The sequence below is a fragment of the Pleurodeles waltl genome, chromosome 3_1, assembly GCF_031143425.1.
Source record: "Pleurodeles waltl isolate 20211129_DDA chromosome 3_1, aPleWal1.hap1.20221129, whole genome shotgun sequence".
Taxonomy (NCBI): domain Eukaryota; kingdom Metazoa; phylum Chordata; class Amphibia; order Caudata; family Salamandridae; genus Pleurodeles; species Pleurodeles waltl.
The window spans coordinates 1,500,324,351-1,500,612,708 of record NC_090440.1 but is presented as its reverse complement, the minus strand read 5'-3'; positions in this window follow the sequence as shown (position 1 = coordinate 1,500,612,708).

Here is a 288,358-nt window from a genome sequence, read left to right as displayed (position 1 = left end):
TGCCCTGTTAGGTGGTTTTTGTCCTGTTCAGCGGTGCTTGCCATGGCGGTCTTTGCCCTGTTCAGCAGTGCTTGCCCTGTTCAGTGGTGCTTGCCATGGTGGTCTTTGCCCTGTTCAGCAGTGCTTGCCCTGTTCAGCGGTGCTTGACTTTGCTGTCTCTGACCTGTGCAGTGGTGTGTGCCATGGCGATCCCTCATTACCCACGGGGCTGTGGCTGCTGGGGCCCTCCTGGGCACTGACTCTGGCGGTGGTCTTCAGACCAGTGACGATTGTGCTGCCCTCCTGGGCACTGACTCTGGTGGTGGTCTCCGGACCAGTGACGATTGTGCTGCCCTCCTGGGCACTGACTCTGGCGGTTTGTCTCCTGACCAGTGACAATAGTGCTGCCCTCCTGGGCACTGACTCTGGCGGTGGTCTCCGGACCAGTGACGATTGTGCTGCCCTCCTGGGCACTGACTCTGACGGTGGTCTCCAGACCAGTGACGATTGTGCTGCCCTCCTGGGCACAGATTCTGGCGGTGGTCTCAGGACCAGTGACGATGGGGCTGGCGGTGGCGTCCTGGGCAGCGGGGAGGATGGTGGCCTTCTCCGCCGTGCTGCTCTTTCCAGACTTTGGAGACTTTTTCTGCCCCTTCACCACCTTGGGAGGAGTCACAGCTGACTCAACACTCCCCCCGGAACCCTTGTGAACGGCTTTGCTGGCAGGAGTCTTCCCCCTCTCCCGTCAGACACTGTCCAACTTCTGGTGCTTCACAGGGGGTGGACTGGCAGTGCTTTGGCTCCATGTCACACTGGCTGCCCTGGTGCCCGGTGCACTCCATAGGAGGAGGTGTAACTTTTGATGCTTTGGGTGCAGGTGCATGTTCTGGAGGCTGTTGTGAGGTGGATGCATGTTCGGTGTGTATGTGCCCACGTTTGTGTACTTTGGGAGGGGGCGTCACAGACACACTGGGAGAGGACACAGGGGATGTGTAAATGATAGTGGGGGTGGTGAGTGCATGTGAGCAGGGTGTGGTGCTGAGTGTTCTGGTGCAAGTCCTAGTGGCTGTAGTGGTAGTGCATGCAGGTGAGAGTGTAGACAACACTGGGAGGGAGGAGGGAGACGACGAGGAGGGGGACACAGTGGAGGCAGTGGATGTTGCTGTGTCTGTATGTGGGTGATGCTTGTGTGAGTGCCGTTGGGATGTGTGGTGCCTATGTTTGCCTGAGCTGCCCTTGTGTGTTGATGTGTGTGCAGGCTGGTCTGATGGTGTGCTTGGGATAGGCAGATGTACAGGGGATTGGGCCTGGGTGGAGGAAGTTGGAGGGGGGAGGCTAGACACAGGGACAATGGCTGCCATCAGTGCTGAGGCCAGAGATTGCAGGGTTTGATGATGGGCAGCCTGACCAGAATGAATGCCCTCCAGGAATGCATTAGTGTGTTGCAACTCCCTTTCTACACCCTGGATGGCATTCACAATGGTAGACTGCCCAACAGTGGGTGACCTGAGGAGGTCAATGGCCTACTCACTGAGGGCAGCAGGGATGACAGGGGCAGGGGATGAGGTGCCTGGGGCAAAGGTGATGCCCACCCTCCTGGATGAGCGGGCACGGAACAAAGGCAGAGGGGCTGCTGGGAGGGCGGTGCTGGTAGGGGGGGTGGCGGCTGTACCTGTAGAAGTGGGGGGCACAGATGTTGCCACCACCACAAGGGAGCTCCCATCGGAGGACGAGTCTGTGTCGCTGGTTTCTGATCCGGTGACCGCCGTGAAGCTCCCCTCGCCCTCCGTCCCACTGGTGTATTCCGAGTCCGTGGTGTGGCCCACCATGGCCATGTGGGATGCAGCCCCCTCGTGCTCCGGTGCTGATGTACCTCCGCCTGATGATGCTGATGCACAAAAGAACAGGGAGAGCACAAAAAAGGGTGGGGAAACAGAAAAAAGACAGGTTGAGTGCATGGCTTACCGCTACCGTTGGTGGACAATACAGACACAGCAGCCCCCTTCACTACGCCGTGCTCTTGGCCTCTACAGATGCAGTTCCTGGGATATGGCCTACATGGCTATGAGTGTCATCTGCCCACATAGATGACACAGGGGCATGTATAACCTGTACTTGGCACTCTACAGAGGTGGGGTGGAGTGGCACATGGCCTGCATTACGGAGGGGCCTAGCCTACGGAACTCGCCCTGGCCTAGGGAAACCCACAGCCCTCCTCCCCCACCCAGACCCCTCCACTGCGCGCAAAGTCATGAGAATGTGAGTGTACTCACCCCCTTGTGTCTGCTGTGATGCCCTCATGTGCCCATCCAACTCAGGGTAGGCCACCGCCAGGATCCGGAACATCAGGGGGGTCATGATGCGACGGGCACCCCTCCCACGTTGGGAGGCCATCCCCAGCTGAGCTTCCGCCGTCTTCTTGCTCCAGCGGCGAATGTCCTGCCATCTTTTACGGCGGAGGTTGCTCCGTCTCGGGTGGACCCCCAGGGTCCGGACGTCCTTGGCGATGGCACGCCAAATATCCTTCTTCTGGTGGGCGCTGACCTACATGACATGTACAGGGGAAGAAGAGAAGTCATTACCAACTGCACCGTCGTAGTGAGTGACCCACTTCCCAGCCCTTGCCATGTGGTATATGCATTCACACTCCTTCATGCTCGTAGAACTTTGCCCCCTTCCTACTCACATCCAGCCCTCTCCACCCAGATATAGCCCATACAACTTGCACCCTATGTACTCACCTGTTGGTCTGGAGGACCGTAGAGTAGCGTGTACTGGGGGAGGACCCCGTCCACGAGCTTCTCCAACTCCTGTGCAGTGAAGGCAGGGGCCCTTTCCCCAGACGCACGTGCCATTGTCTCTTCCAGACTGAGGTCACAGCAGCACTTGCAGTGTAGGTCCTCTCCTGTCGAAGATCAGGTATCGAGTGATTGAACAGATAGAAATGGTGGTCACGTCCGCGGCGGTGACGTCCGCAGCGGTGCGTATCATCACTGCGGGCGCACTTCGTCATTGGCTCCTGGGACCCATAGGGTCCAATGTTAACCAATGCAGCATTGCGCCGCGGTCTACGACCGCCTTCCGCGACGGTGTACAACGCCAGCGCAGTTATGTCACATCCCATTGTCCCACTTTCGAGGTCAGGCATCCGCCATTTCAGGGGCCCACATGGCTTCATTTACAACTGCGTCACACATACCTAGGCCTGGACTCAACACACATACAGGAAGATTTTTGTATTTTGTGTCGTGTTCTGTGTAACTGTGGGTACATACCTCAGAATTCGTTGACTCTGTGGTTGCTGTTGTCCTTCCTAGGCACCGTCAGCTGGGACATGTGAGGAGATGGCGGAATCCTCCGGTGTACCGACCGCTGGTGGACCTGTTGACAATGGAGGAGCGACATTTAATCATCACCTACAGGTTTGACCGTGCCACAATCCAGGAACTGTGTACCCAGTTGGAGCCAGACCTGATGTCACCAATCCGCCATCCCATAGGAATCCCCCTTCAAGTGCAGGTGCTATCAGTGCTCCATTTCCTAGCAAGTGGGTCATTTCAAACAACAGTGGCAATGGCATCAGGGATGTCCCAGCCTACATTTTCCAACGTGTTGTCCAGAGTGTTGTCTGCCCTGCTGAAACACGTGATGAGCTACATCGTTTTCCCTCAGGTGGAGGATTTGGCTACAGTTAAAGGTGACTTCTATGCCCTGGGACATATCCCTAACATCATAGGTGCCATTGATAGGACACATGTGGCTTTGGTCCCCCCCCACAGGAGTGAACAGGTGTACAGGAACCAGAAGAGTTATCATTCGATGAATGTACAGATGGTATGTTTGGCAGACCAGTACATCTCGCAGGTAAATGCTATGTTCCCTGGCTCAGTGCATGATGCCTACATCCTGCGGATTAGCAGCATCCCTTATGTGATGGGTCAACTCCACAGGCACCGTGTGTGGCTATTAGGGGACTCTGGTTACCCCAACCTGTCATGGCTATTAACCCCAGTGAGGAATCCTAGGACCAGGGCAGAGGAACGCTACAATGAGGCCCATGGGCGGACTAGGGGGGTGATCGAACGCACCTTCGGCCTCCTGAAGGCCAGGTTCAGGTGCCTCCATATGGCAGTTGGTTCCCTATTCTACTCACCAAGGAAGGTGTGCCAGATCATCATCGCCTGCTCTATGCTTCACAATTTGCTTTGCGACGCCAGGTGCCTTTTCTGCAGGAGGATGGTCCAGATGACGGTGTTGTGGCAGCTGTGGAGCCTGTGGACAGTGATGAGGAGGAAGCAGAGGAAGAAGACATTGACAACAGGGACTCTGTCATACAGCAATATTTCCAGTGACACACAGGTGAGAACAGTTTTTTTACTAGTACATTTACTTTCACACTTCTACCTCTATCCTATCTGTCAATTTGAAGCAGTATTTGCTAACTGAGTGGTACATTTCCATTACGGTTTCACAGGTGTGGTTACCAACGTGTGTCATCTGCTTGCATCCTTCATGGGCTTGTGATGTGTCACATAGGTATGTTGACATTACATTTTCGAACGGATTTTGTCATTGTCATAGATAATACACATTTTCAAAATCACAGACTGACTCCAGATTGTTTTGTGGTTCAAGGGTGTTTATTGAAGTGCTAATTATTGGAGGGGCTGGCAAAATGGTGATGGGTGATGGTGGAGGAATGTCCATGGCAGTGTCCAGTCTATTTGTCTCACAGGTGCACTGCCCATATGGGCATAGGAAGTGGAGCTGGGGCCGTTCCAATCTGGACAGGGTAACAAAGTGGGACAGTGGGATGACAATCAGGGTGGTCTCATTTCCTGGTGGGGGTCTTGCCATCTTGCTCTGTCCTGTTCCTGGATCTCAGGGACCGCTTGCGGGGTGGTTCTCAGTCTGCAGGGGGTGGGGGGCTGGTGTGGTGGTCCTGTGGCATGGCGTCCTGTCCACTAGCGCCGGCGGAGGTGGTGGGCAGTTCATCATCCAGGCTAGTGTCAGGGGCCCCTTGGAGTGCCACGGTGTCCCTCATGGTCTTCTGTATGTCCTTCAGCACCCCTACGATGGTGCCCAGGGCGGAACTGATGGTTCTGAGCTCCTCCCTGAACGCCAAATACTGTTCCTCCAGCATGCGCTGGGTCTCCTGAAACTTGGCCAGGACCGTAGTCATCGTCTCCTGGGAGTGGTGGTATGCTCCCATGATGGAGGAGAGGACCTCGTGGAGAGTGGGTTCCCTAGGCCTGTCCGCCCCCTGTCACACAGCAGCCCTCCCAGTTCCCATGTGTTCCTGGGCCTCCGTCCCCTGGACTGTGTGCCCACTACCTCTACCCCCAGGTCCCTGTTGTTGTTGGGGTGGTGGGTTATCCTGGGTTCCCTGTAGTGGTGGACACACTGCTGATTGACGTGTCCTGGGGACGGAGGTATGGGCCCGCTGGGTGGGTGCTGTGCTGGTGTTACCAGAGGGTGGAAGGTCAGTGTTGGGCTGTGCCTGTGCGAGGGGAACCGACTGTCCCAAGGCCCACGATGGTCTGGGCTGGTCATCTGGATCCAGTTGGCCAGGGCTGCTGTTATCATTTTGGGCCTCTTCTGTGAGTGGGGTAGAGATGTCTGGACCCTCCTGTCTGGTGACGTTACGTAGTGGTCCTGCAGGGGTATAAAAGCATGATTATTGCATCTGTGTGTATCATGGTGTGCAATGGGTGGGTGAGCGTGTACCCCAGTGCTAGCATTCCTGTGTGGTGGCTTGTGTGATGATGGTTAGGGGTTGTTATGGGTATGTGCAGTGGGCAATATTTTAGTGATGGGTGTCCATGCTTTGTTGTGTCATGCAGGGCTTGGTGTTGGGATGTGTGGTTTGTGTTATTAGTACATTAGTGAGGAGTTGGAGTGATAGGGGAGGGGGTGAGGGTGGGGGTGTGTGATAGCATGTAGGTAAGGTGGGGGATATGATAGTTAAGATTTGTCTTACCAGTGTCCATTCCTCCACCGACTCCTCCGAGGCCCTCTGGATGCATAATGGTCAAGACCTGCTCCTCCCATGTTGTTAGTTGTGGGGGAGGAGGTGGGGGTCCGCCGCCAGTCCGCTGAATCGCGATGTTGTGCCTGGAGACCACGGAACGCACCTTCCCCCGTAGGTCGTTCCACCTCTTCCTGATGTCCTCCCGATTTCTTGGGTGCTGTCCCACTGCGTTGACCCTGTCCACGATTCTTCGCCATAGCTCCATCTTCCTAGCTATAGAGGTGTGCTGCACCTATGATACAAATAGCTGTGGCTCTACCCGCACGATTTCCTCCACTATAACCCTGAGCTCCTCCTCCGAAAACCTGGGGTGTCTTTGGCGTGCCATGGGGTGGTGTAGGTGATGTGTGGGGTGGTGTATGTGGTGATGAGTGTGATGATGTGTAGTGGTGTGGGGTGTTTTGTGCATGGATGTTGTGTGGGTGATGGTGTTGTGTGCCTCTGTGTGGTGTGGTTGTCTATTGCTGTGCTCTCTCTCTGTCGCCTTCGTCTCTAATTTGGGTCGTAGGGGTTTGTGGGTGATGTGGGTGTGTGTTTTATATTGTGTTGGGTGTGTGGGAGTGGTGTTTGTATGTGCATCAGGTGTGTGTATTTTGAATTGTCCAATGTGTCGGTGTTTTGTAGAAGTGTGTGTATTTTGAGTGCGGCGGTGTGTACCGCCAATGGAATACCGCGGTTGAAAGACCGCCGCGTGGATTCGTGGGTCGTAATAGCATGGGCGTGTTTCTGTTGGCGGGACGGTGGAGGATTTGTTTTCGCTAGTTTATCACTGACCTTTGGTGTGGCGGACTTGTGTGGGTTTCGGCGGATTCCGAGATGTGGGTCACAATAGCTGTGGTGGAATTCCACGGCCGCGGCAGTGTATTGGCAGTCCTCTGCATGGCGGTAAGCGGCTTTTACCGCCAATGTTGTAATGACCCCCTATGTCTCCATTGCAGCTCCTCTTAATGACCTCACTAGTAAGAAGATGCCTAAAAAGGTATTGTGGACAGCTAGCTGTCAAAAGGCTTTTGATGAGCTCAAACAGGCCATGTGTTCTGCACCTGTCCTAAAAAGCCCTTGCTACTCTAAGAAGTTTATAGTCCAGACTGATGCTTCTGAATTAGGGGTTGGGGCAGTGATATCACAGCTTAATACTGAGGGCCAGGATCAACCTATTGCTTTTATCAGCAGGAGGTTGACCCTTGAGAAAAGCGTTGGTCTGCCATAGAGAGGGAGGCCTTTGCTGTGGTCTGGGCACTGAAAAAGTTAAGACCATACCTGTTTGATACTCACTTTATTGTTCAGACAGACCACAAACCTCCCTCATGGTTAAAACAAATGAAAGGTGAAAACCCTAAATTGCTGAGGTGGACATTTCCCTACAGAGGATGGACTTTACAGTGGAACATAGACCTGTGAGTATCCACTCCAATGCAGATGGACACTCCAGATATTTCTACTTAGACAATGAAGACTCATCTGGGCAAGGTTAGCCATACTGTCCCTTGTTTGGGAGCGGGGATGTAGGAAAGTCCCATCTTTTTGGCATGTTATCCCCAATTTTAATGTTTGAATGTGTCATTGGAGTCCTCCTAACCAGGACCCCAGTTCTTATGCTCTCTACCCTCTCAGTTTTGTCACTGCATACTGGTAACCCAGTATTTCATCCCAAATTGGCACACTGGTCACTTCTTATAAGTCCCTAGTATATGGTACTTAGGTACCCAGGGCATTGGGGCTCCAGGGGATCCCTATGGGCTGCAGCATTATTTTAGCCACCCATAGGGAGTCCATGCAAAGGCTTCTGCAGGACTGCCATTACAGCCTGTGTGCAATGGTGCATGCACCCTTTCATCGCCATTTTCACTGCATCAGGTCACTTATAAGTCAACTCAGTGGGAAACTAGCCATGCACAAGGGCCGACATTAGGAAGAAGTGGAACAACCTACAGAGGAAGGTGCGATCAATGGAATCACAACACCAGATTGCCATCCACAGGACTGGCGGTGGACCCTCACCTCGTCCCCCAGAGTTAACATCATGGGAGGAAAAGGTCTTGGCTGTCCTGCATCCAGAAGGCCTGACTGGAATCACCAGAGGAATTCAAAGTGGTAAGTCACCTATACCCCTTTACCACGATGCACACATATATTGCATATGTCCCTGACACCCTATTACTCCCCAACCCACCCAAACCCACACTGAACCCCCCTAACCACCCATTCCCATTTCTCCTGCATGTCCACACCACTTAACTAACACCTTCCCAACGTCTGCACTCACAAACATTGATAAAGCATGTTCAGTATGAAGAACTACCAATCCCACAATGCATCACCCTTCACTGACCTAAAATGCACAACACCCATCCCATAGGCACACCTACATAGGAAAGGATGACATATACCACTGAAGAAGCAGGTCCTAAGAGCTTATAAAAAAATGGCAATGTCAGACATGCAAAAATACTGATATGTCATCACATACCAGATGTAAGCAGATAAATTAAACTCTTTTTGCCACAAAGCAATTAATAAACTGGCTACTACCAATGCCAAATGTCGGGAGCAACCATCCAGCACCAAGTCCCTGGTTAGGCTATGTGAAAATGTGAGGCAGATATGAATGTCTCTTGTTCCTCTCTACAGGTACCACTGTTAATGTCAGCCTACAGCAGGTGAGACGAACACCCAGTCCTCCACCAGAAAAAGGCTACAGTAATGACAGCAACTCTGGATGGTTGGATATGGAAGATCTCCCTGGCCCCTCTGGCACCTCTGGTTAGTCACACTCCACAAGCCTCACCGCGGCCACACCAGACCCCTCTCCCCCAACTACTGAGGCAGATACTACACCAGTTGCCCAACTCCTGCAGACATGTCACGCACAGGAGGCGAGGGCCAGTGAGAGGTCATCTGTGGGCCAAGGGGTGGGGCAACCCAGGGAACAGACTGCCCAGGAGGCACTATCACAAGTCCTGGGAGCCTACCAAAAATCCCAGGACAGGATGGGCCAGGTACTCACCACTTTGCAGGAGAACCTGAGGCTGCAGAGGGAACATCACCAGGAGGCCATGCAGGAGTGGCAGGCCCATAATGCCACCATGGCCTCCATTGCAGGGGGGCTTGGGGATATAGCCACCAGCCAGTCTGTGTGTGTCTGCCACCCATCAGCAGGCCCCTTCCACTAGCCAGAGTCATGGCCAGCCCTCTATATCTCCTGCAGCTACTGGACTTGAGGCCCTGCCAGAGGACTCACAGGCCACCAGCACCCCTCCCTCTGTATCTGAGGAACCCCCTTGCAAATGTTTCCTGCGAGCCAGATATCTGACAGAGACTGTAGTCAAGACCAAAACCACTGCCAGGAAGTGATCCTTTCCTAACATGTCTCCCTTGTGTGCCGCTGACACACCTTGTTGACTCTGGACTGTCATTGCTCCATTTTCCTATGGCTCCATGGATTCTGGACCTGTGCTACCAACCACTTGGGCCACTACACTGATGACTTTGTCCACCATCAGCCCACTATTTTGCACTATCCCTCCTTTTTGTAATGAGAATGAGAGTGATAGCAGTCAGCAGCTATTTCATGGGTAAACAGTAGTGACCACTGCAAGATCTGAAAAAATGGGTAAAACCTCCATGGCATACACATTGGAAATAGATGACTGTGAAACAACATTATCCTGTGTCATATACTATACTAGATTCACAGGCCTCATGCCCTACAACTTCAGCACTGTAATGAACTTTCTACATTACTACACACCTCACACAACCTCAGTAATGGCCTTAAGAAACACTCCAAGGATAGAGCCATGCCATGTTGTCTACATGGCACACTCTCCTGCATGACATCCAGTGCTGGGAAAACTGTCAGGGAGACCCAATCACAGAAGTGAAGTGTGAGGCCATCAGTATAGCCATAACACTACCAACAGCACTTCCCAACTACAGTGACACTCTGAGTCAAAACTGTGAGTTGGCCAAACCAATCTGAGAAAACATACAGTTGAAGCTTAGCAAAGACAGAAGTACAGTAACACCATATCTTCCTCCTGTACCATTAACCACACTGAGATGACTGAGGCAAAGCAAACCACATTCTATTGAAATGAATATAAAAGCTGCCACACTGCACTTCATGAGGCGATTGTCATCAACTCAACCACAAACCTACCTGACTGTCATTGGAAGTACTGCGGAATCAGCTGAGTCCTGGTGTCCACATCATCCTTCTCCCCATCTTCATCACTGTCTTCTGTTCCCTCTGCTGCCACCGGTGCATTGGAACCCCGTCCTCTTCCAGTAATGTCACATGCCTTTTGAGGGCCAAATTATGCAGCATGCAGAAGGCTACAACTATCTGCCAGACCTTATCAGGGGAGTAGATCAGGGATCCACCGGACATGTGCAGACACCAACATCTTGCTTTTAAAAGGCCAAAGGTCCTTCCATGTGCCTCAATGTAGCGATTGTCAGCCTTTGTATTCGGATTCCTCATGGGTGTCAATTTCCAGGATAGGTTAGGGTAGCCTGAGTCACCTGGCAATAGTGGAATGACACATAACGTATGTACAATAATACAGAGGAGAAGGGAAAGGAGAGATGCTGTGCCGGACAGTGAAAACAAACTTCATACCCACCAATGAGCCAGACCCTCTCTGTGTGTTGTTGTGTCATCAGGTATGGGACAAAGCTGTTCCTCATAATGTAGACGTCATTCACAGATCCAGGGGACTTGGTAGTCACTTGTGAGATATACTGATCAGCTAGGCACACCATCTGCACATTAATAGAATTAAAACTTTTTCTGTTTCTGAATACCTGCTAATTTATCCTGGGAGGCAACAAAGCTATATGAGTACCATCAATGGCCCCAATCACATGTGGGATGTGTCCCATTGCATTTAAATCTGCACCTCAGGAGAATTTGATGTAGCTATCAATGTGTTTGAGCAAGGCAGATAGAACATCCTTCAACAATAAACTGAACATTGGTTGAAACATTCCTGCTGCCAAGGCCACTGTCACCTGAAATGAGCCAGTGACTAAAAAGCAGAGCACAGAAAACACCTGTACAGTAGTTGGAATAGCATTAGGATGACGATTAGCAGGCATGAGATCTGGCTTCAACTGTGCACACAGTTCTTTGATTGTCACACTATTCAGACGATAGGTGAGTAGTACATGTTGTTCTTCCATTGTAGTGAGTCAACTAGGGGCCGGTACACTGGTGCATTCTTCCGCCTCCCCATTGGTCGTTATCTACACATAGCAAAACAATACAAGTGGAACAAAGAAAATACATATTGAGCACCCATTTTATAAATCAATCCTGAAATATCAACCTCACAGACAACCTATTTGACATATATTCTCTGGTTGCTCCTACATACTGACAGACATCTAAAAACTCCCCCTTTCATTATATTGTATGTCTACAGCATAAATGTACAATGAATGGAGACATGTGAAGATATGAGTCAGAAAACCATATTCTACATCACAGTTGCCTAGGACTGAGAGTTTTGAGCAGAGTATCAATTATGATACAAATGGTGTAAGGCATCATCATTTCAAATGAGGAACTTCACAATGTGTAGGACCTGGCATGTAGTGTGCCAAATCGAGCTATGACGCATATGTAATTGGGTACAATGATAAATAATAGTGTAAAATGCCAGCCGCCTGTCCTGCATGCAGAGGACAGATGGAAATGTCCTCACTCCGCTGGCATTATTCCTCCTGGCGGTGGCCAGTCAGAACTGCCATGCAACTCCTCATTGAATAACACTGATGTCTATGGGGAACAGGGGCAAATGAAGATCACTGCCAGCGGTGATGGTGATCACGGCCGTGACTGCCATTTTCTAAAAGCCATTTTACTTGACTCCTGACTTTTCCAGCTATCAAGACCTCCACTGCATGTGCTGCAGTGTCCTGTATCTGGAAACTACAATGGCTCATTCTACAGGGGACAGGGCCCCAGCCTTCACACCAGAAGACCATGGGAAGCTTGTGATTGGGGTCTTACCACTGTATGGACAGTTGTATGGGGCTCCAGATAGGCAGGTAAGCACCTTTTTGGTATAGTAGATGCAACATGGTTGTATTTAGTTGCATGTGTGTGTATGCAGAACGTCCTTCTGAGAGTGGTGTCATGCAACCTTTATGTGCACATAGGTACGTATCATGTGTAGCATGACAGTGATATGTATACAGAATGTAGTCCATTGCAGTAACTAGTTGAGGAGTCTACTTGAATGTGTCCTTATTTCTGTGTCTCCCATGCAGGTCAGCTCCCATCAAAAGAAGGGATTGTGGCAAGCCATCGGCAAGGAAGTGCGGGCCCTTAGGGCCCATAGCTGGCAGAGCACCCATTGCAGAAAGCAGTGGGAGTACCTCAGACGCTGGACCCGAAGACAGCAGAGTCCCAGCTAGGGATGTCCTCCCAAAGAGGGAAGGGTGCCCATCAGACTGTGACCCCCCCTAATGGGCAGCATACTGGCGGTGGCCTATTCAGAGTTGGACGGGCACTTGAGGGCAGCCCAGCAGCCACAAGGGGGTGAGTACTCACAGCGTTCTTCATGTTGGTATTGAGTTGAAGAGTCATTGTATGGTTGGCTAATAGCAAGTGGATTCCTCAGTATCCTCTGGTCGGGGTTGTAGCTGAGGTCCTCATTGTACTACTAACTGGTCTGTCTGATAGGTAGCTGTAAGTTACAGATATGGCTAACTATTTAGAGGGCTACATCATGGGACTAAAGTGAAGATTGGTGACTGTCATGTACTGCTGTTTCAACTAGCTATGTGGTATGTCCAGGTAAATACTGATTGTTCACACACTGTCATGGAGTAAGTGAAGGTGTCCCTCAGTTAACTCCCACAAATGGTTTAGCTAATAGTCACAGTCTGCTGCTGTATCAGTGCAGTGTTGTCGATGGTAGATTGTAGGGGCTTCAAATTGCAAGGTCTCTTGTTGTCAGTAGCCATTTGTTTGGTGTGATGTTTGGCACAGCATACTGAATATTGCTTGTGTATTATCGTAAAGTGTGGCTCATCTGTAGTATAAGTGTTGTTATTGACCCTATGCTCCCTATCTTTCTCTCCCACCCTCTTTCCTTGTCTTCGTCTGTCCTTGTGTACATTAGAATCATCAGGTGAAGGAGAAGGGGCACTGGTGAGTGGGGAGTCTGTAGCCCATGGGACCCAGGAGGGCCGAGATGACCAGTGGGTTGGACGGTGAGGGAAGCACAATGGTGGAGACAGGGATCCTGCATCTGACTCTGATTCCTCCTTCCTGGTGGTGGCAGAACCCTCTGGGACTACCCCAGCAACTACATCATCCGCCACCCCCACTACCAGCACCGCCATCCCAGTAGCTCCCCACCGAGTTGCCCGTACCTGCTCACCTAAGAGGGAGGGCATCTCCTTCGCCACAGCACCTCTTCCCCTGTGCCAGTCAGCTCTGCTGCCCTCAATGAGAATGCTATTGACCTCCTGAGATCCATCTCTGTGGGGGAGTCAACCATGGTAAATGCCATCCAGGGTCTGGCATCCCAGATGCAAAAAAGCAATGGCTACCTGAAAGGCATTCACGGTGCATTGACTGGCCTACAGAGATCACGTCAGGCTCTGGCCTCCATTTTGATGGCAGCAAATGTCCCTACTTCTTCCATCCCCCCTCTAGCTACCTGTGCCCAGTCCCAGAGCCCTCTCCCCCACCCATTCCAAGCACACCATCAGACCTACATGCACCCAAGACAACAGACAAGACATGTAAAGACAAACACAAGCACCACAGGTCACATCACAAGCATACACACCCATTACACACCAGCAAACACAACAACAGCCACCACCTCCACTGTCTCACACACCATCTCCTCCCTCACAGTCACATCACTACTCACACCTGCCAGCACTGCATCCTCACTCCCAGAACCAGCCACAAGTTCAGGCTTGCAAATAGTCATCACCATAGCAGACATGCAGACATGCTCCCCATACACTACATCTGCACTGACCACCAGCACCATCATACCCACATGCAGCACAACCACCTTACTTTCAAACACCACCTCAACATACATTCACACAACCTGCCTATCTTCTCCCAGCCTCTCTTCCCCTCTCCTCCCAAGACACATAAACACCCTCACTCACCCACCCAACAGTCATCCACCTCATACATGAATACTTTGCATGCACCTACATCCAATTCCAGCACATCTACAGGTCCTAAAACCACTCCCTCTACCTCCACTCCCAACCTGTTCCCACAATCTGCCCCACTGTTCTTACAAAACATTTCCTTGCCCACCTTAACCTGTTCTCTCCTCCAGTCCAACCCTTTGTTGTCCCTAAGCTCCATGTCCCCCTCCCACAGCCCAGTCCCTCCAGCTCCCAGTCCTCCCATGGCCCCCCTAGTGTTTCCCATGTCCCTCCCCAGGCAAAAAGATTCCCTCCAATGCAATGACTGTAGCTACTCCCACCCCCTGCTCCAAGACCACTGCCCCACCCTCTCAACCTTAGCCCAAACCTACGCCCCCTCCCAAACCAAAGCCCAAGGACCCCCTTTCCAAACCTAAAGCCCCAGCCCCACCCCACCCACTGACCCCTAAGGTGCCTCCCTGCACCATTGATGTCCCTTCCCAGTGGAGGTCATGAGGCAAGGAGGAGTCAAGTTGGGGTGACAGCATGCCCAGGTGTGCATATTGCACTTGATGGATTGGCCAATGGCCCATTCTTATAAATAGTTTTTATTCATACATATCCTCCTCACCTTTGAATACATCTGCCTAACTGATGAGTGTTGATTTCAGTGATTTGTCCGGCCTTTAATTTCTGTATTTTTGGAGCTGTTTTTTAACCCTGTGTATGCTATGTGTGTGCTGTGTTGGGAGTGGTGTATGAGTTTTCTTTGTGCCTGTCTGTAATTTGTATATGCTTGTGTGTTTGTGGCTGTGTGTGTATCGCAATGGGTGTTTGTGTGCGTGTGCATATGAGCCCCCCTTCTCTCCTTTGTTTGCTAGACCTCTGTACTCACGGTTGTAGTCTTCATCGTCATCGCTTTTCCTATACTTTGATTCCGTGGTAGAGAATTGGGAAGACTTCTAAATCTGGTTTTATCTAGGCCGCGGACTCGCCTGTGGAGGTGAGTGTCATCTTATATACTGCTCGTGTCCACAAGGCTTTTCGTGGCAGTCGGTCCACCCCGGAAATCGTGGCGGTCTGCTGACTCGTAATTTGGGTGGGGAAATGCCTTCTGCTGACCTGGGGATGGCAACCGTGGTCAGACCGCACTGACAGTACTGGAGGTGATGTGGCCATGTTTGGGTCGGTTCACCACTGTGGTCGTAAGATGGTGGTCTTCACCGCCAACCTGGTGGTGGAACAACCGCCACCGCCTCATGGCGGTCAGGTGGCCGTCAATATCATAATGACCACCTAAGTTCAAAATCCAATGTCTGAAAAAGTGACTAAGTCCGAAGTCAAAAGTCTTCACTAGGCCAATGCACCAAAGGTACCCAGTCTGGGAATGGCCATCCTTAAAGGCAAAATTCAAATTTCTCCCACTCAGAATTTTTCTTGTAAAAGACAATGGCTTCCCTGAAACCTAGTCCAGCAGCTCACTCACAGTGTGGTGCCCTCTTCATTCATAGCCTGCTAACTTTTTCCTCTGAAGATTTATTTTACTGAAAGTAAAACTTCTGATCAGGACATACCTGGTTTCTGTATCTGGCCCATGCTCCATCAGAGTTGTTGTTAACATGCACCTAAGTGCTGGTCAACTGCAACTAGATGACAGAGGTTGGCTTTGAATGCTTTTGGTGCTATCTTTTACATTTAAACAGGCATAACTCTGGTTTCTTTTACTGGGATCTTGTCATTTTGATGTGAGTTTTTTATTGAAGTATACTCTGTTGTTATTTGCAGAGCAGTACCTTGGATGAAATCATTAGTGATTCATCAGAAATTTCATCAATATTATCATTTGATATGTCACCATGATGTCATCAATTATGTCACTTAACGTGTCATGAGTGATGTAATATGTGAGGCAATAAGCAGGGCATGGAGAGGATACAAGTTATAGTTTGCTCAGTAAATACTAACTAATAGGTATCATTGGTATTTTTTAACATTAGTATTAATATTATTACAACATCCAGCAATGCACTCACTTTAACCTTTGTTCAGTGATTTTCTAGGGCTTTTGTAACTGTAAGGTAAAGTCTTATTCACTAACCAAAGTATAAATTCACATTAACCTTTATTTTTTCAGTGCACACCACACACACACACAGATAATAGTGTTAGCATCCATGTGGGGTCTATGTGTGCCTACTTGCCTTATTAGGGCTAAACTTTCCCACTAATAGAATTTTTTTTAAAATAACCATGATAGAGGATCCTGCTTTAAATTTGCAAATACACTGCTATTTAATAGCATGTGCAGAGCCATCATTCTGGGTACTTGAAGAAGAGGTACCATTCCTTGTGAGGACCTGCTCCTTACTGACCATATGTAACTGTCAAAGACACTTATATCAACAATATACTCAAATAACATCATAATGTATTCATAATTGAATTGCTCCACATGTCCTATGCTTGAATTATGCTTGTGATGTGTCAGGCAAAATTATATGCTAACAATGGAATCATTTGTATATACATTCAACAAAATGAGATGAATTATGTGTTAATTAAAAAATGGCAATATGAATTAATCAGAAGATAATAAAACTAATAAGGTCCTGTTACTATATGTGTAAATTAAAAACAGGACAGGCATATAGGGGGTTATTCTAACTTTGGAGGAGTGTTAATCCGTCCCAAAAGTGATGGTAAAGTGACGGATATACCACCAGCCGTATTACGAGTTCCATAGGATATAATAGACTCGTAATACGGCTGGTGGTAAATCCGTCACTTTTCCGTCACTTTTGGGACGGATTAACACCTCCTCCAAAGTTAGAATAACCCCCATAGTGTTAAATTGGTCATGTAAATAACTGAGCAAGATTGAATGCACAGAACAACAGATCAATGTACAGACAATCCAACGAGAATGTTCATGTAATCAGTCTATTACATATGTTCAACAACAATTAGGATGATGGTTCAAAAATAAATATATCAAAGAAGTGGAAGTAGCATTGACATTTTGGTCTGCAGTGTCTTCTGCATTTGAGACCATCTGCAGGCTTTATTGGTCAAAAGAGCTTTTCAATAGAATGTGCTATGAGCAACTCGGCACAGTAAGGAATCCTTTCCTTTCAAGGATTCATGATTGTGCCGGGTAGCTGATAACATCCATAAATTAAGTTTACAGGAGCTGGCTATTTGAGTACTTCCATGTATCGTCTTTCTTCTAAAAAGAGTTATTCACAATGAGGTCAATAGTTTGATCTAAGCCTATTGGATAGTAACTATTCTTGGCTACTAGTTATCAATTATTGGATTGGGTTCTACTGACTCAATAGCAAATAATATTAAACAAACTCAAATATTTAAAATAGTTATAAATGTTAATACATATAATTTGTTGTTACAAATATCTAAAAATAAAACATATTTATTATTTAATAATGAAATATTTATCAACCTATTTGAATGAATAAATTAATGTAACATTAACAATTAGTAAAATATAATTAACTGACTTAATACTAAATAACGCTTTTGATAATTATTATATGTACAAAAAATATTTTCTTTTTTAATTTAGGTGTTTTATATTCTTATTTAAACTTAATACATTTAAATTAGTAAACAATTCAATTAAAATTAAGATATTATTGCTTTAGCATTTGTTTATTTTGTTCTAGTTTACAAAATATACATACAATAGATCTACAACAATATTTAACAAAAAAATTGTTTTATTCATTTTAGTCGAGGTGAATAAACCTCAAAAGCAGACAGGACTTCCCTGAAGTGAATGGAATGCTGTCTCCAAATTTTAAATCATATCCTATATATGGGGCAGAATTAATGGTAGCTCCATTTAATACTTATTATAATGTAGATTGAGTCCCTTCATCATGGCAAGGGGAACATATCTACCCATTCTACAAAAAAGGTAGTAAACAAGAACCATCCAGCTACCCAACTACAGATGTAGTGCTTTATTTATTTGCCATCAACAGAAACCTCTTCTGGGCCAATTCAGCTAAGTTAGGACTCCTAGAGAAATTGCTGAAAGCCATTATAATTGTTTATTCTTCCATCTGGATTCAGATCAAATTACACAATAACAACAGTTTGTAGCAGTAAAAATAAATAGAGAGAGGAACAAAACAGAGTTCCATCCTTTCATCAACTCTCTATAATCTGTATGTATCCAGCATTGAGGCATCTATAAATATTCCAAAAGCACATCTACTGAAACAGAATGGCCAGTGTTAGACCTGGCACCATGTTAGACATGGCAACCTTGGCGTGGTTTTCCCCTACATTTCTGTTTTCAGACCTCCTGTTTTTGCTGACTTCATTTTTGCTGGCCTTAGGATTCTGCCTACTTTACCACTGTTAACCAGTTCTAAAGTGTGGGTGTTCTTTCTTTAAAACATGGTAACATTGGCATATACCCAATTGCCAGATTTAATATACTTATAAGTCCCTAGTAAAGTGCACTACATGTGCTCAGACTTGTTAATTAAATGCTGCTAGAGGGCCTGCAGCAATGATTGTGCCACCCACTTAAGTAGCCGTCTAAACATGTTTCAGGCCTGGCACAGCAGAGCCTATGCGTGCAGTTTTACACTCCATTTTTCACCTGCCAAAGGAAACCTTATTACTAACAGAGTGCTATAATGCAATCAACTTAAAAATGTTTACCAATTGAGTCCAGGTAACCCTAAATTAACAAATGTAGTGTGCAGTTTCGGAACAAGCTATGCCAGTGCTCGTGAAATGTATTGTACTAGATTAGTACGCATCAAGTAAACTATGAACAAAATGCACAACATTCCACCCATAGGCTACATCAGTAATCAGTCTTTTTAACGATGTTTGGGATTTTAAATAAAATAATAATAAGTTGTGCTAAAATGTAAATAGTTTATTCAAAGCACGTTGATAAAGAGCTTTTCATCCAGTTGCAAATGTTGCTCCACACTTGCATGAAAAATGTTGCATATAAGACGATACCAAAGCACTGGTGAATGTTTTAAACATATAGCCTAATGCATTTTGGGTACTCACACCCTTTGTTAGGGGCAACTATGAATATAAAAGAAACAAGACTAAGAGGAACATCATAACATTTAGTACTCCTTGTAGGGCGACTGCAAGCCAAGTGATGTTCACTAACACCTTCTCCAAGGAAGACTCCACTTAACGTGGAGTCAGTTGAGCTGACCTACCTCATGACCTCCAGTGACTTCGAACTGAATCATTGTCCCTTCACCTCTTCTTTTTTGCATTTCCTTCTCTTTCTCATTTGAGCTCTTGGAAGAGGGTGGGACTTGAGCCAGACCTCCTACTCCTTGATGACCTTAATTTGCATGAGGCCGCATTTCTCACTGTCCATTGAGCCATGTTTCTGCCTTTAGCACCAAAAGCAGACCCTATGAGGGTTGGATATGGATCTTTGCTCATGAAAGGAGTGGCAAGGATTTAAGTCTAACATTTTTAGTAAGAGATATTCTAAACACTGCACAAGATGAAAACTTATTTTTTTTAAATTGTTAATGAAAATATGAAAAATTATGAAGAGTAGCTCTGGATCTGCATCAAATGGTGCTGTAAAAAGTGTGCTGATAAAATGTAGAGCTGCTGCAAGTTGACTAAAGTAACGTCACACCAACTCTGCTTCCATTGCCAAGATGGACCTGATAAACCATTGAGGGAGAGCTATTTCAAAGTTTACAGATCTAGTCCGGTGCATGGGACTACTCAAAAGGTGAAGAAACTACAGATAGGAGTAATTATCAGAAACCAGTTGATGGGATCCTACTTTTCAAAGTGCAGGTTTATGTCTTCAATCACCGTTCTTGTCACTGTTACATCTGAGTTCTCAGTCATCCACCTGAGAATTCTCCTTTAGGATACCAGCTCACAGTGAATGAAAGTTGGCTTTTTCCTCACTTACTGCTTCCAGCACAGAATCTGGCCCACAACCAGAGCCACTTCGGCTCCACATGGTTACAGATCTGTCCCACTGGCAGAGTTCTTCCTCTTGCCTTTTCATTAGGCCTGGGAGGAACTCATCGAGTTTTAATTTGTGGTATTTCACTGAGCTACATAGAAATTCTGTGAGATTCTTTAGAGTTCTACGAGTGGGCAGAATGCAGGAATAGTGCACTGCTTATGCTGATTGTAGCACCGGGAACTTGTTCTGCACTGTAAAACAGCGTGTCTGGCACCACGCAATGAGCCATATGGTGATTTGTGCCACTAGAGAACATTCTCTACTTGAGCAGCAGCTTTTTCAACACAATCAGTTGTTACCTACCACGACTGCCACATTGAGAAATCTCATCAGGAGGAATCCTAGCAGCCAAAAAGTACCTAGTGGACACAAAATCTCGCTGACCAATTAGTCACATGCAAGAAAAAACTCTTCCACAAGATGGTTGGCAAAGTTTTGCTGCAATTCCACACTCTAAGCTCACCCCTGCTTTTCATCTCTAAAGATTAGGCAAGAGGTCAGCTGCTCTGATATTTCTTAAGAATCATACACAGGGCTGGGTTTTGTGGGCAGCCATTGTGTAGGAGGGTGGCCTGGCTTATAGTGGGTACCTTGTGGTACTTATAACTTGTGCCAGGTCCAGTTACCCCTTATTAGTAAATTAGAAGTGTTCTAGCAGCTTAAGCTGATAGAGGTAGCTATAGCAGAGCAGCTTAGGCTGAACTAGGAGGCATGCAAAGCTCCTACTATACTACTTATATAATTTAGCACTATATCACAAGAAACACAATGCTCAGAGTTACTAAAAATAAAGGTACTTTATTTTAGTGACAACATGCCAAAAGTATCTCAGAGGATATACTCCCTTAGTATGTAAGTAATATACACAAAATATACACACAAACCAAAATCAGGTAAGTAAACAGTTAGAAAAGTAGTGCAAACACTGTAGGACACAATAGAATGCAACAGGAGACAATAGGCCTAGGGGCAACACAAACCATATACTCCAAAAGTGGAATGCGAACCACGAATGGACCCCAGACCTAGTGTAGTGTGTACAGGGTCGCTGGGAGTGCAAGAAAACACTAAGGGTGTCCAAGATACCCCACTCCAAGACCCTGAAAAGTAGGAGCAAAGTTACCCTACTACCCCAGTAAAGTCGAGATAGGGGATTCTGCAAAGACAAAAACTGACTGCAAAGCACTGAAGACTGATTCCTGGACCTGAGGACCTGCAAAGGAAGGGGACCAAGTCCAAGAGTCATGCAACCCCTGATGAAGGTGCAAAAGGGCTGCCTCCGGGTGGAAGAAGCCAAAGATTCTGCAAAAATTGAATGTGCCAGGAACTTCTCCTCTGGTCAGAAGATGTCCTACGGCGTGCTGGAGGAAACAGAGTTATTTCCACGCAGAAAGACTGCAAACAAGCCTTGCTAGTAGCAGTTGAAGATTTTGGATGCTGCCACGGCCCAGGAAGGAACAGGAAATGGCTTCTTGGAGGAGGAGAAAGAGGGGGCACTCAGAAATAGAGAGAGCCCACACAGAAGCAGGCAGCACCCGTAGAAGCACCTGAACAGGCATTCACAATATCTGAGCAAGGCGATTGTTTTAGCACAACAAAAGAGGGTCCCACAAAGTCAGAGTCCAACTCAGTGAGTTGGGCAATGCAGGACGGAATGCTGGGGGCCTGGGCTGTGCTGTGCACAAAGGAAGTCTTGCAAAAGTGCACAGAAGCCCTAGCAGCTGCAGTTCACACAATACACAGGATTACTGTCTGTCGTGGGGACAGAAGGGCCACTGGACTGTCGGGGACACTTGGATCCAGCTCCTGTGTCCCAGGGACCACGCTTGTCAAGATGAGAGGAGACCCAGAGGACCGGTGATGCAGAAGTTTGGCACCTGCGTTGGCAGGGGGAGTATTCTGTCGACCCATGGGAGATTTCTTCTTGGCTTCCAGTGAAGGGTGAAGGCAGACAGCCCTCAGAGCATGCACCACCAGGAAACAGTCGAGAAAGCCAGTCGAGAAAGCCAGAAGGATTAGGCGCTACAATGTTGCTGGTAGTCTTATTGCTACTTTGTTGTGGTTTTGCAGGCGTCCTGGAGCAGTCAGCGGTCGATCCTTGGCAGAAGTTGAAGAGAGAAGTGCAGAGGAACTCTGGTGACCTCTTGCATTCGTTATCTGGTGAGAAACCCCAACCTAACCAGGTAAGAGCCTATCAGGAGGGGTCTCTGACATCACCTGCTGGCACAGGCTACTCAGAGGTCTCCATTGTGCCCTCACACCTCTGTATTCAAGATGGCAGAGGTCTGGGGCACACTGGAGGAGCTCTGGGCACCACCCCTGGGGTGGTGATGGACAAAGGAGTGGTCACTTTCCAGAGCAGGGGCTGAGGGCTCCCTGATCCGGTGTAGACTGGCTTATGCAAGGAGGGCACCATCTGTGTCCTTCTAAGCATTTCTAGAGGCTGGGGGAGGCTACTCCTCCCCAGCCCTTAACGCCTATTTCCAAAGGGAGAGGGTGTAACACCCTCTCTCAGAGGAAATCCTTTGTTCTGACTTCCTGTGACTGGGCTGCCCAGACCCCAGGAGGGCAGAAACCTGTCTGAGGGTTGGCAGCAGCGGTGGCTGCAGAGAAATCCCCAGAGAGCTAGTTTGGCAGTACCCGGGGTCCATGCTGGAGCCCCAGGGATGCATGGATTTGTCCCCCCAATACCAGAATGATATTAGGGGGACAATTCCATGATGTTAGACATGTTACTTGGCCATGTTTGGAGTTACCATTGTGGTGCTACACATAGGTATTGACCTATATGTAGTTCATGCGTGTAATGGTGTCCCCGCACTCACAAAGTCCCAGGAATTTGCCCTGAACAATGTGGTGGCACGTTGGCTAGTGCCAGGGTGCCCTCACACTAAGTGACTTTGCACCTAACCTTCACTTAGTGAGGGTTAGACATATAGGTGACTTATAAGTTACTTAAGTGCAGTGTAAAATGGCTGAGAAATAACATGGATGTTATTTCACTCAGGCTGCAGTGGCAGTCCTGTGTAAGAATTGTCTGAACTCCCTATGGGTGGCAAAAGAAAGTGACAATTTTAAAAGCAGAGAGAGCATAAACACTGAGGTTCTGGTTAGCAGAGCCTCAGAGATACAGTTAGGCATCACACAGGGAACACATACAAGGCACACTTTATGAGCACTGGGGTCCTGGCTAGCAGGATCCCAGTGACACAGGCAAAAACATACATATAAGTAAAAAATTGGTAGTCAAGATGGTACTTTCCTACACATTGCCACTCTGATGCACAGATTACAGCAGATTCTCTTTGCCTGACTATTCCTGTTCATCCCTATAGATTATGTTGAGCTGAAAAACATGCAGATTCCATGTGCATTCCCACATACCACAATAACACCAATAGTTGTAGTTAACCTAAGCAGAATAGAATAGATGTCCCTAGCTAGCTCCGCACGCTCACTCATACCCTTTAGGTCATCACCATTTACTCCCTAAAGCCCAAATCCTAAGCTTTTTTATATCTTACAAAGCTTTGCCAACCCTAAAAGTTAAGAATACGTACAGTCATTGAAGACCTCCGTGGTAAAGTAATGGTGGCATCACCCTTGATCTCAGATCCCGTATTAAAGAAGATCTGAACTGTTGGGTATATTTATGAGAGGCTTACACCTGCATTCCATCATGTAGTGTGACACAAGTGCAGCACAAGAAGTAAGTCATATTTAAAAACAACACATTTTGAAAAATGTGTAGTTATTCAAGGTTTGCATAGGGAAAAAAGCTGCACTGTATTCAGTACCAATTATTTAATATATGCAATGTAGGCATTCCACCACAAAATCCAATGCCACTGTGATGCAGTGACATTTATTGGTGTAGCACTGTGTCACGCATCATATGGAAGTGCAATGCAAAGCTTGAAATTTTCCAGCCTTGCTGCGCAACCTCAAACCAGGTGTAGGAAATGACACAGTTGATGCAGTATAAAAATATCAACATCACAAAACACTTTGGTGAGCAGAATTACACCATGGAGGTTGTCATACTGCAAATCGGAGTATCTTGGATATCACAACTACCACCTCGACATATGGAGCAAAGGATGGGGGAGTGTGCTTATCAACACCGCATATCTCTCATGAACCTCATGGAGGAGAAGGGCATACGGTTCTATAAACTGAAGAGAGAGTCCATCATAGAGTTGTTGGAGAAGGTTGCATCAAGTCTCCAGTCACCAACTGCAAGGCCCAATAACATCCCACCACATGTCAAAATGATGACTGTATTCCAAATGCTGGTTTTAGGTTATTTCCAAGCTACAACCACCTGATTGACAGGAATATTCACAGGAAACATGTTCTGCTTTTCTCTCCTCTGTTTTGGACGCCATATTTAAACTCACACATCAATATCTTCTCTTCCCCAAAACTAAACAACAACAACTGGATACCAAACAAGGACGTTATGCCATTGCTGAATTTCTTAATGTTCTTGGTACAACTGATTGCATACATGTGCAATCGGCGCACTCTGCTGCAATATCCTATCTCTACAGAAACTGCAAGCACACCTACTCCATCAATGTCCAGGCCATAGTGCACCATCAGGGAATGTTCATAAATACTGGCTAAATATCCATGAAGTACACATGACGCCTTCATCTTCCATCACAAACCACCAACAAGCGGTTTTAGATGGCAGATATGGAAATTGCCTACTAGTTGGTAGGGAAAGCAGAAATATAGTTCATACTAAGAAGTTGTAATGTATGACACAATTGCCAGATCTGTGTTTTATATGGATCTTGTATCATGTCCACATAGTGGGAATAACTATCCTCCAACATGTAGATTATGATTTCCCATTGTGTCATTCCCTCACTAACCCTGAAATGGAACTAGCAAAAAAATCAAGTGAAAAGTATTGTGTCATTTAACACTGTGTGAGGTGACAGAACCACTGTTTAATACAACAAAACTGAAATCATATGGTCCACAATTAAATTCATTGAGTAGAAAGGGTACATATTACCTATGTGTGAAATGTGTGTATGACATTGGTGTATAAAGTCTGGGTAATTAGTTTAAGTTCCTTTAAAGTAAGAGATGTTGAACAAAATCATGTGTTCCTAAGTAAATGTGTCACACATGGCATCAGATCGGTACGGTGACCACAGTATCAGGAACACTAATGGAATAAAAAGTTGTAAATTCTATTTATGTCATGCACTTTAAGTGTAGTTTTAAATCATGTGGAAATCTCAATTCTAGCTACATATGTGATACCAAAGTATAAAGTACTACAAAAACAAGAGGCACTCAATAAGTTTCTACAAGTAATTAAAATAATACAAAAACATGCAATAAATCATTGTCGATAGCCAAACTCATCACATAATACCTCATGTGTTTCTAAAGTGAAATACAAAAGAGTTTTTTTGTTCAATAACAAAAACAACTATGTTATAATTATCAATGTCAGTATCCTCTGATGTAATATCAATGTATATTGAGTTCATTCCGGATAGTTATATGATGTGTTCATCCAGTCCATATTCATGTATCAGTAGTAAACAATAAACGATCCTTCATTCCACGGTATTTGGCAAATGTATTATCAAATTTGATCCTAGTACCGTAGCCTGTGTTGTTCAATTTGATCTTATTACCACAGCCGCACTCAACACGTGTTTCGTCCGGGGATTACCCCGTTCACTTCCTCAGGGCTGCAAGTTGTACCATAATAACCATTTGGTAAGTAAAGATAAAATATCAAGAATCCAATTAGAGATATAGAACCATCACCAATCTACCAGTAGGTGAGATGGAAATTTGAAAGTTCAACGCTGAAGCAAGCATACTAAGGAGTGTTGGTTAGGTGCATTGTGACATATAAGTTATTTTCAAATACAAGTGATGTAGGCTCGTGAAATTAAAACACTCATGTGCAAAACATAAACCACTTAAACAAACGTGAATTCCTGAGAAAGCATACAGAATCCCTAGATGCCCAGGCTAAATCAGAATGTGAGATCTCATGCAGTATAATCCCATTTATCACCCTAATGTAAATCAACCAGTGACATAACTACCTGAATAATATGTGCGTTGTTGCATTAATAGAACTCCGAGTATACAAAACTCAAATTGTTGCAACTAAACTCGGTAAATGTTCGCATCAAACCACCAGTGACCTCCTGTCAAATAAACCAAAATATTGAACATTCACTGACTGTACCTTTTTAACGTACAATAAAATGTTACCGTATGTCATGAAGACGTTCGACTTATATTGCCCAAACAAGACAAATCCCAAATATTTATGCATAGATATAATCTATCTATTAATATTCAAAAATGTTAAATCCTTTACCAAAAATAAACACTGTCTCACCACAGAAATATATCCATGGCAACTAGACCACTCCATCTTACTTCCACAAGCAGTACAACCATCTGATGCACTGACCCGATCATATAACATTAACTGCAAACAAATCCAAATATATGTGAAACGTCTGTTCGCGAGTACACATCGGATTATTAACACGCCACCATCGAAGCTCGGGTTTACGCTATAAATGACGGACTAAAGTACCCGTCTGTCTCATGTGTCCTCATCATTAGCAAATAAATAGGACAATATAAAGGGGCCATTTTGAGAGGAGGTTCTGTTGCGGGTACGCAAACCGTCTATACCAGAAGTCTCTACTACATTAACAGGCATTTTGAAATGGCTAAATTCTCATATACAAGTATAAAACAAAAATATTATAAAGTATAAAGTTCGCATAAGTATCAGCCATTCCTACCTTCTAGGTCAAATCATACGCATAAATAATAATTCACATTGACATACTTCATCAATGTGATAGATGAACAATTTAGTGCCTCAAGTTGTCTACATTTGCTGCACCTCAGTGCAACAATGTAAAATGTATCTATTACAATCCATATAGTCCCTTGCTCTGTCTTGTGATAGTCAATCATGACAAGGCCTGCAAAACATGTCTAAAGTCGAATGACCTCAGGTAAACTAATGTACCCTGATGAATAGCCTGTAATGCAGGGCTTGCATAAAAGACATCTCATGTGATAAGAACTGCTTGCCTGCCCAGAGATAGTAACAGTTGGAGATAGCTATAATCATACATGGCTAAAGATCCAAAGACCTACCTCTGATTGGGTAGGAATTTTGCAGAATCATCAAATATATGTGTGTACTAGACCCCCACCACGGAGCATGCAAGCTTTTTCGGTATCACACTTCTATTATGAGTTGCCACTTCATATTGATTTGTTGGATATTTTGAGGATTTTTTAATTTCTGCTCTTTAGATCAATCTCATGCTGGGGGGGAAGAAGTTTGTGGCTCCCCTCAGATTCCAGAACTTTGAAGCACTGAAATGTGAGGAAAAAGTGTTTTTTTAGCCCAAGTGAGATACCATTTTTATCAGGAGACTTGGGGGAACACAGAATAGAAGAACAAGTGTTATTGCCAATTGTCTTTCTCTACAGTTTTGCCTTCCAATTGTAAGGCAGTGCATAAGAAAGAAGTAATTTTGAGAAATGTCCTGTAATTCACATGCTAGTTTGGGAACCCATTAATTCAGTGATGTGCAAACAACAACTGTTTATAAACTTCTTATCTTGTGCCTATTTAGGAAATACATAGGTTTCCTTTATACCTATTTTTAATTCTTTATATTTTACCAAACAGATTGCTGTGTACCAGGTATACAATGAAGACCCATTGCAAGGTGCGGCTCATTTATTTATTGGCTCTGAGTAGTTTTTTTTCTTGATGAACCTACAAGACCTATATATCCCAGCAGCCAGGAGGGTCAAGCGAACACAACTGTATATTGCTTTAAAAAATCTATCATAGGTGAAAAAAGTTACAGAAGAAAACAGTTAGAAAGGGCTGTTTTTTTCAACTCAATGTCAATACTTTTTTATTTCAACTGTTACTTTCTGTAGGAAAATCTTGAAGGAGCTACACAGATGACCCCTTGCTGAATTTAGAACTTTTCAGAAATGTTTAGCTGTCCGGGATCCATCATTGGTTTCACACCCATTTCTGTCACTAACTGGAAGGAGGCTGAAAGCACAAAAAATAGTACAAATGGGGTTTGTTCCAGTAAAATGCCAAAACTGTGTTGAGAAATTTGGTTTTCTGATTCCTGATTTTCTTTATCATTGCAAACCCTTTGTAGATCCCATTTGCAGGAAAAAAAATAGATGCTTTCTTCTGCAGCACTTTTTTCCCATTTTTCCCAAAAACACATTTTAACTGTATTTTGGCTAATTTCTCGGTCTCCTTCAAGGGAACCCACAATCTTTGGGTACCTTTAGAATCCCCAAGATGTTAGAAAAAAAGTATGCAAATTTGGTATGGAAAGCTTACGTGGACAAAAGTTAAAAAAAATGGTGTGGATAGCTTATGTGGCCAAAAAGTAATGGGGGCAGAAGTGAGAAGAACCCCAATAGCCAAAAAAGGGCTCAGCGTGGGAGGGGGGACGACGAGGCCCTGCAGCTAACGGGTTAATGCCTTCTGTGATTTTCATGAATAAAATATCAAGTGGAAGTTCTGCAAAATGGGCATGCAGCTGTCAAGCGCTTGCCCCCTTCAATTCTGGTATAAACCTTTGCCTATGAAACGTAACAGTTGTCTGTGTTTCTTTTTATTAAAGTTCTAGATTTAGTGGGAAAATGTGCTCCTTTGCTGAGGACGGTGAGACTACGGCTACTGTCTGCTGCTCTCTTTGCTCTGGACTGGTGGACTGCTCTCTCTTCTTTCCTTCTGCCCTGTGGTCTGGGGTTTTGTCTTTCCACAATGCGAATACTTGTGAGTGCCCTCTCTGCCCCTCCCCAGACTGCATCCCACTCCCCTACCTCCATTATTAGTGTTCTAACTGACTCTTCATATTTCATAAGCAATGGTTTGAGAGGATTCTGAGGATATCCTGTCTCTCCATCTCTCTTACTGCCCTTTTAACAGATTTTGACATGTTGTGCCTGATAGCATAGAGCTGTGACTGCCCTGGTATAGCAGGGTACTGTCAGTCCCCTCTGTCTACCTCCTAACCTTCTACGTACCAAGGGTGTATCTGACGGTTGAGTGTTAGCAGCTTCTGGATGCCCAAGGGCTTTCTGGTCGCACCTGTGGTCTGCCTGGGTACAAGAGAGGGATGACTAGGGTTAGGAGTCAGATGGCGCTGATCCTGAGCTCATTGTATTCATATGGTTGGTTTTATACAGCCTGCAGAGGTCACTGCATCCCACGGCATAACACCTGATGGTTGAGTCCCTCACCACGTAACAAGGGTTTGGCTTGCTGGTTGGGTGCTTCAACGCGTAACATTGGCATTATCAGGCATGTTGTTGTGTGTCGTATTCTTTTTCAACCCTCTCAGTTGTGAGAAGGCTTTACTGTTGCATTGGGTTCTTTCTTTTGTCTCCATTGTATTTAGGGCATTGTTGGAAAATGGGCTTTCTATTTTGTTTTTGAATATGTCTACCCCACACCTTAGATATCATATATATTTTAGCAAACATGGCACATAGGCTCTCTTTATGACATTGGTGGTAAATGCCAATTACTGCCATGCTGACAGCTGCCAACTTACCGCCACACTGGGGAATATCCGTTCACCATATTATGACACACACACACACACCAATCCGGCAGAATACAGCCACGTAAACAAACCAGCCAGCCCAAAGGTCAGTGGAAAAGTGGCGGTCCCAAAACCCACACTGTTACGCCAACAGAACAACACCCATTACACTATGACCCACAAATCACCATGGCGGCCATTCAACGGTGGTAAACTATTGGTGGTACATACCACAATGCTCACAATGGACACCCACAGACAAAACAACATCACATTGGCCAATTCAAACAACACACACCTGACACCCACACACACACCACACCCACACACCAACAGCACTATAAAACACACAATCACATTGCCCACAACCCGTTCTGAATACATTTCATTGCCACAAGACTGACACCAAGACCACTGTGGCAACTAGATACACACACAACTCACACCCATACACCCCTCACACACTTAATATCACACACCCAAACACATTAGCCAACACACCCTCACCAACACACATCACTTAACACCCATAGCACTACAAAGTCACCCCTGTTTCACTGAGGAGGAGTGAGGGGTCATGGTGGAGGAAATCATCTAGGTGGAGCCACAGATATTTCAAATCAAATCAAATCATTAATATTTATAAAGCGCGCTACTCACCCGTGCGGGTCTCAAGGCGCTAGGGGAAAAAAAGGGGGGGGGTTACTGCTGCTCGAAAAGCCAGGTTTTTAGGAGTCTCCGGAATGCGGAGTGGTCCTGAGGCTGGTGGGGAGGGAGTTCCAGGTCTTGGCTGCCAGGAAGGAGAAGGACCTCCCACCCGCCGTGGAGAGGCGGATGTGAGGGACGGCAGCGAGCGCGAGGCCCGAGGAACGGAGGAGACGGGTGGGGGCGTAGAAGCTGAGGCGACGGTTGAGGTAATCCGGTCCCTTGTTGTGGAGGCCTTTGTGTGCGTGGGTGAGAAGTGGGAAGGTGATCTTTTTGCTGACTGGGAGCCAATGCAGGTGTCTCAGGTGTGTGGAGATGTGTCTGTTGCGGGGTACGTCAAGGATGAGGCGGGTCGAGGCGTTTTGAATACGTTGCAGGCGTTTTTGGAGCTTGGCGGTGGTCCCAGCATAGAGGGTGTTGCCGTAGTCCAGGCGGCTCGTGACGAGGGCGTGGGTCACAGTTTTTCTAGTGTCGGCGGGGATCCAGCGGAAGATCTTGCGGAGCATGCGGAGGGTGAGGAAGCAGGCGGAGGACACGGCGTTGACTTGCTTGGTCATGGTGAGAAGAGGGTCCAAGATGAAGCCGAGGTTGCGGGCGTGGTTTGCGGGGGTCGGTGCGGTGCCGAGGGCCGTGGGCCACCAGGAGTCTTCCCAAGCGGACGGGGTGTTGCTGAGGATGAGGACTTCCATTTTGTCAGAGTTCAGCTTTAGGCGGCTGAGCCTCATCCAATCTGCAACGTCCTTCATGCCCTCTTGTAGGTTGGTCTTGGCGCTGGCGGGGTCCTTGGTGAGGGAGAGTATAAGTTGGGTGTCGTCGGCATAGGAGGTGATGATGATGTTGTGCTTGCGTACGATGTCGGCGAGGGGGCTCATGTAGACATTGAAGAGTGTCGGGCTGAGTGATGAGCCTTGAGGTACGCCGCAGATGATCTCGGTGGGGTCTGAGCGAAATGGAGGGAGGTAGACTCTTTGGGATCGGTTTGAGAGGAAGGAGGCGATCCAGTCCAGGGCCTGGCCTTGGATCCCGGTGAAGCGGAGGTGGGTGATTAGGGTGCGGTGTCAGACGGTGTCGAAGGCAGCCGAGAGGTCGAGGAGGATGAGGGCGACTGTTTCACCGTTGTCCATCAGGGTTCTGATGTCGTCTGTGACTGAGATGAGGGCGGTTTCAGTGCTGTGGTTGGTTCGGAATCCGGTTTGTGAAGGGTCGAGCAGGTTGTTGTCTTCCAGGAAGGTGGTCAGCTGTTTGTTGACGGCCTTCTCTATTACCTTGGCGGGGAAGGGGAGGAGCGAGATGGGGCGGAAGTTTTTCAGGTCGCTCGGGTCAGCCGTAGGTTTCTTTAGTAGTGCGTTGACTTCGGCGTGTTTCCAGCATTCGGGGAAGGTAGCAGAAGAAAAAGAGGAGTTGATGACGGCCTGGAGGTGCGGGGCGATGATGTCGTCGGCTTTATTGAAGATGAAGTGAGGGCAGGGGTCCGATGGAGCGCCGGAGTGGATCGAGTTCATGGTGGTTTTGGTTTCTTCGGTGTTGATGTGGGTCCAGTCGTTGAGGGTGATGGTCGGAGGTGTGGGTTCGGTGATGCTTGGTTGGGTATGGTGTCCGAAGCTGTCGTGGAGGTCGCTGATCTTGCGATGGAAGAAGATGGCGAGGGAGTTGCACAGATCTTGTGAGGCCGTGACGGCGTTGGGGTTGGAGAACTCCTTGACAATGCTAAAAAGTTCTCTGCTGTTGTGGCTGTTTTTGTCGAATCTGTCGGTAAAAAAGTTCCTTTTGGCAGCGCGGATCAGGTGGTGGTGTTCGCGGGTAGCGTTCTTGAGGGCGGTCATGTTGTCAGCGGTGTAGTCCTTGCGCCAGGCCTTCTCGAGGGCGCGACAAGTTTTCTTCGATTCTTTGAGGGTGTCAGAGAACCAGAGAGGTTTTTTGGTGTTGGCCTGTCGATGCGTGCGTTTGAGGGGAGCCAGGTTGTCTGTGCAGTTGGAGATCCAGTTCGTGAGGCTGAGGGCTGCGTCGTTGGGGTCGGTGGTGAGGGTGGGTTGGTTGCACAGTTGGTTGCATATTTAGAGCACAGATGCAGCAGATATCAATAGCAAGGAAGATGGAGCTATGGCGGAGAATCGTGGACAGGGTCAACGCCGTGTGAAAGCACCCAAGAACAAGGGACAACATCAGGAAAAGGTGGAATGAACTACAGGGGAATATACGTTCCATTGCAGCAAGACACCAGCTCGCTATACAGAGGACTGACGGTGGACCCCCACCTCCTCCCCCACAACACACAGCATGGGAGGAGCAAGTACTGGCAATACTGCATCCTGAGAGACTCGCCGGAGTTGGAGGAGGACTGGACACTGGTAAGACAACTTTTAGCAATTATCACCCCCCATACCTGCATGCCATCACACACCCACACCCTCACTCCCATCACTCGACTCCATCCCACACACTCCACTATCACATCACACTAATTCCAATGCCAAGCCCTACATACTGTACCAATGCATGGACATCCCTCCCAGTCCTGCATGGACACTCATCACCAAAGCATGCACAGCATGGGGAAACTAGCATAACCACTACACACCAACATACACAAGCAAAAGCTGGCAGGGGAACAACAACCATAGAGTGGAAGCTACAGAAGTACAAATGTCAGACAACCGAAGTATAATACATCATTTACATCCCCACAGGTACCCTAGCCAATGTCACTGGAGAGGAGGTGCCACCACTATCCAGTCCCCCAAGAAAAGAGGCCCACAGTGACGACAGTAACTCTGTACTTCAGGATCTGGACGACCTACCTGGCCCATCAGGACCACTGGACAGTTGGTCACCCAAGCCCAGTCACAGACCACCACAGAGCCTCCCCCATCAGGAACCAACACCACAGCACCCACCCAGCATCCCCAAACCTCTGTCTCCAGGACACGTCAATCAGCAGTGTGCCCAACTGTACAGGGACCCCAGGCCACGCCTTGCACACAAGACAGTCAGGGACCTTTGGTCAGTGGCAGTGGGCACACGGTTCAGTGGGCAGAGGCACAGGCCAACAGGGACACTGGGAGGACTGCTGTGTGCCAGGGGGAAGACAGGACCAGGGAACTGACTCTCCAGGAGACACTCTCTGAGGTCCTGGGAGCCCACCAACATTCCCAAGACACGATGGGGCAGATCCTAGACAACGTGCAGGAGAACAGGCGGCTGCAGGAGGGACAGTACCAGGGGATTAGGGAGGACTTGCAGGCCATTAACACCACCCTGGTCTCCATAGCAGGGGTACTGACAGACTTGGCCAACATCATGAGGGAGGCAGTGTCACACCAGTGGGCCCCTACCACTAGCCAGTCATCTGAACAACCCTCCGCTGCTGCTAGTGGCCAGGAGGCCCCACCACAGGGCCAACAGGCCACAAATACCCCTCCCTCTGTAGACAGTGAACCACCCTGCAAACGTTCCCTGCGATCCAGAGAGAAGCCAGAGAAACTTGCCAAGACAGCCACCATGAAATTAGACTCTCCTGATTGTCCCCCTTGTGTCCCACTCAGTCACCTTGTCCACCTTGAACTGCCATTGCTCCCCTTTCTATGTCTCCATGGGCAATGCACCTGTGCTACAAACAGAATGGAACAATACCCTGGACTTTCCTCCATCATCGCCCCATTCCATTGCACTTTCCCCTCTTTATTTTAGCATTACATTAAACACCCTTGGACAAAATTATACTACTAGTATTTCATGTATTGTAAATTTGTATTGATTAAAACCGCTACAACCATTGGACATAAACTGCAGATAGAATGAGCATAGAATTAATGACCTGTAACTGGCCGTGATCACACCAGGAAAATGTGTCATATCACCGATATCTGAAAATGAATATCCAGAGGTAACAGTGAGTAATGCAAAGATGTGGGTAATGCCAACATGGCAATGCCACACAGAAATCAGCAATAGTCATAGAAATGTAAAGTTGCACTGTCTCACCAGTATGTTATTGGAAGTACTGACATATCACAGATGTTCTGTTGTCTACATCCTCATCCTCTGCCTCCTCATCCTCACTGTCCTCAGGGTTCACTGCTGCCACAGGGGCATCTCCAGTCTCCTCCTCCTGCAGAAAAGGTACATGGCATCTGAGGGCAAAGTTGTGCAACATGCAGCATGCCACTACTATCTGGCAGACCTTCTTGGGTAAGTAGCACAGGGATCCACCTGTTAGATGAAGCACCTGAACCTGGCCTTGAGGAGGCCAAAGGTCCTTTCAATGATCCTTCTGGTTCACCCATGTGCCTCATTATAACGTTCTTCTGCCCTTGTCCTGGCATTCCTCACAGGGGTCAGCGGCCATGATAGGTCTGGGTAATCAGAGTCACCGGCAAATATTGAGGGACAACATTTAGCCACACACTAACCTATATGGCCCACACCATAGGCATACACCAACAAATACTGGGTGGGAACCAGGGATCACCTATTAGCCACACCCTGTTCCTCTGTAGTTGGGCCATCGCATTTGGGATGCTGCTATTCCTCAGGACAAAGGCATCATGCACCGACCCAGGATACTTAGCATTGATGTGGGAGAGGTACAGGTCCGCCAAGAACACCATCTGCACATTCATGGAGAGGAAACTCTTACGATTCCCGAACACCTGTTCATTCTGGCGGGGGGCACAAATGCAATATGTGGTCCGTCAATTGCACCTATTATATATGGGATATGTCCCATTGCATAGAAGTCAGCCTTCTCAGTGGCCAAATCCTCAACCTGGGGGAAAGCCATGTACCTGCACATATGTTTTATCAGGGCAGACAAGACTCTTGTTAGCACGTTTGAGAACATTGGCTGTGACATTCCTGCTGCCAAGTCCACTGTCACTTGGAAAGAATCTGTTGCCAGGAAATGGAGCACTGATAGCACTTGCACAAGAAGGGGGATCCCAGTGGGGTGACGGATAGCAGATATCAGCTCATGCTCCAATTGGGCACACAGCTCTGTGTGTGATTGTGGCTCTGTCCAATCTATAGGCGAGTATTATGTGCCTGTCCTCCAGTGTAGCCAAGTCCACCAGGGGTCTTTACACAGGGGTATGTCTCATCTCCTATTTATCCAAAGCGGTAGGGGCCGTATTTATACTCCGTTTGCGCCGAATTTGCGTCGTTTTTTTCGACGCAAATTCGACGCTAAACTAACGCCAACTAACGCCATATTTATACTATGGCGTTAGAGGCGTATAGCGCCAAAGTTCCCGGAATGTGCGTCATTTTTTAGCGTGAACCCCTTCCTTGCGTTAATGATATGCAAGGGAGGCGTTCCCGTCTAAAAAATGACTCCCAGGCCTTTACGTGGTATTTATACTCCCGGGCAAAAGAGACGCCAGGGAGTGGGCGTGGCTAAAAACGGCGCATTTGCGCCGCTTTTTAACGCCTGGGTCAGGCATGGCGTTAAGGGACAAGTGGGCTCAAAATGAGCCCAGAGTGCCCTCCCCTGCCCCCAGGGACCCCCCCTGCCACCCTTGCCCACCCCAGGAGGACACCCAAGGCTGGAGGGACCCACCCCAGGGACATTCAGGTAAGTTCAGGTAAGTATTTTTTTATTTTTTTAAAATAATTTTTTGTGGCATAGGGGGGCCTGATTTGTGCCCCCCTACATGCCACTATGCCCAATGACCATGCCCAGGGGACAGAAGTCCCCTGGGCATGGCCATTGGGCAAGGGGGCATGACTCCTATCTTTACAATGATAGGAGTCATGTTGATGGGGGATGGGCGTCGAAAAAAAATGGCGCAAGTCGGGTTACGACGATTTTTTCGACGTAACCTGACTTGCCCCATTTTAAGACGCCCATACGCCATTTTCCCCCTACGCCGGCGCTGTCTGGTCTACGTGGTTTTTTCCCACGCAAACCAGGCAGCGCCGGTCTGATTGCGCCGTCTAACGCCATTCCATAAATACGGCGCCCGCATGGCGCTTCAGAATGGCGTTAGACGGCGCAAAACTTTTTGCCGCTAAACTGCGTTAGCGCAGTTTAGCGTCAAAAAGTATAAATATGGGCCTAGGTATCTAAGGGCACAAGTGTGAGTAGGTGTCACAAACTGAACAATGAATCCACAACAGCAGACCGCAATGTGCAAACATGTTATGGGACAGTGTAATTAGCAAAGTATGTTCCTATTTATCCAGTGACGCAGCAATAATCAATAGGCCTGTTCACCCCCCTGAAATGGCGACTGCCTGTCCTGTGTGTAGGGACAATTGGAAGTGAGGTAATACCGCTGACTTTGTGCGCTGTGACGGTAGGCGGTCTGGAACTGCCGTGCAATTCATCATTGGTTAATATTGGGCCCTATGTGGTACAGTGGCCAATGGTGATCTATGCCGGTGGTGACAGTATGCACTGCCGCGGACGTGACCACCATTTTCTATTTGATTCCTCACTAGTTTCCTGACCTTCCATAGGAGAGGACCTGCACTGCATGTGCTGCTGAGGCCTGTGTCTGTGCTTTATTGGGCTATCCTGTAGTAGCTGCTTCTGCCTATGAAAGGGGACAAAGACAGACGTTGTGGTATATTCCTGCTTGTGAAGAATCGCTAAGGGCTTGAATTGATCTTGCCTCCTGTTTTGAAGTCTCAAGGCCATCAAAGGCTTCCTGTGCCAACACCTGGACTCTCTTCTGAGACCCCTACCCTGCCAACTGGTACCCTAGCCAATCCCTGGGCCCTTGAAAGGTAAAGCTGAGAGAACAAGAGTTGAAAATCCACCCACAGAACGCCATGCGGGGAGCTTTTTGAAGCACCATGTGCAACATGGTTGATAAACAACACACGCCAACTTCATGGCTAAAGTTGATGCTCCACCTTCATCGCGACAAGGAGATTGATGCATCGCGGCTGGTGAAACGAGGTGCAACACCTGCTTACAGCTGCTGATAACGATGCAAATCCCACACAGTGCAGTTTTGAAACATTGTGCGACTGGAATTTCCACGCATTTGTCCCTGGGCATCAAGGTCAACCCGACTCTATGCAGATCCGAGCTGCCCCGGCCGGAAATCGATGCAGCACTCTCTTGCATGGCCTCCATGGCGAGGAATGTATTGTCGCATCGCTGCCTTTTCCAACACACGCACATTATCGTTTCCATTGTGTTCTATGGAGTAAGACTCATTCTTTTGAAAATTCATAATTTAACTTATATATGTTGGATTTTTTGTTGTTTTGTTTGATTTAGATAAATATTTCCTATATTTCTAAACTGGTGTTTGTCCATTTTGTAGTGTTTTCACTGTATTACTGTGTGTGTTGGTACAACCACTTTACACATTGCTACTGAGTTAAGCCTTCCTGCTCTTAACAAGCTACCAAGGGGGTGAGTGGTGGTTAACCAGGTGTGTTTCTCCTTTGGCCTGACTAGAGTGAGGGTCCTTGCTTGGACAGGGGGTGACCTAATTGCCAACCAAAGCGCCCATTTCTAACAGTCCAGGTGAGAAAAATCTTCAAGAAGAAAACTAAGGCCCTCTTTATGAACATGGAGATAAACACCGCACCGCCGGTGGTGGCGGTAACTACCGTCAACAGTCAGGCGGTCTGTACCGCCAAATAATGAACTACCTGAAAAACAGGCAGCCTGAGAACCACTCACCGCCAGCAGAAGAGTTCTGACAACGACGGCAGAGGCCGCCCACAGGCCAACAGAAAGGCCCTACCCTCCCATTAAATAATGAAGCACTAGATAGCCGTCAGTTCCGGGGCGGGAACCACTGCCACACAAAGCCAGGTGGAAATGAACCAAATAAAAGGAAACACTCACCATATGCTCACACAACACGGCGAAGCAGATATGGATAGAGAGTTGCAAATCATTCCCGCCCTGCTCCTTGCCATATACCTCCATGACCGAGACCGCCAACGAAGACGACGACGGTAAGTACTGCAACCTACTAAATAAGGAAAGAAAGGGCCCGGTTACATACCCACTCACTACACCCACCCCGCAATGCACCCACAACCCCTCACAACAGCACAAGCCATACACCCCACAGCAAGAGGTTCTTACTCGACACAAGGCAAATTAAACCTGCCCAAAGTACACACATGTGCACAACACCCCCCCAAAAAGAACCGATGAACAACGGATCCTGAGTGTACCAAAACCAACACTGGCCACACAAACTTTAATTAAGCTCCATGAGCAACCGAAGTCCAACAGATGGCTAATGACCAGTCCACATCGCGAAGTCCAATGGGCCCAAATGGCCTCAACTTGACTCCCAAAAGTGCAAAGGTACTCCACCTCATAGAGGCAAAAATGGGACATCCAGGCACCTCAGGGAACAAGGGCAGGGGGTGGTGGGGATGGGGACTTATTACTGGGACGGGGGGCTTGTCTTCACTTTTGGGAGGTGGAGGGGACTTGGGTCTGGTCGTAGAAGCTGGTGGAGTGGCCTTGGACTGGGGTGCGGCAGATGTTCCTCGGCCAGCACGGCGTCTCTTGCTCACAGGGGAGGTAGCACGAGAATGGGAAGGGTGGACAGGGGCGGGCTATGGTGTGGGAGGAGTGGACAGGGCAAGGAGGTGGGCACGCTTAGGGACAAGACAGGGTGGGCCAGTGGGTTTGAATAGGTCAACACGGGATAGGAAAAGTTTTTTAGGGGCAATCCGGAGGACATGGCGTTGACTTGCTTGGTCATGGTGAGAAGAGGGTCCAAGATGAAGCCGAGGTTGCGGGCGTGGTTTGCGGGGGTCGGTGCGGTGCCGAGGGCCGTGGGCCACCAGGAGTCTTCCCAAGCGGACGGGGTGTTGCTGAGGATGAGGACTTCCATTTTGTCAGAGTTCAGCTTTAGGCGGCTGAGCCTCATCCAATCTGCGAGGTCCTTCATGCCCTCTTGTAGGTTGGTCTTGGCGCTGGCGGGGTCCTTGGTGAGGGAGAGTATAAGTTGGGTGTCGTCGGCATAGGAGGTGATGATGATGTTGTGCTTGCGTACGATGTCGGCGAGGGGGCTCATGTAGACATTGAAGAGTGTCGGGCTTTGTGATGAGCCTTGAGGTACGCCGCAGATGATCTCGGTGGGGTCTGAGCGAAATGGAGGGAGGTAGACTCTTTTGGATCGGTTTGAGAGGAAGGAGGCGATCCAGTCCAGGGCCTGGCCTTGGATCCCGGTGGAGGGGAGGTGGGTGATTAGGGTGCGGTGTCAGACGGTGTCGAAGGCAGCCGAGAGGTCGAGGAGGATGAGGGCGACTGTTTCACCGTTGTCCATCAGGGTTCTGATGTCGTCTGTGACTGAGATGAGGGCGGTTTCAGTGCTGTGGTTGGTTCGGAATCCGGTTTGTGAAGGGTCGAGCAGGTTGTTGTCTTCCAGGAAGGTGGTCAGCTGTTTGTTGACGGCCTTCTCTATTACCTTGGCGGGGAAGGGGAGGAGCGAGATGGGGCGGAAGTTTTTCAGGTCGCTCGGGTCAGCCGTAGGTTTCTTTAGTAGTGCGTTGACTTCGGCGTGTTTCCAGCATTCGGGGAAGGTAGCAGAAGAAAAAGAGGAGTTGATGACGGCCTGGAGGTGCGGGGCGATGATGTCGTCGGCTTTATTGAAGATGAAGTGAGGGCAGGGGTCCGATGGAGCGCCGGAGTGGATCGAGTTCATGGTGGTTTTGGTTTCTTCGGTGTTGATGTGGGTCCAGTCGTTGAGGGTGATGGTCGGAGGTGTGGGTTCGGTGATGCTTGGTTGGGTATGGTGTCCGAAGCTGTCGTGGAGGTCGCTGAACTTGCGATGGAAGAAGATGGCGAGGGAGTTGCACAGATCTTGTGAGGGCGTGACGGCGTTGGCGTTGGAGAACTCCTTGACAATGCTAAAAAGTTCTCTGCTGTTGTGGCTGTTTTTGTCGAGTCTGTCGGTAAAAAAGTTCCTTTTGGCAGCGCGGATCAGGTGGTGGTGTTCGCGGGTAGCGTTCTTGAGGGCGGTCATGTTGTCAGCGGTGTAGTCCTTGCGCCAGGCCTTCTCGAGGGTGCGACAAGTTTTCTTTGATTCTTTGAGGGTGTCAGAGAACCAGAGAGGTTTTTTGGTGTTGGCCTGTCGATGCGTGCGTTTGAGGGGAGCAAGGTTGTCTGTGCAGTTGGAGATCCAGTTCGTGAGGCTGAGGGCTGCGTCGTTGGGGTCGGTGGTGAGGGTGGGTTGGTTGCACAGTTGGTTGCATATTTAGAGCACAGATGCAGCAGATATCAATAGCAAGGAAGATGGAGCTATGGCGGAGAATCGTGGACAGGGTCAACGCCGTGTGAAAGCACCCAAGAACAAAGAACAACATCAGGAAAAGGTGGAATGAACTACAGGGGAATATACGTTCCATTGCAGCAAGACACCAGCTCGCTATACAGAGGACTGACGGTGGACCCCCACCTCCTCCCCCACAACACACAGCATGGGAGGAGCAAGTACTGGCAATACTGCATCCTGAGAGACTCGCCGGAGTTGGAGGAGGACTGGACACTGGTAAGACAACTTTTAGCAATTATCACCCCCCATACCTGCATGCCATCACACACCCACACCCTCACTCCCATCACTCGACTCCATCCCACACACTCCACTATCACATCACACTAATTCCAATGCCAAGCCCTACATACTGTACCAATGCATGGACATCCCTCCCAGTCCTGCATGGACACTCATCACCAAAGCATGCACAGCATGGGGAAACTAGCATAACCACTATACACCAACATACACAAGCAAAAGCTGGCAGGGGAACAACAACCATAGAGGGGAAGCTACAGAAGTACAAATATCAGACAACCGAAGTATAATACATCATTTACATCCCCACAGGTACCCTAGCCAATGTCACTGGAGAGGAGGTGCCACCACTATCCAGTCCCCCAAGAAAAGAGGCCCACAGTGACGACAGTAACTCTGTACTTCAGGATCTGGACGACCTACCTGGCCCATCAGGACCACTGGACAGTTGGTCACCCAAGACCAGTCACAGACGACCACAGAGCCTCCCCCATCAGGAACCAACACCACAGCACCCACCCAGCATCCCCAAACCTCTGTCTCCAGGACACGTCAATCAGCAGTGTGCCCAACTGTACAGGGACCCCAGGCCACGCCTTGCACACAAGACAGTCAGGGACCTTTGGTCAGTGGCAGTGGGCACACGGTTCAGTGGGCAGAGGCACAGGCCAACAGGGACACTGGGAGGACTGCTGTGTGCCAGGGGGAAGACAGGACCAGGGAACTGACTCTCCAGGAGACACTCTCTGAGGTCCTGGGAGCCCACCAACATTCCCAAGACACGATGGGGCAGATCCTAGACAACGTGCAGGAGAACAGGCGGCTGCAGGAGGGACAGTACCAGGGGATTAGGGAGGATTTGCAGGCCATTAACACCACCCTGGTCTCCATAGCAGGGGTACTGACAGACTTGGCCAACATCATGAGGGAGGCAGTGTCACACCAGTGGGCCCCTACCACTAGCCAGTCATCTGAACAACCCTCCGCTGCTGCTAGTGGCCAGGAGGCCCCACCACAGGGCCTCCCTCTGTAGACAGTGAACCACCCTGCAAACGTTCCCTGCGATCCAGAGAGAAGCCAGAGAAACTTGCCAAGACCTCCACCATGAAATTAGACTCTCCTGATTGTCCCCCTTGTGTCCCACTCAGTCACCTTGTCCACCTTGAACTGCCATTGCTCCCCTTCCTATGTCTCCATGGGCAATGCACCTGTGCTACAAACAGAATGGAACAATACCCTGGACTTTCCTCCATCATCGCCCCATTCCATTGCACTTTCCCCTCTTTATTTTAGCATTACATTAAACACCCTTGGACAAAATTATACTACTAGTATTTCATGTATTGTAAATTTGTATTGATTAAAACAGCTACAACCATTGGACATAAACTGCAGATAGAATGAGCATAGAATTAATGACCTGTAACTGGCCGTGATCACACCAGGAAAATGTGTCATATCACCAATATCTGAAAATGAATATCCAGAGGTAACAGTGAGTAATGCAAAGATGTGGGTAATGCCAACATGGCAATGCCACACAGAAATCAGCAATAGTCATAGAAATGTAAAGTTGCACTGTCTCACCAGTATGTTATTGGAAGTACTGACATATCACAGATGTTCTGTTGTCTACATCCTCATCCTCTGCCTCCTCATCCTCACTGTCCTCAGGGTTCACTGCTGCCACAGGGGCATCTCCAGTCTCCTCCTCCTGCAGAAAAGGTACATGGCATCTGAGGGCAAAGTTGTGCAACATGCAGCATGCCACTACTATCTGGCAGACCTTCTTGGGTAAGTAGCACAGGGATCCACCTGTTAGATGAAGCACCTGAACCTGGCCTTGAGGAGGCCAAAGGTCCTTTCAATGATCCTTCTGGTTCACCCATGTGCCTCATTATAACGTTCTTCTGCCCTTGTCCTGGCATTCCTCACAGGGGTCAGCGGCCGTGATAGGTCTGGGTAATCAGAGTCACCGGCAAATATTGAGGGACAACATTTAGCCACACACTAACCTATATGGCCCACACCATAGGCATACACCAACAAATACTGGGTGGGAACCAGGGATCACCTATTAGCCACACCCTGTTCCTCTGTAGTTGGGCCATCGCATTTGGGATGCTGCTATTCCTCAGGACAAAGGCATCATGCACCGACCCAGGATACTTAGCATTGATGTGGGAGAGGTACAGGTCCGCCAAGAACACCATCTGCACATTCATGGAGTGGAAACTCTTACGATTCCCGAACACCTGTTCATTCTGGCGGGGGGCACAAATGCAATATGTGGTCCGTCAATTGCACCTATTATATATGGGATATGTCCCATTGCATAGAAGTCAGCCTTCTCAGTGGCCAAATCCTCAACCTGGGGGAAAGCCATGTACCTGCACATATGTTTTATCAGGGCAGACAAGACTCTTGTTAGCACGTTTGAGAACATTGGCTGTGACATTCCTGCTGCCAAGTCCACTGTCACTTCGAAAGAATCTGTTGCCAGGAAATGGAGCACTGATAGCACTTGCACAAGAAGGGGGATCCCAGTGGGGTGACGGATAGCAGATATCAGCTCATGCTCCAATTGGGCACACAGCTCTGTGTGTGATTGTGGCTCTGTCCAATCTATAGGCGAGTATTATGTGCCTGTCCTCCAGTGTAGCCAAGTCCACCAGGGGTCTTTAAACAGGGGTATGTCTCATCTCCTATTTATCCAAAGCGGTAGGTATGTAAGGGCACAAGCGTGAGTAGGTGTCACAAACTGAACAATGAATCCACAACAGCAGACCGCAATGTGCAAACATGTTATGGGACAGTGTAATTAGCAAAGTATGTTCCTATTTATCCAGTGACGCAGCAATAATCAATAGGCCTGTTCACCCCCCTGAAATGGCGACTGCCTGTCCTGTGTAGGGACAGTTGGAAGTGAGGTAATACCGCTGACTTTGTGCGCTGTGACGGTAGGCGGTCTGGAACTGCCGTGCAATTCATCATTGGTTAATATTGGGCCCTATGTGGTACAGTGGCCAATGGTGATCTATGCCGTTGGTGACAGTATGCACTGCCGCGGACGTGACCACCATTTTCTATTTGATTCCTCACTAGTTTCCTGACCTTCCATAGGAGAGGACCTGCACTGCATGTGCTGCTGAGGCCTGTGTCTATGCTTTATTGGGCTATCCTGTAGTAGCTGCTTCTGCCTATGAAAGGGGACAAAGACAGACGTTGTGGTATATTCCTGCTTGTGAAGAATCGCTAAGGGCTTGAATTGATCTTGCCTCCTGTTTTGAAGTCTCAAGGCCATCAAAGGCTTCCTGTGCCAACACCTGGACTCTCTTCTGAGACCCCTACCCTGCCAACTGGTACCCTAGCCAATCCCTGGGCCCTTGAAAGGTAAAGCTGAGAGAACAAGAGTTGAAAATCCACCCACAGAACGCCATGCGGGGAGCTTTTTGAAGCACCATGTGCAACATGGTTGATAAACAACACACGCCAACTTCATGGCTAAAGTTGATGCTCCACCTTCATCGCGACAAGGAGATTGATGCATCGCGGCTGGTGAAACGAGGTGCAACACCTGCTTACAGCTGCTGATAACGATGCAAATCCCACACAGTGCAGTTTTGAAACATTGTGCGACTGGAATTTCCACGCATTTGTCCCTGGGCATCAAAGTCAACCCGACTCTATGCAGATCCGATCTGCCCCGGCCGGAAATCGATGCAGCACTCTCTTGCATGGCCTCCATGGCGAGGAATGTATTGTCGCATCGCTGCCTTTTCCAACACACGCACATTATCGTTTCCATTGTGTTCTATGGAGTAAGACTCATTCTTTTGAAAATTCATAATTTAACTTATATATGTTGGATTTTTTGTTGTTTTGTTTGATTTAGATAAATATTTCCTATATTTCTAAACTGGTGTTTGTCCATTTTGTAGTGTTTTCACTGTATTACTGTGTGTGTTGGTACAACCACTTTACACATTGCTACTGAGTTAAGCCTTCCTGCTCTTAACAAGCTACCAAGGGGGTGAGTGGTGGTTAACCAGGTGTGTTTCTCCTTTGGCCTGACTAGAGTGAGGGTCCTTGCTTGGACAGGGGGTGACCTAATTGCCAACCAAAGCGCCCATTTCTAACAGTCCAGGTGAGAAAAATCTTCAAGAAGAAAACTAAGGCCCTCTTTATGAACATGGAGATAAACACCGCACCGCCGGTGGTGGCGGTAACTACCGTCAACAGTCAGGCGGTCTGTACCGCCAAATAATGAACTACCTGAAAAACAGGCAGCCTGAGAACCACTCACCGCCAGCAGAAGAGTTCTGACAACGACGGCAGAGGCCGCCCACAGGCCAACAGAAAGGCCCTACCCTCCCATTAAATAATGAAGCACTAGACAGCCGTCAGTTCCGGGGCGGGAACCACCGCCACTCAAAGCCAGGTGGAAATGAACCAAATAAAAGGAGACACTCACCATATGCTCACACAACACGGCGAAGCAGATATGGATAGAGAGTTGCAAATCATTCCCGCCCTGCTCCTTTCCATATACCTCCATGCCATGACCGAGACCGCCAACGAAGACGACGACGGTAAGTACTGCAACCTTCTAAACAAGGAAAGAAAGGGCCCGGTTACATACCCACTCACAACACTACCCTGCAATGCACCCACAACCCCTCACAACAGCACAAGCCATACACCCCACAGCAAGAGGTTCTTACCCGACACAAGGCAAATTAAACCTGCCCAAAGTACACACATGTGCACAACACCCCCCCAAAAAGAACCGATGAACAACGGATCCTGAGTGTAACAAAACCAACACTGGCCACACAAACTTTAATTAAGCTCCATGAGCAACCGAAGTCCAACAGATGGCTAATGACCAGTCCACATCGCGAAGTCCAATGGGCCCAAATGGCCTCAACTTGACTCCCAAAAGTGCAAAGGTACTCCTCCTCATAGAGGCAAAAATGGGACATCCAGGCACCTCAGGGAACAGGGGCAGGGGGTGGTAGGGATGGGGACTTATTACTGGGACGGGGGGCTTGGCTTCACTTTTGGGAGGTGGAGGGGACTTGGGTCTGGTCGTAGAAGCTGGTGGAGTGGCCTTGGACTGGGGTGCGGCAGATGTTCCTCGGCCAGCACGGCGTCTCTTGCTCACAGGGGAGGTAGCACGAGAATGGGAAGGGTGGACAGGGGCGGGCTATGGTGTGGGAGGAGTGGACAGGGCAAGGAGGTGGGCACGCTTAGGGACAAGACAAGGTGGGCCAGTGGGTTTGAATAGGTCAACACGGGATAGGAAAAGTTTTTTAGGGGCAATCCGGGTGGACCTGGAGGAAGGCGTGGGATTGGAGGTAGAGGGAGTGGTCATGACAGGTGTAGGTGTGCGTGACGTGGGTGCAGGTGACTGTACAGTATGCTGAGGTGTGGTGGATGTGTGTTGGGTGGGTGTTCTGGAGCGTTTGAGTGTCTTGGGAGGAGGGGAGGTGGACACAGTGGAACAAGACAGGCTGCCAGTGTAAATGTATGTTGTCTGTGTGTCTGCAAGTTTAGTGAGTGTGCTGCACGTGTCAACCAAAGTCGTTGTGGTGAGCGTAGGTGTGATGTCTGGGGTGCATAAATGGATGTCTGATTTTGTGGTGACTGCAAGAATGGGGTCTGCAACAGTGAATGAGGGTGTAGTGCCTGCGAGTGTGCATGTAGAGGTGACAGACAGGGAGGCGGAAGAGGTGGACACACTGGGGGAAGTGGATGTTGGGGTTTGTGACTTTGTATGTTGGCTGTGTGTATGCCTGTGGTGTGAAGTGTGGTGCTTGTCTTTTGCAGTGTGCTTCTTGTGTGTTGAGGTGTGTGCATGGCTGTCAGAATGTGCGCTTGGGACGGGTGAAAGGAGTTGGGTACTGAAAGGGGTAGAGGTGGTTGGAGGGGGGACCGAATAAACAAGGACACTGGCTGCCGTCAAAGAGCAGGCCAGAGCCTGAAAAGATCTCTGTAGGCCAGACACGGCACCGTGAATGCCATCTAGGTAGGCATTGATCTCCTGCACCTCTGATGCTAGCCCCTAGATGCCTTTGAAGATGGTTGTCTGCCCTACAAAGATGGTCCTCAGGAGGTCAATAGACTCTTCTGTGAGGGCAGCAGGGCTGACTGGGGCACGGGATTAGGTGCCTGGGGCGAAGGAGAGACCCACCCTTCTGGGTGAATGGGCATGGGCAATTCGGTGGGGAGCAAATGGGAGGGCGGTGATGGTATGGGGGTGGTGGAAGATGACACAGAATGGGTGGGCCCACTAGGGTCCGCCACCGCCAGGGAGCTCCCATCAGAGGAGGTTTCATAGTTACTACCTGCAGTGGTAGTTGCCTTTCCTGTGGTACTCCCCTTGCCTTCCAACTCACTGGTCCCCTTGGTGTCGCTCGACTCTGCCTCTGTGGGCCGCTGCATCCCCACTTGCTGGTGCCTCGGATCCCTCGCCAGATGATGCTGATGTACACAGACAACACAAGAGAACAGGGATGGGGACACAAAACAGGAGAGAGACTTGTACATAGCTGAATGGAGGTACATAACTGGTTCACACATACAACCACCCTGCAAATATTCCACCATGCAGCACCTACAGCAATACACATACTGTGCCTGTAGGAAGTTGGCTCTGTATGTGCTATTCCAAAGTAAGGAATAGCATGCACAGAGTCCAAGGGTTCCCCTTAGAGGTAAGATAGTGGCAAAAAGAGATAATACTAATGCTCTATTTTGTGGTAGTGTGGTCGAGCAGTAGGCTTATCAAAGGAGTAGTGTTAAGCATTTGTTGTACATACACACAGGCAATAAATGAGGAACACACACTCAGAGACAAATCCAGCCAATAGGTTTTGTTATGGAAAAATATATTTTCTTAGTTTATTTTAAGAACCACAGGTTCAAATTCTACATGTAATATCTCATTTGAAAGGTATTGCAGGTAAGTACTTTAGGAACTTTGAATAATTACAGTAGCATTTATACTTTTTACATAAAACACAAATAGCTGTTTTAAAAGTGGACACTGCAATTTTCACAGTTCCTGGGGGAGGTAAAGTATTGTTAGTTTTAGCAGGTAAGTAAATTACCTACAGGGTTCAGTTTTGGGTCCAAGGTAGCCCACCGTTGGGGGTTCAGAGCAACCCCAAAGTTACCACACCAGCAGCTCAGGGCCGGTCAGGTGCAGAGGTCAAAGAGGTGCCCAAAACACATAGGCTTCAATGGAGAGAAGGGGGGTGCCCCGGTTCCAGTCTGCCAGCAGGTAAGTACCCGCGTCTTCGGAGGGCAGACCAGGGGGGTTTTGTAGGGCACCGGGGGGGACACAAGTCCACACAGAAAGTACACCCTCAGCAGCGCGGGGGCGGCCGGGTGCAGTGTGCAAACAAGCGTCGGGTTCTCTGTAGATTTCAAGGGGAGACTAAGGGGTCTCTTCAGCGGTGCAGGTAGGCAAGGGGGGGACTCCTCGGGTAGCCACCACCTGGGCAAGGGAGAGGGCCTCCTGGGGGTCACTCCTGCACAGAAGTTCCGATCCTTCAGGTGCTGGGGGCTGCGGGTGCAGGGTCTTTTCCAGCCGTCGGGAAATTAGAGTTCAGGCAGTCGCGGTCAGGGGGAGCCTCGGGATTCCCTCTGCAGGCGTCGCTGTGAGGGCTCAGGGGGGACAACTTTGGTTACTCACGGTCTCGGAGTTGCCGGAGGGTCCTCCCTGAGGTGTTGGTTCTCCACCAGTCGAGTCGGGGTCGCCGGGTGCAGTGTTGCAAGTCTCACGCTTCTTGCGGGGATTTGCAGGGGTCTTTAAATCTGCTCCTCTGTAACAAAGTTGCAGTTCTTTTGGAGCAGTGCCGCTGTCCTCGGGAGTTTCTTGTCTTTCTTGAAGCAGGGCAGTCCTCTGAGGATTCAGAGGTCGCTGGTCCTTTGGACAGCGTCGCTGGAGCAGGTTTCTTTGAAAGGCAGGAGACAGGCCAGTAAGACTGGGGCCAAAGCAGTTGGTGTCTTCTGTTCTTCTTCTGCAGGGGTTTTTCAGCTCAGCAGTCCTCTTCTTCTTGTAGTTTCAGGAATCTAAATCTTTAGGTTCAGGGAAGCCCTTAAATACTAAATTTAAGGGCGTGTTTAGGTCTGGGGGGTTAGTAGCCAATGGCTACTAGCCCTGAGGGTGAGTACACCATCTTTGTGCCTCCTCTCAAGGGGAGGGGGGCACATCCCTAATCCTATTGGGGGAATCCTCCATCTGCAAGATGGAGGATTTCTAAAAGTTAGAGTCACTTCAGCTCAGGACACCTTAGGGGCTGTCCTGACTGGCCAGTGACTCCTCCTTGTTGTTCTCATTATTTTCTCCGGCCTTGCCGCCAAAAGTGGGGGCCGTGGCCGGAGGGGGCGGGCAACTCCACTAGCTGGAGTGTCCTGCGGTGCTGGAACAAAGGAGTGAGCCTTTGAGGCTCACCGCCAGGTGTTACAGCTCCTGCCTGGGGGAGGTGTTAGCATCTCCACCCAGTGCAGGCTTTGTTACTGGCCTCAGAGTGACAAAGGCACTCTCCCCATGGGGCCAGAAACATGTCTCTAGTGTGGCAGGCTGCTGGAACCAGTCAGCCTACACAGATAGTTGGATACAGTTTCAGGGGGCACCTCTAAGGTGCCCTCTGGGGTGTGTTTCACAATAAAATGTACACTGGCATCAGTGTGCATTTATTGTGCTGAGAAGTTTGATACCAAACTTCCCAGTTTTCAGTGTAGCCATTATGGTGCTGTGGAGTTCGTGTTTGACAAACTCCCAGACCATATACTCTTTATGGCTACCCTGTACTTACAATGTCTAAGGTTTTGCTTAGACACTGTAGGGGCACAGTGCTCATGCACTGGTGCCCTCACCTATGGTATAGTGCACCCTGCCTTAGGGCTGTAAGGCCTGCTAGAGGGGTGACTTATCTATACTTGCATAGGCAGTGAGAGGCTGGCATGGCACCCTGAGGGGAGTGCCATGTCGACTTACTCATTTTGTTCTCACCAGCACACACAAGCTGGCAAGCAGTGTGTCTGTGCTGAGTGAGGGGTCTCCAGGGTGGCATAAGACATGCTGCAGCCCTTAGAGACCTTCCCTGGCATCAGGGCCCTTGGTACCAGAGGTACCAGTTACAAGGGACTTACCTGGATGCCAGGGTGTGCCAATTGTGGATACAAAAGTACAGGTTAGGGAAAGAACACTGGTGCTGGGGCCTGGTTAGCAGGCCTCAGCACACTTTCAATTCAAAACATAGCATCAGCAAAGGCAAAAAGTCAGGGGGTAACCATGCCAAGGAGGCATTTCCTTACACAATCCCCCCCCAAACGAAAGAGGATGAGACTAACCTTTCCCAAGAGAGTCTTCATTTTCTAAGTGGAAGAACCTGGAAAGGCCATCTGCATTGGCATGGGCAGTCCCAGGTCTGTGTTCCACTATAAAGTCCATTCCCTGTAGGGAGATGGACCACCTCAACAGTTTTGGATTTTCACCTTTCATTTGCATCAGCCATCTGAGAGGTCTGTGGTCAGTTTGAACTACAAAGTGAGTACCAAAGAGGTATGGTCTCAGCTTTTTCAGGGACCAAACCACAGCAAAGGCCTCCCTCTCAATGGCACTCCAACGCTGCTCCCTGGGGAGTAACCTCCTGCTAATGAAAGCAACAAGCTGGTCAAGGCCATCTTCATTTGTTTGGGACAAAACTGCCCCTCTCCCATGTTCAGAGGCATCTGTCTGCACAATGAACTGCTTGGAGTAATCTGGAGCTTTTAGAACCGGTGCTGTGCACATAGCTTGTTTCAGGGTGTCAAAGGCCTGTTGGCATTCTACAGTCCAGTTTACTTTCTTGGGCATTTTCTTGGAGGTGAGTTCTGTGAGGGCTGTCACAATAGATCCATATCCCTTCACAAACCTCCTATAGTACCCAGTCAAGCCAAGGAATGCCCTGACTTGAGTCTGGGTTTTTGGAGCTACCCAGTCCAGAATAGTCTGGATCTTAGGCTGGAGTGGCTGAACTTGGCCTCCACCTACAAGGTGTCCCAAGTAAATCACAGTTCCCTGCCCTATCTGGTATTTGGATGCCTTGATAGAGAGGCCTGCTGATTGCAGAGCCTTCAAAACCTTCTTCAGGTGGACCAGGTGATCCTGCCAGGTGGAGCTAAAGACAGCAATATCATCAAGATAAGCTGCACTAAAGGATTGCAACCCAGCAAGGACTTGATTTACCAACCTTTGGAAGGTGGCAGGGGCATTCTTTAAACCAAAGGGCATAACAGTAAACTGATAATGCCCATCAGGTGTGGAGAATGCTGTTTTCTCTTTTGCTCCAGGTGCCATTTTGATTTGCCAGTACCCTGCTGTTAAGTCAAAGGTACTTAAGAATTTGGCAGCACCTAATTTGTCAATCAGCTCGTCAGCTCTAGGAATGGGATGGGCATCTGTCTTGATGACAGAATTAAGACCTCTGTAGTCCACACAAAACCTCATTTCTCTCTTTCCATCTTTGGTGTGAGGTTTGGGGACCAAGACCACTGGGCTAGCCCAGGGGCTGTCAGAGTGCTCAATTACTCCCAATTCCAGCATCTTGTGGACTTCCACCTTGATGCTTTCCTTCACTTGATCCAACTGTCTGAAGATTTTGTTTTTGACAGGCATGCTGTCTCCTGTGTCCACATCATGGGTACACAGGTGTGTCTGACCAGGGGTCAAGGAAAAGAGCTCAGCAAACTGTTGCAGGACCTTCCTACAATCAGATTGCTGTTGGCCAGAGAGGGTGCCTGAATAGATCACTCCATCCACTGAGCCATCTTTAGGGTCTGATGAGAGGAGATCAGGGAGAGGCTCACTCTCAGCTTCCTGGTCCTCATCTGTTACCATCAACAGATTGACATCAGCCCTGTCATGGAAGAGTTTTAGGCGGTTCACATGGATCACCCTCTTGGGGCTCCTGCTTGTGCCTAGGTCCACCAGGTAGGTGACCTGACTCTTCTTCTCTAGGTTTGGGTAAGGGCCACTCCATCTGTCCTGAAGTGCCCTGGGAGCCACAGGCTCCAAAACCCAGACTTTCTGCCCTGGTTAAAATTCAACCATTGCAGCCTTTTGGTCATACCAAAACTTCTGGAGCTGTTGGCTGGCCTCAAGGTTTTTACTTGCCTTTTCCATGTACTCTGCCATCCTTGAGCGAAGGCCAAGTACATAGTCCACTATGTCTTGTTTAGGCTCATGAAGAGGTCTCTCCCAGCCTTCTTTAACAAGAGCAAGTGGTCCCCTTACAGGGTGGCCAAACAGAAGTTCAAAGGGTGAGAACCCTACTCCCTTCTGAGGCACCTCTCTGTAAGCGAAAAGCAGACATGGCAGGAGGACATCCCATCTCCTTTTGAGTTTTTCTGGGAGCCCTATGATCATGCCCTTTAATGTCTTGTTGAATCTCTCAACAAGGCCATTAGTTTGTGGATGATATGGTGTAGTGAATTTATAAGTCACTCCACACTCATTCCACATGTGTTTCAGGTATGCTGACATGAAGTTGGTACCTCTGTCAGACACCACCTCCTTAGGGAAGCCCACTCTGGTAAAGATACCAATGAGGGCCTTGGCTACTGCAGGGGCAGTAGTCGACCTAAGGGGAATACCTTCAGGATACCTAGTAGCATGATCCACTACTACTAGGATGTACATATTTCATGAGGCTGTGGGAGGTTCAAGTGGACCCACTATGTCCACACCCACTCTTTCAAAGGAGACCCCCACCACTGGAAGTGGAATGAGGGGGGCCTTTGGATGTCCACCTGTCTTACCACTGGCTTGACAGGTGGTACAGGAGGTGCAAAACTCCTTAACCTTCTGGGACATGTTGGGCCAGTAGAAGTGGTTGACTAACCTCTCCCAAGTCTTGGTTTGTCCCAAATGCCCAGCAAGGGGAATATCATGGGCTAAGGTCAGAATAAACTCTCTGAACGCCTTAGGCACTACCACTCTCCTAGTGGCACCAGGTTTGGAAACTCTTGCCTCAGTGTACAGGAGTCCATCTTCCCAATAGACCCTATGTGTTCCATTTTTCTTGCCTTTGGACTCTTCAGCAGCTTGCTGCCTAAGGCCTTCAAGAGAGAGACAGGTTTCTTGCCCCTTACACAACTCTTCCCTTGAGGGTCCCCCTGGGCCCAAGAGCTCAACCTGATAAGGTTCCAGCTCCATAGGCTCAGTTCCCTCAGAGGGCAGAACTTCTTCCTGAGAAGAGAGGTTCTCTTTTTCTTGTTGTGTTACAGCTGGTTTCCCAGCTGACTTTCCTTTTCTCTTGGTAGGCTGGGCCTTTCTTCCAGACTCCAGCTCTACTTTTTCACCCTGTGCCTTGCACTGTGCCCTTGTCTTGACACACACCAGTTCAGGGATACCCAGCATGGCTGCATGGGTTTTCAGTTCTACCTCAGCCCATGCTGAGGACTCCAGGTCATTTCCAAGCAAACAGTCTACTGGGATATTTGAGGAGACCACCACCTGTTTCAGGCCATTGACCCCTCCCCACTCTAAAGTTACCATTGCCATGGGATGTACTTTAGTTTGATTGTCAGCATTGGTGACTGGATAAGTTTGTCCAGTCAGGTATTGGCCAGGGGAAACCAGTTTCTCTGTCACCATAGTGACACTCGCACCTGTATCCCTCAGGCCCTCTACACTTGTCCCATTAATTAAGAGCTGCTGCCTGTATTTTTGCATGTTAGGGGGCCAGGCAGTCAGTGTGGCTAAATCCACCCCACCCTCAGAGACTAATGTAGCTTCAGTGTGACACCTGATTTGCTCTGGGCACACTGTTGATCCCACTTGGAGACTAGCCATTCTAGTGTTAGCTGGAGTGGAGTTTGAAGTGGTATTTTTCTTGGGACAGGCCTTGTCTCCAGTTTGGTGTCCAGACTGACTACAGCTACGACACCAGGCCTTTTTGGGATCAAAGTTTTTACCCTTGTACCCAGAATTGTTTTGTGAAGAGGCTCTGGGCCCACCCTCCTGTGCAGGTTTTTGGGGGCCTGTAGAAGACTCTTTACTATTTTTGTTTTTGGTTGTCTCACCATCTTTCCCCTGGGGAGGTTTTGTGACCCCTTTCTTTTGGTCACCCCCTGTGGAAGTTTTGGACACCCTAGTCTTGACCCAATGGTCCGCCTTCTTTCCCAGTTCTTGGGGAGAAATTGGTCCTAGGTCTACCAGATGCTGATGCAGTTTATCATTGAAACAATTATTTAATAGGTGTTCTTTCACAAATAAATTGTACAGTCCATCATAATTACTTACACCACTGCCTTGAATCCAACCATCTAGTGTTTTTACTGAGTAGTCTACAAAGTCAACCCAGGTCTGGCTCGAGGATTTTTGAGCCCCCCTGAATCTAATCCTATACTCCTCAGTGGAGAATCCAAAGCCCTCAATCAGGGTACCCTTCATGAGGTCATAAGATTCTGCATTTTTTCCAGAGAGTGTGAGGAGTCTATCCCTACACTTTCCTGTGAACATTTCCCAAAGGAGAGCACCCCGGTGAGATTTGTTCACTTTTCTGGTTACACAAGCCCTCTCAAAAGCTGTGAACCATTTGGTGATGTCATCACCATCTTCATATTTAGTTACAATCCCTTTAGGGATTTTCAACATGTCAGGAGAATCTCTGACCCTATTTATGTTGCTGCCACCATTGATGGGTCCTAGGCCCATCTCTTGTCTTTCCCTTTCTATGGCTAGGATCTGTCTTTCCAAAGCCAATCTTTTGGCCATCCTGGCTAACTGGATGTCCTCTTCACTAGAGTTATCCTCCGTTATTTCAGAGAGGTTGGTCCCTCCTGTGAGGGAGCCAGCATCTCTGACTATTATACTTGGAGTCAGGGCTTGAGAGGCCCTGTCCCCCCTAGATAGGACTGGTAGGGGGGAATCACCCTCCAAGTCACTATCATCATCCTCTGTGTTGCCATCCTCAGAGGGGTTGGCCCTTTCAAACTCTGCCAACAGCTCCTGGAGCTGTAGTTTGGAAGGTCTGGGGCCCATTGTTATTTTCTTTAATTTACAGAGTGACCTTAGCTCCCTCATCTTAAGATGGAGGTAAGGTGTGGTGTCGAGTTCCACCACATTCACATCTGTACTAGACATAATGCTTCTAAAAGTTGGAATACTTTTTAAGAATCTAAAAACTAGTTCTAGAATCTAATTCAAACTTTTACCAAACTTTTAAACTCTAAAAGCAATGCTAATAGGGACTAACACAAGGCCCTAGCAGGACTTTAAAGAATTTAGAAAAATTTCAAATTGCAAAAAATCAATTTCTAATGACAATTTTTGGAATTTGTCGTGTGATCAGGTATTGGCTGAGTAGTCCAGCAAATGCTAAGTCTTGTACCCCACCGCTGATCTACCAATGTAGGAAGTTGGCTCTGTATGTGCTATTTCAAAGTAAGGAATAGCATGCACAGAGTTCAAGGGTTCCCCTTAGAGGTAAGATAGTGGCAAAAAGAGATAATACTAACGCTCTATTTTGTGGTAGTGTGGTCGAGCAGTAGGCTTATTAAAGGAGTAGTGTTAAGCATTTGTTGTACATACACACAGGCAATAAATGAGGAACACACACTCAGAGACAAATCCAGCCAATAGGTTTTGTTATGGAAAAATATATTTTCTTAGTTTATTTTAAGAACCACAGGTTCAAATTCTACATGTAATATCTCATTTGAAAGGTATTGCAGGTAAGTACTTTAGGAACTTTGAATAATTACAGTAGCATTTACACTTTTTACATAAAACACAAATAGCTGTTTTAAAAGTGGACACAGTGCAATTTTCACAGTTCCTGGGGGAGGTAAAGTATTGTTAGTTTTAGCAGGTAAGTAAATTACCTACAGGGTTCAGTTTTGGGTCCAAGGTAGCCCACCATTGGGGGTTCAGAGCAACCCCAAAGTTACCACACCAGCAGCTCAGGGCCGGTCAGGTGCAGAGGTCAAAGAGGTGCCCAAAACACATAGGCTTCAATGGAGAGAAGGGGGGTGCCCCGGTTCCAGTCTGCCAGCAGGTAAGTACCCGCGTCTTCGGAGGGCAGACCAGGGGGGTTTTGTAGGGCACCGGGGGGGACACAAGTCTACACAGAAAGTACACCCTCAGCAGCGCGGGGGCGGCCGGGTGCAGTGTGCAAACAAGCGTCGGGTTCTCTGTAGATTTCAAGGGGAGACCAACGGGTCTCTTCAGCGGTGCAGGCAGGCAAGGGGGGGCTCCTCGGGGTAGCAACCACCTGGGCAAGGGAGAGGGCCTCCTGGGGGTCACTCCTGCACAGAAGTTCCGATCCTTCAGGTGCTGGGGGCTGAGGGTGCAGGGTCTTTTCCAGCCGTCAGGAAATTAGAGTTCAGGCAGTCGCGGTCAGGGGGAGCCTCGGGATTCCCTCTGCAGGCGTCGCTGTGGGGGCTCAGGGGGGACAACTTTGGTTACTCACGGTCTCGGAGTCGCCGGAGGGTCCTCTCTGAGGTGTTGGTTCTCCACCAGTCGAGTCGGGGTCGCCGGGTGCAGTGTTGCAAGTCTCACGCTTCTTGCGGGGATTTGCAGGGGTCTTTAAATCTGCTCCTCTGTAACAAAGTTGCAGTTCTTTTGGAGCAGTGCCGCTGTCCTCGGGAGTTTCTTGTCTTTCTTGAAGCAGGGCAGTCCTCTGAGGATTCAGAGGTCGCTGGTCCTTTGGACAGCGTCGCTGGAGCAGGTTTCTTTGGAAGGCAGGAGACAGGCCGGTAAGACTGGGGCCAAAGCAGTTGGTGTCTTCTGTTCTTCTTCTGCAGGGGTTTTTCAGCTCAGCAGTCCTCTTCTTCTTGTAGTTTCAGGAATCTAAATCTTTAGGTTCAGGGAAGCCCTTAAATACTAAATTTAAGGGCGTGTTTAGGTCTGGGGGGTTAGTAGCCAATGGCTACTAGCCCTGAGGGTGAGTACACCCTCTTTGTGCCTCCTCCCAAGGGGAGGGGGGCACATCCCTAATCCTATTGGGGGAATCCTCCATCTGCAAGATGGAGGATTTCTAAAAGTTAGAGTCACTTCAGCTCAGGACACCTTAGGGGCTGTCCTGACTGGCCAGTGACTCCTCCTTGTCGTTCTCATTATTTTCTCCGGCCTTGCCGCCAAAAGTGGGGGCCGTGGCCGGAGGGGGCGGGCAACTCCACTAGCTGGAGTGTCCTGCGGTGCTGGAACAAAGGGGTGAGCCTTTAAGGCTCACCGCCAGGTGTTACAGCTCCTGCCTGGGGGAGGTGTTAGCATCTCCACCCAGTGCAGGCTTTGTTACTGGCCTCAGAGTGACAAAGGCACTCTCCCCGTGGGGCCAGCAACATGTCTCTAGTGTGGCAGGCTGCTGGAACCAGTCAGCCTACACAGATAGTTGGATACAGTTTCAGGGGGAACCTCTAAGGTGCCCTCTGGGGTGTGTTTCACAATAAAATGTACACTGGCATCAGTGTGCATTTATTGTGCTGAGAAGTTTGGTACCAAACTTCCCAGTTTTCAGTGTAGCCATTATGGTGCTGTGGAGTTCGTGTTTGACAAACTCCCAGACCATATACTCTTTATGGCTACCCTGCACTTACAATGTCTAAGGTTTGGCTTAGACACTGTAGGGGCACAGTGCTCATGCACTGGTGCCCTCACCTATGGTATAGTGCACCCTGCCTTAGGGCTGTAAGGCCTGCTAGAGGGGTGACTTATCTATACTTGCATAGGCAGTGAGAGGCTGGCATGACACCCTGAGGGGAGTGCCATGTCGACTTACTCATTTTGTTCTCACCAGCACACACAAGCTGGCAAGCAGTGTGTCTGTGCTGAGTGAGGGGTCTCCAGGGTGGCATAAGACATGCTGCAGCCCTTAGAGACCTTCCCTGGCATCAGGGCCCTTGGTACCAGAGGTACCAGTTTCAAGGGACTTACCTGGATGCCAGGGTGTGCCAATTGTGGATACAAAATTACAGGTTAGGGAAAGAACACTGGTGCTGGGGCCTGGTTAGCAGGCCTCAGCACACTTTCAATTCAAAACATAGCATCAGCAAAGGCAAAAAGTCAGGGGGTAACCATGCCAAGGAGGCATTTCCTTACAGTGCCCCTGACTAGTGGTCACAACCCTGCTCTTCAGCCATTCCCTACCTCACTGAAGGACCTGAAGTACTGCAGACCTGACCTTTACAACCCATCTCCCTATGGGGCCATTATGTAAAAGGACATCAGTCAGCGTCCCGGACACTAGACAGCATACATACCACAGCACAATCACACATCCATCAAAGAGGCATACAATGGTTTCTGGCTCACCCCCTCGTGTCTGCTGTGCACTCTTCAAGCGCCCATCCAGGTCCGGATACACCACCGCCAGATTGTGGCACATTAGGGGGGTCAGTGCCCGATGGGCACCCCTGTCTCGTTGGGAGGACTTCCTCAGCTGGGCCTCGCAGGTCTTTCTCGCCCAGCATCGCAGGTCCTCCCTCTTCTTCCTGCAGAGGGTGCTCTGTCGGTTGTAGACACGCAGGGTCCGCACCTCCCTGGCGATGGCATGCCAGAGTCCCCTCTTTTGATGGGCGCTGATCGGTATGGGACACACAGAAAAAGGAACACAGACTATGCCATTACATACAGCTGGCTATACGTCCCCTATGGGATGGACACTTACAACAACATAACAGGACCTCACACACACAGCATGTCATGAATCCCATGACTGTACAGTGTCAAACATGCTCACATGTTTACAGCCATTTACCATAATTACACACATGCATGCCCCCAAATACACCTACTCACCTGTACCTCTGGTTGACCGTAGAGTTTGGCGTACAGGGGCAGGACCCCGTCCACGAGCTTGTCCAGTTCCTCGCTGGTGAAGGCCGGGGCCCTTTCCCCTACCACTTGTGCCATTTCCAGGACCAGAGGCAGGACACAACAGCACACGCAGTGGAGTACCTGCATGCACGTTATCTGGGAGTCAAGTCAAGTTTGGGTGATGAGATGGCGTACGCTCCGCGGGGGTGATCATGATATGCAAAAAATCCCCATTGACAACCATGTTAACCAATGAATGGTCACACAGCGGTGAACACCGCCTTATGCTATTACGACAACCGCTAGCAGTATGAGGTCACTTCCACAACAACATTTCTGGATTACAGGGGGCAGACATTTTGGCCATTTCTACGCAGTTATTAATTCCTCATTTGCCCCATGCAGGCCCTATTGTCCCCAACCCCCATAGGTATGAACAAATACACATTTACTCACCACAACAGTACTGATATATCATTGAGGACATGTCACTCCAGTTTAACATCCTACTATGCATATGTGTTGTTGACTTGTATGCCAGCAGTGCTGAATATTTAACATTGTGGGCAGATGTATGTGTGTACCTCACATGTGTTCTCAGCTCCTCCTAGGTATAGACCCATGTGGCGAGGGAGGGCCCCATTAGTGTACAGACCACTTGTTGATTTTGGGACCATCGTGGAGCATCACATCATTATCAATTACAGACTCAACCGTGCAACAATTTATGAACTTTGTGCCTTACTGGATCCAGCACTGAGCCCGGCTAATTGGAATCAACATGCCATCCCTACTGAAGAGCAGGTGCTTTCTGCACTCCATTTCCTGGCCAGGGCTCATTTCACGTGACAGTGGGCATGGGTGCAGGTTTTTCACAGCCAATGTTTAGCATTATACTGTCCAGATTCCTGAATGCATTTGCACGACACCTACAGTCATATGTAAGGTTTCCCCAAAGTGCTAACCTCCCTGCCATCAAGTCAGACTTCTATGCCTGTGCCAACATTCCCCATGTGATAGGTGCCATTGATGGAACCCACATAACTCTCATCCCCCAAAGAGTAAGGGAACAGGTGTACAGAAACAGGAAGAACTTTCACTCCATGAACATTCAGTTGGTGAGTATTGTATACCAGTACATCTCACATGTGAATGCCATGTTTCCTGGATCAGTCCATGATTCCTTTATGCTGAGGAACAACAGTGTGCCACACATGATGGAACAACTACAACGGGACAGAGGATGGATCATAGGTAAGTGTTTCTGACACTTTTTGGCACATGGCAGGCAGCCAGGCTGTCTGCACTTGAGGTTTGTCAGTGACTGTCCTGTTTTGTCACCTTTTTCAGGTGATTCCAGCTACCCCAACATGCGTTGGCACTTGACACCAGTGAGGAATCCTAGGACAGATGCAGAGAGGAATTACAATGAGGCCCATGGACATGATAGAGCGCACAACAGGTCTCCTAAAGGCTAGACTCTGTTGCCTCCATATCTCTGGGGGATCCCTGGCCTATGAGCCTGAAAGGTGTGTAGAATAGTGGTGGCCTGCTGCATGCTGCACAACGTGGCGGTGAGGAAATCTACTCCCCTCTTGGAGAAGGAGGAGGCTGTATATCCAGACCAGCTTCCTCAGAGAGGGGATGAGAGTGATCGTGATGATGAGGAGGGGGAAGATGTACACTCCAGTACCCAACTGATCCAGCTGTACTTCCAGTAACTAAGTGGTACTATTTGATGCTGTTGCTGTCTGTGCAGCATGCTGTCAGTATGCCTTATCCTCTATGGGGGTGTTGGGTCTATAGACATTGTCACTGTGATCAGGTTTGAATGGGACATGTGACATTATGGACAACTTGTTTGACAATTCTGTTGGCACAACCACATGTTATGCGTGGGGTGCCATTTCTGCTCTATTAAGATATGAATACATGATTTTAAAGACAATTGCATGCACACTTCGATTTGATTCAACAGAATGACAGGGGGCATTTACATTGGTGAACAGGTGTTTTATTTGGTGTCAGGGATGCCATGGTGCTCCCAGTGATGGGAGTGGGCTACTGGTTGATGTCCATATTGGCTACATGGTCTCAACGATTGTTGGCAGTGGTGATATGTCCATCTGTTATTTACAGTTTTTGGGGTTGTTATTGCACGGTGTGGATGGTGGTTTAGTGGCACACTTGGAGGACAGTTCTTGTCAGAGTAACTTCTTAGAGGGGGCCTTGGTCTTAGCAGGTGTTCCAGTGCCATATCTGGGCCTGAGGGACCATTTAGGTGCCTGGTGTTGACCTGTACCGGTTGAGGTGCAGGTCTCCTGTGTGTCCTGAGATGGTGGCACAAGTCAAGTTGCTGCTGCTGCTGTTGTTGGCCGGTCTGTATCTTGGCCTGTAGTATGGGCTTCCTGATCTGTGGGGGTCTCAGGCTGGGTTGGGACTAGGTGCAGCAGTGCACCTGCTATGGTGGCCACGGTGGCATTGTGCAATTTCCACTGCTCCATGGTCTCTTGGTGTTGGGCTCTCTGCAGCCTTTGACTCTGCTCCAGGGTGGCAACAATCTGGGCCAATCTGTCCTGGGTATGGTGGTATGGCTCTAGGACCTCTGAAATCACGTCCTGGGCTGCAGCATCCATCCTGTGGCCTCCCCCTAGGCCACTGATGCCCTCCCACTGGGCCTGGCCCCCTGTGCCTGTGTCCCGTGCACAGGTCTGGCAGTACCACTTGTACTGGGGCCATCGTCTTTCTGCCTGTTAGTCGGTGGTGACTGTGGCCTCTGTCCTTGTGTTCCACCAGTCTGTGGCCTGGACACACAGGTGTGGGGCCTTTTGCCCTGGCCTGATATTGGTGGCTGGGTGGTAGGGGTGGCAGTGGTGTCCTGGGTGGGGCTGCTGGATGGTGACAGTCCAAGACTGTATGAAGGGGCCAGGGTATTCCTCACTGTCCAAGGTTCCCCCACCAGTGTCCCGGGTGGTGCCTCTGTCTCCATGTGGGGCACTGCCACTCCTTGTCCTGTCCGTCAGGGTGGCATGGGTGGAGGTGCCTGTTGGGGGGAATGGACATGTCTGTTAGAGTTGCATAATTGGATGGGGTGCACAGGTCTGGGCTGTTTTGTGCAGGTTTTTCCACTTCTGGGCCATGCAGGGTGCCTTTGTGAGGTTGCCATTGCATTTTGCTTAGGAGTGGAGGTGCATTGTGGGTGGTGTAGTGCCTTTGTGATTCCTTGCAGGGGTGGATGGCTGTATAGCGGGAGGAATGTGGGCCTGTTGGTGGATTTGTGGGCATGCAAGGTGACTGGATGTAGTGATTGTGGCCTGGGTGGGATAGTGGTCCTGGTGAATGTTGGAGGGGTAGGGTGGTGCATGCATTACAGGTGTGGTGGATAAGGGATAATTGTAGACGACTGACCCGAGTCTATTCCTCCAGTGAGTCCAGTAAGGCCCTCAGGGTGCAGGGTGGCCAGTACCTTTTCCTCCCAGTCAGTGTAGTCGGGTGGTGTTGGTGGGTGTCCTCCCCCAGTCTTCTGGACTGCAATGTTGTGCCAGGTGGCCATGGACCTCACCTTCCCGTGCAGGTCGTACCACCTCTTGCGGATGTCGTCCCTCGTGCGTGGATGGTGTCCTACTGCGTTTACCTTGTTGACAATGGTCTGCCATAACTCCATCTTCCTGGTGGTGGGTGTGTGCTGGACCTGTTTCCCGAATAATTGTGGCTCGACCTTCAGTACCTCGTCCACCAGGGTCCATAGCTCCCTTTCTGTGAAGCGTGTGTGTTTGGGGGTGGCATGGTGTGTGTTGTGAGTGGTGTGTTGTGTGGATCTAGGTGAGGGTGCTGTTGTGTGGTTGGGTGTGTGATTCGCCTGTTGTGACGTTCAGTGTCTGCTTGAGGAGTTCTCAATCTCAGTTGTCCTAATGGCATTGCAAAGGATTGTGTGGTGTGTATGTGAGTGTTTTATAGTGTTGTGGATGTGTGTCAGGTGTGTGGGTTTCAAACTTGCCAATGTGTGTATTTCTCACTGTTGGGTCCCATTGCTGGCCGTGGTGGTCTGTACCGCCAATGATCGCTTGACTTCCACTGACCGCCGTGGTGATTTGTGCATCATTATTTGGAGGGTGGGGAGTTTGTGTGCTCGGCATTGGAGGGGTGGGATGTCCTGCATTTCCGCCGACAAGGTCCTGGCAGTGACTGGTGGCTGGGAAATGTTTGTCGTTTCAGATTTTTGCATCTTTATATGGCGGGTTTCTGTTCACGGCCAATGGCGGGATTCTGTTCAGCGTCGCCACAGCGGGGAACGGGGTTTACCGCCATGTTCATAATGAACGCCTAAGTCTGAAGGTAAAAATGTGACCAATGCCCCCCGTTCACTGTAGCCGAACAGGTCGGTCTCAAATTTTGACTGTGCCCCGGTCGATTGCGACCAGATGTCCAGATTGTCGCTTTTAGTCTTTATGCGCTAAAATAAATGTATTATTAAAAAATTCACATCTACGGTTCCCTTTATTGTTTTTTTTTTCATTTTAGTGTCATTTTTTAAGATAAAAATATAACCCATGTTTATAAATTGGTATTGGGTTCTTATTATGTTTTGTGTTTTACTTATTTACTGTTTTGTCATTTTTAAATGCTTTACATACCTGTCTTCTAAGTTAAGCCTAACTGCTCATTGCCAAGCTATCAAGGGATGAGCTGGAATTAATTTAGTGATACCTAACTGCACCTACTGGGGGTTAGTGGCCTATTGCTAAATATAGGTACTTACCTGCCCTTACCAATAATCCACTTTCCAACAGAAGAAATCCTTTCTTACTGGGCCACTGCCTGAAAAATAACTGGAGGTAGGTGGGTGTGTTAATTGCCTCTCTGTAGTGGATACTTCTACTGAGGTACAGGTTGGTGCAGGTCTGTGCTGGGAGCTTACAAATATGGGAGCTGTAGGGCTGCCTTTGCCACATTCATTGGAGCAGGGTGGATAGTCATGTTGGACTCCTGTGTGCCAGCTTCTGCAATGACTGCCTCATCATCATCAATCTTCTTATCATCCCATTCTATGACTTCAAGGCTTTCTGAAACTTTTCTTTTCTCTTGCCTCTTCTGGTATCTCTTGGACTCTGCTGGGATCCACTCCATGCCCCTATCATAGTCATCAAAAGTGGTGCTTGGAGAAGATGGTGGAGTGATATACTTCAATTTTCTTGCTGGAGATCTGGGAGCAGGGCATTCTAAAAGAGGAGGTTCTTGTGTGGCAGGAAGCTAGACCCCTTGTTCTGCTCCAGTTTTGGGAAGATCTTCTATTGTTGGCTGCAGCTTCTGTCCACTTTTGCTCAGGTTCCTGAAATGATTGGGTACTAATTTGTGAAAGGGACAATTCCAATTCATCCTTACTGCTTGTCCGTGTTGCAATGATTGCAGTGGCTGCCTCACTGACAGAAATGATCTTGGGCTTAGGTTGGGGTAGTGCTGCAGATATAGGAGTGCTGCTCTGAGGTTCTTCCCCAAAAGGCCCTAGTGGCAGGCACCCATCTCCCGAAAAAGATTGTGGTAGGGTGACCTCTGGTGGAAAGCTGTTTCTTCTCACTGACCACTTTCTTGGGAGCAAGCTTTTTGGGGCCATCCTAAAGCTTTTAGTTGGCAGCAGGACTAAGCTGCACAAGAGGAAGAAATGTGAAAACTTAACTGTACAGGCCTTCTCTTTGACAGTGCTGAGAGTGATGTGACATTACTTCTCTTATTGTGAATATAAAAAAAATCAACCAAGAAAAACATGTAGTTAGTGAAATGTAGCATTGTTGTAGTTTGAAATAATACAGGCTAATACACGCTTAGTGTGGTTGGTTACTTATGTAATAAATGCCATTTTAACCAAACTTTGTATAGTCAAACCACACCACCACACCATGAAATTTCATTTCTAATCAAGCAGCACAACATACAAATATAGCTCTTTGCTTTATCTCCATTTGTTTTAAAGGAGACACCTGTGGTAGCCATAGAGAAGTGCGTGGATAGATGGATTACTCCTTAAAAAACCTATGGTGGCAAGGTGCTCCAGGGGAATTGGAATAATCATTAAAAAAATAATTATGCTGCAGTGATGTGTCTGCAGTGCACCGCAGCCAGAGTGTACAAAAGAAAATGGAATTATTACACACCTAAAAAGAGGAATGCTGTAGTGCGGCTGTGCACCTTTGGTGGATAGATGATTGGAGGAATTGTTATGGATGTAGGTATTTGGATGGTTTGAGGCAAATGGTGAGTTAAATAAAATTACATTAATTTTTTTTTTAAATGGAACGATCTAAACAAAATTAAAAAACTAAAATAAAAAGGTAAATAAAACACAAGAAATTAAAAAAATAAATAAATACAAAATTAAAACAAAAAATAAAAAAAAGAATAAAAAATTAAATTAAAAATAATATAATAACAAATAAAAATTAAAAATTAAAATATTTAAATAAAAATCTAAGCAAGTGCTCAATAAGTAACAATGTTTGAATGTAAGCCTATGGCAAAAACACACTGGTTGGATGCACAACAGCCACATGGTAAAACAACAACAAGGAGCAGGGAGGCATGGAAAACAAAGAACACATGCAAGCCTACGCAAAGAGAGGGACACTCAGTGGATGGATAAAACGACCAGCAACCACATGGTCAAGCAACAACAACAAGAAGCAAGGAGGCATGGAAAACAATGAAAGAACACATGCAAGCCTATGGCAAGGGGACACCAGCTGGATGGACAAAATGACTGCGGGACACATTGTTGAACAACAACAACAAGGAGCAAGAAGGCATGGGGAACAAAGAAAAAACATATGCAAGCTTAGGTCAAAGGAAAACTGGCTACATTCACAAAATGGCTGTCAGTCACATGGTGAAACTACAACAACAAAGAACAGGGAGGCATTGCAAACAAAGAACATATGCAAGTCTATGGCAAAGGGACATTGACTGAATGGACAACATGTATGCCAGCAACATAGTCAAACAACAACAACAAGGAGCAACATGCCATGCGAACAAAGAAAGAAGACATGCAGAACACCGGTTGCATGCACAAAATGGCCACCAGCCACATAGTCAAACAAAAACAACAAGGAGTAAGGAGGAATGGGGAACAAAGAACACATGCAAGTGTATAGCAAAGGGACACTGCCTGGGTGGACAAAATGGCCACCAGGCACATGGTCAAAGACAATAACAAGGATCAAGGAGGGATGGGGAACAAAGAAAGTACAAGGGCAATCATATGGCAAAGGAACACTGGCTACATGCACAAAATGACCGCCAGCTACATGGTCAAACAAAAACAACAAGGAAAAGGAGGCATGGGGAACAAAGAAAGAACATATGCAAGCCTATGGGAAAGGAACACTGGCTGCATGCACAGAAAAACACCAACCACATGGTCAAACAACAACAACAAGGAGCAAGGAGAACAAAGAAGAACACCTTTAAGCCTATGACAAAGACACACTGACTGGATGTAGATGGTCAAACAACATCTGAGAACAAGGAAGCATGGAAAACAAAGAACACATGCAAGCCTATAGGCATAGACTACACAAAATGGCCCCTTTCCACATGCCATGAAGAACAAAGACAAATGGTGGACAATGATAAACACACACACACATGCCATGAAGAAGCATTATGGTCTACACACATGCCATAAGGAAGCACGGTGGTAACACTGAAGAAAACACTAACATTAATTAAGCAATGGAAGACACAACATTTAACTGAGCTATAAATATTTCAAAACAACAGTACACACATCCATCAAACATCACCACACAACATGTACTCTTTTTGCAAAACAAAAAAACATGCAAAAAATAGGCAACATTTTTAATTTAATTCAGTGCAACCCCTGCCCTAAATGAAGTTTTAAAAACACATACCACTGAAATATTTATTTCATGCACTGATGACTGCTAGTACAGGACCTACTGGCTAGATGGCCATGGGGAAATCTAGGTCACATACTAAAATAGTATTACAAATTTCACAACCATGTAAGAAAGGACATGTACTGAGCTGTTCTACATTTTCCCTTTACAAAAGATGAAAAAATCAATGAAATGCAAAGTAAGCAATTAGGTCCATACTTAAACTCCAGGCCACACACCACTATAAATTGTTAAAATCAAGTTAAAGTACAAAGAAACATTGGTGCATGTCCAAGCAAACAAACAACACCCTTATTCAATGGTTTTGTAACTTACTTTTGTGATTTCACAAAAACAAAGTCCTTAAATCCAAAGGTATATCCAGACGACAAAGACAGTGATATTTCCGTAAAATCCAAGTGAAAAGTAACCAGAAGATGGACAAAACACCGAGAGGAGCCTGATGGCCAGGAGCAAGAAGTTGGTGTCTCTGGGGCACTTCCTTCATATTTGAAAGAAAGAAGGTTTCTCAATCTAAAAAACAAATTGAAGGGTCAATTGGAAAATAAATTCCACTCAAAACCACTTTTGACTAGATTTAGATATATCTGGAGTAGGAAATCTACTCCAGGTGCATTCATGCTTGCAAGTGGGACCATTCATGGCTGGAGGCAGCAGGAGTAAATGTGGAGTCTTGCATGCGTGGCTAGAAACAGTGAAATCGAAAGCAATGTCTCTTGGGAGCTCGCTAATGGACAGGGAGTATTGTGGTGCTCACAAGACCAACCTCACACCCACAAACAAACTCTGCTCCATGTCAGATTGCAGAATTGATAAACTCTGTGCTAATTCACCTAGCGAGAAGTGCCCGAAACTTCACCAGCTGAGTGGAGTTCCACTCCTCAAGCTAGAATAGGGGGACAGAATGGCTCAGACAAATAGCATTCCCTAGGGGATAAGGATGCAGGTAAAACAGGGGTACCAAGGCTAAGAATAGCACAACAGATAGTTGTCTCCTTGTGTATTAGGAGTGCCCATGATAATATTCAGGGAAAGTAAACATTCATGTGTGTCACAACAACTGCGCAATCGGGGGCTAATTTACAAGCCCTTTGCTTTGCTGTTGTGTCATTTTATTTAACTAGAGTGGCGCAAACAGTTCCCCACACAGCACTGCATTTACAAAATGGAGCAATGGTACCATTGTGCCAGTTTGTAAAGCCTTATGCCACATTATACCAGTGCCAGGAATAATGTATGCAAGGTAGACGTTCACCCACAAAAAGGGCTGCAGAAATGGCGCAGTGAAATCTATAAGATTTCGTTGCACTGTTCTGTGCTGTCACAGCATCATTTTTTTAATGCCTGCTCAGGGCAGGCGCTGAAGTAACACTGATCTGTTTTCAATGGGGTCCCTGAGCATTGCTTGACTAGCGTCAAAATGTTGATGGTAGTCCAGCAATACTACGGTTTAGGGCCAGATGTAGCAAAGGTTTTTACCCATTCTGTGTCTATGGGAAAAAGTGTTTGTACATATGGCCCTTAGTGCCTCAACTGCATCAGAATTTCTGACACAGCTGTAGACACCCATGGAGTCATTAGTGGAGTGAAGGCCAGAGTAAAGCAACTGGTGCATTGATTATAATGCACCAGTTTCTTTTAAATGAGGCTCACTATGGCAACTTCATAAAAACAAATGGTGGGGTCATATATGTATCCCCACCACTATTTTGAATATAAGGGTTTGTTCTTTGTGTGTGGGAATCATCCTATGTCTACCAACCGGTATGGTTTGCTACCTATCCTTAGTTCTACCACATGTGGCCTATGTCACACACCTATCAAAAGTACAAAGCTCACTAGGACAGGGACAAACCCATAGGAAGAGGTTAGCGAAATGGGTGGACAACATGATCAGAGGAGTGGGTGTGATGTTATCACCAATAGGGATTGCCCATACCAGCCATAGAACAAATTAGCTAGCTAGAATGACCAAATATGTGGCGGATTCAAGTGATGGTTCACTAGCAAATATCACTGAAGAATTAACTGCATTAAGGGCAATGGTTATACAAAACTGCATTGCCCTGGACATCATCCTGGCCATGGAGGGAGGAATGTGGCATGTTTGAAAAAAAACTATATACATGCCAAATGTTTTAAATTGGTTACATTTACTAAGCAAAGAGCCAGGCTAAATTAGTTAAACAAATCAAAGGCCGTGCAAATGTCATGTAAGCAAGCAAGGACATCATAGGTGAGAAAATGACAAATGTTATGGGAGTGGCAAACATGCCTCTTCCTACGGTTGTTACTTTGCAGACATATTGAGTGCTAACAACATAGAAGTGATAAGAATATTCCAAAGTACTTATGATAGTAATATACCGCCTTAATATGATTTGCCTTCATACATAACACACATGTTAAGCAATGTTGTAGTAACAATGTACAAAATCATTGATTGTATGCTCCACCTTTCAGGTCACCAAAGATATGGGTTGCAGCAATGGCTCATAATCCCATTCAACATTCCACAGATTGAGGCTGAAAAAAAAGATTTAACTCTGCTCCGACAAAGACAAGGGATGTAGTTGAACGGACGTCTTGCTGTGTTCTGCCGCATCAAAGTGTGTTTCAAAGTGTGTTTCATATGGTAGACAGTCTATGATGGAACACAAATCTCCAAACAAGTCAGTCCCTAAGGCAAACTCCTAATTGTAGTATGTCTAACATACGGAATAGCATGAAAAATGGCAGAATTTTGCAGGAGCAAATGTCCCACCAGATACCATCACAGATCACAGTTGACAGCTGTCATGGACAATAGCCTAGTCTCAGGTGTAGATGCCAAAATGTCATTTTTAAAGAATGAATTCATGCATGTGTGGGGATGCACAAAACACCACCCATATAACACCTTCCCAGGGCTGATTAATGTTAAGACTACATTGGCCCACATTTCACACAATACATATTCACCATGCTTTGCAGAGCAATGTACGGAGCCTGATAGGCCCGTAACAAAACATAATAAGCTACTGAAGTAGCAATGCAGGGCATTTTTCTGAAAAGTAAGAAAAGAAAATGTTTGCAAAACATCACATCATGTGAAGAAGACAGAGATGAGTTATGTGTGAAATGAATATCAGGAAGCAAACACAAATGATTGTGAACATACAGAATTATGTTAACTATGGTGCTATGGTGTTTTAGGTAGGGAATTTACCCTGCATGGTCAGATTGGTATACTACTGGCCTGAGTGCCCAACTGTATTGTCATCTGGATCCTTAATGCTGTTCTGCTCACTTAGGGTAAAATGGAATATGAATGTGTGTGCCCTGACAGAGACCTATCTAATGGAATTCAGACTGGTTGGACCAGGAGGTCCACCAAAAGACCTATCATCATAGTTGAAATTAGTTACTGCCTGGGCCAAGAGTAAAAAAGAGCAAACATGGGATTGCACTGTTCTATGTATTGATCAGTAGTAATGAACCTGACCATACAACACTGGGTCACTGCAGTGAGGCTTTCTCATTCAATATCCTCTTCTAACGTTATGATACAGAGTGTTTCATTCACACCTTCCCAATATCATGCTGTCTTGAATGTGTGTATGTGATTAATGTGCAATTAGTGTACAATGCATGTACACATAGGCTGACATTTGAAACAGTGTGGATATGATCAATATGTGCATGCTGCTAGTGTGTGTGATACACTCTAGTAAGTACAAATGGACTGTAGTCCAGAAGAGTGTGTGGGCTGAATGTGAGTATGCTGCTGTTAGTATGATACATGTGGATTACAGCACTGGCCACTGAATGTGCTGTGACTGTACACTGAAGGGCAGATTTATCGGCCCCTTTGTGTTGTTTTTGCACCATGCAATGCGGTGCAAGAGCAACGCAAATGAAATTGAGATTTATGAAGCCATTTAAGGCCACCTTCATAAATCTTGAGTAATGCAACGCTGTACAAATTGCCGTGTTGAATTACTCGAAAGCAGGGAGGTGTTTCCATGGATGTTGTATGGGGTTTCCCATGCAACATCCATAGATTTTTATGCATTTCAAGATTTACCAGAATGTGCCAAAAACCTACACCTCTCCAGGTGAGGAGTAATGAGGCAAAATATCTTTATTTCTCCTCATTGTTTCCTCTTTGTGTGTGTGCTGCATTTTGCAGCACTCACAGAAAGAAGAAAATACTCAGGGGATTGTTCGTGTGCGCAGGAAAAGGCACTTTGCAATGGAGGCACCCTTGTACCATTGTGCAAGGGTGCTGCATTGGCTTTAGGCTGTGCTGGTGCAGGGCCAAAGGTAGGAAGGTGCTGTATTTGCTTACGTACCCCACATTCCTGCTCTTTTCCTGTGATGCAGCACAGCAAGGTAAATGTTGAGGTAATGGGGATAAGGCCTTGCCTAGTAGCACACAGCACCATAATAAAAAACATTGAGGCATGAATTGAAGTTTTGAAGTTTTTGGAGGAGTTATTGTTTATTGATACAATCATGGTTCTAAGGGCTGCCAGTCTTTGTGTGTGTTGTCTAATGGAGAGTCCTGTGTCGTGTTCGTCTGCTCTTTAATGGTTTTCTGCATCTTACCAGTCACTGTCTCCCAGAAGTGGAACTGATGGACAGACCTGTGGGTGATGTCCACAGATCTGTTTAAGTGGCGTAATTCAGTTTCAGTGGCTCTGTGTGGGAACAATCCTTATCTCGCCAAGGGGAAATGTAATTGTAAAGCCAACAAATGTGATATAATCTCCTATGGCAAACAGTTCTATGACTTAACAGATTGTCACCCAGAGAATCAAGCCTGTGGGGCTCAGATGCCTCTGTGTCAGAGTCACCAGATCCTCGGGGTCTGTGCACGTTCCCAACACTTCCACCACTGAACAGCTCCAAGGCTCTGATAGATAAATCACAGAGACTGAGAGAGTTCAAGAGGGGAAGAGGGGATTAGGAAGGGAACAGCTGGGAGCGAGACCTGTAGTAAGAAAAAGGTTAGAACACACGATATGAAAATTATATCTCCTGAAATCAATACTAGACTATGATTCTAAGCCTAGTCACTCTGAAAACATGAACAATCTAAGAGTTAAGTTTAAAATGACTAAGTTTCAAGATGGCCGGATACCTGTAGGGGAATCAAGATGAATTAAATGAAAACTTTCTTATTCAAGTACTTTCCTTTACATGAGAATCAGAAAAAACATTCTGACTACATTTTAAACCAGTCATATAAATCCTGTTTTGAGAATGTATACTAGGACCATACAATATTGCATCTAGAAATGTAGAAACTCTGGCCTTCTGTGTACTCTTAAAATGTTTCAACACCAATTGCACATATTGCAGATATATATATATATATATATATATATATATATATATATATATATATATATATATTAAACACCATAAAAGGATTGTGCACCATGATTAACACAATATGGATTCAGGAAACAAATCACATAACTTGTCAACTTGAATATTTCATAAAAAATATCTTAGAATAGTGGCATACAATAAACAACATGAAAAAAACTTGAGGAGAGAATCGTGTAATCATGTAAAATACCAAGAAATGGTAGCACGCAATCAATATCAAAGTCAAATCATCATTAATCGAATCGCGCATCTTGCTGATTCGTAAAACATGATGTAAATGTCAAGAAATAACAGCTCACAATAAATAACAAGATCAAAGTACAATGAAACAAATTGCGCTTCTTTTGCCGTTTCTTAAGCCACCATGTAAATGTCAAGAAATGGTAGCGCGCAATGAACAACAAAGTTAAATCCTCATGAAATGAGTTGCGCGTCTTGCCTATTCGTAAAACATTATGTAAATGTCAAGAAATAGTAGCGCGCAATGAACAACAAAGTTAAATCCTCATGAAACGAGTTGCGCGTCTTGCCAATTCGTAAAACATCATGTAAATGTCAAGAAATAGTAGCGCGCAATGGACTACAATGTTTAAACACCATAAAACGAATTGCACGTCTTGCCGATTCTTAAGCCATCATGCCAATGTCAAGAAATGGTAGCACGCAATGAATAACAAAGCCAAACCTTTATGAAACAAATTGCGAGTCTTGACTATTTGTAAACTACCATATAAATGTCAAGAAATGGTAGCGCACAAGTAATCTGTTACTCATTTAAGAATTAAACCAAGAATATGAAAATTCTCAATAACGGTGTCGGAACAGTCCAACCACCGTCTTACCGCCTGGAACAATGATCACCAATGAAGAATGAAGGGCAGAAGACTGGAAGATCCAAATAGGCCGCCGGGACAGGAGCTCAGGAAGAAGCTGCTGCTCTGCACCGGGACCTCCCAATAGTGAGCACTGGGAGTTGGGCTGGCTCTCTTTTATAGAGTCTTGGCCCAGCCCAGAACCACGCCCAGGCATGTTGCAGGGAAAGTCTCTGGAAGGCCCTGGAAAGGGTCCACACCCTAACGCACTCTGAAAACCTGCAGCAATACATTGCATTGGAACAGTATTTGTAAGCATATTAAAAATAAGTTTTCAGGATTGAACTCTGCAATGCAAAAGGTTAACATATCAGCACAATGCATAAATTAAGTTTGTTTTGAGAGTGCTGGGTTTTTGCATTTTTGTCGCCAATAGAGCGCGTACTGCTCTGGTGTTGACACTCTGGTTCCACTGATCATTGCCTAGAATGAGTGAGTGCCCTTTGTGCCCTTGCATGACTTGGTCTATGTTTTGATACTTCTGATGATGAAGGACAGTAAAAAGAAACAAAGCTATCTGACCTCCCACTCTAATTAGGGCAGGAAGTCAAATGGCTTACCTCTGACAGAGCATACTTCCTCACGCCATTGGAAGAAGAATTATGTTGATGAAGTAAATTTTACTCTGTCGGCATAAACGTGGTGCCCCACTCATCTAAAAATAGAGAGGGTGGACCATTAGTTTGGAAGACTCCATTGCTGTTGTGACGGAGTACCTTCGTCACCCATACTCTAAATCAGGCCCTGAGAAACTAAGGAAGGTTCCCTTGCCATCAATCTTTAATTTGATACAGTGACTAAAACAGGACTGTGTTAAAGGTAAGAACGCCTCCAATACAATCCTCCTTTTTTCCATGGTCTAGTTCTAACATTCTTATATACATGAGTTACCAAATGAATCCAAGATCTATTAGCTTTGCCAGTGCTTGATTTATATTATAGATTTTACATGTTGTAGCGAGACTAAGGGCCCGATTTGTGTCTTGGTGGCACACATAATCCTTTGTAGTGGCAACAGAGTATCTCTACTGCTACAGCTTTGGTCCGCCCTCCAAATTTATATGTGGGTGCATCTTAGGTTTAATCACAGCAGAGACTATTCTGCCTCTGCTGTGATTAAACCTCTAATTCCACTCACCTAATTTAAATGGGTGGAATTGGAGGTCAATTTTCAATGCCTGTCACCACCAGGAAAACCCTGGTGGTAAGGGATTGTGAAAACATGGGAGAGGACTCCATGGCAAGCATTTTCTTTTTTTTTATTTCCAAAAACAAAAATCCTTCTTCAGGATTTTCTTTTAGAAAAAAAGAAAACAGTTTGGTGCATGGCTCCATCATGTTGACAGAGCCCTGAACAAAACTGACAGCATTGATAGTCACAACCATGACCTCAGCTTGGTGGTAATTTCTAAATAAGGGAGGGTGACACCTCCATCTGGGCGACAGAGTAATTTAATCCATCAGCCTTTCAGAGAAATGGGCCTTCCACCACAAAATAAATCAGGCCCTCAGTCTGCTTGTATTGTGTTTTCTATAATTGAATTATGCAATCCGTTTCTCTGCTTACCTAATGTCTGTCGGGATTTAATATATGCGCTTAAGTGAGAAGCATCTTGTATCTGAAAAATATGCTGGATACAACCTTGCTTTAGCATGGTTTATGCATTCCACACTGCATAAATGCAGAACAATGTGTAGCTGCAGCAACTGTTCTTTGTGGTTTTAATGTTAGTAACAGTAGGAGCTCTGCTGCTTATATTCAGTGTTCATCGGGCAATGCCATAAGTGCTAATTAGGTAATTATGCACTGTGAAAAATGTTTGATCACCTAAACATGACTTGATTCAGGAGGGTTTAATAGGTAGCATCTGCATGAAATGAAAACTCAATGACAACTGCATGCATGTTCATCCTTTTTGAAACTGCTTACATATAATGAGTAGGGTTTAGGATGAACATGCAGATTCCTGCACTGAAATATCAAACTAACAACGGGAGAGACAGATAAAGAGAGACCCATTCTGGCAAATGTGTGGAATGTCCTGAAATAGAATGGAATGCTTTAGCAGGACTGTGGTGGTATGACTAAGGTGTGCAAGCATTATGCTTTTTTGCAAAGTGCTCTCATGTTGTTTGCATAGGAGGTTACTCCATTTGATTTGAATGCTTCAGCCTTTGTGGGAAGAGTTGACCCACAGATACATACCTCCTTCCTCCTGTCTGCTCCATGCCTGAACATATCATGTGGTAGGAAACAGTCAGGTATCGCTGTTGTCTGGAGTTTAAGGAGGATGTGTATGACTTTGAATATTGGCAGGAGTGAGATTCACAGGTTTGTAGTATACAGTATGTACCACCAATACAATCATTTCTGAATGAAGGGTTGGTTAGGAAGAGGGTCAGTATGAAACAAAGGGCCATATTAACAAGGCCCTAGCACCACTGCAGCGTCACTTTTAGTGACACTCTGGTGGTGCTGTGCAGTGCACCACATTTACAAGGTGGCCCTAAGCCACTTCTTGTGGCTGAATGACATCTTGTGAATGTGTGCCCCTACGATGCAGTTTTCTGCATCAGAGGGGCATGAAATGGGTGTTGCTGTGGGCATTCGACTGCAACACCCATTGCTTTTGACGCTGCCACAGTTTTAATAAAAGGCGCAAATTTGTGGCAGCTCAAAAAACTAATGCCACCCCAGGGGTGGCATTAGCATGGCACAAGAAGAGGAATACTTTTATTCCTCCTCATTTTTATCTCTTTCCATGTGTATTGCATTCTGCAGCACAAATAAAAAGAACAAAAGGCCATGAATGGTTGTTCATGTGCAGGAAGGTGTCCCTTTTTTGCTGGCTTTAGGACTCTGTGCACTTTACCACTGCTAATCAGTGCTAAAGTGCATATGCTCTCTCCCTAAAAAAGGGTAACATTGGCTCAGACCCAATTGGAATATTAAATGTACTTGTAAGTCCCTAGCAAAGTGCACTACATGTGCCCAGGGACTGTAAATTAAATACTACCAGTGGACCTGCAGCACTGGTTGTGCCACCCACCTAAGTAGCCCTTATCCAAGTCTGAGGCCTGCTACTGCAAGGCCTGTGTGTGCATTTTCACTGCCACTTTGACTTGGTATTTAAAAGCACTTGCCAAGCCTTAAACTCCCATTTTTCTACATATGTTACCCTAAGGGAGGCCCTAGGTAACCCATAGGGCAGGGTGCTATGTACGTATAAGTAAGGGCATGTACCTGTGTAGTTTATATGTCCCAAAAGCGTAAAACTCCTACATTTGTTTTCCTCTACTGTGAGGCCCTCTCCTTTCATAGGATAGCATTAGGGCTAACCTCATATATTGTTTGAGTGGTAGATTCTGATCTGAAAGGGGTGACCAGGTCATATTTAGTATGGCCAGAATGGTATTAGAAAATCCTTCTTATTGGTGAAGTGGGATTTAATATTGCTATTCTAGAAAACCCACTTGTTAGACCTGACAGACTTGGGGTGGTCGCCCCTAACTTTTTGCCTGCCTCCCTCCACTTTTTAGATACTGTTTGTGCTGATTTTAAGACTCTGCACACTTTACCACTGCTAACCAGTGCTAAAGTGCATATGCTCTCTCCCTTTAAACATGCTAACATTGGATCATACCCAATTGGACTATTTGATTTACTTATAAGTCCCTACTAGAATGCACTATATGTGCCCAGGGACAGTAGATTAAATGCTACAAGTGGGCCTGCAGAACTGATTGTGCCACCCACTTAAGTAGCCCCTTAACCTTGTATCAGGCCTGCCATAGCAAGGCCTGTTGTGCAGTTTCACTGCCAATTCGACTTGGCATTTAAATGTACATGCCAAGCATAAAATTCCCCTTTTTCTACATATGTTACCGCTAAGGTAGGCCCTATGTACCCCTTAGGGCAGGGTAGTGTGTAGACAAAAGGCAGGACATGTACCTGTGTAGTTTACATGTCCAGGTATTGCAAAACTCCTAAGTTCTTTTTTACACTGTGTGAGGCCTGCTACCTTCATAGGCTAACATTGGGGCTGCCCTCATACATTGTTTGTGTGCTAGCTGCTGGTCTGAAAGGAGTAGGAAGGTCGTATCTAGTATGGCTAGAATGGTGATACAAAATCCTGCTGACTGGTGAAGTTGGATTTAATATTAATATTTTAGAAATGACTCTTTTAAAATGTGAGCATTTCTCTGCACTTAAGTCTTTCTGTGCCTTACAATCCACGTCTGGCTGGTTTTAGTTGACAGCTCCCTTGTGCATTCACTCAGACAAACCCCAAACACAGGATACATAGCCTCACTTGCATAAATCTGCATTTTGAATGGGCCTTCCTGGGCTGGGACGGCCTGACACTTGCATGTCAAAGGACAGTAGCCTGCACTCACACAAAGGACTGCCACACCCCATACTGGGGCCCTGGCAGACAGGATTGGACTGAAAGGGGACCTTGTGAACTTCTAAGCCACTCTTTAAAGTGTCTCCCACTTCAAAGGCACATTTGGGTATTCAAACAGGGCCTCTGCCCCTACCAACTCAGACACTTCCTGGAGAAGAAACTTGAACCAGAACCTGCATCCTGCCAAGAAGAACTGCCTGGCTGCCCAAAGGACTCACCTGTCTGCTTTCTGTGAAGGACTGCTGCCTTGCTGTTGCCCTGCTGTCTTGCTGCTCTCTGGCTGTGGTGAAGAAGTGCTCTCCAAGTGCTCGGATAGAGCTTGCCTCCTGTTCCCTGAAGTCTCAGGACCAAAAAGACTTCATCTCTACAATAAGGACTCCTTGTGCAGTGAAATTCGACACACAGCCTGCCAGAAACGACGCACAGCCTGCACCTCAGTGAAAATTCCACTGCATGCTGAACCGGAACCACACAGCCTGACTTTGCAATGAGAAGATCGATGCAGCTCCAGCGCAGCGACTGGAAATTCAACACACAGCCGAGCCGGAATGACGCAGCCTGACTTCCAGAGAAGAATTGACGCAGTATCTGCTGTGCGGAAGAAAAATTGATGCAACGCCCACCGAATCGATGCAGCTCCTGTGACTTCGTCCTGACAGTGCAGGAAATCCATGCATCGTCCCCGGGGCATCGGAAAACCCCGCAACCCAAAGAGGATCCACGAAAGAGCGCCAGAAATCGACACACAGTCGTCCCTTTGTGAAAAGTAAAGGACACATCGTCGTGTGTGGCCTGAGAAATTGATGCACACCCCTTTGTTTCCACGCATCTCTTCCTCTGCGGTTCTTTGCGGAGATTTGTCATGCAAACCAGGTACTTTGTGCTTGAAAGAGACTCTGTTTGCTTTTAAAAGACTTAAGACACTTAGGCGGTCATTACAACATTGGCGGTAAAAGCCGCTTACCGCCGTGCAGAAGACCGCCAACACACCGCCGCGGAATTCCGCCACAGCTATTATGACCCACATTTCAGAATCCTCCAAAATTCAGACACCCACACAAGTCCGCCACACCAAAGGTCAGTGACAAACTGGCGATAACAAATCCTCCACCGTCACGCCAACAGAAATACGCCCACACTATCATGACACACGAATCCACACAGCGGTCTTTCAACCGCGGTATTACATTGGCAGTACTCAACGCCACGCTCAAAATACACACACTCTTACAAAAAACAACCACATTGGACAATTCGAAATACACACACCTGATACACATACACACACCACTCCCACACACCCATTACAACATAAAACACACATCACCCACAAACCCCCAAGACCACAAATTATGAAAGAAGGCCAGAGAGAGACACCACCAGCAAGAACAACACCATCACCCACAGAACTTCCACGCACCTCACACAACACCCCACTACATATCAGCACACTTATCACCACACACATCACCTACACCACCCCATGGCACGGCAAAGACATCCCAGGTTCTCGGAGGAGGAGCTCAGGGTCATGGTGGAGGAAATCATCCAGGTAGAGCCACAGCTATTCGGAGCACAGGTGCAGCACACCTCAATTGCAAGGAAGATGGAGCTATGGCGAAGAATAGTAGACAGGGTCAACGCAGTGGGACAGCACCCAAGAAATCGGGAGGACATCAGGAAGAGGTGGAACGACCTACGGGGGAAGATGCATTTTGTGGTCTCAAGACACCACCAGGCGGTTCAGCGGACTGGCGGCGGACCCCCACCTCCTCCCCCACAACTAACAACATGGGAGGAGCAAGTATTGGCTATTCTGCATCCTGAGGGCCTCGCAGGAGTAGCTGGAGGAATGGACTCTGGTAAGACAAATCTTAATTATAACATCCCCACCCTACCTGCATGCTATCACATACCCCCACCCTCACCCTCACCCCCAGCTCCCCAACTCCTCACATATGTCCCAACATCACAAACCACCCATCCCAACACCAAGCCTTGCATGCAACAACAAAGCATGGACACCCATCACTAAAGCATGCCCACTGCACATACCCATACAACCCCCTAAACCATCATCACACAAGGTCCGACACAGGAATGCAAGCACTGGGTTACACGGTCACTCACCCATTGCACACCATGACACACAAAGATGTAATAACCATCCTTTTATACCCCTGCAGGACCCCTACCCAACATCACCGGACAGGAGGGTCCACTCATGTCCACACCACCAACAGAAGAGGCCCACAGTGATGACAGCACCTCTATCCAACTGGATCTAGATGACCAGCCTGGCCCATCGGGAACCTTGGGACAGGTTCCCCTCACCCAGTCACAGGCCACCACAAACCTTCCCCCCTCTGGAAACACCAGCACAGCACCCACCCAGCGGGCCCATACCTCTGTCCCCAGGACATGTCAATCAGCTGTGTGTCCACCACTACAGGGAACCCCGGATAACCCACCATCCCAACAACAACAGGGACCTGGGGACAGTGGCAGTGGGCACACGGTCCAGGGGACGGAGGCCCAGGAACACAGGGGAACTGGGAGGGCTGCTGTGCGACAAGGGGCAAACAGGCCAAGGGAACCTACTCTCCACAAGGCCCTCTCCTCCATCATGGGAGCCTACCACCACTCCCAGGAGACGATGGCAACGGTACTGGCCAAGTTTCAGGAGACCCAGCGCCTGCAGGAGGAACAGTATTTGGGCTTCAGGGAGGAACTCCGAACCATCAGCTCCACCCTGGTCTCCATCGTAGGGGTGCTGAAGGAAGTACTCAACACCAGGAGGGACACTGTGGCACTACAAGGTGCTCCTGACACTAGCATGGACGATGAACTGCCCACCACCTCCGCTGGCGCTAGTGGACAGGACGCCCCGCCACAGGACCACCACACCAGCACCCCATCCACTGAAGAGGGAGAACCACCTCGCAAACGGTCCCTCAGATCCAGGACAAAGACAGAGCACGATGCCAAGACCCCCGCCAAGAAATTAGACCACCCTGATTGTCATCCTACTGTCCCACTTTGTCACCCTGTCCATCCTTAAACTGCCCCAGCTCCACTTCCTATGCCCATTTGGGCAATGCACCTGTGAGACTAATAGAATGGACTCTGCCATGGACATTCCACTGCCATCACCCCTCACCATTTCACTACCCCTCCAATATTGAGCACTAAAATAAACACACTTAAGGCACAAAACAATCTGGAGTCTGTCTGTGATTTCGAAATAGTTATTATCAATTGCAGTGACAAAAAGCTCTTTCAATTATAATGTCAACATACCTATGTCACACAGCTCTAGTCCATGAGGAATCTAAGCAGATGTCACACAGCGGGACCCACATCTGTGAAATCGTAAGGGAAAGTGACAACTCAGTGACCATACACTGGGTGAAAACGACAGACAGTAGAAAGGTAGTAGTGTTAAAGTACATGTAGTAGCCAGGTCCGTACTCTTACCTGTGTCTCACTGGAGATATTGCTGGATCACTGAGTCCCTGTTGTTGATGTCTTCTTCCTCTGCTTCCTCGTCTTCACTCTCCACAGGCTCCACAGCTGCAACAACACTGCCATCTGGATCATCCTCATGCAGAAAAGGCACCTGTCGTCGCAAAGCCAAATTGTGAAGCATACAGCAGGCCACGATGATCTGGCACACCTTCTTTGGTGAGTAGAATAGGGATCCACCTGTCATATGGAGGCACCTGAACCTGGCCTTCAGGAGGCAGAAGGTCCGCTCGATCACCATTCTAGTTCGCCCATGGGCCTCATTGTAGCGTTCCTCTGCCCTTGTCCTGGGATTCCTCACTGGGGTCAGTAGCCATGACAGGTTGGGGTAACCAGAGTCACCTGCAAATGGCGAGGGACAACTGTTAGACACGCACTAACCTGGAGGGATATCCCCAGACCCAGACAACCATTCCCACTGACTTGCCTCCAGGTGCTCACCTAATAGCCACACACAGTGCCTCTGGAGTTGACCCATCACATAAGAGATGCTGCTATTCCGCAGGATGTAGGCGTCATGCACTGAGCCAGGGAACTTGGCATTCACATGGGAGATGTACTGGTCTGCCAAACATACCATCTGTACATTCTTAGAATGATAACTCTTCCAGTTTCTATACACCTGTTCACTCCTGTGGGGGGGGACTAAAGCCACATGGGTCCCATCAATGGCACCTATGATGTTGGGGATGTGTCCCAGGGCATAGAAATCACCTTTCACTGTAGGCAAATCCTCCACCTGAGGGAAAACGATGTAGCTCAGCATGTGTTTCAGAATGGCAGACAACACTCTGGACAATACGTTAGAAAACATAGGCTGGAACATCCCTGATGCTATGGCCACTGTTGTTTGAAATGACCCACTTGCAAGGAAATGGAGCACTGACAGCACCTGCACTTGAAGGGGGATTCCTGTGGGATGGCGGATTGCTGACAACAGGTCTGGCTCCAATTGGGTACACAGTTCCTGGATTGTGGCACAGTCAAGCCTGTATGTGATAATCACATGTCGCTCCTCCATTGTCGACAGGTCCACCAACGGTCGGTACACCGGAGGATGCCGCCATCTCCTCACATGTCCCAGCAGACAGTGCCTATGAAGGACAACAGCGAGCACAGAGTCAAACAACTCAGAGGTACGTACCCACAGTTTACCCAGAACACCAATCATACACAAAAGGTGGCCTGTAAGTGTGTTGAGTCTAGGCCTAGGTATGTGTGACGCAATTGGAAATTAAGCCATGGGGCCCTTGAAATGGCGGCTGCCTGACGTGTAAAGTGGGACGATGGGATGTGAGGTAACTGCGCTGGCGTTCTACACCGTCGTGGTAGGCGGTCGAAGACCGCGGCGCAATGCTGCATTGGTTAAAATTGTACCCTAAGGGTCCCAGGAGCCACTGACGATGTACGCCGGCAGTGACGGTACGCACCGCCGTGGACGCGACCGCCATTTTCTATCTGTTCAATCACTCGATACCTGATCTTCGACAGGAGAGGACCTACACTGCAAGTGCTGCTGTGGCCTCAGTCTGGAAGAGACAATGGCTCGAGTGTCTGGGGAAAGGGCCCCTGCCTTCACATCGGAGGAGTTGGAGAAGCTCGTGGATGGGGTCCTCCCCAGTTCACGCTACTCTACAGTCCTCCAGACAAACAGGCAAGTACACAGGGAGCATGTTGTATGGGCTATGCCTGTGTGGAGAGGGCTGGGTGTAAGAAGGAAGGGGGGAGAGTGCTGCGTGCATGAAAGACGGTGAATGCGTGTGCCATATGGCAAGGGTAATGATGGGGGCCAATCACTTTGACGGTGCAGCTGGCAGTAACTTCTCTTTTTCCCCTGTACATTTCATGTAGGTCAGCGCCCACCAGAAAAAAGATATTTGGCGTGCCATCGCCAAGGACGTCCGGACCCTGGGGGTCTACCACAGAAGGAGCACCCACTGCTGGAAAAGATGGGAGGACATTCGCCGCTGGAGCAAGAAGACGGCGGATGCTCAGCAGGGGATGGCCTCCCAACGTGGGAGGGGTGCCTGTCGCACCATGACCCCCCTAATGTTCAGGATCCTTGCGGTGGCCTACCCGGAGTTGGATGAGCGCTTGAGGGCATCACAGCAGCCACAAGGGGGTGAGTTTACTCTCATTCTGGTGACTTTGCATGCAGTGGAGGTGTCTGGGTGGGGGAGGTGGGCTGTGGGTTTCCCTAGGCCAGGGAAAGTTCCGTAGGCAAGGCCCCACCGTAAGGCAGGCCATGTGGCACCCCACCCCACCTCTGTAGAGTGCCAAGTACACCTAGTCATGCCCCTGTGCCATCTATGTGTGCAGATGTCGTCCATAGCCTTGTAGGCCATTTCCCTGGAATTGAACAGTGGAGCCCAAGAGCGCGGCGTAGTGCAGGGGGCTTCTGTGTCTGTCGTGTCCGCCAACGGTAGCGGTAATGCATGCACTCATCGTGTCTTTCTTCTGTCTTCCCCCACCTTTTTGTGGTCTCCCTGTTCTTGTGTGCATTAGCATCATCAGGCGGAGGAGCAGTGGCACCAGAGCACGAGGGAGCTGCATCCCACATGGCCCTGGAGGGAGAGACTATGGACTCAGAGTCCACCAGTGGGACGGAGGGCGAGGGGAGCTCCACGGCGGGGACAGGAGCTGAGACCAGTGACACAGACTCGTCCTCTGATGGGAGCTCCCTTGTGGTGGCGGCAAAATCTGTGCCCCCTGCATCTACAGGTACAGCCGCCACCCCTCCTACTAGCACCGCCCTCCCAGCAGACCCTCAGCCTTTGCCCCGTGCCTGCTCATCCAAGAGGGTGGGCATCACCTTACCCCCAGGCACCTCAGGCCCTGCCCCGGTCTCCCCTGCTGCCCTCAGTGAGGAGGCCATTGACCTCCTCAGGTCCCTCACTGTTGGGCAGTCTACCATTTTGAATGCCATCCAGGGTGTAGAGAGGCAGTTGAAGCAAACCAATGCATTCCTGGAGGGCATTCATTCTGGTCAGGTGGCCCTTCAGCAAGCTTTTCAGACTCTGGCCTCACCACTGATGGCAGCCATTGTCCCCGTCTCTAGCCTCCCCCCTCCAACTTCTTCCACCACGACCCAATCCCATGTACCTCAGCCTATTCCAAGCAGACCTACAGACCACATGCACACATGTCAACACACAAGGGAAGCTCAGGCGAACATAAGCACCACACATCCCACAGGCACTCACGCAAGCATCACACACATGCAGACACAACAACATCCACTGCCTCCACTGTGTCCCCCTCCTCCTCGTCTCCATCCTCCCTCCCAGTCTCGTCTACACTCACACCTGCATGCACTACCTCTACAGCCACTACGTCCCTCTCCAGCACACCCACCACCAGACCACGCTCACGTGCAGTCACCACCCCCACTACCATTCATGTCCTCTCCCAGTGTGTCTGTGACACCACCTCCCAAGATACACAAGCGCAGGCACACACCCACCCAACAGCCATCCACCTCTAGACAGCCTCACGACAGCCTCCAGCGCATGCACCTTTACCCAAAGTCACCAAACGTACACCTCCTACAACCACCACCTCTTCCTCCACTCCTGAACCCCCTCCAGCTACCCATCCCAGTGTGTCCAAAAAACTTTTCCTTGACCTCTTTCCCACACCTCCCCCACCCCATCAGTCTCATAGGTCCCGAACTAGCACCTCAGCCACAACATCTCCGGGACCAGTGGTGCCTGTAGTCACCGGAATCTGGAGTGCACCGGCCACCAGGACAGCCAGTGTGGCATGAAGCCACAGCACAGACAGTCCCCCACCTGTGAAGCAACAGAAGTTGGCCAGTGCCCGACGGGAGATGGAGAAGACTCCAGCCACCAAAGCCGCTCCCAGGGGTCCCGGTGGGAGTGTGGAGTCAGCTGTGACACTTTCCAAGATGGGGAAGGGTCACAAGAAACCAGGCAAATCTGGGAAGAGCAGCACGGCGGAGAAGACCGCCACCATCCCCGATGCCCAGGAGCCCACCGCCAGCATCAGTCCACCTGCCCAGGAGGCCCCCGCCAGCACTAACCCCACTGGGCCTTGAAGTATCACCAGCAAAAGCCCCGCTGGGCCATGAAGGACCGCCAGCAAAAGCCCCGCTGGGCCATGAAGGACCGCCAGCAGCTGAGACCCTGCAATGGAGACCGCCATCTCAAGCACCGCTGGACAGGGCACCGCCATCGCAAGCACCGCTGCATAGGGCACCGCCATCTCAAGCACCGCTGAATAGGGCACCGCCATCGCAAGCACCGCTGCGCAGGGCACCACCATCTCAAGCACCGCTGAACAGGGCACCGCTATCGCAAGCACCGCTGAACAGGGCACCGCCATCGCAAGCACCGCTGAACAGGGCACGGCCATCTCAAGCACCGCTGCACAGGGCACTGCTATCTCAAGCACTGCTGAACAGGGCACCGCCGTCTCAAGCACCACTGTCCCATGAGCGGCAAGGGCACTGACGCAACTGAGTCCGTCACGGGGTGAATGATGCACTCTGGGCACCAAGCCCCCTCCAGAACCAGTGGAGAAAAGCATCCACTACCCCAATCCTTTGCAGGATGAAACACTCTGGGCACCAAGCCCCCTCCAGAACCAGTGGAGAAAAGCATCCACTAACACAGTCCTTGGCAGAATGAAGCACTCTGGGCACCCACTCCAGACCCAGTGGAGACTGTAACCACTTGTGAGACTGTGGCTTTGCACTCCCCAGGATATGGCAGTGGGCAAACCACCCACTGTAGAGACTTGACAGACTGTGGCTTTGCACTCCCCAGGATATGGCAGTGGGCAACCCACCCACTGTAGAGACCTGAGAGACTGTGGCTTTGCACTCCCCAGGATATGGCACTGGGCAACCCACCCACTGTAGGGACTTGAGAGACTGTGGCTTTTCACTTCCCAGGATATGGCAGTGGGCAACCCACCCACTGTAGAGATTTGAGAGATTGTGGCTTTGCACTCCCCAGGATATTGCAGTGGGCAACCCACCCACTGTAGAGACTTGAGAGATTGTGGCTTTGCACTCCCCAGGATGCAGCAGTGGGCAAACCACCCACTGTAGAGACTTGAGAGACTGTGGCTTTACACTCCCCAGGATTGAACTGTGGGCAACCCACCCACTGTCGAGACCTGAGAGACTGTGGATTTGCACTCCCCAGGATTGAACAGTGGGCAACCCACCCACTGGAGAGACTTGAGAGACTGTGGCTTTGCACTCCCCAGGATTGAACAGTGGGCATGTGGCCCCCTTGTGGATTTGGCGTCGTGCACTCAAGCGGCTGAGGTGCCCCCCCTTTCCCTCCCCCAGAGGTGCCTGTTTAGTTGCTCTCTGATGCCCCTGCAGTGTTCTCTCCATCATGGTCGGGGATCTTGTGTGGGCCTCGCTCATACCATGTGGTCCCAGTGTTCCACGGACTTTCTTAGTGCACTACCTGGACTACTATGCTTGGTATATATTATGTACATGGTGTATATATATATTTCTGCCTACTTGCTTTTAATATATTACAATGGTTACACTAATTTTCTATTGTCTTTGCATTCTTCCGGGGGGTTTGGTGGGTGTAACTGTGATGTATTGATATGCATTAGTGTGTGTGTTGTAGTGGGTGAGGGTGGGGGTGGGGGGGTTGCATGTGTGTGTCCCTGTTATTTGCCTCCCCTGTGTCGGAGGTGCAGTACTCAGCGTGGTATTCGCCGCCGGCGTTCGTGCTCCTGGTAGAGGAGCAGGAAGACTATTGCAGGGAGGATTTGGAGTTCCGGGTCCATGGCATCCTCATTCCTCATGGGGTGTGTAGAGGTGAGTGTTTTCCCTTCGGGATTCCTGTTTCCGCTGTGTTTTTATCTGCGGTGAATCCGCCCCGGAAAAGGTGGCGGATTGGCCTGTCATAATAGTGTGGGCGGTACATTGTCTCCCGTCTGTTTGTTGGCGGTGACTGACGCACTGTTTGTTTGTACAGCCGTGGCGGTCGGAGTGTTAAAGTGGCTGTCTTTGTTGGCGGTTTCCGCCACGGTCGAAATTGCAATTTTTTTACCGCCGGCCTGTTGGCGGTCTTACCGCCGCTTTAACACCGTCCGCCAGGGTTGTAATGACTACCTTAATATACTTTTACAGTGATATCTCAACATATACTTATTGCATTTTATCGTTTTGACCTGCATTTATCCAGATAAATATTATATATTTTTCTAAACACTGTGTGGTGTATTTTTGTGGTGCTATATGGTGTTATTGTATGATTTATTGCACAAATACTTTATACATTCCCTTGTTAGTTAAGCCTGACTGCTCAGTGCCAACATACCAGAGGGTGGGCACAGGATCATTTGGATTGTGTGTGACTTACCCTGACTAGAGTGAGGTTCCTTGCTTGGACAGAGGTAACCTGGCTGCCAACCAAAGACCCCATTTCTAACATTGGTGATCAGCAGTGAGGATAGGACTTGTATTTGTGCAGTGACATACAGTAGCTAAGTATTTCACTACCTACCCACAGTTGAATGTCAACTTTTCTTTTTCTACAATTTATTTCCTGACAATCTTTAACTAAAATCCTCACTCAACATGTCTCAGGCTGATTTTAACCTAGCCCTGTTGGAGACATACACTGTCAAACAGCTGAAAGGGTTCTGCAGGGATATGGGAGTATCCACCCAAGGTGCCTCCAGAAAGGAGGAATTTCAAATGGTGCTGAGGGCCTGGGCAGAAGCCCGTTCAGAGGAGGATGCTGAAGAGGAGGGTCCAGAGGATCGCCCCTCAGAGTTTTTTTTGCAATCAGTGGATGATATTACCACTGCAATTGTGCCCCCTGCCAAACCAGGGAGCAGTGTCTCTGATCAGGGTCTGACTGCAGAGGAAAGGAGAGAGGAGAGGGAATTTCAATTGCAAATGGCAAGGTTGAAAATTGAGGCTCATCAGGAGGAAAGGAGGGTAGAGAGAGAAGCTAAACAAGCTGAAGCTGAAAGAGCAGCCAAGCAGATTGAATCTGAGAGAGCTGAAGCTGCAGCTGAGAGAGCCTTGGCTGAAAAGAAACTTTTGTTGGCTCATGAACCGAGTCTCATGGAGCTGGAGATCAAGGCAAGACAGTCTGAGTCCAGCAGTGATGGTGGCAGCATACATGCAGGACCTGGTTGGGAGAAAAAGGTTTGTATACTCAAGAATGTGGTGCCAAGTTTTGTGGTGTGAGATGACATTGACAAGTGGTTGGCTGCCTATGAAGTTGCACTAAGGGCCCATGGGACCTTCGAGGAGCAATGGGGGGGCGGCCTTATGGTTTTATGTACCAGCAGTGGGGATGGACACGCTTCTCACACGAGCTCCACATAAACATGATTGTTTATGCACCCATGAAAGCCGCTTTACTGGCCAAGTTTGGGTTAACCCCTGAGAAATACTGTCAGAGGTTTAGGAACAGCACCAAACTTTCCACATAAACTTGGGTAGATTGTTTGATAAGGCACTGAATGGATGGGTGTGGAGCAGCAAAGTAAATATTTGCAAGGAGTTTTATCACTTGATTCTGAGAGAGCATATGCTCAGTATTTCTTTTACAGAGTTGCACCAGCACTTGGCAGATAGTAAACTGACTAATCCCAGAAAGCTTGCTGATGAGGCGGACCTCTAGGTTGGCACCAGAGTGTCCAAGAAGGCATCTGGGGGGACACCCACAAAGGTCGTCAGGGTTCCCAACAGAAGAAAGAGGGGGGAGAAAAATATAAAGATGAGAAACTCTCAAAAGTCCCCCAAAACAATTCCCGAGTGGGTAGTGGTAACCATTCCTCTTCTAGATTTGGGAAGAAACCAGGGTTCTTTGACAAGAAGATAGGGAAGTTCATCCCCAAATGCTTAGAGTGCTGCCAGCATGGACATTCTAAGGGCGACTCCCAGTATTCCAAGAGAGCACAGTCCACCACTGGACAGACACCTGGGTTGGCTAGTGTAGCGCTCGAGGGGAGATAGTCCCAGTTAACTTTGGGGGATAGACAGAGGTCTCCCTAGTATCCCTGGGAGACAGAGAGATAGTGCCTAAAGCCCACATGCCTGCCAATACTTCAAAGTATAGGCAGTGGTTCACCATGGATGGGTAAAGGGTGGAGGTTCTGTGTGACACAGGAGCCAGTATGGCTACTGTCAAGAGTCAGCTGGTGTCAGCAGAGCAGATAGTCCCTAATACATTCCACCAGGTCATAGTCGCTGACAAACGTGAGAGTCATCTACTGGTAGCTCTGTTTCCCTTTGAGGGGGGGGGGTCTCTGGTACTCTCAAAGTAGATGTGAGTCCTGTCATGTCTGTAGATTGTATGTTAGGCAATGATCTTGAGCATACTGCCCGGAAGGAGGTAGAGCTCAGATCCCACCTGGAGATGTTAGGTTTGCCTGAGTGAGTCTGCGTGACCACAAGGTCCATGGCTGGCCGGAAAGGGAATCAAGGGCGTCTGGGGCCTGGGATAATGGCCCAGACAGCTGCAAAGAGGAAGGTCAAGAGGTGCGGGAAACCTGCCTCAGATGTTCCCACAGTAGTGGATAGGGCCCCTGAGGAAGAGGAGGCCCCTGAGCCAACTATAGAGGACATAGCTGTCCTGGGCAGCGTGCCTGAACTTGCTGGCTGGCAAGTAGAGGGTGGGTCAACCAGGGCAGAATTCTGAAAAGCACAGAAGGAATGCCCCACCCTTAAGTGTTAGAGGTGACAGACCACAGCCCAAGCAGCTGGTGAAGCCTCTGGCGATCACCATATCTACTGGGAGAATGATCTCCTTTACAGTGAGCCTAAGATTCCGGCCATTGGGGCAGCACATGTGCTGGTGGTCCCCCAGTGTTACCGAGCCTTCCTACTGGGTCTAGCTCACGACATCCCCCTGGCAGGACATTGGGGCCAAGACAAGACCTTTGGCAGGCTTGTTACCCACTTCCATTGGCCTAGAATGCAGGTAGCCTCAGATCATTTCTGCAGGGCCTGCCCCATCTGCCAGGCTAGTGGAAAGACAGCGAAAAAGCTTAAAGACCTCCTGATCCCACTCCCTGTCATTGACACCTCCATTGAAAGGGTGGGCACCGACATCATTGGTCCCTTAGACCACAAAACTGCCTTGGGCAACAGGTTTATCCTGGTTTTGGTAGACCATGCCACCTGCTATCCAGAGGGAATCCCTCTGAAAACAGTGACTGCACCGGGGGTAACCAGAGCCCTGATGGGAATATTTACCCGTGTGGAATTTCCTAAGGAAGTTGTGTCTGACAGAGCCACAAACTTCATGTGGGATGAGTGTGGGATGACCTGCCGGTTTACCACCCCTATCATCCTCAATCCAATGGGCTTGTTGAGAGATTCAACAAGACCCTTCGGGGCATTATCACTGGCCTACCTGAGGCTATGAGGCGTAAGTGGGACGTCCTCTTGCCATGCCTGATGTTTGCTTATAGAGAGGTGCCCCAGAAAGGGGTGGGGTTCAGATCCTTTGAGCTTCTCTATGGTCACCCTGTCAGGGGACCTCTAAGCATAGTCAAGGAGGGCTAGGAGAAAGCTTCCAAATCACCTCCCCAGGATGTGGTCAGCTACATGCTGGCCCTCCGCAAACAAACCCAAAGCTTTTGGAAGCAGGCCAAGAGTAATCTTGAGGCTAGTCAAGAGGTGATGAAGGAGTGATATGACCAGAAGGCCACTCTAGTTTAGTTCTCACTTGGAGACAAGGTTTGGGTAATGGAGCCAGTAGAGCCTAGGGCTCTCCAGGACCACTGGTCTGGCCCATTTGAGATCAAGGAGCAGAAGGGGGAGGCCACTTACCTAGTGGACCTCAAGACCCCTAGACACCCCCTAAGGGTTCTCCATCATAACAGACTCAAACCTCATTTTGAGAGGTCTGAGGTCAGTATGCTCCTCGACAGATGAGGGCTTGGAAGAGGAGAGTGAACTTCTCCCCGACCTCCTCTCGGCCAAGGAAGGTGATGGGTCAATGGAGGGTTTCAGGCCCGTATTTAAACTTTTTTTGCGCCGCATTTGCGTCGTTTTTTGACGCAAAAATCGCGCAAACTTGCAAAATACCATTGTATTTTGTAGGTTTGCGCCGTTTTGTGTCAAAAAGCGGCGCAAATGCGGCATTAAAAAAAGTATAAATACGGGTCTCAATCTCTCTGACTCCAAATCAGAAAGGAGACTGCTGTGAGTTGTTGGAGCAGTTCTCTTCCTTGTTTTCCCTTGCTCCTGGACTCACCCATCTGTATGTCCATGACCTTGATACAGGAGACAGTCCCACTGTAAAGAGCAAAGTTTACAGGTTGTCAGATAAGGTGCAGGCCAGCATCAAGGAGGAGGACTCCAAGATGTTGGCCCTAGGGGTTATAGAGAAGTCCAGCAGTCCCTGGGCCAGCTCTGTGGTGCTGGTACCTAATGCTGCTGCCCCCGGTGCAAAGCCAGAACTCTGGTTCTGTGTGGACTACAGGGTCTCAACTCAGTCACACTGACGGATGCTCACCACATCCCCTGAGCTGATGAGCTCGTTGACAGGCAAGGCGCTGCAAAGTTCCTGAGCACTTTTGATCTCACATCAGGGTACTGGCAGATCACCTTGACTGAGGGGGCTAAAGGGAGATCTGCATTTTCCACACCTGATGCCCATTACCAGTTCTGGGTGATGCCCTTTGAGTTGAAAAATGCCCCTGCTACCTTCCAACGGTTGGTTAACGGGGTTCTGGCTGGCAAGGATGCCTACTGTGCAGCCTATCTAGATGACATAGCTGTCTATAGTTTCAGCTGGGAAGAACACCTGCTCCACCTCAAGGAGGTGCTTCAGGCTCTGCAACAGGCAGGCCTGACCATCAAGGCTAGTGAGTGCTAGATTGTGAAGGGTTCCGTGGTGTACTTGAGACACCTAGTAGGTAGTGGTAAGGTGCAGCCACTCCAGGCCAAGATAGAAACTATCAATGCCTGGCAACTACCTAGAACACAGACCAAAGTGAGACTCTTCTTAGGCTTCACTGGATACTACTGTAGGTTTGTCAATGGCTATGGAACCATTGTGTCACCCTTGACAAAACTTACTTCCAAAAAGCAACCTAGGTTGGTGAATTGGACAGAGGCTTGTCAGAAAGTCTTTGACTCCCTCAAGGAACCCATGTACACCGCCCCTGTGCTCAAGGCCCCTGACTACTCCCAGGAATTTATTGTGCAGACAGACACTTCAGAGCATGGCATAGGGGCTGTTCTAGCACAGCTAAATGAGGAGGTCTCAGACTAACCAGTAGTCTTTATTAGCAGAAGACTATTACCAGTGGTGGAGTGCTATTGAAAGAGAAGCATTTGCTGTGATCTGGGTACTGAAGAAGCTGAGACCATACCTGTTTGGGACTCACTTCCAGGTACAGATAGACCACAGGCCCCTCAGATGGCTCATGCAGATGAGGGGTGAGAATCTTAAACTCTTGAGGGGGTCCATTTCCCTACAGGGGACTTTACGGTGGGGCATCGCCCGGGGATTGACCACGCCAACGCTGATGGTCTCTCCAGATACTTCACACCTTAGCAATGAGAGCTACCAGGAGGATGGGAAGCTCTCCCCACTTTCAGCTGGGGGGACACATGTTAGACCTGACAGCCTTAGGGTGGTCACCCCTATCTTTTTGCCTGCTTCCGTCCAATTTTTAGATACTGTTTTTGCTGGTTTTAAGACTGCGCACTTTACCACTGCTAACCAGTGCTAAAGTGCATATGTTCTCTCCCTTTAAACATGGTAACATGGGATCATACCCAAATGGGCTATTTAATTTACTTATAACTCCCTAGTAGAGTGCACTATATGTGCCCAGGGCCTGTAGATTAAATACTACTAGTGGGCCTGCTGCACTGAGTCTGCCACCCTTAACCTTGTCTCAGGCCTGTCATTGCAAGGCCTCTGTGTGCAGTTTCACACACAGGCCTTGTGACCGCCTGTTGGAGGTCATATTTATTACCTCCAACAGGCTGACGGTAATAAATATGAAATAATGACCATGGCGGACACCGCTTAGACAGACAGCCACTTTAACACACCGACCGCCAGGGTGAAATCAACAGGCACCACAGCGGTAACCGCCAACAGCCAGGTAGAAGACAATGTAGAGCCCACAGTAGTATGACACACCTATCCGCCACGTTTTCCGGGGTGGTACCAACAACATCAAAAGCCTGGCAGAAACACTGCACAGAAGGGATACGACTCACCTCTGGACACTCAAGGAAGAACCACACCGCCATGGAGCCCATGTCTTCCCCATGCTCTTCTACCTTCTGCTCCATTACGAACACCAACGCCGGCGAAGACGACCACAGTGAGTACAGCTGCCTAGCACACAGGGGAGGGAGGGGAGGAAAAAAGAGTGACCCACACACGCAACACCCCCCCCAACATCACACACAGAACCAGATGTGGCAAAATAATTTATACACCCCGTACCCCTCAGGAATAATGCAAGGACAGCTACTATAGTGTAAAAAGGCTGTAATAAGATAAATATAGGTGATATATTTGCATCCAAATCAAACAGTATATACATATTTACAATGCAAGGGACACTGCCCAGTCCTCAATGTCTGTGGGCCACATAACAAAGTCCAAGGCAAAACATCACTCCTGCAACAACACGGAGAGAACACTGCAGGGACATCAGGTTGAAAATAGACAGGCACCTCAGGTCAGGTGGACGGGAAATTGGGGGGCACCTCAGCCGGAAGATGATACAACACCACTGATCCTGGAGGGGGCAACATGCCCATCACTCTGTCCTGGGAAGTGCAAGGCCACAGTCTCTCAAGTGGGTGACTTGCCCACATGCTCTGGAGGGGGCAACATAGCCTGAGCTTGGTCCTGGGAATTGCATAGCCACAGTCTCTCAAGTGGGTGACTTGCCCACTGGCTCTGGAGGGGGAACATGCCCTATGCTTGGTCCTGGGGAGTTCAAGGCCACAGTCTCTCAAGTGGATGACTTGCCCACATGCTCTGGAGGGGGCAACATGCCCTGTGCTTGGTCCTGGGAAGTGCAAGGCTACAGTCTCTCAAGTGGGTGACTTGCCCACTGGCTCTGGAGGGGGCAACATGCCCTGTGCTTGGTCCTGGGGAGTGGAAGGCCACAGTCTCTCAAGTGGGTGATTTGCCCAATGACTGTTCCTGGATAGTGCAAGGCCACAGTCTCTCTAGTGGGTGACTGCTTCCACTGGTACTGAAGGGGGCATTGTGCCCAGTGTGCTTCTTCCAGGGAAGGATGGGGTGAGTGGATGGCTTCTCCACTGGTTATGGAGGAGTCATTCTGCCCAGTGTGCTTCTTCCTGGGAAGGATGGAGTGAGTGGATGGCTTATCTACTGGTTCTGGAGGGGGCATTGTGCCCAGTGTGCTTCTTCCTTGGAAGGATGTGGTGAGTGGATGGCTTCTCTACTGGATCTGAAGAGGACATTGTGCCCAGTGTGCTTCTTCCTAGGAAGGATGGGGTGACTGAATGGCTTCTCCACTGGTTCTGGAGGGGGCATTGTGCCCTGTGATGCAGGTCTTGGGTAGTGCAAGGTCACAGTCTCTCAGCTGGGTGTCAGACCCACAGGATATGCAGGAGCCAGGCCGCATAACAGCGCATGGACGCAGGACTACACACTGTCTGCCGGCGGTGACGGCTGCTCAGTGTGTCAGTAGCATTGCAGGTGTCGGTGCTGGCAGTGGTGGGGGGAGGCTCCAGTCGTTCCCCTGCAACCTCGGACGGCTGCCCACTGGGGCTGCTACTGCTGGCAATGGTGCTGGTGATGGTGCTGGCGGCGGTGCTAGCAGAGGTGGGGGCCATGTCTGCCAGCACCCCTGCAATGGAGACCAAGGTGGCGTTGATGTCCTTCAAGTTCTCCCTGATCCCCAGGTAGCCACATGTTCTCCTGCAACTTGTTCAGTATCTGGAACATCGTCTTCTGGGAATGGTGGTATGCTTCCAGGATCGGGGTGAGTGCCTCCTGGAGGGTCGGTTCACTGGGCCTGTCTCCCCCTGTCGCACAGCAGTCCTCCCAGATTTCCTGTTGTCCTGTGCATCTGTCCCCTGAATCCTGTGCCCACTGCCACTAACCCCGGGTTCCTGATTGTCCTGTGTTTATGGGGTGGCCTGAGGTCCCTGTAGTGATGGACACACTGCTGATTGTCGTGTCCTAAGGAAAGAGGTATGGGCCTGCTGGGTGGGTGCTGTGGTGGTGTTTCCTGACGGGGAGGCTCTGTGGTGGTGTGAGACTGTGCTTGGGTAACCGACTGTCCGGAGGTCCCTGATGGGCCAGGTTGCATCAGATCCAGGCGAGCAGAGCCGCTGCCATCACTGTGGGCATCTTCTGTGGGGGGACTGGATGTTGCTGGCACCTCTTCTGTAGTGACATTAGCTGGGGGACCTGTGGGGATGTAAATGAGTGTTATGGTTTCTGCGTGTAACATTTTGTACATTGGTGTGTTTGCCCTCTATGGTTGTTGTTGCCCTGGCAGATTTGCCTTTGAGTGAGTAGCTATTTGGTGGGCTAGGTGATTCTCTCCAGTGTGCATGCAGTGGTGATAGGTACCCATGCAGGATTGTGAGGGGTGTCCATGCATTAGTGTTACATGCAGGGCTTTGTATTGGGATGAGAGGGTTGTGATGGTGGGGTACGTGGGAGGTGGTGAAGTGATGGGAGTGGTGAGGGTGGGGGTTTGTGATAGCACGCAGGTAGACAGGGTGATAGTAATGGAGATTTGACCTGCCCGAGTCCAGTCCTCCTCCTACTCCTGCCAGGCCCTCAGGATGCATGATTGCCAAGACTTGCTCTTCCCATGTTGTTAGTTGTGGGGGAGGAGGTGGCGGTCAACCGCTAGTCCTCTGTACAGCTAGTTGGTGTCTTGCTGCTGTGGAACGCATCTTCCCCCATAGGTTCTTCAGCTCTTGAGGCATTCCTCACAGGGGTCAGCAGCCACAATAGTTTTGGGTAGCCAGAGTCACCTGCAAGTATTGAGGGACAACATTTAGCCACACACAATCCTATGGGCCAAGGCATACACTAACGTACAGTGGTTGGGGACCAAGGCACACTTACTAGCCACACATGTGCCTCTGTAGTTGGGCCATCACATTTGGAATGCTGCTATTCCTCAGAAAAAAGGCATCATGCACCGACCCAGGATACTTAGCATTGGCGTGGGAGATGTATTGGTTCGCTAGGCACACCATTTGCACATTCATTGAGTGGAAACTCTTACGATTCATGAATACCTGTTCATTATGGCGGGGGGGACAAACACAATATATGTTCCATCAATCACACCAATAATATTTGGGATATGTCCCATTGCATAGAATCCTGTCCTCACAGTGGCCAAATCTTGCACCTGGGGGAAAGCAATGTAGCTGCACATGTGTTTTACCAGGGCAGACAACACTCTTTCCAGCACAATTGAGCGCATTTGCTGTGAAATGCCTGCTGCCAAGCCCACTGTCACTTGGAAAGATCCAGTTGCCAGGAAATGGAGCACTGATATCACTTGCACAAGAGGGATCTCAGTCAATTGATGGATAGATGAGATCAGGTCTGGCTCCAACTGGGCACACAGTTCTATGATTGTGGACAGGTCTAATCTATAGGTCAGTATTATGTGCATGTCCTCCAGTTTAGCCAAGTCCACCAGAGGTCTGTGCACGGGGTTATATCACCACCTCCTATTCATCCGCTGCGGTAGGTATCTAAAGGAAACAAGAGTGAGTATGCTGTCAATTGGAACAACAAAACCACAACTGCAGTCCACATGCTGCACTTATGTATTGGGACAGTGTAAATGGTGAAGTATGTGCCAATCTAATCTGTCAATAGGCAGGTTCTCCCCCAAAATGGCGACCACCTGTCCTGTATGGAGGGACAGGTGGAAGTGAGGTGATTCCGCCAACGTTGGTTGTCGAGGCGTATGGCGGTCTTGCATCACCGTGAAATTCCTCATTGGATAATAATGGGCTCTATGGAGTACAGTGGGCAATGGGGATCTATGCCGGCAGTGGCGGTGTACACTGCCACGGACGTGACCGCCATTTTCTATCTGATTCCTCACTTGTTTCCTGGTCTTCAACAGGAGAACACCTACACTGCATGTGCTGCTGTGACCTGTGTCTGGAAGCTACCATGGCCTGTGTGACAGGGGAAAGGGCCACAGCCTTCACTTTGGCAGGAGCTGGAGTGAATGGTGGAGGGGGTCCCATCCCAGTACGGACAGCTGTATGGGCCTCCAGACCAACAAGTGAGTACATTTTGGCCACAATTCATGTGGCAAGGATGCATGGAGATGTGTGTGAAAGCATCCTGTAAGGGTGGGTAGGGGTGGCGGGATTGTCTGTCAGCGCCCATCAAAAGAATGGATTATTGCATGCCATCGCCAAGGACGTGCGAACCATGGGGATCTATGGCAGGCGGAGCACCCACTGTCATAAACGGTGGGAGGACCTGAGATGCTGGGCATGGAAGAGAGCGGAGGCCCAGTTGGGGATGGCCTCCCAACGAGGAAGGGGGGCCCATCGGACCCAGACCCCACTGATGGCCCACATACTGGAGGTGGCCTACCCTGACCTGGATGGGCGCTTGAGGTAATCACAGCAGTCACAAGGGGGTGAGTACAGTGGGTATCATTACATATTTTGGTTGGAGGGGTGGTATCCGAGTGGTGGATGGGTGTTAGTGGGTGCCCCTAAGGCCAGGCCAGAAATTGCAGCATGAGTCAACTGAAGGGTAATGGTTGCATGGCAAATACAGGAAACCTAGCTTGTTAGCAGTCCATTTCAGGCATGGCATCGTGGGTCCCAGCTGTGCTGCAGTTCGCGGTGTGTGGTCCTCATCTTGCCATAGTGACTAGCCATATCGCTGGTAGTGCAATACATAGGCCCTCATTCCGACCCTGGCGGTCTAAAACCGCCAGGGCCGCGGGCAACGGAAGCACCGCCAACAGGCTGGCGGTGCTTCAGTGCCCATTCTGACCGCGGCGGTAAAGCCGCGGTCATAAAAGGGGATCCGGCGGTTTCCCGCCGGATTTCCCCTGGCTGGGCTGAACCTCCATGGCGGCGCTGCAAGCAGCGCCACCATGGGGATTCCGACCCCTTCCCGCCACCCTGTTTCTGGTGGTTTTGACCGCCAGTAACAGGATGGCGGGAACGGGTGTCATGGGGCCCCTGGGCAGTACAGGGGCCCCCTAACAGGGCTCCAGCATGATTTTCACTGTCTGCATAGCAGACAGTGAAAATCGCGACGGGTGCAACTGCACCCGTCGCACCCCTGCAACACCGCCGACTCCATTCGGAGCCGGCCTCTGTGTTGCAGGGCCTTTCCCGCTGGGCCGGTGGGCGCTCCCTTGGCGGGCGCCCGCCGGCCCAGCGGGAAAGTCAGAATGGCCTCCGCGGTCTTCTGACCGCGGAGTGGCCATTTGGCGGTTCCCGCCAGTCAGGCGGCGTCCGCCGCCCGCCCGGGTCAGAATGACCCCCATAGTGCTTAAGCCTGTTCCCTGTGTGTGACGGTGATGTGCATGCCAATAGTGGTGTTGATGCAGTCATTGACCAAGTGTATCCATTGTCCCCCCCACTTTCTTGTTTTGTCAACCTCTCCTGTATGCATTATATGTATGCAGAGGTGCAGGGGCACCGGCAACAGAGGGAGCTGCATCCCACAGGACCCTGGAGGCAGAGTCCACCAACGCCGATGGAACAGGTGGGACGGAGGGTGGGGGGAGCACCACAGGGGAGAATGGAGGAGACAACAGAGACTCAGATACCTCCTCTGATGGGAGCTCCCTGGTGGTGGTGGTGGCGGACACCTGTGTGACCACCCCGGCTGCAGGCACAGCCGCTCACCCAGGAGGGTGGGCATCTCCTTTGCCCCAGGCACCTGAGGCCCTGCCCCAGTGAGCCCTGCTGCCCTTAGTGAGGAGACTATTGACCTCCTGAGAGCCATCTCTGTAGTATAATCAACCATTGTGAATGCCATCCAGGGGCTTGCATCCCAGATACAGCAATGTAACGCATTCCTGGAGGGCATTCACAGTGGATTGGCAGCCCATCAGAGATCGATTCAGCCTCTGGCCTCATCTCTGATGGCTGCCATTATCACTGTTTCTACTGTCCCTCCTCCAACTACCATTTCCCAGTCCCATTCTCCTCAACTCCAACCCATCCCAGGCACACATACAGATGAGCATGCACACAAGACAACACCCAAGAGTGGCACAGGCAGACACAAGCACCACACTTAATCCCACAAGCACTCACGCAAACACCACACAGTTGCAGACACAACCACATCCACTACCTCCACTTTCTCCCTCTCCTCCTCATCCTCCACCTCCCTCCCAGTCACGTCCATACTCACACCTGCATGTACTGCCTCAACGTCCACAACCATCATCACCACACCAAGCAGCACACACACCTCACTAGCAGAAACCTCCACAACATCCATCCACTTGTCCTTTGTGTCTTCTCCCACTGAGTCTGTCCCCCCTCCTAAAGGATACAAACACAAGCACTCAGATACCCAACAGCCATCCACCTCACAAATGCACACTGCCCATGCACCTGCACTCAAGTCCAGCAGATGTACACCTCCAACAACCACTCCCTCAACCTCCACTCCCATCCCTCCTCCCTCCACCCACCCTACCCTCCCAAAAAAACTGTTCCTTGCCCAACTTGATGTCTTCCCTCCTCCTCCCTCGGTACTGCCCATAGAACCAGGGTGCCAACCAGCCAGTCCAGCACCTCAGCCAGTCCACGGGGACAGTGCAGGCACCGCCTAGTCGTGGAGGCAGGACTGTGAGGGATTCCTCTACAACAGACAGAAAGCGGAAAGGAGTCCACAGCAACTACAGCCAGGAAGGGGAAGTAGTCCACAACAACTACAGCAGGAAGGAGTCCACACCTCCTGCCATGGAGGGAATGAAGCCCTCAACTCAATCAGAGGCTGGGAGGGTGAAACCACCACCACCACCGCCACCACCTGTGGTCACAGAGCCCTCACCTCCAGCAGAGGCAGCCCAGGGGGCACCATCACCTGTTGCCATAGAGCAACACTCCACACCAGCTGAAGCAGAGCAGCTATCACCACCAGCAGAGGACATGTAGGCCACACGCCAGGGAATGCTGCACAAGGGGCCCCCTCCAGAACCAGTGGGCATGTTCCCCAGCTCAGAGTCTGTAACCTTGCACTCCCCAGCAAAGAGAAATTGGCATGGAGCCCCCTCCAGTACCAGTGGGCATGTTCCCAAGCTCAGAGACTGTAATCTTGCACTCCTAGCACTGGGAAATGGGCAAGGAGCCCCCTCCAGAACCAGTGGGCATGTTCCTCAGCTCAGAGACTGTAACCTTGCACTCCCCAGCAAAGAGGAATGGGCATGGAGCCCCATCCAGAACCAGTGGGGAAGTTCCTGTATTAGGCTGAGGTGCCCTCCCATTCCCCTGAGGTGCTTGCCCACTTGCAAAATGATGCCCCTGCAGTGTTCTCTCTGGATGTGTCAGGATACAAGTTGGGCCTTAGACTGTGCCCTGCGGCCTTGTGTGTCCTTATGACTTTGGACTTGGCATTGGCCCTTTATGAACATTTGTATATATTTGATTTGTCTGATGGGTTTTGCTATACTAATAAATTGTCAGTACTTCTGAAATCTGGTCCTTGTTTTATTATGCTGTGTGCATGTGCCATTGGTTTACGTGTGCAGCTGGATGTGTGTATGGTGCGTGTGTGTCTGGTATGTGTTGTGTGTGTGTGTGTGCCACTCTCATTTTCCTCCCTCCCTCCCTTGTGTGCCAGGCGGCTGTACTCACTGTCGTCGTATGGCGGGCAGTACTTTGTCTTCCGTCTCGCTGTTGGTGGCTACCGCCGTGGTGAGTGTTGTTTCCTCCCTGGCAGTTGGTGTGGTACATTGGCCTAAATGTTTTCTAAGGCTTATAAGTCAAAAGTCAATCTGGACATCTCAATCGGAGCAAAGTCAAAAGATAAGGCTCACTGCAATGAAGACCTGCTCGGCTACAATGAGCAGGAGGCCTCATTAAAGTTTGACCTTCACACTTTGTCATTTTCTTGAAGATTTTTCCTCGACCAGGACGAAGCCACAAGTTGAGGCCGACCTCACTAGAGCCGTCTTTGGACACGCTCTGCGGGAGGCCTCCGTCAAGTTTCCTATGTTCGGACTTAAAAACTTTTTCAGGATGGAAATCTTCATCCGGGACCAAGTCAGAAGTTGAAGCCGACCTCATGGAGCGTCCTTGGATACACTGAGCTGGACGCCTTTTACCTTCGGACGTAAAAACGTTTTTGGAACTTTTCTTCCCTGACGTCAGGCGACCATCCTCAGCAAGCAGATTTTGATGCAATGTTGTTGGTATTATCTTTCCACGAGCCCCGGCAAAATCCTGGAAGTCTGAGACTCTGGAGCTTTTCAGAGTGACAAACCTGAAAGTCAGGCTGGGTTGCGGTCGACATTGGGTGGCTTGACTCTCAGTGTCTTGCTGGTGCACTTATAGAGCTTTTTTCCAAAGTTACTCCAAACTTGTCCAAACTTCTGGAACTTCTTCCAGAAGTACTTTCAAGGTCCTTTAGGGGTCCACAATTCACCCCAAGGTATCAGAAGCTCTGAGTTGCTCCTTGGGGTTCACAACTCCAACTCCCAGAATGCACCTAGTACAACCCTAAAATGACCACTAGCCAGTGATCAGCTGGGCTATTTTTGCAGGACTTGATTCAAGGGACTCTGGTCATCTCCTTTCTACCTGTAACCTACAGGGAGTCCCCTCTTGAGGTTGTAGAAGTAAAGCAAAGTCATTTTCTTGGTGAAGCACAAAATGTGCAGCTGGTGCAGTCCTTCTGAGTGAAGTGTCCAGGTGCCAGGAGGGATCTGAAGTGGGGTACAGCTTTGCCATATTTATCCTTGCTTCTGGGTTGGCAAGAAGGGGGGGTGCTACTGTCCAATCATATACAGGCCACAACCCTCTTGAGTGACCACTTCCTGTGAAGTGCAGCAAAAACTAAATCCCAGGGAACAACATTCATGCAAAATCCAAGAAGGGCAAAAATTCAATCCTAGAGTTTAGATCTTGCTGAGTCCACCCACTGGTGTGGGAAGTTTCCCTTAACACATCCCCTTTCAGCCCTCGTCTAATCTATTCAAGGGGCTCCTGGCTGTCTGTGGCTGCAGGAAATGGAGGAGGTCCAGTTGCTATCCCAAATATCCTTCCCTCCTTTGAAGTCCAGTTTGGTTGCTCTCCCCCCATCTTGTTCTACCATCTGCTGAGCTCCTCCCACCAGATGCTTTCTTGTTTCAGCCCAGGCCACTTCATACGTCATCAAGGCAGCCTTGGCTCAGGCTGGCAGAGGCTGACCAATCAGAGAAGGGCACTGCAGGGCTGAAGTTGGTAACTTTTAGCAAAAGTTCTAAAACTCCATAATAGGCTTTGGAGCCCATTTGCTACAACACATTTGGCTATTTGTCCCTCACCAGGGTTTAGAAAACATTTTTCATGAAGTCCCTGCTTATAATTACACTGTACCCAGCCCTGGGGGCACTTAGGGCATATTACTTATATGTAGAAATAAGGTAGCTTAGGACATTGGAAGTGCTTTTAATTCCAAAGTTGAATTTGAGGTTAACTTTAAATTAAAAGCAGCCAGCAGGGCAGGCCTACCTTTAAAATGACACTGGGCACCACAACAGTGCACCTATGACTGTGCTATCTATGCTGGGGTCCCTAAACCTACATGCCCAAACATATTTAATGGACTTACAGTGAGGTGTGTATAGCTGATTATAATTAGTCTTATTTGCATATTTCATTTTACACAGAGCACTGGCCCTGGGACTGGTTAGCAGTACCCAGGGTACAGTCAGAGCCAGTAACCACCAGTATGAGTCAAAAGGTTTGGGGGTGACGAGGGCAAAAAGGAGGACATTCCTACACTCAGATTCCCATGCCACCTCAGGAGTGGTGCTAAAATGGCACAGCGCAGAGAAATAACATCTCTTCCTGTTTTTTCTGCATTCTGCAGCACACATAGAAAGAGGAAAATGGCATTAATGATTTCTTATGTGCTGGAGGATGTCCGTTCCTGCACATAAACCATCATCCCTGTAACATAGGCACCCTTGCACCACGGCACAAGATTATCTGAGTTTGCGCTGGGCAGCAGTTTGTGCACCAGTGCAGAGGAAATTACAGGAATGTGTTGTATTTCTGTAAATATGACAGATCCCTGCACTTTCGATATGACAAGGTGCAGCCCAGCAAGTTGGCTTGCAGCGCCACCCTGTGCCATTTCCATGTAAATTAGGTCCTTAATGTGTCAAATGGGTAAAAATAACTATAGATGTATCTAGTGAATATGAAAAAAGGGATTATTCATCCACTGAATAGGAGATAATAGTTCCATTTGATCCAAATTAGAACTAAAAGGGACAGAAATCCCAAAGTGCAAGAGTGTTGTTGTAATGAGACTCGAAGTGGTGGAGATTCTTATACTAATGCTTAAGTCGGCAAAAAATACCATACCAAAAGATACACATTAGCTATTTGGTTCATATTGTAGGGGACCCTGTGCCATCTAACTGGGTAAAAGATAGGCTTATCATGGGGAGGGCTACATTTCCCAGTTTGCAAGTGTGACATATGAAAAAAGACTGAACAGACAGACTTCCTTTATAAGAAAAGCCAAGTGTGCAAACTGAAATGCATCAGTAAAAACAGAAAAGTGACAAAAAGGACTATCAAATTGTGTCCAAGATGCTAGCAGCAATGGCAAGCATTTGGAGTGTCTCTTTATAAGGTTCAAGTGGATTAATGGCTATGGACAGATGACATTAAGAATTTTACCAAGATAGTCTATTGAAAAATGTCTGATTGCTAAATGCCATCCACTGTATGCAGAGAATAGATAAAATGGACCAAGGTGTCCTTAGTCAGTTTAGGTGGGAACACATTAGCAAACCCAGGTGCAACCTGAAAATATATGTATACAACAACAATGTGAGCTAACATCTGAAGGGAAAAATAATAACTTTAAGACTTTAAGACAATACAAATGGTTTCACATAGGCCAATTTACCACCATCAAAGCAATCAATAAATTTCAATCTATCAGATAGTTGGCAATATGGTGCAGCAGGTATTTAGCTAATAGTTTTTGCTATTTCCTCATTGCTATTGTTATTTAGTGTACAATTATAGAATGATTCAAGATTCCAAATGCAGTAAGTTTTTCTTCTCCACCTCGGGTTATCTTTTCTAGTTTGTTAATATCAAAAAATTGACTAAATTGACTTTGCTTTCATGTTTCCAGATTTATAAAAATGATCTGAATGTTTCTAGCCATGTCTTTTTGTTCAGGGGTTTTGAAGTGGCTGTGAACCCAAATATATAATGGACAGCTCTGGCATTTCTATAGGTGATGGAAATATGTGTGTCAATAATTGGCTTCAAGGTTCTGTCAGATTTAAAAATATTCCAGTGCTTATTCATCAGGGATCTCAAGCTGTGTGACTAGTTGAACTTGGTCATGAACCTTATTTGATTATCTTATTAAATAGAATGCCATCTATATCACTTTTTTTTTCTTCAATGCTTCATGTAATAACTTATTGGGGTACCCTCTTTGCTTGGATCTGGTTTGGACATTGTGTTCTTCTTCTTCAAAGAGGGCATTGTCAGAATAATTGTTTTTGGCCCTTTATAACTTTCCTTATGGAATGCTCCATTTTACACCAAGAAGATGATTGCTATCAGTGTGTGAGACACTGTTGGCTGCTATCTCTTTTCTGTGCAATTCTTGTTGGTAAATGGTTCTATTTTACTACTAGGTAAACATCTATATTTTACTCTCTTGGTCATCTATATTTATTTACATATATTTATTTATCAGTGTTACTGATCTTAAATGGTATGATTAAATTGATATTATTAATTTATAACCTTCCAATGAGCTCTCCGGCTTCACTCATCCTACATTAGAAAAAGATAAGGTATTCATTCCTTTCTGACTAGACCATACTCTCCTCCCACCAGCTCATGAAAATATCCACAAAGCTGGAGATGAAGCATTTGCCCAAAGCTGTCCCAGAAATTTGGCAATAATAAATGTAAACAAACATAAAAATGTTTTATTCCAAACAGTATCTTATCATTTGTCTCAACATATTGGTGTAGTTGAGTCATTTATATATCTGCTGCTAGTGAAGTGGGTCCATGTCTCTAGTCCCTGATCATATTTGATACTCGTGTAAATGGAGTTAACATCAAGTGAAATCATGACATAGTTAGACTCCTAGTTGAAGTCATGTCTTTTGCTCGGGAAATCTGAGGTGTCATTGCAATAGGAGGTTAAGATTAGTACCTAAGGAGCCAGGAAAGGATTTAAGTAAATGGTTGTACTATCAAGTAATCCTTTGTTGGAAGAAACCATAGATCTGCATGGTGGGCTGGCGATCTGTTTAAATGTTTTTGGCTAAAAGTAGGGAGCGAGAACGTGCGGTTTATCAACTCTGAGAAAGCCATATTCATTGAAGTCAAGAAGCTCTTGTTCTCTCCATTCTAGAAGAAGATTATGGTATTCATGAAGAGATCATTTGATCCTCTGAGTAATCGTTTGGTAGTGTTTTTTGTTGGCCAGTTCTTCATGTGCCCCTTTTTATTCTTCTACATTCATGTGCACATTATTTCCCCTCTTATGGAAGGTTTCACAATAATACTGGAGTTGCCCATGAGTGCATTTAATGCGGCTATCTGTTCTATGGTGAGATTGAGTGGAGTGTCACTGTCCCAGTATCAGAGTTTTTCATTTCCCCAATCAGTATATAATGAAAGATGTCTGTAGCATCATGGGAGGTATTATAACTGAATCTGCTTTTGGCTTTGAAACCACTGTGTGAGTGTACCTCTACCTGTACCTCCATGTCTGAGAGCATCTCCCTGGGAGCTTATTCTGAATTGTTCAAACTTTTTGTTTCCAAACAATGCAACGATAATAATTCTTCTATATAATTAATGCCCAAAACATTAAGATCCATTGCAATCTGCCCAGGCGAATTCCACGTTTTCAGTAGTGATGCTGCAGAAAGAAAGGTGTTTACCTAAAACACTGACCTCAACTTCAAATAAAGTATGACAAGATAAATCTATTATGATTTGCCGACCAATAGCCTCTTCTTGTCTTCCATGACCTCTGGTTCTTCCTTATTCTTTTGGTCTGAATCTCTTTGGGTGTTGCAGATTTAGTTTCAGATCAGTCAGTTCTTTAAAAAAAAAAGTACACAGGGGCATATTTATACTTTGTTTGTGCTGAATGTGCGTCAACAATTTTTACGCACATTCGTCGCAAACCGTGCACCATAATTAAACTGTGACATCCGATCCTGTGGACGTCAACATTCCTCCATGTGTGTCATTTTTGGGATGTGGGAACTGCCTTGCGTTAATGACATGCAAGGTAGGCGTTCCCGCCCAAAAAATTACTTTAAGGGCTGTGTGCTTATTTATACTCCTGCGTCATTTTGACGCACAGGAGGGGGTGGGCCTTAAAAAATGGCGCACACCCTGATGCCATTTTTTAACTCCTGGGTGAGGGCAGGCGTTAAGGGACCTGTGGGTCCACTTCCATGGTCTCTGACGATGGAAGGAGACTAGAGGTGCCCTTCCCTGCCCCCAGGGACACCCCCTACCACCCTCGCCCACCCCTCGAGGACACCCATGGATGAGAGGACGCATCCCAGATAAGTACAGGTAAGTTGAGGTAAGTTTAAAAAAAAATGTTTTTAAAGTGGCATAGGGGGGCCTAATTTGGGCCCCCCTACATGCCACTGTGCCCAATGACCATGCATGGCCAATGGGCAAGGGGGCATGACTCCTGTCTTTGCTAAGACAGGAGTCATTTCAATGGGGTTGTGCATCAAAAAATGGTGCAAGTCTGGTTTGAGGCATGATTTTTTTCCTCAAACCTGACTTGCACCATTTTTTTACGCATAACTCCCATTTTCCCCTATGCCGGCGCTGCCTGGTTTGAGTCTTTTTTTTTTTTTACTCTGACCAGTCCGCAGCGGCAGCTAACGTCATTCCTTAAACAAGGCGCCCGCATGGCGCGTAAGAATGGCGTTAGCCGGAAGTAATTTAAAAAAAAAAAAAATAGTATAAATATGGGCCGCAGTATTTACAATTAAGTAGATATGTTGGCTGCTTCATCAGTTTTGAGACTTACATTAGAAATTGGTCCTTCCACCAAATAGGGGCGGAACAGTCTATGCACGTGTTGGGGATCTCCACGAAAAAAAAGGTAAGAGAGACAGAGCTCTAGGAGTGTAGTTAATGGGTAAAATTTGATTGTGCATGTGCAGTATTATTGAAGAAAAACGAAGGCCCATATTTATACTTTTTTAGCGCCACATTTGCGCCATTTTTTTACGCAAAAGCGGCTCAAACTTGCAAAATACAATTGTATTTTGCAAGTTTGCGCCTTTTTTGCATCAAAAAGTGGCACAAATGCGGTGCTAAAAAAGTATAAATATGGGCGTAAATGTTCTACAAAATGCAGTGAGTGAATATCCCCCACAGATAGGTAATTCCTGCTCACTGTTACTAACATGTGTTGTCTGCATTGCATGTAATAATTTGGAAAGAGTCTGATAAATATTTGTGATTTAGATATCTCACTTGCAAAATACAAGTGCTTGGCTCAGTATTGAGCCAGTGCAGTTTGTTTATGATACAACCCCAAATGTGAACAGGATTACAATTAAATGTTATCAAAAGCAACCCAAAGTTTGTTATTCAGTTTGAAGATAATGTTTTTTGAGTCATATGGGTGGTGTTAACAGCCAACAGGAGTTAGATAACTGTCTTCCTATCAACAAGTGTCTCTTTAAATAAATGCATGATAATTTTCTGAAGAAATACTAGTGAACTATTTAATTTAGACATAAACCCATTTCTGTATAGGTTCATGACAAATAGGCATCTCATTTATTTGCACCATCTCTACTCTATCTTCCTGCTATTACAATTGAATATACATTATGTGTCACTATCTTAGTCAATGCTGAAAATGTTTTAAAGGATGGCTGATGGGTATTCACAAACCAATCTCTAAGCTGTTGGTTAGACTCAAACAATGTACTGCCATTAATCATTGATATGAAGGAGATGGGTTTGAACTCAAAAGAGTGATACCTTGGGGATACCCCTTCCAATCTCTATTATGTCATTTGAAATATAAACCAATTAGACAATCTTTTCCTGAATTTGAAATATGTGGCCTGCAAATAATGTCCAATTTTATGAAGATAATTTTACGCTCGGAGGAGACAACTTGAAGCTCTTATTTGGTTTCAAAATCTTCCAAGCAAAAACAGGAATGGTGTATTGGAGTGTTCACTTTTCAGAAAATTAAGAAAGAGGGGAGAAGACACATGCACAAAACATGGTAAATAAACAAAATATTATCTGCATTAAACACAAAATAAAACTCAATTATTAGGAACTATTTTTGTTTATTTTCAATTAGGCAGAGAATAGAACTTTTGCATTTTCAGAGGACTGGTTGGGATTATCCGTGAATAAATACAAATGGGAAAATACGTTAGTGCCAATCCATAAAGGTGAAAGAGAGACTAACATTAAATGGAATCAGCACTCCAGTCTATATGACTTACACTATACTAAGATGAACATCAACAAATTCAAAATACTGGCATCACAATATCAATGCCTTTAAAGTTTGCCTGGTGTAATAAATTATCAACTCCTTCTCCCCAGCTTCATGACCTGTTCACTGCTATTTTTTGCCAGTTTGTTAGACAGCTTAGGTTTACAATACATATAAGGTTTAACTACCTGGGCATATTGGCATCTCAGCATTTCTACTCCATCCACTGAGCCAACATAAGCAATGTTCTCTCTGATACACAAGCTAGGTAATACACATAGCCTGAACTGAAAGACTCCAGCTTACCTGCAAGGAATGGCATTGCTTAGCAGTAACTATTAAACCTTAGAACACCACTATCCACTTTTTGCTATTTATGCAAAAGAACGTTTGAGGAATAATGACGTTTTCAAGGGTTTTGGTGAGTGAGACCAAGTTGTAAAGCTGAACTATGATCCTTGTGACATCAGTGGCATTATCAGAAGCTATATGATTTATGTGACAAATAGGAAACTGTTTGACAAATAGTCAAAACACTGTAGTGGATCCTATTTGGTTTTTTTGGGAATCAGGAGATAGCTTAGCCCTCTGGCTTGCAGGCCTGTGCCCCCTAGTGACGTTTAGCCTACTTAGCCTGCTCTGTTTTAGTGCATTTATTCAATTATTTCTATCAAAATGGCTGCTATGTTTATAGTTAGGAAGATGATGTTATTTCATGAGCAGGCGTTAAAAGGGGCCGGCCATTCTCTATAATGGGGCCCTGTGTACTCTATTTTGGCGCTACTCCTGCAGAGTACATCAATTGTGTCATGGAAGATGACGTTATTGCCCTCTACCCTATGCCATGGTGCACTGTATTTTAAATACCACACACACATCGTGGCAGTAGGGGGTGCTAAGGGGCGCAGGGAAAGTGGCGTTGCACTCAGTGAAGCAACACTTTCCATAAATCTGCCCTTCAGTTCTCTCTAGGTTAGAAATTAGGTTAATCATGCTAGGGTATTAGGGCCTATTTTACTTCTCATGTTATTGCAAGATGGTGGGGGTCTTTGTATTCATCACTCTTGTTTTAACAATTCTGTGTTTTGCATCGTTCAATATCCTAATCATGGCAGCCCATGCAACTTACAGTAGATTGCTGTCTTGTTAATAACACCTTTTAAAAACTTTACTGCATCTCCTTCATTGCCTGTGTGTGACTGAGACTTGTTGCTCATGTGAGAAAATGGTAATCGCCGTTTAACCACGACTCCCTTGAGATGTTGCACTCTTGGGTCCATGTGTAAAGGCTGCTGCAAATCAGCTTTTATTATTTGGGTTTTTGGTGAGGTACTACTTGTGAGCCGGGAGGGTTGGGCCAGCAGTTGTAACTTGTTGTAGGATTGGCCTATTTGCCTACAAACAAAAGTGCTGTCATCCCTAAACCAGCAGTCTTGCCTAGAGCAAGGGTCCAACTGCGACAACACCAAGAATCAGATTCACAGTCAAAACCAAGACAAATTCCCCTTGGTGAGCTCAGTGTTTAACACATAGGAAGAAGTGATGAATGCAGGAAAAAGCATAATGGGGTACTCCTATCATATAACAAATGCAGAATTCAGACATAAATATTGGTGTTGACGCTCAGTGTGGTATAATTGCATGCCTAGGATCATTTAGGCAAATGGAAAAATAAATATAAATGTAGCTATAAGACATTTTTCTGCCTGCCTGTAGTTTTTTGGACAGGGAAGTATTTTGGATTTATTTTTTTATGAGCCCATTTGCATGGTGGTATTATATTAATATTGAATGATCCATGTGAAAATATTGCTGACAAAGCAAAATTAAGGTAAATTGGTTTGCCTAGGACCGCACAAGCATGTCAGGTGAAAAAACATGTACTTGAGTACAGGGGTTCCAGTTACAGTCTACAGCGAAGCCACAAGATTTACCCATTCCTGAGTGCTATTTCACAGACAAGTGTAACGCTTCGTTTGGGTTTACCTATCAAAAACTGAAATAATACACAGATTAAATCAAACCACAAGTACTAAGACACATAGGTGGAGGGGAAGCAAGTAGCTTAGGAAATACATGGAGTAAGTACTCACTGGAAGTGACAGTCTGGCAAATACTATTACAATTCTATAATTCCCCGGTCTGATCAGAATAGGTTTTACAGTCCATCATGGTTTATCTATGGCGCATTCAGTCAGGTCAGCCTAATAGGAATATATTTAAACATCTCATATTTTGTTTTTCTTCCTCCCCTTGGGTTTTTCTGAATATATTTCAAGTTAAGCACACACTTCTATCATCAGTGTATCCTTTAAAGTTCAATGAGATGAGCACTAGTTTAGACTGAGTAATAATAATTGCATACAAAAATGATGTAGGTATTATGGATGAAAGTTAAGTATTACTCGTGTTGCTCAGCTTACAGACTAAATAAAGCCTTACACAGGTATCCATCAGTTTACAAATATTACCAGGATGCTTGTATCCACTTTTTCATGAAAGTTTCAAGAATGTTCCTACATGGTCCACTTTGCCATGTAATGTTCTATGTTGTTTGAGTATGCAAAACACACATTGATTCAATTTTGATTAATATAACAAAGTAAATGTACTTATACATCACTTGACAAATGTTTCAAAAATTATTTGAGAGAAAGGTGCAGTGTTAATTGATCAATAATATTCCTGAGAAGGGCTCTCCCGAGTAGATATTGACCAGGTGGAGTCTAAGGGTTCTCAAATGAGAGCCCTTCCCTTTGGATAATATTACAAATTGCAATTTGGTGGAAACTTACAGAATTGTTACAAGGTGTTTTATGGGAACCTTTTCAGTGGAAGATAACAAAAAGCAGAGATGTTGGAATTTTTTGTGAAAAGGATCTTCCATTTTTGCCCTACTATAATGTATTGAAGTGAAACCTAGGTTTTGAGATTTTGAGGTTTGCAAAAATGTGCACATAAAGTGGTTGATTTTAGTCATAATAAAAATCATGTTTTGCTGGTGAGATACTAATTTTAAGAATTATGATGAGTTCTAAGGAAATTTTACAGTGTGAAAAATGCTGGTCCACTGCTGAGATTTAGGGCCTGAATATGTCCTTGATGGATGGGATACTCCATCACAAAGTTGACGGATATCCCGTCTGCCATATTATAAGTTCAATTATATCCTATGGAAATTGTGAAACAGAGGGAATGATATTTGTCATCTTTGTTATGGAATATCCCATCCGCCCATATTGTAATCAGGCCCTTAGGGGGTCATTCTGACCCTGGTGGTCACCGACCGCCAGGGCCAATGACCGCGGAAGCACCGCCAACAGGCTGGCGGTGCTTCCTGGGCCATTCTGACCGCGGCGGTAAAGCCGCGATCAGAAAAGGGGAACCGGCGGTTTCCCGCCGGTTTTCCCCTGGCCCAGGGAATCCTCCATGGCGGCGCTGCTTGCAGCGCCGCCAATGGGATTCCGACCCCCTTCCCGCCACCCTGTTCCTGGCGGTTATTACCGCCAGGAACAGGATGGCGGGAACGGGTGTCGTAGGGCCCCTGGGGGCCCCTGCACTGCCCATGCCACTGGCATGGGCAGTGCAGGGGCCCCCTAACAGGGCCCCATAATGATTTTCAGTGTCTGCTTTGCAGACACTGAAAATCGCGACGGGTGCCACTGCACCCGTCGCACCGCAGCAAATCCGCAGGCTCCATTCGGAGCCAGCTTCATCGTTGCTGGGTCTTTCCCGCTGGGCCTGCGGGCGGTCGCCCGCCGGCCCAGCGGGAAATCCAGAATGGCCACCGCGGTTGGAATGACCGCCTTAGTGTTTAAACATACATGCTTTTTTCACACTATGTATTAGTGGAAATGATGGTAAGTGCTCCAGGAGCTAAAATGAGCATACAAAGTGTATGCCTAGAAATTCACTAGCATTAGGCAGGGGTCAAATGCTTTTTACTTCTATTCATCTGCCTGACAAATAAAATGCATCCATAGACATCATGGGATTTTCGATGATTTCACAATTATTTTCCCCAGGCATGAGAGTTAAAATTCTGATCTGCTGAGAAAAACCTGTATTTCCTCAATGTTTTACTGCAACTTCCCCACAGAGTGCACCTAACAAATAGAGCAGTAACATTCTATGTTGATGACAAAGGTTGTGAAAAATGAACGCTAAAATGAGGAAATATTTTCTATAATTTCTGAAATATCTTTCTCGTTCATGTCAGAAATTAGATTGGCAGGCTGACTGAAACATGCATCAGCCGTATGTCAGTTAATTTCCGAATTGTCTACTGCAGTCTCATCACAGATGTCTAATAACAACTAGAGTGCTAACAGTCTGTGTAGATGACCATATTGCTGAAGATGTGATGTTAAATTTAAAGCCTTTTCAAAACAGCAGGCTAAAAGAAATAAACCTTGAGGTGTTAAAGCGGATATAAAATCAGCTGGTTGGAAATATGTAAGGGGAAGTAAAGATGTTTAGTCATTTATGGCATATTATAGATGTAAAATGCTAAATTGAATTAATGTGAGAATTACTGCCATAATATATGCATGAAAATAGTAACATTTTGGTGAATAAAGGTCTATATACATAAAAGAAGGTACATATATAGAGTTGCAGAAAGCTATTCCCAAGTAATCACATATTTATAATGAATACATTTGTGTTTATATGGGTAGTGATACAAAACAAAGAGGGAGAAGGAGGTTGTGGGGCTGGGACTGTCCCCCTTATAGCGTATATAACATTACAAAAGAGGTCTAGCTAAAAGAACTACCAGAGGATGGACAGGCAAAAGGATTTTCCTGTTAGAAAAAACCCTCACCCACCAGGGTTACCCCTTAGTGGCATGTTTCATCATTGGGTTTCTTCCCCTTCCACTATGGAGCGGAGCTACGGCCTACAGGATACGTGGGAGCACTGATGTAGTCTAGTCAATGTAAATCACAGCAGGGATAGGAGTGGTGGGGTCTTGGGTGAGTTAAAAATACCTGTCTCATAGAATTCCAATGATTTTATAGAGCTCTTGGATGCAGTATGATTAGAAAGGGGTTGTGGAAGTGGGGTATGTAATGTATCTGACTTCCTTGTCTACAAGTTTTGGAGCCTTGCTCCTAGACTCCACTTCAGGACCAAGGTGGCCTCCCTGGTGCCAATCCTTGTTTGACAACCTCTAATGAAAGCATAAATAATACATGATCTATGATATGGTGCAATTCACCTTACTAATGTGGTGTCATAAGATGATACCTAGGCCCGTATTTATACTTTTTTAGCGCCACATTTGCACCGCTTTTTGCAGCAAAAAATTACGCAAACGCGGCGCTAAAAAAGTATAAATATGGCCCTATTGATTATGGTGTCTGTCATTGATACCTTTGGAATTTACAAGAGAGGCATAGTTATCATAGCCCATACTTGCAATGTGCCACTATATATGTTGTTTGTGGGTGTGGTGCCACCTATTTGGAAACTGCACCCCACTCGTGGGGAATGGCACTTGTGAATATCAATACTGATAGACTAAAGTACTCTCACAATCTACAGTACAAGACATACTACATTTAAAACGTTAACCCCTTCGCTGCCAGGCCTTTTCCCCCTCAGGTGCCAAGCCTTTTTTGGCTGTTTAGGGCAGTTTGCACTTAAGCCCTCATAACTTTTTTGTCCACCTAAGCTACCTACGCCAAGATGGCGTCCTTTTTTTTCCAATATCATAGGGATTCTAGAAGTACCCAGACTTTGTGGGTTCCCCTGAAGGAGACCAAGAAATTCCCCAAAATGCAGTGAAAGTTAGTTTTTTTCATAAAAATGGGAAAAAGGGCTGCAGAAGAAGGCTTGTGGTGTTTTCCCTGAAAAAGGCATCAACAAAGGGTTTGCAGTGCTAAAATCACCATCTTTCAGCTTTCAGGAAACAGAAGACTTAAATCAGAAAACCCAATGTTTCAACACAATTTTGTCATTTTACTGGGACGTGCCCCATTTTTACTATTTTTTGTACTTTCAGCCTCCTTCCAGTTAATAACAGAAATGGGTGTAAAAACCAATGCTGGATCCCAAAACGCTAAACATTTCTGAACAGTAGACAACATTCTGAATTCAGCAAGGGGTAGTTTGTTGAGATCCTACAAGGGTATCCTACAGAAGATAACAGATGAAATAAAAGAATATTGAAATTGAGGTAAAAAAGAGCCATGTTTTACTCTGTAAATTTTTCCTGCGATGTCAAATGTTTGAAAGCAATATACTGTTATGTCTGCTGGACTCTTCTGGTTGCGGGGATATAGAGGGCTTGTAGGTTCATCAAGAAATCTAGGTATCCAGAGCCAATAAATGAGATGCACCTTGCAATGGGTTTTCATTCTATACCAGGAATACAGCAATTCACTTGCTGAAATATAAAGAGTGAAAAATGGGTATCAAGAAAACCTTTCTATTTCCAAAATGGGCACAAGATAAGGTGTTGAGAAGCAGTGGTTATTTGCACATCTCTGAATTCCGGGGTGCCCATACTAACATGTGAATTACAGGGCATTTCTCAAATAGATGTCGTTTTTACACCCTGTCTTACATTTGGAAGGAAAAAATGTAGAGAAAGACGAGGGGCAAAAACACTTGTTTTGCTATTCTGTGTTCCCACTAGCCTCCTGATACAAATAGTACCTCACTTGCATGAGTATGCCTAATGCTCGTGACAGGATTCGCAACATGGACACATCACATTTTTACATTTAAATCTGATGTGTTTTTTGCAGAGTGCCTAGTTGTAGATTTTGGCCTCTAGCTCAGCCGGCACCTAGGGAAACCTAGAAGACCTGCACATTTTTTAAAACTAGACACCTATGGAAATACAAGATGGGGTGACTTGTGGGGCTCTTGGCAGGTTCTGTTACCCAGAATACTTTGCAAACCTCAAAATTTGGCAAAAAAAACACTTTTTCCTCACATTTTGGTGACAGAAAGTTCTGGAATCTGAGAGGAGCCACAATTTTCTTTCTACCCAGTGTTCCCCCAAGTCTCCCGATAAAAATGTTGCCTCGCTTGTGTGGGTAGGCCTAGCACCCGTGACAGGAAATGCCTCAAAACACAACGTGGACACATCACATTTTCCCAGAGAAAACAGAGCTGTTTTTTGGAAAGTGCTTAGCTGTGAATTTTGGCCTCTAGCTCAGCCGGCACCTAGGGAAACCTACCAGACCTGCACATTTTTGAAAACTAGACACCTAGGGGAATATAAGATGGGGTGACTTGTGGGGCTCTCATCACATTATGTTACCCAGAATCCTTTGCAATCCTCACAATATGGCCAAAAAACACTTTTTCCTCATATTTTGGTGACAGAAAGTTCTGGAATCTGAGAGGAGCCACACATTTATTTTCATCCAGTGTTCCCCCAAGTCTCCCGATAAAAATGGTACCTCACTTGTGTGGGTAGGCCTAGCGCCCGCAACAGTAAATGCCCCAAAACACAACATGGAAACATCACATTTTCCCAAAGAAAACAGAGCAGTTTTTTAGAAAGTGCCTAGCTGTGGATTTTGGCCACTAGCTCAGCCGGCACTTAAGGAAACCTACTAAACCTGTGCATTTTTTAAAACTAGACACCTAGGGCAATCCAAGATGGGGTGACTTGTGGGGCTCTCATCAGGATATGTTACCCAGAATACTTTGCAAACCTTAAAATTTTTGCCTCACATTGCGGTGACAGTAAGTTCTGGAATCTGACAGGAGCCACAAATTTCCTTCCATCAAACATTCCCACAAGTCTCCTGATAAGAATGGTACCTCACTTGTGTGAGTAGGGCTAGCGCCCGCGACAGGATATGCCCCAAGACACAACCTGGACACATCACATTTTCCCCAAAAAAACAGACCTGTTTTTTGCAGTGTCTAGCTGTGGATTTTGGTCTCTAGCTCACCCTAGGGAAACCTACCAAACCAGTGCATTTTTGAAAATTATACACCTATGGAAATCCAAGATGGGGTGCTTTGTGGGGCTCTCACCAGGTTCTGTTACCCAGAGTCCTTTTACAAACCTCAAAATTTGGCCCAAAAAAACACTTTTTCCTCACATTTCGGTGACAGAAAGATCTAGAATCTGAAAGGAGCAACAAATTCCCTTCCACCCAGCGTTCCCCCAAGTCTTCCAATAAAAATGGTACCTCACTTGTGTGGGCAGGCCTAGTACCCGTGAAAGGAAATGCCCCAAAACACTACATGGACACATCACCTTTCTCCAAAGAAAACGTAGCTGATTTTGCAAAGTGCCAAGCTGTGGGTTTTGGCCTCTAGCTCAGCCGGCACCTAGGGAAGCCTACCAAACCTGTGCATTTTTCAAAACTAGATACCTAGGGGAATGCAGGATGGGGTGCTTTGTGGGGCTCTCACCAGGTTCTGTTACCCAGAAACCGTTTCAAACCTCAAAGTTTGGCCAAAAAAACACTTTTTCCTCACATTTCGGTGACAGAAAGATCTAGAATCTGAAAGGAGCAACAAATTCCCTTCCACCCAGCGTTCCCCCAAGTCTTCAAATAAAAATGGTACCTCACTTGTGTGGGCAGGCCTAGTACCCCCGACAGGAAATGCCCCAAAACACAACGTGGACACATCACATTTTCCCAAAGAAAACAGACCTGTTTTTTCAAAGTGCCAAGCTGTGGGTTTTGGCCTCCAGCTCAGCCGGCACTTAGGGAAGCCTACTAAACCTGTGCATTTTTTAAAACTATATACCTAGGGGAATCCAGGATGGGGTGACTTGTGGGGCTCTCTCCAAGTTCTTTTACCAAGAATCCTTTGCAAACCTCAAAATTTGGCCAAAAAAACACTGTTTCTGCACATTTCGGAGACAGAAAATTCTGGAATCTGAGAGGATCAACAAATTTCCTTCCACACAGCATTACCCCAAGTCTCCCGATAAAAATGGTACCTCACTTGTGTGGGTAGGCCTAGTGCCCGCAAAAGGAAATGTCCCAAAACACAAGGTGGACACAGCAAAATGATCAAATACAAAACTACCTGTTTTTGCGAGGGACCTGCGTTTTTTTGGTCCTGGGCTCAGCAGCCATCTAGGGAAACCTACCAAACCCAGAGATTTCGAAAAACTAGACATCCGAGGGAGTCCAGGGAGGTGTGACTTGCATAGATCCCTCAGTGTTTTTTACCCAGAATCCTCAGCAAACCTCAAATTTAGCTAAAGAAATCACATTTTTCCCACATTTCTGTGTGGAATCACCACACCAGGAGAAATTTCCTACCACCCAACGTTCCCCTCAGTCTCCCGTTAAAAATGATATCTCACTTATGTAGGTGGGCCAAGTGACTGTGTCAGGGAGAAGCCAAAAACATGTCAAAATAGAGGGGGAACCAAAGCGGGTCCAAAAGGGCAGTTTAAAAAAAAAAAAAATTAGGCTGATAACTGCAGCAGAATTTTTATCGGTATAGATGAGACAATGCTGGGTGGTAGTAATATTATGGATTCCTGCAGATTCCGGAAGGTTCCATCACAAAAATATGGGATTTCCATCAAAGTTGGAGGTTTTCAGGGCATTGTGGGTAAGAACATGGTGCGTGGTGCAAGTGAAGCACACCACCCTGGAGTCACCCAGATGTTTAGTTTTCATATGTGTCTAGGTCGTGTGTATTTTTCTACATGGCAGCATCCCAAAGTCCAAAAACTGCATCCCTCACCATTCCAAGTGGGACGATTTTGAGAGTTAGCCAAGCTCTCATGGCCCAAATGTAAAACCAAAACCCCAAATAATCAATTGTCCTCTTGCTTGCCATGGGATAAGATGTTTTGGTGTGTGGGGGGAGAGCTCAAAGACTGTTACCCCCTTCATTTGGGGTGGGGGCACAACCAGGCTCATACTGGTTGGTAGCCACCACCCCACATTTTTTTTTTTTAATTCCCTGGCATCTAGTAGACTTTATGCCCCCCTGGAGTGTGGATCGGGGGTAATTGTACCATCTGCTCACTAGTGGGCACAACAACTTTGGCCCCATTAATTTGGGGTGGGGGTATAGCCATACCCCTACCCTCTTATTTTGGAAAAGAAAATCTTCCCTGGTCTCTGGTGGGCTTTCTGCCCCCTTTGGGGGTAGATGGGCCTTCCAAAAATAGGCCGATCTGCCCCAAGGAGGGCAGATATGGCCAACAGTGATGTGCCCCCATGGGGATCGACCCTTGCCCAAGGGGCTGCCCCCCAAACAAAACACACACACACCAATCCCTAAGTGGTTTCTGCCCCCCCCCGGAACGCAGATGAGCCTAATAAAAATAGATCAATCTGCCCCCAAGAGGAGCAGAAATGGCCTAAAATAAATGTGCCCCCCCCCCCCCAGGGGAGCAACCCATGCCTAAGGGGTTGCTCCCCTTGCATGAAATTGGCACAAAAATAAAATCCCTGGTGCCTAGTAGTGTCTGCCCCCCCACTTGGGGGCAGATCAGCCTAATAAAAATAAGCCGATCTGCCCCCAACGGGGGCAGAAATGGCCGAAAACACATTTACAAATGACTCTTGCCTATGGGGTCTCTCTTCTTGTGTGAAATTGATGCAAGCAAATGTACATCCCTGGTGTCTAGTGGTTTCAGCCCTACAAAAATAGGCCGACCTGCCACCAAGTGGGGCAGAAATGCCTAGAGACATTTTGCCCCAGAGGGGGGCGACCCTTGCCTAAGGGGTCACTCTCCACATATAAAAAAATTAAATAAACAAAAAATAATCCCTGGTGTCTAGGGTTGCTGCCCCCCAGGGGACAGGCAACCTAATTACAATAAACCGATCTGCCCCCACGGGGGGCATAAATGGCCTAAAACATATTTGCCCGTCATGGGGCGCGACTCTTTCCTAAGGGATCACTCCCCTCACATGAAACTGACAAAAAAATAGAACTCCCTGGTGTCTAGTGGTTTCTGTCCTCCTAGGGGGCAGATTGGAGTAATAAAAATAGGCTGAAATAATACACAGATTAAATCAAACCACAAGTACTAAGACACATAGGTGGAGGGGAAGCAAGTAGCTTAGGAAATACATGGAGTGAGTACTCACTGGAAGTGACAGTCTGGCAAATACTATTACAATTCTATAATTCCCCGGTCTGATCAGAATAGGTTTTACAGTCCATCATGGTTTATCTATGGCGCATTCAGTCAGGTCAGCCTAATAGGAATATATTTAAACATCTCATATTTTGTTTTTCTTCCTCCCCTTGGGTTTTTCTGAATATATTTCAAGTTAAGCACACACTTCTATCATCAGTGTATCCTTTAAAGTTCAATGAGATGAGCACTAGTTTAGACTGAGTAATAATAATTGCATACAAAAATGATGTAGGTATTATGGATGAAAGTTAAGTATTACTCGTGTTGCTCAGCTTACAGACTAAATAAAGCCTTACACAGGTATCCATCAGTTTACAAATATTACCAGGATGCTTGTATCCACTTTTTCATGAAAGTTTCAAGAATGTTCCTACATGGTCCACTTTGCCATGTAATGTTCTATGTTGTTTGAGTATGCAAAACACACATTGATTCAATTTTGATTAATATAACAAAGTAAATGTACTTATACATCACTTGACAAATGTTTCAAAAATTATTTGAGAGAAAGGTGCAGTGTTAATTGATCAATAATATTCCTGAGAAGGGCTCTCCCGAGTAGATATTGACCAGGTGGAGTCTAAGGGTTCTCAAATGAGAGCCCTTCCCTTTGGATAATATTACAAATTGCAATTTGGTGGAAACTTACAGAATTGTTACAAGGTGTTTTATGGGAACCTTTTCAGTGGAAGATAACAAAAAGCAGAGATGTTGGAATTTTTTGTGAAAAGGATCTTCCATTTTTGCCCTACTATAATGTATTGAAGTGAAACCTAGGTTTTGAGATTTTGAGGTTTGCAAAAATGTGCACATAAAGTGGTTGATTTTAGTCATAATAAAAATCATGTTTTGCTGGTGAGATACTAATTTTAAGAATTATGATGAGTTCTAAGGAAATTTTACAGTGTGAAAAATGCTGGTCCACTGCTGAGATTTAGGGCCTGAATATGTCCTTGATGGATGGGATACTCCATCACAAAGTTGACGGATATCCCGTCTGCCATATTATAAGTTCAATTATATCCTATGGAAATTGTGAAACAGAGGGAATGATATTTGTCATCTTTGTTATGGAATATCCCATCCGCCCATATTGTAATCAGGCCCTTAGGGGGTCATTCTGACCCTGGTGGTCACCGACCGCCAGGGCCAATGACCGCGGAAGCACCGCCAACAGGCTGGCGGTGCTTCCTGGGCCATTCTGACCGCGGCGGTAAAGCCGCGATCAGAAAAGGGGAACCGGCGGTTTCCCGCCGGTTTTCCCCTGGCCCAGGGAATCCTCCATGGCGGCGCTGCTTGCAGCGCCGCCAATGGGATTCCGACCCCCTTCCCGCCACCCTGTTCCTGGCGGTTATTACCGCCAGGAACAGGATGGCGGGAACGGGTGTCGTAGGGCCCCTGGGGGCCCCTGCACTGCCCATGCCACTGGCATGGGCAGTGCAGGGGCCCCCTAACAGGGCCCCATAATGATTTTCAGTGTCTGCTTTGCAGACACTGAAAATCGCGACGGGTGCCACTGCACCCGTCGCACCGCAGCAAATCCGCAGGCTCCATTCGGAGCCAGCTTCATCGTTGCTGGGTCTTTCCCGCTGGGCCTGCGGGCGGTCGCCCGCCGGCCCAGCGGGAAATCCAGAATGGCCACCGCGGTTGGAATGACCGCCTTAGTGTTTAAACATACATGCTTTTTTCACACTATGTATTAGTGGAAATGATGGTAAGTGCTCCAGGAGCTAAAATGAGCATACAAAGTGTATGCCTAGAAATTCACTAGCATTAGGCAGGGGTCAAATGCTTTTTACTTCTATTCATCTGCCTGACAAATAAAATGCATCCATAGACATCATGGGATTTTCGATGATTTCACAATTATTTTCCCCAGGCATGAGAGTTAAAATTCTGATCTGCTGAGAAAAACCTGTATTTCCTCAATGTTTTACTGCAACTTCCCCACAGAGTGCACCTAACAAATAGAGCAGTAACATTCTATGTTGATGACAAAGGTTGTGAAAAATGAACGCTAAAATGAGGAAATATTTTCTATAATTTCTGAAATATCTTTCTCGTTCATGTCAGAAATTAGATTGGCAGGCTGACTGAAACATGCATCAGCCGTATGTCAGTTAATTTCCGAATTGTCTACTGCAGTCTCATCACAGATGTCTAATAACAACTAGAGTGCTAACAGTCTGTGTAGATGACCATATTGCTGAAGATGTGATGTTAAATTTAAAGCCTTTTCAAAACAGCAGGCTAAAAGAAATAAACCTTGAGGTGTTAAAGCGGATATAAAATCAGCTGGTTGGAAATATGTAAGGGGAAGTAAAGATGTTTAGTCATTTATGGCATATTATAGATGTAAAATGCTAAATTGAATTAATGTGAGAATTACTGCCATAATATATGCATGAAAATAGTAACATTTTGGTGAATAAAGGTCTATATACATAAAAGAAGGTACATATATAGAGTTGCAGAAAGCTATTCCCAAGTAATCACATATTTATAATGAATACATTTGTGTTTATATGGGTAGTGATACAAAACAAAGAGGGAGAAGGAGGTTGTGGGGCTGGGACTGTCCCCCTTATAGCGTATATAACATTACAAAAGAGGTCTAGCTAAAAGAACTACCAGAGGATGGACAGGCAAAAGGATTTTCCTGTTAGAAAAAACCCTCACCCACCAGGGTTACCCCTTAGTGGCATGTTTCATCATTGGGTTTCTTCCCCTTCCACTATGGAGCGGAGCTACGGCCTACAGGATACGTGGGAGCACTGATGTAGTCTAGTCAATGTAAATCACAGCAGGGATAGGAGTGGTGGGGTCTTGGGTGAGTTAAAAATACCTGTCTCATAGAATTCCAATGATTTTATAGAGCTCTTGGATGCAGTATGATTAGAAAGGGGTTGTGGAAGTGGGGTATGTAATGTATCTGACTTCCTTGTCTACAAGTTTTGGAGCCTTGCTCCTAGACTCCACTTCAGGACCAAGGTGGCCTCCCTGGTGCCAATCCTTGTTTGACAACCTCTAATGAAAGCATAAATAATACATGATCTATGATATGGTGCAATTCACCTTACTAATGTGGTGTCATAAGATGATACCTAGGCCCGTATTTATACTTTTTTAGCGCCACATTTGCACCGCTTTTTGCAGCAAAAAATTACGCAAACGCGGCGCTAAAAAAGTATAAATATGGCCCTATTGATTATGGTGTCTGTCATTGATACCTTTGGAATTTACAAGAGAGGCATAGTTATCATAGCCCATACTTGCAATGTGCCACTATATATGTTGTTTGTGGGTGTGGTGCCACCTATTTGGAAACTGCACCCCACTCGTGGGGAATGGCACTTGTGAATATCAATACTGATAGACTAAAGTACTCTCACAATCTACAGTACAAGACATACTACATTTAAAACGTTAACCCCTTCGCTGCCAGGCCTTTTCCCCCTCAGGTGCCAAGCCTTTTTTGGCTGTTTAGGGCAGTTTGCACTTAAGCCCTCATAACTTTTTTGTCCACCTAAGCTACCTACGCCAAGATGGCGTCCTTTTTTTTCCAATATCATAGGGATTCTAGAAGTACCCAGACTTTGTGGGTTCCCCTGAAGGAGACCAAGAAATTCCCCAAAATGCAGTGAAAGTTAGTTTTTTTCATAAAAATGGGAAAAAGGGCTGCAGAAGAAGGCTTGTGGTGTTTTCCCTGAAAAAGGCATCAACAAAGGGTTTGCAGTGCTAAAATCACCATCTTTCAGCTTTCAGGAAACAGAAGACTTAAATCAGAAAACCCAATGTTTCAACACAATTTTGTCATTTTACTGGGACGTGCCCCATTTTTACTATTTTTTGTACTTTCAGCCTCCTTCCAGTTAATAACAGAAATGGGTGTAAAAACCAATGCTGGATCCCAAAACGCTAAACATTTCTGAACAGTAGACAACATTCTGAATTCAGCAAGGGGTAGTTTGTTGAGATCCTACAAGGGTATCCTACAGAAGATAACAGATGAAATAAAAGAATATTGAAATTGAGGTAAAAAAGAGCCATGTTTTACTCTGTAAATTTTTCCTGCGATGTCAAATGTTTGAAAGCAATATATTGTTATGTCTGCTGGACTCTTCTGGTTGCGGGGATATAGAGGGCTTGTAGATTCATCAAGAAATCTAGGTATCCAGAGCCAATAAATGAGATGCACCTTGCAATGGGTTTTCATTCTATACCAGGAATACAGCAATTCACTTGCTGAAATATAAAGAGTGAAAAATGGGTATCAAGAAAACCTTTCTATTTCCAAAATGGGCACAAGATAAGGTGTTGAGAAGCAGTGGTTATTTGCACATCTCTGAATTCCGGGGTTCCCATACTAACATGTGAATTACAGGGCATTTCTCAAATAGATGTCGTTTTTACACCCTGTCTTACATTTGGAAGGAAAAAATGTAGAGAAAGACGAGGGGCAAAAACACTTGTTTTGCTATTCTGTGTTCCCACTAGCCTCCTGATACAAATAGTACCTCACTTGCATGAGTATGCCTAATGCTCGTGACAGGATTCGCAACATGGACACATCACATTTTTACATTTAAATCTGATGTGTTTTTTGCAGAGTGCCTAGTTGTAGATTTTGGCCTCTAGCTCAGCCGGCACCTAGGGAAACCTAGAAGACCTGCACATTTTTGAAAACTAGACACCTATGGAAATACAAGATGGGGTGACTTGTGGGGCTCTTGGCAGGTTCTGTTACCCAGAATACTTTGCAAACCTCAAAATTTGGCAAAAAAAACACTTTTTCCTCACATTTTGGTGACAGAAAGTTCTGGAATCTGAGAGGAGCCACAATTTTCTTTCTACCCAGTGTTCCCCCAAGTCTCCCGATAAAAATGTTGCCTCGCTTGTGTGGGTAGGCCTAGCACCCGTGACAGGAAATGCCTCAAAACACAACGTGGACACATCACATTTTCCCAGAGAAAACAGAGCTGTTTTTTGGAAAGTGCTTAGCTGTGAATTTTGGCCTCTAGCTCAGCCGGCACCTAGGGAAACCTACCAGACCTGCACATTTTTGAAAACTAGACACCTAGGGGAATATAAGATGGGGTGACTTGTGGGGCTCTCATCACATTATGTTACCCAGAATCCTTTGCAATCCTCACAATATGGCCAAAAAACACTTTTTCCTCATATTTTGGTGACAGAAAGTTCTGGAATCTGAGAGGAGCCACACATTTATTTTCATCCAGTGTTCCCCCAAGTCTCCCGATAAAAATGGTACCTCACTTGTGTGGGTAGGCCTAGCGCCCGCAACAGTAAATGCCCCAAAACACAACATGGAAACATCACATTTTCCCAAAGAAAACAGAGCAGTTTTTTAGAAAGTGCCTAGCTGTGGATTTTGGCCACTAGCTCAGCCGGCACTTAAGGAAACCTACTAAACCTGTGCATTTTTTAAAACTAGACACCTAGGGCAATCCAAGATGGGGTGACTTGTGGGGCTCTCATCAGGATATGTTACCCAGAATACTTTGCAAACCTTAAAATTTTTGCCTCACATTGCGGTGACAGTAAGTTCTGGAATCTGACAGGAGCCACAAATTTCCTTCCATCAAGCATTCCCACAAGTCTCCTGATAAGAATGGTACCTCACTTGTGTGAGTAGGGCTAGCGCCCGCGACAGGATATGCCCCAAGACACAACCTGGACACATCACATTTTCCCCCAAAAAACAGACCTGTTTTTTGCAGTGTCTAGCTGTGGATTTTGGTCTCTAGCTCACCCTAGGGAAACCTACCAAACCAGTGCATTTTTGAAAATTATACACCTATGGAAATCCAAGATGGGGTGCTTTGTGGGGCTCTCACCAGGTTCTGTTACCCAGAGTCCTTTTACAAACCTCAAAATTTGGCCCAAAAAAACACTTTTTCCTCACATTTCGGTGACAGAAAGATCTAGAATCTGAAAGGAGCAACAAATTCCCTTCCACCCAGCGTTCCCCCAAGTCTTCCAATAAAAATGGTACCTCACTTGTGTGGGCAGGCCTAGTACCCGTGAAAGGAAATGCCCCAAAACACTACATGGACACATCACCTTTCTCCAAAGAAAACGTAGCTGATTTTGCAAAGTGCCAAGCTGTGGGTTTTGGCCTCTAGCTCAGCCGGCACCTAGGGAAGCCTACCAAACCTGTGCATTTTTCAAAACTAGATACCTAGGGGAATGCAGGATGGGGTGCTTTGTGGGGCTCTCACCAGGTTCTGTTACCCAGAAACCGTTTCAAACCTCAAAGTTTGGCCAAAAAAACACTTTTTCCTCACATTTCGGTGACAGAAAGATCTAGAATCTGAAAGGAGCAACAAATTCCCTTCCACCCAGCGTTCCCCCAAGTCTTCCAATAAAAATGGTACCTCACTTGTGTGGGCAGGCCTAGTACCCCCGACAGGAAATGCCCCAAAACACAACGTGGACACATCACATTTTCCCAAAGAAAACAGACCTGTTTTTTCAAAGTGCCAAGCTGTGGGTTTTGGCCTCCAGCTCAGCCGGCACTTAGGGAAGCCTACTAAACCTGTGCATTTTTTAAAACTATATACCTAGGGGAATCCAGGATGGGGTGACTTGTGGGGCTCTCTCCAAGTTCTTTTACCAAGAATCCTTTGCAAACCTCAAAATTTGGCCAAAAAAACACTGTTTCTGCACATTTCGGAGACAGAAAATTCTGGAATCTGAGAGGATCAACAAATTTCCTTCCACACAGCATTACCCCAAGTCTCCCGATAAAAATGGTACCTCACTTGTGTGGGTAGGCCTAGTGCCCGCAAAAGGAAATGTCCCAAAACACAAGGTGGACACAGCAAAATGATCAAATACAAAACTACCTGTTTTTGCGAGGGACCTGCGTTTTTTTGGTCCTGGGCTCAGCAGCCATCTAGGGAAACCTACCAAACCCAGAGATTTCGAAAAACTAGACATCCGAGGGAGTCCAGGGAGGTGTGACTTGCATAGATCCCTCAGTGTTTTTTACCCAGAATCCTCAGCAAACCTCAAATTTAGCTAAAGAAATCACATTTTTCCCACATTTCTGTGTGGAATCACCACACCAGGAGAAATTTCCTACCACCCAACGTTCCCCTCAGTCTCCCCTTAAAAATGATATCTCACTTATGTAGGTGGGCCAAGTGACTGTGTCAGGGAGAAGCCAAAAACATGTCAAAATAGAGGGGGAACCAAAGCGGGTCCAAAAGGGCAGTTTGAAAAAAAAAAAAAATAGGCTGATAACTGCAGCAGTATTTTTATCGGTATAGATGAGACAATGCTGGGTGGTAGTAATATTATGGATTCCTGCAGATTCCGGAAGGTTCCATCACAAAAATATGGGATTTCCATCAAAGTTGGAGGTTTTCAGGGCATTGTGGGTAAGAACATGGTGCGTGGTGCATGTGAAGCACACCACCCTGGAGTCACCCAGATGTTTAGTTTTCATATGTGTCTAGGTCGTGTGTATTTTTCTACATGGCAGCATCCCAAAGTCCAAAAACTGCATCCCTCACCATTCCAAGTGGGACGATTTTGAGAGTTAGCCAAGCTCTCATGGCCCAAATGTAAAACCAAAACCCCAAATAATCAATTGTCCTCTTGCTTGCCATGGGATAAGATGTTTTGGTGTGTGGGGGGAGAGCTCAAAGACTGTTACCCCCTTCATTTGGGGTGGGGGCACAACCAGGCTCATACTGGTTGGTAGCCACCACCCCACATTTTTTTTTTTTAATTCCCTGGCATCTAGTAGACTTTATGCCCCCCTGGAGTGTGGATCGGGGGTAATTGTACCATCTGCTCACTAGTGGGCACAACAACTTTGGCCCCATTAATTTGGGGTGGGGGTATAGCCATACCCCTACCCTCTTATTTTGGAAAAGAAAATCTTCCCTGGTCTCTGGTGGGCTTTCTGCCCCCTTTGGGGGTAGATGGGCCTTCCAAAAATAGGCCGATCTGCCCCAAGGAGGGCAGATATGGCCAACAGTGATGTGCCCCCATGGGGATCGACCCTTGCCCAAGGGGCTGCCCCCCAAACAAAACACACACACACCAATCCCTAAGTGGTTTCTGCCCCCCCCCGGAACGCAGATGAGCCTAATAAAAATAGATCAATCTGCCCCCAAGAGGAGCAGAAATGGCCTAAAATAAATGTGCCCCCCCCCCCAGGGGAGCAACCCATGCCTAAGGGGTTGCTCCCCTTGCATGAAATTGGCACAAAAATAAAATCCCTGGTGCCTAGTAGTGTCTGCCCCCCCACTTGGGGGCAGATCAGCCTAATAAAAATAAGCCGATCTGCCCCCAACGGGGGCAGAAATGGCCGAAAACACATTTACAAATGACTCTTGCCTATGGGGTCTCTCTTCTTGTGTGAAATTGATGCAAGCAAATGTACATCCCTGGTGTCTAGTGGTTTCAGCCCTACAAAAATAGGCCGACCTGCCACCAAGTGGGGCAGAAATGCCTAGAGACATTTTGCCCCAGAGGGGGGCGACCCTTGCCTAAGGGGTCACTCCCCACATATAAAAAAATTAAATAAACAAAAAATAATCCCTGGTGTCTAGGGTTGCTGCCCCCCAGGGGACAGGCAACCTAATTACAATAAACCGATCTGCCCCCACGGGGGGCATAAATGGCCTAAAACATATTTGCCCGTCATGGGGCGCGACTCTTTCCTAAGGGATCACTCCCCTCACATGAAACTGACAAAAAAATAGAACTCCCTGGTGTCTAGTGGTTTCTGTCCTCCTAGGGGGCAGATTGGAGTAATAAAAATAGGCTGATCTACCCCGGGGGGGCAGAAATGGCCTAAATACAATTTTGACCTAGGAGAGCGACACATGCCTAAGGGTTTGCTCCCCATATATAAAATAGTAAACAGTAAAAAAATATATCCCTGGTGTCTAGGGGTTTCTGTCCCCGGGGGCAGATTGCTCTAATGATAAGAGGCAGATCTGCCCCCAGGTGTCTAGGGGGTTTCTGCCCCAACGGGGGAAGATCGGCCTAATTATCCCAGTGGGGACAGAAATGGCCTGAAAATAATTTGGCCCCCTGGGGAGGGGCCGCTCCTCTCATCACAATTACCTGTTAAAAGAAAAACTCCTTGGTGTTTAGTGGGCATTTCTGCTGCCTGATCGGATTGCGATCAGGCAGAAGAAATGCTGAGAAAGACATCAAAGGAAAGGAAAGGCCTTTCCTTTCTTTTGACGCCTTTCTTGGCCACTCCACATGATCGGAGGAGAAATGCAAAAGCATTTCTACTCTGATCCGCACTGGAAGTTGAGCTTCCAGTGCGGAGGGGCATCAAAGGGGCAGATGCCACTGGGTGGGCAGGAGGGGTGGGGGTGCAAGGGGTAGCAATTCCCCTTCCATCCCTGCAGTGGGGGCACCGAGGGGAGGCTCTGAGCCAGTCAAAGGATGTAACGGTTATGTCCTTGGCCCCTCAGCATCGCAGCCAAGGACGTAACTGCTAGGTCCTTGGCTGCAAAGGGGTTAAACATGTAAACACGTAAACACACCGAACAGCACACATGTGTAACCTACTCTGTTATAGCTCCTACGGGGGGGTGCTTGCAGTCACACTCTAAAGATTTGACAAACTGTATCTGTAGCACCATGTAAGCAATGTTTAAAAGGCACTTACTTCCTCAAAGCAACACTCCCACTCTTTTCCTAATGCTCACCTCCCTGGAGCATGAAACTTGAATGCTCACATGGGAGCCGAGTTCAAATGTGCAGCAGCTCTTGCATCTCGGCATGCTAAAGCGTACACTAGACTGCTAACTTCCCCAAGATGGCTACCTCCTGTGGAACGATGGGGGGTCCTCGAGGACCCTAAAAGTAGGTATCCCTTGTGGGTGTCTGTAATTGCACAGAGGTCATTGGGGCTTCATGGGCTAACAGAGGCAAAATTGGGGATTCCCATATCGTATTGATAATTATTTGGGAGTTTCTTTCTTGTTTTTAATGAAGGGCTACTTGTTCCCTGCTTACTGTGATGGTGATGTATATGTGAGTGGCTAATATTTATTGTAGAGGGTTTGCTCTTTGTGACACTCTGGAATGTAAAAGAATGTGATGGACATAGGACCTTTTGCGCTGCCTGTGTGCACCATTCATTACAGGGGATTTATATTCGACTAAAGATTAATGTGATGTTAATACTTTGTCAGCTGGCTCTGAGGTATGTTCCCATTGAGGCCAAATTGGTGTGTGCGTAATTTATAAACACATAGTTGTTCTTTTTCGAACAGTGTGGACTCACAATTAATCTCTTTATGTGTTCTAGGATAGCCCATTGGTAATCCTCCACTATGTGGGCTTTCTCTTTGAAATGAGTGGCCTTTTTAGTCGTAGCCCGTCCACATCTCAGGTTACTAAGGTGTTCGCAGATGCGAGTCTTAACCTTGCAGGTGGTCATCCCCACATCATTTAGGTTGTATACACAATTGATCATGTATACTGCTGTGTACTGCTCGCTGATTGTTACAATTGGAGAAATCTCTAATGACCCATGTTGTGCTGTTGTTAAAGGTGACCTGTTTAGTGACCTTTGTTAGATGGTAATCACTATTGTTCTCACATGGATAATGTCCATTGGGTAGTGGTAGGTAGTTTCTATCTCCTGGTTTACTATGAAGATGGCACGGGCGGGTGTATAGAAGCATGTTTCTTTTCCCCATTTATGTGAAAATGTTTGTTGATGACCTTGCTTACGCGATTGGAGGCTATGTTAAATGTTGTGATACATATTGGTCTTTCCTCCTTCTCTTTTTTGGGGGGGGGTGTCCAGAAGGGCTTCTCTGTTGCTATTTGGAACTCGCTTCATGGCTTTTTTTTGTAATCTGATATCTCTGAGCAATTCCTTCTCAGTCAGAGAAATTGTCCAAATGGTAGGTTCTCTCTCAAATGGTGGGGGTGAGCACTATCAAACAGCTTTTGGCTGTTGGTTTTTCCCAGGTGTTTTTTTTAATAGCACCATTGGTGGCTATAATGTTTGCTCATTGTGTGAGTTAATTTCAAGGTCCTGTCTGTTTAACCACTCGAAAAATGTCATCACTTGTGTCTCATCCCCTTTCCAGATAACCAATATGTCATCAATATGTATTTTCCACAATACTATGTTGTCTCTGTATGGATTGGTGGGGTTTAGGATTCTGTTGTACCTGATCCAGGCTTCCGTGCTGTTGCTAGGCGGCAGACGGGTGCACGTTTGAAAGAGGCTTCGACGGTTGCAGGTCGAGCAGCCGCGCCTAGTCACGTTTGGAGACCTTGGCTTTTCAACCTTTTTTATCTACGATAAATAAATATATTTGATCTTACCACGCTCTCCTCGCCTACTTCAGATTCTCTCTTTCGTTAGATGATGGACATAGAGACTGGCCAGACTCGGAGCGAAGGTGCTTCCCATGCTAGTCCTGTATTTGGGAAGGTACACATTTTTCTCAAAATCAAAAAAATGTTTGGTTAGGGCCCAGAAGCAGCATTCCATTACCACATTCTGTGGTGTTTGTCAGTCCCGAGCGAAGTCAAAGATAACCTCCTCAATTATGTGTAATGTCTCAGGATGAGGAAGACTCGTGTATAGACTTTCCACATCCAGTCCAATTAGTTTCTTATCTGCTGAATCAAAAGGTTTGACTTTCAAAAGACACAGTACGTCATTTGTATCTTTAAGGTAGGTATCTGTGTTTTGGACTATGGGTCTTAAAAACGCATCTGCAAAACGGGACAGAGGTTCCTAAATAGAATTGATACCTGATACAGTGGGTCTACCAGGAGGTGATTGAAGGTTTTTGTAAATTTTGGGGATAGTATAGAAATAAGCAACTAGTGGATTTTTATTAATTAGGAAATCTCCTTCTTGCTGGGAAATCCAGTTGTGCGCTAAAGCTTGCTCTACCATGCTGTGGATCTTCGTCTTTAGGAAATCAGTAGGGTCCTCCCTGAGTTTTTCATAGTTACGTGTGTCACCCAATATTCTTAAACATTCTTTACAATAGTTTTCTAAGGTCTGGATTATGATAGCACCTCCCTTATTTGCTGGTTATATTACATGTTATTGTTGTTAGTTAGTTCCTGTAAGGCTTTTGTCTCATTCTTGGTTGTGTTATGGCATACCTTCAAAGTGTTAGGATTAATCTCACTGATATTCTTCAGAGCCCCTTTTTCAAAGGTGAGGTTTTCTATTGGGATAGAAGTGATGGGACATGTGAAGGATGATTTTTTGCGTAGACCTGTGTCTCCCAGTGCTAAATTGTCTACTGGTGGCTGACCTTCAAAAAGGATCTTAGCTTGATCTTCTTGATCTTCCTAATAAAATCATTTACTTCAATGCACAATCGGAATTTGTCCAGAGGCAATGTTGGGACAAAACCCAAACCCTTCTCAAAAATGCCTATCTGTGCGTCAGTCAATTGTACATCACTGAGATTTACCACTAGACTGTGCGACTGCTTGGGCCTGCTTGATTGTCTGGACACGGTGTGCTCTCTATTGTCCTGCTCCATGTTATCATCCTCCCTGGACCTTGGTCGGATGCCCATTGGACCTGGAGTTGTCTCTTTGATTTGCCCCTTTGGCATCTCTGGCCTGTTTCTAAAAAAGGAGGGCGGTACTATGGAAATTGGTCACCCTGGGGTTCTCAAAGTTCAAAATGAGGAAGATACATTTGGGGTGGTGGGGGGCCTACTGCATAGGGGGCTGGATACACAGAGTAGGTGCCCCACTCTCTCCATGTTCTAAAACCAGATGTCCTGTTTCTTCTGTTATTTCACCTCCTCTGAAAATGTCCTTTCATGTTGGTAGTCTGAATTTCTGGAGCCTGAGTATGATGAGTCACCCTGGATTTCTTCCTGAGGGGACTTAGGGGGTCATTCTGACCTCAGCGGTAAAAGGCCCTTACTGCCGGTCAGAAGTCCGCCATTCTACCGCCGCGGCCGCGGTAAACCGCCACGGTCATTCTGACCACCAACTGTGAAACTGCCAAAAACCCGACATCCAAGGAAGGCGCCTCATCAGCGGGCCGCGGAAAACTGGAAATGACCAAACCTCCACCGTCACGCCAACACAAACACACCCATGCCATTCTGACCCACGAATCCACGCGGCGGTCTTTCAACCGCGGTATTCCATTAGCGGTACACACCGCCGCGCTCAAAATACACACACAGCTCCAAAACACAGCCACATTGGACAATAGAAATACACACACCTGACACACATACAAACAACACTCCCACACATCCAATCAACTATAAAACACACACCCACATCACCCACAAACCCCCACTAGTTGGAAATCGGAGAGAAGGCGAGAGAGATAGAGATAGAGAGATCGAGCACAGCAATCGAAAACCCCAACACACACAGGAACCCAACTTCATCACCCACACCACATTTACGCACACATCACCACATATCACCACGCACATCACCACAAACACCACCCCACACCTCATCCACACCACCCCATGGCACCCCAAAGACACCCCAGGTTCTCGGACCAAGAACTCAGGGTCATGGTGGAGGAAATTATAAGGGTTGAGCCCCAGCTCTTCGGCACACAGGTGCAGCACACCACTATAGCAAGGAAGGCTGAGCTATGGCAAAGGATCGTAGACAGGGTCAACGCTGTGGGACAGCATCCCAGAAATCGGGAAGATATCAGAAAGCGATGGAACGACCTACGGGGGAAGGTGCGCTCGATGGTGTCGCGACACAACATCGCTGTGCAGAAGACTGGCGGCGGACCCCCACCCACTCCACCCCAATTCACAGCATGGGAGCAAGAGGTAGTAAACATCCTGCATCCTGATGGCCTCGCTAGAGTACACAGAGGAATGGACTCTGGTAAGTCGAATCTCAACTACTTCACCCCCCCACAACCACCAGCATGCCAACCCCCCCCCCTCACCCCCAATCTCAACCCCCAGCGCACAACCTCCCTGCCAATGTCTCACCAGCACAACCCACCCTAAACAACACCAACCCCTGAATGCCAACACAAACCATAGACAGCCACCACCAAAGCATGACCATTGCACATACCCATACACCCCCCCCCCACCACCCTCACAACACCTCCCACAAGGGAATGCCAGCACTGGGGGACAAGGTCACTCAAAATGCACGCCATGGCACACACAGAAACAATAACCATACTCCTTTACACCTGCAGGGCCCGAACGCCAACACACCGCCACGGAGGGTCCAGATTTGTCCATCCCACCCCCAGAACAGGCCCCCAGCGAGGACAGCAGCTCTGTCGACCTAGAACCTGATGACCAGCCCGGACCATCGGGGACCTCTGGACAGTTGGTTCCCCACACACAGACACAGGACACAGCAGACCCAACCCCCTCTGGGAACACCAGCAAAGCTCCCACCCAGCGGGCCCATGCCTCTGTCTCGCGGACGTGTCAATCAGCGGTGTGTCCGCCACTACAGGGCACCCAGGCTGACCCAACACCCCAACAACAATAGGGACCTGGGGGCAGTGGTAGTGGGCACACCGTCCAGGGGACAGAGGCCCGGGGAAACAGGGCAACTGGGAGGGCTGCTGTGCGACAGGGGGGGGAGGACAGGCCCAGGGAACCCACTCTCCAAGAGGCCATCACCACCATCATGGGAGCATACCATCACTCCCAGGAGACGATGGCGACGGTACTGGCCAGGTTCACCGAGATCCAGGCACAGCAGGAGGAACGGTACATGGGGTTCAGCAATGAACTCAGGAACATCGGTACCGCTATGGGGACCATAGTCCAGGCCCTCAACCGGATAGAAACCACATTGCGGGACCATGTGGCACCACAAAGGGCCCCTGTCACTAGCCAGGAACAGCCTACCATCTCCGCCGGCGCTAGTGGTCAGGAGGCCCCCACAGAACGACGGGCCACCAGAACCCCACCTCCTGCTGAAGAACAACCACCCCGCAAGAGGAACCTGAGATCTCACCGGAAGACAGAGTAGGATGCCAAGACCCCTGCCAGCATAAGATACCCCCTGATGTCATCCCACTGTCCCACAGTGTCACCCTGTCCAACCTTGAACTGCCCCTGCTCCATCCTTCCACAGGCATATGGAAAATGCACCTGTGAAACTGAGAACTGGGCTCTGCCATGGACATAACTCCACCCTCACCCATCACCGTTTTAATATCATGTACCAATATGTAGCACTAAAAATAAATCACTCATTGCACTGAAATCATTCAGGAGTCAGCCTGTATTATTTACAAATGTATAACACATTACTGATCAATAATGTTCTGTTATTTTTGTGATGACAACATACCAATGTCAATAAGCATTAGTCCATGGGCTAACCAAGCAGAAGTCACGCAGTGGGTCATACAGCACTGAAAAGGTAAGGGAAAATCAAACATCAGTATAAAAGAACTGGGGGGAAATACACAAAGTAATGATGCAGGGGGCTTTCAGTAAATGTTAAATGGCGTGGGTGATTCTTACCTGTGTGCTACTGAAAATACTGTTGGATAACTCTGTCCCTGTTGTCTGGGTCGTCCTCTTCGTCTTCCTCCTCTTCACTCTCCGCAGGCTCCACAGCTGCTTCAACACCACCATCTGGACCATCCTCCTGCAAGAAAGGCACCTGACGTCGCAATGCCAGATTGTGAAGCATGCAGCAGGCCACGATGATCTGGCACACCTTCTTTGGTGAGTACATTAGGCATCCCCCTGTCATATGCAGGCACCTAAACCTGGCCTTCAGGAGGCCAAAGGTTCTTTCTATGATCCTCCTAGTTCGCCCATGGGCCTCATTGTACCGTTCCTCTGCCCTGGTCTGGGGATTCCTCACTGGGGTCAATAGCCAAGGCAGGTTGGGGTAACCAGAGTCACCAATTAGCCACACACGTTGTCTCTGTAGCTGTTCCATCACATAAGGGATGCTGCTATTACGCATCACATACGCGTCATGCACTGAACCAGGGAACTTGGCATTCACATGGGAGATGTACTGGTCAGCCAAACAGACCACCTGGACGTTCATAGAATGGTAACTTTTCCTGTTTCTGTACACCTGCTCATCGTCATTTGGGGGTACTAAAGCCACATGGGTCCCATCAATGGCACCAATTATGTTGGGGATATGTCCAAGGGCATAAAAATCACCCTTCACAGTGGCCAAATCAACCTCCTCAGGGAATACAATGTATCTCCGCATGTATTTCGTCAGGGCAGACAACACTCTAGACAAAATTTTTGAAAACATAGGCTGAGACATTCCAGATGACATGGCCACTGTTGTCTGGAATGAGCCACTTGCCAAAAAATGGAGGACTGACAGAACCTGCACTAGAGGGGGAATTCCTGTGGGTTGGCGGATGGGGGATATCAGGGCTGGCTCCAGCTGGGCACACAGTTCATGTATAGTGGCTCGGTCAAGGCGGTATCGTAGTATGATATGGCGTTCTTCCATTGTCGACAGGTCCACCAGCGGTCGGTACACGCGAGGATTCATCCTTCTCCTCGCAAGTCCCAGCGGACGGTGCCTAGGAAGGACAACATGGAGCACAGAGTCAAGCAAATCACAGGTACGTTCACCACAGCATGCATAGCACACGATTATCTATGTATTGAAAGGCGTGTATGTGTGGCAATGCAAGGCCTAGGCCTGTGTGACGCAGTACAAATTATGCCATGTGGGCCCTTGAAATGGCGGCTGCCTGACCTGTGAAGTGGGACAATGGGATGTGAGGTCAATGCGCTGGCATGGCACACCGTGGCGGTAGGCGGTCGAAGACCGCTATACGAAGCCGCATTGGTTAACATTGAAGCCTATGGGTTTCAGGAGCCAATGACGAGGTGCGCCGGCGGTCGCGGTACGCACCATGGCGGTACGCACCGCCGCGGGTGTGACCGCCATTTTCTATCTGCTTAATCACTCGAGACCTGATCATCCACAGGAGAGGACCTGTACTGCAAGTGCTGCTGTGACCTCGGTCTGGAAGAGACAATGGCTGCTGCGACTGGGGAAAGGGCCCCTGCCTTCACGTCTGAAGAGTTGGAGAAACTAGTGGGTGGGGTCCTCCCCCAGTATGCGTTACTCTACGGTCCTCCAGACCAACAGGTAAGTACACTGGGTGCACATGGAATGGGCTATGCCTGTGTTGAGTGGGGTGGATGTAAGATGGTGGGGTGGGGAGCGAATGAGGAGTGCAACGCACGACAGATGAGAGCATGTGCCACATGGCAAATTTGGGGAGGGGGGGCAATCACATCTAACATGCAGATAAATGATGAATTTTCCTTTCCCACCCTGTACATGTCAAATAGGTCAGCGCCCATCAGAAAGTCGACATTTGGCGTGCCATCGCCAAGGAAGTCCGGGCCCTGGGGGTCCACGTCAGACGGGGCACCCACTGCCGCAAGAGGTGGGAGGACATCCGCCGCGGGACCAGGAAGACCGCCGAGTCACTGCTGGGGATGGCCTCCCAACCTAGGAGGGGTGCCAGTCGTACCCTGACCCCCCTGATGTCCCGGATCCTGGCGGTGGCCTACCCTGATTTGGATGGGCGCTTCAGGACATCACAGCAGACACAAGGGGGTGAGTATCAGCACATTCTGCTATCTTAATGCGCAGTGGAGGCGTCTGGGTGTGGGAGGAGGGTTGTGGGTGACATTAGGCCAGGGCGCTTTCTGTAGTGTAGTCCTCTCCTTTAGGCATGGCCCTGTGCCCCCGCCCCCCACCGCTGTAGGGTGCCAAGTACAGCTATCCATGGTCCTGCATCATCCATGTGTGTATTTGTTGTGCATAGACCTGTAGGCCTGGTCACAAGTACTGAGTAGTATACCCCGATTGTGCAGCGTAGTGCATGAGGCTCCTGTGTCTGTCCTCTCCGCCAACGGTGTTGACATTGCATGCACTCAACCTGTTTTATTATTTCTCCCCCCACCCTTTTTCCTCATCTTCTTGTGCATGTGTGCATTAGCATCATCAGGCGGAGGAGAATTGGCATCGGAGCACGAGGGAGCTGCAAGTCACAAGGCCCCGGTGGGCCCAGGAACAGACACCGAGGGCACCAGTGATCCGGAGGGCGAGGGGAGCACCACAACGGGGACCGGTGGTGACACCAGCGACACCGACACGTCCTCGGATGGGAGCTCCCTAGCGGTGGCGGCAACATCCGGGCCCCCTGCCTCTACAGGTACAGCCGCCACCCAGCACACCAGCCCCGCCCTCCCAGCAGCCCCTCAGCCTACGCTCCGTGCCCGCTCGCCCAGGAAGGCGGGCGTCTCCTTCGCCCCAGGCACCTCAGCCCCTGCCCCTGTCACCCCTGCTGCCCTCAGTGAGGAGGTCATTGACCTCCTTCAGACCATCATTGTTGGGCAGACTACCCTTTTGAATGCCATCCAGGGGGTAGAAAGGGAGGTGCATCGGAGCAATGCCTACCTGGAGGGCATTCATTCGGGTCAGGCTGCCCATCAACGATCGTTCAATGCTCTGGCCTCAGCACTGACGGCAGCCATTGTCCCTGTTTCCAGCCTCCCTCTTCTGACTGCCTCCACCCTGTCTCCTGTTCCTCAGCCTATCCCATCCACACCATCAGACCAGCCTGCACACACCTCAACACCCAAGGGCAGCTCATCCAGACACAAGCACCACAGAACCCACAAGCATTCACGCAAGCAACACCCAGATGCAGACATTCCAACAGTCACTACCACCTCTGTGTCCCCCTCCTCCTCGTCTCCCTCCTCCCTCCCTGTGACGTCTACACTCACACCTGCATGCACACCACCATCAGCCAGTGCTTCCATCACCAGCACACCCTCCAGTACAGTCCGCACACGTGCAGTCACCACCCCCACTACCATTTACACGTCCCCTGTGTCCTCTCCCACTGTGTCTGTCACCCCCTCTTCCAAGACACACAAACGCAGGCAGACACCCACCCAACAGCCATCCACCTCACGACAGCTTCCAGCACAAGCACCTGCACCCAAAGACAGCACACCTGACTCTCCTACAACCACATCCTCTTCCTCCACTCCCATCACCACTTCTCCTACCCTTTACCTTGGTCCTAAAAAACTTTTCCTCGCTAATCTTAACCTCTTTCCCTCCCCTGACCCACCCCCTCCATCTGCAAAGAGTCCCAAGAGCACCTCAGCCACCACCAGCCCAGCTTCGAGTGTCACTGTGGTGCATGGGTTCTGGAGTCCACCCTTTGCCAGCAGTGATACATCGGTCAGCAGCAAGGGGACAGCCAGCCCCCCCCCCAGGCAAGAGGACCAGGAAACTAAAGGGCCGCCGTGAGAGGACTGACACGGCTGCCCCCAAGGAGAAAAGTTCGCCCACTTCACCAGCCACAACATCTAGGGGAGGCAAGGGCCCGAGAGCCCCATCTAAGGAGCGAAAGGGCAGCAGGGCGGAGAAGTCAGCCAGCAGGAGCGCGGAGCAGGAGGGGCCCACAAGCCCCATCCCGGGTGTTAGGGAGGACACCAAAGGGCCCAGGACTCCGTCACCGAAGGGTCCAGCAACAGCACGGTCGGCGGGCGACTGAGCAGGGAGTCCAGGCTAGGTCTGGCTCCCTTGACTTACTGGACGAGCACCGCTGAAGAGGGCCCCGCCGTGCAGAAGAGCACCGCTGAAGAGGGCCCCGCCGTGCAGACGAGCACTGCTGAACAGGGCCCCGCCGTGCAGAAGAGCACTGCTGAAGAGGGCCACGCCGTGCAGAAGAGCACCGCTGAAGAGGGCCCGGCGTGCAGAAGAGCACCGCTGAACAGGGCCCCGCCGTGCAGAAGAGCACCGCTGAACAGGGCCCCGCCATGCAGAAGAGCACCGCTGAACAGGGCCCTGACGTGCAGAAGATCACCGCAGAAAAGGGCCCCGCCGTGCAGAAGAGCATCGCTGAAGAGGGCCCCGCCGTGCAGAAGAGCACCGCTGAACAGGGCCCCGCCGTGCAGAAGAGCACCGCTGAAGAGGGCCCCGCCGTGCAGAAGAGGACCGCTGAAGAGGGCCCCGCCGTTCAGAAGAGCACCGCTGAAGAGGGCCCGGCCGTGCAGAAGAGCACCGCTGAACAGGGCCCCGCGGTGCAGAAGAGCACCGCTGAAGAGGGCCCCGCCGTGCAGAAGAGCACCGCTGAACAGGGCCCTGCCGTGCAGAAGAGCACCGCTGAACAGGGCCCCGCCGTGCAGAAGAGCACCGCTGAAGAGGGCCCCGCCGTGCAGAAGAGCACCGCTGAAGAGGGCCCCGCCGTGCAGAAGAGCACCGCTGAACAGGGCCCTTCCTGTCAAGCACCGCTCCGCTGGGCCCTTCCTGTCAAGCACCGCTCCGCTGGGCCCTTCCTGTCAAGCACTGCTCCGCTGGGCCCTGCCGTCTCAAGCACCGCTCCGCTAGGCCCTTCCTATCAAGCACCGCTCCGCTGGGCCCCGCCGTCTCAAGCACCGCTCCGCTGGGCCCTTCCTGTCAAGCACCGCTCTGCTGGGCCCTTCCTCTCAAGCACCGCTCCGCTGGGCACCGCCGTCTCAAGCACCGCTCCGCTGGGCCCCGCCGTCTCAAGCACCGCTCCGCTGCGCCCTTCCTGTCAAGCACCGCTCCGCTGGGCACCGACGTCTCAAGCACCGCTCCGCTGGGCCCTTCCTGTCAAGCACCGCTCTGCTGGGCCCTTCCTGTCAAGCACCGCTCCGCTGGGCACCGCCGTCTCAAGCACCGCTCCGCTGGGCCCTTCCTGTCAAGCACCGCTCCGCTGGGCCCTTCCTGTCAAGCACCGCTCCGCTGGGCACCGCCGTCTCAAGCACCGCTCCGCTGGGCCCTTCCTGTCAAGCACCGCTCCGCTGGGTCCTTCCTGTCAAGCACTGCTCCGCTGGGCACCGCCGTCTCAAGCACCGCTCCGCTGGGCCCTTCCTGTCAAGCACCGCTCCGCTGGGCCCTTCCTGTCAAGCACCACTCCGCTGGGCACCGCCGTCTCAAGCACCGCTCCGCTGGGCCCTTCCTGTAAAGCACTGCTCCGCTGGGCCCCGCCGTCTCAAGCACCGCTCCGCTGGGCCCTTCCTGTCAAGCACCGCTCCGCTGGGCACCGCCGTCTCAAGCACCGCTCCGCTGGGCCCCGCCGTCTCAAGCACCGCTCCGCTGGGCCCTTCCTGTCAAGCACCGCTCCGCTGGGCCCTTCCTGTCAAGCACCGCTCCGCTGGGCCCCGCCGTCTCAAGCACCGCTCCGCTGGGCCCTTCCTGTCAAGCACCGCTCCGCTGGGCACCGCCGTCTCAAGCACCGCTCCGCTGGGCCCTTCCTGTCAAGCACCGCTCCGCTGGGCCCTTCCTGTCACGCACCGCTCCGCTGGGCACCGCCGTCTCAAGCACCGCTCCGCTGGGCCCTTCCTGTCAAGCACCGCTCCGCTGGGCCCTTCCTGTCAAGCACCACTCCGCTGGGCACCGCCGTCTCAAGCACCGCTCCGCTGGGCCCCGCCGTCTCAAGCACCGCTCCGCTGGGCCCTTCCTGTAAAGCACTGCTCCGCTGGGCCCCGCCGTCTCAAGCACCGCTCCTCTGGGCCCTTCCTGTCAAGCACCGCTCCGCTGGGCCCTTTCTCTCAAGCACCGCTCCGCTAGGCCCCGCCGTCTCAAGCACCGCTCCGCTGGGCCCTTCCTGTCAAGCACCGCTCCGCTGGGCCCCGCCGTCTCAAGCACCGCTCCGCTGGGCCCTTCCTGTCAAGCACCGCTCCGCTGGGAAACGCCGTCTCAAGCACCGCTCCGCTGGGCCCTTCCTGTCAAGCACCGCTCCGCTGGGCCCTTCCTGTCAAGCACCGCTCCGCTGGGCACCGCCGTCTCAAGCACCGCTCCGCTGGGCCCTTCCTGTCAAGCACCGCTCCGCTGGGCCCTTCCTGTCAAGCACCGCTCCGCTGGGCACCGCCGTCTCAAGCACCGCTCCGCTGGGCCCTTCCTGTAAAGCACTGCTCCGCTGGGCCCCGCCGTCTCAAGCACCGCTCCGCTGGGCCCTTCCTGTCAAGCACCGCTCCGCTGGGCCCTTCCTGTCAAGCACCGCTCTGCTGGGCCCTTCCTGTCAAGCACCGCTCCGCTGGGCACCGCCGTCTCAAGCACCGCTCCGCTGGGCCCCGCGGTCTCAAGCACCACTACACTGGGCCCTTCCTGTCAAGCACCGCTCCGCTGGGCCCTTCCTGTCAAGCACCGCTCCGCTGGGCACCGCCGTCTCAAGCACCGCTCCGCTGGGCCCCGCCGTCTCAAGCACCGCTCCGCTGGGCCCTTCCTGTCAAGCACCGCTCCGCTGGGCACCGCCGTCTCAAGCACCGCTCCGCTGGGCCCTTCCTGTCAAGCACCGCTCTGCTGGGCCCTTCCTGTCAAGCACCGCTCCGCTGGGCACCGCCGTCTCAAGCACCGCTCCGCTGGGCCCTTCCTGTCAAGCACCGCTCCGCTGGGCACCGCCGTCTCATGCACTGCTCCGCTGGGCCCTTCCTGTCAAGCACCGCTCCGCTGGGCCCCGCCGTCTCAAGCACCGCTCCGCTGGGCCCTTCCTGCATGCACTGTGAACGGTTCACTGTGCCCACCATGCCTCCTCCTTGACCAGTGGAGACTGTAATCCACCTGATGGACTGTGGCTTTGCACTCCCCAGGATGGAACAGTGGGCAACTCACCTACTGTATAGACTTGAGAGACTGTGGCTTTGCACTCCCCAGGATGGAACAGTGGGCAACCCACCTACTGTAGAGACTTGAGAGACTGTGGCTTTGCACTCCCCAGGATGGCACAGTAGGCATGGTGGCCCCTTCGTGGATCTGGCGTCGTGGACTCATGTGGCTGTGGTGCCCCCCCTTCCCTTCCCCCTGAGGTGCCTGTAGTTTTTTCATCAGATGCCCCTGCAGTGTTCTCTCCAAAGGACTCAGGTCTCCTGTGTGGGCTTTGCCCTTGTGTTGTTACACTTTGGCCCACGGACACTTCGATTTTCTTTTGATGTGCAGGACTAATTGCCTCGGTTATCCATTGCACTGTATATAGAATTATTTTGTTATTGATTTTTTGGCTAGTAGACCAATACTTTTCAGAGCCTATTTTGTACATACATTTTTATTCACAATTTAATTATGTCTTTGCATTTTTCAGGGGGGTTTGGGTGGTGTCACTGTGACTTGTTGCTCTGCATTGGTGTGTACATAGTTTGGGGGGGTGGGGGTCGCATATGTGTGTGCCGTAAGCTTTCCTCCTCCCCCCTCCCGTGTGTCATAGGTGCAGTACTCACCGTTGTCGTCTGCGCCGGCGTTCGTACTCGTGGTAGATGAGCAGGTAGATGAGAGCAGGTAGGATGTTTAATTCGGGTTCCATGCTGTCCTCCTTCCTCGTGGAGTGCGTAGAGGTGAGCGTTTTCCTGTTCGTAGTCTGTTTCCGCCGTGTTTTTATCGGCGGGGCTCCCGCCCCGGAAAAGGTGGCGGATTGGTGAGTTATGATACTGTGGGCGGTACATTGTCTGCCGCCTGTCTGTTGGCGGTGACCGCCGCGCTGTTTGTTTGTCCCGCCGTGGCGGTCAGAGTGTTAAGTTGCCGGGCTGTGTTGGCGGTTCCCGCCAGGGTCAGAATTCCATTTTTTGGACCGCCAGCCTGTTGGCGGGTTGGCTGCCGCTTTATCACCGACCGCCAGGGTTAGAATCACCCCCATAGTCTTCTCTCATATAGGGGTGTACTTTTTCAAGCAAAAACCTACTTACGTCCTTCTTAAGTTTTTGATATTTGGTTTGTTTAAGGTATGCCTCATATTCACTTATTGTTTGATTTAATTCCTTAAGATGTTTCTTATGGGCCCCTGTGGATAGGAATGATTTTAGGCAAACCTCTAGGTGAGAAATTCACCTTTTAATTCATCCTATAGTCGAGTTGGCGTTTCAATGATGAGAATCAACCTGTCCCAGGTACATTGCCATGATATAAGTGACCAGTCTTTTTTAAAAGTCTAGTCATGTTGGAAAATGAAAGGTAATTTCTTACTATGAGACCTTGTGGGACTGCACTTTCTCTGAGGTACTCTGTCATCATGATCCCACGGACCATGGATTTGACTCAATTCCTTTTCACGGTGTTGAGTTTGTCCCGATCCTTACTTTCTCCCACATTCTCCGACATTGGTGTGTCACCAAATGGGGATACTGAAGCTAAAATTCATTCTACTTCTTCAGCCAAGAAAGTAATCCCTGTGATTTCTGCCATGTGTGCTGAAGTTCCTTCACGTATAAGACAGGCATTTTTAACTCACTCAAGACCCCACCACTCCTATCCTTCTTGTGATTCACATTGACCAGACTACATAAGTGCTCCCACGTATCCCATAGGTCGTAGCACACCCCGTTCATAGCAGAACGGGAAGAAACCCAATGATGAAGCATGCCACCAAGGGGTAACCCTGGTGGGTGAGGGTTTTTCTAACAGGAAAATTCTTTGTCCCTGTCCATCCTGTGGTAGTTCTTTTAGCTGGGCCTCTTTTGTAATGTTATATGGGCAGTGAGGCACATAAAAAATGGTTTGCTGTTTGAATATTCAATTTTTCTTTTTACTTGTTCTTACTACCTCTTGTCAGTTGTTGCATCTCCATTTAAGAGTGTGCCCTGTCTTCAAAATGTTTTTTATTTTGATTTGTATATAAAGAAATGATAAAGCACACATAAAAACAAATGTATTTATTACTAGTATTCACCTATGGAAATGTTGCATTGTATACTGTATAAACAACTATATATAAAGGTAATTAGTGAAGACATATTTTAAAATAAGTAACATTGTAATAGGCAGAATATTATGGCTTACACACTGAATACTTTATAAAGATAGTACAAAAACATGAAATTAATGCTTTCAAGGACTCGTTCACTTCAGGAACTTGACGAGAATAGAACCATTTTCATGTACATTGTACGCTGCTTGCAGAGGTCAGTGAATGGTTTTAAACTGGTCTCCCCAGCAACATGTCTACAAGGGCAGCCACATTATGTGAGTTAGGCAAAACTCTTGGTTATTTATTAGAACTCTGTGATACTCACAGGCTGTTGTTATGGGAAGAATGCAAAGTACTAACAGCGAATCTCCTGATTAGATAGCAGTCAAAAGGGTCTAAAAAAAATGCATTATTTGGTAGTGTGCAGCTGTTTAAGTTGCAATTAGTTACATCTACTTTCATGCAATGCTAACAACTCAATCAAAAAACACTAATTTAGAAATTCAAAACTAATCTTCCGGAAAATAACAACCAAAAAAAGACAAAATAAAGCTAATTGCATGAAGTAGCATCTCACCACCTTACAGCTAATTTTCAAGCAATAGCACTCTCTCTCTCTCTCTATTAAGCATTCCTGTTATGTTGTTAATACCACTGGGTCCAGGGCTGCAGATGATATATTATTGGTTAATGAGGCTGGTTGAGTAGCAGTCAGATTTATCCATCTCTTCTTATATTGTGAAGAGCCATTTTTTCTACTTGAAGGTGGAAGATAGTTTAAAGGCAGAAATAAAGAGTTCAGTTAAAATAAACCACACATAAGTAATTGGATTGTAAACTGTGTGCAAGAAATTGAGTTGCTGGTTGAAAAGAGTGGCAGTCACATTCCTTGTGAGGGTGAACAGCAATAAGTCATTAACTTAACCTGTGCTTAACCGTCTGGTAACTTGACACATAGCAATCTGACTTAATGTAGAGGCAATAATTTATGTAGCACAAAAACAGTATTAATTTAAAAAACACAACAAAAGAAAAATCCCATACCAATTTAATAAAATAGAGCCAAGTTTAATAAATGATATGGCACCAGAATGACCAAAGTCACATTGGTAGAATTAGAGATAAGCAGTTAGTTTCAGGTAAGTATAGCATCTAAAAACAGAAAACCCCAGTTGCAGTTTTCTGGTCATGCAAGTCTGCATAAAAGCCATAAGTTCAGGCTAACCACAATGGAGTGGTTAAAAGACTGGCAAAGAACAGGTGCAGGGGTGAACGGGAGGGGGCCCTGCCTGCCCATGCACTTGGCATGGGCAGTGCTGGGGTCCCTCTCCCCAGCACCATTGCAATGTTCACTGTCTGCTGTGCTGGTGCACCCTCTGGGCTACAGCATTATCACCGGCTCAATCACGAGCCTGACACAATGCTGTAGCCTTTTCCCGCACGGCCAGCGGGGTGAAACTGAGGTTTCCGACCGCCGGCTGAGCGGGAAACTCTTAATAGGTCTGGCGGGGTGGTTGCCACTATGGTGGCCGTCACCCTGTTGGGAGTTTGGCGGACAGGCTTTCCCGTCTGCCAAACTCAAAATTAGAGCCTAAGAGTTTCTTTCTCTAAATAAAAAGCATAGCTCATGCTTGGCAAAGCTGCAGGGCTGTGAAAGGACTCACCGCAGTGGTGGTTCCCTGACTGTACAGAGATCCCTGCGATGCATACCGTGATTTCTAAATATGGTGATCAGTCCTCTGCAAACGTGGAGGAGGCCGGGACCTCCACTTCCCCAGGGACTGGTGGGCGGCCTGACAGGCTCTAAACTACCTGCTGTGATAAGTTTCTTGTTCAGTGCAACTCAGCCTTATCTCCTTATTCATGATGTAATATTTACTGGGCAGACATACATTAAGAACACAAGTATACAGGTAAAAAAAACAAAAAAAGTCAACATTGTACTGATGCCATAGATTCCTCTTTTTGTTACAAATCTCATCTCTCCTCTCTGATAGAAAAAAAGACGATGTCTCTGTAGCACACCTATATTGTGTTACAAAGTCCAAATGGAATTTTAAGTGATAGAATGATACATTATTAATGATGATAAAAACACATTTTTGGATGCGTTTCTCATAGGTGTTTTAATAAATTAGGGTATTACTTGAGGAAGGGTGAGAACCCACCTCAAATAATAAACACAATCCTTTTAGGGTGAACCTTTAAAGTCCCTCAATTAACTAATGCTTACACCTCTAGTAGCTTGGCAAAATAGCAGTAAGGCTTATCTAAGAGGCCATATTTAAGGTATTTAAACAAAACTCAAACAGTAACACAGTGAAAACACAACACACAAACATTCCCAACCTACAAAAAAAATCAATGTATAAAAATCGAGTAGATTTCAATAAATCAAATGACACCAAAACTACAAACACCCAATCAGTAGTACCAGATATATTAATTTAAATTTTGAATTAAAAATAGTGACAAAAGGCACAAACCCAGTGTTAGACTTTTGCTTATGCAGGGTCATCCCCAGTCTTTTTTGCCTCCTGCCTCCTATTTTTTTCGGACCTGTTGCTGTTGGCTTTTCAACTCTGAGCACTTTACCACTGCTAACCAGTGCTAAAGTGCATATGCTCTCCTGTTTAAATTGTATGTAAGTGGTTTATCCATGATTGGCATATTTGATTTACTAGTAAGTCCCTAGTAAGGTGCACTAGAGGTGCCAGGGCCTGTAAATCAAATGCTACTAGTGGGCCTGCAGCACTGGTTGTGCCACCCACATAAGTAGCTCTGTAATCATGTCTCAGACCTGCCACTGCAGTGTCTGTATGTGTATTTTTACACTGTAAATTCGACTTGGCAAGTGTACCCACTTGCCAGGCCTAAACCTTCCCTTTCCTTACATGTAAGGCACCCCTAAGGTAGGCCCTAGGTAGCCCCAAGGGCAGGGTGCAGTGTATGGATGAGGTAGGACATATAGTAATGTGGTTTATATGTCCTGACAGTGAAAATACTGCCAATTTCGTTTTCACTGTTGCAAGGTCTGTCTCTCTCTCATAGGATAATATGGGGGCTACCTTTAAATATGATTAAAGTGTAGATTCCCCTAGAGAGTAGATGGACATGTGGAGTTTGGGATCCCTGAACTCACAATTTAAAAATACATCTTTTAGTAAAGTTGATTTTAAGATTGTGCGTGTGGAAATGCCACTTTTAGAAAGTGAGCAGTTTCTTGCTTAAACCATTCTGTGACTCTGCCTTGTTTGTGGATTCCCTGTCTGGGTCAGTTTGACAGTTGGGTTGTTTTTCACCTCACACCAGACAGTGACACAAAGGGAGCTGGGGTGTGATCTGCATTTCCTGATTAGCTATCTCTGCTAGGAGGGAGGGGTGGAGTGGTCACTCTCATCTGAAAGGACTGTGCCTGCCTCTGACAATGCTGTCTCCAGCCCCCTGGTGTGTGTCTGAGGCATTGCCTGGGCAAGGCAGGATTTCACAAGAAGGTGTGAGTCCCCTTTGAAGAAAGGTGACTTCAAAGACTAAAATGGGTATAAGAAGGGCACCCAAACTTACAAACTTTAGAAACACTTCTGGAACCAAGAGGAACCTCTGCCTGGAGAAGAGCTGATAGCTGAGGAAAAACGTGCTGCCCTGCCTGTGACTGTGCTTTGTGGAGCTTTCCTGCAGTGCTGCTTCTGCCAGAGTAAGAGGGCAAAGACTGGACTTTGTGTGCCTTCCATCTTGAAGAAGAAATCTCCAAGGGCTTGATGTAGAGCTTGCCTCCTGTTGTTGAAGTCTCAGGGATAGCAAAGACTTCTTCCTGCCAGCACCTGGAGTCTCTGGAGAGACCCCTACTCTGCTCTGTGGTGCCCTTCCAGTTCCTGGGACCCTGAAAGGAGAGGCTGGCAGCCTAAGGACAAAAATACACGCACCGAGCGCCGTGCGGAGGAAAGATCGACGCGAATCCGATCGCGGCTGAGAAAACGACGCGACGCCGGTTCCGCAGCTGAGAAACGACGCCGCAGGAAACGCGACCGAAAAACCGACGCCCGGAGCAGGAGAAACGACGCGCAGCATCGCTGACGGAGGCTGAGAGATCGCACCCTGCGCCGCGGGACTTTCGGATCGTCGTGTGGCTGGCTTTTTCAACACGCACCGCCGTGCCGAGTTGTTTTCGACGCACACAGCCGTGCAGGGTTACTTTCGACGCACACCGCCCGTGCGGGGTTATTTTTGACGCAAACCAGGTACATTTACACGCTAGCAGCGCTAGTGTGTTGTTACAACTACCTAAAGACTCTTTTTATTTTAAACCTTTAAAAAATCATAACTTGACTTGTGTATGTTGGATTTTTGTCGTTTTGGTCTTGTTTTGTCTAGATAAATATTTCCTATTTTTCTAAACTGGTGTTGTGTCATTTTGTAGTGTTTTCATTAAGTTGCTGTGTGTGTTGGTACAAATACTTTACGCCCAGCACTCTGAGGTTAAGCCTACTGCTCTGCCAAGCTACCAAGGGGGTAAGCAGGGGTTAGCTGAGGGTGATTCTCTTTTATCCTAACTAGAGTGAGGGTCCTTGCTTGAACAGGGGGTAACCTGACTGTCAACCAAAGACCCCATTTCTAACACCCAGGATATCTGGTCATGCTAGGCTGGGACATAATCATAAATCAAGGCTGACAGTGATGGTGCTAAGGTCCGATACAGAGACCAGGTTTGTCCCGATAAAAAGTTAACATTCTGACTCAGAATTTAGTCGTTATTAACTAATAGTCAGCCAGGCAAGCTACAAGTTGGATCTGATGCAGGGCTCGAACAGTGGTTTGCTGAAGAGCTGGGTCCTGCCTCATTTGTCAATTAAGGCAGGAAATCTCTGAGTAGCGAAGTCTGAATTTTGTGCCAAGGAAGGCTCTGCTTCTGACAGGTTGTTGCTTGGTGTTGGTCCTGATGAATCCTTTCACTTTTGAAGTTAGAAACTTTTATCAATGTTGGATCTTCTTCAGCAGCGCAAGCCAGAAAATTCATTTGACTGGCGATTCAACTGGTTCTTTGGATAAAATTGTGAGAAAACGTTTCTAAGTCATAGCTTTTGTAGTTTACACAGGAGTAGTACGCTCTAACACAAGCCAGGGGTCGAGGGCATTATAGACATCACTTGTGGCTAGGACGTGTTCCAACAGAGGCCAGAAACAGGGTTCAGGCAGGACCAGATGGCAATGGTCAGCTGGGCAGTTGCACGAAATTGTCTCTGGAAGCTTGTGTCCATGTAGCTCAAACAGAAGGTCAGTCAACTGACCATTGGAGTCATTGCTTGGGTCCTGGATTCAAGCATGCAGATCCACTCTTCCTCCAGGGTCCAGGTGTGTTCTGAGGAGGGCACTGAGTGTGCCACATGTATGACCAGTGCCTACCTGTGGGTGAGGGTAAATCCTGGCCACTCACTAACCAATAGGATAAATTTCTCAAGGGTGACCCTACCTACATACATTTGGAGCACTTCCTGTGTGTTGAACTATAAACTGTCCTAAAGTCTCCCTCTCTGCCTATGCCCAACATGACCAAACCTTTCTTCCCCTCATCAGAACTTCCTGGGTACACCTTGAGGAGTGGCTATGAAAATTGGCAAACTCTCCCTTATGGACTCTCCAAACCAGATCTTGGGCTGCCCTCCACACCCACACTGAGGCTGGAGCCAAGCTGACAGGAAGAGAAAGGGAGGCAGGGATAAGTGAACTTCATCAGCCACTGACAAGGTACGCACACTTTTGAGCTTGGGAAGGGGCTGGGGACAGCCCCATAAGCCATCCTGCTCAAGGAGGAAAAACACCACTCTACACGCAGGCTTTTTTAACACTGTTTAGGGGCATACTAAATCTCACCATAAGCAAACCAATTGCCAGTCAGGCAACACTGAACACTAACAGAATGACACATTTAGCTTAAACAAGAAATGTCATTGTTGGATCATTCAAGAATGCATGGACAGAAAATTTGATAAAAGTTACTTTATTGTCCAAGAACAGAGAAACAGCAGACAACATCTCATTGCTGATTGGCCCTGGGAAGAATCAACCACTGATCCTGGAACACTCATCTAAAGATTCTATAAACAGAATGTCTAGACGAACATCCCATACAAATAAAATAGAAATGTCTACTAGGACCATAACAGTCATCTCTCTAAAAGTGTAATTTTTAAAATAGTAATATCGAACCGTACCATTCAGTTGAATTGTAAACTACTACTAAAATGAGTCCATTTCACTAGCAGCTTCCAAACTGAAATTGAGCAATATAAGTTGTTATAATGGAATCCACTCTTTTATTATTGGTGAGCCAGCATTGCTATAGTGAAAATTACTTTGGAGGTTTTTCACTGTCAGGACTTGTATAATATTATCCATGCATGTCCTGCTTTTTAAATACCATGCACCCAGAACTATCAGCATTTAGGGTCTACCATAGGGGGGACTTATGAGTATAAAAAATAACGTTTTTAGGCCTACAAAAGGTTGAAATAACAATTTAAAGCTGCACACACAGGATGCAAGAGCAGGTCTGCAGTCATGTTTCACAGTGCCACTTTTATGAGTGGCACAATGCTGCAGCAGACTGATAGCGTTTAATTTATAAGCTCTCGGTACAGATAGGGACTTATATGTGATTTAAATGTGACAATTATGTATATGCCAATTTACCATGTTTAGAAGAACGGGTACAAGCACTCTTTAGCAGCAGTTTGCAGCGTACTTTGGCCAAAAAAACAAGTTAAATTCAAGAAGACAAAAATCCTAGGGAGTGTCACTCAAAAGATGCTAATTTCTACACGTTTGACACGTTTTAGTGCAATATCCTTAACTTTTGCAATATCGACTTCAAACAGATTTAGAAAATGGTGAAAGATTGATAACCGAGTATCGAGCATTGCATTTGTTCTGCAGGTACGCCTTCCTTGACATTATTACACTACTTGGCATTGCATTGCCTAACGGCTATTTTCTTACAAGAGGCTGGGGTATCATTATTCATGTCAATAACTTGCAACAGTTGTGGAGTTTTTTCTGCTTTTATCTTGTATTTAAAATTAAACTAATTAGTACACATTTTATCCTGTATGTGGTTGTGATCCAGTGAGAAACAATCGACAGAAAGTGAATGTAGCTGTCCAGGAAGGAATGAAACAATATGACTAAATTTACTTAGTGATTTGTCACTGACAACTTAGTGCTGTAAGGTGTGTTTCCTGGTACATTTAAAAAATCATATGCTGAAACTACCATAATTTGTCTTTGATTAAACAATTAATTACAGACAGCGTAACTGACACTTGTAATAAGGCCTTCCGCTACATGAAGCTTTATATTGTTTTTATATTGAGTCGATGACCTCGGTAGGCAATTATTTTTTGACTAAGCTTGATGATTTCTATTTAATAAGGAAAACTTTAGTTCTAGATTGCTAATGAGGGTTTACTATGTTACGTTATGTTTTTGCAAAGGTACCAGAAGACCAAAAATCTCAATAGTGCTTTAATGCAGTACTTTAACCAATAGGCTACCTTCTGCAATGCCTGGAATTATTTGCATACCAACATGATTGGAATTCAAAATACCATGGGGGCATATTTATGATAGGCTTGGGAAGCCAGAGCGTTGCTTTTTTGATGCTCTAGCGGCACAAGCCTCTCAACCATTTCTATAAGTCAACACAAAGAAACTGTGCACAGCGTTGCATGGCCTCATAGATATGGAGAAAGACAAAACAGCACAAGTTGCTATGTTGCCTTACTCTGTGCCAGGGAGGCATTCAATGGGTGTTGGGGTGGGTTTTCCCACGCAACACCCATGGATTTTGACAATGTCCTAAACTTACAAAATCACGTAAACCTGGGGCTGCGCCAAAACCTTGCACATCCCCGGAGCAAGAGTAACAAAGAGAAATATTTCTATTTCTCCTTGTTTTTCCCGCTTAATGTGTGTGCTGCATTCTGCAGCACACATAGAAAATGGAAAGCAGCGCTCAAGATGTGCAGGAAGGTGTCCCTGGTGCAAGGCTGAATGCGTTATTGCTAGACAGCTAATTGTGTGCCAGGAATGCACCATATTTCATAAGTATGGTGCATTCCTGCCCTTTCATAATGGCGTAGTGCAGCAAGAAGACTTAGGGCTCTGCCCTAGGCTAATTCCCCGTAAACATGGGCCCAAGTGTACGTCAAAGCAAATTAATTGAGAGGGTAATAAAGAAGTGGAAAGGAAATGTTAAGTAATAATAATGAACGCTAAATTATGTTACTGATGTTGTATTTAATGTATATAATGTGCCAAATAAGGTAAAATGTGTTTACCCTTGAATGCACATGAGAAACAATATGCGCAATTGAAAACATTATTAAACTTCTTCTAAAAACCTATCTTTTGGACAAAAGCATATACCGAATCATTTCTTCTGACACGTTGGAAAAAGTTTTTCATTTTTTCTGCTATTTCGCTTAGAACACTAGGCTTTCCATCATACAGAAAGTGATAAATTACTGTGAAGTAACATTATCTTTTCTTGTCATTTATGTGGATTGCATCTGAGATATGGATTCCCTTGTGCTATGAGAGCAAAAGACAGTGTGGAAAATAAAATTATATTTTCTGCAGAAGCCACGACTGTAGTAATTTAAACTAAAATTATTCTTTTGACAAACTTCTTGGAATCAGGTAGGGGCCGTTTTCCAAACTGAATTTATTTGTGAAAGAGTCAGACATTATCTGTCAAAATTGGGCAACAAACCTTGTAATATTCATATTAGAAGGTAAGCAACATTTTTCAAACAAACGCAATTACAGATTTCAATTCAATGGGATTTAAAACAGTTATATTACATCATGTAATAAGTATTTAAAATGTAAGCCCAAAGTCTTATTGTGGGGTCACATTTCTTGAAATTATTTTCTATAGTTTTCCTAGATTTTTTAAACAAGATCTACATTTATTAATTATTTTATTATGTTTAAATAAGTACAAACGTCTGTGTTTTAATGCCATACTTGATTTCACAATCCTTGCCTGTGTTCTCTGTATTTAGCATGGTTCGTCCTCACATTAATGACACGAAGGCTTGTGCTAGGCAACGCTGAGCGTGATAATTCGCCCCTACTTTACAGTGTCATGTACAGTTATTCACCTGGGCTACCATATGGTTGGCATAACCCAGAGGTTGACAGCTGAATGAGGATTAAACTACAAAGGGCGAATTTCTCTCTGCTTTAAGCAGCGTCTATTTAACTCTAGGGATCAGAAATACTTCTCTTTTCTCAATGTTGTTAAAGTAGCTAATTTTAGTTGTACATCTGAATCTTTCTCCAAAAGTGGGCCTTTGGCACTGTGAAAATAATCATACCTTCCCGAGCCACGTCCTAAGTCTATTCTGGAACTGTAGGTGATGAGTAGCTTGTCTGGTTCATTGGCGTGTCATTATATAGAGAGGTTAGGGCCTGGAGAGAGTTAATTACTACAATGAAATTTGGAAATTTGCGAAATTTTCATCAGTTGAAAAATGATTTGCACAGAAAATGGAAGTAATGGAAGGAATACTCGAAGTAATCTCAGCCACTAAAAAACACTTGTGGCCATTTTCGAGACAATTGATTTACTCCCACTTTGTATTTTCGAATAATTAAGAATGTAATATATTGTGCCACAAGTAATTATCTGTGGTTGACATTAATTCAAACATTCCACCCATTACTTTTTTGATTTCCTAAGTGTGATGGCCTAGTTGTGATGGGTATGCCCAGATTGTGTGCCCCATGCTTACCATGCAATACATCTCAAGTTGTATCCTGCTAATGAAATTCAAATAGGCCTAGGTTGGCAGTGTTCCAGGTCAGAGAGGACCTGGCATGGCAGTTAGTGTTTCACTGTTCCTTTAAGCTTGGTGTGCATTTGTCTAATTCCTGTCTGAAAAAAAATAGAATGAATTACCTGCATTAATTACCAGTGGCTGAGATTAATTCAAGTATTTCAGAAATCACTTTTTTCCCACAGTGTAATGCTTTAAGTTCATTGGGCATGTCCAGACATAGCACTTGTGCCCACCGTGCCATAGGATTCAAGCTGTCCTCTGCTGACGGGGGTCAAATAGCCCAAAATCATTCTGGGGTTGTTTATGTACAAGGAGGCCATTTTCCTCACCTGCTCCCACTCGACCAGACCAACAAGCGCTACAAAGCGCATGGGGGCACTTTGCAGCACGGGATGCGCTAGCAACTTTTAGAGGGACTACATATCCCAGACTGCTCTGTGTCCCCAGGAGTCGGCCATTTTCCTCACCACCTGCTTCCACTCGACCAGACCAATGAGCACTATAAATCGTGTGGGGGCACTTCGCAGAGTGAGATGCGCTAGCAACTTTTAAAGGGGCTACATATCCCAGACTGCTCCGTGGCCCCAGGAGGCAGCCATTTTCCTCAGCACCTGCTCCAACTCGACCAGACCAACGAGCGATAAAATGCGCATGCAGGCACTTTGCAGCGCGGGCCGCGCTAGCAACTTTTAGAGGGACTACATATTCCAGACTGCTCTGTGGCCCCAGGAGGCAGCCATTTTCCTCAGCATCTGCTCCCACTCCACCAGACCAACGAGCGCTATTAAGCATGTGGGGGCACTCCCTAGCGCTGGACCTGCTAGCAGCTTTTAGAGGGACTACATATCCCGAGCTGCTCTATTGCCCCAAGAGGTGGCCATTTTCCTCAGCACCTGCTCTCACTTGACCAGACCAATGAGCACTGTAAAGCGTGTGGGGTTACTTCGTGCATGGGAAGTCTTAGCAACTTTTAAAGGGACCACATATTTCAGACAGCTCTGTGGCCCTAGGAGGTAGCAATTTTCCTCAGCACCTGCTCCCACTCCTCCAGACCAACAAGAGCTATAAAGCCCTTGGGGGCACTTCACAGCGCGGGACACAGTAGCAACTTTTAGAGGGACTACATATCCCAGACTGTTCTGTGGCCACAGGAGGCAGTCATTTTCCTCAGCATCTGCTCCCACTCAACTACACTAATAAACGCTATAAAACGCATCGCCCACTTCGCAGCACAGGGTGTGCCCGGGCAAAGCCCAGGTCAAGGGTGGCCAGTCCATGCCTGTTGGAGCCCAAAGCAGGCTGGCCTGGGCCACCCCTCTAACATGTACTATTAAGTAGGCTTTATAGGAGCTTCTGTATTCTTATAGCCTCTGGGGATGGTCATATTGTCTTACTTATCCCCAAGGTTCACCCTCTGGTGAAAGCAAATTTGATGAGTAAAAGGAAAGTGATCGAGGGTACGGCTGGGGTGGCACACAGGAAAAAACACAAACGGCAGAAGCATGCAGGAAGTAACTGCGTAATGGATAGGATAGATAATCTCCTTGTTGATTGTGAGGATATTTTGACTTCCTCTCTAGATAGAGCCTCTAAAGGTATTCAGAGTGAGTGTTCCCCAGCAAAGTCAAGGGAGGGCCACAAGAAAATCCCAGAGAAGTTAAAAAATGTGGGTCACAAGCTTCAGCTCCTACAGGGTGGGTCCAAGTGAGAAATGCTATTATTCATATGCAAATACCACCAGCGAATGCACTTCCACTTATTGGAAGCGAGGCCCTCCACTGCACCAATCGCTTCCGTCCCCTAAATGATACATCGCATGACAATCCTGACCTAATTGTATTGATGGGTGGGATGGCAGACATATGAGCAACAGATATAAGCCCAGACCTGCCTAATACTCAGTACACCTCATGGATAAAAGATCTAAAGGATGGGGTATCCAAGCTTAAATCAATGGTTAACTCTTTAATTACATTGGTCGAACAGTTAATGTCTGTATATATGACGTCCAGCAGAGATCACAACGGTAGCTCCACACTTAATCCCCCAGGTCTCTCAACATTTTCAACCAAATTGCACTCAAATATCGGTAACACGATCTGCAATTGCGTCCCTCTCCCCGCTGCTGCCAGTCTGGTGCCCCACGCTGGCCATCCTATAGCAGGAAGTGGGATCAAGAACTCTTGTCACGCTCCCTCATACAATAATCAAAGTATGGGCAAAAAAACAAGACTTCACCATCAATTGCCTAGACCAATGAAAGAAAATGTTCCAAATCATGTTGGACAGCCTGTTGCTAATCGGTCTTATTCTAACAACACTTTCCTAATGGTTAACGTTCCCAAATTATACCTACAAGCCCCTAGGAAAGGGGGAGATTCTGTTAGAAAAAAGAAGATCCATTGGATCCGCCATGTGAGGGACCGTTACTCTATAATACGTGAGGACATAATTGATGCAGTTAGAAGGCCAGATCCAGACACCTGTCTTGACACAACTGAGATTACACTTACGGATAGGAGCTTGCTTGATACTCTGGTGGCCCTAATTGCAAGGACAAGTGCACCAGGGTACTCACAAATTCAGTTTAAATATCCCAGACTCCCCTCACGTAACAGGGCCGGGTTCAGCAACCATTCAGCAGGCATCTCTTCTGCTCTAGATGAGAATGACTGACTCAGTGTACCACCTGATATCCCTGCTGATTTAACATCCCTTCCAAGCAACATAACTATCCCTGGTTTGACTGATTCGCCTACTGCCAACTTTGAAAACATCCCCTTCTTCTGGACAGATCCCATCTAAAGACTCAGGACCACTTGGTCAATTGTGAAAATTGACCAAGTGAGGGGAAGACAAGGATAGCATTCTGGAACGTCGCAGGTTTATTGTCTAAGGTGGTAATGGCAGACTGGTGTGATTTTGGTAATAGCTTTACTGTAGTCTGTGTACCAGAAAGGCAGTAAACCCAATTCAACTAAATGGTTTTAGAACCGATCATACCCCAGCGGAACCATCTAACTCAGGGAGAGCAAATGGGGTATCTGTACCTACGTTTCAAACACCCTGAGGGCAGCTAGTATAACTATGCTGGCCCCGCAACCCTACCATCAGATCGTTGCTGTTGAAACATCAGCTACATGGGCGCTGGCATTAATCAACTTCTATAACAATATCCCGAAAGCTAAGATAAAAGCCGCCTCAACTCAACTAAAAAGGGATCTTGAAACTCTCAGGAATAGAAAATTCCAGGATCTGGTATTTCTATGGGAGGGAGATTTCAATACTGAAGTCTGCACTAGGGCTTTAGAAAAGATCTATGGTTTAAGTGAAAGGGGGAATGCTGAGTACTCACCGTTTACACACTCCATCTGTGGGGAACAATTGAATGATCTCATATTTAGCACTGACGTTGCATTATGTAATGAGATTTGCTGCCCCCGAATCCCATTTGCAACTACATTCAATGGCCAAGGGAAAATCTCAATGATATATTACATATTGGTCACAAACAGACACACCACAAGGGCTGGAAACCCCTGAGCATAGATTTGGATATGGCACAGAGGGATTTTTTATCCCAAGTGCCACTCCCCAACTCCTGCATGGTGGGAGACATGGACATTATCAGGCTTAACAGGTATACCCTGCGCTGGTCAAAGATTGATCCTCAAGAGTTTCTAAAAAAAATTATTTGTGGTTGCATGCAGGCTTTTGAAAGTTGTTTAGACCTGGGTCCTGACCCCAAGGATATCATTGAGAGTTTAAAAAAAAAATCTGGGGACGTTAAGGAGGGACTAGTGATTACAGGTAAGGACAGCAGCAACAACAAGATGAGAGGCTGGTTTGATGAACTTTGTACCAAGGCCCATAGAATACTGAAATTAGTCCTACACAAACGCCCACGCTGCATAAATGAACTCAGGGCTGCTAGGAAAAACTATAAGTATGTTTTAATGCAGGGGAAAGCAGTATTAAAAAAAGAACTATGGGACAAATTGCATAAAGCAAGCACTAGTAAGGACCCTGCAGCTTTTTGGCGGGAAATTAATTCACCCTATCTCCAGCCTGACACTGGACCTCGCCTTGAAATGGCTATTAGTGAGGGAGACTGGATTACTCACTTTTCTACTATTTATTCCAATCCTACCTACTGGTCAAGGCTGACAGTAAACGTTGCGAATGACAGCGACTCTTTTGTTCCCGTTATTTCCCTATCAAGCTTGTATTTACATTGGATGAGATCCTTGTTGCCCTAACTGCAAGTAAAGCCGTCAAGGCGCTGGGTCCAGACTTCATCCCTGTAGATCTGTTTAAAGCCAACATGACCATTTGGGGGGCACTGCTTACTCAAGTACTGAATGCATGCTGTCAAGTAGGCCTACTAAAGTCTTGGAGGCAATCAATCATTGTCCCAATTTTCAAAAAGGGAGATAGATACAGCCCCACTTGTTACCGTCCTATCTCTCTCCTAGACTCAATGCTGAAAGTAGCAGGTCACGTTACCTTGAAAAGACTGCCAGAATGGGCCCAGAACAAGAATGTCTTATCAGACTTACAGTATGGGTTCCGTGGAACAGAGTCTGAACTTAAGCATGCTGATCGAGAAATACACCACTATCAAACAAGGGAGATTGTACCTTGTGCCTTTGACTGCGTAATCCATAGTAAATTGTAGGCAAATCATACAATTTCTCAGAGAAACATATTATAGGTGTAGCGCCAGAGAGCGATATGGACTAAAGGGCAAATGTACCCAGCCTTTTAGTATAGAGAGGTGTGTAAGGCAGGGTTGTGTTCTAGCGCCCTTTCACTTTTCCTTATACATTAATAGTCTGGGTAATGTTTTATCTGCTAATTCTAACAACCTACCCCAAATAGGGCCCCGGCCCGTTCCTGCCCTTTTATACGCTGATGATACTGTCCTTATGGCGCAAACCCCCTTGTACTTCAACAGCTATTAACATGCTTTGTATCCTAAATGGAGGAAATCGGGTTACTAGTTAATAAAAGCAAGACATTTGTTATGAGGTGTGGGAAAGTGTTATCGAAAACCCCCAGCCTCATGATAAAGGATACTTAAATGTATTATGTTACTTCCTTTTCCTACCTAGGGATCATGTTCGACGTAAAAGGGACATGACGGATGGCAATTAGAACCAGAGGGCTACACTTACAGAAAACTGTTGCAGCCTTAACAGTGTATAAGGCCAAATGTATGTCAACAGCCATGTATGGGGCAGACCTTTGGGGGCATGTAAATCATGACTCCCTGCAGCTGATAGAGAATGCCTTCTAAAAGTATCTTCTTTCTCTCCCACAGAGTAGTCCATCACATGTATGCCACTCGGAATTAGGGGTCCCATTAATTTCAAACTTAGTTAAAACTCAAACAATTTTGCAATGGCACAAGTTATGAACTTCTGAGCACACCAAGCTGAACAAAGAGATTATAGGGGACTGTCTTAGGACCTCTCTTGTAGGAAGAGTACAATGGGTGGGATACGTAAAAAACTTTATGAGTGATCTAGAATACCCATGTTTCTACTATAAACCAGGAACACTACGAGATGTCACAAGAAAAAACCTGAAAAAGGCGGCTCAACACATTTAGAAGAACAAAGTCTATCTGTTGACTTGCTTAAGCCAAATGTTCTTAAAAACCAGTTGATCCTAATCTCACCTGGCATGCAACTATACCTAAAGGAGGTGAGCAATGAAAAGTATAGACTTGTTTTAACCAGGTTTAGGCTCGATTTTTTCCATCATTTGTTTTAAAGTCTCAGGGCAATCAAAGACTTCCTCTTCCAGCACCTGGTCTCTCTGCTGAGACTCCTGCCCTGCTGAGTGGTGCCCTAATAAGTCCCTGGGCCCTTGAGGTGAAGTTGAAAGAACAAGGACTGAAATCCATGTACAGAACACCGTGCAGGGAAAATTTTGATGCAGCACCTGCAAGGCGGGTGAAAAACAATGTGCCACCCGATTTGCGGCTAAAATCGATGGTCCACCTGCATCACGGCTGGGAGATCGATGCATCACGGCTGGAGAAACAACAAAACACCCGCCTGCTATTAATGACACAAACCATATGCAGCACTGCTTTTCAACAGCGTGCCGCCGGATTTTAAATGCATCATCGCTGGGGGTCAAAAATCAACGCAAGCCTGCGTGGATCCGAGGTGCCCAGTCTGGAAATCATCGCGTTGCTCTCTTACGGGAGAGAAAAACAATGCATCGCATACCTGACCAAAGAAGAAACGATGTGCATCCTCATATGCAAGTAAGGAATTGACGCATTGCTTACTTTTTTGACACACGCTCGCCTGTGCGTCTTTCTTTTTAACACAAACCAGGTACTCTGTGTAACAACGTTTCCATTGTTTTCTATGCAGTAAGACTCTTAGGGCGTTATTACAACTTTGGAGGAGGTGTTAATCCGTCCCAAAAGTGACGGTAAAGTGACGGATATACCACCAGCCGTATTACGAGTCCATTATATCATATGGAACTCGTAATACGGCTGGTGGTATATCCGTCACTTTACCATCACTTTTGGGACAGATTAACACCTCCTCCAAAGTTGTAATAACCCCCTTATACTTTTGAAAATTCATATCTTGATTTGTGTATGTTGGATTTTTGTCATTTTGGTCTTGTTTTATTTATATAAATATTGCCTTTTTTCCAAACTGTGTGATGTCCATTTTGCAGTGTGGTCACTGTATTAATGTGTGTGTTTTGGTACAAATACTTTACACATTGCCTTTGAGATAAGCCTGACTGCTTGTGCCCAGCCACCAAGGGGATGAGCAAGGGTTGTCTTAGGAGTGCAACTCCCTTACCCTGACTAGAATGAGGGTCCCTGCTTGGACAGAGTGAAACTGACTGCCAGTCTGTGACCCCATTTCTAACACTGGTGATCAGCCGTGAGGATAGAACTTGTATTTGTACTTGACATGCAGTGAGTAAGTCTACATTACATTGCAGGCCATTACATCACCACATACTACTTGTCTTGGCTGCTTCACTTTTTGGACTTTTTCCTGCTTCCATATTTTTTGAGATTTTTGAACTTTTCTTGGGAACTCTCTGTTCTTTTTGGAACTTTGCATTTTTGAGTGAACTTTACCAATATGTCTTAATCTGGGGATGCACCAGCTGTATCGACAAAGGCTGTTCTTGAGGATCTTGCCTGCCCAATCAAGAGCTCCACCAGTAAGGAGGAGCTGTAAAAAGCATTGAGGGCTTGGGTGGCAGCCAAGGAGGCTGGGGGCACACAGAGAAGGAGGATGATGGTGAGGGGGTGCAAGGTGTTCATAATGTGGTGGTGGATGTACCTGCTCTGCCTGGGGGAGGGTCTCCAGGGCCGGTAGCAATGTGCCATCCAAGGATTTATGTCCTGAGGAGTTGCAGGACAGACAGGCAGAGATGGTTCACCAGTAGGAGTTAGAGAAGCTTAAAATGAGGATGGAAGAGAGAAGGTTGGCCATAGAGGAGAAAAAGATGTTCTTGGCTCATGAGTTCAGTTTAAGGGAGCTGAATCAAAGGAGCCAGTCTACTAGAGATGGTGGTAGCAGTATCTCAGTGCAGCCTGAGAGGAGGGTACACATTCCAAAGGAAAGGATTACAAGAGGGAGGATGACATCTATCTGTGGTTTAAGGGGTATGAGTTAGCTTTTCACATGAGCATGGTCCCTGAACCACATTGTGTGGGTCTGTGGAAGCATTTCGCGGCCGAGGGCAGGGATACTATTACATCCTTGGGGTATCCTCAGGGACTCACCTACTCTACAATGAAGGACGCCCTACTCACAAGACATGTTCTCACTCCTGAGCAGTATAAGGAAAAGGTCCTATAATAAAAATGGTTCCCAAAACTTGGTTGGAGTGTGGACTCTTTTTGCAGGTCACTGGATGGTTGAGTGAAAGGCAGCAAGGTAACAACTTTTGAGGGGCTTTACAACTTAATTGCTTGGTAGCACTGGTACAGTCTTTGTTTTCCAGAGCTGCACTAGAACCTAATGTACAACAATCTGATTGACCCCAAAAAGCTTGTTCAGAAAGTGTACCAGTTGAAGAGGACCAGTGTCCAAAAGAGGTATGGGGAGACCATGCCAAGGGTGGGCAGGGTCCCCATCAGAGAAAGTGGGGGGATAAGAGTAAACAGGAGGAGTAGGTCTCTACATGGAAACCTGCGGAGTGGGGCCCCCACAAGTGCTCTGCTCTGCATGTGCTCAGGTGGGTCACATGAGGGAGGATCTCAAATGCCCCAAGGGGACACAGGCACCCTCTGGTGATCAGTCACGGGGTCTGGCCAGTGTAGCTCTTGGGGAGGAGTTGGCTCCAAGTGGGTGGGAGCCATCTTAAATGACACTTGTCTCACTAGGAGACAGTGAGATGGTCCATAGGACCGTTGTGGCTGAGAACACTAAAAAGTACAGGCAGTGGGTGACCATCAATAGACACAGGAGCCAGTGTGACTACTGTAAGAAGTGACCTGGTGTCTGAAGATGAGGTAATTCCCTATGCACTTCACCAAGTAGTTGCTGTAGACAACTCTGAGCGCCTCTGCAAAGTGGCACAGGTTTCTCTTTGAGTGGGGGGGGGTCTCAGGTTTCCTGAGGATAGCTGTGAGTTCAACCATGCCTGTAGATTGTCTGCTTGGCAATGACCTGGAGTATTCACCTTAGAAGGAGGTGAAACACAGTTCTCACTTGAAAATGTTGGGTCTGCCTGGGTGGGTGTGTGTGTCCACCTGGTCAATGGCAGTTCGTCGGGGTGGTCAGGAGTCCCTGAAGCCTGAAAGAGTGGCCCTGGTGTCTGCCAGAAGGAGGTAGGGCAAGGGGCGTAGGAAACCTGGAAGCTCCCGTGGTCTGGGAGGAGGCTGAACCCTAGGAGGATGCTTCTGAGCCTACAGGGGAACAGGTAACTGAACTGGGGAGGCCCCTCTGCCGACTCACTGGCAGCAGGAAGGGGGACCCACCAGGGAAGCATTCTGTGAGATACAGAAGACATGCCCTACTCTGGAGGTGTTGTTGCAGCAGGCTGCAGACTATGCATCCAGCAAGCAGTCTGGTTCACATCTGATTTATTGGGAGGATAGCCTCCTATATAGTAAGCCTAAGGTGTGCTGGTGGTACTCCAGTGCTTCAGAACCTTCCTACTGGGTCAGGCTCATGATGTGCCTTTAGCTGGACATCTGGGGCAGGACAAGACCTTTGAACAGCTTGTCACCCACTTTTACTGGCCCCACATGCACAGGCACTCAGATGCACACTATAGGCCTTGCCAAACTTGTCAGGCAAGTGGCAAAAGTGGGGGTGGGAATGTAAGGCTCCCCTCCAACCTTTTCCTGTGGTCAGCACCTCCTTTAAATAGTATTGACATTGTGGGGCCTCTGGATCCCAAGACAGCCATGGGAAACAGGTTTCTCCTGGTCTTGGTGTACCAAGCCACCTGGTACACAGAAGCCATTCCTTTAAAATCAATCACTTTCGACTCTGGTGGGACATGCATTGATGGGGGGTTTTACCCACATGGGATTCCCCAAGAAAGTGGTCTCCTATAAAAGTACCAACTTCACACCTACATATATGAAGTCTCTGTGGAAGGAGTGTGGGGTAACCTAGAGGTTTACCACTCCTTGTACCCCCTAAGGAAACAGAACAGCCTGGTTGAGAAATTCAACCACACCTTGAAGGCCATGATCATGGGCCTGTCAGAGCCCTTGAGGCGTAAGTGGGACGTCCTCTTGCCATGCCTTCTCCTCATCTATAGGGAGGGTCCACAAAAGGGTTTTGGATTTAGCCCTTTTGAGTTGTTGTATGGACCCCTCTTGTGTCTGGTTAGGGAAGGCGTGGAGAAGGCCTGTAGTAAGCCTTCCCAGTTAGAAACCAGACAGCACGCTTCAGGAAGCTCGCTCAAGAGAACCTGGAAGCAAGCCAGGAGGACATGAGTCACTGGTACAACCAGAATGCCACTCTGGTTGAGTTTCAGCCGGGCCAGAAAATGTGTGTAATAGCCCCAGTGAAGCCTCGCACTCTCCAGGAAAAGTAGACTGGGCTTTTTTTCAGGTGGTGGAGTGCAAAAGAAATGTCACCTATCTGGTGAACTTGCAGTCTCCTAGAAGCTCTTTGAGGGTCCTACATGTGAACCGCCTCAAGTCTCACTTTGAGAGGACAGAGGTGACAATGATCCTAGCAACAGATGATGGGGTGGAGGAAGTGAGTGAGCCTTTTCCTGACCTCCTGTCTGCTTAGGACAAAGATGGGCCTGCTGAGGGTGTGAACCTCTCCCCCTCCTTGAGCCCAGAGGGACTGTCGCCAGGTGTTGGGACAATTTGTCTCATTCTTTTCATTGACCCCAGGGGTCACTTATTTGTGTACACATGATGTGAAACTTAAAGTTTACAGGGTGACTGAAAAGGATAGGGCCAATATAAAGGATGAGGTATTCAAAATGTAAGGTTTTGATGTTATTGAGTTCTGCAGTACCCCTTGGACCAGTCCTGTGGTCTTGGCATCAAAAGCTGCTGCTCCTGGTGCAACTCCAGAGCTCAGGTTCTGTGTGAATTACCAGGGAATCAATGAGGTCACTAAGACTGGCGCTCACCTCATACCCCTAGCTGATGAGCTCATTGATCGGTTAGGGGATGCTAAATATCTAAGTACATTTGATCTAACCTCTGGGCATTGGCAAATTGCTCTGACTGAGGGGGCCGAGGTTGGGCCTGCATTTTCTACCCCAGATGGGCACTACCAGTTGAGGGTGATGCCCTTTGGTATGATGGAACCAGTTCGCCCGCACATAGCTCTCACTTGTGCTGATGCTGCCCCTGTTACTCCGCGGCTTCCTGGTCCCTCTGCCCGTGATTGGTCGGTAGATCAGCAGTGGCGGGACGCCAGAAGGTCAAAAGTGCCGCTGCCAGCACTTGTGGCGTTCAGAGGTTGGGAGGAGAAAGCGGGTGACAAGAGAACCAGCCATCGGAGGAAGATGAGGAGCGGAGCCCACTTGGGATCCCGAGACAGCGGTACCGTCCGAGTATAAGAGGAGAAGGCGGAAGACAAGTGACGGACGACCCTGTTCCAGGCGACAGGGAGGACGAAACACAGCATCCCACCACGCTTCAGGAGAAGCCATTCAGGTGTGTGGGACCACGTCCCTGAACGAGTGAAAGTGAAAGAGATAAAAGAGCGGAGTGAGAGAGGGGAGGGAAAAGGGGAAAAAGCTAACACGGGGAGAAGGGAGGGGAAAGGACAAAACCGGGAAACATAAAAGCACAATCACTGGGGGAAGGGGTGAAAAAGAGAAACGGACAAGGACGAGGGAGAGAACCTACAGGGAGAAATAAAATACTTACCACCGGGCACCATAGAGCACAGTCACCTTAAATAGGCCAGCCAATACCCGCGCGCAGGAACGGTTGAGCGCTAAAGGAAAATACAAAGACAGAATGAACAGGAATTAGAACAGATGGAAGAAAACACGTACTAACCTGAACCAGTTTGAGAAATGTAATCTTGACTAGAACAGCAAGACAGGGACAACAAACAAAGCATAAGGAAACAAAATAGATACAAGTATCACGGTCACTTACTGCTATTATTCTCTTCTCTCCACATGCGCTTCCTGGGGAACAACCTGAGATCAAGAGAGACAGAAAGAGAAGAGTGAAGACCAAAGCTCAAGAACATCCCACCACCCTAAACCCAGCAACCCAAGACTGAAGTAAACTCACCTGATTTACACCACATCCAATATCATCAATAAAATTCCTATTTTTAAGACTATAACGCAGTCTATAGTGGTTCCTCCAACCCACACGGTTACAGTACTGCTCAATCTTCTTTTACCCACTGACATCCCTCCATTTCATTTCACTTGATGTTTTTGATGTTACATAAAACCTCGGATGATTTGCATTGATGTTCTTGCTATTCTTATATTCTTTTGTTGGAAATGTGCCCTGTCATCCTACTTTGGGTTGATTGGAGTTATATAAAAATAAAATTAATAATTAAAAAATACAAATTCAATGAATATTTGGTAACTAAAGTACAATTTTCTCAAACTTCTAATACTGGGGTGGATCCTTGTTATCGAGAGAGCAAGTGAAATTGGAAACATTTTAACTGAAATCAATCACATTAACATGAGGTTCGGAGAAACATTCAAAGTGACCCACCTAGAGCTCTGATTCCAGCCACTATGATTCTATAATTCTAGTAATTTGTCATTATGACATTCTGACTGCTTATTTATGCAGAAATGTTTTTGAGGCTAATGATCATTGAAAAATGAAATGGTAATAAAATCATTTTATTTCTCTTTCATTTTTCATTTTTACTGCACTGGCAGCAGGTGGGCAAAGCCCATCTGCCGTAAAGGAGGAACCACTGCTGGCATAAAGTGAGCACAGCAGCTGTCTAGCACCAGGAATGAACAAAATGACAAAACATCATGAGGAGTTCATATATTTTTGAGGCACAAGGCCTTGTTAGTATCAGTACACATGTCTTGCACTAATCTTTGATTAGGGTAGTTTTGCTTTTTAATGAGCTTGGCTCATTTTAACCAGTGTGTCATTTTATTCTTTATGTGATGTGCCAAGCACCGAGTTACCATCTCTGTAATTCAGGCAGTATGGCATGAATAATATTTGTTTTCAGTTCTCCTCTTGAAAAGCATTGGCTGCTGCTGATACACAAAAGCCTGAATGTGTTGCAAAGTTGTTGGTATCTCTTGTTCAGATCAATGATTGATGAGGGTTGTGCACCAAGCAGAAGATAATGGGCCTGATTTCGAGTTTGATGGATGAGGTTACTCCACCTCAAAGGTGACGGATATCCTGTTCACTTTATTACAATTCTATTCTATCATCGTAATAAGGCAAACAGGATATCTGTCACATTTGTGAAGGAGTAACTCATCCACCAAAATCTAAATCAGGCCCAATGTCTTTGACCCAAAAGAGCCAATTGGCACTTTTGTTGAATGGCAAGGCTTGGCTGGCTCATTTCCACACACTTTTAGAGATGTTCTGGTGGCGCTGTGCCCTGCTTCATATTTACAAGGCTGTGTTAAGCAACTTTATATGGCTTAACGCCACCTTGTAAATATGAGCCACCCAACGCAGTTTTCTGCAGGAAAGGGACGTGCAATGGGTTTTGCTCTGGGCATATCCACACAATATCCATTGCTTTTTAATGCTGCGCCAAGTTTACAAGAAATCGTAAACCGGAGGCAGCGCCAAAAGCTAACAACACCCGAAGGGTGGCGTTAAAGTGGTGCAATGAGGAGAAATACTTTTTTTAATGATCAGGACGAATATCTGGAGATGGCAGATATTTGCTAACCATGTGCCTAGACCTTTATGCAAGCTTAGATTTTTATGAATAAGATCTTTGAACATTAGGGGTGAAAAAAATGATGGTGGAGACTCCGCTGTATGGAAGTGACCTAATTTGCCCTATCTATTGAATTAGCTTTTCTCATCTGTGTAGGCACCAGAGACCAAAAATCAATATCAACATTGGTGAAGTGCACTTGGCAGACTGGCTCCCTGGCCTTTCATTGATTTGCCTATTTAGGAAATCCGATATAAACTCAGATGTGGGAGAGACTCTGGATGTTGCCAGATTATCCTCTAATTTGTAGGGTTTGTCCATATATGTATTGTGGAAGTAGCTGAGTTGCACCCACCAATTATTTGAGAATGTAAAGCTTCTTCACGTTAGTATTTCTCAACCAAAGATGTATGCAACAGTCACTTTTTTAAACTGATGGGAAGTTCTGCCTTTACAAATGTTGAACAAATTAAAACAACAACTTTGTAAACTACTAATTAAAGCAACAGTTAAGGTATTGGCTGACCTGTACCATTACATGACATAATGACTTAATTGGATTTGTTTACCATGATCATAATCAAGCTACAAGTATAAGTGTTAATGGCTGCATGTTAATTTGATCTCTTTTAATCAAAAATGACCTGGCATCCTTTAGGAACTAACAGTACATTAGTTTGCATTAGCTTATAACAGAAAATTCTAGTCAGACCTTTTGGTTTTGCCTGTGGTTGTTCAGTTCTTTCAACGCTAATATGTTCGAAGATGTCTCTCTTAGATCGTCATATGTAATAAGAACAATGTATAGACAATCATGCCAAGTTTGGGTACAGCCTTTGATCCTAAAAGGATGAAAATAAACAGATTCAGAAAGAAGAGAAAGCCCACGCTGTGGCATGCATTTTAGTGTTGCCGACTTAGCTAAATACACTGGTACGTTCTTTAATTAATTACTCCTCTTGAGCTGCCAAGACTTTTTGGTCACCAGCCCAATAACTGACCCCTTCCCAGACATCAGAGACTCCTGAGCAACTCCCAGCAATAGTGATGCATGTCTGCAATGAACCCACTGCTGAGATCCTGCATCCTGAAGAAGGTGACTTTGACTAAATGGCAAAGCATCTTCGGTTCGACCTCCTATGATTGACAGCTGCAAGGCCACCTTTGCACCTGGAACCAGCAGACGTTGTAGAGATGTTGTGGAATCCAGGTCCTGGTTCCTCAAAGGCCTCTGATCTCTGAGGGTAGAGTGTAGATCCAGCTCCAAGTGTGCATTTGTCAAGTCCTGCAATTTTGACAGCACTTGTGGATCCCATCAAGGACAGCAAGAGCACCTCTGCACCCCCACTCGCTGGGCAAGAGAACAATATACTATCGGTTGAGACTTGGTCTAGGGGCTCACAAGACCTTAACTCCACCTGGGTTCCACAGAACTCACCCCAAAAGGGACTGATTGCCTACTGTGTTGTCTTCCATTGACTGCAATAATAGAGTTTGACAGCTCTGCAATGTACTGATTTATTTAACACTCTAAACCCGATTATCTGCAACGTATTGACTTCATTTGGGAGTCTAAATTAATATAAAATAATATTAAAATCGGCTTTATGTTTCTAACTAGGTGTTGGATGTCTTCTTTGTCATGTCAATTACTTATCGTCCATGTTGGTGTTGTGAAATTCCTGACCCATGTTCCTCTAAGTAGCCTGACTTCTCTTTGCCAACTGATCAGGACTTAGCTAAGGCTTAGTGGTTGAATTTGAGGGCCACTTCTGTGTAATGTGCTAGTATTACATGGTAGGATCCCCCATATTACCAAATAATACTGCCACCTTGCTGCAAAGCTTGAAAAGTGTCACCAAAACTGGCGTGGCTAGGAGAAGCCAAGATCTGCATATGTTTCTTAGGGTCTGCACACACCTCCTCTTTTGTCCTCACCAGCTCTCCGGTTGCACCTGCAATTCCACTAACCAGTACAAAGACAGATTTGAAGTTTACCTCTATCATATGCTGCTTTGTGCCTTCCAGGTTTATTCCTGTGCTCCTGTTAGTGTCCCTATCGTGTGTTACTACTTACAGAGCATACTAGCAGTCCCAGAGAGGAAAAAAAAAATATTTTGGTGCTCTGAAAATGACTGTCTTCATCAGCTGTGTTTTTAGCAGAGAAGTCCAGTGCACATGCAAGAATATGCACTCACATTACTCATACTATAACGTTATGCATTAGGCGCTCAGTGCTTGCATGGCAGACTCTCCCTACCCTAAATCAGTTCAGGTCTTTGAAAGAAAGGAACCTAGACATGTGTAGTAAAAAAAGAAAAGCCTGAGTGTGCAAGCCATTTCTACATTATGGTTAACTATGGTCACAAGCTGAAGATCAGGGATCGCAGCTGCGATCTCTGGGAACCCCTAAAAGATGTCCATGTCCCCAGGACGTTTTCGGGAAATGGTAGACCTGTTTGACTGCAGTAGGTTTTGGGTGGGTTTTGGTAGGTGAGTGTGGGGCTAATATGTAAAGGTGGTGTTTTTGGACTGCTGGATCACCTTTTGGTTGGTAGGTGACACAGTGGCCGGCAACCCATAGATAAGGGACTTGGAAAATTTGCATTTGTCTAGAAATTTGGCAGGATGGCAGCCTCGAACAATGACAGGATATTGGAGGTGCTTTGCCTCCTGAGACAAGCTGGGAGACAGGATCTTCTATGGGACTGCATGGGAGTGGGAAGCCTTACCCAGTGTGGAGAGTGGCAGCTGGAGTGGCAGCGGTGGTGTTTGCCAGTTTGGTGCCACACTCCATTATTCATAGAGAGGGTGAATCAGTAGTGGGAAGGTGGCCATCGAGAGACTCCCAATGAATTATTAGGACAAGCTATTAGGACCGGCAAGGAGAATAGTCCCAGGCGGGGCCAGGAGAACCTCCCAGATGTACCAGAGCTCCCATCATGGGAAGGTTAGGGGGTAGGGCTTGAGCCACCTTGGCAATCACTTGAGTAAGAGGGTTTGGAAGGAGGTACCCAAGGAGAGGGAATAGAGGGCTGTGGTGGGAGAGGAGAGGCCCCAGGACCTCCGGGGGGGGGTTACAGACCTGGGTGTGCACATTCTTTGAGTTCACGAGGGAAGGCTCTGCAGGTGGGTTTGACATTCCTCTAGGGTGAGGTGGTAAGGGGCATGTCTGAGTCACTGAAGGAGGGAAAGGCCTCATCAATAGTAGGGGCACTGTAAGAGTTGAGTGGTGGAGGGAGGATGACAGGGAAGGGTCTGCAGCATTTATGGAACAAGGAGATTCAGAGGAGTATTCTGTTTGATCACATAGTGAGCAGGCAAAATAGCTGAGGGTCTACAGCAGGAAAAAGGGTGGTGAAGGCCCTGGATGCAGGGAGGAGCAGTTTGTGGGAGGAGTTCCAGGGAGCATAGGGCAATTGGTTGTTAAATAGGGAGAGCATGGTGGCTGGAGGGGTCCAAAGGAGTGCTTTCCAAAAATGTGGAAAGGATAATCACAGGTGCGGAGCAGTCAGGGAGATTGGTTTGGTGGCAGAAGTGGAACAGTTAGGGGATGGGTTCAAGGGTGGTATTTGCATATCAGGCTTCACTTCTGATGTTTTGGTTGCAGGTGTACGTCAGGGTTCTGACCTTGTGGACATTTGTGTGGCTCTACAACCTCAGGGTGAAGCCATGGTATGGTGACATAGACAATGGACTGAGGAGGGACAATGTGGGGAAGGTCTAGGGTGGCCTCCTTGGAAGCTGAGAGAAGAAGGTCTATTGGGGCCTTCCCAGACACAGTAGTGCACATGCGTGTTGAGGCAGAGGTCTCGGGATAGACAGGTGGCAGGGACATGCGGGATGCAATCAAAAGAGGATAACACAAGAGAGGAGTTGGTGTTGGATTATGAGGAAGGTGAAAAAGAGGTGATAGTGTTGGGAGAGGATGAATACATAGCAACAAGTGTAGAGGGTCAATGGGGAGAGTTAGCGGGAGGTGTAGGGGATGTCTCAATTATACTCTTCCAATATTTTTCAGGAGAGCTTTGGAGCAAGGAACACTGTAATGGGACACAAGGGGGTACATGACAGGATACCGCTGACAAGGCTGCAAGCTTTTTTGTTGGTGCACACCTTAAGTTTTCAAATAGGACAGATAACAAGAAATGGTATTGAAAGAGGTAGAGGTAGGAAGCGAGGTACATGGGGCTATGAAGACGGACGGATCGATGAATGCTGGTGCTAAAGGGTGTGAAATGAAAAAGAAGTGAGTTTGCAGAGAGGTATGTTGTAGACATAGGGGTGGAAAGATGGACAAAAACAAGTGACGACATGTGGTAAAGATACAGCTAAGGACACAGACAATTGGGCAGAGTCAGATGGAATAAGGGGAAGAAAAGGGGAAGGAGAGGTACGACAGCAAGAAGTAAGGAAAGAAAGGGAGCAAAAAGTTGGACATCTTAAAGTTGCCCTACATGAGGATTTCAAAGCCCTAGGTGGTGCGTTTGATCAGGGTGACAAAAGAAAGGACATGGAAAGGGTATTATATAGAGGTATTCAATTAGCTGCTTAGGGAAATACGGGCCAAGGAGGGCTCAAAGAAGAAGGAATATGAGCTGGCAAAAAGAGTGAGAATGCCAGTTACCATAAAAAAGTCAACAACAGCATTTCTAGTTTATTAAAGCATCTACTGCAGTAAGTTACCAGACAGGTGTATAGCCTTTTTAAAGAACAGTGATGTCCTATGGAAAGCACAGATCATTTTTGGGGGCTGTGTTTGGGTAAAGTATGATGAGGAATTCAGGCACAGTATTTACAGCCTGCCGACTACCAATTGGTACACCAGCCCTTTCAAGGCCCTCCAACCCCGTGAGGGTTGGGAGCAATAGACAGTGGCCAGGTGGGTAGAAGGATAGTGTGGTGAGCCTTCAACAGAGGATTTTGCAGTATGGAATATTGCAAGTTTTGCAATGAATTCTCAAAATGGTCAGCAAAACACTGGCTTATCAATTGCAGGAGTATCAGTGTGAAGCAAGGGGGGGCGGTGGTGTTTGGTAACAGCAAGGCCGGGGGCGGACGTGCACAGAGACCTTCAGGAAAAGGCTCTTACACCAATTAAGCTGGACAGGTTGTCATGGTGGCAAAGGCATTATGAATATAGGACAATGCCCATTCACTATTGGGAGGATTTCAGAATGGTTATGAGTGGAGTTACATTGGCCACAGGTGAGACATGGGGCAGAAAATCTCAAATAAGTCAATGAACACCCATGTGTGCCAAATACAAAATTAAAAAAGGAAGACATACAGGGCAAGTTGGCAGGACCATTTGATGACTTGCCAATAAACTGACTGATTGCCAGTGCGTCCAGAAGACTTTAAACTGCTAGGCATACAGTTTAATGGAAAATGGTATGGGGACAAAGCTATTCTGATGGGCTGTTCTATTGCCTGTGAACTGTTTGATAAGTTCTGCTCTTTATTGCAGTGTGTATACATTGCTACAAGTTTTACAACAGTGATGCACTACCTTGACAATTTCTTTTTGCGGGTAAGAAAGGCTGTATGGACTGCCAACAGATGTTTGACAGTTTGAAGAAGCTCATTGACGGCATTGAAGGGCCTGCTAGTGGCATAAAAGAGAGAAGGGCCAAAAACAGTGCTGATATTCTTGGTGAAAATGGAGGTTTGCCTGCCTGAGGATAAGCAAAGGGTGATGATACAGTTAATCAACACAATGTTTGCAAAGGAAAGGATGAGAGTGGGAGAGATGCAAGTGCTGCTGGAATACTGGAAATTTGAGTGGCCAAGGCAGATATGAAATTTTGCTGCAGGTTAGCCTTGGCATTATCCAGACATAATACAAATTAGAGGGTACAGCTGGTAGCAGGAGTAAAAGAGGATTTGAGGACGCAAGATTCCTTTTTGATGCAGTTCAATGGAATCATGCTAACAGACTTTGGACGTGAGACAGAGCAGAGAATTCAAACATTCCCTGATGCAGCATGAAGGGCTGGTTGCGGTCTGTATTGGCAGGAGCGACGGAGTGTGAGGAACTGACCAGAGGAATGGAAGACTGGGGGAAGAAGAATTGCCTTTTGGATTTTTACCACTAGTGGTTACCATAGGGAAAAGAGTTTGTGAATAACAGAGTGCTGTTTAATGTGGGCTTCATGGCAGTGTGCAGGTCATCAATAGATAGTCAGCAAGGAATTTGCAGGTGTTGAAGCTATTGAGAGTTTTCATGCCAGGCTGTCTACGCCATAACACCCTTTACAGGGCACAAAATATTCCAGAGATTACAAAAGGAATTTGCCGGAGTTGAATCTATTGAGAGTGTTCATGCTAGGCTGCCCACGCTATAACATCCTGTTGAGGGCACAAGATATTCTAAGGATTACAAATGATGTTGCAGATGCTTTATCTCGTTCACAGGGTCAGAGGTTCCATGGGCCTGCATTGGAAGCAAATCAAGAGACACCCATCCCAGCCAAAATGGAGTGGATCAACACAGGAGATTCTTACGGCTGGTTGTTGGGTCTTGGCACTGTCAACTAGGAGAGCTCAGGCAGGTATAGTTAGAATTTCTGTAATAAAGAGTATAGTGGTAGGATGTGGAGGAGGAGGCTTGGGAAAGGATGGGTGATGTGGTGTGATATATTAAAGATATCATTGACAAATGTTCCTCACAAATTAGGAATAGCGAAGGAGTTGGCAGGCATGGCATTTGTAGGCAAAATGATGTGGGGGTACAATCCATCAGCAGGTTGTTGGAAGGCTGGATGAGGGAGCTGGTGAATGAGGGAAAGAAACAAAGGGGGTCATTACGACCTCAGCGGTCTTTTTGCAAGACCGCCGAGGGACTGCCGCGAGGAATACCGCCTGTGCAGGTGGTTTGCTGCTCGCCGTATTATGACTGTTGGCTGCTCTCCATTGTTATTCCGACGGAGAGCTGGCAACAGCCATAGTTGCGGGAGGCGGGGAAGTGGAGGTTGCTCCACCTCCACCGCCACGCCAACAGAACACCGCCCAGCGGATCACGTCCTGTGATTCGCCGTGGTGGTGTTTTGTTGGCGGTGTGGTGTCGGCGGAGCTGCCCCCATGGCTCCCGTCCCCTCCCGGAGGATCGACGGAACAGGTAAGTCGATCGTCCGTTAGGGGAGGGGGGTGTTGTGTGTTTTGTGCGTGCATGGGGGTGTGCGTGTGTGTATGTAGAGGCGGTGTGTGAGTGCGTGTATGCTTGCGGGGCTGTTGTGTGTATGGGAATGAGTGCGTGTATGGCTGTGGGTATGTCTGTATGGATGTGTGCGTGTATGTTTGAATGTGGGTGTGCGTGTCTGACTTTGTGTGTGGCTGTGGGCATGTATGTCGGGGTGTGTGCGTGTGTGTGTTGGTGGTGCCTGCATGCGTGTCGGGTGTGTGTGAGTAATGTTATGTTGGGGGTTGAGGTGGGGAGGAGGGCCCTGCCACCTTTGGGGCGTGGCAGGGGTGGTGGGGGGTGTAAGGGAGGGATTCGGGGTGGGGGAGACCCCTATCAGTGCCAGAGAAGGAATTCCCTGGCACTGATAGTGCTTACCGTCATGGATTTCATGGCGGTTCAAACCGCTGGAAATCCACGGCGGTAAGCTGGGTCCAAATACCGCCGGCAGTATACCCAGGTCTCCAGCCCGGCAGTCGTCACCGCCCTGGCGGGCGGGACGGAGAACCGGCGGATGACCATGGTGGTAACCGCCATGGTCATAATTCACCAAGGTAAGACCGCCAGCCTGTTGGCGGTCTTACTGACGGTTCTCCGCCATCCACCAGGGTTGTAATGACCCCCAAAGTCCTTTATGGTGTATGGAGTTGCAAAGGGTAATGCGACATGCAGTAGCATTTGCACTGATGAAGTGGAAGTGGTTTTGTCATCGCAGGTCATGTGCCGGATTTATTTTGAGCATTTTGGGTGTCAGAATTCCTAGGAGGCAGGGGCTTTACTGCCTTGATGCGAGAGGATGTGAGCTTGCAAGAAAACAGAATAAAACTCACCATTAAATGCCCTAAGAGGGGCCAGATGGCCAGGGGGATGAATGTGCCAGTTGTATATCTATCTGATTCAGGGCTTTCGTCCTGTTTATTCATGTCAGCAGGACAAGACAGGTGGCATGAAAAGGGTCAGAGGTTTTCAGTCACCAGCATGGGGCTAGGGTGACATCCTACAAGTTGCAGGCAGTCTTGAGGAAAGCTCTAAAGTATGTGGAGCTGCCAGAGAATAAGTACAGGACACACACCTTTAGGGCAATGGCAGCAACAGAAAAAAGGCATGTCCACGACAAGGATAATGCAGACTGGGTGAGATAATCTTCTAATTGCTATCAATAGTATGTTTGATAGAAGAGGGGAGGCGAGGAGCACAAGTTAATGCATTTTATTTTGTTTGTACATGCTGTTGCAGGCCCCCAGCTGGACTGCGTTTCAGTGTGCATGGTGGGTCACTTATTCAATGAAAGAGCAGAAAAACATGCAGAAGTTATGTAGCCCAATTGGACCTGCAGAATTAGATACTTACATTGTCAAGGTGGGAAAAAGAAGGTGTCTTATGGAAGGAGTCGTTGACAAGACTAGTCAGATTGATTAACACAGATGGATGCTTGGATGTGTTAGTCTTTCACATGGGTGAGAATGACTTAGTTAAAGAGAAGCTTTGGTGTTGATGAAAGCTTTAGAGGCAGATATGAGAAATGTGAAAATGCTAGGGGCAGGAATGTTTATATTCTGGATGGAGTAGATACTGAGAAGGGTATGGGGGAGCAGAGAGGTAGGCAGCCACTGTCAGGATTAGAAGGGATGGACAGAATTTCACATCCACGTTGTGTTTTGACATTCCACCGTTCTTACAGGGTACAAAGTGAATTTATCCAGAATGGGGATGGAGTTGTATCTGACACAGTTCAGAGAGGCAGTGTCATGGACCTTGGGTGTTCCTCTGTGGACACCTGCGTATGGCGGTGCCCACGAAAATTGAGCAGGGGACGGAGGACAGCAGAAGACTTTCTGCAGTGGGATGCCTTCTGAGTAGCAGTTTGCCAAGAAGTTGTTCACATTTTTTAAGCAGTTTTTGATATTGGGATGGAGTGACAAAGTTTTGCGGGGAAGGGAGATCAAGGTGACACCCACAGGAAGAGAAATGTTATAGTTATAAGAAGTTTACTTTGTTCAGTCCGGAATGTAAGTAGACATCAACAGATAGTTGAGTGTAGGAGATTTTTAGAGGGGAGGGACAATTTGGAGTGGGGTAGAACATATGGTACTTGGTTACCTATTTTAAGCGACAAAATTTGTTTTGGAAGTTAATTTGCCTAGGGCTGCTAAGGTTATATGTGTATCTGTCTCATTAAAGTGGCCATTTTCACACAATATGAGTGTCAGTTGTTTGTGCTGAGCCCTCTCACCCAGTAGGATCCTGGGGTGCAGCTGATTGTGCAGTCTGCCTTCCGTGCAATTTTGGGCAAATGGTACAGCCCGTGAGACTGCAGTAAGTTTTGGGTGGACTTTGTTAGATGGGGCAGGGCAAATATATACATAGGCGTTTTTGGACTGCCACATCATCAATTGGTTAGTAGGTGACATGGTGGCCAGAAGCCCTGAGAAAAGGGGCTTGGACATTTTGACCCCCCTCCCACACCTATGGTTGACAGGAGTTTAGCTTATGTCTTGGTTTCAAGAAAGATTTGGCTTTGGTTTTTTTTAGTTGGGTGCACAAGAGCAAGGGGAGAATGTTATAAATTTTTGCTGATGAGCAAGTGTGGGTTAGTGGTTTGCCAAAAAGTTGTTCAGGTTTTTTGAAGCAGTTTTTGATATTGAGGTGGGGTGAAGCAGTTTCAAGGTGGAGAAGTAAGGTGACACTTGCAGGAAGGGAAATTTTCCATCTATGAGAATTTCAGTTACTTCAGGAGGTAGAGTACATAACCAGCTAAGATGGTTAAGTTGTGGAGGAAGGACCATTAGCGGTGGCCATAGGACAGGTGGTAGCTTATCACCTATTTATATTCACGTAAATAGTTTTGTAAGGCATTTGACTGGGGTTTGCTAAGGTTATGTGTGCACCTCACTCATTAAAGTTGATTTTTCCACACAATATGATCGTTAGTTGTTTGTGCTGCACCCTCGCACCCAATAAGAGCTTTGGATGCAACTGACTGTGTGGTCTGCCCATCTGTGAATTTTGGGCAAATAGTATATTCCATGAGACTGAAGTAGATTTTGGGTGGGATTTGATAGATGGGGCAGGGCTTATATATAAAGGGGGTGTTTTTGGGCTTCGTGCCACCATTTGGTTGTCAGGCAACATGGTGGCCAGCAGCCCAGAGATAAGGGGCTTTGATATTTTTTCCCCATACTCCAACCCCTTTAGTTAACTGGACCTCAGCTTATGTCATGGTTTTCAAAAAAATTGTGGGCTTGGCTTTTTTTGGGTTGGGTGCACAAGTGCAAAGGGTGAATGTAACTGACTGTTGCTGATGAGCAGGTGTGGGTAGGGGTTTTCAAGGAAGTTGTCCAGATTCTTTCAAGCAGTTTTGATACTGAGGTGGGGTGAAGCAGTTTTAGGGTGGGAGAGTAAGGTGACACTTGCAGGAAGAGAAATAGTACAGATATAGGAACTTAAGTTACTTCAAGCAGTAGAGTAAGTGGGCTGGTAAAGATAGTCAAGGTGGGGTAATTTGCAGGGGAGGAACAATTAGGTGTGGGGTAGGACAGTTGGTAACTGATCACCTATGTATAGTGAGTTAACCAGTTTTTTAAGGCATATGCCTAAGGTCTGTTAAGGTGCCCCTGATTTGTTAAAGTGGCCTTTTCCACACAATATGAGTGTCAGTTATTTTTCCTGCACCCTCTTGCCCAGTCAGATGTGCAGACCTTGAGACTCCCAATATCTCACAGATATTCATAGGCCTTAAGCTGAATGGTTGCCACTGAAGGGTAAGCCCAACCTTTATGGCATGGGCAGCGAGAGAGAGTGTTATTACCCTGCTCTCGCCTGCTATACTGTGCATAGGTTTGTTTTGTAGTGAGCAGATCTTTCACTCATTGTATGTTGTTGGAGAATAGTAGTTCAGCTTAGGAAAAATTGCTGCATAACGGTAGGGGCATATTGAGTGGGTGTTGCTGCAGTATGCTCCCTGTGCTGTAACTGACAACATATGAATGTTGGTTATATGTGACCAGGTTGGCCAGAACCCTCCTTCAAAGTGAGGAACACTACATCGAGACCGTTCCCTTCACATGTGCTCGTCTGATAGGGAAAGGGGTGAGGGAACTGTTAAAGGGCCAGTGCTCTGGCTGAGGAGACAGAGTACTCATGTTATCAGAGAAAACAGAGACAAGGTTGAGTGCTGGGAAGTTGGGAAATAATAGTCTAAACTGTGGTCACTCTATGTAAGAGAAAAGTAGGCTGAGTGAGTAATAGGAGGAAGGCTTACTAGAACAAAGAGCAATGAAGACCAGTGAGGCATGTGAAGTGGAGAAGAAGTACATAGAAATTATGGTTCTGCTTATATACATCAGATGGTAGTCTCCTTTTCATTCTGCCACCAGCAGCGGCATAACTTAGTAAGTAACATTTGTGGGTTCTGAACCTCTAATTTCATAACTGTGAGAAAACAGGGCTGATTGCAGAGGCCCCCTAACTTTTTGCCCCCATTTTCCACTTTTTGCTGGTGTTTTCCTGACTCTGATGGTGCCCTGGGTACTGCTAACCAGTCCCAGGGCCTGTGCTCTGTGTAAAATCAATATGCAAATTAGGCTAATTATAATTGGCTAAGTTAACCTACCTATAAGTCCCTAGTATATGGTAGGGCATGTAGGTTTAAGGACCACAACATAGGTAGTGCACCCATAGGTGCACTGCTGAGGTGCCCAGTGTCATTTTAAAGGCAGGCCTGCCTTACTGGCTGCTTTTAAATTAAAGTTATATGCAAATTCGACTTTGGAATTAAAAGTAGTTCCAAAGTCTTAAACTACCTTATTTTTACATATAAGTCACCCCTAAGGTGTGCCCTATGTGCCCCCATGGCTGGGTGCCATGTAACTATAAGCAGGGACTTTATAAAAATAGTTTTATAAGCCCTGGTGAGGTAAAAACAGCCAAATTCGTTTTTCCCTCATTGTAGTAAATGGCCTTCATAGGCTAGAATGGGGAGACTTTGTTTTACATTTTAAAGTCTCCTTAAAAGATGCATACCAAGAATTTGGTATCAAATTAATTGTTGTAATAAATCCCACAACTTCAAGTTGTTGGATTTAATATAACTTGTTCAGGTAAAAAGTTTTAGACTTTACCTAAAAAGTTGCCAATTTCAGCCCTGCATTGTTTTTGCTGCTGTGCTCTGATTGGCCAGCCTGCAGCAGCTTAGCCAAGCTGCCTTGATGAGGTGTGAAGTGGCCTGGATTCACACAAAGGAATGTGCCTGTGGGAGAGAATCTCCCCTCAGCAGATGGTGAGGCAGGAAAGGGGAGGGCTGCCAAACTGGTCTTCAAAGGCAGAGAAGGACATTTGGAGCACCCAGCAATACCCCCACATCCTGCAACCCCAGACAACTAGGTGCCCCCTTGATTAGATTAGGAGAGGGCAGGAGAGGGGTGTGTTTATGATTTTTAGCCACACCAGTGGGTGGGCTCAGCCAGATGTAACCTCCAAAAATCAGATTCAGTCATGATGGATTTTTAGAGAATGTTGCCTTCTGGGATGGATTTTTGCCACACTTCCCAGGAAGTGGTCATCACAGGGGGACGACCCTGTACCTGATTGGAGAACCAGGACCCCCCTGCTTTTCACCCAGGAGCAAGGATAAAACTGGCAGACCTGCACCCACACCTCAGATCCCCACCAGATTTCAACAAGAAAATAACTAAAGGAGAAGAAGGACTTCCCTGCTGGACCCCTGGCCTGCACCTGGAACCTGCACTCAGAAGGACTGCACCAGCTGCACACTTGGGCTTCACCACAAGAAGGACTTTGCCTGGCTTCAACTGGTTCAAGGAGGGACTCCCTGTTTGCTACAGGTGAAAAATTGCTAACCAGAGTCCCCTGCACCAACTCCTGAAGAAAGCGACCAGCTGACCACTGCCCAGTGGCCAAAAAGGAGTTTGCGCCAGGTGCATTCTGGGAGTTGTAGTCCGCACCCCCCAAGGACCATCTCAGAACTTCTGGACCATTGGGGTGAGCTGTGGACCCCAAAAGAACCTTAAAAGGACATCTGGGTGAAACCCCAGAAGTTTGGAGAAGATTTGAGAATTTTTGTAAAAAAGCTCCATTGAGGGACCGACCCGCCGCGGCAATTCTAGCCGGCTTGCCTCAGCCGCGACCCGGCCTGATTTGATGGTTTGTCCCAGTAAAGAAAAATCTCAGAAAAAGAGACTAAGTCCGAAGGTAAAAAGTTGACCGGGACCTTCCAGCCATCGTATCCGAGAAGGGATCCATGCACGTCGGATCAAGATCCAGGTTTACCCCGGTCGAAGGATTTTCACCTCGAAAAAACGACTAAGTCCGAAGGTAAAAATCTCCACCGAGGAATCCAGCATCGCGTATCCGGAGAAGGGCTCCAGGAGGTCGGATTGGACTGGCAGGTTCGTCCCAGTGAAGAAAATCTTCAAATTAAAGACTAAGTCAGAAGGTAACTTTTTAACCGAGGCCTCCCGCGACCTGTAGCCGAGCAGGGCTCCATCGCGGTCGGCCTGAAACTTTGACTTTGCCCCGGTAGAGGTGCAATCAGATGACCCTATTGGCGCTTTTTGTTTCTAAGCGCTAGAAAAATAATAATTCTTTAAAAATTCATATCTCCGGTTCCCTTTATCCGATTTTATTCGTTTTTGTGTCATTTTAAAGATAAATATATAAACTATTTTTATAAATTGGTTTTGGATTTTTAAACTGTTTCCTGTGTTTTATTTAATTACTGTTTTGTGATATTTGAATGCTTTACACACTGTCTCCTAAGTTAAGCCTTGACGCTCGTTGCCAAGCTACCAAGGGTTGAGCTGGGGTTAATTTACTGAGACCTAACTGGACCTAAGTGGAGGTTAGTGGCTTGTTGCTAGGTGTAGGTACCTACCTGCCCTTACCAATAACCCATTTTCCAACAATAACTAAGAAAGCAATGAGCCACAGGATGACTGGGTGAGAGGAAAGAAGCAATGGAGAACCGTATCCAACAAACTCTTGCTCTGCTTATCTGATTCTGAGTCAGGCAGACTGCAAATTTTACACTGACAGAGTACAATTTACTCTTTCAGTGCAAAATGTCACCCGACAGCTCAGCAGAGGAGGTAAGCCAACTAACCATCTGCACTATTAATAATGGATGCTTGGATGGCTTTATCTTTATTGTCCATCACCTCTTGGTATATCCTGATGGTGAGGGACAGTAAAAAAGGAAAAACAAAGAAACTCTCATTGTGTGGGAGCCATTAATTGCTCTGTTTTAACTAACACACACTCCACATTTGGAGCTTTTTAAAAAAAAATAAAACAGTTTGGAAATTTGACAGCTGGCACTCAATGGACAATGGTTCATGCAAATGTATGCAGATGTTATCTTAGTCACTAGATATCTTTAAATTTGGTAGGCAGAATAGAGGCAGTGATGTAAATGTAAAGTCCTCTGCCACCCTGTTTGCTTTTACTCCATCAGTCAAAAACAAAATCATGGGTTATCTCTACTGTGGCACAATGGATGAAAAAAAAGATACAGAAAGCCACCCAAGTGATTGCCATGATTATGTTATTTGCAAGTGTTTGAATGCCAATAGTATGCCTGGAAGTCTTACTTTGGCACAGATTTCCAAGCCTACAACTTCTAACATTTAGAAATCCAAAAGTTCTAAGGGCCAGATTTATCAATGGCTTTGCGTGGCCCTGAGTCCAGCAAGATGATGCAGAGTGACACAAAATCTAAAATGAAATTTATCAAGCTAAGCAAGGCCACCTTGTGTGGCCCTGTGTAGATTGATAAATCTAGAGTAACACAAGGGAGCGCAAATTCATGCCTTGTGTTACACTGTGCCAGGGAGGCATTCCATGGGTGGAGCATGGGTGTTCCCATGCACCCACCTATGGGTTTTGGCTCATTCCTAGATTTAACATCAGTGGTAGACCTAGGAATGCAGCAGAATGCTACGCCTTCCCTAGTGATGCGTGTACAGGTGAAATATCTTTATTACAACATACATAGAGAGAGGGAAATGCTTCTCAGGATTTGCCTTTGTGCAGGAAGGTACCCCTTCCTGTACAAAAACAATCATGCCTACAACGTAGGCACCCTTGCAACATGATACAAAGGCCCCTGCGTTGGCTCTAGGCAGCACAAAGTGCCCTAGAAAAGCACCAGAATGTGCTGTATAATGGTAAATACTGTGCATTCTTGCTTTTTCTCTTTCACGTAGCACACTATGGCCATTATTTATATTGTTAAAGTGCCACATTTGTGCCACTTTTTGATACAAAATACAATTGTTTTTTTAAGTTTGTGCTGCTTTGAGTCAAAAAGTTACGCAAATGTGGCGCTAAAAAAGTAGAAAAATGTGGGTATATATATATATATATATATATATATATATATATATATATATATATATTTTAGTCCCTGATCCAGAAAATGAACAAGCTAAAATCTCTTAGAAAAATAAGGATAATGGCCAAAACAAACACAGACATAGCCGACCTGACTCAGGATCCTCAGACCCAACTGCTAAGCCAGGAATTCACCCCATAGTCCCCCACACACAGAGAAGTTATGTCTCTGGCCACCGTGTTCAGTCATGAACAGCAGTGGCCCAGAATCAGGATCACAAGGAACGACCAGGTGAACTCAGGCTGCTGGAGAGCAGATGGCCTGACCCCCTGATTCACCTTTTTCTTGAGATCACACCTTTTGTAAGTGATCACGTAAGGCTTTTGCTACCTAAAGTCAGTCTGTACAGAAATAAAAAGTGCCATGATATTGGGACGGGCACCTTAAGTACACACACAAGTGAGGACTGGCAAAAGTAGTTGAAAAATTGAAAAATTAATACATTTCCTTATGAATAAAATGTATAGGCATACGTCATGAAACATTATAAAAAGTATGTTGTCTGACTCCTTTTCAGGATGGACATTCAGTATCCTACAAGTTGTCAATATATTCTTTTTCCTACTGAAAGGAGTGTGTGGTAACCTAAGTCAATGTAATCCCAGGTCTTCCCTCTAGCACACCAAAATCTCTTGAATGGTCTCACCAATGCTTAGTGGGTGGAGTTATTATATACATTTTTTCGGCTTCTTATGCATCAAATGAAAACATGGTTTACCTTAGTGATGTCCTAAATTGGACACTTACAGGCTCATGCAAAGTCATATTATAATTCATGGGAGCCTACAATCTCTGTTTAAAACTTTAATTTCCTAATTGTGTGTGATTTGTGATATCACTTCTCACCTGTAAGAAAGAAATGATGTACCTGCTCAACTGTACTAATGTCTTATATTTGAGTTAAGATGTCATAATACCTGATGCGAGCAGGCAAGGTGAGAGACAGGTCACAAAACATAATTTAGGCTGGAGTTCAACAACTTAATTGCTGTGGTCACACCCTCCCTGTAATGAGTTACTTTTAAGCCTGGATTGACAATGCAGCTCTATCCAGACATTATGTGAATAACCTAAAAAGGGGCTTTAGGAAGCACTGTTTGAAAGGACAGAATGTCTACTAGACACTAAGGAATTAGAAGTTACTACAAAAAGGGGGCATTGGGGCATACCCACACTCCAGATGTGGCAATAGAGTCCTTCTCGCAGTCTTTGTGAGAGACAATTCTGGAACCCTGGGGATCTACACAATCCCTACTACCCAGCATTAACCACGTCTACCCAAAAAAAGGTTCCTCACTTGTATGGTCTAGTGCTTGCGAAAGAACAGATCTGAACAAAGACCTTGTGAATTTATGTGACCTTTCTGTGGTCCCTGTTTTTTTTTTTTTGTTCCCGTTGCAGACATTAGATCAGATACACAAGTGAGCTACCTTTTTATAATGAGACATACATGTACCCTGGGTGGTAGAAATTTTGTGGATTCCCATAGCTGATGAAACCTTCTCCCACAGAAATGTAAGGACAATGGGTGTTTGTAGTCAGAGTTTGAGGTTAAAAGGGCTTTTAGGTAATAAGATCCTTACATGTACCACCTGAACTCCCATCTGTGTCTACTTTTCAGAAACATCGAGGTTTGGTAGGTTTCTGTTGGTGGCTGCTAAGATTGGGCCCAAATTCCACAGCTCTCCACATTGCAAAAAAACTGTTGTTTTTAGCTAAAGTTTGAGGATTTTAAGGCCATACGGTTAAAAAAATAAAAAAAATACATTGTGGGGTCTAGGTCAATCACACTACCCCAAACTCCCCTTGTCGTCCAGTTTTATAAATGTCTGGGTTTAGTAGCTTCTCCTTGAAGGCCTCTGAAGTAGGGCCCAAATTCCACTGTTACCTGCATTGCAAAAAACGGTTGATTAAACTGGTTGACGTGCTGTGGCCAAGTTTGCATTCTGGGGCATTTGTGTTGAAGGAGCCAGACCTAACCACAGAGGTTGAGTAAATTTGTATCTGAAGTTGGGATTGCTGGGTAATAGGCATTTTGTGGATTCCCCCAGCTTCTGGAGATTCCTATCACAGAAGTGTGAGGAAAATGGGTGTTTTTTTAGCAAGAGTTTGAGATTTGCAAAGCATTCTGGGTAAACAACAGTTTGGCATTTACACAAGTCACTGTAAAGAATGCTACAATTGAAATTAATTATAGTCCCAATCCGCACTGTGTAACATGGGTAAAAAATCCTTCAAACAATATGTACACTCAAATGGAAAAGTCTCTATATGAAAGTATTGTTCAATATTACTCAAGCACTTTAGTGTTCCTTCATTTTACACTGATTTAGATACAGTTTTTAAATCATGACTTCCAATTAATTTGGAAAAAAAGGAATATTCATATATCTTTAAACTCATATTGAGTGATAGCACCTAATGCACAATCCAAGATCAGTATATGGAGATTACAAAGGGGTACAGTGTTCGCCCTATGTACATGGCCATTAATGACTTGTTTCAAAGAATCAGAGGACTCACAGTGCAGCGTGGGATCATAATTGTTTTCAGTTGTGGCATACTTTACAGTTATTCTGACCCAAGTACACACTGTCAGCTAAGCCAGCATGTTGGAACATTGTATGTTTTCCAAGATTATGGTTTAACATTTTGGAGTGCTCTGAGGAATGTATTGTTCAATTCACACAAGTCACACCATGCTGCACTCTTCTGGTTATCTAGTTTTTAGAATACCTGGGTTTGGTAGGTTTCCCTAGGTGATGGCTGAGCTATGGCTAAAATTCCACAGTTGCACACATATCAAAAAGGGTTGATTTTACAAGATGAGATGTGATGTCCCCAAGTGCATTTTGGGACGTATTGTGTCACAGGCGCTAGCCTCAGTCACAAAAGTGAGGTACTGTTTTCATCAGGAAGAATGTGGTAATACTAAATGTCAAGAAGTTTGTGGATCCCCACAGCTTCCGGAACTTTTACTCACATATATAAGTTAAATGAGTGTTTTTAGCCAATGTTTCAGCAAGCATTCTGGGTTACAAATCTTGAAAACCAAACCACCCTGAACTTCCCTAGGTGTCTGCTTGTTTAGAAATGTCTAGGTTTGGTAGGTTTCCTTTGATGGAGTATGAGCTAGGGTTCACATTCCCCTGCTATCCACATTGTGAAAAAAGGGTATGTTTTAATTGATGAGACCTGATGTTTTCAGCTCATATTTTGGGGGGTTTTCTCTCGCGGGCACCAGGCCCACCCACAAAAGTGGAGTATAGTTTTTATTAGGCCACTTGTAGGAACACTGGTCGGTAGGAGTTTTGTGGATCCACGAAGCTTCCAGAGCTTTGCCTCTCATAATTATAAGGAAAAAAATGTGTTTTACTTCAAAATTGGTGTCATTACTTGTTTAGAAATCTCTAGGTTTGGTAGGTTTCCCTTGTTGGGGTCTGTGCTAGGTCTCATATTGTGAAACAAAGAGTGTGTTTTAATTGGTGAAATGTGAAGTCTTCAGATCGTATTTTGGGGTGTTTTCACCAATTGTATTTTTCTACAAAATGTTCTCTGAATCAAATGATAGTATGACTAACCCAAATTCAGACTACACACGTAATGACTGTTCTTAAACTCAGTATCTTGCGCACAGAAATACACAAATTTCCTTCATTGACATATTTCATTATTTGGATTTTAACACTTGAATCGAGTCATTGTTGGTACACAATGAACAGTCACTGAAATCTGCATCTCAGTTGTTGTCATTGGGTACTGTACTTTTTGGGAAAACCTACAAATTGATATATCCATGTGAACTGAAGGGTCTGATGGACCGCAAAGACAGAAATAAATAAAGTTTCACAATGATAGTGTTGTAAGTAAAAACAACAAGTGAAAGTGAAGACTATGGATATGATCTAGTTCTGAATGACATCACTAACACTAGAAAACATTCCTAACAAAACAAAAGGGGAGAAAATATGCCTCAAAACAGACCAGCTTTGGATGGTCATCATCATGCTAAAGGTCAGTACTGCAGTGCTAACTTGAATAGTAGAATCGGGCCCAATAGGCAGAATAGAACTGACAAACAAGAGCAGAGTAGGAATAAGTATCTTGCTTTAGCATTAACTCAAATAAATAAATGGGGGGCACAATTCATTTGTAAAAGTAAACTTGACTCACACAGAATAAATTAAACCTCCCCAGTACTTAAAGAAAATAATTCATTAAACAATGTAAATCTACTCTTTCAAAAGAACATTTCATGCATGGATAACTCTAAAAGCAGAAAGAGTACCTTGTCAACTCTAACAAGACCATGACTGCTGCCACAGTCAAGGGAATTACTTCAGTAAAAATGTATCCTGAGTTCCTTCCTCCCTGGAGACGATCATTGTGAGTCTGTTGTATGCACACAGTAAAAAGTTACACTAGCTTCGCAAGCAGCCTTAGTTTGGATGGAAATTTCTGATACCTATATATCTGCCATAAATTGTGGGCTTCAGGGCAACTCTCCCTTGAAATTCCATCCAGTTCCAATCAATACATTCACCAAAGGGGTGGGCTGAAGCAAGTGACTGTGGAGAATAGAAAAAAACCTTGTGAACACATTTACAATAAGTTTCACTAAACCAAAAATAAGGTTTAGCAATCTAAAAAGTATCTTCATGGAATCATAAGAAGCTTCCATTGCTTTACCTGGAAGTCAAAAGAAATGGTATTTATAGAAAAGTATTGTAAGAAAATGTCCTACACAAATAATGAGTCAACATTTGACCTCCACTGGGAACCAAACACCCCAATGTAGCGCTCAACTGTGCCAGGGTAGTGAAGCAGAACAGTCCAAGACCTACTCAAGGAAGGTGATGTGGGCTAATAATCACCAGTCCCTGGCACGCAAGACTAACACTCAACAAAGATTGTCCAGTCTGTACTTTTTCTTTTGAAAAACAAAAACTATATTTATCACTCACACTATTCAATACTGCGCAGTAATTTACAAATATTTCTAAGGCTGATGGAAGTAACTTTTGATGAAATTGCATAATCACTGGTTCTCCTCCATAGGGGGTCCAATAAGACAAACCACATGTAACAGCATTATCTTGTACATAAATGCAATAATCAAATATAACTATGAATATATTCACTTATAACTGGTAATAAAGCAAATATACTTTGATAATGAATGGCTGTTATTCCAATAAAGCTTTTGCAAGAAAAAATATGGACGCATGCCTTAATGGTTTGTGTACTCATGATAAACTTGCAACATGAAAAACAACACATCCCTCGAGGGCAACACATTTCAGTCATAACACATGTAACCATAGACTTTTCTCCTAGAGGTCGCTGCACAACATGTACACTTTTAAACAACCTTTATGCTACAGTAACTGCAGCCATAGACTAGAAAACACATTACTCCTAGCTAAAGTGCACATGCTCCAGCCCAGGGAGTGCTTGAATTACAGGTAAAACCCTGGGTTGGATATCATTTTGCAGTCCCATCAAACGTCTGGTGAGGCCGCTGAAATCCTTTATGGTGGAGGCTGTGCTACTCCTGTAGTTCCCCCTGCACTTTCAGACTTTGTTCGTTATAAGGCGCCCCCACATTAAAAGGTCTCAAACCAGATGATCAAAAAAAGCAAAAAATATGGGTAGATTAGATGGGTAGACCCCCGCCTTCTCACAAGTATCCAAAAAGAGATCCTGAGAGTAAAATAGTCTCTAAAAGGTTTCAAGAGGAACCCAGAAGGTCTTCTGAGTGGGAGCAATCAAATATCATTCACAATGACAACCACATTATTAATAATGGAAGAGATGAATCCCCAAGGCCAGCTAGTTGTAAATCAAAAAGATATATGTGTTTCAAGTAATTTATTTTCAAACCCAAGTGTGTGAAGTCAGGGGTGTAATAAGGTAACTGAGCAACAATTGAAGGGTTTCGAATTGTTGATAATGTTTGTCACTGAGATAGTAGACATGCAATAAATTATTCGGTAAGAAGAAACAACAGTGTCAGAACTCTCAGATTTTGTGTTAGAAATCGAAAACCAGATTGATACTCCCCAGAGGAGATATGCCCCAGTTAGAAAACACCCAACTATTTGACATTACTTGATGTGAACATTGCTCATATCTTTAAATATATAGATATTCTACCTGTAGAGATTGAACAAACAGATCCTGAAAATACACTGCATAACTCTGACAGACATTCTAAAATTAAAATATCTTTATTCCATATCAATAGATTATGGTAACTGATTCATGAAAAAATTGCTGATGATGATTTTGCAAATGAACAAATGTGAGGTTCTATCACAATTTCATTTTGATATTAACCTGACCAGATTGGTTAAATCAAAGGTGTGGTGCTGTATGAGTATGAATGATGGAACCTTTTTGGCTCCTGATGGACTCTGTAGAGCTGAGGTATAAGTGTTAGGAACATGATTAAGTGAATGCAGGTTTAGAATGTTGAGTTTGTGGTTATACACAGATGAATAAAGATGAGTAATACGTAGCTCCCTGTGTGACGTATTCATCGGTGAGTACCCAGATTGGGAAGGATGCTACAACTGGCAGCAAGTTAGGGGATAAATAACTAGAGAGCTTGCTGTGGTCAAAGCAAACTGCTTGTGCATGCTACATGTGCCTTTGTGAAGTGCAGAATCTACTGTTGCCATATGTGGAGTCAAAGAGCAACTCCAATCAGTGTGAAGCATTTGATGATGAAGAAAGTTTCACTGAGAAGTATATGCATTGTTGGCCAAGAATCTGCTAGCAAGGCCATACAGAGAGGTACTGCACGACTACCAATATAAAGTTATACAGTGAACGGACTGATAATGCTAAAGTTTGTCACAAGCAGATACAGAAAAGACCCAAGTAGAAGCACAAGGGTTGTACTTACTGAGCTTTCAAATATCATGAAGTGGTGCACCACCAAAGCTGCCAGGTGGCCGCTCAGCACAACCCCAGACATCTCCTGAAAGTGAAGTGCTCCAATGGAGACCAAGAAGAGGCCACATTCCTAAAAGATGAATCCGGGACCAACACCTCACAGGGCCTGACTGATGGCATGGACGGAAGAGGTCCTGATGGACAGCAGATGAAGCTGGAGAGACCTCCGATATAAATGCCAATAAGTCCCACAATTGGCTATAATGCTGCCACCTTCCTGACCCACCACCACCACTTAACACCGTCAAAAATCTAAATATTGGTCGTAGATGGACTGCTTATATAGAGACATTTGATGATTTCATTGATGCACTAGAAGAAACAGATAACAAAAAAATGTTCAAGTATCTGAAGAATCTTGTTGGTGATGTTGTAAAAGAAGTCATAAAAAAAATACTGTGAGCTGATGAAGCTATGCACTATCAAATTAAAGAAGCTTTAAATCTAAAGTTCAACCCAATGCTGAATGTAGATTACAAAAGGTGCATTTTCAGTCAAGAACCACAAAGAGTTTGTAAACCCATAGATTAACTTGTTGAGAGGCTGGATACATTCATCAAACACTGTAGATTGAATTAATTTAATGATGAAGAAGCAATACATCTCAGAATGATTGATGGATGCCTATTGGATTCTGATGAATATCTATTAATGCCTGAATGACAGTCCAGCCCTGAATGACAGTTCAGCAGTCACCCCGACGCAAGAATCATTAAGTATCTGCTCGTGGAATATAGGGGGCCTTCAGTCAAAGCTGGAAGATGCAGAGGTTATCAAATTCCTGGGCTCCTTTGATATCGTAATGCTGCAAGAAACATGGGCACTTACGAACTTTCCTCTAATTGGATATGAGGAATATAATAAGCCAGCAGTAAAACACAACACGTTTAGAAGAGTAAAAGGAGGCTTGTCCCAAATGGCTCCGAGTCCCATAACCTGGCTATTCTGTCCGAATTCGTAGGAAGCCTCCACCCCTCAACTATTCTAATCATAGCTGGAGATTTTAACTGTACCTTCGAGCCTTCTATTCTCATAAGTGGTTAAATTGATGAAGAAGATGAGCAGTGGGGGATCCCACAATTATCTATTACCCAGCCCTGCAAAAAATCTCGGGTGGCTATGCAATTAGCCACATTATGTTTAAATTATGGCCTTAGGGCCTGTAATGGTAGAACTCCATCCGATATGAACAGCGCACCTACTTTTAAAAAGGGCATGTCGACAAGCACTATTGATTACTTCTTGGTCGATGTTAGGTTGTGGCCCCATTTGGTAGATATGAAAGTAGAAGTGAGATGTGATAGTGACCATTTCCCCTTGCTCCTTACCCTTTCTGGAGAAATGTTCAAGAGAACACTTAACAACCATGTTACAATAATTCCGCCACCTTGCTGGAATAGTAAATTCACCAAGATTACATGGCCAAAAGTGATGTCCAACCCTCACCATATTAGAGCAATATATCAGATTTTTTTAAATAGTTTGGCTGAGTTCGAAGACCAGGCTGTTGGGAATATTCCGATTCTCAAAATACATGACAACATGACTACTCAGCTACGGGGGTTCTTTTATAAAATAAGGCGGTCAAAGCCACATGAAGGGAAAGGGGCACGCAAGGGATGGTTTGATGAGAGGTGCTCAAAGGCTAAGTCTGGGTTAAGAGTAGCAGTAATGTCTGGTTCCCAGGGGGAAATTAAACAAGCTAGGTCCCTATACAAAGTAACTTTGTCTAATGCAAAAAAGCAGTGGGAGGACTCCCTGTGGCAGGAATTATTAGATGCTTCCAGAGAGAAGAATAACAAGCGTTTCTGGGAACTTCTGTCTAAAAGAGAAAATGGAGGTAGGAGTTGTCCCAGCAACCATATTCAACCAGAAAGCTGGGTAGAGCATTTTACTACTCTTTATGCCCTACCAGAGGGCCCAATGGACACCAATGTGGTCCACTCTCCAACAAAATTGTTGGAATCAAATTCCAGCATGGCCCTCCAAGTGGAGTCCCAGTGTGTCCCTGAGGGTTGCCTCATCTTTAAAATAGAAGAGACCCTTGAGGCTATAAATAGCCTAAAACCTGGCAAAGCACCTGGACCAGATAAGCTTCCTGGAGACCTTTATAGATCGGAACCATATATCTGGTCCTGGTATATTAATGCCATCTCAAATAGTATAGCTGCAGGGGGGCAAATTCCAGGTACATGGAAGGGGGCAGAGATCATACCCATTTATAAAAAAGGAAATGCTAATCTCCCAGCTAACTATAGGCCAATTAGCATTATAGACAACCTACAAAAGATCTTTGCTAAACAAATTTTGCAGAGGCTAATTAATTGGGTTGAGGAGTACCAAATCCTTTCCCATTTACAGGCAGGGTTTCATGCAAAAACTATCACGATAGACCAGGTTTTTCAATTGGCCATATTGCATTGGAAATATGTTCTTGTGGCCAAACAATGCCTGTATGTGGTATTTATAGACCTGCGATCGGCTTTTGATCTGGTCCCAAGAGCCAAACTGTGGGAAGTGCTGGGTAGATTGGGAGTCCCAGAGGATCTATTACTCCTGTTAAAACGACTACATGAGAACACTTATGCCCAAGTGAGGTGGGGTGAACAAGGCGAACTGACAGAACGGATCCCAATCAGAAGAGGAGTTCGCCAAGGTTGTGTGCTAGCCCCCCTACTGTTTACCATATTTATCAACAAAGTAGTAAAGGCTGTGTCCATAGGCCAGAACGATGCCCCTTCCCTGAATACACAAAAAATCCCCATCCTGCTCTTTGCCGATGATTCACATTTCTAAGACACCAATGGGGTTGCAAACCCTTGTTGACCGGTTTAACCAATTTTGTAGCAATCATGGGTTGGAGGTTAATATTAACAAAACCAAACTGATGGTGTTATCCAAGGGACCTAGGAAAAAATGTTCCATTCATATTGAGGGAGTACCGTTGAAGGAAGTAAGCTCTATAGATTACCTGGGAGTTAGATTAACCAGTAAACTAATATGGGAAGAGCAGATTACAAAAAGTGCAGGGCTCCTACAACACAGAGCCTCATCTATATTGCGTTTCTATCAAAGCACCTTTACAAAAGTTGTTTCCCCAGCAATAAAAATTTAAAGTGCAGCCCTGTACGGAGCGGAGGTATGGGGTTACGCTAACTGTAACAAGATCAGTGTGGGGGAAAACAACTTTGCAAGGGCTTTAATTGCATGTCCACGCACCACACCCTTGCTTCCATTATTTCTAGATCTGGGGTTAAGCCGAGTAGCAGATCTAGCTACTCTAAGACCTCTCCTTTATTGGATCAGGTTATGGATAACCCCCGAACTAGATATATATAAGACTGCATTACTCGATTTATTGAAATGCCAAAACGCTAATACTCTTCCCTGGATTCGCCATGTGGCCCATTGGCTCCGGCTTTTGGGTCTGGGTGACTATTGGGAAAATCCCCATAAATTAGAGAGACGGCATAAAAATGTTTTAAAGTTAACCTATTGGTCTTATGTTAAGGACAACTACATAACCCATAAATCCCATGGTCGCTTAACTAATTCCTTTACTGATATTAAATGGTCCCCAAAGTTTGAATCCTATTTGGATGTTATACCGGATTTGCAAGGCAAGAGCTTATATGCAAGGTTTCGTTTTGGCTCTCTGCCACTGATGTCATTTATTCATAGGTGGGGGTCGATTAATCTTCCCATATATGCCCTGCCTGTGGCAGTATTTTTGAAACCATTGAGCATTTCATGTTCTTCTGCCCAGTCTATGAGATTCCGCGATTAAAATGGATCCGCAAGATTTGCAGGGACTTGGGATTCAAGAATTGCTCTTTGGCTCTACGGGTTCTAAAAAGCCATAATTCAGCTGACGTAATTCTTTCAGTAAGCAAGTATTTAGCAACAGCTTGGCGCATACGTTGCCATCTCCAAAAAGTAATTTAAGGTCTCATCTCTTTTATAGGTAAGATTTAGAGTCATATGTGCAATTCAAGTTATTGTTTTAATGTTTTTACTCCTATTTATAGACGTGTATTTATTTATTCACTTAAGAATTATTTATTATCTTGTTTTATGTGCTTTTATGGTCATTGATGAACAAAGTTGATGATGAAGATGATGATGAATTATTGACCATGTGGTTTGGACAGGGCTTTGGAATAGATTTTTCTTAGACATTATGTAGGTAATCATCATGTGTTTCTGCTATTTTTACACTAGTATTAGCCGCAAATAGTTACTTTTATGCACCTGTCTGGTATTCGTGCCATTTTAACATGAATCCGATAACCATTTTAAGTTATTATATAAGCTTTTTATCACACTGTGCTTGTGTCTTAATGACTTGACAGTGCCCAAATTTGCCACATGATTGTGCCGGTAGTAGGCTCTCTTTGTTAAAGTATGCCATCTAAATCATCAAGAAACTGTATTACTATGTAACATCAACTTAGCACTTTAAATCTTTAAATCTTGGGTCGGATAGTTTGTATTTATCTTGATGATGGTTTCACCTGTGAAATTTGAATTTGAAACCACCTCATATTGTTTTAAGAGCTTTCAAATATTTGTATTATTTTAACGTTATGAAGCAGACGTCTTAGAAACATTGGCATCTAAATGTTAAGCTATGTATCGGGAATAATGGTGGATTACAGTAGCCACGGACTATAGAAGCTATTTTTATTCTAAACCTTATTTTTAGCCAGTGTGAAAGCAAAATGAAACAAACGCACCTTCTTTGTACAATTTAATGTGTAACTTTTATGACCTACGGTCGAATAAAGTATATATGATGATGAAAAGGAGGCTTGTCAATCTATATCAACTCTAAGCTTGGGGTGAAACCGTCTGGAGGAATAATAGGAGATCAGCCCTTCATGTGGGTTCGCTTGGATGGCTGGGCAAAAACATTCATGATCCTTTGGTCCTAATCAATGTGTACATTAATCCTAAATAGAAAATGTTGGAAGTCAATAAACTGTTAAAATACCTGCTCCACATAAAAAATGCACACAAGTCTGCCTATTGCCTGGTTTCTGGAGATTTTAAACTTAATCTATTCCACATACCAAGTGAGGATCATGTACAATTAGCGGTTCCACTGCTCTTTCAAAACCTACCACACCGAAGATACGGAAGATACAATTGGGGGTTAGCTAATTAAGAGCTGTGAGCTAGCAGGCTTCTTTGCATTAAACGGGCGGTTGCTGTCAGATACACGTCTGGCCTGGACAAGAGCCACTGAAAAGCTGATCATACCCTGGTAAATGCCCCTCTATTTAAATTTGAGAGGGACTTTAGAATCCAGGATCATTCACAAAGTGACCATAACCCTCAAATTATCACAATCCAGACACAAGTGCCTATCCAGGAAGAAACAAACCTCCTCAGTGGGAGCTTTGTTCTGAAAACCTAAAGCAATTAAGATGGAGCTCACATTCGGTTGCAGCTCAAGCAGAGGAAGCTGTTGGGAAAATGGAAAATATGGCCAATGATCCCCTAAGGGCAGTTGCTATATGGGAGTCCTTCAATAAAAGACTTATTAAGCAATCCTCAGGGAGTGGCAGGTTCAGGGGGACACAACTGGGGCATAGAAATATCATACTCATGCCACGGGCAATACAGCTGAGGAAATTGGGGGTGAATAGACTTCTGAGACAATTGGCGAATTATCCGACTGATGGATCAATTTTAAAAACCCTACGGAGAGAAATGAACTTACTAAAGAGGGATATCTGGCTCTTTAAACGATCAAATCAGGAAACACTATGGGCAATATTACATTATGCATCGACACTGGCAAACTAGTTGGTTCTGGAGCTTGATTAATAACATTGAGAAAGACTCCAGAGCTGCGAACAATGCGAACGTCACAGAGGAGGCATGGGTGGGATATTTTAAATCCCATTTGAAAGTATTATCCCTGACAGATACTGGCTCAGCCCAATGGGAGATGACTGCGGATAGGTCTGAGCCTCAGGAGCCCATTACCTTCAGTTCACTTGAAATATTCAAGATAATGGAAAAACACCGCAAGACTGTGCTCCTGGCCCCAATGGCCTATCACAGGCCCTATTTAAACAGCTTACCTCAAAACGGGTGGCTTTTTTCGTCATAATGTTTAATTTCATACTAGCAATAGGCTCTGTCCCAGACAGTTGAAAGGGCTCAATAATCCATCCCATTTACAAGAAAGGGAAGGCTGCCTTACCTTCAAATTATTGTCTAATTGCCCATCTGGATGCAGACTCAAAATACTTCTCCATATGAATCCTGCAGCACTTAGAACGGTGGGCCATGGACAAAGGAAGGCTCCCCAGTAATCAAACAGGTTTCACAAAAAAACAGGGCACATTAACAACCCTCATGGCATTACATCTGGTAATTAATAGAGCAAAAGCCAGAGCGACACCCCTCTATATGTGCTTTGTGGATTTTAAAGCTGCATTTGACTGTTTCCCCCGAGACAAACTATGGATAAAACTACAGCAGTGGAGGTTGCCATGTAATCTACTATTATGCTCTATTCTAACACTTGGGTAAAGAGCTAATTGGGAGATGGCTCGTACTTATCCAGGTCCATTAAAACCACTGTTGGTCTAAAGCAGGGCTGAGTATTAGCGCCGCTTCTTTTTAATCTGTATATAGCAGATCTATCTCGAGCCCTGGATAAACAGCCAGCTCAGCCACCAAGCCTGGGGGGGGGTCATCAAATATCTGTAGCTGCTTAGTAATTCCAGAGTAGGCTTACAGAAACTCTTGAACAATCTAGGAGGATATGTGCTGGCTAATGACTTAGAAATAAATTATGGGAAATCAAAAATAACCCCCCTCAACTGTAAACCTACCCTACACCGTAAGTGGTAATTGAATGGACAGCATATTGAGGAAGTAGTAGCATACACATACCTAGGGGTCAGGATTGACTCTAAAGGTACATTTGCAGGCCACAAAGAAATAATTAGGATGAAGGCACAAGATTTAAATCAGGACTTTGGAAACTTGGCAAAGCCCATTCTTAGACGGCCCCTAAAGCTGTTGATCATGGTTATGAGAGCGAAATTACTTCTGACACTTGCATATGGGACAGAAATAATGAGGGGTTCGGAGGTGGCCATACTAGGTAAGTTATTAGTGAAATTGTATAAACTACCTAGATCGGCCTCCCCGGCCCAAGTCAGACTAGAGTTTTTGCTAATAAAGCAATCATTGGCAAGGCCGGCAGCATTTGTCAAGGGCTGTTACAAACTACATGTAGCTGCTAAAGGGAATCTAGCTAACTTGGTCTGGCAGGAAATTAATATTGAGAGAGGCAATAATATTTTTAAGGACTATTGGGAAAAAGGCATAGCTCAGCTGGAGCTGGGCCACCTGTGAGCCAGCTCATTGCTGGCACCAGCTTTCAGAAAAGCAGTTAACAAATCAGCTAAGATTCTGAGCCGGCTAGAAGATATGAAAGCCCTATCGAAAGGATCTCATGGTTGGCGATTCCTAAACTCATACCCATTGTATAAGGAATCATGCAACCTGTCCGCACACTAGCCCGAAAAACTAAACAGAGCCTCTTACAGATGAGGTTGGGAGATTTACCAACTCTTGATTTCCTACCAAAATGGAAAAGAGAGGCCGGGCCGCAACCACTGGTTTCGAAGACTATGCGATCAGACTTGAGAGACCCTAACCCATGTGGCTTGCATATATCCAGCTCTGGGAAGTCAGAGAAGGGAACTACTAAGAAGAGAATTTAATACCCAAAGAGTTTAATCGTGCAGGTCGGCTGTTATGACAGTACTCGACCCAAGCAACAAAAAGTACCTATCAGATTAATTCAGTTCCTGATAATCTTTGCCACCCTGGCGGTCCCACCCAGTTTGTCCAGCTCACTCTAGCTAAAGAAAGGGACTGTCCAATTATATAACGCCACAGCCTAGTCTATAGACATTAGGGGGCATATTTATACTCCGTCTGCGCCGATTGTGCGTCAAAAATTTTGACGCACAATCAGCGCAAACGTTGTCCCGTATTTAAACTTTCACGCCCGAGCCCACGGATGACAAAATTCCGCAGTGTGCGTCACTTTTTGGATGCGGCAACCCACCTTGCGTTAATTATATGCAATGTAGGCATTCCCATCCAAAAAATGGCTTAAACGGATGTGTGTCGTATTTATGCTTTCGGGCAAAAATGACGCACAGCCTGGAGGAGGAGCCAGAAAATGATGCACAGCCCGATTTGCATCAAAAATTAAAGCCTGGGTCAGGGTAGGCGTTAAAATTGGCCACACACCTGTATTTAATCAGAACACACAGAACAAACAGCAGAGCAGCAGAGCAGCAACAGGGAGCCATGGAGGTGATACTAATCCAGCATGCACGCAGACGCAGAGCCCAGCAGCAACAACAGCAGCTACAACAACACCAGCAGGGACCCCAAAGGCAGCGCAGAAGGCAGGAGAGGATATTCTGCCCAAGAACCACCCTTCAGGGCCTCAGGGATCACAACATCATCTAGAGGTACCGGTTGAACTGGCAGGCCATTCAGCAGCTGCTGCGCAACATTGAACAGCAGTTGGCCCCCACTTTGGTGACACCCCGCACCATCCCAACAGAAACAAAGCTGCTTGCCGTACTTCAAATGATGGCAAGTGGCTCTTTCAAAACAACTGGTGCCCTGGTTGGCGGAATATCACAACCATCATTCTCCGCCTTTTTGCCCAAAGTACTGGATGCCAACTGACACCCCGCCACATCTGCTTCCCTAACACACTGCAGAAGCAGCAGGAAACAAAACAGGGGTTCTACCTCATCAGTGGCTTCCCACACGTCCTTGGTGCACACATGTACGCCTTGTGCCACCTGCTGCAACTGAACACCTCTACCGCAACAGGAAGCACACACATTCCATCAACTTGCAGGCCATAGTCGATCACCAGGGATTGATCACCAACATCGTGGCTAAATAACCTGGGAGTGTACATGACTCTTACATCTTCTGTCACTGCACCATCAATGAACACTTCCAGGATGGACGGTATGGCAATGGACTACTTGTTGGTAAGTACAAAATCCTACTTATATACACACTGCACAGCAACCCTCTAGGACACACAACACATACACCACAACAGCAACATGTGAACAGGAATACACTGAGGTCGTGACACCGTTAGCCATGTTTCTTAAGTCAGCATTGAACCTGTCACACATCGGAAATTACTGTACAGCCTAATGTTAAGATGTCAATGAGTGTGGTTGCCTAAATGTCACCTTGCAAATTGTAAGTGTCCCAATTACCTTTACATTAATCCATTGCATAAGTTTCAAGGTATGGGATGTCCAGGGTACATTGATATGAACGTGTTAACAACACTTTCAATTTTAACTGTGCATGGAACTATCATCGTACCCCCAGTGAAGACACACGGACACCTGTAGCACAAGTCACAATGCTAGGGAGGGCACACTGTACTGCAAATCCCAAAACATACTGCTGACAAACGGTTAGCAGACAAACACTCGTACAGCCAAGGAAACAACACAATGCAGATTGTACATCCTACAAGCATAGGATGTCACATTAGTACACAAAAGAGTCACAGACAACACAAGACAACTACTGCCATGAAAGGTCTTTTCAATAGTGCCAGCTACATCAACATGATCCCAATCATTTTCTCTTGCAGCTGATCAGGGGTATGGCATCCAGCCATGGATTATGACACCATTTGGCAACCCAAGCACTGCTGCAGAGCGTGCCTAAAACGACACCCATAGGAGGACACGCAGCATTGTCGAGCGGACCTTTGGCATCCTCAAGTCAAGGTTCCGCTGCCTCGACATCACTGGTGGTAGCCTCCTCTATTCCCCCGAGATGGTCTGTAGGATCATCCTCACATGTGCAATATTGCACAGCATTTGTATCAAAAGAAACATTCCCCTCCTGGAACCAGAGCCACACATGCTTGAAGAGGAGGAAGAGGAGGATGCTGGCCTGCAACAGGAGGGGGAACTGCAGAACACGGCCGCTGGTATACGCAGGCGGCAACAGATTGTAAATAATTTCTTCTGAATATGATCACCTTCACCACTTTAGGTAACAAATTTAAATAAACACCTATTCTAATCACCATATCATGGTCTGGTTATTCCTTTTTGCAAACCTTCATCTCTACTTATCAGAATAAGAGTGTTGCCTCATGGAGCATTGCTGAGATACTGAGTAGGACACGGAACATCCCAGAGCTAATGTGATGCCTAACATACAATGGTCACATACACACGCACTCTTAATGACATATATCATGCACATATCTCCTTTGATGGCCAATAGCAGAGGACCACAACTATTTCACACATACTTGTTGAAAGCAAGGTCCAACACAGCATATGGCACAAAACTAAGACACCATCACTCAATAAGGGGAAAACAAGCCTCATACATGAGGCAGTCAATGTGCTTTGGCATCAGTAACAGGAATGCCTGACCAGACCCTTGACAGCAGTAAGTCCAACTGCATCCAATCTTTGCAAGAACTATCTGTGACTAGAGTTCCCTAGAAGCAGAACATAGACAGCACAAGTGCCACACATATGACAAGCACTGTGCACATGACATTCCATGTACATGTCAGCCCATTTCCTAACTCCTGCCACACCCATGCACCTGGTCACAACCCACCTGTCGGAAGAGGTCCCTGGAATACTAAGATGTGTACCCTGATATTACCTTCTCTACACACACAGACCAACATTAGTAAACCAGTGTGCTACACCCTTTCCTATGGTATGCCATTGTCTTAGAACATCTGACTGCAAGGACGTCAGGTCAATTTATACACTGTCTTCTAGTTTCATAGCCCTGTTAGCACATGTAGATTGCTTCGCCTTGTGAATATGTCTGTTGGCCCTTAGAATGCAAGTCTCACCTACAGGACTGGTGAGAAACGGATGCAGCCCACACCTGTGATCCCCTCCATGCACAACACCCATTTCAAAAAGCACTGCCCCTGATGATGCCTGGAACAGCATAGGAGTTGCCATTATGTCAAATACACCGTCAAGCATTGATACTAATTAAGCCTTGTAACACAGCCCTTGGGTTCATTTGTCACCTTCGAAAAACACAGGACATACACAGTTTGACATGTCAACTGTCTAGTTTGTCCTCAAAACAGTCTCAGTCAGACCACTGATTACGTAACTTGTCAAGTAACTGGATCCTGACTCACCTTGCATTCTGTCAGCCTGACTGGCAACTGTCTGTGCATCACACTAAAGTATCCCTGTGTTCACATATGTACCACACTTGCGTTAGCAAAACTCTCATTCATCAGGGGGTATTGGGCATGGGCTTCTTCCATGCATACCCAAATACATTGTATAGCATCATCTGCCTTTTAACTGTACCATTTGAGTTACATCCTCTTGGAAAAGCAAAATTCATGGCCCATCCCTGTCTGGGTTGCATTTATGCATGAATGACAAAGTGTGACAGTGTCCCAGGGCCGTAGGCAGGGATTGGGTACGGGGCTTTCAGCACAACCAGCAACCCGATTGGGTACGGGGCTTTCAGCACAACCAGCAACCTCTGATAATGTCCAAGAACAATACACAAATGTCAGGACCCTGACAGTTCACACACAGCATCACAGTGCGCACAACATAGTGATGGGCCGTGTGTGGTGAATAGCTGCGAGAATAATCAGCACAGAGGCTATGATGTTCCCAGATGCAGTGGGAAGTGCAGAGGCCAACCTGTGTACAAATGTTGTAATGACACCTGCCAGAACATGACACCTGAGACATTATCTCACTCAGCACACCAAGGTTGCCCTATTGACTGTCTCATTACACGTCTTTAGTGACAGGGTGGGATCATCCACATGTAGGTTCACATGTCCACATCTACTTTACTCACATTGATCAACCAAGGATACTCAGTAGATACAGGAATAGCTGCCACTGACTCATGATGAGTCCTGGACCGAACTTTGACAAATTACCCCCCAACAATCTACAGGATCATCATTGGACTACACACATGAACAAGACACCTATGTGCAATTGATCACTGGAAATAAGTGGACACGTGCTGTCTTGTATGCTGGTCCACCACAGCCACTTGATAGTTGGGGCTCACTTCTATGGCCTCAACTGTGGTGTCATCATACATATGAGATTCACCCTTGTCTGTCTGTGCAAACAACATGGTACCCACTTCCCCAATGCATGTGTATGACTCACTGTGGGATTCACCAACTAGTGCCTAGGAAGCTCTTACCAATACTCTAGGACATAGGATGTAGAAAATGTGGACCATTAACATGAACAAGCGTCTGCCATCTTTCTGGTGCATGCTATGTCACATGTGGTGTCTACGTGACCCTAAGACTTGGAAGTACACTTTACGGGTGTTGTTACATGTATGACTAACACTTGCCCTCGCTCATTTCCAATATGGCTTGCATCTAAGGATTGGACACATGGACGTCACATTCATACAACCATATGTACAATTATGCTTCATGTGATACACACACACACACTTGGTCAACCAACACATTAGTTGTCAAAGCACACAATTTGAGCCAAAGGCATTTAGGTATTGTACATATGTGCGTCACATTGCTATCCTCTCCTTATGCCAAACATGCACAATTTGTGCAATACATATATGTAGGCCACACTTATGACCATCTATTGCGTCAGCCAACTGTTAAAATACTGTGAAGGGAGTAGTGGATCATATTCCGCTGCAGTATGATGTCACACATGTGAACATACACCATCAACACCATACTGTCTTCAATTAGCCAATCTCTGATGTGTTCCAAATGTAAAATAACCAAAAAACAAGTAAAAATGCCCCCAAACCAGTTAATGCACTGTAATTTTGACGTCCCTAGTGTTGTGCGTCATTTTTTGACAAGCAAAACTGTAATTGTGTCATTTTTGTTTGACGCACAGGAGTGAAATTTAGCCCGCATCCAGATATTTGTACAGTCTATGTATCATTATGTGGATGCGGGTTAAAATTCACGTCTGTGCGTCAAAAAAAATGATGCAAATACAGTTTTGGTAAACAAAAAATGACGCATAATGCGAAAAAGGCGGGACTTTTCATACAGGAAGTGATGTAATAGGATATCCTGTTTACAGATCATGTACAGTGGGTATACTTTCACTTTCACTTTGCAGTCTATGATCCTTCTAGACTCTGTGGCTGTGTAGAGAGTGTTGTCCTGAGATTTTGTGCTGTTTTTGTCCTGTGTGCTATCTATTTTGTCAATATGTGAAATAAATATTGTTTGTGTATACTGTACTACAGTGTTTTGTTTACATTTGTCCATTTATCTTGTGTTTTTCTTGTTTGTGGGAGTTTGTTGTGGGTAGTGTTAGTTTGGGGATAGTTGGGCTCTTTTAGTGTTTAGGTTTACTTTTATTTCTGTCTTTGTACCCCTACTTTCCCCCTTTTCCCCTTTCTATTTCTTTTACCCCTATTCCATATCACTTATAAGTATGTCTGGTAGGCCACGTCTTGGCAGGATGGGGGAAGAGGAGTTGGGGGGCTTCATCTGGCTGATGACGCATTTCTTGCCGCTCATGATCCAGGCAGGGGACAGGGTGATACAGGGGTATCTGACAGAGGCGCGCAGAATCCGGTGGGGAATGGTGCTGCATCACCTGCAGCGTGTGTATGCCAGCCAGAGGAGTGACCACCAGCTGAAGCACCGGTGGGCTGACCTCATCACCAGGGAGCTGGACCTCTTGGACCACCTGGGAATCATGATTGGTGGCACTGTTGGTGAGTACGAATTATGTTAATGTGCACGATTAAATGCTCTGTAGTGAAATCAGGGGATTAGTGCAATGTCTGCCAGCTAACTTGCTGACTGTGTGTAATGCTGGGGAAATATAAGGGGATCATTGATGCACTATGTCAAGGATCACAATTGCTAGCTGTCAGGTAGCACGTGCTCAGCAAACTTACAGGTTACTTTTCCATGAAGGAAATTGGTGCGGCCTTTTTGTCAGAACAGCCAACAAAATAGGAGCCAATCATGTCTATATAGGGTACTATTGACAGAGAAGTACAGATGTAGCAACATTTAGGCCAACTATGTTGACGCAATTGCTAGACTGACTTTAGAATCACTACATGATGCTGAAAATGAGTGCTGCCTTCATGTCAATTGATAATAGCAAAGTGGCTCAGACATATGTTGCATGTGAGTCTGGTGAGTGTGGAAGGAAATCGTTCACAGAAGTACTATGCATGTGTGGGATTATTGTGTTCCTTGATCTTTTTGGATACATGTCAGTTCTTGATTTGAAAACATCATGAAAAGGTGTAAGGTGCCCTCAGCTAACATCTTAAGATGTTTGTTGGAATTAGTTGAGCCACAATCCAAATATGGATGGCAGTCCAAGTGTATGCACATGGCCTCACATCTCAATGGTTGGTACAAATCACCATAGCTGGGCCACTTCAATTGACTATACTGTAACAACAGGATGGCTTACAAAAGTCCCTGCCCCTCCCTCTGTACATTGGGCCAATGTGCAATAAATGTGTCATGGCCACAAGGCATGTTTGCCTGGTAATGCAGTCCTCAAGTAACCAGGCTTTGGATGTCTCTCTTGGATGCACATGATGAGACGATTACACTCCATATTTTTTAGTGCTCACCAATTATGGGGCATGTTTGCAACCACATGATAGTTAGGGCCAATATATGTGTGCAGATATGTGTGTAACTGTCACAGGAGACCCATGCCATGTACAAGTTGGCCGTGATATATCAGATGCAGTACCATCATGTCTGAATGGCTACCATTTCATTATTAAGCCTACACATTGTAAATGTTTTGGAAATTGTTGCACTGTGCACAGATTTTGAGCACATTTCTTCCTTCCATACCTTACAAGTGGACCAGCACCCTACACTGTGGACCCCGACCACTCCAGTAAGTGTTGATATGTCTGTTATGTGTTGTGTTTGCTGGTTATGGACTCGTGTGAGTTGGACGCATAGCAAGGTGTGATGCGTTGGGCAAGCTTTTCTCTTGTTCCATGAGTGGGAATGCAGTTCTCAGATGTTTTGAGTTTGCCAATGCGTATCCAATGGTATCATGTAGGGATTGTAGGACATTCCTGTAGTCCCCACTGTGAGTACAGGGGATAGTCATGTGTATGGCACTTGTATCAATCACCAAGAGTCGCACTGGAAGTCAGCCCCAATTTAGTCAACCTGTCAGACCCACATTCTCTAAGATTGATACAGCAAGTAGCTTTCCAATAGACATCTGCTTCCCTATTTACCTACGTTATTTTGAAACAGTAGGTAGAACCTCCTAGCACATGTAGTGCAACAAGTCTGTGGAACCTGAGTGCAATGGCCTAGGTGTGCATGCAATTCATGATCATGGGTGTTCTAGCAACTCTGTGTCTGATGTAAGTCAGGCCTCACTGGAAGTATATGTTGTGTACCAAGTTCTGCTTTTCCTGACATGTCTGACCCTATGAGTGATCTAGGGTTTGCTGACTCCTAATTGTAGATAGACCTTACCTGTGGTGTGTCTGTAGAGACAAACATGTGTGGAGTTTCCTATACACTCCTCGGTGTACATGTTGTTGGCAAATTATAGTTGTGTATCCACCGCCCCCCCCTCAAACACGGCCATGGGTTTGTGAATGGGGTACCTAGTACTGATGCTATGAGTATGTTATACATACATGTGAATAAGTGACGGTTTGGTTGCATACTAGTATACACACTCAGGTTTGGACTTGGTACTATACTGGCAAGTCCAGTTACAACTTGCAGACCATGTGGCTTTAGTTTTGTTTTCCGTACACTGACATTTGTAGCCCAGGTCTTGGCGGAGGATATGCAGCATTATTCTTAGATGATAACTGGCAGAACTCAGAATACAAGTCAAAGCCAGTTATTACCCATCTTGTAGGTTATGGATGTGCTTTGTGTGATGTGACCTTTGCAGTCTGGCCTGCCATATACTTCCTCAGGGACATTCAGTGCTCTGTATTGTGATATGAGCTGTTACAAGTACAGTAGATGTAATGTCTGATTAACTTGCTGTGCCATTTCACACAATGCAGTTGCTAATGTAGAATATCTGCATTTGTCTTCACAGCTGCTAACATGACTCCAGACCAGGTCCGTGAATTTCACCGCCGGGCCATGCGATATCAGCACATCCTGCTGGTGGAGTCGGGGTTATGGAGGATGGCCCGGTGATATCGCCATGAACGGGCCTCCGGGGCATGGAGAGCCTTCCCACAGGGTGGGCCTACTTTGCCCACCATAGCCACCACCAGCACAACCTCCAATACGAGCCAGGTGGCTGCCCCCACAGCTGCCACTGTTGGTCCAACATCTGCTGGACTTCCTGGCTCCAGCATTGCCACCGGTGCAGGACAGCCCACTAGGCCTGGCACCACACCCACACAGACCTCCTCCACCGGTACCCAGACTGCCACTGCTCCATCTGTTGACCCTGCAGCCTTCAACAGAATGGAACATAAAATGGACATAGCTGAGCCACCTGAGCTGGGACGTGCGGCACATTAACCGGCGGGTCAAGTCCATTAAGAGGACCCTCCGGAGGGCCAACTTCTAGACACTTTTTTTGATGGATATGATTCCCTCCCCTCCCTCCTCTTTCCTTGTTCTTATAGTTAGTGGGCTTAGGGGGCTTAGTGTTAGGTTAGTTTAGGCTGTTAGTTTAGTTAGTGTTAGTGGGTGGGGGGTCCTCATTCTTTATATTTTTACTTACTAAGGGGGTGATTCTAACTTTGGCGGGCAGCAGAGGCCGCCCGCCAAAGTTCCCCCAACAGAATACCGCTACGCGGTCAGAAGACCGCCGCGGTTATTCTGTGTTTCCCGCTGGGCTGGCGGGCGACCGCCAGAAGGCCGCCCGCCAGCCCAGCGGGAAACCCCTTCCCATGAGGAAGCCGGCTCCGAATGGAGCCGGCGGTGTGGGAAGGGTGCGACGGGTGCAGTAGCACCCGTCGCAATTTTCAGTGTCTGCATGGCAGACACTGAAAATCTTTTAGGGGCCCTCTTACGAGGGCCCCTGCAGTGCCCATGCCATTGGCATGGGCACTGCAGGGGCCCCCAGGGGCCCCACGACACCCCTCACCACCATCCTGTTCCTGGCGGTCAAAACCGCCAGGAACAGGATGGCGGTGAGGGGGTCGGAATCCCCATGGCGGCGCAGGAGGATTCCTCAGGGCAGCGGAAAACCGGCGGGAGACCGCCGGTTTTCCGTTTCTGACCCACGGCGGTATGAATGCCCTTGGGAGCACACCCAGCCTGTTGGCGGTGCTCCCGCGGTCGTTGACCGAATGACCCCCTAAGTGTGTTGGGCTATGTTGGGGTTCTTGTGTGTTATATATATATTTTTTAAATACCAAAAATATATATATTTGTATAGGATAGTATAGTATGTGTTTAGGTTAGTATGTGTTGTCCTCCATGTGTCCCGTCTCATAATGGGGGTGGGGGGTAGATGTTTAACACGTTTCGTTACATGTGATAAGTAAGTGTAGCTTAGGTTAGTTAGGGACAGTTGTGGGTAATGAGTAGTCAGGGTAGATTAGGGTAGGTACGATTTTTTCCTCAGTTTCCTCATCTGTGGTTAGCATTTAATAAATATTTGGTTACCCCTTAATAGTATGTGTTGAATGGTACTTGATCGTGGGTTTGGATTCAGTGTACATCAATTTTCTACTATAACATCTGTGTCCTATGCTACAAACAAATCCCAACTGAGCTGTACGATTGGCAGCTAGCCCAGAGCTACCTTGCAAAGTGTCGACCCTTTGTTGCAACCACCAATCACAGTTAATATGGATCCCAATGTGTTTCTGTTGATAAGTGTGTTTTCAAAGTCACTAACAATGCTTCCAGACTTGATATTGGGGAAACAGTTTTAGGTCTGACTGCAGTGTGATGATCATGCACACCCTTATAAGATGAGTTCTCATTGGCAATGTTGTATTCTTGTCTTCATGACCCTTATATATCATTTGTGACACAGTTCGGCATGATTACCTATTTGTATGTTAACACAGACACCTTCATTTGTGCAGTTTTTTTGGTGTTTACTTAGATTAGTGTGGCATGTTTATTGTGTTATTTTTGCATGTTTACAACATTTCGCGACCACTATTTGATGACTTAGTTATCCCCTGAGGAAGCATTCTTCTGTCCAACACAGCATGGTGGTGTATGGTTTCTCACTTCATCCGATTTGTCCCTCAGGAAGGGCAGAGTATGATGCAATCATGGGCACTGTGCAGAATTCTCTGACTACATATTATTAGGACAGTTGTATTGACAAGCTACGTAATTTGACAGTAGGCACATTTCAGTTATCTACTTCACAGTTGATATGTCACATTACCCAGAGACAGATTTGTTGTGTAAGTGCTATTTATTGAAACATGCTGTAGTGCTATCTGTACATTGTCCATGATTGTGAGTCCATTATAGTGGCATTTTGAATTGGGATCCAACACAAGGGGTTACGGAAATGCTTTTGACATGCTGGGGTTGATGTTTCAGACAGTGCAGAGGGACAGGATTTGGCAATGAGTAGGAGAGAGACAATCACTGGGCTGGGTGACAAGATATACAGTGGTTTGCAGAACAGTGCTTGAGTAAAGTTGTTGCTAGACTGGCAAGTTACAATGCGCAGGACCTTGGTAAATGTGGGCCATGTGGCAGGGACTAGTGCTTCCGGGTCATTTTCCTTGTGAATGTGATCTGTTCCATGTCTTCTTCTTCTGATGAGTGTGTTGCCTGCTTTGTCCTTGTTGTTGGTTGTGAAGGGGCAACACACACCTCAGTGTTAGAAGACATGGAGTCAGAGATCCCGGTCGCTGCTCCCTGTGAAGGTCTTAAGGGCAGTACTGCAGCAAGGAGGGTCTGCTGGTTATTGAGAATAGCAGCCACATCACGATGGTAGGCAGCCAGGTCGGCCCTGAGGGAGTCATGATTGCATTCGTGCATGCAGTGGAAGGTTAGGGGTACGAGGTGTTGTGGCAACTCCCTTACTGCAGTGGTGAATTCCTTGACAGTTTCTTGTAGTCCTTGCAGTATGGATGTTAGGGCTTTCATTGCTGCAGCCTGATCTGCAGATGACATCATGCACGAACGCACCCCCTCAAGGCTGGCCGCCCTAGTTTGCATCCCCACCCGCATCTCCTTGGCCAGCTCCCGCTCTACTCCAACTACAGTTCTCTCAAAGCTGGTGCCAGTGTCGGCTGAGTCCTCAGCTGAATTGGAGCTGGCAGGTCTTACAATTGGGGTGGTGGGTGGATCCTCTGCGATGGCTGATTGTTCTGTGCTCCTCCTTGTGACTGAAGGTGGGGTCTGGAGGGTTTCAAGGACCTTTTGGATAGTCTCCTGGAGAATGTTTATTGGCTCATCATCCATGTCATCAGGGAAATTTGGGACAGGCATATCGGCAGGAGATCCATCTTCCTCTGCAATGAAACAGGGTACAATTAGTGTGTCTGTGTTGTGGCAATTTTGATGTGACGTGCCTGCCTTTTGATGAATTTACTTTGTGATCTTGTTTTGTGTTAATTTCTCCAGTCCTTCAGATGGGCATTCTTCCAGGCCTATGGCCCACCTGTGTGTCACATGTATGTTATTGAGTTATCAGACTTGTCAGCTTCATCGCCTCTAGGTGTTGATTTATGTCAAATAGAGAATTGTCACCTTCTTTTCCTACTCGACTCTCCGTGTACATCCATTCTCATGGAGAGACCTTTCACTGGCTGTGGGTGTACTGATTGCCCTGGCAGCACACTTAACAATTTGGACCTGCCCCAATCTCTGATCTTTCACATCGACTTAAATGTAATTGACATGTGGCATATCATATGCATGGCAATGTTATGATCCGATATGGATGTTGACATTGTTAACCCCTTCGCTGCCAGGCCTTTTCCCCCTCCTGTGCCAGGCCTTTTTTTGCCTATTTGGGGCAGTTCGCGCTTAGGCCCTCATAACTTTTTGTCCACATAAGCTAACCAAGCCAAATTTGCGTCCTTTTTTTCCAACATCCTAGGGATTCTAGAGGTACCCAGACTTTGTTGGTTCCCTTGAAGGAGGCCAAGAAATTGGCCAAAATACAGTGAAAATTTTGTTTTTTAAAAAAAAAATGGAAAAAGTGGCTGCAGAAGAAGGCTTGTGGATTTCCCCCTGAAAATGGCATCAACAAAGGGTTTGTAGTGCTAAACTCAGCAGCTTCCTAGCTTTCAGGAACAGGCAGACTTGAATCAGAAAACCCAATTTTTCAACACAATTGTGGCATTTTACTGGGGCATACCCCATTTTTGCAATTTTTTGTGCTTTCAGCCTCCTTCCAGTCAGTGACAGGAATGGGCATGAAACCAATTCTGGATCCCAGAAACCTAACCATTTCTGAAAAGTAGAGAAAATTCTGAATTCAGCAAGGGGTCATTTGTGTAGATCCTACAAGGGTTTCCTACAGAAAATAACCGCTGAAAAAGAAAAATATTGAAATTGAGGTGAAAAAAACATCAATTTTTCTCTACGTTTTACTCTGTAACTTTTCCCTGCAATGTCAGATTATGGAAAGCAATATACCGTTACGTCTGGTGGACTCCTCTGGTTGCGGGGATATATAGGGCTTGTAGGTTCATCAAGAACCCGAGGAACCCAGAGCCAATAAATGAGCTGCACCCTGCAGTGCGTTTTCATTCTATACCGGGTATACAGCAATTCATTTGCTGAAATATAAAGGGCCATATTTATACTTTTTGACGCTAAACTGCGCTAACGCAGTTTAGCGTCAAAAAATTTAGCGCCGTCTAACGCCATTCTGAAGCGCCATGCGGGCGCCGTATTTATGGAATGGCGTTAGCCGGCGCTAGCAGACCGGCGCTGCCTGGTGTGCGTGGAAAAAAACGACGTAGACCAGGCAGCGCCGGCATAGGGGGAAAATGGCATTAGGGCGTCTTAAAATGGGGCAAGTCAGGTTGAGGCAAAAAAATCGCCTCAACCCGATTTGCGCCATTATTTTCGACGCCCAGACGCCATTTAAATGACTCCTGTCTTAGTAAAGACAGGAGTCATGCCCCCTTGTCCAATGGCCATGCCCAGGGGACTTATGTCCCCTGGGCATGGTCATTGGGCATAGTGGCATGTAGGGGGGCACAAATAAGGCCCCCCTATGCCACCCAAAAAAATTAAAAAATATAAAAAATTATACTTACCTGAACTTACCTGAATGTCCCTGGGGTGGGTCCCTCCATCCTTGGGTGTCCTCCTGGGGTGGGCAGGGGTGGCAGGGGGGGTCCCTGGGGGCAGGGGAGGGCACCTGTGGGCTCATTTTGAGCCCACAGGCCCCTTAACGCCTACCCTGACCCAGGCGTTAAAAAGTGGCGCAAATGCGGGGTTTTTTGACCCGACCACTCCCGGGCGTGATTTTTGCCCGGGAGTATAAATACGACGCATTTGCGTTGCAGTCATTTTTTTAGACGGGAACGCCTACCTTGCATCTCATTAACGCAAGGAAGGCGTTCACGCAAAAAAATGACGCTCATTCCTCATACTTTGGCGCTAGACGCGTCTAACGCCAAAGTATAAATATGGCATTAGTTTTGCGCCGAATTTGCGTCGAAAAAAACAACGCAAATTCGGCGCAAACAGAGTATAAATATGCCCCAAAGAGTAAAAAATTGCTATCAAGAAAACCTTTGCATTTCCAAAAAGGGCACAAGATAAGGTGTTGAGGAGCAGTGGTTATTTGCACATCTCTGAATTCTGGGGTGACCATACAAGCATGTGAATTATAGGGAATTTCTCAAATAGATGTCTTTTTTACACACTCTCCTATATTTGGAAGGAAAAAATGTAGAGAAAGACAAGGGGCAATAGCACTTGTTTTGCTAATCTATGTTCCCCCAAGTCTCCCGATAAAAATGATACCTCACTTGTGTGGGTAGGCCTAGCGCCGGCGACAGGAAACACCCCAAAGCGCAACGTGGACACATCCTAAATTTTGGAAAAAAACAGAGGTGTTTTTTGCGAAGTGCCTACCTGTAGATTTTGGCCTCTAGCTCAGCCGACACCTAGGGAAACCTACCAAACCTGTGCATTTCTGAAAACTAGAGACCTAGGGGAATCCAAGGAGGGGTGACTTGCGGGGCTCGGACCAGGTTCTGTTACCCAGAATCCTTTGCAAACCTCAAAATTTGGCTAAAAAAACACATGTTCCTCACATTTCTGTGGCAGAAAGTTCTGGAATCTGAGAGGAGCTACAAATCTCCTTCCACCCAGCGTTCCCCCAATTCTCCCGATAAAAATGATACCTCACTTGCGTGGGTAGGCCTGGCGCCGGCGACAGGAAACACCCCAAAGCGCAACGTGGACACATCCTAAATTTTGGAAAAAAACAGAGGTGTTTTTTGGGAAGTGCCTACCTGTAGATTTTGGCCTCTAGCTCAGCCGGCACCTAGGGAAACCTACCAAACCTGTGAATTTCTGAAAACTAGAGACCTAGGGGAATCCAAGGAGGGGTGACTTGCGGGGCTCGGACCAGGTTCTGTTACCCAGAATTCTTTGCAAACCTCAAAATTTGGCTAAAAAAACACATGTTCCTCACATTTCTGTGGCAGAAAGTTCTGGAATCTGAGAGGAGCTACAAATTTCCTTCCACCCAGCGTTCCCCCAAGTCTCCTGATAAAAATGATACCTCACTTGCGTGGGTAGGCCTAGCGCCGGCGACAGGAAACACCCCAAAGCGCAACGTGGACACATCCTAAATTTTGGAAAAAAACAGAAGTGTTTTTTGCGAAGTGCCTACCTGTAGATTTTGGCCTCTAGCTCAGCCGGCACCTAGGGAAATCTACCAAACCTGTGCATTTCTGAAAACTAGGGACCTAGGGGAATCCAAGGAGGGGTGACTTGCGGGGCTCGGACCAGGTTCTGTTAGCCAGAATCCTTTGCAAACCTCAAAATTTGGCTAAAAAAACACATGTTCCTCACATTTCTGTGGCAGAAAGTTCTGGAATCTGAGAGGAGCTACAAATTTCCTTCCACCCAGCGTTCCCCCAAGTCTCCCGATAAAAATGATACCTCATTTGCGTGGGTAGGCCTAGCGCCGGCGACAGGAAACACCCCAAAGCGCAACGTGGACACATCCTAAATTTTGGAAAAAAACAGAGGTGTTTTTTGGGAAGTGCCTACCTGTAGATTTTGGCCTCTAGCTCAGCCGGCACCTAGGGAAACCTACCAAACCTGTGCATTTCTGAAAACTAGAGACCTAGGGGAATCCACGGAGGGGTGACTTGCGGGGCTCGGACCAGGTTCTGTTACCCAGAATCCTTTGCAAACCTCAAAATTTGGCTAAAAAAACACATGTTCCTCACATTTCTGTGGCAGAAAGTTCTGGAATCTGAGAGGAGCTACAAATTTCCTTCCACCCAGCGTTCCCCCAAGTCTCCCGATAAAAATGATACCTCACTTGCGTGGGTAGGCCTAGCGCCGGCGACAGGAAACACCCCAAAGCGCAACGTGGACACATCCTAAATTTTGGAAAAAAACAGAAGTGTTTTTTGCAAAGTGCCTACCTGTAGATTTTGGCCTCTAGCTCAGCCGGCACCTAGGGAAACCTACCAAACCTGTGCATTTCTGAAAACTAGAGACCTAGGGGAATCCAAGGAGGGGTGACTTGCGGGGCTCGGACCAGGTTCTGTTACCCAGAATCCTTTGCAAACCTCAAAATTTGGCTAAAAAAACACATGTTCCTCACATTTCTGTGGCAGAAAGTTCTGGAATCTGAGAGGAGCCACAAATGTCCTTCCACCCAGCGTTCCCCCAAGTCTCCCGATAAAAATGATACCTCATTTGCGTGGGTAGGCCTAGCGCCGTCGACAGGAAACACCCCAAAGCGCAACGTGGACACATCCTAAATTTTGGGAAAAAACAGAGGTGTTTTTTGCGAAGTGCCTACCTGTAGATTTTGGCCTCTAGCTCAGCCGGCACCTATCGAAACCTACCAAACCTGTGCAATTCTGAAAACTAGAGACCTAGGGGAATCCAAGGAGGGGTGACTTGCGGGGCTCGGACCAGGTTCTGTTACCCAGAATCCTTTGCAAACCTCAAAATTTGGCTAAAAAAACACATGTTCCTCACATTTCTGTGGCAGAAAGTTCTGGAATCTGAGAGGAGGTACAAATTTCCTTCCACCCAGCGTTCCCCCAAGTCTCCCAATAAAAATGATACCTCACTTGCGTGGGTAGGCCTAGCGCCGGCGACAGGAAACACCCCAAAGCGCAACGTGGACACATCCTAAATTTTGGAAAAAAACAGAGGTGTTTTTTGCGAAGTGCCTACCTGTAGATTTTGGCCTCTAGCTCAGCCGGCACCTAGGGAAACCTACCAAACCTGTGCATTTCTGAAAACTAGAGACCTAGGGGAATCCAAGGAGGGGTGACTTGCGGGGCTCGGACCAGGTTCTGTTACCCAGAATCCTTTGCAAACCTCAAAATTTGGCTAAAAAAACACATGTTCCTCACATTTCTGTGGCAGAAAGTTCTGGAATCTGAGAGGAGCTACAAATTTCCTTCCACCCAGCGTTCCCCCAAGTCTCCCGATAAAAATGATACCTCACTTGCGTGGGTAGGCCTAGCGCCGGCGACAGGAAACACCCCAAAGCGCAACGTGGACACATCCTAAATTTTGGAAAAAAACAGAGGTGTTTTTTGCGAAGTGCCTACCTGTAGATTTTGGCCTCTAGCTCAGCCGGCACCTAGGGAAACCCTTCAAACCTGTGCAATTCTGAAAACTAGAGACCTAGGGGAATCCAAGGAGGGGTGACTTGCGGGGCTCGGACCAGGTTCTGTTACCCAGAATCCTTTGCAAACCTCAAAATTTGGCTAAAAAAACACATGTTCCTCACATTTCTGTGGCAGAAAGTTCTGGAATCTGAGAGGAGCTACAAATCTCCTTCCACCCAGCGTTCCCCCAAGTCTCCCGATAAAAATGGTACCTCACTTGCGTGGGTAGGCCTAGCGCCGGCGACAGGAAACACCCCAAAGCGCAACGTGGACACATCCTAAATTTTGGAAAAAAACAGAGGTGTTTTTTGCGAAGTGCCTACCTGTAGATTTTGGCCTCTAGCTCAGCCGGCACCTAGGGAAACCTACCAAACCTGTGCATTTCTGAAAACTAGAGACCTAGGGGAATCCAAGGAGGGGTGACTTGCGGGGCTCGGACCAGGTTCTGTTACCCAGAATCCTTTGCAAACCTCAAAATTTGGCTAAAAAAACACATGTTCCTCACATTTCTGTGGCAGAAAGTTCTGGAATCTGAGAGGAGCCACAAATGTCCTTCCACCCAGCGTTCCCCCAAGTCTCCCGATAAAAATGATACCTCATTTGCGTGGGTAGGCCTAGCGCCGTCGACAGGAAACACCCCAAAGCGCAACGTGGACACATCCTAAATTTTGGGAAAAAACAGAGGTGTTTTTTGCGAAGTGCCTACCTGTAGATTTTGGCCTCTAGCTCAGCCGGCACCTATCGAAACCTACCAAACCTGTGCAATTCTGAAAACTAGAGACCTAGGGGAATCCAAGGAGGGGTGACTTGCGGGGCTCGGACCAGGTTCTGTTACCCAGAATCCTTTGCAAACCTCAAAATTTGGCTAAAAAAACACATGTTCCTCACATTTCTGTGGCAGAAAGTTCTGGAATCTGAGAGGAGGTACAAATTTCCTTCCACCCAGCGTTCCCCCAAGTCTCCCAATAAAAATGATACCTCACTTGCGTGGGTAGGCCTAGCGCCGGCGACAGGAAACACCCCAAAGCGCAACGTGGACACATCCTAAATTTTGGAAAAAAACAGAGGTGTTTTTTGCGAAGTGCCTACCTGTAGATTTTGGCCTCTAGCTCAGCCGGCACCTAGGGAAACCTACCAAACCTGTGCATTTCTGAAAACTAGAGACCTAGGGGAATCCAAGGAGGGGTGACTTGCGGGGCTCGGACCAGGTTCTGTTACCCAGAATCCTTTGCAAACCTCAAAATTTGGCTAAAAAAACACATGTTCCTCACATTTCTGTGGCAGAAAGTTCTGGAATCTGAGAGGAGCTACAAATTTCCTTCCACCCAGCGTTCCCCCAAGTCTCCCGATAAAAATGATACCTCACTTGCGTGGGTAGGCCTAGCGCCGGCGACAGGAAACACCCCAAAGCGCAACGTGGACACATCCTAAATTTTGGAAAAAAACAGAGGTGTTTTTTGCGAAGTGCCTACCTGTAGATTTTGGCCTCTAGCTCAGCCGGCACCTAGGGAAACCCTTCAAACCTGTGCAATTCTGAAAACTAGAGACCTAGGGGAATCCAAGGAGGGGTGACTTGCGGGGCTCGGACCAGGTTCTGTTACCCAGAATCCTTTGCAAACCTCAAAATTTGGCTAAAAAAACACATGTTCCTCACATTTCTGTGGCAGAAAGTTCTGGAATCTGAGAGGAGCTACAAATCTCCTTCCACCCAGCGTTCCCCCAAGTCTCCCGATAAAAATGGTACCTCACTTGCGTGGGTAGGCCTAGCGCCTGCGACAGGAAACACCCCAAAGCGCAACGTGGACTCATCCAAAATTTTGGGAGAAAACAGTGCCTACCTGTGGATTTTGGCCTGTAGCTCACCCGGCACCTAGGGAAACCTACCAAACCTGTGCATTTCTGAAAACTAGAGACCTAGGGGAATCCAAGGAGGGGTGACTTGCGGGGCTCGGACCAGGTTATGTTACCCAGAATCCTTAGCAAACCTCAAAATTTGGCTAAAAAAACACATGTTCCTCACATTTCTGTGGCAGAAAGTTCTGGAATCTGATAGGAGCCACAAATTTCCTTCCACCCAGCGTTCCCCCAAGTATCCCGATAAAAATGATACCTCACTTGTGTGGGTGGGCCAGGTGCCTGCAACAGAATAAGGCCCAAAACCTGAAGGGATAGAAGGGATAGCACAGCAAGTTTATAAGGGCATATTCTTTTATACATCTTTAGACGGACTCTGCTTTGGGGACCCACATAAGTGAGGTGTCATTTTACTTGGGAGACTGAGGGGAAAACTGGGGAGTAGGAATTTTGTGCTGGAGCGGTGATCCTACTAAGAAAAATCAGGAAAATATGCTTTTTTATGCAAATTTTGAGGTTTACAGAGGAGTCTGGGTAAGAAAATGTTGGGGGAGCCACACAAGCCACACCTCCCTAGACTCCTTGGGGTGCCTAGTTTAAAAAAGTTTCTGGGTTTTGTAGGTTTCCCTACATGACGGCCGCACCCAGGACCAAAAACATAGGTGGGCCCTCCCCCCAAAACACAGGTATTTTTGGAATATATCACTTTGATGTGTGCACATACTTCCGTGATGTGCCAAACACTAAAATTGTGAAAAGAAACACACTTAGGTTATGTGAAGAAGACCCCTCACCCAACAACCAAGTTGGTGGCATGCTTCATCATCGGGGTCCCACCCGAGGCACCTAGCGTGTCTCAAGTGTGCTGCGACGCCTGATTACAGCGGAGCAGGTTTTGTCATTTGTACCACACATACTGGTTGGATTTGGCACGAGGGTGAGTGATGGTTCAGTAGATCAAATTTTATTAACAAGAGATTTCACAAAAGTGAAATGCACTGGTAATAACTGAAAGGCCAAAAAACTGAACCAATGACTCACAGCTCGTGAGCTGTAAAGCCACGACAAGGCACCAACCGCTTTACAGTCCATTCACACACCTTTCATACATGACATGCACTAGACCATTCACGCTGCCAGCCACGGGCCCAGCACATTACAAGACTCGCATCCACAGACACTTTCATGCGCCCACATGCCTGATACAGCAATCACACCAGCTGATGAGTGTGTGGACTGGCGTTTGGCCGGCACTGCCAGCCAAGCGCCACCCACACCACCAGCCAAGCGCCACCCCACACACACCGCCAGCCCAGCGCCACCCCACACACACCGCCAGCCAAGCGCCACCCCACACACACCGCCAGCCAAGCGCCACCCCACCCACGCCGCCAGCCAAGCGCCACTCTACACATGCCATCCCCTTTTTTTTGTTTTTAAACAACAAAGAAACCACTAATCATAAATTAGTACAAAACTACAAACACAAAAGCTCTAACTGAATACATGACTAATGCCAACCGTGAAACCGAACATATAAAAATATAAAACACCAGTTTACGCTCACGGAATTTCCCAATAATTCTTCTGTGTGTGGTAGCTCCTGAAACAGCCACCCATACACAGCCCAGGCTTTGAAGGACAATCAGGGCAGTACATCCTAGTCTCCTTCCTGATACCTCTTCGAGCACAGACTCTACATCTCTTAGCAGGAAAAATTTTTTGGGCCGTGGGAGGAATGTGCTCAGCAAAGTGACGATCTTTCAATCTAGCCACATCCTCCACCACTGCTTCTCTAGGAACTCTTGCCTGTTCCAGCACAACAAGGCTAGCTATGATAGACTCCTGAAATTTCACAAATGTCATCCTTGACTCTGGAGAACTATCCTTAAACACAACAAAAGCATTAAAAGTTGCCAAGTGGAACAAGTGAAGCGCTAATTTCTTATACCACACATAAGACTTACGAGCAGCAGTGTAAGGTTCTAACCTCTGATCTACTCTATCAACACCACCCATGTGCTTATTATAGTCTAAGATGCACACAGGTTTGCGCACTTCGGCAACCTGACCCCAAACAGCCACAGGTGAAGTACTCTCATCATGGATGGTGCTTAGCATGTATACATCCCTCTTGTCTACAAATTTCAGAGCTAGCAGCTCATCATTCCGCAAGGCACTGCACTGTCCCTTCTCAAGTTTTTTACAGACAAGCTCTTTTGGATAGCCTTTCCGATTAGAGCGGATTGTGCCACAAGCAACAGTGTCCACTCTGAACAACTCCTTGAACAACCGAACTCCAGTGTAGAAGTTATCTACATATAAATGGTGACCTTTGTTAAACAGTCGTCTACCAAGTTCCCACACAATTTTCTCACTAACTCCAAAAGTGGGAGGACAACCAGGGGGGTCAATATTGGAATCCCTACCAGTGTAGACCCGGAAATTATAAACATATCCTGTACTACTTTCTGACAGTATATACAATTTAATTCCATACCGTGCCCTCTTGCTAGGAATGTACTGCCTAAAAACCAAACGACCCTTGAACAGGACCAAAGACTCATCTACAGATATTTCTTTCCCTGGAACATAGATCTCTGAAAACCGATCTACCAAATGATCAAGGACAGGTCTAATCTTAAAAAGACGGTCAGAATCAGGATGATCTCGTGGCAAGGCTAAAGCATTATCTACAAAATGCAACATCCGAAGAAGAAGCTCATACCGGTTACGACTCATGATGGCAGGAAATATAGCAGTTGCCATCAAGGGACTAGTAGACCAATATGAAGACAGCGACGGCTTCCTTATCAGCCCCATCAAAAAAGTTAAACCCAAGAACTTTTTCAACTCTTCCAGATTTGTGGGAATCCACCGGCTAGCTCTAGAGTGTGGCCTAAGTCTGGCAGCGTTGTCCCTCAAAAACTGCTCTGCATACAAATTAGTCTGCTCAACAATCTCTTCCAAAAATATATCGTCCATAAACAACTCAAAAAAGTTGACGGGCAAAAAGTTTTCCGTATTAACTCGACACCCTGGAAAACCAGTAAACGCAGGCAACTGTGGCTGCTCCATGTTTGGTGCAACCCATGCGTCAGGTCTTCCAATGGGAAGCCTTTCAGCCGCTGGCTCCTGCACCATTGGCACATCACTGTCCTCCTCTAAAACAGGCCCTTCATCAGCACTGAGAGTGGCTTCATCATCAGATGATTCATCTCTGACAGAAAATTAACTTCTAGAATCCTGCACTTCCTCCTCTGCCTCAGATGCAGAGTCATTCTCATATTCATGGTCAGAAGATGACTCAAAAAGCACACTAACAACCTGCTGAGCAGTCATCCTACGGCTGGCCATGATCCTTCCTACAAAAATTAACTGGACAAATACACCACCAACAACCAGCACTGTGTAAGATAAGTAACAAAGTATAGGTTTATCACTAAGAATTATAAACTCAAAAACTATACTGCTCACTTGCCTGAAAAAGCTTGACTCACCAGCAACTACTCTGCACAGCCACAGCAATCACCAACGATATCCCACTAAAAAGAGAAAAAAAAAAGCAAATTAGACATAAGACAACACAATAATCATTGTGCATAACTCTAAGGACAATTTCACACACAATCCTGCATTCAGTACACCACCTACAAACGTGTCATTCATGCATTGCAACAATACTCACTTGGAGTAAATTTATTTACTTACCTAAAACATGCAACTACACAAACCGCAGGACAACTACTGCCAAAACAGCAACAAGCCACAGCAAAGTCAGCAAAAGCTTTGAACTAGAACAAAAAGGAGAAAAACTGTTATTATCATAAAAGCAAATACTTCGCCAGTTGACAAACACTCCGCCACTAACCATTTTTTCATTTTCCCTTGTGTCTAGTCTTCTCTGCTTGGGGGAAGATGGGCCTAAAAAAAAATAGGCCAATCTACCCCCAAGGGGAGGGGGCAGAAATCGCCCAGATTACATTGCACCCTTTGGGGGGGGCGACCCTTGCCCAAGGGGCCACACCCCCACACAAAGCACACACACACACACATATAGTATCCCTGGCGCTATGGGGATTCTGCCCCCCTTGGGGACAGAAAGGCCTAAAAAATAGGCATATCTGCCCCCAAGGGGGGCAGAACTGCCCAAAAATACATGTGAGCCCCTGGGGGCGACCCTTGCCCAAGGGGCCGCCCCCCAACACAAAAAATAAAAACCAACAATAAAATCCCTGGTGTCTAGTGGCTTTCTGCCCGGCGTAAAAATAGGGCCAATCTGCCCCCAAGGGGGGCAGAAACGACGATAAATACATTGCGCCCCCGGGGGGAGCGACCCTTGCCCAAGGGGCCACCCCCCAACACAAAGCACACATACAAACATATCTTTCTGGCGCTATTGGGATTCTGCCCCCCTTGGGGGCAGAAAGGCCTAAAAAAAATAGGCCTCTCTGCCCCCAAGGGGGGCAGAACTGCCCAAAAATACATGTGGGCCCCTGGGGGCGACCCTTGCCCAAGGGGCCGCCCCCCAACACAAAAAATAAAAACCAACAATAAAATCCCTGGTGTCTAGTGGCTTTCTGCCCCCCTTGGGGGCAGATCGGCCTAAAAATAGGGCCAATCTGCCCCCAAGGGGGCAGAAACGACAATAAATACATTGCGCCCCTGGGGGGAGCGACCCTTGCCCAAGGGGCCACCCCCCAACACAAAGCACACATACATACATACTATTTCTGGCGCTATTGGGATTCTGCCCCCCTTGGGGGATGAAAGGCCTAAAAAAAATAGGCCTCTCTGCCCCCCAGGGGGGCAGAACTGCCCAAAAATACATGAGGGCCCCTGGGGGCGACCCTTGCCCAAGGGGCCGCCCCCCAACACAAAAAATAAAAATCAACAATAAAATCCCTGGTGTCTAGTGGCTTTCATCGGCCTAAAAATAGGGCCAATCTGCCCCCAGGGGGGGCAGAAACGACGTAAAATACATTTGCCCCCAAAGGGGAGCGACCCTTGCCCAAGGGGTCGCTCCCCCACACCAATAAACACACACACACACATAACGAAATCGCTGGTGTTTAGTGGCTTTCTGCCCCCCTTGGGGGCAGATCGGCCTAAAAATAGGGCCAATCTGCCCCCAGGGGGGGGCAGAAACGACATAAAATACATTTGCCCCCAAAGGGGAGCGACCCTTGCCCAAGGGGTCGCTCCCCCACACCAATAAACACACACACATAACGAAATCCCTGGTGTCTAGTGGCTTTCTGCCCCCCTTGGGGGCAGATCGGCCTAAAAATAGGGCCAATCTGGCCCCAGGGGGGTCAGAAACCACGTAAAATACATTTGCCCCCAAAGGGGAGCGACCCTTGCCCAAGGGGTCGCTCCCCCACACCAATAAACACACACACACATAACGAAATCCCTGGTGTCTAGTGGCTTTGACGCGCTGGAAGCAAATGGCTTCCAGCGCGTCATTCCCCCTTTCCATGAAATCAGCACGCGATCGCGCGCTGACGTCATGGGGGGGGGGGGGCGTGAAAGGGGAAGGGATTCCCCTTTCAGCCCTGGCCTGGGGGTGTTGGGGGGCGGCCCTCGGGGGAAGCGCTAGCGCTTCCCCCGACTGCCAGTCCCAGGACGTAATGGTTACGTCCATGGCGCCACACGGGTGCTGCCATGGACGTAACCATTACGTCCCTGGCGGGGAAGGGGTTAATGTGTCCTGCTGATGTTGGGGAATGTGTGTTACATTGGATTGCCCTGATTATCGTATCAGTGTCCTAGTTCATCCTCTGACTGTGCAGGTGTATATCAGTGAACCAGTTACATGTGTCCCCTCCTCAATGCTGTTGTCTGAGCAGTATGACATTTGGGATGTTGCATTGTTACCCAGGCACAGGAGGGACCCTGACATATTCAGCATGGGTGTGTCCTTAGTGCTGTGTAGCTCCTATTGTTGTTTTCATTGGCTGATGTTTGCGACAACTATGGGCATTGACATTTGAGAGTACTGGGGCCTTTGTCTTGTTCCTGGGGATTGTTGCAGTTGTCATCCTCACCCCCTAATTTAGGTGTGTATGATCCATGGGGAGGTTACTTCCATTGGCTACTTGAGCTGCACATAGAGCAGAGGTGGTAGTGGCAACTGTTGTCGCAGTTACATTCTAGTTGTCAGTATGGCTAGAGGATTGCTAATATGGCCCTAGTTAATGTAGGGGGTATGTTGGCTGACATGTGCCGGGATGTCAGTTTGACGTAGTGGCCTTCCCTCCTTGCGTGCCTTTCCATTTGCTCCTTCGTTGGCATGACAGCATGCCCCCATGGGACCGTTGTTGGTGTAGTGTAATGGTGTGCCCCAGGTCTTCTCAGAACGGGCCATGCGCCCATGCCGTGTCCCTTTACCCATGCCACTCCATGTCTTAGATGACTTCCATGCATTTAGTGGTCGGTATCCCCCCTCGGTTGTAGATGACATTCTTGCATTTTAATTCCCCATGCGACTTACCCTGCATGTGCGTTGTCTCCTGGTAGTCTGCGCTGTCCTGTCCTTGAATCCCTATGACGATCTCCTCAGGGATGACGGCTGCGACCATCTCCTCCATGTGGTCCAGGGCCTCCTGGTGTGCTGGACTCCCCCCTCCAGTCTGCAGTGCTGCCTTCCTGTTCCTGGCCATCTTTTCCTTGGTCCTGCGCTTGCAGTCATGCCAGCGTTTCTTGCACTCAATGACTGTTCTGCGTACTTCAGCCACATTGTTAATCTTGTCGACAATTTGTTGCCATATGGCCTCTCTCCTACTGATTGGCAACTTTGATGTGACAAACAGTTGGTGCTGGTGTACCGTCACCTCTTTAACCAGAATTTCCTGCTCCTCTGCACTAAAGCAACACTTTCTTTTCTTCTTCAAAGTGTCCTGGTTCTTGTGTGGGCCTTCCTGACTGGTTCCTGGTCTGCTGTCATCTTCCTGGGGTCTGTAGTGGCATCTGGGATCCATTTTGTCTCTCCTCTGGTGAAATGGCTGTGTTCGGTGGTTTTTGTGACGCTATTGCGTAAAATTAAAACTGCGCATATCCGGTTTGCGGTGTCGTAAATCGACCCACAGTCATTTCCGCTGCATTAACGTTGTTTTCCTTTACGACTTGACGCCGCGGTGTGCGTCAAAAATAATGACTCCCACCTGTTGTTTGCGCCGCCGTGCGTCAAAGTATAAATATGACGTCCACACGGCGCACCAAAATGGCGTTTGCCGGCGGTAATATTTTTGCCGCAAAACTGCGCCGCCGCAGTTTTGCATCAAAAAGTATAAATATGGGCCTAGGTGTCCCTAGTGTGAGGGTTTTGTCTATTTTGAATGCACTTTCAAATAACAGGTTGCTTTGACTAAAAAGATGCTCTTGAATGTATTTTCAAATAATCGGTTGTGTTTGTGTTTCAGAACTGTATTTGGGTTTTTTGTGTCCTAATCACGAGGGTTTCTTTTAATTTCTGTTTACATTTTATTGTCCGCATACGTATAAGATTAATTATCACTGGTGTCTATTCAGTACAATAGCCCAGCACATCATGTGGGAGGACCAAAAAACCTGTTATTGTATCTTTTAGGTGTTTTTTATGGTTTTTATTAACTAATAAAGTATTTTTCTACCTACCTACCTACCTATTAAATTCAGCCAGATGACAAATGCTGAGGAAAACTCTTAGTCCAAAGCCTGTTCTCATGGTTGACAGAGTTGAAGAGGTTGAATGCCAAGCTGCTGACACTGAGGCAGGAGGTGCCAAAAATGAGTCAGGCATGAACATGAAAAGCAAGCACAAAGGTGCTGTCTCTCAAGAAATGAAGTTATGTTTCAGGTGTGGATTGTCATTTCCACATGAAGGTAAATGTCTCCGCATTGGACAGATATGCAAAGGCTGTGGTGAAGAGAAACATTTTGTAACGGTTTGCAAGGTGGAGGAAAAAGTATTTGCTTCACAAAAAGATTGCAAAATACCCGACCGAACTTCTGGAAGCAACATGCAACGCACACCCATAAGTCTCAGCAACAATATAAGTTGAGACAAATCAACACCGAACAAATTTGATAGTCTTCTAAATCACCCGTGAAATGTTTGCCAGTATCAGTATCAAGTGAAACTGCAGAAGATGATGAGGCAATGTTGATGTACCCAAAATAAGCACGTTAGACTGATTGCATATAAAGAAAATTTGACATGAAAAAGCACCAAAGTCATTCAAATATTGTCTGAAGATTACACTGAAAATGAACAGCTGTTCCATACCTTTTATCATCGACAGTGGTGAGTCGATAAATATTATGCCTGAGGAGAAATACAATGAACTATCTCCATTGCCATGAATGAGGCCATAGGAAACTAAAGGGTACACAGGGGCTGCATCGACGCCCCTGAAAAATAAAAGTTCATTAGCAGTGACTATGAAACAGAAGAAATCAAAAGTGCACACACCCATTCACGTGGTTCAAGGTATGGAGTCAAGTGCCTGGTTACTAGGTTTCATCACAGCTGCTAATATGGGACTGATCTCAGTGAACTACAGCATGAATGTTCATTACAAAATAGTAATAGCTTGATTTAGGCCTTGGTGGAGAGAATACTCTATCACAAATGTGATGGATATCCCTTCTGCCATAATATGTCTCTTATAGGAGATAATGGAATTGTAATGAGGCGGACGGGTTATCCATCACATTTGTGACAGAGTAGTTTCCTCTGCTAAGACCTAAATCAGGCCCTGAGTCAGTTCCCTTCATTGTTTCATATGTTTGTAAAACTTAAGACTAGAGACTACTATTGCATATTGATGAGGATGTTAGTCCTGTTGCAGAATGACACAGAAGAATTGCATTTAAATCAAAAGAAGCCGTTAAAAGGGAACTCAAATAAATACTCATGTATGATAGTATTGAGCATTTTACTGGTCCCACCTAATGGGATTCTCCCATTGTGGTAGTACCCAAATAGGACAGTGAAGGAGCTGTATGCATCTGTGTGGATATGCACCATGCAAACAATGCAATTGAGAAAGAACAACATCTAGGTCGGCACATTGCTGACATGGTAACACAACTGAATGGTACAAAAGTCTTCACTCACCTTGATTTTAAAAAAGCACATCATCAGATGGAACTCAAAGAGAATTGTAGGTACATTACACCCTTTGCTAAGTCTTTTTGGCCATAGCTTTTCTGATGGGGGCATGATACCAGATCCAGCCAAAGTGCAATGCTGTCACCTGACAGACCCCCCCCCAAGATGTTTTAATGTTGCGCTCATTCCTTGACATGGACAGCTATTGTTCCAGTTACATGTGAGACTTTGCCACTCTTTGCCACTCTGAGTGATCCATTGAGAGAGTTGACAAAAAAGAATGTTGTATTTAACTGGTCACCTGAATGAAAGCTAAATTTTAAGAGAATCAAATAAGCCTTTGAAGATGCTACTGAAATGACATATTTTGATCCAAAGCTACATGCAGAAATTGGTATTGAAGTTTGCCCAGTCAAGATTAGGTGTAATCCCTGCACAGCACAAAACGGCACTCAAATGCTCGTAGATATATTGTGGCATATTTAAGCAAACCAGTGTCCCAGTCCGAACATGCTTATTAACAACCTAACAAAGGGAGTTTAGCAGTACTGTGGGCTTGTGAACATCTCCAAGTGTTCCTATATGGAAACCTTTTACGCTGGTGACAGATCATCAAGCATTGTTGACCAGCTTTGGCAATCTAAAGCCAAGAAACCTCCATGCATTGCATGTTGGGGTCTACAATTACAAGAGTACAACTACATAGTTGTGTACCATCCAGGGAAGGATCACATTCCTGCTGACTACTTCCCCAAAGTGCCTACACATTGTCAAGGTAACCCTTCTAAGCCAACATTAATTTTGTTGTGAAATCAAACACACCTGCTGCTATTTCGCTGGAACAAACTGTCACTGTCATGTGTTAAGGCAGTGACATGTTAAAACTGATAGATATTATTACACATCAGTCATGGGACCATTATACTCAACCTCTTGACAATGAGTAGCAGAAGTTTAAAAATGGCAAAGATAAACTGTCCAAGACAAAAGAAAACATTTGGAAGGAAGAGGTAAGAGAAAAGATTTGTAAATCCTCTGTGAGGGTGCGGATTCGGGTTATTTGGTATCAATTAACACATTGTCATTATGAAAGCTTTCTATGAGAGCACTATTGAGTGAGGTTAAAAGTTAATCAGCTAAAGTGTCAAATTGCATCTGAATTCATAGTAAAAAATGTGAGTTATAGATTACAATGAGTTTAGAAACAATGTAAAGAGTGTTATATAAGATATGTACATAGAATACCTAGGAATCATACAATAAGAGGGCCTGATTCTGTGACTACATTGCTAAAATGTGAATAGATCCTGTATTGGTGCTGGTCCTATACATTTTCATGGTTAGAGCTTTTCATGGTTGGCTTGGAGCTGCATTTCTCTGTTATCTCTACAGTCAGGGGAGTTAGAGTCCCATGTATAAATCTCACCTGTAAGTCTGTAAATCACAAAAAACATGTTTTGTAAATGTAAAAGAGGATTATGTTATGTATTAAACCTCTTTTATGAGGTGGAAAAAGCATTGGCAATGCATTACAAACCCTAAATGCATGTGGGCATGAAAGGCACATCCCATTCTAAAAGGGAATGTTGTCCTTATGATTCAACTTTCCCTAGGGAAGTGCACCAGTCAGCCTTGGGAAGGGGCAGACAACTACTTTTCTAGTACCCATGTTGTACTTGAAAATTATATGAAAAAGGCAGAGGGTGTGGCTATAAGAAACTGGACTACTAGTCGAAGGGGTTGAGAACTCACTTCAAATAATAATAACAATCCTTCTCAGGGTGAACCACTGAAGTCCTCAAATAAAAGTGTGTTTAAGTGTCTGGTAGCTTTGCACAAAGCAGCTAGGCTTAACTTAGAGGCATTGTGTAAAGTATTTGTGCAGTACTCAAACAGTAATATTATTGAGAGTTCCTAGAGTCAACAAACTGAACTGAGGAGGGAGAGATTTTATCAGATCAACCACTAAGCTCTGGAATAGCCTTCTGTCACACATCACAGCTCTACCTATACTGATCTCCTATAGAAAGGAGCTCAAATCAGACTTCCTCTCATACTCAGTGGTAGTCAGCACCAAAGCACCCTAGAGTAGATATGTGTTTAATAAGTTGTGATGACATAACATAAAATGAAAATACAAAGCAAGAAAAATGCCAAAATACCAAGTTAGATAACTGGAGTAAATTTTGGCAAATAAATTGACACCTAAATGACAAAAATACAATTGGTAGAGCCAGAATATGATTTTTATTTTTAATTTTTAATTAAAAATAGGATCAAAAGGCACAAAAAGCCAACTGCAGGGAACTGGTTGCACTGGACTTGGTCAAAGTTAAAAGTTAAGGCAGAATGAAATGGAGAACTGGTCAGGCATAGTGACCAGGTTCCTCCGATGGAAAGTTAATCTTCTAACTTACAAACTTTCAAGGAGAAAAAGTGGTCATCAACAAATAGTTTGTGGGGCAAGCTGCAAGCTAGAAATGAAAAGGGACTAAACAATGGTGGGTTGCTAAAGAGTGGAGTCCCAGCATGGTAAGCAATGAAAGCAGGAAAGCTCCAAGCGATGTATTCCAGAGACCATGCCCTGAAAGGCCTCAACATTGATAGGCTTCAGCTCAGACTCAAGCATGGTAAAGGTCTATAATTTCAGACTTCAAAACTTTTCTGAAAGTCAGATCTCCTTCAGCAAGCTGTGGCTTTGATGACGATCAAAATTCTCAAGGCAAAAAGTGGTAAACCATCTAGGTCAAATTTCTTGCAGTCTGGGGACAGGAGGAGTACACTCTAACACTAGTCAAGAATCCAGGAACAGAGGGAACAGCATTTGGGCATTTGTTCTCACTTCAACAGAGGCCACCATTAGGGTCGAGGGCAGGCCCAGTTGGAGATGGTCAGCAAGGTAGGTGCAGGGAGAGAGGTATCTGGAAGCTTAATATGGGGGTCATTACGATCTCAGCGGATTTCCTCACCAAGATCTGCGCTGACGGTCAACAGAAGACCGCCAGAGCAAAAAAAAAAACTCTGACCACATAAAGAACATACAGATGGGCTGGCAGGCAGAAACAGTGTTTCTGCCCACCGGCCCAGCTGGAAACAGGGCCTGAACATTGACGCTGGCTCTAAATGGAGCCGGCTGCAATGTGGCAGTGCGGCAGGTGCAGCAGCACACGTCGTGCAGTTTACTCCCCGTAATTCGGGAAGTGAACTGAGCGATGGGGCTGTGCATTGGGGCCCCTGCACTGCCCATGTCAAGTGCATGGGCAGGGCAGAGGCCCCCAGAGGTGATCTGAGTCACTCATTCCACCAGACATTCCCTGGCAGCACTTCCTGTGTTTTTTACTGTAAACAATACCAGAGTACCCCACAATACAAAATGGCCACACTTTCTTCTCCTGGTCAGAGCTCCCTGTGTCCTCCCAGAGATGTGGCTAAAATAACAGACCAACGTTCCCTTATGATCACTTCAAATCAGCTCTGGGGAAGCTCCTCCTAACATTGGGTTTGGGGGCACGTTGTCCACAAAGACAAAAGGGAGGTAGGCCTAAGTTTGAGCTACATATGCCATGACAAGCTAGGTATTGCTTGAAGCTCAGAAAAGGCCTGGGCATATCCTCATTGCCATGCTTCTCAAGGAAGAAAAACACCTGTAGACAGCCAAGACCTTTGTTCATTGTCTAGGGGAAATTCCCATCTCACCACAGGGGAGCTATTCCCAGTCATGGGACACTGGACATGGGTAGAAATGCCCTTTTAGATTTAGGCAGGAAATTCTTTACTTTCAAAAAGTGTCATTTCCAAAATAGTAATATAAAATCTGACTTGACCATTAGGTTGGATTTTAAATTACTATTAAAAGGAGACCTTAATTATCTAACTGCTCCCAAACCGAAATGAAACACATTAGCGGCATAGTGTTATCTAATGTTTTCCTATGGGAGAGCAAGTCTTGCCACAGTAAAAAACAACTGTGTATGTTTGCTAGGAAATGTTTAATAAGACATACAATTACCCTACTTTTCATTACTGTCCACCCACCCCATTTGCTGCATATCTTAGGTGTGGCTTATAAGTATTAGACAGTGAGGATTAAGCATGTCAAAAGGCGAAATAGCAGTATAAATGCACACCAGGCTATGGTGACAGACCTGAAGACTCGTTTCGGGGTGTTAATTTAGTTGTGCCACCCAATAATAGCATTCAATTTACCAGCCTTGGGTACAGGTAGTATCATACACTAGGGACTGGTTAGTACATTAAATGTACCAATCAATTGTAATCCAATTTTTCAATGTTTACAAAGGAGAGCACAATCACTCTACCACTGGTTCACATTTGTTAAGTCTAGAGAGTCTATGGTCAACAAAAGTGGTTCAGAAAAAAAGGCAAAAATCTGGGGGAACATGCAAAAATTGAAATTTCTGGCTGTGTTTTCTTACAAAGACCTAGGTCATGGGCAAACTTGAGGTGCGAGCAATCGCAGGAGCAGGACTTTTTTCATAGAGAATGTTTTTCCTGAAGCAGCATCTTGATTTCTTCTATCAACTTATGGGGTAAATGGCTACCGTATGAAATGAGCAAGACTAAATGAGTTCTTCTTCAGTCATTTGTGAGGTTTCTTTCACCACATCATCAAGAGAAAGGCTAACTATAGGTTTATAGACAAGTCACCAAATGTGAAGGTGAAATAATAAATAGCCAATAGCCTAGAGGTTATTTTAGACTGCCGTATGCCATATTCAGGCTTCCTTGAGCTTCTGAAATTACCAAAAGGATAAGGAGTTTTCTTTTTAGATGTACCTTGGCCTCACAAATCACTTTTGCCCTAATTGATTGTAATATAACTGGTTGGTCTCATGAATGTCTGTTGAGATTCCCTAAATTTGTTATTTTACTTTGTATTGTTGTCTAGATTCTATTATTACATTTGCTGTTATTGATAATATTGCTACTGTTTTTAATCAGGTTCTTGGATTCAACCAGGTGTTTTTTAATGTTTAATAAAGTTCAAAGCATATTTGTTTCATCTTAGATATTTTTATAAACTAAACATCACCTCAGAAGCAATCAAAACCCATCACCACAAGCTTTGTGTAAAACAATGCAAGACTGATAGTGCATGGGCATCTCTTTCCAGGACCATGCTTTAGGTGATGTACTAAGGGCAAAGATAGTAATTCTTTGCCTAATATGACTACATGCTTGGTGTACTCCTCTGATAAGAGTGAAGGTCCTTGACCTGGCATTGTCAAGGACAGGTTTAGGCCATTGTGTACAAGCTAGAATAGTGTGACACCAGGACCAAAATATAAGTCAGGATACCAGTTTCCCATGCAATTAGGTCGGGGAAGCATGCATGTTTAACATGCAGGTAACATTATTCTCCCAAAAAAGCAGAGCACCATCATTTTTTCTATAGTGAGGGACTGGTAGTCAGTATCTGTATTTTGTCCTGGCTGAGCACTGGTACTTTGGAGGCATGTCTTGTAAAATCCATAGTTTATTTACCAGGTAGGTTGAGCCATCCTAGCACAGCCATCTGAGATATTTCAGGCAGGACCAGGGAGCTTCAGATGAACATGCTTGCCTGAGATGCAGTGGCTTTGATGTGGGTGACTATGGGCAATCTAGTCAGGAGGCCATTGCCTTAGTTTATTCAAGAAATCAAAGGTAAAGGTATGGCATTTAAATTGTCCTCATGAATTCAGGGCAGGTTTGAGACCTCGTGGTCTATACATGTCTATGTAAAGCTTATAAACTCAGCAACATTCCAATGGACTTAGCAGAAGTATTCAACTTTTGGGAAGTTCTTAGGGGTTCAAGAAGGATGAGCCAGGTTAATATAGATTGACACTTTTACAACAGCTGCTACCTTTAGTCCTTTATTTGTGAGAAAGATGTTTGAGCTGGCACCTATCACAAAAAAAACCTTTGACAAGCTTAAACCTTTTTTTTCATTTTAATACGTTGTCTTCCCTAAGGTAAGAATTAGCGTCCATATGCAGGGTGCATATTATTTATTTAAAAGAAGGACATCTAAATATTTAATGTTACACATGTCCTTTCAGTAAAAATCCTAAAAGCTATTTTCAATGTAGCAATGTAGCAAGGTTGTCTTTCTTCACAGGAAAACCCTGAATTAAATTATGCAACCATAAAATGTTAATTTCATGTTGGTGACAGCTAGAGAAATGTTTCAAGGACTCTTTGTAATGGTTAGACAAAATAAAATTTCATCCAACTATTAAGGAAAGAGTAAGTTAGGAACATTGACTTTCCCCTGTCTAAAGCCTTCAAGGCTATTCTGTAAGTATTCTACCTGTCACCTGACAGCTGATCTCTCCCCTGTCGTGAGATGTGAATTGCTTTCAGGACAGGAACAAAGGGCCTTAGTGGTGGGGTGGTATTGTCTACCCCTTGACAGGGTGGCCTGGAAGCTGTGATTCAAACACTTGATTAACACCAGAGGCCTACACTGTCATAGACAGATTTAATTGACATTGGCTCCACAGGAGGGGTTGCCTACTTCCATACCCACACCTCTGGGTTGGCAGGGGCACAGCAGCTCTGAGTAGGGAAGGAAAGGTTCTGCCATGTTGGATTTAGGAGAGAGGTGAAATGCATGATAGGTTATGCTAAAACCCACAGGTAGTTCTGCAAAAATTGGTGGGGTTACCCTGAGATCCTTTTGCTCTGTTGGGAAGGGAGTGGACAGGATATGCACCCACCGACTGGCTGTAGTCAGGCATCAATGTGGCACCCAGAATACCCTCCTCTGAATACTGCTGGACTGGAAAAAGATTCATAGGAGGACTGTCTAGTTATTTGAAGACCTGAGAAAGCTTCTGGAGGTCTGTTTCCTGCATTCCCTTGTGACTAATTCCAACTGGACCTTTCTTGGACCCTGCTTTTGGCTACTGCTGGAGTGCATCTTGAACCTCACAATTGTTGTCCCTAAGGATCTGGACCCTTGTCTGTGGTCAAGGTATTCTCCTCCCTGCCTAGACCTAAAGCCTGAGACTTAGGAACTTGTGCAGACGTTTTGCCTGGTGGACAGTCAAGAGACCGGAAACAACCTGAAAAGCTAAGTTGATGAAGGTGCAACACTGCTGGGCCTGAGTTCACCCTAACTCCAACAACATTTTCCTCTACAACAGCAAATCCTTTTCGGCTGGTCCTTTTGATACCGGAATCCCGTGATGTTGAGCCTTCTACAGCTTATTCATAAACTGAGATGCATTGTTCCAAGAAAGAAAGACTCCACACTAACTTTTGGGGTAGGGGTCTTTTAGTCCACGCAACCATTAACTTTTTATGAACAACACCCCTCACTCACCGTTAGGTAATATGCTCCATCATCGGGCTGTGCTCCTCATCAGGCCCCACTGCAATGCATGACAGGCCCTTCCAGAGGGCTCTTTGCAAGAGATCTTTTCAAGAAAAATGACATTGGTGAGTGGATGTGTGAAGGACTGGAACAAAAAAACATTAAAACTGACTATGAGTGTCAAAAAGAAAAATCTTTACTCTGACCTGAAACCTTTGCTAAGAATAAAAACATGAGAAAGGAAACCACAGAATACTGTGGGTCCATGTGGAATGGCAGAGTGTGTACCTAGTACTCCAACTATTAGTGTATGTTTGAAAATCTGTGTGTGGGTACTTCCTACACTACAGAACCGATAGTCAACATGTTTCTCACCTAAAAAAAGTCTCAAGGTTCTAGTGGCGATTCATCACTCCTAGTCTCACTCCTAATCCTCACTAAGTGAGTTACAATACTCCTTAGGTCAGTGATAACTGACATCTTACACTAGAATTTCGTGCTTCAAAATGCAGGCACTCTCTTAGATTTGGGTATTCAGCCTCCTTGGGGATCACATGTATGCTAGCTGTTCCTCCATTAGGGCAATTGTGTCCTAGGAATGCCGTGGTCAGTACAACCTACCGACTCTCCATGCCCCCCGAAAGAAGAAGCCTTTTTCAGCTATGCCTGCAGCTTTGGCCGACTGAGGAAATCTGACTTTCAGATAACTTTATAACTGCAAAAGTAGAAAGTAGAAAGCTTTAGCAGAGCAACACTCAAAGGAGATTAGATCAGCGTGAAGGGCATGTTGAGTGCAAAACATGAACCTTTTTTGCTCTGAGCTTTTCCCCTTATTGTCAGTGGCCGCACAAAGTCCTTGTTCTCCAGTAATCCATCATAGATTAGCTCTTCTTCAGCTGCAGCCTGCTGCCTTGCACTGCTAAAGAAAGTTCTACTCCCATAAAAGTTTCTAAGTGTAAAGGTATCCTTTTGAATGGGAAGAAACTTGTCCCTTTATCTGACCTCACTCCATTGCCTTAACTTTCTCCTTACTACAGGTGAAGAGCAACCAGATGACACTTTTTAATGTTACTTTTAATTGAAATTTAAAAAATAAATATCACTAGTTTCCTTTATTGGAGTTTATGTTGTTTTGGAGTCAATTTATTTATTAAAATATTCCCTATTTTCCTTCATTGGTTTGGGATTTGTCTTGTGTTGTGTTCTCACTTTGTACTAGCTTGGGTACTACATAAAAACGTTACAAATTGCCCCAAAAGTTAAGAGCTCTGGTTTATTTAGTGACTTTTTTGCTTTATCTTGACAAGGATTGTAATTATTACTTGAATTGGGTTCTCATCCTTCTTAACTAATAACCCGAATTCTTATGCCATTCTTTCCAATAGAAATGTTATTTTGTGCATAGCAAATATTTCCCCATTTCAGACGTGCTCTCTGTTTTACATTGTATAAGTCAACATATTATCTTTGATTCACATAAATTATTTTTGGCTTTGCCTAGAATTGAAATTAATGAGTACTATAAGCAGAGCCCCAAAAGTATTTTAAGACAACAAACTTTCAGCAGTTCCAATCCCATATTCTAATTGAGACTAAAGACTCAAAGGGTCATTCAGAGATTTACGGACAACCCGACTGCCAACCTCATGGTTCCAACTGCCACATTGAGTGGTGGGGGAAATGCAGTGTTTCAGATGGCACAGTCTCAGCTGACTTTGCATTGAGAAACAAGTGACTTGACTGTTTATCCGCCAAGTTATAGTGAAGCATGTCTGGTCTATTTATGGCAGGCCACTGTCCCTGTGTATCCAAACACAGGACTGACATATGAGGCAAAGTAGTCTGAGGCAGAGAAAACAGTCAAACCATACCAGTGCACATTAAAATCATTTACTCTTGGTGTTTTTTTTTTTAAACAGACCTGCTATTTGGAGGATCCTTAGTAAATAATCAAAACAAATGATGAGTGAAAAAATACAGCATTAGTGCTGAAAAAAAATATTTGCTATACCACATTCTCGCGATAGAAATTATCACCAGGTGGGGATCACTGTATATGGCAGACAGGCAAAGTATAAAGGATTCTGTTACATTTATTTTACAGCTGAACTTCACTAGGCAAGTGTTAGTCTGTATATTTATGGAGTAGTAAAAACAGACATTTGAGGTGAGCAGATTTGAAGTGTTGCTGGTATTGTAGGGGGCTCTAATTATAGGTGCTTCTCTCCATCTAAATTTAGGAACTACCGATTGTTTTCTGCTTGTTTTTTGCATAATTTAAGAGGTACTCTGAGCCTGATAGGGTATTGTATTGATTTATACTGGGTGTTCTCTTGTGTCTGGATAAAGTTAAACCTCTCCAAAGAGCTGTAATGACTGAGAAACATGTGTCAGGGGGTGCTTTTATTCCTCCAAGGTAACAATTACAATTGTGAGCTTTGCTACTCTGCCTGGAGTGGTAAAAGGGTTTTGTCATTTTACAGCTCGGCATGGATGACATTAGCTAATCCTAAGATTATTTTTTGCATAATTTATGCAGTACCATAAGTCTAAAAGGAAATTTGTTATACTTATATATGGGATAATTAGCAATGCAGTGCATAGTGTCTATTTTTTATATGCACCCGGGACCTGGCCCAACCGGAGGCTTTATTGAGACAAGTGAGGAAGACGCGCTTGTTTTTGTTTTTGTGGTTGTTTTACATTTTTGCCACGGATTTGCCACCCTGTCCAATTTTTTATCTTCTTTTCAGGGACTTGGCTGAAAATTAGTCCCAAGATGGCTGCCAGCACTTCCTTGTTGAAGTATTGGCAGTCAATTGGCTCCGGGCACGAGATTGGCAGGGTTCGCGGAGCCTTCCATTCCTTAATATACAAAATCAAATTTTCTTTAATTTCTTAAAAACTACTGAATGGAGTTACATTAGATAATAAAAAGGGGGCTTTCTGGTCCAAGGGCTACCTTTCTGTCAAATGTGTTGTAAATCTGTCCAGCGATTTAGGCTGTAGACATGTTCAAAAACCCCATGGAAATTAACATGAGGAAAACACGTTTTGGAACAGTCCCTTTTTCTCACCCCCTCGCTTAACGGATCACCCCAAAACGTTTCAGACAGCAGCTGATGTGAGCACCTAATTTTGTTGGAAAATATTCTGAAGATTCATTAACCAGTGCCAAAAGAGATAGGCAACCAAATAAAGCTTTTCCTATAGAAACTTGGTCCAAACTTTAACTACCTAGTAGCGACAACTACTAGACCTAGTCTCTCTATCTCTCTCTCTCTCTCGCTCTCTCCTCCTCCCTCTGTCTCTCTCTTGATATCTATATATATATGTATATAAATATATATATGTTGCCATATTGTTGCCATATTGCCTAATGGTGGTCGCCACTAGGTAGTTCTAGTTTGGACTTTGTTAGAATAGACGGAGCTCTTGTTGTTTTGCCAATAACTTTAGCTTCGCATTACGGATCTTCACTAAATTTTCAAAACGTATAATTTTGTCAGTTCAGCTGGTTTCTAGAAAGTTTTGGGGTGATCTGTCAAGCAGAAAGAGGGGGAGGCCCCAAAACAGACTAGACCCCAAAACCGCTGAACGTAATTACACCAGATTTGACAGAAAGTTAGATCTTGGTCCTCAAAGCATGTTTTTTTTTTTCATTTGGTGTAAATCCATTCAGTACTTTCTGAGATATTTTAGTTTAAAAATATATAGATATCTAGGGCCAAGGATTTGCATTTGCTGATTCAGATCTGCACATCTGGGGGAAAAGCAAGGCCCTGATTGGCTGGCCACAACCTGACAGAAAAGTTGTGGCATCATTTTTATTTGTCACATCAGTTCAGGGTGGGAAATGATCAATGTAAAAACACATAAGGAATCAGGATACAGGTATCTTGACCCCATAAGACATTTTAACCCTGGTGGTAAAAAACGCCTACCGCTGCTACCGAGAGCCGCCAAAAGACCGTCGCCGCGTGTACCATCCGTCCACCAAATTATGACCACAGCCGGATTTCCACTAGAAGAATGGTGGAAAGCCGGCTGTGGCCATGCCGGCGGATGGCAGTAAGGTGGCGCTGTTGTCAGCAGCAGTGCCATGTCAGTAGACCGCCGCCAGCCGTGTTAGGACCCATAATATGGTCTGGCGGTGCTCTGCTGGAGGACGCTGCTGCTGGCAGCAGCGCCCTGTCCCGTCTCCTGCAGGAGGACCCCCTGGACACAGGTAATTGGGTGCTGCAACAGGAGAGGGGGGTGTTGTGTGTGTGTGTAGGGGTGTGTGTGTATGTCTGTGCGTGCGTGTATGCAGGTGTGTGTTGCATTTGTGTGCATGTTTGGGGATGTGATTGTGTGTATGTTGAGTAGTGTGAATGTGTATCTGCGTGTAAGTGTGTGTGGATGTGTGTGTGAATGTATGCATGCATTCATGCATGGATGAATGTGGGAATGGGTGTGCGTATACATGTGTGCGTGTGTGCATGTATGAAGGGAGGGGAGTGTATGAAGGGGGGGTCTGGAGAGGTGGGAAGAAACCTGTGGAGGGGGATATGGGTGGGGAAGCCCCTATCAATGACAAGGGAGGTATCGCTTAGGGACTCCTTGAGAGCATAAACTTGCCCAATTCTTTTTTTTCTCCTGACCCAGGGATCCACCACTGGATCCATGCATGCACGGATCTGCAAATCCACAGGTGGATCCATGGATCCAGGGAAAAAAAAAGAAATCGGTGTGCAGCTTTAATTTGGGTGAATACAGGAGATTTAGGCACCAGGCCTGGAAATAGGCCAAAGGCCTTGTGCAGCGTGGGTTTGGGATTTTATTGGGTTTGGCCACAGGGCCCTGTAGCCAACCCCCACTGCACACAGCCAAAGACTGTGAGCAGCAGAGGTATGGGTTGGTATAGGTGTTGGATGGTTATAGGGGTTGGTTACAGGCTTTGCGGCCACCTAACACTGTGCACGACCAAAGGCTGTGCGTGCTGGTGGTTGGATTAAAGTATATCGATAAAAATTACTATACGTTAAAAAAGAAAGAAATTCACTGAAAAAACCAAAGGTTACAGAGACGTTATATTTTGTTGATAGAATTAAAGAAAACTTAGAAACTCACTAAAAAAAACCAAAGGTTACAGGGATGTTATAGTTAGGATCACATTTTGCACTTACAAACCATAGAAATATAACTTGCGCCCTTGGCATGCAAAGTTATCTGATCAATAGTTTTAATGCACATTTTCCACTGGCTATCAGTGATATGGTCCTGGTATATAAATTAGCTTTCCAATAAAATTGCTGCAGGGGGTGCAATCCAGGGCACCTGGGAAGGTGCGGAAATTATTTCAATATATAAAAAGGAGAATGTCAATCTACCTGTTAATTATAGACCAATTAGTTTGATTGATAATATGCAAAAAGTATTTGCCAAACAATTATTGAATAGATTGATGGAATGGGTACATGGCAATCAGGTCCTCTCGCCTTTGCAGGCTGCTTTTTGCCCAAAAATTAGCACAATAGACCAGGTATTTAGATTGGTGCTCTTGCATTGTAAGTATGTAGTCCTTGATAAACAACCTTTATATGTTGTGTTTGTGGATTTGCAAACAGCTTTTGATCTGGTTCCAAGGAAGAAGTTATGGGAAGTACTATTGAGGCAGAGAATTCCCTACAAAATAGTTTAACTTCTGAGGCGACTCCATGCAAACACCTATGCACAGGTGAGGTGGGGAGACCAAGGTTAACTGACAGATAAAATTCCCATCTACAGGGGAGTACGCCAAGGATGTGTCTTGGCTCCACTGTTGTTTTCTCTTTTTTATCAACAAGGTAGTTCCCAAATTGCTTGCTTGCCAGAATGGCACTCCTACACTGAATTCCCAAAAGATACCCATCTTACTTTTTGCTGATGACTCTCTCCTTATTTCAAAGACCCTGATAGGACTCCAAAAGCTAGTCGACCACTTTAAATCCGTTTGTATGGATTATGGATTAGAACTGAATGTTGACAAAACTAGGCTAATGGTCTTTGGTTTGGGACACCAGGGCAGATGCACAATTAGCTTAGATGGGTCTGCATTGACCAGGGTCAATTCTATCGACTACCTAGGAGTAAGGATTTCCAGCAATATGCTTTGGGAGGATCAGACCGGGAAGAGTGCGGGGCTCCTTCAAAACAGAACAGTTGCTATCCTGCGCTTTTTTAAAAGCTCTGTGTCTAAAGCTGTTTCTCCTGCTATCAAAATCTACTTGGCTAAAGCACAAGGGGCAGCTGCTTATGGTGCGGAAATATGGGTATTTTTAGATTTCAGCAAAATATCGTTAGGCAAAAATAATTTTGCCAGAGCCCTAGTTGCTTGCCCAAAGAGCACCCCGTTAAAACCCCTGTTTTTACATTTGGGTTTTAAACGTTTAATAGATTTGATTATTCTAAATCTGCTTGTATATTGAGTGAGAATTTGGATGGTACCAGAACTTGTCATATATAGAGATTCCTTCCGTGACCTTTTGAAGAGATCAAATGTGACTTCCATCCCATGGGTCAAACACGTATCCAAATGGTTTCACATTTTGAGATTGAAAAGCTTGTGGGAAAATCCCCAGGGCCTGGAAAAGTCACACAGTTCCTTTGTGAAACATCTTACTGGTCCTACGTCAGGAATGAACTAATCTGTAGTAATCTAGATGGCCGTTTGACTGCCTCATTCTTGGACTTTAAATCAATCCCTCATTTTGAATCTTATTTGAACCTTATTTCTGACTTGCTCTGGAAGGGGTTGTATGCTCGTTTCTGATTTGGGAGTCTCCCTTTGTTATCCCTGACCAGTAAATGGGGGTCTGATCACTTGTCAGTTTTGTGCCCTGCTTGTTCTGGTAGTCCAGAAACCTAGGAGCACTTTTTGTTTTTTTGTCCAGTTTATTCTGCTCCTCGATCCAAATCGATTTGCACCATTTGTCGTGCTTTAGGGGTGACCCAATATAGGGTGGCGATAAGAATTTTAAGGAGTAATACTTCGAAGCCCTTGTTTGTTGCGGTTAGCAAGTTCCTTGTGGTCGCATGGCATATAAGAAAGAGTTTTCTTAAATAGTAGCTCTACGATTTTCTTTCTTTTGTATAGTATTTTAACTTGATTAATATATTGTATTTTATATTTGTATTAGCAAATCCCTGGAACCACACGGCATATAAGAAGAGTTTTTAAATGATCGTTTTTCATGAAGTAGTATCATGTACATAGTACTCTAATGTCTTTTTCTATATATATGTTTATAATTTAGTTTTTACTCATTTTTATGCTTTTATGATATTTGAATTGTATTTATGCTTTAATGGTCAAGTAACCGAACAAAGCTCCGTGTGTGTGTGTGTGAATGCACATTTTCCACTTGCTATCAATGATGTTTACAAAGATGCCATGAACGCTGCCATTTGTAGGGTACTTAGCAGTGCAAGGTGAGGGCACAAGTTATAGTTATCTTAGGGCATGAGTTATAGTTGCTTGAAATAACTCCAACTATAACAGCTGGATTTCTATGGTTTTGTACCTGTAAAATGTGAGCCTATTAGACCTGGGCGGAGTGCACAGAGTTGCGCTTTGCAGAACTTTGCTGGGGCGAAGTTCTCTGTTGTGCTTGTTCGCATTGCATTTGATGTCAAACACAATGTGAAGTAGGTTTTTGCTTTCAAAATAGTGCGCGTACAGTACCAAGTGCTCCTCATGTGCGGAGACATCTTGTTTTTAACTCTGCTTATAGTGCTGGGCCGTCAACATCAATCTGTCCCCAATCTTTAATCCTCCACCCCACACTTCATCTGCTCCTATTTTTTATTTATTATGGCAGTGTGCCTTTTCGTGTCTCTTTATTTTTACAGTGTTTTCATTTTTTTGTGATTTTGTGACTTTTTGTATTGTTTATTTTCCCTTATTATGTCCTTTCTTTTTCTCCTGTTTCTTTTCTCCTACCCCAGTACTCCACTCAGCACCATGATATAGCAGCGGGGTAAGAGTGGCCGCCTGCATTGTGTGTGAGTGCATGCATGCCTGTATGAGTGAGCGCAAAAGTGTGTGTATGAATGAGTGAGAGTATGAGTATGAGTAGTATATGCATGATTGAGTGCTTAAGTGCATGTATGAGTGAGTGAGTGAATAGTGTGTCTATGAGTGAGTGAGCCAGAAAGTGGTGTATAAGTGATTTAGTGAATGCAGGAGAGCATATATGAGTGAGTACAGCTGTCTGTGTATTAGTGACAGAGTATATGAGAGGTATATGAGTGAGTGAGTGCATGTATAAGTGAGTGAATGCGTGCAAGAGTGTGTGTATGAGTGAGTAAGTGTATGAGAGGTGTAGGGATGAATGAGTGCATGAGTGATTGTATCGGTGATGGGCTGGGTGCACATATAGATGACTGATTGAGTGCATGAATGCATGTATGGGTGAGTGAGTGCATGTACAGCTAAATTACTGAGTGCATTATGGGTTTGTGACTGAGTGCATGAGTGTATGTATAGGTGAGTGAGTGAGTGACTGCAAGAGTCTGTGATTGAGTATATGAGTAGTGTGTAGGTGAGTGTGTAGGTGCATGAGTGCATGAATGGTTGATTGAATGACTGTGACAGTGGTGCATAACTGACTGAGTGAGCACATGAGTGCATGTATGGGTCAGTGAGAAAGTGTTTGAGTGCATGTATGGGTGAGTGAGTGGGTATGTGGTGAATATGTGACTGAAAGAGTGAATGCATGCATGAACGGGTGAGTGAGTGTATGAGTGCATGCATGACTGAGTGACTGCAAGAGTGTGTGTGTGAGTGTATGAGCGCATGTATGGGCAAGTGAGTGAGTGCATGTATGACTGAAAGATTTTGTGAGTTTATGTATGGGTAAGGAAGAGACTTCTTGAGTGCTGTATTGGTAGTTGACTGAGTGTGTATAGGTGATTGAGTGAGGGTATGAGTGCATTTGTGAGTGAGTGAGTGAGCGAGACTAAGAGCAGATTTTTGACTGAGTGAGTGTATGAGTCATGTATGTCTTTTTGAGCTAATGCATGTGTGCATCTGTAGAGGAAATAAGTAACTACATGAGTGCTGTATGCATGACACACAGAGCATGGGTGCATGTGTGGGTGATTAAGTGTGAGAAAAGGCCCCTTTTTCACATGGTTAGCCCCCACTTTTTGCCTGATGTTTGATGTAGCTTAAAAGGTGTAGTGCCCAGGTCCACTACTAATCAGGTTCCCTTGGTCACAGCATTTTCCCAAAAACTGCTGTGATGCATAAGTACAATTGGATACACCCTTACCTACTGCTATAAGTCCCTAGTAAATGGGTACCTGTGTACCGGGGGCATAGGGTACTGTCGGTAGGCCCCTGAGGGCAACAGCACTGACTGAACCCCCCTTTAGGGCCATGCATCCAAATGCACCCAGCACTGCCATTGCAGGCTGAGTGTCCTGGTGCAAAGCCTAAAACGCAATCTAGACATGGCACCCTGCCTGTGTGCCTTGTCCAGCATGCACTGCATTTACAATGGGTATGACACCCCTGAGGCAGGCCTTACAGCCCTAGGCATGGTGCTCCATTTGATATGTGAGGGCATAGCTGCAAGAGCAATATGCCCTCACTGTGTCCTTGCCAAACTTGGGACATAGTGAGTGAACACAGCAGCCATTTTAATACATGTGCTGGACACTGGTCAACACAAGTTTCCCAGATTTGCATATGGCTGGGTCCAAACTGGAATGGCACGGGTAGCAAAAAAAAAGATGGATTTAGGCCCAGATCTCTGTACTGGGGGTGAATGTTTGACATTGTTCAGCATTGCGTCCATCACTTGTTCTTTTTGCCTAGTTTTGCACACTACATAAAGGGCCAGCCTCCTACAATAAGTGTGTGCATAGGTGCATGTATGATTGAATGAGTGTGTGAATGGGTGCTGTATGAGTGATTGACTGTGTGAGTGTATGTATGAGCAAGTGAGTGAGTATGTGACTGGTGCATGGAATGATAACTTAAAGGAGAGAGCACAATTCATTGTTGTTTTACATTATTGTAAAAATTAAGCTGTATTTCATTAACTACAGCCAGAAGGATTGTAAGGTTATCAGGATATTATTACGGTACATTATGGCACAAGCAGCAGAAGCGGAACCCTCATTAGAAAATGTCAGCTGTTAAGAATAGTTTAAAATGGGTAACATTGTGCAATCAACTCAGTAAATGAGTATTTTTTATGTTCTGTGCCATTCCTATTTGTTTTTTATGTTGATGAAAGTGTTTTTTCTAAAAATAAATTGTTTGTGAATTTGCTGTGAAATATGTTCTGGTTTCACAAAAAATTCTGAACATATCATGTTTTTTTAAAAGTATAAAACCTATATATACATATTGCAACTAAAGTTTTGCAATAGCTTTTTCCTGATATAGGCCCTCATTACAACACTGGTGGACGGTGTTAACTTGCCAGTAGCTCCGCCAACAGGCTGGAGGTAATTACCGCCAAATTATGACATTGACGGTTTGGCTCATGCCAAACCGCTGTTGTGTAGCCATTTTAGTTATAGCTCCATGCACATTATTTTAACACACTAGGCCGCTGTGCACTTTAACCTAGATATATTTTATTCGGCTTTGCATTGTTATTTTTACAATAAGCATTATTACGGTTGTGTTTTATTTTCTTCAATCTTTCTGCTTTTGCCTAGGCTAGCACTCTGTTCTCAAACCAGTCATTCTTGATCACTCTGTGCTTCGTTCAAGGCTACAGTTTGGTACATTGCCGGTGAACGTGGTAGAAGTTTAGTCTCCAACATTCATAGAAAATACACATCCTTACGTAGGAACATTTTCTCAGAATATCAGCTGTGTCATTATAAAAACACTTCCTTTTCCTATTTCACGTTAGAGGGAGATTTCAGCCAGGGAACCACAACTGTATGCTGATTGCTGAATGCTTCGCTACAGATGCTAACGCAGACTACAGGCCTTTGTTCAGGTATGAGAGTTGATGTCTTCCCGGGGGAACCTGAAAGGCAGAATTAGAGCTTAACATGCTGTGCTCAAGTTATAACTTAGATAGGAAATAGTCCATCGATCATGGTGACAATATGATCGTATTGTTTTTATGCTTCACTCTTCTCGTCACAATTCTAATACTGTCATGTTGTATCGTCCTGGGCAGCTCACGCTTTGCTATCTAAGATGTAGTTGTTTTATTAAACTTATTATTGAAACATATACTGCCTTTGTTTGTCGTTTATATATGAGACTGAATTATAAACGAGAGAACTGGAAGAGACCTAAGTGACCACGACTTCCCTGAGAAGCCTGGTATGTCATGCGCTCAGCTGCCCAATCATCACTATCCTCTGGCAGAGATGAGGCAAAACCCGGATTTAGAGTGACAGGTGTCACCTGCAGTGGGTTAGACAGAGTCTCCCACACCGTGGAAGATTCTGCTGGTCAAAATCCAGTAGTCTCATTAGAATAATGAGAGCCTACATGACACCGCCAATGTACCACACTGCCCGCCACAGAAGTAACAACCGCCAGGCTGGAGACAACAGTCTCCAGCCTGGCGGCCATCACTAGTCGGCCTGCTGGATAATGACACTGCATACCGCCATGGTTTTCGTGGCATCTATACCACCATGTAAACCATTGCAGTAGGCACTATCAGTGCCAGGGAATTCCGTACCTGGCACTGATTGGGGTCTCCCCCACCCACCTCCTTACAGTCCTCCCGCAACAGCCACGGCCCCTCTACCGCCCCCAAAGATGATAGGGCCCCCACCCCCTGAAATCCATGGGCCCCTCATACATAACCCCCACTCAAGCATGCACACACCACTCACACATGCACACACACATACACAATACATCCCCAGGACACACAACACCCCCGCATTCAAACACGCACTCACACACCGCCTCTATACACACACAGTCACACCCCCATTCACACACAAGCCACACAATAATCCCCCACACCCCTCCCTTGTCGGACGATCAACTTACCTGTCTCGGTGGTCGTCCGGGAGGGAACCAGTTCCATGAGGCCTGCTCCGCCACCAGCACCCCATCACCACAACACCGCCACGCCGAATACTGCAACGTAATTCGTTGGGCGGTGTTGTGATGACGTGGCGGAGGAGCAACCCCCACTGCACAACTGACGGCCAGTATTCTGCTGGTGGCTCTCCACCCAAATTATGGCGGAGAGTCGCAAGCAGTCATAATATGGTGGTCGGAAGACCACCAACATTGGCGGTCTTCGGTCTGGTGGGACTTTGGCGGTCTTCATAGAAGACCGCCAAAGTCATAATGAGGGCCATAGTATTTAAACTACTATAACTTAAAGTAATTTTAATGCTTAGTACTTTTACATTGTGTTTTATATTATTGCGACTGCACTGGTAGTCATGATGACTCCGCATTGAACGTGTCGATGACGGTCATCGTGAACATCATGTAACCTGGAAACAGACAGATGTGATCTTCATTGGTCTTTTTAGGAAGTTCACAACTATTTCTTTCTTCTTGAATCTTCCATGTGAGAATGGAGCCATTCATTGGAGGTGTTCTACGGTACTAGAGGAAAACTTTGAATTGCAGGTGTTTTTTGTGATTTATTGTCACACAAAATGGAAACAGGAGTCAGTCAGCAAGAAGAGGTCCCTCAGCCACCAGAGGAGCAGCAGCAGGAGCAGGAGCAACATAAGGGAGATTACAGTGATGATGAACCAGCCCCCAAAAGACTGGCATGGGAATTTTTCTCAATTCGTTTAGGGAAATCCTGCCAGTAGCCAAGTTTGTAAAATGCAGTTTGTGTGAAAAGACTCTTTCAAGGGGCAGCAATAAAAAATACTCTTGTTGTACAACTAGTATGTTGTACCACCTGAAAATGTCCCAAATGAGGCACTTGAGCAGAGCACAAAAAGAGAGAGAGGGAGAGGCAACAACCATTTCTAGGACTGTACCACCTGCTCCTGGAGAGCACATTTCAGTAGAAGTTCTGAACAAGCAGCCAGAAATTTGTCCTGATTTGAGGTGTATTGGAGCCTACTGCCTTGACTGTACTGCAAGTCTGACAGCTGGTGACAATATACATGCTATTTTTTTCTAATATGTTGTGCAGTTTTTCTGCTATTTGTCTGCTTGTTCTCACACTGTTTTTTGCCCTTATTGCCATTTTTTTGAAAAACATACAAAAAATGTGCAAACTGTTCTGAAATAAAAAAATAATAATTAAAAAACAGTCTTAGAAAAAATGAAGGATGACAAAGGTTGTTTTAAGAACCGCATTTCATGGTTAAAAAAGATAAGGTGCATGTGTGTGTATATATAAGAAAGAGGACATGTGCAGGTGACTAACTAACTGCATGATTGTGTATAGGTTGGTGAGTGATTCCATGAGTGTTATATGGATGATTGACCATGAGCATTAGTGAATCTATTGGTGAGTCAGTGAGTGTATGAGAGCTATACAGGTGACAGAGTGATTGCATGAGTGCTTGTATGGGTAACTGAGTGGATGCAACAGTGTATGTATGAGTGAGTGAGTGTATGAGTGGTATATGGTTGATTGAGTGAGTGCATAAGTGCATGAGTGAGTGATTACCAGAGTGTGTGGATGAGTGAGTGAGTGCATGTACAAGTGAATGAGTGAATGAGCATTGTGTGGTTAATTGTCTGACTGCATGAATGCATGTATGAGTGGGTAAGTGAGTTTCTGTATGGGTGAGTGAGGAGGTACAATAGTGTGCGTATGAGTGAGTGAGTGATTGTATGAGTGGTATAGGAGGCTTGCTCTCTATGTAGTGCATGAAAAAGACATGCACTTTACAGAGAGTCCAAGCAACCCCACTTTTGTATCCAGATGTAGAAAGCAGACAAAGAACAGCAGCCAGGGTTTAGAATTTTTTTCTTTGTGCAGCAGTACTTCTGTTCTCATGCCTCGGGTCTTCTTTGCTCCTGGACTTCTTGTGTCTATTGAATTTGGTCTGCAGGTCTAGGACTGCCGAATAAATATTGCATTTAGTGGGTGTTAGGGGAAGTACCTGGTAGTGTCCAATGGGCCACCTACCTTAGGTTGGCTACACCTACTAGACCACTTCCTGACTGGATATTTTCCTTCCATCCAAGGTAGAAGAAAATGAAATGCAGTGGTCACCTCACCTACCACACCTGAGGGGTCATGCAGGCTGAGGGCGGCACTCCTACTACTGTGGCTAAGTTTTTCAATCGGTTTTCCTGCTCAAAGTTGGGGAAACCATTTGGTGGCCATCTGCTGCTAGCAGAAGAGGTGTGGTCAGATTTCAAAGGCAGAAAGACCTTTTAAGCTGACCGCTGGTGCAGACTGCCTGCCTGTGGGAGGAGGTGTAACACCTCCACCCAGGCAAGGCTTTGTGCTCTGGCTCCCGAGAGCAGAGGCTCTTATCCCAGGAGTCCAGACTTCTGTCTTTCAGTGGCAGGCAAGCTAAGACCAGCCAGCATCCATGCATTTTGCAGTGAGCCTGCCCTTTGGGTACACTTCATAATACATCCAATACTGGCATTAATGTGGGTTTATTATTCTGAGTTGTGATTCCAAACAACCCAGTATTTAGAGAGGCCACCATGTAGCTGGATAACTTATAATGGCCAGTGTCCAGCAAAGGTATTTGCTGTGGCTTCTTTGTACACTTACTATGTTACAGTTTTTGCAAAGGCACAATAGAGGCATATTTGTTCATGCACACATATGCCCTCTCATGCATTATCGGCCACCTTGCCTTGGGCCTGTAAGGCCTGCCAGAAGGGTGACTTGCCTAGAGTGCATGCAGTGTTGGTGGACATGCCACTCTTTGTGAGAGACATTTGGAGTTTGTAACTTTTAAATACACCTTGTCATGCATTAGCAATGGCAGTCTGCATGAGGCTGGTGTGGGGCTTCTCAGAGTGTTCGAAAACAAGGGGAAGGAAGAGGTTCTGGCGCTGAGTCTGTCCTCCTTATATCCTATATAACATTACAAGAAAGGCCCAGCCCAAAGAAATGCCACAGGATGGACAGGGAAAAAAAGAGTTTTCCTGTTAGAAAAACCTTCACCCACCAGGGTTACCCCTTGGTGACATGCTACATCATTGGGTTTATTCCCATTCTACTACGGAGTGGGGCATGTTACAGCCGACGAGATACATGGGAGCACTGTTGTAGTCTCATCAATGTGAATCATAAGAGGGGTAGGAGTGATAGGGCCTTGGGTAAGTTTCAAAATACTTTACTCCTGGTGATTCCAGTGATTTAATAGATCTCACAGAGACAGTATGATTAAAAAGGGGATGTTGGAAGGGGGGTATGTTGTGTGCCACACTTCCTGAACTCCTCTTTGACTCCCTGATGTCCTTGTTTGATTACCACTATCGAAAGCATTATTATTCCATGTTATGTGGTAAGGTGTAATACAGCTAAATAAAGTGGTGGCTTAAGATGATACGTAGGCCATCATTACAACCCTGGCGGTTGGTGTTTAAGCGGCATTAAGACTGCCAACAAGCTGACGGTAAAAAAAATGGAATTATGACCATGCGGCGGAAACAGCCAACATGGACAGCCACTTTAACACTCTGATCGTCACGGCGGTACAAACAAACAGCATGGCAGTCACCGCCAACAGACAGGTGGAAGACAATGTACCGCCCACACCATTATGAGAGGCCAATCCGCCACCTTTTCTGGGGCGGACTCAATGCGAACAAAAACACGGTGGAAACAGGACTTGGAAGGGAAAACTCTCACCTCTACACACCCCACGAGGAACCAGGACGCCATAGAGCAGGAACTCCAAATTCTCCCTGCGATAGTCTTCCTGCTCCTCTACCAGGAGCATGACCGACAGTGGCGACAACCATAGTGAGTACTGCACCTACGACACAGGGGAGGGGGCGGGACAAGAGAGTGACACACACACGCAACACGCAACACCCCCACCCCAACCCACCCTCACACACAACACACACACCAATATATGCTGAAACGTTACATTTCCTCCCACAACCCCCCCTGGAAGAACGCAAGGACAAAAGGAAATGAGTTGAACGATTGTAATCATGAAAAATTAATTACTCAAAAATATATATACACTATTAGCAAATATGTACACCAAGAATTCAAGTCCATGTACTGCACCTACATAGTCCGTGGACCACTGGACCCAAAATGCATGGGCGAGGCCCACACAAGATACCCGATCCAAACGGAGAGAACACTGCAAGGGCATCAGATTGAAATAAAACAGGCACCTCAGGGGGGAGGGAAAGGGGGCACCTCAGCCCGATAAGTGCACGACGCCAGCTCCACGAGTGGGCTCCATGCCCATTGATGTATCCTGGGGAGTGCAAAGCCACAGTCTCTCAAGTCTCTACAGTGGGTGGTTTGCCCACTGCTTTATCCTGGGGAGTGCAAAGCCACAGTCTCACAGGTCTCTCCAGTGAGTGGTTTGCCCACTGCTTTATCCTGGGGAGTGCAAAGCCACAGTCTCACAAGTCTCTCCAATGGGTGGTTTGCCCATTGCTTTATCCTGGGGAGTGCAAAGCCACAGTCTCTCAAGTCTCTTCAGTGGGTGGTTTGCCCACTGCTTTATCCTGTGGAGTGCAAAGCCACAGTCTTTCAAGTCTCTCCAGTGGGTATTTTGCCCACTGCTTTATCCTGGGGAGTGCAAAGCCACAGTCTCACAAGTCTCTCCAATGGGTGGTTTGCCCATTGCTTTATCCTGGGGAGTGCAAAGCCACAGTCTCTCAAGTCTCTTCAGTGGGTGGTTTGCCCACTGCTTTATCCTGTGGAGTGCAAAGCCACAGTCTTTCAAGTCTCTCCAGTGGGTATTTTGCCACTGCTTTATCCTGGGGAGTGCAAAGCCACAGTCTCACAAGTCTCTCCAATGGGTGGTTTGGCCACTGCTTTATCCTGGGGAGTGCAAAGCCACAGTCTCTCAAGTCTCTTCAGTGGGTGGTTTGCCACAGTCTCTCAAGTCTCTTCAGTGGGTGGTTTGCCCACTGCTTTATCCTGTGGAGTGCAAAGCCACAGTCTCTCAAGTCTCTCCAGTGGGTATTTTGCCCACTGCTTTATCCTGGGGAGTGCAAAGCCACAGTCTCTCAAGTGGATAACAGTCTCCACTGATTCTGGAGGGGGCTTTGTGCCCAGAGTGCTTCATCCTGCCAAGGACAGAGGTAGTGGATGCCTTGTGCCCAGAGTGCTTCCTCCTGCCAAGGACTGAGGTAATGGATGCCTTTCTCCACTGGCTCTGGAGGGGGCTCTGTGCCCAGAGTGCTTCATCCTGCCAAGGACTGAGGTAGTGGATGCCTTTCTCCACTGGTTCTGGAGGGGGCTTTGTGCCCAGAGTGCTTCATCCTGCCAAGGACAGAGGCAGTGGATGTCTTTCTCCACTGGTTCTGGAGGGGTCTTTGTGCCAGGAGTGCCTCATCCTGCCAAGGGCAAAGGTAGTGGATGTGATACTCCACTGGTTCTGGCAGGGGCTTTGTGCCCCGAGTGCTTGATCCTGCCAAGGACAGAGGTAGTGGATGTGATACTCCACTGGTTCTGAAGGGGGCTTTGTGCCCAGAGTGCTTCATCCTGCCAAGGACTTAGGTAGTGGATGTGATACTCCACTGGGTCTGGAGGGGGCTTAGTGCCCAGAGTGCTTCATCCTGCCAAGGACTGAGGTACTGGATGCCTTTCTCCACTGGTTCTGGAGGGGGCTTTGTGCCCAGAGTGCTTCATCCTGCTAAGGACTGAGGTAGTGGATCCGACACTCCACTGACGGTGGGGCAACATGGAAGTTGTCCAGGCCCCTGAAACTGACCACCAGCCTCGTACGAATGACCACTGGGGATGGCAGCCATGTCTGCGGTGGTGCCACTGGCACAGGATGTGGCGTGGCCACTGGCGGTGCTGGCGGCTGGCTCAGTAGGGGCGGTGCTTGTGGTGCTCATTGGGCAGCGGGGCTGGTGGGGGGCTCACTGAGCGTGCTGCTGGCGGAGGTGTCCTGAGCAGCGGTGCTGGTGGTGGCCTCACTGACCTTGCTGCTGCTGAAGGGCACAGTGTCTGCAGTGCAGGTGAAGGGCATAGTATCCTGGGCGCTGGCGGCGGTTACTGTGGGGGCGGTGCATGTGGCGGTGCCAGTGGCGGTCTTCTCCGCCGTGCAGGTTGGTGGCGACTTCCCTTTCTTTCTCTGGCCCTTCCCCACCTTGGATGGTGGAGCAGCTGTCTTGCCACTCCCAACTGTTGTCCTGGCTGAGCCCTTGGTGGCTGGTGTTTTGGCCTTCTCCCTCTGGGCTTTGGGCAACTTCTTTTGTTTTGGAGGTGGGGGAATGTCCTTGGCCTCGCTCCTTGGGACACTGGCTGCCCTGCTGCTTGGCGCACTCCAGAAGTCGGTTAATGCTGACACCCCTGTTCCCGGTAATGTGGTGGCTGAGGTGCTGGGTTGGGACCTGGAAAGGCAGGCCCTAGGGGACAGAAAGGGTGGGGGAGGTGAAGGGAAGAGGTCAAGGTTTGACAGGAAAAGTTTTTTAGACACACTGGGATGGGTAGATGGAGGGGGTTTGGGAGTGGAGGAAGAGGTAGTGGTTGTAGGAGGTGTTTGTTTGCTGACTTTGGATGAAGGTGCATGGGCTGGAGGCTGTCGTGAGGTGGATGGCTGTTAGGTGGTTGTGTGAATGCGTTTGTGTACTTTGGGAGGAGCGCTCACAGACACACTGGGAGAGGACACAGGGGATGTGTGAATGGTAGTGGGAGTTGTGAGGGCACGTGAGTAGTGTGTGGTGATGGGCGTGCTAGTGATGGAGGTAGTGGCTGAAGATGTAGTGCATGCAGGTGTGAGTGGAGACGTGACAGGGAGGGAGGAGGGAGAGGTGGAGGAGGGGGACACAGTGGAGGCAGTGGATGTTGGTATGTGTGCATGGGTATGATGCTTGTGGGAGTGCCTGTGGGATGTGTGGTGCTTATGTTTTCCAGAGCTACCCTTGTGTGTTGAGGTGTGTGCATGCTGGTAATGCTGGTCTGATGGTGTGCTTGGGATAGGCTGAGGTACTGGGGATTCGGTCTGGGTGGAGGAAGTTGGAGGGGGAGGTTGGACACAGGGACAATGGCTGTCATCAGTGCTGAGGCCAGAGACTGAAATGCTCGCTGTTGGGCTGCCTGGCCAGAATGAATGCCCTCCAGGTATGCATTTGTCTGTTGCAACTGCCTCTCTACACCCTGGATGGCATTCAGAATGGTAGACTGCCCAACAGTGAGGGATCTGAGGAGGTCAATGGCTTCCTTACTGAGGGCACCAGGGCTGACTGGGGAAGGGCCTGAGGTGCCTGGGGCGAAGAAGATGCCCACCCTCCTGCGTGAGCGGCCACGGGGCACACGCTGAGGGGCTGCTGGGATGGCGGTGCTGGTAGGGGGGGGGGTGGCTGTACCTGTAGATGCGGTTGGCACAGAGGGGCCCGCCACGGCAAGGGAGCTCCCATCAGAGGAGGAGTCGGTGTTGCTGGTCTCAGCTCCTGTCCCTGCTGTGGAGCTCCCCTCGCCCTCCGTCCCACTGGTGAATTCTGAGTCTGTAGTCTCACCCTCCAGGGCCATGTGGGATGCAGCTCCCTCCTGCTGCGGTGGCACAGCTCCTCCGCCTGATGAAGCTAATGCACACAAGAACAGGGAGACCACAAAGAAGGGAGGAAAGAAAGTAGAAATACATGTTCAGTGCATGCAATACCGCTACCTTTGGCGGACACTAGAGACACAGCAGCCCTCTGCATTACGCCATGCACTTTGAGTTCCCTAATTGATTACAGGGACATGGGGTACAAGGCCTATGCCCGATTGCTGCACACATGCAAGTCACAGGAGCCTGACTAGGTGTAGATGGCTGTTACCACTGGTGGGGATGGGGTGCCACTGAGCCTGCCTCCAAGGGGTCCTTGACTAAAACGCTCGCCCTAGCCTAGAGGAACCCACAGCCCACCTCCCTCACCCAAACACCTCCAATGCACGCTGAATCAGATGGATGTGAGTGTACTCACCCCCTTGTGGCTGCTGTGATGCCCTCAAGCGCCCATCCAACTACGGATACGCCACCGCCAGGATCTGGAACATCAGGGGGGTCATGGTGCGATGGGCATCCATCCCATGTTGGCAGGCCATCCCCAGCTGGGTCTCCGCCATCTTCTTGCTCCAGCGGCGAATGTCCTCCCATCTTTTACGGCAGTGGGTGCTCTGTCTTTGGTGGACCCCCAGGGCCCGGATTTCCTTGGCGATGGCACGCCAAATATCCTTCTTCTGGTGGGCGCTGACCTAGAGGAATAGTACAGGAGAAAAGGAAAAACAATAACCGTCCGGACGGTCACAGTCATTGGCCCATGTTCCCACCCTTGCCCTGACGCACATCCACTCACCGTTTCATGCACACCTCATTCCCCCACCCCTTTCTCCCATCCACACCACTCCAAACAGGCATTGCCCATACAGCATGCTCACAGTGTACTCACCTGTTTGTCTGGAGGACTGTAGAGTAGCGTGTACTGGGGGAGGACCCCATCCACTAGTTTCTCCAACTCCTCCGATGTGAAGGCAGGGGCTATTTCCCCAGACACTTGAGCCATTGTCGCTTCCAGACTGAGGTCATGGAAGAGCGACATGCAATAGTCACCTACAGACTTGATCGTGCCACAATCCAGGAACTGTGTGCCCAGTTGGAGCCAGATCTGATTTCAGCTATCTGCCATCCCACAGGAATCCCCCCTCTAGTGCAGGTCCTGTTAGTACTCCATTTCCTGGCAAGTGGGTCCTTTCAAACAACAGTGGCCATTGCATCAGGCATGTCCCAGCCAATGTTCTCTAACGTGTTGTCTAGAGTGTTGTCTGCCCTGCTGAAACACATGCGCAGCTACATCGTTTTCCCTCAGGTGGAGGATTTGCCTACAGTTAAAGGTGACTTCTATGCCCTGGGACGTATCCCCAACATCATAGGTGCCACTGATGGGACACATGTGGCCTTGGTCCCCCCCCGCAGGAGTGAACTGGTGTACAGAAACCGGAAGAGTTACCATCCTATGAATGTGCAGATGGTGTGTTTGGCCGGACAGTACATCTCCCATGTGAACGCCAAGTTTCTTGGCTCAGTGCATGGCGCTTACATTCTGAGGAATAGCAGCATCCCTTATGTGATGGGGCAACTCCAGAGGCACTGTGTGTGGCTATTAGGTGAGGACATGGACCCTATACAGTGTGAATAGTTGTCTGGGTCTGGGGTTGTCCCTAAGGGTTATTGTGTGTCTAACAGTTGTCCCTCGACATTTGCAGGTGACTCTGGCTACCCCAACCTGCCATGGCTACTGACCGCAGTGAGGAATCCCATGACAAGGGCAGAGGAATGCTACAATGAGGCACATGGGTGAACTGGGAGGGTTATACAGAGGACCTTAGGCCTCCTGAAGGCCAGGTTCCGAAGCCTCCATATGACAGGTGGTTCCCTATACTACTCACCAAAGACGGTGTGCTAGATCATCGTGGCCTGCTGTATGCTGCACAACTTGGGTTTGCGATGACAGGTGCCTTTTCTGCAGGAGGATAGTCCTAAAGGAGGTGTTATGGCAGATGTGGAGCCTGTGGACAGTGAAGAAAGGAGGCAGAAGAAGAGGACATAGACAACAGAAACACCGTGATCCATCAATACTTCCAGTGAGACACAGGTAAAAAGACATCACTGCCTCCTACATCTGATAAAATTGTTCAACCTCTCATCTGTCTGTCACTTTCACCCAGTGTATGGACCCTGATTTGTCACTTTCCCTTTCGATTTCACAGATGTGGGTCCCACTGTGTGACCTCTGCTATGTTACCTCACGGACTAGAGCTGTGTGACATAGGTATGTTGACAATAAAATGGACATTGCTTTTTCCCTCAGTTTTTGCAAATACACAGTTGTGAAAGCACAGACTGACTCCAGATTGTTTTGTGATTTAAGGGTGTTTATTTAAGTGCTAAATAGTGGAGGGGGTTGTAAAATGGTCAGGGGTGATGGTGGAGGAAAGTCCATGGCTGAGTCCAGTCTATTAGTCTCACAGGTGCATTGTCCAAAGGGGCATACGAAGTGGAGCTAGGACAGTTTAAGGATGGACAGGGTGACAAAGTGGGACAGAAGGATGACATTCAGGGTGGTCTAATTTCTTGGCAGGGGTCTTGGCATTGTTCTCTGTCTTTGTCCTAGATCTCAGGGACCATTTGTGGGGTGGTTCTCCATCTGCAGGGGGTGGGGTGCTGGTGTCGTGGTCCTGTGGCGGGGCCTCCTGTCCACTAGCACCGGCGGAGGTGGTGGGCAGTTCATCGTCCAGGCTAGTGTCAGGGCCCCTTGTTGTGCCTCGTGTTCACGAGGTCCTTCAGCACCCCTACAATGGTGCCCAGGGTGGTATTGATGGATTTGAGTTCCTCCCTGAACCCCAGATACTGTTCCTCCTGCAGCCGCTGTGTCTCCCGAAACTTGTCTAGTACCGTTGCCATTGTCTCCTTGGAATCATGGTAGGCTCCCATGATGTTGGAGAGGGCCTCGTGGAGAGTGGGTTCCCTGGGCCTGTCCTCCCCCTGTTGCACAGCAGCCCTCCCAGTTCCCTGGTTTTCCTGGGCCTCTGTCCCCTGAACTGTGTGCCCAGTACCACTGCCCCCAGGTCCCTGCTGTTCCTGGGGTGGTGGGTTAGCCTGTGTTCCCTGTAGTGGTGGACACACTGCTGCTTGACGTGTCCTGGGGACAGAGGTATGGGCCCACTGGGTGGGTGCTGTGCTCGTGTTTCCTGATGGGGAGGCTCTGTGGTGGCATGTGCCAGTGTGTGGTGAACTGACTGTCCTGAGGTCCCAGATGGGCCGGGCTGCTCATCTAGATCCAGTTGGACAGAGCTGCTGTCATCACTGTGGGCCTCTTCTGTGGGTGGAGTAGACATGTCTGGAACCTCCTGTCCGGTGACGTTGGGTAGGGGTACTGCAGGGGTGTAAAGGCATGATTATTGCATCTGTGTGTGCCATGGTGTGCAATGGGTAGGTGACCCTGTACCCCAGTGCTTCCATTCCTGTGTAGGACCTTGTGTGATAATTGTTTAGGGGCTGTGTGGGTATGTGTAGTGGACATGCATTGGTGATGGGTGTCCATGCTTTGTTGCTGCATGCAGGGCTTGGTGTTGGGATGTGTGGTTTGTGATAGTGGGGCATATGTGAGGAGTTGGAGTGATGGGGGTGATGGCGAGGGTGGGGGTATGTGATGGCATGCAGGTAGGGTGGGGGATGAAGTAGTTAAAGCTTTGACTTACCAGAGTCCATTGCTCCTGCTACTCCTGCGAGGCCCTCGGGATGCAGTATAGCCAAGACCTGCTCCTCCCATGTTGTTAGTTGTGGGGGAGGAGGTGAGGGTCCGCCGCCAGTCCTCTGAAACGCAATGTGGTGTCTTGAGACCACGGAACGCATCTTCCCCCGTAGGTCGTTCCACCTCTTCCTGATGTCATCCCGTGTTCTTGGGTGCTGTCCCACTGCGTTGACCCTGTCCATGTTTCTCCGCCATAGCTCCATCTTCCTAGCTATGGTGGTGTGCTGCACCTGTGATCCGAATAGCTGTGGCTCTACCGGATGATTTCCTCCACCATGACCCTGAGCTCCTCCTCAGAAAACCTGGGGTGTCTTTGCAGTGCCATGGGGTGGTGTGGGTGATGTGTGAGGTGGTGTTTGTTGTGATGTATGGGGTGACGTTTAGGGGTGTGTGGTGTTTGGTGTGTGGATGTGTATGTGTGATGGTTTTGTGTGCCTCTGTATGCTGGTGCTGTCTTTGCTTTGCTGTATCTCTGGCCTTCTTCAAACGTTTTGGTAGTAAGGGTTCGTGGGTAATGTGGGTGTGTGTTTTATATTGTATTGGGTGTGTGGGACAGGTGTGTGTATGTGTATCAGATGTGTGTATCTCGATTTGTCCAATGTGGTTGTGTTTTGTAAATGTGTTTGTATTTTGAGTGCGGCGGTGTGTACCACCAATGGAATACCGCGGTTGAAAGACTGCTGCGTGGATTCGTGGGTCGTGATAGTGTGGGCGTATTCCCATTGGCGTGACAGTGAAGGTTTTGTTATCGCCAGTTTATCACTGACCTTTGGTGTGGCAGACTTGTCTGGGTGTCTCGATTTTGGCGGATTCTGAGCTGTGGGTCATAATAGCTGTGGCGGAATTCCGCAGCCACAGCGGTGTGTTGGCGGTCTTCTGCACGGCGGTAAGCGGCATTTACCGCCAATGTTGTAATGAGGGCCGTAATGTTTATGATGTCCCGTCTGTGATACTTAATACTATTTGGACTCTTGTGTCATAGATCCACCAGGAGGGATGTGTGCTTGTACTCACACTTTCCTCAAGGCAACACTCCAGCTCTGTACCTAATGCTCATCTCCCCCTCTGAAACGCTATGACACAAGAGTCCAAATACTATTAAGTATCACAGACGGACATCATAAACATAAGGTATCATCTTAAGCAACCACTTTAGTTAGCTCTTGGGATTGGGTGCTCATCTGCTTTTGTTACTGAGTTGAAGCTTAGGTAGTCCACAGAGAACCTCATTTCCTTTTTCTCGCTCTTGGAGTTAGGCTTGGGACCTAAAACTATTGAGCTAGCCAGGGACTCTCAGATGGTTCAAAGACACCCAAATACAGCATATTGTTGACCTCAACTTGGATGCTTTCTCTAACATGGTCTGACTGCATATAAATGTTCCTTTCGACAGGCAAGCTTTCACCAGTTTCTATATCATGGGTACACTAGTTAGTCCTACCAAGGGTCTGAGAGAATAGATCAGCATACTGGTTGAGGACATGCCTGCAATCAGCCTGCTGTTGCCTTGTGAGGGTGTCTGACAAGACCACCCCATCCACAGAACTATCTTGTGGGTTGTGGAGAGATCAGGGAGAGGTTCACTCTCTTCTTCCTGTTCCTCAACTGTAACCATGAACATGATCACATCTACTCTGTCAAAATAGAGCTTCAGGCAGTTGACATGTGTCATCCATTCAGAAGTTTTGTAACAACCAAGGCCAGCCAGGTTAGTGACCTCTCCTTTTCTTTCAGGTATGAGGTAGGGCCCAGACCACATGTCCTGGAGAGGCCTAGGGGCCACAGGCTCCGATACCCAAACTTTGTTCCCTGGTTAGAACTCCACCATTGCAGTTATTTGGTCATACCAGTGCTTCTGGAGCTGCCTGGCCTGAGGAGTTTTGCTTGCTTTCTCCATATACTCAACCATCCTGGAATGAAGGCCAAGTACATAGTCCACAATGTCTTGCTTAGATTCTTTGAGAGGCTTCTACTAGCCTTCCCTTAAAAGACTCAATCGAACCCCAGTAGGGTGCCCAAATAAACCTTCAAAGGGGGAAACCCTACTCTCTTTTGTGACACTTCTCTGTAGCCAAAAAACAAACATGGAAGTGAGACATCCCACCTTCTGAGCTTTTCATGGAGTCCTCCAACCTTTCAATGTCTGGTTAAATCTTTCAACTAGTCCATTGCTCTGTGAATGGTATGGGGTATTGAACTTATAAGTCACTCCACATTCCTGCCACATGTGTATGTAAAGATGAAGATTGAAACCCTGTCTGATACTACCTTCTTAGGAAAGCCAACCCTCGTAAAAATACCCAGGAGGGCCTCGGCCACCACGGGGGCAGTGATGGTCTTAAGTGGATCGGCATAGGCTCTTGTGTCCCTGGAATCTGATCTGCAGACCTAGGGATGATCAATAAATATTGCATTTAGTGGGCATTAGGGGGAGTACTTGGTAGTGGCCAATAGACCACCTACCTTAGGGTGGCTACACCCATTATGTGACAAATTCCTGGGGGAAGGGTTCACATCCCTAACCCTGATTGTTTATTTTCTTGCCATCCAAGAATGAGGAAATGAAATGGAGTTGTCACCTTGCCTGCTGCAGCTGAGGGGTGTTGTAGGCTGAGGGGAGCCACTCCTCCTACTGTGGCTAGGCTTTCCCATCGGTTTTCCCACTCAAAGGTGAAGAAAAGCTGTCGAGCAGCCATCTACTGCTAGCAGCAGAGGCATGGGTCTAATTTCAAAGGCAGTACGGCCTTTGAAGTTGTCCGCTGGTGCAGGATGTCTGCCTGGTGGAGGAGGTGTAACATCTCCACCCAGGAAAGGCTTTGTGTTCTGGCTCCTGAGTTCAGAAGCTCTCACTCCAGGGACCCAGACTTCTGTCTGGTGGTGGCAGGCTGGCTAAGACCAGTCAGCAACCATGCCAGGGCTGTTAGGTTTTGCAGGGGCACCCCTAAGGTGCCCTCTGGGTACATTTATTAATAAATTCAACTGTGGAATCAGTGTGGGTTTGTAATTCTGAGTTGTTTGATACCAAACAAACCAGTATTCATAGAGCCCATCATGTAGCTGGGGACTTGTAATGACCAGTGTCCAGCACATATATTTGCTGTGCCTTCCCTGTACACTTACTATGCCTTAAGGTTTTACAAAGACACAGTAGGGCCATATTTGCTCATGCACACATATGACCTCAAATGCATTATAGGGCAAGAGTGTGTGTATGAGCAAGTGAGTGTATGAGACCTATATGGGTGAGTAAGTGAATGAATGAGTGCATGAATGAGTGAGTGAGCACAAGATTGTGTGTAAGAGTATATGAGTGGTACATGGGTAATTGAGTGGGTGCATGAGTGCATGTATGAGTGCAAGAGTGTGTGTATGAGTGAGTGAGCGGTTTCTGGGTGAGTGAGTGCATGAGTGCATATACAAATGAATCAGTGAATGAATATTGTGTGATTAAGTGAATGAGTGCATGCATGAGTGAGTGCATGAGTACATGTTTGGGTGAGTGAGTGGGTGCAACAGTGTGTGTATGAGTGAGTGTATGAGTGGTATATGGATGATTGAGTGAGCACATGAGTGCATATGACTGAGTGGGTGAGTGCAAGAGTGTGTGTATAAATGAATGTATGACTGGTATATGAGTGAGTCAGTGGCTGCATGAGTGCTTGTATGAGTGACGGAGTGAGTGCAACAGTGTGGTTATGAGTGAGTGAGTGCGTGAGTGGTATATGGGTGATTTTGGGAGTGCATGTAAGAGTGAGTGAGTACAACAGTGTGTGTATGAGTGACATAGTACATGAGAGGTATATGGGTGAGTGAGTGACTGCATCATTGCATGTATGAGTAAGTGAGTAAATGTAAGAGTGTGTATGAGTGAGTCAGTGTATGGAAGCTATATAAGTGGCTAAATGATTGCAGGGGTGCTTGTATGAGTGAGTGAGTGGGTGCGTGAGTAAGTGCAAGAGTCTAGGAATGACTGAGTGAGTATATGAGTGGTGTATAGGTGATTGAGTGCATTTGTGTGTGTGTGTGCGGGTGAGTGAGTGTATGAGTGGTGTATGGGTGATTGACTGGGTGTATGAGTGCATGTATGTGTGAATATGTAGATGTGTGAATAGCCGAATAGGTGACAGAGTAGGTGGCTGTATGAGTGAGTGAAAGTGTGAGCAGTGCATGAGGGACTGAAAGAGTGCATAAGTGCGTGTATGGGTGAGTGAATGAGCACATGAGTATATGTAAAGGGAAGTGAGTGAGTGCAAGAGTGTGTGCATGAGTAAGTGTATGAGTGGTGTATTGGTGATTGAGTGCATGTATGGGTGACTGAGTGTATGCATGGATGAGTGATTAAGTGCATGTAAGGGCAAATGAGTGAGTGCATGAGTGCATGAAGGGGTGAGTGAGTGAGTGTATGAGTGGTGTCTGGATGATTGACAGAGTTTGCCTACATGTATGGGCAAGTGAGTGCTTGAGTAATGTATTGGTGAGTAAGTGAGTGTATCAGTAGCGTATAGGTGACTGAAAGAGTGTATCAGCTGTGAATGTATGTTTGACTCGGTGCATGAGTTTATGCATGGATGAGTGAGTGTATGCATGATGTAAAGGTGAGTGAGTGCATGAATGCTGTATGGAGGAGTGAATGAATGCATCAGTGGCTTATGAGTGAGTGAATGAGTAAATGGGTGGTGTATGGGTGAGTGGGTGATGGCCCAAATAGTGCAGGCATGACTCACTGAGTGTATGAGTACATGTATAAATGAGTGAGTGAGTGCATGAGTGGTGGATGGGGCACTGAGTGAGTGTATGAGTGCATACATTTGTGAATGAATGAGTGTATGAGTCTAGCATGGGTGTCTGACTGATTTAATGAGAGAATGTGTGGATAAGTGACTGAGTGTTAGGTGTCGGTGTATGGGTGATTGAATGAGTGCATAAATACATGTAATGGAGCACGAGTGTATGTAACATTTAGTAAGGGAGTGTATGAGTGGTGTATGGGTGCCAGAGTAAGTGTATGAGCGGTATATGGGTAATAGACTGAGTGCATAAATATGTGTATGTGTGATTGATTGATTTCATGACTGGTGTATAGATCATTGAGTGCATGAGCAGTGTATGGGTGAGTAAGTGAGTGTATGAATAGTGTATGGGTGAGCTGATATTTGTGTGAATGTTTCTATGAGCTATTAGTTAAATGATTCATTAAAGTGTGTACTTACTTGAAAGATGGTTGAATTAAACTGTAGATTTTAGTAGGAAATAGGTAAAAAAAAGTACTAGAAAGCTAGAGCACGATCATGTTGATGCTTAAAAATAGTCACCATGGTATGTCAGCAATAGGTATGTGCATCAAAAGTCTTTTGAGACACCTAACATCATTCAACTGCAGCAACTATTGGGAAAAAAACCGAATGATAAACATATGCTAGTATTTAATCTCCACAATTACACAAATATAATACTTCTCAATGCAATACTGTAAAGCATGATTTCAATGTAGTTAAAATATCAATTTCAATTTTCACTGTTCTCAGCTTTTATACGTATTCAGCATATAACAATAATTTGTATAAAGCATCATCTTTGAGCAGTGAAGAAATGGATCAGAAAAAAAATGAAAATCTGCACAGTAGATCACTACAAATAGGTGACACTATGCATTGCATCCACTACATTTCTTTAATTAGTGACTTTCTGTATAGTTACTACAATAATCTAAAGACGTAGATTTAAAAAAGCAAAACTTTTTTTAAAATAATTATATCTGGTACAATATTGGAAATAAATATGAAGTTGTTCTCTATTTTACAAGTTATACTGGAAAACATAATTCCTGGTGGGATTAGTTAGGATGTAGAATTTTCAATAGAGAAAGAAAAGGGGAGTTGTTTTACTTTTGAAGAAATTACATTGTTTCAAATTCGAGCTGCTGTAATAGGAGTATGTTCTTCCAGTTTTACAGTTTAATTAGAGAGTGTTGTATAGATTTGATATAGTACCTCCATTGCAGAATATTGAAATGACTCTTGACATTTCAAGATTTTTTTAAAAGACATTAGCCTTTATGGGCTGAATAATGTTTAAAACACAGGTGAACCATGAAGAAGAAACACTGTAAGCCACTTTTTTAACTGTAATTTTACCAGACATCTTTGGTTGAAGAAAGAGAAGATATGAGTTTGGTAGTTTGAATGGACGTTTTTGTCTGTATTTTAGGGGATGTCGTTGCATTCTGTCCATCCATTATTACTTTTGAAAGACACAGTGTGGTGTCCAAAAGTTGTACTAATTCCTCCATGAAAGATGACAGCCAAAGTAGTAAAACTTCTTCCTCAAAGTGATATTTGTCCAGCTCTAAAGTTTGTAATTTGAGTTTTCTATTTGGAACCAATTTGTCTGCAGCGTCGTAGCATTACTATAAAGTATTTTCCTATTCTTTTCAGAAACAGTGTAGGTACAATGTCAGATCTGCAGTTAGGGCAGGTAATATGTTGGTTACCATTTCTGTACAATTTGTCAAAAGGTACACTTTTACATTCTGGTAATGTTAAGTAGAGAAATTGTTCAGAGTTCATTTCAGTGCTAGATGTAAAAGAGCAGTCTTCGCAGTCATGGGTCCATTTGTAATGGAGTCCAAAAAGATTGTCACTGTTTACTTCTTCTTCTCCTAAGACTCTAAGCATAATCATGATGAACTCCTGTGTGTCTTGTTGAGTGTTGAGAGTAAACATTATTGATCCAGTAAATATATATAAAAGATCTCATATCGCTGAAGCTGAATGTGTTACACTTCTGTCATTCATCAAACAGTGCAGCAAATTATATAAAGCATAAGACATTCTCTTTTCTGAGCGTTGTTCAATTTGGTTTACTACATGGGGTAAAAAGAACAGTACTTTGGGAACGACATTTACATAGAAGTTCACACCTGAAATGTTTTCTACTGGTAACCTACAATTGCTCTAATATTTTCCAGTATTCTCTTCTTAGCACTGTCTGTGTTGTCCTTCTGTCCTTTTTTTTATTTAGGGTGTATAGACTGTTTTGTAATCTTCTGCTTTAGGGATAGTATATTTTTCTTATAAACAGGGTACTGGCCTAAAGGAGGAGTGTATAGACTTCTTAACCAATTATACTCCTGTGCACAGTTTATGTCAGCACTAACTTTGCTTTCATTAAAGTCAGTTAAAAGATAAACTGAACAATGCTTCATATGACATTCCTTCTTTGAATACAGAACTTCCAATATCAACCAAAGCTGCATCTACACTTAAACCTTGTGAATTATGGATGGCTACTGCATATGCTGAAGAGACAGAAAACTGTTGTCGTCAGATATATAAGTACCATAAATCAAACCAGATAATCTGATCACATTTTATAGCCAAATACTCTACCTCATCTCTATTTGGAAACTTCATCAAATCAATCACTTTACCCATTGCACCCTTTACTAAGCCTTCCTCAACATTTAAATTTTGTCCTAAAATAACTCGGAAAAGCTTTTGTAATCTTGCTGTTTTTACTACTGATTTCTCCAAAGAATCCAATTTTGCGTGCAGTTTATGTGTCAGTAGTTTTGTGACTCCTTGATGCTCTATTTTAGCAATAGCTGTAATTTCCAAAATGTCTTCTTTCTCCAGTTGTAGTATTTTGTCATTAAGGTTTGAGCATTCTTAAAGTGTTGGCAAGAAACAAACTATAGATGCCTCTGTTTTGATGAAATAGAACATTATTTCTGGTGTAGTTATGTCAGATGCTCATAGACTCCTGATTAGGTGACTTTCCAATGCATGTTTCCCCTGTTTTGTGAGAACTCCTACTTTAAAGTCTTTCAGCATCTCTACATATTCCATATCAGATGCTTGGCACATGTTTTTTTACTAATTCTTTGTTCTAAATGTTTAACCAAATGTTTACGCTGCCAGTACTTCCTGGGGAATTTCTTGTTGCATTATGCAAAAATGTTTTAACAACAAGTTGTCTTTTTATAGGGGTAAGGTGGAGTATGTCACCAAAGACAAATACACATTTTCCTCCAAATAGTACATCATAGTGTGCTCTTAAAACTTGCTGCATCCTTACATGTATGGAATCAAGCATTATGCTATATACCATTGGAGGAGGCTGGCCTGGTTTGTAGTGGCTACCAAAGGTACTTACTCCTTATGCTAGGTCTAGTTATCCTTTATTAGTGAAATGTAGTCAGTGTCTAGAAGCCAGGCTGTCTAGAGGTAGCTGTAGGCAGAGCAGCCAAGGCTGAACTAGGAGACATGCAAAGCTCTTGCAATACCACTGTAGTCACACAGTACTCACACACATGAAAGACAATACTCAGTGTTACAAAAATACAGGTATTTTAATTTAGTGACATAGGGGGTCATTCTGACCCCGGCGGTCTAAGACCGCCGGGGCCAGGGTCGGCGGGAGCACCGCCGACAGGCCGGCGGTGCCCTGCAGGGCATTCTGACAGCGGCGGTTCAGCCGCGGTCAGAAGAGGCAAACCGGCGGTCTCCCGCCGGTTTACCGCTGCCCTTAGAATCCCCCATGGCGGCGCAGCTTGCTGCGCCGCCATGGCGGATTCTGACACCCCCTACCGCCATCCTGTTCCTGGCGGTTCGCCCGCCAGGAACAGGATGGCGGTAGGGGGTGCCGCGGGGCCCCTGGGGGCCCCTGCCGTGCCCATGCCAATGGCATGGGCACGGCAGGGGCCCCCGTAAGAGGGCCCCACAAAGTATTTCAGTGTCTGCTAAGCAGACACTAAAATACGCGACGGGTGCAAACTGCACCCGTCGCACCCCTGCAACTACGCCGGCTCAATTCTGAGCCGGCGTCCTCGTTGCAGGGGCATTTCCTCTGGGCCGGCGGGCGCTCTTTTGGAGAGCGCCCGCCGGCCCAGAGGAAATGTCTAAATGGCCGCCGCGGTCTTTTGACCGCGGTGCGGTCATTCAGCGGCGGTACCTTGGCGGGCGGCCTCCGCCGTCCGCCAGGGTCAAAATCAGGCCCATAATACCAAAAATACCTTAGAGATTACACTCCCTTAGGAGGTATGTATTATACACAATACATACAATAGTAAGCAAAAATTGGTAAGTACACAGTCAGAAAACTGTGCAAAAAGTGAAAATCGCAATAGGTTGCAATGCGCCTGGGGGAACACAAACCATATACTAAAATAGTGGAATGTAAATGTCGGTTTCCCACCTAGGCAAGTTTAGTGTGTGGAGGGGCGCTGGGAGTGTAAGAAAACACCAAAGGTAAGCAATCGAACCCACCCCAGAGCCCAGGAAAGCAGGAGTAAATCACAATAAGTTTCCTGAAACACACAAGAAGTCATGATAGAAGATTATAGAAGAGCCAGAAGAGACTGCAAGACACCAAAAATGCTTTCCTGGACCTGAAGACTTGTGGAAGGAGGGGACCAAGTCCAAGAAGCACTGAAGAGTCCAGGTAGAACAGGAGCCCCTGCTAACCCAGATGAAGGGGCAAAAGAAGAATAACCGGTGAGAAGTCAAAGTCACTATTGCTCCAAACAAGAAAGATGTGGGTTCCTGGTTGGTGCAGAAGATGTCCCACGTTTGTATCACTGGATTCCACGAGCAAGCCTTGGCACATGTAAAGCTCGCATTAGGTGGAAAATGACGCTGCCAGGGACCAGGAGGAACCTGGTGGCCTCTACCCATAAGGGGGATTTAGAGGGGTCTCTCAGCAACTCAGAGAGCTTGCAGAAGACCAGCTAGTGTGCACAGGAGTCCCACAGCCCTAGGACAAAGAAGGTGCAAATGGAGGCAAACGGAGCATGATACAAAGGGATCCCACTCAGGAAGTTGTGCATCGCAGGAGGGAGTGCTGGGGGCCTAAGCTGGGCTGTACATGAAGAACGTCTTGGAAGGTTGCACACAATCCTTGGCAACTGCAAGTCACATGCTGCACAGCGGTACTGTCTTGTGTGGGGAGGCAAGCTCTTACATCCACCAAAGTTGGACAGCTGGAATTTGGGTCTTTCGGGGTCACTTTAGTCTACCACCTGTGTTGCTGGATCGACGCTTGTCATCTGGAGAGGGGACCCATGCCACCGGTCGTCGCTACAGAGATGTGCGTTCTGAAGCAGAGAAGTAACTTCATCACTCCAAGGGAGATTCCTTTGGTTCTTCTGGTGCAAGCTGAAGGCAGGCAGTCCTTGAAGGATTCACAACCTGGAAACTGTTGTAGTTGCTGACAGGAGCTGAAGATAAAATGTTGCAGAAGTTGTCTTTGCTTCTTTGTTGCAGTTTTGTAGAGTTCCTGGAGGGTTCAGCTGTGATTCCGTCTGTAGAAGATGAAGTAAAGGATGCAGAGGATTCTTGCAGACGTTTTGCAATCCAAATCTGAAGGAACACCCAGAGGAGAGACCCTAAATAACCCTGAAAGGGGGATTGATCACCTAACCAGGTAAGCCCCTATCAGGAGGGGTCTCTCAATTCACCTACTGGCACTGGCCACTCAGATGCTCCCAGAGTGCTCCACCACCTTGGAATCCAAGATGGCAAAATCCAGGGACACTCTGGGGGAGCTCTGGGCACCACCCTTGGGGTGGTGATGGACAGCGGAGTGGTCACTCCTCTTTCCTTTGTCCAGTTTCAAGCCAGAGCAGGGACTGGGGGTCCCTGAACCGGTGTAGACTGGATTATGCAAGGAGGGCACCATCTGTGCCCTTCAAAGCATTTCCTGAGGCTCTGGGAGGCTACCCCTTCTGTGCCTGCAACACCTATTTCCAAAGGGAGAGGGTGTAACACACCTCTCCCAAAGAAAATCCTTTGTTCTGCCTTCCTGGGCTTGAGCTGCTCAACAGGAGGGGAGAAACCTGTCTGTGAGGTGGCAGCAGATGGGGCTGCCTGGAAAACCTCAGAAGGCTGGTATGGAAGTACTGGGGGTCCATGGTGGAGCCCCCAAAGCACATGGAATTGTGCAACCAATACTAGAATTAGTATTGGGGTACAATTCTCAGTTGATAGACACTTTACATGGCCATATTCAGAGTTAACATTGTGAAGCTGGACATAGATATTGGCCTATGTACAGTGCACACATAAAATGGCATCCCTGCACTCACGAAGTCTGGGAAAATGAGCCTGGACAATGTGGCTGTACCTCTGCTAGTGCAGGGGTGCCCTCACACACAGGTACATTGCACCTAACCTTCAAGGTTGGAAGGCCTGACATATAGGTGACTTATAAGTGACAGGGTGCAGTGAAAATGGCTGTGAAATAGTGCATGCACTATTGCACACAGGCTGCAATGGCAGTCCTGTAGAAGCCTTTTCATGGGCTCCCTATGGGTGGCAAAGGTAATGCTGCTGCCCATAGGGATCACCTGGAATCCCAATTCCCTGTGTAGTAGGTACTATGTACTAGGGACTTATAAGGGATGAGCAGTATGCCAATTTGGCATGAAATACTGTGTTACCAGTACGTAGTAACAAATTTGGTAGCAGAGAGAGCAAAAGCATTGGGGTCCTGGTTAGCAGGATCCCAGTGACACAAACAAGCATACTGACAAAAACAGTGAAACATACTGACAAGTAGGCCACAAACCATAATAAAAAATGGGGGTAACCATGCTAGAAAGAGGCTACCTTCTTACTCTTGATACTTTATGGCAAACATCACCAGATAACATCTGATATTCCAGTGTATTGTTACATGCAACAGGTAGCATTAGTAAGTGATGCAGGGACATCCCTTTAATGTTATGAGCACCTAATCCTGTTGGTGCTGTTACTACACATGACAAATTTGAATCAGTATTCTTTTTCGTAGATAGCTAGTGCGAACTTTAATTAGGAAGCTTTTGCCAGACCAGGTTGTCCATTGGTATACAATAATACTGATTTATATGTAGGATATTCACCTACTTTGTTGTTGGGGAGAAATCTGTGCTCTATTCTAGTTTAACTTTATTGTAAATGTCTCTCTGTTCATAGTTAAGCTGTTCTTCTAAATGTTCTAAATCCAGTTTCCTCTCTTGCCTGCTACATGGCAATCACCACTTCATTCACTGCTATAGCTGCTTCATTTTGGATTTCTGGTTGTCCAAGAGGATATGGACATGGTTGTGCAGAACTGTGACTGCTCTGTGAACTCTCCCTGACTCTCTCAGCAGCAATGTTTTCTTCTTTTTGGAAAGACAGAACACTGAAAAGTGTATTTTGAAGCATTGAAGGAATGTACATAACAATCATAATGTCCAAGTACATCTGATTTAGCTCACCATGGTTTAAATAGTAGCAAAAACGCCAGGTGGAATATCACTCTTCTGTCTGGAGTTTGGCAACCAAGCTTCCTATGATTAATTAGATTTCCTTTGTTGAATCTTACCAAACATCCATTACATTCACTCAGTGGAAATCTTTGTTCTTCATTTTTTTCAATGACATTAGTTCTATATGTGAAATGCCGAAGTACTTCATACAGACACATGTTTTCAAGATGGGGATTTCTTTTTGGGTAGTATGTATCCACCATGTTAGTCTTGTCAGAATGTCTTTACTCTCGGGATCAACTTCTGCAAGACTCTCTATTTCTGGAGAAGACTTTGATGCTCTTTGATTACTACTTGTAAGGCCTACGCTTACCCACATGATTCCTCTAGACTCGGAGAACCAACTTGCAAAGCTCAACATATCTATGCATCCATAAGGTCCAATTTCCCTGTGTGGAAGCATTTTCAAACTAAAACTGTACAATTTTTTACTGACACTCTTTTCTGCTGAAATCTCTTCCCACATCTCTTTCATCTCTGTCTTTTTGACCTTCGTTATGTAAGAAGTGAAGTAGCGAGCTACAGGATTAATATTATTTGCAACAAATTGAATATCCATATTTGCTTTCCACATCTTCAGAATAACAGGATTGTAGTCATGTTTATATTTTGAAGCTTCTGTTCTTCTGAGGTTGTACGTCATCTTCAGTGATTTCTGGGTCAACATGTGTGTCACTGCAGACAAAAAGCCATTCACTCTTCCTTCTGAGGAGGGGGAAATCCAAAACGATATCATGTGTAAAATGATGCTTCTGAACTCTATTTCCAATGACAGTAATCACCACACCTGTTTCTTTAAGATCTAAGAACATATAGTTTCAATCCCATCTCAGAAGCTTCTTTTGGGATGGCTCATGTTACATACTGTTCTATAAATGACAAGATAGACTCATCACTGTCTGTTCCAAAAGTTGGTGCATCTTTTGCCAATAATAGCATGTGACTGTGTGGAGCACCTCTAACTTGGTACTTTTTCCACCAAAAATAATCATTGACTTTGCAAAGAGGTGGATTTGGTTTGTTACAGGTGAAAGCCGTTATTGCTTGAAATTGGTGGTCAAAATATCTTAAACATTTGCAGGATCCAAGGAACAGAGTTCTCTTGGGGCCAGATGTATCAAAGGGATTTCCCCATACTATGTCTATGGGAAAATGTGTTCATATATATGGCCCTTGGTGTTTTCAGATTGATATCTTTTATATTAGAGTTTGTTTCTCGTAAGAAATGAAGGAGATCATCCCATGCATACTCAGCACAACTGAGTGTCAAAAACCAAGTAGCTGATCCTAGATTCCTGAAATTGCATTTCAGCTCACCATGGTGATGATACCAATATTCATTTGTACCACGTTGACATGGCATGAAATTACTCCTGTTTTAAAAATGTGATTTACTGCACAGGATAACCCAGACAAGTCACACTCAAATAATACATGAAATATATAAGGAATACACCATTGAAATCTGTGGTCCTCTGAATATAGTCCAGTAGATCTCTTCTCGGCTGCTGGTATTTGTACAGGCCGGTCATCATACCTACCAACCACTCCTGTAGAAAACATATGTGGAAAACAATGAGTTTCTAAGCTTTTCCCCCATGAACATATTGAAACTCCTTTTGCTTCTTCATTTGAATTAGGTCAATATAATTTCCAATAATCTCTAGAATATAGAGCATGACTGTTGTAGTGGTTATAAATGTCTTCCTTTCAAGTTCCATCCGCCTTTTCAATTTGGTTTCTTTCTTGATGGTAGTTTATCATCACCTATATGTGAAATATCTTGAAGAACATCTACATTTCCATAGTAAATGTTATTTTGTACCAGATATGATGCTTCTTTCTTGATTTTACTAACATCTAGTAACTCTTGCCATATCTTATTACTCTTTTCTTAGTAGGCACACCATTAACTGGAATTAGAACTCCTTCTTCAAAACCTCTTTGCAAACCAACAGTTTTAATCTTCTGGAGCTCAGTTGGAGGTAATGTTTCTGTCTTTGACTCCATACGGACAAGTGCTTTAAATGGATTGTATAAGTATAGACTCATAATCATTCAAGTCTTGCAGTTCTTGTGGAATAGAAACTGGTTCTAACTTGAAATACACCTCTGCTCATTTTAGGGAGCTGAGGCCAATATCCTAGCACTCCAGCACCCTCAGAATCCTCTAATCTATAGTAACACTACTTAGATATAATTTGTCGTTTGCAACAATCAAAGCATTCTTCTATAAATAAAGAAGCTGCAAACTCTCACCACTTATCTCTGTTGTCTTCTTCAGTTTTTGAAGACACAATAACATAATGGGTTTAGGTTTTGTAGTGAGTGCACTGACAAGAAATGCAAACACAGTTTGGCTTTTATGAACAGACTGTTTTTAAACTTTCTAATCTCTTCATGAAAGCTATCAACAGTAATATAGATCTCCTGTTCTGCTACACCTACACATTCCAAGTTTCCATTTTGTCTGCACTCCTGTTCATTACCAAAGGAAAAAAAACTGCTCATCATCACAAACCTTTTCTAACTCTGCCACTATTCCATACAAAAAAACTCTATTCATTTTCTCTAAACATATTGCAGGACTCTTAAGATGGTAAAGCCTCCGAACTAGAGTTCACATTTGTGAGTGTTGTACAGCTAACATTCTAAGATGATGAAAGGTGCTCTGGCACACTTTCTTTGATAAACATGCTAGTGTATGTCCCTGTAGATTTGTATATTTTTGTGCTTTGCATGAATCTAGTCTTTGCTAAAGTATAATTTTCTGTTCAACACTTTTGCATGGAAAATGTTCTGAGTGTGTCAATTGATTCCTGGCAAAAACTACAAATACTACTACAAGTCCACATATATACAGGAGCCTGTGTACACCTTCCCTGTACCTCTTCAACAATGACTTCCTCAAAATTTCTAGACACAATTTACTCTTTCTCAATAGGAAAATGATCTTTCATTTCATAACTCTGTCCAGATTTATCAACTGCATGCACTAATCTGTTCTCTTGTAAGTAGCTTTCTTCATTAAATAAAGGATCAGTACTAGAAGCATTTCTCAATTTACCATTAAAAACTTTCAAGGAGTTAGTTGTTTTAGCTCTTCTTTTGCCTTTTTCTCCTTATACTCAACACTATTTATCTAGTATTTTCATTCTGTTTAAAATCAAAATAAATAACTTCCTCTTCAGACCAAGGCCTTATCAACTGTACACTCCTTTTGTCTTAGAGATTCTCTCCTTTTTTCACATTACTTCATACTTTTCTTTAGATTCTGGATTACTCTGCTATGAAACACTCTAACTCTTCTTTCTTTAAACTGGGGCTGCCTTCTAGTTAAACTCTTTGCTTCTTTGAATTATTTTTTAATTCTGATATCGTGCACTTTTACTCCTTTCCTATTTCATGTAAAACTTTGGGGCTGATTCTAACCCCGGCGGTCTTCGACCGCCGGGGCGAGGGTCGGCGGGAGCACCGCCGACAGGCCGGCGGTGCCCCGCAGGGCATTCTGACCGCGGCGCTTTGGCCGCGGTCAGAAAGGGTAAACCGGCGGTCTCCCGCCGGTTTACCGCTGCCCTCAGAATCCCCCATGGCGGCGCAGCTTGCTGCGCCGCCATGGGGGATTCTGACCCCCCCTACCGCCATCCTGTTCATGGCGGGAAAGCCGCCATGAACAGGATGGCGGTAGGGGGGGTCGCGGGGCCCCTGGGGGCCCCTGCCGTGCCCATGCCAATGGCATGGGCACGGCAGGGGCCCCCGTAAGAGGGCCCCGCAAGGTATTTCAGTGTCTGCCTTGCAGACACTGAAATACGCGACGGGTGCTACTGCACCCGTCGCACCTTCCCACTCCGCCGGCTCGATTACGAGCCGGCATCCTCGTGGGAAGGGAGTTTTTCCCTGGGCTGGCGGGCGGTCTTTTGGAGACCGCCCGCCAGCCCAGGGAAAAACTCATAATACCCTCCGCGGTCTTCTGACCGCGGAGCGGTATTATGGGGGCGGAATTCTGGCGGGCGGCCTCCGCCGCCCGCCAGAATTAGAATCACCCCCTTTGTCTCTTACTCACTTCATTTTCCTGTCTTTCAGGTTAACCACATACTATTTTAAGAAAATGAAAACTGAAAAGTATATTTTATGTTCACTTAAGCACAATGTACCATGATTAATATCATACCTACAATAAATCCCTGAGGTCAGTTGTTTGCATAAAACATGTCTTTAAGACTTACAAAAGAGGTTTCACAGGCCAATTTGAGCGGTCACTGAAAGAGCACAAACAGACTATGCACTTCCAGACCTCACCCATGATTAAGCACTATTTGTCTCCATAAATCACAGAATTGTATCCCTGCCTGTCTTAGTGAATCCAGAGATAAGGAGCTGGTTTACAATTACCTGTAATTACCTTAGATAGGGCTGCATATATAGCTGCTTTCTGAGTATGTCAGTGAATGTAGAAGTATCTCTATTCTCTGTCACTGGTCAAGACACTCCATCGATCCTTTGCAAACATGAATGTCAGTTCCTTGTTGAGTGGTATACTCCATGTACTAGTTGGATTAGGGGTCTGAAAGTGTATTTGGAAGATTCTAAAACTGAAACGTATGCTTCTAATTCCTTAAGAATATTGTACCATGCTGGAACATATATCTTCAGCATATAACAAGGTGAGATATTTATAATATATCATGAGATAGAGACTTGACAAAGAGGTTTTACAGGCCAATTTCAGTGGCCAGTGGCACAGCACAGCCAGGTCAGCACTAGTAGGCCTCATCCTCAACTAAAAAAGTATTTGTGTGGATACTAGTAGGCCTCATCCTGAACTAAAAAAGTATTTGTGTGGATACATGAATGATTATGTCAGTAGTTGCCTCTATATCAGAGTGAATGTTGATGTCCACCTGTATTAGCACCATGAGGGATTTTAGAACATCTGTCAGTATGTTAGTGCCTGTTTAAGTACGTGTATTACTCTGTAAATGTATAGGTAAGTGGTTGAATAAATACCTCAGAAGCTGTGTTAGGGAATACAGGGGTATGTGAATGTGTCTGCAATTTCCTTTGATAACACCGCACATATATGTACTTTCTGAGTATGTGAATATATACAGCACTCTTTGTTGCTCTGTGACTGAGTGAGACACAGGATCCATGCTATGGAAACATAAATTTCAGTTCCTTGGTGAGTGGTATATTGTATGTATGGCTTAGATTAGGGGTCTGCAAGTGCATGGGTAAGTTTCTAAAACTGAAAATTACTTTACTTAATCACTTAATTACAATGCACCACGCTTGAAGACATACATATAGCATATCACAGAGGTCACTTATATGGAATAAAATGATGCTTTGCAAATTGAGAAAGGGGTTTTACAGGCCAGTTTGAAAGGTCACTAACCGAATACAGACAGGCTCTATACTACTAGCCTTCACACTTCATTAAAGCAGTATTTATCTGCATACATGACAAAATTCTGTCCCTGCTAGACTATATATGTCAGTGCTTGTGTTAGTGAATACAGGGGTATGTGAGTGTGTTTGAATTTACCTTCGATAGTGCTGCATTTATAACTGCTTTCTGAGTGTGTGATTAAATGTAGAAGTATTTCTGTCCCTCTCTCAGTGGCTGACACACAGGCTCCATGGTTTGCAAACATGAATGCCAGGCCCATATTTATACTTTTTTAGCGCTGCATTTGTGTAATTTTTTGACGCAAAATCGGCGCAAACTTACAAATTACAATTGTTTTTTTGTAAGTTTGCACCGATTTTGCGTCAAAAAACTACACAAATGCGGCGCTAAAAAAGTATAAATACGGGCCTCAGTTCCTTGGTTAGTGGTATACTCTATGTAGTGCTTGGCTTAGAGGTCTGCAAGTGCATAAGTGAGGACCTAATTGCAAGGCTGGTGGTCCCAGGAAAGCCAGCCTCGCGGTGGAGGTGAGATCACCCCAACTGTGGTGACGTAACCACCACATTACAACCCTGGTGGACGACCCCGCCAGAAGACACCCGTTCCTGCAGGAACATTGTTCCCAAAAAAGTGAAGGAAGTTGGAGTTTTAACCAGCCAGGGTGGTGCTAGCGTCAGTGCCACCTGGATGATTACAACCCCACTTTCAGTCAGCCTTTTCATGAAAAGGCTGGTGGAAATCCAGTTCCGGATTCCACAGTAGGGAACCTGCACTGCCCAGTGCATGGGCAGTGCAGGGGTCCCCCTACCCAGCACTGTTGGAATGCCCACCATCTGCTTTGCAGATGATGTGCATTTTAAGGGTGCTGAAGTGCTAGGATATTGGCCTCAGCTCCCTTAAAGTAGCTGAGGCAAATATCCTAGCAATGTTCTTGCCAGTCAGCCTGGCAGGAACAGGTATTAGAGTGATCCCGCTGGTCAACCCTGTCTGTGGTTGGCAGTCAGTTTGCAATCTGTCCAAGCAAGGACCATCACTCTTGTCAGGGAAAGGGAGTTACACTCCTAAGACAACCCCTGCTTACCCCCTTTGTAGCTTGGCACAAGCAGTCAGGCATATCTCAAAGACAATGTGTAAAGTATTTGGAACAACACACTCAGCAACACAGTGAAAACACAAAAAATGGACACCATACCAGTTTAGAAAAATAGGCAATATTTATCAAAATCAAACAAGACCAAACCAATAAAAATCCATTATACACAAGTAATGTTATGAATTTTTAAAATAATAGATTCTTACTTCACAGAAAACAATGGAAATGTTGTTGTTACACAAACTACCTAGTTTGTGTTCAAAATGAAGCCCCACGGGCGAGTGTGCATCCAATAAGTCACAGATGCGTCATTTTTCTCTCCTGCAAGGGAGAAATGCATTCATTTCCAGACAGGCCACCTCAAGTCCGTGCAGGTTCACATTGATTTTGACGCCCAGCAATAGTGCGTGAAAAATCCGGCCGCACGGTGATGGAAAAACTGTGGTGCATGGGATTTGTGTCGTTTTCAGCAGCTGCAAGGGAGTGTTGTGTTGTTTCTCCAGCTGCAATGCAGGTGATGCATCAATTTCCCAGCTGCGATGCAGGTGGTGCATCGATTTTAGTCATGAGGCAGGTGGAATGCCGTTTTTACAGTCGCATTGCAGGTGATGTGCTGAAATTTCACCCACAAAGCTTCCTGTGAGTGGATTTCAGTCCTTGTTCTACCAGCCTCACCTTTCAAGGGCCCAGGGACTGGATGGGACACCACTTGGCATTGGGAAAGTCTCAGCAGAGAGTCCAAGTGTTGATAGAGGAAGTCTTTGATGGCCCTGAGACTTCAAAACAAAACTAATAGCATTTGATTTCCAGGCCCTGGGCACCTTTTATGCACTCTACTAGGGACTTACTAGTAAATCAAATATGCCAATCATGGATGAACCAATCACACATGCTATTTACACAGGGAGCACTGACTCTTTAGCACTGTTCAGCAGAGTAACAATACCAGTTAAAACAGAGTACAGCACACAGTGAAAACAGGGAAGCAGAGGCAAAAAGACTGGGGAGACTACGTACGCCAAGGATGCCAGGTCTAACTATATATATATATATATATATATATATATATATATATAGATAAAGATGAAATTACATAAACATTGGGCAAAAATCTAGCTCTTGATCCAGAAAGAGTGATTTTTGTGATTTAGTGTAAATCTGTTCAGCAGTTTTTGAGATATAAGAGTTTAAAAAAGATACCTAGGCATGTGGATAATCAGATCTAACTGTGCCTATGCTGATATCTGCTTGGTTCCCAGCATTTCAACAAATAAATGTTGGCAGCCATCTTGGGATTTTGCTTCAGCCGAGACCCACACAAAAAGATTAGAAAAAGGGAAGTGGTCAGGGTAGGGTTGCAGTGATCCACCAGCCATGGTCTAGGGTTCTCCCACAGAGCCCGCCAAGGCTAAAAAGTATTTGAAATAAAAATATCTCTGAAAAATTGGCAGATGGAGCTACACATTTTTCCAAGATTTAAACCCTTTTATTTTGTCCCAGGGTTGGGCAGGTCCTGGGGCCTTTGGGGGCTTTAGAAAGGAGGGTGGTGTACTGGGCACCCTTCCTAGGGCTTGTATAAGCCCCAGGATCACCACCACCTTGGGGTGATCACAGACAGATATGCAGGGGGCCACACAGCCCCGTGTCCAAAGGATCACCACCTCCCCAGGGCAATACATTAATTTGATATGGGGGAAGCTGTTTGGCCTCCCACAGAGCCCAGTGACCTCCACCTTCCTGGGGCTAAATGTGATATCAATGCAGGGTTGCCTGCATGGCTCCCCTGCAGCCCCAGCGACTACCATCTTGTTAGGCCTAAAAAAAAAATAATGAAGGGGTCGATCACGAACCCCAGGGACTGCCACCTTCCCTGGGCTGTTTAACATTGGAGGGAGGGGGTGCACCGCCCCCCTCATGGAGCCAATAGGGGCCCTTGGGACCATCAGCCCACAGGTCAACTTCCAGCTATGTCCCAGGTTGCCCACCCCAATACACAGGAGTTTGCTTTGACTTGGTGGCAGCTTTTACAGCTCCCCCCCAAGTCAGAGCGGACACTTTGCTTCTGGCCTGCAGAGATTCAGTCAGTGAACCAGAGGATACAATTGCTTTTGCAGACATGAAGCTGCATGTTTAGCAGCTCCCTGCCTGTAAAGGCAATGCCAGCTCTCGCAGGAGGCAGAGTGCCTGATAGGTCGGTTGGGTCCTTTAGGCTCCCCGTGGTCCCATTGCACACTGAGGGACATATTTATACTTGCTTTATGCTGAAATAGCATAATTTATTTCTAAGCTAATTCAGTGAAAACCCAACACCATATTTATATTTTGACGCTAGACCTGTGTAGCTTCATAATTTTGGTGTTAAGGTCATTTTTCGCATGAGTGAACCCTCCTTCAACCAATAAGATGCAAGGTATTTGTTCCCGTCCAAAAATGACTCAAACACCCTAGCGATGTATTTAACCAACTGGGCAAAAAAGATGCATGGTTGGGAGATGGACCCAAAAAACGATATTAACTTTAATTTGCACCAAAATATAATGCCTGGGTCAGGGCAGGCGTTAAAATGAGGCAAACACACCACTACTAAAGGAGAACACACAGAAGCAACATTACAACCCACAGGAGAAGATGGAGGTGATACAGATACAGCTTTCTAGACGGCGCAGAGGACAGGAACAACTCCTGCACACACCATCACGACAACACAGCCCACAAAGGCAACACAAAAGGCAGGAGAGGGTCTTCAGAACCAAGACAATGCTCCTTGGCCTCAGGGACCTGGATATTATTAGGACCTACAGACTCAACCGACAAGACATTTTACACCTGCAGCACCACTTTGAGCCACAAATTCCAGCCTGCCTGCAGTCCCCATACAACATACCACCTATGACAAAGATGCTGGCTGTCCTGCACATGCTGGCAAGTGGCTCATTCCAAACAATGGGTGCCCTGGTTGCTGGTGTCTCACAGCTATCATTCTCTGCATTCTTTCCAAAGGTGTTAGAAGCTGTCATCTCCCTGACACCCCGCCACATCAGCTTCCCTAATACCCAGCAAAAGCAGCAGGAGAACAACCAGGGGTTCTATCAAATCCATGGCTGCAATTGACTGCACCCATGGCTGGTTCGTATTACTTGCAGCAACAGAGCACTTATACCGGAATCACAAGCACACGCATTCCATTAATGTGCAGGGTATATTGGACCACCACAGAATATTCATAAACATTTTGGCCAAGTATCCTGGGAGTGTCCGTGGCGCCTTCATATTCCGGCACAGCAGGATCAATTAACAATTCCAGGATGGACAATTTGGAAATGGCCTACTTGTGGGTAAGTCAGCAAATCTAGTAATGTACACACAACAAACCAACCCTGTCGGACACAAAGACATACCCTACTACAGTAACATATGGCCAGGGTAATACACGTGCAGGTGATCACAAATATCCACTATGCTGCAGTACAGCACAATCAGTGCACAACACTAATACAGACACCCACATGTATGTAACGCATCCACAACTTGATAGGCACACCACAGGAAGGACAGGTGCAGACATGTACCCTTAGACAACAGCAGAACTACATAGACCACTACAAGTGCCCCCAGGATGTACACATCACACGCACTACACCAAACGAATAATAGCACAGAAATGTCAAAGGCATACACCATGCCCATGTCATGTAACTTCCAAATAGGCACAGATGCCTCAAGTCATACCGTGCAATCACTGCCAGAACAAATATCAAACACCACACAACTTGCGCTTAGAACAACTGCATCTCATCAACACATACCTATCTTACTTATAGTGTGCAGAGACATCTGCCTGACGCATTGACTCACACACATAGGAATACAAGATCAATACCCATCACGTACCATGTGCCAGATGTGTCAAAAGTGGTACCACACCTACTGAAGTGCAACCTCACATGCAACACTCACTGACTCACAACTCCATCATGTCTGTACTAGATACAATAAATAGCCTAACAGGGGGCAGAGACACAGTCAGACAGTGCAGATCATGGATTTCATAGTGGGACCCGGTAGGAGAAAACAGGACATCACTGACCTCACCTGCGCTGTGCTAAGGGACACATTTGCAAGTAGGCTGAGCTCCATCCCAAAGCCTGAACTGTGCATGTGTCAACTGAATAAATGCACATTTAAGTTTAGGAAAATAGGAGAGACACTGCTAGTTATGTTGATCATCCTGTGACAATGGGATACACATCCTTGGACACCTCAGGGCTGACACAAACATTAGCTGCCACTCAGGAACACCAAGGGAACAATGTAAAAGTCCACATTTCCATATTCATGGAATCCACTCTATGTACATCTTGGCAGATGACCATTTCATAATGACTTCAAGCCACATTGTAAATTGGCCACCCTCCTGTGCTCTATGTAACATGGAAGGGGTATGCAATGTTTCTCACTGCAGGTCTGTCACCACAAGATACATAGCAGGATGATGCAGACTCACATTTATCTGTACCCTAAAACCTGAGGAAGTGCCAACAACAAATACCACCCCAGGGGTGCTGTATGCAGGTTGCACAAAGGAAGTAGACAGTGCTAAGAACTCAGCTGAATGTGCACAAATGCATGCTGCACACTACTGCACACACAGAAAGAGCCAATTGACTATCCAAAAAGTATATGTACAGGGTGGTGTACTGTCCTGCACAGATACATCCACCTCCACAAGGCAGCTAGCCAAGTACCCTGGTGCAGGCTAGGTAGTGTTGGTGCATGGCTGCACATGAGCAACTAGTGCAGGGGACAATAAAGGGTTGCCAATGAGCATGTCACACATGGGGCATTCTTGCATAGTTGAAATGTTGCAGGACAGTGCAGGCAATTTTGGAGACATGTAGGCCCATATTTATACTTTTTGACGCTAAACTGCGCTAACGCAGTTTAGCGTCAAAAAATTTAGCGCCGTCTAACGCCATTCTGAAGCGCCATGCGAGCGCCGTATTTATGGAATGGCGTTAGCCGGCGCAAGCAGTCCGGCGCTGCCTGGTTTGCGTGGAAAAAAACCACGTAGACCAGGCAGCGCCGGCGTTGGGAAAAAATGACGTTAGGGCGTCTTAAAATGGGGCAAGTCAGGTTGAGGCAAAAAAATCGCCTCAACCCGATTTGCGCAATTTTTTTACGACGCCCAGACGCCATTTCATGACTCCTGTCTTAGTAAAGACAGGAGTCATGCCCCCTTGCCCAATGGCCATGCCCAGGGGACATGGTCATTGGGCATAGTGGCATGTAGGGGGGCACAAATAAGGCCCCCCTATGCCACCCAAAAAAAAGTAAAAAAATATAAAAAATAATACTTACCTGAACTTACCTGAATGTCCCTGGGGTGGGTCCCTCCATCCTTGGGTGTCCTCCTGGGATGGGAAGGGGTGGCAGGGGGGGTCCCTGGGGGCAGGGGAGGGCACCTGTGGGCTCATTTTGAGCCCACAGGCCCCTTAACGCCTACCCTGACCCAGGCGTTAAATAGTGGCGCAAATGCGGGGTTTTTTGACCCGCCAACTCCCGGGCGTGATTTTTGCCCGGGAGTATAAATACGACGCATTTGCGTCGCCGTCATTTTTTTAGACGGGAACGCCTTCCTTGCATCTCATTAACGCACGGAAGGCGTTCACGCAGAAAAATGACGCTATTTGCCAATACTTTGGCGCTAGACGCGTCTAACGCCAAAGTATAAATATGGCGTTAGTTTTGCGCCGAATTTGCGTCGAAAAAAACGACGCAAATTCGGCGCAAACGGAGTATAAATACGGGCCGTAGTACATTCTCACTAAGCAATTTCAAAGACCCAGAGTGTCACACCTCATCTTCAATGACACTTGTCAAAAGGGATGGGATGTCCACACTCCGTAGTGCTACAATGTTGCCACCACATCTGACCACATTGCATTGTGAGGATGTGTCATGTCCCCTCTAGTGATAGCACACTGATACAAAGGTGTACTGCACAACATATATGGTACATACATAATGACTATTAGTGTGGAATCCTAATCATGTGTTCCATGTCTTTGAGCCAAACAGAAGATTGTCATGTCCAACAACCTAGTGCTGAGGAAACATTACACAAGAATAGTAACTCACACAAAACCATGAATACAAATGAGCCACAACCAGCTCTTAATATCAACTGCCATGCTACATTACATACCTGTTGCAAGCCCTAACAACAAATTACTCCTTTAATCTTTTGCAGCGGATCAGGTTTATGGCATACAGCCATAGATAATGACCCCATTGCCCAAGCACAGCAACAAACCATGCATATAATGAGGGACATCGGAGGGCACGGACTATTGTGGAGAGGACATTTGGCATCCTGAAGTCCACATTCAGGTGCCTGGAAATCACAAGAGGCAGGCGCCAATATGCACCACACATTGTCTGCAAGATAATCATGACATGTGCCATCCTTCACGACATATGTGTGCTGATGAACATCCCCTGATATGAGCAGGTGGATGACCTGCCTGAGGAAGCGGAGGAGGATGGTGGCAAAGAAAATGAAGGGAAACAGCACAACACAGATGCTGGGATATTCCGCAGACTGCACATTGTTGATAACTTCTTCACTCAACAATCACATACCTCACCTTGTAGATGTTGTCAATAAACACCTTACTTATTCACACAATCCGGGTTTGGTGTCTTCAATCTCTTAAACACATACCTTAGGATTATGAGTCTAACCTCAGGGAGCTCTACCATCACACATCACAATTAGCCTCATCACTTGACTGTGGCAACTGAAGGACACAGTCTATGGACCAGAACATATTCATAACATCCACATTGCCAACTTGTTCAACAATAGCTCATCACACACAACAACAGCATGTCCAAATAGGAGGTAAACAAGGGGGGACACATGAGGCAGTGGATGTCAGAATATGGTGAGACTGTAATTTGTGAACAGGTCACTAACACAACTCAGTGTGAGAGTTGCAATGGCTGCATGGAGCATGTGTGACAGAGTTTGGACATCATTGGTGACAATGCTCAAGATGATTAGGCCAAGTATGACAAGCAATGGGAGAAATGGATACTGTCTATTGTGTTCAATACATTATATGTTTGGAACGAAGGCAGAGTGTGTCAATCACAGTATGTAACAAATATGTACACATGTCCAACATATGTGTGGTACACACACAAGTCATCCATATACCCAAGAGCAACATATAGAGACATTTGTTGGGTAACAGTTGCCAGATTGCATTCATCAGCCATCATAACAAATGCCTGAGCTGTGCATGTCGACTGAAATGTGATGCTCTGTAAGACAACAACACACAGCACATAGGTGAACACAATTCACAATCACATACCATCACTCTTGCATAGTACTGTCTGCCATACATATGTGGAAACACTGCTATCACACATACATACAAATGCATGACGTGTACACATTTGCATGCTGTTGATTCTGTAACACACACATTGGTGTTACAGACCAATCACACACAAATCACATTGTTAAATGGACTACCACATATAGCCATACACAAAAAGCCAAACTGCAGCCACTCCCATTCAATTATTATGTTGATACAGTGTGCATCCATTAACAATTGACAAAATCACACAATCAGGAATAGAGTAAAACAAACATTACGCAAATGCGTCAAAAATATCCTCAAATGCGTGCATGGTCCATGGGCCCGTAGTATGATTTACACTTTCGCAAGCATTTTCAATTCTGATTTACTGTAAATCTATGCATATAGGTAATGCTCATTATAAAAAGACGCACATAACTAATGCTTCAGAAAAAATTCACACAAATATCAGATGCGGCAAAACAATGCATGCATAACAGAAAAGGTGGCACAAGGACACAGAAAGTAATGTAATAGTATATCTTGTTTACAGGCATGGTACAGTGGGTGTATTTTCACCTTCTCTTCAGAGTCTGTGCCTCTTTTGACTGCGTGGTTATGTATTGGAGTTGGTGGTGTCTTCTTGCTCTTTTTTGTATCTTGTGGTGTCCCTCCCGTTGTGTTTTCTGTTGTATTTGATTGTTATTTTTCCCAGTGTCTGTGAATGTGTGTGTCAACTGTATTTTACCTTGTACCTGTGCTGTGGGGTGTCTGTCTGGGATAGTTGTACAGGTGGGTTAGTTGGGTTAGTTATTTTTTGGGTGTTAAGTTTCGTTTCCGTATTTCTGTTTATTACTACAACATGTTACTTTTCAAGCTGCACCCAAGTGCAATGTTTGACAGGAGGAGGCAGGTCAGAATGAGGGAGGAGGAGCTGGGAGGCTTCGAGTGGCTGGTAGCCCACTACCTCCCATTGATGCTGGAGATGGGTGGCCATGTGATCCAGGGCTACCATACGGAGGCGAGGCAGCTGTGGTGGGGCAAAGTGCTCCACCACCTGAAGAGGTTTTACCACAGCTGTCGCAATGGCCACCAGCACAAGAATCGCTCGGCTAATCTGGTGGCCAGGGAGCAGGGACTTCTGGACCATCTTGATGTGGTGATTGATGACCCTATCGTTGAGTTCCCCATTGGCAAACTAATTACTGTCCACCGCACTCGAATGGCAGTAGCAGACGTGTTGGTGTGCTGCATGCAATGATTGTGGACAGGTTGCATGCAACCTGAATGAAGTGTCACTGTGCCTGTATAGACATGGGCTTCACATATCCTATCATTTTACCAATACAAGTCAGATGCTAGGAGAGTCGTCACAGCCATCACTAAGTCATACATTTCAGGGGTCATGGCAACATCTGTCAGCATTGTCATGTATGGTAAGCCAAGACACCTCCAGCATACTATTTGTAAGTGGATTGTGAAAACAATGTATGGCAATCCCTGTATGTACCAACATTGTCAGATTTTCACTTATATCATTCCTGCCATTATGTTTACACCTTAGGGGGCACAGGCAATGGGGCATTTGATGCCATCACCCAACTGTGACACATCAGTCATGGATTACTCAATAAATGCAAATTTTAAACTAAAAATGTAGCCACTTGTCCTCCACAAAGTGCCTATGTGTGCCTTGCAGGACAAACCAGAATACGTGAGTTTTTTTTTTTTGCACAGCACAAGGTTAGTGTCAGTCATCTGTCACCCAACTCCCCCTCATTCCATGGAGTTCCATCTTCTACAGATTGTCCACAAATGTTTGTTGCAGGGTGTAGCACTACATGAGTCTCAGGTGCAGTGTAAGAGTGCAGAAGTATGGCTCTCATCTCCGGTGAGTGTCAGTCTCATTGTGAGTTTGCAGTGATGTGTCTGTTGTACTGTCCACAACCTGGATAATTACCTCAATCCTCTGAAATAGTACTTACTGCCATATGTTGTCCACTAGTAGTGACAGTGATGTGATACTCTCCATGGTTTTCCATCCATATCCTTCAGGTGGACTTGCCCACTACACCATAGGCGAAGTGGCAAGATTTGAGGACCCAGATGTATCCAGTAAGTGTGATTTTGGCTGTCCTGTCTAGTGTTGAAGTGTTTTATGTGAGTGAGTCATCAGTGTTGCATCCAATGCTAGAGCTGTAAAATAATCAGAAATCAAAGGATGGTGAAACTGTGTCATATTTAAGTGGTTCCCTATGCATGTGCAGAGAGTCATATCTTGTGAGGCTTGTGGGGCTCAATGGCCAGCATTGTGTAAACAAGGTGATGACAAGCCACATGTTGCTCCATATGTTTCATAGGTGTGCACCATTGTGTAAATAATGTCACTGGAACACAACGTAATTCCCACAACACAGTGATGCACCATTTTGTAGACAAATTGGTGCATCTCTGTATTCTAATGTAGATGTAAGACTGGGTGGCCAATTGTCCCCCAGCATCCTGCAACTAATCTTTTACTCCACTTACGTGACACTTATATGGAATGTAATAGGTGTGCATGCAGGTCAAGTCCAATCATTTGCTGGCATGCTGATGGGTGTGTGAAGAATGGTATTGGATGATAAGGTATTGATGTGTGTCTACACCTGGACACAAGAATGTAGAAGTGATAGACCTATGGATACCAACATCCTTTTTGTCATTACCTAACATATGGTTCACTACCTGACCCCATGTATGAGTGGGCATCCATTAGTAGATGATCTGGACAGTTGGGATGTTAAACTGCATGGCCATAACCCCCTGAGGCACAGTGGGTGGGAACAGCAAATTTGTAGGTAGGTGTGATGCTCATAGCGGAGGTGACAGTCATTTTGATCAGGCTTGCATGTGTACCTATCAACACTGTACCCTTATGGTTATGAACAACATTCCATACTCCCAATAACAGATGCAAGTTTCTGGTGATGTAGTTTAGAACATTTGATACAGATGATGAGGAATAGTGGCCCTGATCAATGTTCATTTGACCCTGCTTTATCACTATCACACATGGTACAAAATCTAAGCAGATCTAACTTGCTTTGATTCATTATCTTGTTGTGGGTGGCTATGTTGTCAAGGAAATGGTGATGAGTCAGCATTGTCATTTCATCCATCAGGGCGATTGTATCACCTGAAATGTGAGTAGGAGTTCATGTGCAAATCGATGTAGATAGTAAGCTAATTTACTGTACATACTCCACACAATGCTGACACAAATGGTTGCCTGCCTCATTTTAACAGCTGCCAACATGAATAACGACCAACTCCATGCCTTTCAGAAGAGGGCAGTGCGCCATAGGCACATATTGGCAGTGGAATCTGTGTTCAGGAGGATAACAGCCTGCTATCGCTCAGAGTGATCCACTGGTGAGTGGTGGGAATTCAGCCAAAGAGGACCAACACTGCCCACACAGGCTGGACCAAGCACCGCAGCTGTGCAGGGGCCTACAGCTGCCAACATACTTATTGCTCCAGCTGCTGCACCCTCTACTACTGTCCCACAGCCACCGACACCTGCTGCCATGGACAGGAGTGCCATCACTGATTTACAGGTCCTCAAAATGTTGGACTCCGTTGAAAAGAAGGGGGCAAAAATTACTAAGGCCCTCAAGAACATTAAGATGAGACTGAAAAGGGCCAACCTCTGAATGGCATGATGTCACTCCTCCCAAGTTCACTCCCCTCCCTCCTCTTTTTTCACGGTTTTTGTGGATATTAGGGGGTTAGTTGTAGGTTAGAATCGGTTAGTGGGTTAGTAAAAATAAGTTGTTTTGGGGTGGGTTTTCTACGTCTCATGTTTTACTATGTGGGTGGGTTGGGGGTGATATTGGGGCTTTTATGTGTTTATTAATAATACAAAAATACAAAACATTTTTAAAAACTAAAATACCAAAAAATATATATTTGTTTAGTCGTAATTAGCAAATGCGTAGTTTAGTGTATGTTGTCCTGTGATATAAGGGGGTGGGGGTGAAAGTTTAGAGTATGCCTTTACAGGTGTTAGGTAAGTGTAGCATAAAGTAGTTAGGGTCTATTGCGGGAAATGTATAGTTAGGAGATGTTAGATTAAGATAGGTATTAATAATTTTTTTTTTACTTATTTCATTATCATAATAAATATTATTGGGTACTCCCTTACTTCATGTGTCATATGTTTGGTCTCAGGGTCTTCCCATGACTGTACAGTGAAAATTGTTTGTTGTCCTGGGGGCTCCGTCCTGCATCCAAATCCCTCTCTTGACATGTTCAAAACCTCCTTGTGACAGAGCTGTCACATTGCAGCTACAAGACATCTACTTACCTGTGCACCTGAACCCGATGTACCCACAACTCAATGTGACTATGTTGACCATGTATAGGACAGGTAGGTGGGAGAATTCAGCTGACATTATATGGGTTTTGTTTTGGAATGTTGGGCACTGTGGGACATTTGACAACAGCCTACATTACATTGCTATTGTACTAAACTGACCAGTGGCAATAATAGATGAGTTTGGGTCCCTCTGTTTCACACCAATGTGTTCTACTGGTACACCCAGCTGACGATATTGCCCAATTACAGTTTCACACCCATTCCTGCAGTATGTAGTGGGTGTAGCATACATGTGTTCAACATGTTTCACATATTCTTGTAAGGGGATGAGACCAACATCGACGAGAAACATATAGGTACTATGTGCATAGATATGTGCCCACATAGTCTTGTACTCTTGTACTGACACTACTGTGAATTGAGACATTTTGCACACATCACGAATCCTAGACATAGTAGATGTGTCACAACACACATAACCATGCTGGTTGTGTAGGTGGTGTTTAATAACAAGTGTAATAGTGCTAAATATATACAATGTCCAGGTCTGTGACCCCATTCGTGGAATCCATCCAATTGTGACACAACACAAGTCCAGGGTTGAGGGACATGTCATAGGACATGTTTGGGTAAAGTGCCTTTCAGTGCAGGGGAACATAAATTGCCAATTGAAAAGTTAGGGCCAGTAGCAGTCCATAGCAGAAAGATCAACAGTGTGTTGAGGAAGAGCGCATATCTGTAACAGTGTTAACAATGGCATGATGTCAAACACAGGACTAAGGAAAGCACTGCCCATATAGCATGGGCTGGTGCTACTGGGAACTCCTATGGGTGCAGAAGATCTGTTCCACATCTTCATCCGCCGATGGGTGTAGTGCCTCCTCCACCCTTGATGGTGGTAATGGAGAGGTAGAGGAGGCCACACATACTTCAGTGGTTGCACATGTGGACTCCCAATTCCCGTCAGCTACCATCTGTGGCATTACATATGGCATCACTGCACCAAGGAGGAGCTGCTTCTTTTTAAGTATAGCTGCAACATCCCTGTGGTAGGCAGTCATGTCTGCCCTGAGGGAGACCATTTCCCGGTGCATGAAGTCCATTTTGTCCTCCAGCATGCTGCCTCCAATTTGGGAGGGCAGTTGTTGTGGCCTCTCCCTCATGGCAGCAGCTATTTCCCTCAAACACTTGTGCACTCCACGCATTGAGGAGTGAGTTTATTGGTTGGCTGCAGTCTGTTC